This window comes from Lissotriton vulgaris, chromosome 8 (assembly GCF_964263255.1).
Source record: "Lissotriton vulgaris chromosome 8, aLisVul1.2, whole genome shotgun sequence".
Taxonomy (NCBI): domain Eukaryota; kingdom Metazoa; phylum Chordata; class Amphibia; order Caudata; family Salamandridae; genus Lissotriton; species Lissotriton vulgaris.
In genome coordinates, this window is record NC_141696.1 from 1,576,997,066 (window position 1) to 1,577,285,423 (window position 288,358).

Here is a 288,358-nt window from a genome sequence, read left to right on the forward strand (position 1 = left end):
GCCCTCCTCAGCCCTGTTTGCTGTCTCTCGCCTCCCTCCATGGCTGCTTCCTTTCTATAACCCTGGTCCAGGCTCCTCTCCTCTGTTAGTTTACCTGCCCTCCTCAGCCCTGTTTGCTGTCTCTCACCCTCCTCCATGGCTGCTTCCTTTCTATAACCCTGGTCCAGGCTCCTCTCCTCTGTTAGTTTACCTGCCCTCCTCAGCCCTGTTTGCTGTCCCTCACCTCCCTCCATGGCTGCTTCATTTCTATACCCCTGGTCCAGGCTCCTCTCCTCTGTTAGTTTTCCTGCCCTCCTCAGCCCTGTTTGCTGTCTCTCACCTTCCTCCATGGCTGCTTCCTTTCTATACCCCTGGTCCAGGCTCCTCTCCTCTGTTAGTTTACCTGCCCTCCTCAGCCCTGTTTGCCCTCTCTCACCTCCATCTGGGGCTGCTTCCTTTCTATACCCCTGGTCCAGGCTCCTCTCCTCTGTTAGTTTACTTGCCCTCCTCAGCCCTGTTGGCTGTCTCTCACCTTCCTCCATGGCTGCTTCCTTTCTATACCCCTGGTCCAGGCTCCTCTCCTCTGTTAGTATACCTGCCCTCCTCAGCCCTGTTTGCTGTCTCTCCCCTTCCTCCATGGCTGCTTCCTTTCTACAACCCTGGTCCAGGCTCCTCTCCTCTGTTAGTTTACCTGCCCTCCTCAGCCCTGTTTGCTGTCTCTCACCTTCCTCCATGGCTGCTTCCTGTCTATATCCCTGGTCCAGGCTCCTCTCCTCTGTTAGTTTACCTGCCCTCCTCAGCCCTGTTTGCTGTCTCTCACCTCCCTCCATGGCTGCTTCCTTTCTATACCCCTGGTCCAGGCTCCTCTCCTCTGTTAGTTTACCTGCCCTCCTCAGCCCTGTTTGCTGCCTCTCGCCTTCCTCCATAGCTGCTTCCTTTCTATAACCCTGGTCCAGGCTCCTCTCCTCTGTTAGTTTACCTGCCCTCCTCAGCCCTGTTTGCTGTCTCTCACCTTCCTCCATGGCTGCTTCCTTTCTATAACCCTGGTCCAGGCTCCTCTCCTCTGTTAGTTTACCTGCCCTCCTCAGCCCTGTTTGCTGTCTCTCACCTCCCTCCATGTCTGCTTCCTTTCTATAACCCTGGTCCAGGCTCCTCTCCTCTGTTAGTTTACCTGCCCTCCTCAGCCCTGTTTGCTGTCTCTCACCTCCCTCCATGTCTGCTTCCTTTCTATAACCCTGGTCCAGGCTCCTCTCCTCTGTTAGTTTACCTGCCCTCCTCAGCCCTGTTTGCTGCCTCTCACCTCCCTCCATGGCTGCTTCCTTTCTATAACCCTGGTCCAGGCTCCTCTCCTCTGTTAGTTTACCTGCCCTCCTCAGCCCTGTTTGCTGTCTCTCCCCTTCCTCCATGGCTGCTTCCTTTCTATAACCCTGGTCCAGGCTCCTCTCCTCTGTTAGTTTACCTGCCCTCCTCAGCCCTGTTTGCTGTCTCTCACCTTCCTCCATGGCTGCTTCCTTTCTATAACCCTGGTCCAGGCTCCTCTCCTCTGTTAGTTTACCTGCCCTCCTCAGCCCTGTTTGCTGTCTCTCACCTCCCTCCATGGCTGCTTCCTTTCTATAACCCTGGTCCAGGCTCCTCTCCTCTGTTAGTTTACCTGCCCTCCTCAGCCCTGTTTGCTGTCTCTCACCCTCCTCCCTGGCTGCTTCCTTTCTATAACCCTGGTCCACGCTCCTCTCCTCTGTTAGTTTACCTGCCCTCCTCAGCCCTGTTTGCTGTCTCTCGCCTCCCTCCATGGCTGCTTCCTTTCTATAACCCTGGTCCAGGCTCCTCTCCTCTGTTAGTTTACCTGCCCTCCTCAGCCCTGTTTGCTGTCTCTCACCCTCCTCCATGGCTGCTTCCTTTCTATAACCCTGGTCCAGGCTCCTCTCCTCTGTTAGTTTACCTGCCCTCCTCAGCCCTGTTTGCTGTCCCTCACCTCCCTCCATGGCTGCTTCATTTCTATACCCCTGGTCCAGGCTCCTCTCCTCTGTTAGTTTTCCTGCCCTCCTCAGCCCTGTTTGCTGTCTCTCACCTTCCTCCATGGCTGCTTCCTTTCTATACCCCTGGTCCAGGCTCCTCTCCTCTGTTAGTTTACCTGCCCTCCTCAGCCCTGTTTGCCCTCTCTCACCTCCATCTGGGGCTGCTTCCTTTCTATACCCCTGGTCCAGGCTCCTCTCCTCTGTTAGTTTACTTGCCCTCCTCAGCCCTGTTGGCTGTCTCTCACCTTCCTCCATGGCTGCTTCCTTTCTATACCCCTGGTCCAGGCTCCTCTCCTCTGTTAGTTTACCTGCCCTCCTCAGCCCTGTTTGCTGTCTCTCACCCTCCTCCATGGCTGCTTCCTTTCTATAACCCTGGTCCAGGCTCCTCTCCTCTGTTAGTTTACATGCCCTCCTCAGCCCTGTTTGCTGTCTCTCACCTTCCTCCATGGCTGCTTCCTTTCTATAACCCTGGTCCAGGCTCCTCTCCTCTGTTAGTTTACCTGCCCTCCTCAGCCCTGTTTGCTGTCTCTCACCTTCCTCCATAGCTGCTTCCTTTCTATACCCCTGGTCCAGGCTCCTCTCCTCTGTTAGTATACCTGCCCTCCTCAGCCCTGTTTGCTGTCTCTCACCTCCCTCCATGGCTGCTTCCTTTCTATAACCCTGGTCCAGGCTCCTCTCCTCTGTTAGTTTACATGCCCTCCTCAGCCCTGTTTGCTGTCTCTCACCTTCCTCCATGGCTGCTTCCTTTCTATAACCCTGGTCCAGGCTCCTCTCCTCTGTTAGTATACCTGCCCTCCTCAGCCCTGTTTGCTGTCTCTCACCTTCCTCTGCGGCTGTTTCCTTTCTATAACCCTGGTCCAGGCTCCTCTCCTCTGTTAGTTTACCTGCCCTCCTCAGCCCTGTTTGCTGTCTCTCACCTTCCTCCATAGCTGCTTCCTTTCTATACCCCTGGTCCAGGCTCCTCTCCTCTGTTAGTATACCTGCCCTCCTCAGCCCTGTTTGCTGTCTCTCACCTCCCTCCATGGCTGCTTCCTTTCTATAACCCTGGTCCAGGCTCCTCTCCTCTGTTAGTTTACATGCCCTCCTCAGCCCTGTTTGCTGTCTCTCACCTTCCTCCATGGCTGCTTCCTTTCTATAACCCTGGTCCAGGCTCCTCTCCTCTGTTAGTATACCTGCCCTCCTCAGCCCTGTTTGCTGTCTCTCACCTTCCTCTGCGGCTGTTTCCTTTCTATAACCCTGGTCCAGGCTCCTCTCCTCTGTTAGTTTACCTGCCCTCCTCAGCCCTGTTTGCTGTCTCTCACCTTCCTCCATAGCTGCTTCCTTTCTATACCCCTGGTCCAGGCTCCTCTCCTCTGTTAGTATACCTGCCCTCCTCAGCCCTGTTTGCTGTCTCTCACCTCCCTCCATGGCTGCTTCCTTTCTATAACCCTGGTCCAGGCTCCTCTCCTCTGTTAGTTTACATGCCCTCCTCAGCCCTGTTTGCTGTCTCTCACCTTCCTCCATGGCTGCTTCCTTTCTATAACCCTGGTCCAGGCTCCTCTCCTCTGTTAGTATACCTGCCCTCCTCAGCCCTGTTTGCTGTCTCTCACCTTCCTCTGCGGCTGTTTCCTTTCTATAACCCTGGTCCAGGCTCCTCTCCTCTGTTAGTTTACCTGCCCTCCTCAGCCCTGTTTGCTGTCTCTCACCCTCCTCCATGGCTGCTTCCTTTCTATAACCCTGGTCCAGGCTCCTCTCCTCTGTTAGTTTACCTGCCCTCCTCAGCCCTGTTTGCTGTCTCTCACCCTCCTCTATGACTGCTTCCTTTCTATACCCCTGGTCCAGGCTCCTCTCCTCTGTTATCTTACCTGCCCTCCTCAGCCCTGTTTGCTGTCTCTCACCCTCCTCCATGGCTGCTTCCTTTCTATACCCCTGATCCAGGCCCCTCTCCTCTGTTATCTTACCTGCCCTCCTCAGCCCTGTTTGCTGCCTCTCGCCTCCCTCCATGGCTGCTTCCTTTCTATAACCCTGGTCCAGGCTCCTCTCCTCTGTCAGTATTCCTGCCCTCCTCAGCCCTGTTTGCTGTCTCTCACCTTCCTCTGCGGCTGCTTCCTTTTTATAACCCTGGTCCAGGCTCCTCTCCTCTGTTAGTTTACCTGCCCTCCTCAGCCCTGTTTGCTGTCTCTCACCTTCCTCCATGGCTGCTTCCTTTCTATACCCCTGGTCCAGGCTCCTCTCCTCTGTTAGTTTACCTGCCCTCCTCAGCCCTGTTTGCTGTCTCTCGCCTCCCTCCATGGCTGCTTCCTTTCTATACCCTGGTCCAGGCTCCTCTCCTCTGCTAGTTTACCTGCCCTCCTCAGCCCTGTTTGCTGTCTCTCCCCTTCCTCCATGGCTGCTTCCTTTCTATAACCCAGGTCCAGGATCCTCTCCTCTGTTAGTTTACCTGCCCTCCTCAGCCCTGTTTGCTGTCTCTCCCCTTCCTCCATGGCTGCTTCCTTTCTATACCCCTGGTCCAGGCTCCTCTCCTCTGTTAGTTTACCTGCCCTCCTCAGCCCTGTTTGCTGTCTCTCACCTTCCTCCATGGCTGCTTCCTTTCTATACCCCTAGTCCAGGCTCCTCTCCTCTGTTAGTTTACCTGCCCTCCTCAGCCCTGTTTGCTGCCTCTCACCTCCCTCCATGGCTGCTTCCTTTCTATACCCCTGGTCCAGGCTCCTCTCCTCTGTTAGTTTATTTGCCCTCCTCAGCCCTGTTTGCTGCCTCTCGCCTTCCTCCATGGCTGCTTCCTTTCTATAACCCTGGTCCAGGCTCCTCTCCCCTGTTAGTTTACCTGCCCTCCTCAGCCCTGTTTGCTGTCTCTCACCTTCCTCCATGGCTGCTTCCTTTCTATACCCCTGGTCCAGGCTCCTCTCCTCTGTTAGTTTACCTGCCCTCCTCAGCCCTGTTTGCTGTCTCTCACCTCCCTCTGCGGCTGCTTCCTTTCTATACCCCTGGTCCTGGCTCCTCTCCTCTGTTAGTTTACTTGCCCTCCTCAGCCCTGTTTGCTGTCTCTCACCTTCCTCCATGGCTCCTTCCTTTCTATACCCCTGGTCCAGGCTCCTCTCCTCTGTTAGTTTACCTGCCCTCCTCAGCCCTGTTTGCTGTCTCTCGCCTTCCTCCATGGCTGCTTCCTTTCTATAACCCTGGTCCAGGCTCCTCTCCTCTGTTAGTTTACCTGCCCTCCTCAGCCCTGTTTGCTGTCTCTCGCCTCCCTCCATGGCTGCTTCCTTTCTATAACCCTGGTCCAGGCTCCTCTCCTCTGTTAGTTTACCTGCCCTCCTCAGCCCTGTTTGCTGTCTCTCACCTCCCTCCATGTCTGCTTCCTTTCTATAACCCTGGTCCAGGCTCCTCTCCTCTGTTAGTTTACCTGCCCTCCTCAGCCCTGTTTGCTGTCTCTCTCCTCCCTCCATGGCTGCTTCCTTTCTATAACCCTGGTCCAGGCTCCTCCACTCTGTTAGTTTACCTGCCCTCCTCAGCCCTGTTTGCTGTCTCTCACCCTCCTCCATGGCTGCTTCCTTTCTATAACCCTGGTCCAGGCTCCTCTCCTCTGTTAGTTTACCTGCCCTCCTCAGCCCTGTTTGCTGTCTCTCGCCCCCCTCCATGGCTGCTTCCTTTATATACCCTGGTCCAGGCTCCTCTCCTCTGTTAGTTTACCTGCCCTCCTCAGCCCTGTTTGCTGTCTCTCACCTTCCTCCATGGCCGCTTCCTTTCTATAACCCTGGTCCAGGCTCCTCTCCTCTGTTAGTTTACCTGCCCTCCTCAGCCCTGTTTGCTGTCTCTCACCTTCCTCCATGGCTGCTTCCTTTCTATAACCCTGGTCCAGGCTCCTCTCCTCTGTTAGTGTACCTGCCCTCCTCAGCCCTGTTTGCTGTCTCTCACCTTTTTTGCGGCTGCTTCCTTTCTATAACGCTGGTCCAGGCTCCTCTCCTCTGTTAGTTTACCTGCCCTCCTCAGCCCTGTTTGCTGTCTCTCACCTTTTTTGCGGCTGCTTCCTTTCTATAACCCTGGTCCAGGCTTCTGTGCTCTGTTAGTTTACCTGCCCTCCTCAGCCCTGTTTGCTGTCTCTCACCTTCCTCCATGGCTGCTTCCTTTCTATAACCCTGGTCCAGGCTCCTGTGCTCTGTTAGTTTACCTGCCCTCCTCAGCCCTGTTTGCTGTCTCTCACCTTCCTCCATGGCTGCTTCCTTTCTATAACCCTGGTCCACGCTCCTCTCCTCTGTTGGTTTACCTGCCCTCCTCAGCCCTGTTTGCTGTCTCTCACCTTCCTCCCTGGCTGCTTCCTTTCTATAACCCTGGTCCAGGCTCCTCTCCTCTGTTAGTTTACCTGCCCTCCTCAGCCCTGTTTGCTGTCTCTCACCTTCCTCTGCGGCTGTTTCCTTTCTATACCCCTGGTCCAGGCTCCTCTCCTCTGTTCGTTTACCTGCCCTCCTCAGCCCTGTTTGCTGTCTCTCACCTCCCTCCATGGCTGCTTCCTTTCTATAACCCTGGTCCAGGCTCCTCTCCTCTGTTAGTTTACCTGCCCTCCTCAGCCCTGTCTGCTGTCTCTCACCCTCCTCCATGGCTGCTTCCTTTCTATAATCCTGGTCCAGGCTCCTCTCCTCTGTTAGTTTACCTGCCCTCCTCAGCCCTGTTTGCTGTCTCTCGCCTTCCTCCGTGGCTGCTTCCTTTCTATAATCCTGGTCCAGGCTCCTCTCCTCTGTTAGTTTACCTGCCCTCCTCAGCCCTGTTTGCTGTCTCTCGCCTTCCTCCGTGGCTGCTTCCTTTCTATAACCCTGGTTTAGGCTCCTCTCCTCTGTTAGTTTACCTGCCCTCCTCAGCCCTGTTTGCTGTCTCTCACCTTCCTCCATGGCTGCTTCCTTTCTATAACCCTGGTCCAGGCTCCTCTCCTCTGTTCATTTACCTGCCCTCCTCAGCCCTGTTTGCTGCCTCTCCCCTTCCTCCCTGGCTGCTTCCTTTCTATAACCCTGGTCCAGGCTCCTCTCCTCTGTTAGTTTACCTGCCCCCCTCAGCCCTGTTTGCTGTCTCTCACCTTCCTCTGCGGCTGTTTCCTTTCTATAACCCTGGTCCAGTCTCCTCTCCTCTGTTAGTTTACCTGCCCTCCTCAGCCCTGTTTGCTGTCTCTCACCTTCCTCCATGGCTGCTTCCTTTCTATAACCCTGGCCCACGCTCCTCTCCTCTGTTAGTTTACCTGCCCTCCCCAGCCCTGTTTGCTGTCTCTCACCTTCCTCCATGGCTGCTTCCTTTCTATAACCCTGGTCCACGCTCCTCTCCTCTGTTAGTTTACCTGCCCTCCTCAGCCCTGTTTGCTGTCTCTCACCTTCCTCCCTGGCTGCTTCCTTTCTATAACCCTGGTCCAGGCTACTCTCCTCTTTTCGTTTACCTGCCCTCCTCAGCCCTGTTTTATTTCAGTCTTGCTGCGTGCATGTCCCTGCTTGATATCTTCCCTCCTTGTCTTCACTTTATAACACACCCGCTCACCTCACAGCGCAGTATCATTGCTGGCAGCGGCTGTTGTCATCTTGGTACCTGCATAGCTCATATTGAATACAACTTTTACACAATGAACACTTACGGTTACAGCTGGGATATGACAAAGACTAGAACCGCGTCACAGTCCCAGTGCCACCCACCCTCGCATATGGTCAGAACCTATTTTCCAGATCTTCAGCCTCATAACACAACTCTGAGTTCAGATCCCGTAGCTCCTGGCGGTGGCACGCCAAATTTCTCCTCCTGGGTGTCCTGGTTTTGCTCAAATGATATGATTATCAATAAGGACTAGCTATGTTTGTGGTTAGAGACTCAAGAATAGGTAAGTGTGCAAGCAAACCATTAGGTTTGATCATGAAGCCCTCACCCACCAACCTAGTTGGTGGCATGCTTCATCATCGGGTCCACCACAGTGACACCGAGTGTGTCCCGGGTGTGCTTCGATGCCAGATTACTGCGGAGCTGGTATTGTTGCTGAGTGTGCAGTGTAGTGAGTGAGTTAGTTATAATTAAAAGCTATACAGTGGTGCCCAGTACCCGAGGGTAAATGGATAAACTTTAATCACCGGGCCCCTGTTAGCAGCTAAAAGGCAGACGGACGCTCTGGAGTGCGGATTATGACCTCCTGCGTCCTGTGTGGTCTACATGTTTCAGCCAGGCCTTTTTATTTTTAAAACTGGCTTTCCTCAGGACCAATGAGTATGTGAAAAGTGCAAATAAATACTTGATTTTAAGAGATTGTGTTTGTTTAATTAACGTATTGCACTCGCTAAGGTGCGTTATATGTCAGAGGTGGAATCCCTCTTGCTTTAACTGGCGACTTGCTGTTAAAGCCTCCTTGGGTCACTTGGCAGAGAAAAAGACCGAAATTGCCGGTCTGGATCCTCCATGGACCTGTCGTCCTTCTGCGGTGCCCCGAATGCCCAATTGATGCCAGTCTTTGGTCGATGGCAAAGACATCCTGTCTGATCCCCTTGACGTCCGCCGTAATGTCTCACTTTAGCTCTGCGAAGTCGTCAGGAAGGGAGCTAAAGAGCTGCTCCATGAGTGCTTTAGTGATTGGGGACTCCTCCCTACAGCCATCCTCGCTTCTAGTCTTATCCGCAATCCAGGGCCCTCGCCTCTGAGTCTCGCCTTGATCCAGGAGCGGAGCGGTGCAGACCCCCAGGTCCGAGTATGGGGAGGGTGTGATACACCCCCACGACCCACGGTCACCCAGCCCAGGAGGGGTACAATTACTTGCCAAGGTAGGACAGGCGGACCCCTGGACGAAGGCCGCAGACGCCAACCCTCGTCTAGGTCGCCCCAGGAGAGCAGCCTGCAAGTTACGATGGACCCTCCCTGCCTAGTCCGCATTGTACTTTATGGCCTGGGCTGCCAGGATACAACCGCTGCCAGTAGAGAAACGTGGGAGGGGGGCAGGGCCACCACACATGGCCATGACAGCCCGGTCCATACACCCTCGTCTACCTGATAAGCCAAATTGCACCAAGGCCCTAGCTAATCGGTGCTTACCAATTTTGGGGGAGGAGTTAACCCCTCCCACCGGTGGACCACCAGTCCACCCCTCTACTCACACCCCCGGAGGGGATGGAGCATTCCAGTCAACCACCGGTTGCTCAGGTTTACAATGGCCCGTAGTACAAGCGGGGCGCTGTCACTCCTCCAGGGTCCCCCGCGAGGACTTCCTGGGGATATTTGGCATTTGCACCCTTGTGCTCCTGAAGAGGGTACCCCTGTGTACCTTTCAGCCTCTGGATCGCCATGTAACTCCACCAAAGCTCTAGGTGTGGCCACCGTCACAACCAGGGCCCCCACTAAGGCCGGCATTCTTACCTCCATCCTGCTGATTCCAGGGCCTCCCCCAGATCCAGCAAGAACAAGTCCATGTCCACTCTAGACTGGTGAACCCCATCTTCTTCAAAACACCCTGTGGAATTGGCATGCAGCAAACCCTGCCTGATAAAGCCAAACCCCCTCTGTTCAGTGAATTTACGCATAGCAATGTTACTCTCCAGCATGAGGTTCCCACGGCATCCCCTGACCGTGCTCCTGGCCACACTAAACGAGGGGTTATCTCTGACCACCATACTCACATGCCCCCAACTGGTTGCTTAACTTACACATGGAGGACTTCATTTCTTACAGCAGTTCCCTCCTCAACCAAGAGAGTCAGGTCATTCCCTCCCAGGTGTATGACCAGGATGTTGGGAGGAGAGACACCCCCCCTAGTCTGTGCTGCAGCTTCTTTAGCAAGCAGTTCCAGCGCATGCCTGGGTATCCCAACCAAATTATCTCTGTGGCGGAAAAGCCATGCCTCCATTTCCTGCTTTCCGCCCACCGTGCCAATCACCCAGACTTTTGATCCTGGCAAAGAAAGAAATGTAACGTTGCTAAACACATTTATTGATTCACTGCAAACCAACAAATACAAAACTCCAAATTGCACATTATTATACAATAACACTACACACCACCAGGCAACTGGTGCATCACCGGGTTGCCCCAGGTACATTACAACATTCGCCTGTAAAATCAAAACTTAAAATGTCCTCAGGCCATTCCCTTGGGTAGCTCACGGACAGATGTACCTTTTAAAACATTGGGATTCCCTTCGTCCCACCTGCATAATGCGCTCTGCTGACATGCCCGCTCTAAAGGCTGTTGCTGTCCCTATCCTGAATGAATGGATGCAGAAGTGCTTGCCAGGAACCTTGTTGCCTGACAAGCTTAAGCATGCCTGCATTATTTGCTCATCCTGAAACTTCGTAAGGGGCGTGCCGTCTGCATGCTCCAGTAGATAACCCTCTAAAGCAGGGCGCAGGGCCAGGTAGGTGGCGACCAGGCCCACTTGACAATACCGAGCGTCGCCTAGTTGGTGCAACCAGATCACCCTCCCCTCCCCGGCCTGGTCCATTTTAGATCTTCTTACTACAATTTTGCAGGAGGCCCCAGAGAGTACTGCATCCTGTCCCTTTAATGCCGCCCCAGACGTGTCTTATTTAGACCTTGCCACTAACTCACTGATTATAAGTGCCCCAAAGAAAGCCAGGCTGAAGGTAGCTGAAAGGAGGGCCGCTTCAAAAGCTGAATGGGTTGCCTTGTGCACACAGTCAAGCATGCCCGGCAGTGTCTTGAATTCAATTGGGGACTGTAGGAGAGTAGGGTCTGCAATCCTATGATCACCCAGATTTTTTGCTTTTGTTTCACTGGTTTACGACTTTCTCTGGCTGTGGGCCTGCCAATCAGACCCACAGCCTGGCTGTTCTCTTTCTAAATTACCTCATGTACCCTAGGTGCATCTACCAATTGGTACTGGGCCACCTTATCAGACTCTGTAACTCAGGGCATAGGTGTACCCAGGGCTGCCAGGGGCTGCAGCATGTATTATGCCACCCCTGGCTGGCCTCCTAAATTTGACACAACTGGCTGCATGACAGCTGGGGCAAAGTCGTGTAATCACCCTTTGCTGTAGGTGTAGTATACCTATACCTAACCCTAAAATGGACACACAGATTCCTATCAGTCACTCCTATGGCAGGCCTTGACAATCCTGAAGGCAGAGTGCTTGGAATCGTGTGAGATGGTGCTCTGGCATGAGCTGAGCCTGTCTGCAGCTTGCGGAATCAAGTCCTAATAGCTGTTCCATGATATCGCATACCATATACTCTTAAGTGCATTATAATCCTCGCGGTTAAATGCTATCTTTGGTATTGCTTTATCAAAACATGTCGAGTAAGGTGTCATACGAATTGGAATACTAACCCCTCGCCAATTCTGGCGACGGGGTTAGCATTCCACCCTTCTAGAGGGACACGACATGTATGTAACTGTGAACCCCGGTTAAAGTTAACTGAAGCCTCAGCTCCACAAAATGGATGCTGCCACCACAGACACGAGTCTGACCTCCTGCTGCTGGGAGTCCTTCCAGCGAGGGAGGCCTGGACAAAGGGTTTCCTGTCCGGGGCGGTGCTAGCACCGTCCCAGACATGGTTTTGTGTATCCTGGGTAGGCAGGGCTTTTCAGGAAGGTGACTGCTGAGTGGCACCCCGGTGCTCACTACGCATAGGCCAGTCAGAACCAGTTCCAGGGGCACACCAGCCCCTGGCCTGGGGAAGTCCGGCAGGGGAGAGGGGTGTAACCACCCCCCTCCTGGTCCCACCCATAGGCAGGACCTAGTCACCGGGTCAGCCCCCTTTTTTAGTATAAAGATAGGAGCGGGCCCCCTGTTCAAATTAGATCATCTTTGGAATCAAGATACCACTTTCTTCGAAAGGACTTCACGATTTCTTCTTCAAGATTCTCCCTTGTGGCTAAGGAGTAGTCACCCTGCATCAAGCGGGCACCATCCTAAAGAACACTGCGGTCTGCTGCAAGTCCTTCATCACGAATCCGACGACCCAGCTCGACGAGACCCGGCTTCCCTGGCACCTCTGACCTCTACTCACCTCTACAGCCAAGCTGAGAACCGTGAGTGCGACGAGACCTCGAGGGACCGACGATCGCCAAGACTGCACGACATCTTTACTGCAAGCCCACCGTGTCCTCCACTGGTGAGTGCTTTGGGGTCCGAGAAGCCCGACCCTGCGCAGCTCCAGCACCCAAGGTCAGCCTCCCTGCATCTCCACGATCTGCGTGGGGCCCTTCTGCTGTTTGCTGTGCACCGCGTTGTTTGGCTACTAGCCGGCTGGCTTGTGGCCTTCTGAACGACGCCCGACGACTTCACGACTGCTGGTCTGGTTGCTCCAGACTGGCCCTTGCTTCCTTCTTGAAGAGAGGCACCCCGGACCCTCCTGGTCCACTCCAGACGCCATTTTAGGTCCACCGCGTGGGCTTGAATTTGCCAAGGCTTTGTTGCCCAATCCTGGGTCCAGCGACGCCGACAGCTTCTATCTTCGTGGGACAGCTCGATCCGCCATCCTGGTCGTCGACAACGCCTCCTGGTCCGTGAGATCTTCGAGCTCAAGCGTCACCCACTCACCTAGTCGAGGTGGCTACCATCCGGTGCCCTCCTGGTGCCCACTGACTACTGGCTAGTAGTCTCGAACTTGGTCCCCTCTGCTTTCAGGTGTCATCTATCTTCGAGATCCAGGCTTGGATCCAACTGAACTTTCTTCACTGGTCACCGGCCAGCATCTTTTCTTCCGGCTCCTGGTCCGTCTACGAGGATTCCCGACGTCTTTTCAGACCTATGCAGCTGCAGCCCCTGGGCTAGGTAACTTCGGCATTTCGGTGCCCCAGCATAGCCTCACTATCCAAGGGTCAGAATCTACTTTCGTTTTCTCCCTACCAGGTCGGGTTCGCCCGAGAACACTAACTTTCTAATTCCTAGCTACCATAGACTTTTGTCCGCATCTCGCGTGAGAGTGCACACACTGCACCCGAGTCCCCTAGGCCTCCTAGAAGTAATCTAACGATTCCCTAGTCAAGTCCTAGCGATTCCAAAAGCTATTAGTACTGTACTTACCTGCTAGGAATTTCACATTCCACTTTCAGAGTATATGGTTTTCCGTGCCCCTCGGGCATTTGTATATACTGTGCTAACTTAAGTATTTTTGTAAGAGTTTTGGTTTGTGCTTAGTACCCTGTCCTCATAAAGAGTACAGGGCTGTTGTGATCTTTAATAAATAACTGTTTATTTTCATAACACTTGTGTGGTGTCCTTTCACTTGGTGTTCAAGGGGTATATGTGTGGTAAACAGCTGGCTTAACACGCCCTCTCGAGTCTTTAGCCTTAGACTGCTCGTATCCATGCTACTAGGATAGCTGGTCTATAAGGTTGACTTACAACCAATCATCAATAAGGGTTGCTGGACTGATACAAGGTGATCACTAGAATAGTGAGCACTGCATATCAGGCCACCTTCTCACAGGGACCTATTGTCAGGTGCCTGCGGCTCGCTCCTCGCCCAGCCCTTTAGCGCCGCCCTGATCAGGAAAGATCGTCCTGGCCCCTTAATTTATCATAAAGACTAATTGCCGACGGGTGGCCAGAGATCCAGGAGTGGCTATTCCCTTTATCCTTGGCCCATACTATGAAGGTTTGCACCTTGTGCTCCACGGATGTCCTCCCTTTCTCCCAAGCTCCCACCACTGAGCAAAACATGGCTTCGCAAGCCTTAAAGCGCTTACTGGTCCTGGGTGCTAAAGACAGCTCGCCTAGTCCCCTCAAACGCTGTTCCACTTGAGAAGGAACCAGAGGTACGGTGGAAAAGGGGTCATCTCCTCTCTTGCTCTCGGCCACACCTCCCGGAACCGGCGCCACTGAAAACGGGAGAGAGCATCAGCTGCTGTATTTTGCACCCCTTGAATGTGTCGGGCCCCACATTCTACATTGTTATACAGACAGGCCCGCACCAATTCCCTCAATAGGCACAAGACCAGGGGACAGCTAGCTGACTTTGGAGTTGATAGCCTGCACCACTGCCGTGTTGTCCGACCAGAAAATGACCCTTTTTGCTGCCAGCGCCGTAGGCCACAGATGAAAGGCTACCACGATTGGAAACAACTCCAGCACAGTTACATTATTATTATTATTATTATTATTTATTATGGGAGCTTATAAAGCGCTTGGTGACGCCTCTCGGCGTGTCCCCGTGCTAACATTGGCCGTGGTCTTCCTTTTGTGCCAAGAATTGTACCACCTTTCAGCGCACCAATCGCTGTCCAATATCGCACCAAAGCCCGCTCTGCCGACCGCATCTGTGAAGAGTGATAGCTCAGGACTGCCCGCCCAGGGGGCCTTCCAGATGACAGAGCTGTTGAAGTTGGCCAAGAATTCAGCCCACATGGCCAGGTCTTTCCTCATCTCCTTGCTCAACTTTACCCTGTGGTGCTTATTCTTTACCTTGGCAGTGGCCCTTGCAAACACCCTTCCAGCTGGTATTACTCTGGCCTCAAAATTCGGCTTCCCCAGCAAGCTCTGAATGAAGCCCGGTGAGGCCTTGTCCTGTCTCATGGCTAATTGAATGCGCTGTGCTAAATCCTGCGCCTGTCTGATGGCAGCCTGGACTTGCCGGCAATGGTGTCCAGTTCTATTCCCAGGAATGTTAGGACCTGCTCCGGGCCCTCTGTCTTCCCTGGAGCGAGTCGGACACCCTGGTGACTGGCCAGTTTCTCAAAAGTCTGTGAGGGCGTTTTTGCAATCCTGCGTGCCCTCACCCCCAATGAAAAGAAAGTCACCCTTCCACCTTGTAGGTCTACTGGAGAGCCCACTGCAGGAAGCAACCACGCATCCCATGGCCATGCATCTATTGTACTAGTACCTGCCCTCCAGCTTAAAACCTAGCAGGTGCTGGCTTCTCGTGCGGACTGGGAGCAAGCGGAAAGCAGATTCGATGTCTGCTTTGGCTAGCCAGGCCCGCTTGCCGGCCCTCCTGACCAAATTTAATGCCAAGTCCAGGGTACAATACGTCACAGAGCAGGTGCCCTCCTCCAGCACATGGTTAACAGATTCCCCCTCTGGGTAACACAGATGGTGAATTAACCTGAATGCACCTGGTTCCTTCTTGGACACCACCCCCAGGGGAGAGGTCATAAAGTTGTCTAGCGGGGGCTGATGATAGGGGCTCCCACCCTACCTCGGGCCCGCTCCTTCTCTACCTTGGCCTGCCCCACTGCTGGTTGTTCCCTAGCATATTTCAGGTTGTTGGCCTCCCTACATAGCCAACATAGGGTATCTTGAATCCTTCAGTAAAACCAGCCAGTAGCATCAGACTATCCTGTTTGTTGGGATACTGCCTGGGAAGGAGTGTGAGGTTGGCCAGGGCTACCGGAGATGGGCCCTTTACTGCGTGCATGGATACTGGGGCACTGTCCATTGAGTGGGGAAGCCTAACCCTATCTAATGTGGCAGAGAGAACAAGGGAAGCGCTGTGCAACGTCACCGGGGGGATGGGTGTGTGTTTTTGATATGCCCCTGAGACCCTCAGCTGTCTTGCCTGCCTTTGCTGGTGGTCTGCTGCTCCTGTTTCGAATAACAGGATGTCACGGGAGTGCAAGAACATGCATGTTTTGCCCCAGGAGCATGCTCCAGCGTTAAACAACCTACAGGTCCCCGGGGGAGACCTTCTGAAGCCCCCTCTCTGGCTACCTCCCCTGTGCGCTCCCCGAAAGGGCTGTTTAAAGCCGCGTTTGCCCGCCTGAAAGGAACCTCTGCCGTCTGACTGCGCATTCTGGATTTTGGTCTGGGAACCTTTGCTCTGCTGGGTGCGGGAGCCCATGTGGTCCGTCCATAATTGAACTGCCTTCTGGCCCCACCCCATTTCCGGGCACATAGACATCTTTTTGCAGCACTCCCAGTCATAGTTCAACCAGCCCACTCCCCCACTTGATTGCCTGATTGTGAATCATCCTGGGGTATTGCACCAGCCCCGGGCCAACTCCGGGTATCTCTCTTTTGTAACTGCTGACAGGATAGAAAAAGCCTCGAGCCAGTTTTCAATGGTCTTGTCAGGTCACGCCTGATATTTGACCTTCTTGTCACCCTCCTTCCCTATTTTTCTAGCGTCAAGTTCCTCCTGGCCTAGCATTAGCAGGGTGAAAATGTCTACAAAGTTGCGCCACCAAATCCCTTCCTTGGCCGCCTGATGAACCTGCCACGCTAAGGAGCAGCGACACGACAGCAAGGGAGCGGCGGGGCCGGGCCGGGGGCGGGGGGGCGCTGGAGGCATGCTCAGCTGCAGGGGGATGCACTTATAGGCTGAGGGGTGACTGGAGGCAGAGGCAGACATACGGGAGGTCCCCGGGGACGACTCGGGGAACAAGGCCCTGGGCATTGGTGGTGAGAGGTGTCACTACAAGGGCAGCCGGCATGCCCTCAGTACTCGCTGCTGGCAATGGACTGTTGGTTGGTACTCACCCTCCTATAGGTACGTCCTGAGTCAGAGTCCCACCCCTCCTTTCACTAATGAGGGAAGCATGTGTTCCTGATTAACACTGCATGACGTAGTGTGTAGTAATTGTATAGCTCTTAAATCCCTGGTGGCACAGCACCCATGATAATGTGCTGTATGGGTAAACACTTATAAGGTCCCAAAGGTGAGACCTATTGGCTATGCCAATGATTGTTCCAAGTGCTTGCTCCTGCTTTTGCCTCATTTTTCACTGCTTTCTCCACAAAGCAGCTAGCAACTCTAGTACCTTGACACCCTCATGGGTGATTTGCCCGCTTTATAAATCCTGATTTATTGATTGATTGAGGCCTGAGTGAGGCAGATCACAAGTCCTAAAGAAGGCCATTGACCAATCCAGGCTTCAGTGTTGGCTGAAACATGTCGACTTGAGCATGTAGAAATAACTGACATTGTGAAACATCCTCTTGCACTTTTTATAGGTCTTTTAATCTTATCAGAGGCACTCCTAATAAAGTTTCTTCGATGAACCACGAGGAAATTTCAAATGTACTTTCTTAATCCATTGTCTAATGCCGAATGTACATGGCATTCCACATGGTGTTGAGCCCATTGCGGCACAAATAACCCTTGTATGTGCACGTGGCCTGGTGACGAAGCATGCCACTAACTCTGGGTGAGGGGTCCTTGTCCTCATCAAAGAAGATATCGTTGTAATGCTTGTCACACTTGTAATCTTCTTTCGCTTCCTTTGGTGATTGCCCCAAAGGGCTTTAGGTAAGAATTGTTAGTCTCTGAAACCCTCTCAGAGTGTTGCTGGGGACCATTGACTGCTGATGTGTTTGACACCTATGGGAATGTTTACTCTTCCCTGCTGCTGTTAATTAAAGGATGCCTCCTTCGTGTCTTTCCCACACTGGTGACTTGTTTCTGCTTAATCAGATCAGCTCCTGTGCCTGTTTGCTCTCCCCAGCGTTTGTTTGCTTTTGGTAATAAGACCAGATTAATGTGTATTTTTGTGAAATAACTATCAATAATTTGAGTTATGTAAATTTATATACCAGGTGACAAAGTTAAGATTCAAAAGCAGGATTATATATTGGAATAAGCAGATTTTATCAAAAAGAACCTGTATTCATTTCTACATGAGTCAGTCTCCCATCATTATAAACCCTGAGCCATCGACCTTACAAATGAGACCCTTGACATTGGTGATTCAGTGGCCAGGGTGATTTCCGAAAGGTTGACCCCCCTTCTGGCAATAGCCGGTCCTCAGCTACTTAAAGCGCCACCAATAGTGCCTTGAAGAGTGTCGCTTTCAACGGGGATCTTGCATCAAAAATCGAATGCGATTCCCTCTCAGTCTCACTCCAGTCAGTATTGTGATTGGTGGATCTCAGCCACCCCAAGGCGCAAAGGTTCCTGTTATCCATAGGGGTCGAAACGTCGACAGTGTTTTACTTTATTGTCAGACATGGATGACAGAGAGTATATATCTGCATCTACGTAATCATGTTATTATGATTCATCATTTCTGTGTATGCCCGTCATCTGGCCGGTTAGGTTGTAAATATGGATTGCTGATGTATATATGCGCACTACCTTCCCTTTTCACATCACTTTCACAAATCCCTCCCGTGCATTTGTCACTCCCCTTTTTGTGCACCTGTTTTCCAAGAAATGTCTAAATGTGAAATACATTGGGCCTCGTGACTTGATCTACTCTACTCTTGCGAGGAAATAAAATCACAACCGTTGCTGGAATGATTTATTGGTGGTGTCCAACTTGGATGAGATCATTTCGTGTATTTGTCTATGTGATGTGACTGTTTTCCACTGTGACATTTATTTTTGTACCACAATTTACCCGGGTCCAGTGGCCTGTCGGGTTACCCCATTGCCACATAACTCTCACAAGCGTCGCCCGGCATCCCATCCCTCTGGCCTTCAGGTAGAGTCCAAGGCAAAGAGAATATACTCATTGGCTTCCGAGAGGCCACATTCAGATATTGACACTTTTGATGACAATGATGAAGACTGTGCTGATCGCAGTCAGAACGATGATGACAATATTTAATGTAATAACGCATCAAATTCCGAAGGTGATGTAACCTATAACAATGAATAAATGAAAAGATATTCATAGCATGCGCCAATACCCAATGGACTGTTGCAAGGTACTAAAGCAAGCTTCCAAACATTGCCATCACTGGTACGTACTGCGTTTGGCAAACAACATTCAATGTGTACGGGGTTTGTAAACCTCTACAACCCTTTTGCTGCTATTCCAAGATTTGTAATCCTCACTAAACATCCAACAACAGATCTTGAACATTTCTCTTTACATGCAAGTTAGTATATGTACCATAGACTCTTCTCACTTCTACACCATTTGACAACCTAGATGCGTTAACTACATTTCGGTCCATCCATTCCCTATTCAACTTGGAACCAGGAATCTGCCCTCTGGCGAATGGTGATACTTAACTGGAAGCATTAAGTGTTTTCCCGTAAATCCACAACATGCATTCCACACCCGATTTCAAAACAAGTTTGTTAACAAATGCCATCTGTAATTGATCTTTCAAGGTTCAGTTGAACCTCTCAACCAAACCATTGCTCCTGGGATGGTATAATGAAGTCTTAGTGCGTACAATGCCATTGATGTTTAAGAATGTTTTCATTTTGGAGGAAAGTAATTGGGTACTACTGTCTGTATATACTTCACTGGGAACCCCTCTTTTCTGAAAACATTCTGCATAAAATGAATCACAGATTTGGTATTGATGTTTTCACAAAACCAACTCCCGGCTATTTTGACATACAGTTTGTTAGCACAAAGGCATATTTGGACTGATCACCCAAAATATTATTAGGATTGGTGGGATCCATACACACCTTCGACCAATGAAAGATGGGAGCATCTATGGGAACAACTGGTGATGAACTAGTAATTTGAGTTTTATCTCTAACAATACAGGAACCACAATCTCTAACAAATTCTTCAAAAGGCCACCAAAACTCCTCACATACTCTTCGCTTCATAATGCAGATTCCGAAGTGACCCTCATGGGCTAATTCTAAGACCTTTCTCCTCAAAGAGGAAGGCAAAACAAGCTGACCCAGCATCCAAAGGAAACCAGCTTCACACGTCAACTCAGACACATTTTGTTCACATGGTCTGGCATTGTGAGATAAACTCTTCATATTTGGGCAACTTAATGCTACCCAAGACATAACTCTTTTGCAAAATTCATCAACATCTAAGCCATTTCTCCATTCATTCTCAGTCAAAGCACCACGAAAAATGTCTACCCACTGGTTAGTAAAACAATCTCTTTAATTATCTTCACACTCTATCTAATGATTGCATTCCAGGGACAATCACAAAAGTAAATCTGTGACTGTGTTAATTTTTATGTAGAAAGAGTAGTGGCAGTGGTATACACATCTATTTGCGCATCCAAAATATCGGGTAAGTCGATGCTAAATACAATCACATAATAGCTAAAAAACTTTTTACACTCTTTGCTTAGCACTGTGAGACATAGGGGCATATGTACAAGTCCCTATCGTCACAGGAACGTCACTTTTTGTGATGTTTCCTTGAGAATAGGGGCTTTGCCTTATTTACCAGGAAGAGTTAAGCCACTTAACGTGGCTTAATGCTGCCTTCTAAATAAGGCCCTCGTTTGGGCTAGGCTTAGTGTGAAAGGGGCGTGCAGTGGGTGTTGCGGTGGGCGTTCCACGGCAGCACCCATTGATTTTGACACTGCCCCCTATTTACAAGGGCAGCGTAAATAGGAAGCAGCGCCAAAATTAAGATCAGGGGAAAGCTGGTCTTAAGTTGGCAAAACGAGGAGAAATGCTATATTTCTCCTCGTTTTTGCTTTTTCCTGTGTGCTGCCTGGTGCGGCACACATGGAAAAAGCAAAATGCCTTTTATTGTATATCTACAGGAAGTGTGCCTGCATTGGCGCAACACTGCTAGGTCTAGCACCAGTGCAGGGGATAGGCAGGGCTGCACCATATCCTCAAACATATGGTGCAACCTTGCGTTACTGACACGGAGTGAGGCGTTCAGCCATGACGGTTAATGCCTCACTCCGCCACTTATGTTGTACATATCCCCATAGACCCCTGGACTTTTGAGCATATCACGTGCCAATTGCACAGCTATCCTTGAGGCTGTAACGATTGAACAATTTATCTGTGCCACCTGCCTTGATCTGGGTCGCTCTGGCCACTATCCAGCCTGGAGAAGGATGTCTGGGACAAAACACGTGTCGGCTGTTTGTTTTTTGTAAGAACATTACTGTTACTGCTGCACCTTGAACTTTTCAACAGTAAAGAGTGGACCTGCTACATTGGCAGATCCCCAAGGATGGACTTTGTTGTGCTCTAGGCTCATTAATGTATGTTCATTTTTACAAGGCACATATTCCATATTATAGCTGTGTTCCTGCAAGCAGTGTTGCCATCTGGCAATTCTGGAAGTTGCCTTCCTACCACTCTTGATACTATCAAGATCAACAAAGGGTTTGTGATCAGTACGAAGGATGAACGGTATCCCCCACACATAGCTTTGTTTATTCCAGGTACCCCTATACAATGCTAAAGCGTCCCCTTCAAGAGCAGAATATGGGTATTCTGCTCGATCAAGGACTCGGGAGGCCAATGAAATTACCTCTTCACAGTCATTCTTTCTTCTTTGCATTAACACCGCACCTAAACCAAAATGGCTTGCGTCATTAAAGATTACACATGTTTGAGAGGTTTCAATGATTTGGCATCAACAATATCCTTTTTTATTTTTCTGAAAGCACTTTGACATTGTTCATCCCATTGATAGGAAACCCCTATTTTAACAGATTACTCATTGGGTGAGCAATGCCCAAAAAACTGGGGAACAAATTTAGAATAAGTAGTGTATGCAGCGAACTGCGGATACATCCCCTGTATAGGCACTCCGTTGGTGATCAATGAATATGATTCAACACATGTGTCAGGATTAGATATTTTATATTTTTAATCCACGTTGGGTTTAAAGTATTTCGTTAAGTTCATTTGTGATATTCAAAGCATATCATCAAACAGCGTAAATCCAAGAGTACAACTCGATGAACATGATCCCCAATGCATTTCGGGCTGGGGTGCCCTTGATCACGAGGCGCTGCGGAAGAAGACAGAAAGGGACGGTGAGCGCTAATGTGTGGGTCTGCGTGAATTAGGCTTACCAGTGCTATATGTGTAGGAGTATGGTCAAAAGAGTCGATAAGTGCACGAATTTAGAAAGTGAGGGTGGGGGAGGTGCGGGATGAATTACCGCGTGTGGGCTACCAAGGTTCAAAGAATATATGGCTCCATGTAATGGTAGAAGACTTACTTCAGAGTAACGGATGGCGTGAGACGCCGTCCATGCTCGGATGCGAAAAACGCTGTGGGGCTTGTGTGGAGTGGAGCGATAATGAAGCGCGGCTAAACAGTGAAAAGGGACTACAATTCGAAGGCAACTGGGGCGGCCATCTTAGAGGGGAGTGTGAATACGCGCTTGTAGGTTAAAGATAAGGATAAGTAAAGTGAAGTAAAAGGTGCGAGGTGGTATGGAGCATATGAAATGAACAGTTACAATATAATCATCAATTACAGTTAGCTCATCATCATGGTGTTATAGATAACAGCTGTATTCGAGGCGATCATTAAGCCCATATGGCTTCAGGGTCTGTAGTCTGTAAATCCACTCAAGTTCTCTTTTGAGTAAAAGTTTATGATTGTCGGTGCCTTCGTGTTTGGTCAACACTTCCAGAACAATGTACTTCAATTGGGCAATTGAGTGGCGTGCTTCAGCAAAATGTGTAGCGACATTGGATTTTTCCACTTTTAGTCTGATGTTGGACTTATGTTCGTTAAGGCGGGTCTTAATCTTTCGTTCCGTTTTGCCAACATATAACTTCCCGCAGGGACATTTTAGTGCGTAAATCAAGTTCATAGAATCGCAGGTTGCATCCACTTGCAGTTGAATGTTGTGGCCTTTCATAGGATGTTGGATGTTATTCCCTTTAATGATGCAATTGCAATGGTTGCAGTTATTAAACCCAACGTGGATTAAAAATATAAAATATCTAATCCTGACACATGTGTTGAATCATATTCATTGATCACCAACGGAGTGCCTATACAGGGGATGTATCCGCAGTTCGCTGCATACACTACTTATTCCACAATTCTCTGGTGCTTTGACGGATAGCACCACCCTGCAGTGCACCCAAAACTTTGTTTCACCTGTTGTACCTCAACAACCTAACTACAGTTGTGCACCACCTACCATAATTCGTATTGCCTATTCTCTTTCCGCCCTTGGTGGTTTGCACGCTTTTGAAACATGCAATTCGACGATATCAGTAAAAGTACGGAAGCTAGAGCTCATATTTTAGCTTATGATGAATCAGAAACACAACGCATCTACTCGCTGATTGAGGAGGACATCAATACTACCCCCACCAGCCGCAACAAGGAGCAATGCATTAAACAGTTACTATATCTATCCAAACGCCATATAAATCAAAAACTCCATGCGAGTACTTTACTCAGATACCACCGGGCACTCAGAATCCCACGTGGATTACGTATAGCTCTCAAGCCGTCTCTCTGCAAAAATTCCAAATCGTTTTTAGACAAATGGAATGGAATATTGAACAAATGCAGCCTTGACCTTATTCTATTAATAGTGGAAGAATTGGCTGGTATACTAAAAGACCTTGAAACTGAAATTAAAGAAATTGACAACGAATTGAAAAAGCTCCTTACACCTGAGGAACTCACGTCTAGTTTAGATGACATTAAAAACATCCTAGATAAATACCAAAAGGAAATCAATGAAAGGAAAATAAGGAAGTTCCGTCGGGACACGCTTGATTATAAGCTCGATGAGGTTTACTCTTGGGCCGAAGTCTACGCCCAAAGGCGACGCAACCGTCCTTTCAAATCTCAAACTGATACTTCATCCTCAGATTCAGACACCACCAACCGCCCACCAAGAAACCCCACCGCTCAAGCTAGACGCACCTCAAATGCTGAACAAGCCAGCACTTCAACCACGAACCAAGACCAAACCTCAACGGGTCATTTTTTAGAATTAGGCCCGGAAGAACTCGACGAATCAGGCGGAGCAAGACGAAAAGACAGAGAAAAGAGCCCATCCAACACCCGGAGCACAACGGCCAAATTGAAAAAGACTGTCTCGTAATCAATATCTCTGATACCAATATTTCTACCCATCAGATGAACTTACTAGAACGAGGTACATCTTTTATTCCCACCACCACTACTAACTTGCTTGAACTCGAAGTAAGCACCTTCAAGTTCATGAGAAAGCTGAGACTTCGTCATTTCTTTGACAACGTATTACCGACCAAGACAACCACTAAAGAAGACGAACTAAAAGGTCTACGACCACCGAGTACCTATCAAGCACCCTGTAGTCATAAGTGCATTGACCTTTTTGAAACTCTAGTACGCAACGACCTACAGAAAATGAATTTGAAAACATCGAAAAAAACTTCTAACTTAACTACCAAGGACCGAGACACACTAAAATCTTTGGCCAACAATCCACATATAAAATGTGTTAAAGCTGACAAAGGAGGCGCTTTGGTGATTTTGAATACGAGCATGTATATGGCAAAATTACAAGAGCACATACAGGATGCCATGACCTATATGGCATTGGATAGAAATCCTACCTCAGAGTTCCAGAACATCCTTAAAGACATTGTCAACAAAGCTCACCAAGCAGGTACAATTGAAGACCGTACCAAGAATTACTTACTAATCGAGCATCCCAGAAGCCCTTCTATTCGCATGAGCCCAAAGATACACAAGAATCTGATGGACCCTCCTTGTAGACCAATCGTTTCAACTAGAGGTTCAATTCATGAGACCACAGGCAAATTTCTTGACAGATATCTTCAACCTCTCATTGTCAAATCAGCAAGTTATATAAAAGACACCACTCAATTCTTAGTGAAACTCTCTGAACTTACAACCCGCAACATACAACCATTGATATTCTGCACCGCAGATGTCAGCTCGCTCTATACCTCAATACCTCACCAAGGAGGAATTGAAGCCATCGAACAGGTTCTCCTTAACAGTGACATCAACACATCCATGCAGGCCTTTTTGATGGAACTTATGATTTTTATCCTGTATCACAGTTATTTTGAACTTGACAGCCAATGGTTCTTACAGCTATCCGGAATGGCGATGGGAAACTGCGCTGCCCCAACGTATGCGAATGCGTACATGGAAAACTTCGAAAGACAACATGTATACTCTAACCCCATCTTCAAGAAACATGCCAAAATGTATGTCAGATACATCGATGATCTGTTCATCATGTGGTCTGACACCAAAGACTCGCTAAATCAACTACTGACAGAAGTCAGCACTAAAGACCCACGCATAAATCTATCATGGCAAATCAGTGACATGGAGATTTCTTTCCTGGATGTACTCATTAAAAATACCCCTGAAGGATTGACCACTGATCTTCATAGAAAAAGTACAGATCACAACAATACCTTGCACTTTTTGAGCTTCCACCAAGGGTCCCTAAAAAAACACCTGCCATTTTCGCAAATGCTGCGTGTCAAACGCATAGTCTCAGATGAACTGACATACGCCACACGCATTAAAGAAATGCATGAACGGTTTCGCAAAAGAGGATACCCAGAATCAACCCTCATAGAAGCAGAAACTCAAGTCAACAGAATTTCTAGAACAGACAGTTTACAACAATCCAAGAAAGACACAGAACAACGCATGGTTCTAGTTTCCAAATTCTCAACTGCCAGCCCAGCATACAAGAAAATCATATGGAAGCACTGGCCCATTTTACAAATTGAACCTGACTTTCAGGGCATCTTTGAAAAACCTCCTTTATTTGCACACACAAGAAGCAAGAACATTGAAGAGATCCTATCTAGACCAACTGAAACCATTTCTAAACGTCGTGGCACCCAACCTTGTCATAACTGCAACCATTGCAATTGCATCATTAAAGGGAATAACATCCAACATCCTATGAAAGGCCACAACATTCAACTGCAAGTGGATGCAACCTGCGATTCTATGAACTTGATTTACGCACTAAAATGTCCCTGCGGGAAGTTATATGTTGGCAAAACGGAACGAAAGATTAAGACCCGCCTTAACGAACATAAGTCCAACATCAGACTAAAAGTGGAAAAATCCAATGTCGCTACACATTTTGCTGAAGCACGCCACTCAATTGCCCAATTGAAGTACATTGTTCTGGAAGTGTTGACCAAACGCGAAGGCACCGACAATCATAAACTTTTACTCAAAAGAGAACTTGAGTGGATTTACAGACTACAGACCCTGAAGCCATATGGGCTTAATGATCGCCTCGAATACAGCTGTTATCTATAACACCATGATGATGAGCTAACTGTAATTGATGATTATATTGTAACTGTTCATTTCATATGCTCCATACCACCTCGCACCTTTTACTTCACTTTACTTATCCTTATCTTTAACCTACAAGCGCGTATTCACACTCCCCTCTAAGATGGCCGCCCCAGTTGCCTTCGAATTGTAGTCCCTTTTCACTGTTTAGCCGCGCTTCATTATCGCTCCACTCCACACAAGCCCCACAGCGTTTTTCGCATCCGAGCATGGACGGCGTCTCACGCCACCCGTTACTCTGAAGTAAGTCTTCTACCATTACATGGAGCCATATATTTTTTGAACCTTGGTAGCCCACACGCAGTAATTCATCCCGCACCTCCCCCACCCTCACTTTCTAAATTCGTGCACTTATCGACTCTTTTGACCATACTCCTACACATATAGCACTGGTAAGCCTAATTCACGCAGACCCACACATTAGCTCTCACCGTCCCTTTCTGTCTTCTTCCGCAGCGCCTCGTGATCAAGGGCACCCCCGCCCGAAATGCATTGGGGATCATGTTCATCGAGTTGTACTCTTGGATTTACGCTGTTTGATGATATGCTTTGAATATCACAAATGAACTTAACGAAATACTTTAAACCCAACGTGGATTAAAAATATAAAATATCTAATCCTGACACATGTGTTGAATTATATTCATTGATCACCAACGGAGTGCCTATACAGGGGATGTATCCGCAGTTCGCTGCATACACTACTTATTCCACAATTCTCTGGTGCTTTGACGGATAGCACCACCCTGCAGTGCACCCAAAACTTTGTTTCACCTGTTGTAACTCAACAACCTAACTACAGTTGTGCACCACCTACCATAATTCGTAGAACAAATTTAGAATAAAATTGAGCTAGCCCTAAGAAAGAGCTCAATTAATCTTTATTTAGGGGGAGGTGCACCATTTGTAGATGTTATGAGCATCATTTTGGGTTCAAACCCTCTCCTGGAGATATAATGACCTAATCCTCTTATTTGCAATATCTGTAATACTTTCAGAAGTACAGAACTGGGTTGTTCACTGTCATGGCCACAAATAAGTATATCGTCTTGGAAATATAAGAACCCTCACAGATTTTGAGCATTTATTTCATTGGCCTTTGAAACACCAATGATGCAAATGCTAAACTAAACGGCACACATTTAAAATGACCCGCACCCTCCGGTGTAACAAATGAGCTAAAATCCCTGGATTCCTCACACAGTACCACTTGATGATATGCAGCTGATATATCTAAAGTAATGAAAACAGTGCGCTTTAAAGAGTAGATAACATCTCTAAGATGTTAGGTGGAGCTCCCTATTTACCCAAATGTTGTGATTAAGGTCACCTAAATAAACACAAAGACGTATTAAATTATCTCAATTACATGCAAATACAATTGGAGCCAACCATTCAGAAGCTGCAGTGGGTTCAATTACATCCAACTTGAGAACTTTATCTAATTATTTGCATAAAGGAGCTCTAAAGATCAAAGGTACTCTACATACTCTATGTACTTTATGCACCACAGGAGTGACCCTTTCTTTTAAAACTCTTTTATGCTGGAAACCTTTTAGTATACCAGGACCATCTGAAAAACAACCAGAAACTTTTCTACTCATCGATTGAATACTACCTTCATGCACATTATTTTGGATTTCGATATGACACGATAAGGTGGTTGTGGTCGAAAATCATATCGAATTCCCTTTGATCATTTCAGCCTAGCAAATTAGAATCCTATTATGCCACACAAATTATACATTTAGCTTTCTTGAAATCAAAGCCCAGTGCTCCTTCAAATTCCCCTTGAACCTCAATTCTTCAGATGCGAGAATCTTGATGTTTGAAGGTGTCAAAATAATGACTGAATGGATTTACACCAAACCACAAAAAGCACAATTTCTTGACCAAGATCAAACTTTATTCCAAATTTGGTGTAATTCTGTTTTTTCTCAGCCGTCATTTGAAGGATCACCCCGAAACTTTTCAGGAAAGAGTTCAGGTGGATGAGACCGTTTTATGGAAATTTTTTGTGAAGTTTTGTTAAACTGCGTCATAGTTATAAGAAGAAGAACACATGCTTTTTCCATGGAAACAAGATCCTAATTATTACTGCCCAGTGGCAACTGCACTAGATAATTTTTTAGGAGCTGGATGAAAGGGATCTTAAAGTTGTAGGTGGGAAAGTGTTTTAATACTCTGATATGTTTATGCCTGGTGTTAAAGGCCCTCGCCCTTATTATAGGTTCAGGATCTTTAACAACTGGTAGAGCCCTCATCAGCAGGCTATAAGGCAATAATAGAAAAGGTTCATGGTTACAGTATTCTGTTAGGAGGAGTGTTAATTTGGAATAGTTTTGAGGTGGTCTTAGTTGTAGATTAATCTCCTGTTTTTGTCGATGAACCATTCTCCTCAAATTTGGAGTAGTGGGCATACGTCTTGCAACATACATGTGGATCTTCTGGGCTATTCCCATTATTAATGAGGCTTCATTAGAAGCAGCACCAGTGACTTTATGTGTTGGACGTTTACTATGACTTCTTATTTTCAGAAGAGTAGTTATGCTTAATAGTCCTTTCAACAATAACACCAAAAGAAACAACTCTGCCTTTCCAACTAGTTGAGAAACAATTGTTGCTTGAACATGAAATGCCTTTGAGAAACAAGAAACAAGGAATTTGGCAAAACAGGAACAGTTTGTTTAATTAAACATTGTGGCTGAAAGATCAGTTACAGGCACAGGGTACGAGGACTGTCTCAATTTACAATTGATCTGAGACCTTCTTATGTACAGTTCATTGTAGGCCATAAATGGTTCCGGTGATCATTGTATGGTGAGGAATGCAATTTGCTGCCTTTGGAGTCATAAATTAATTGTTCGATGGATAATCCGGGTGGTCCTTGACCTTGCGTGAACACAATGTGGCCAGTTGGTAACATGTTGAGATGTCCGACATGGAGAGCGTGATCACTGCGTGTACTGTGTCCGGAATAGCTACATGTTCCTTACCTATGTGGCATCTGCCTTTATGGTGTTTTAGGAGCAGGTGTTCTCCTTCCTGCCATGTGTGCTTTATTGGGGCCAATTTCCCTTGACAATTGTAGTGTTGCAGCGCCTGTCTGTGGAATTGATCTAAGGTTTCCAGGGTTGGGCCTAGGTCTCAGTGCTTGCCTGACTACGTATTTGTGAGTATGGGCTAATGTGGCGTTCACAACAGGTAAATTTGTTAATAGGACGCAATTTTGTTCACATAAATGAATGTATCGTTTCTCATATCAGCATTGACTTTTTCCATATTAACATTCCCCCTTTAAATGATTTGTCAGCTACACTATCCATCCCAAACTTCTTGACGGTTACTTTATTGGGGGCCTGTTGTTCTTTATGCTTGCTTTCGACAACCACTACTTTCCTAGTAATTTGCATTTTTCCCTGTTTGAGGACTACTTTTTCACAGAAGGAAATCCCCAATTGTATGGATCCACACAAAAACAAAATGCAAACTGGCAACAATGACATGCACCGATCGTAGATCCACAGGAGAAGCCAGGAGAACTAATTTAAAAACCACTCCTCTTCAGGGGCACCTCCCCCTTCACATATGTCTGTTTGTAAATGGTGCAATGCTTGGATGGCAAGTGTCAATGTTCTGTTTTCCATATCATTCCCTGGGATTCACATGCAGCAGGATAGCAGGATGCACCAATCCTGGCACACACCCCTCCTCCATCGCAATCATTAAGTCTAACACAGATCATTGCTATGTCAGGATGAGGCGGATTGCTCTCAGTTCTTCCTTGGTTGAGTTAAGGCCAAGCTAGTGCTTTTCATCTGCTTAAGAATCTCCCGCCTAGTTATCTGTAACCAGTGGGCATTCGCTTTTGTCTGTACTGCAAAAAAGGGTATAGCTCCTCCTGCCGATACTTGTGTGTCTGTGAACAGTCTGAATTCTTCTGGAATGCCCGTGTCCTGAGCCCGGCCAAAATATTCTGCAGTTCTCTTCTCACAAGCTTGATGCAGCAAAGACGTCTTCTTACTTAACAGGTGCTGGTACGACATTTCTTCTACAGGAATGGCCAGGGTCGGGGTCTGTATGGTTACCGGGGAACAGAGTCTGCACCATCCAGGGACGAGCTTAGCATAGGCAAGCTCGCTGCATTGTCAGTAGAAATCCATGAGGTTAGTTGTGACCCTTGCATATACGGAATGTGCATAATGGTGCCGCAGTTCTTATTCGTGTTCATTGGAAGCGTTCCTTTACCACTGAAACACAGGGCCTGCAGTGTTACTTTTCACACAATTAGGGGTTTCCCCTTCCCTTCGAGCCAAGTGTATCCACTCACCTCAGTATCCCAGATTTGCTGACATGGGCTGGTCATGCTCTCATTCAACCCTCTCCCATGTGACTCTTTTCTGTTTTTTATCCATGTGCTGGACAGCCCAACACAGGAATTCCATGTCGGGGTCCACTTGTTATTATCAAAGAATGTCCTATATATACTAAGGGCCACCCTTGTTCCACAAATGGATAAAGTAGCAAACATGTTTGTGCACTGAGATGGGGGTTTCGCTTCTTTCAAGAATCTCTTCCGTGGGAAGTCTTGGGGCCAAACAGTATCCTGACCTAGGGTGTCCTTTCTACGCATCCTGTCCAGCTCAGTTTGGATATCACTCGGCTCAGTGAAGAGGTATAAAGCTATTGCTTTGGTTTTGTACCGGGTCACATTTACTAATACCCTGAGGGGTTCTACCCTGTTGGGTTGGGTTTTGGCCCTAATTCTGCGTAGATATAAGTAAAAAAAGGCATTTTGCCTTTTTGGGGGCTACCTCTTGGGATAATTAAAGTCTGTTTGCACCTTCTGGATGCAGAATCAATGAACAGATGTAACATGACCTGCCTGATGTTTGGGGGCCAACTGCGGTCACGTACTGATACTATGTATTGTGCAAAAGCTGTGTGCAGTGCATGTGGGATGCTCGTGTTTGGCTTGGTGCAATTGTAGGTGACATGGGAGAGATCCCTATGCAAGTGCGGTGATCATCTTTAAACAGACTCCATTTGGGAGGCAGTTCCTTAGCAGTGAGTAGGTGCGGTAGCACCCATGGTAGAAAGAGGGCACATAGAAGTGCAATAATTTATAACTTGTTATTGGATATTGCAGGTCTTGGTATGGGTCGACAAAAAAACATCTGTGGTCCTCTGGTGATGGTGGTTTCCCCTAACAGTTCAAAGAAAAAGTCTGCAGTATCCGTTCAAAGTCTTGGCTTATACACTTCTTGTCCGTGCTGGGGTGTTTGATATCTATCTGAGGGGTGGTGCACTTGGAGACTCAGTGGTTGGCCTGTTTTGGATAGGAACTTGGTTCATTTGTTCATTCAGAAACATTACATGTGCACCGTAATCAATGTTTTTTCGGGATTCTGTATTTTTCTTAGGGGTGTGTTTTCCACACTCCACTGGTCGCAATGTTTAGTGAGGCACCCAAAGGTGGTCCCTGTCGGGTTGTCTATTGGTAGTTTTGGGGAAACTTAAGGGTGGTGATTGTTCATCAGACAGGTTAATCTCTTTTTAGAGCCGCTGAGTCCCCCCCTCCTCCATATCTAACTGGATGCTTGGAGTGGAGCAACATATTTATGGGGTGGTTTCAAGAGCATAGGGTTGGATTGCCTTGTGTTTTAGCTGGGACACGCTCCTTAGCCACCGCTATCTACCTAAGAGCATGTCTCGTCCGGTGTGCACATGGAGGCGTCATCTGTGCGAGGTGCATCTCTCAGCCTACATGTGCGTGGGACTGTGCGATGAGGGGGGGGTGTTGAAAATTGAGTGTTGTTGGTGGTTGCTACGTGCCCTGAGATCACATATGTGTGTATCTCTCAGTTCCCGGCATGTGGCCTGCCACGTGGTCCTCCCTTGTGGTGGCAGATATCTCGACCATGCCCTTTCTCTAGATACTTTTTTTGGGCTAATTGTGTGGTACTTTTGTTCATTTTTGGGTGCTTCCCTAGGTCTTGGGTGATCTACTACCTCATTTGTCATGTGGCAGAGGGGGTCGCTGTTTACCCCGTGGCCCGCACATACCCCTGCTTATGCCATCTTGTGGTGTCTGAGGCCTACTGTTTTTTCTGGGTGGTCCATACAAGGCTTGAAGCACCTGGCCTGATTTGGGGTGAACGCATTCTGTGTCCTACTCTTGTCTGGAGCTGCAGTGGACATTGGATATCCCTCTTCTCCCAGGCGCCCCCTCTCTCTCAGACCACATCTTGCTTCCTTTCAGTGCATTTGGGCCTTCTGTCCCTGGCTTGTGGCTAGGATCTTCTAATGAACTGGTATGTTATTGCAGCTATTTTGGAGGGGTATGGCATGGTGGTCAGACAACAGAAATCGAAAATTGGATGAACAAAGCTGGGAACACAAAAACATGAAAAACCTGGAGCTTTGACCACAAAACAACTCCTGGCGAAATCCACCGGGCGATGATGATGAGTTGGGGCTACCTCATCAATTCTGGGGTGCCAGGTTACCCTGGTGAACCCTTCAACTGATTCAAAGCCATGTAGATGCTTTGATGATTATCGGTTCTTCGTGCGTGCGCTGTGGAGCTTGTAGTGTTTCCTCCATCCCAGGTGCACCAGGATCCTGGTTCCAATTACTGAGTGCAGCTTCCTTTTAGAAAGGAGTCCTCCGTTAGGCGGAGGCTTCTGGCTTTTTGGAGTCGTGGTTGGAACTCTAAACCATGAAGGAAACATGGGCTCCCAGACCAGATGCCCCAGAATGGGGACTTTTCAACTTGGTAATTGGATCCCGTCTCCATTGACTTTTTTCTTGGGAATCTGGGTACCTGAGGCCTCATTTGTGACGCCGCTTGCGCCATCAGAACTTCACTTTTTGTGAAGTTCTGTGGCGCAGAAGCCTGCGTGATATTTATCAGGCAGCATTAAGCCACTTTTTTTGGCCTACTGCATAAATATCAGTCCCTTTAACTCAGTCTTCTGCATAAAAGTGGGCGTGCAATGGGTGTTGCCGGGGGCGTTCCCAGCAACATCCATGGCCTTTTGACACTGCCCCAGATTTATAAGAAATCATATATCTAAGGCAGTGCCAAAAGCTTACACCTCCCCAGGGGAGGCGTAAGGGAGACGCTACAGGGAGAAATATCTTTATTTCTCCTTGTTTTTCCTTTTTCTATGTGTGCTGCATTCTGACGCTCACATAGAAAGAGGAAAAGCCTCTTGTGGTTATTTTTGTACAGAGGGGTTTCCCTTCCTGTACAAAAATATTCATCCCATCAAGACAGGCACCCTTGCACCATGGTGCAAAGGTGCCTGCGCTGGTGCAGGCAGCCCATTGTGCGCCGGCGCAGGGGAACAGGGCAGGAATGCGTCGTGTCTTATAGATATGGCGCATTTCTGCCCTTTTCTTTTGCCATAGGGAAGCGCAGCAGGAAGGCCTCCTGCGCTTCTCTACGGCAAAACCTCATAAATGAGGCCCCTGTTTTTTAAGTACTTTATCTGAGATCTGCCCCACCCCCTCATCAGACTGCCCTCCCCCAGGGTGTGGCCAGCCAACCCCACACTGGAGACTCAGCACCAGAGTGGGGCATAGCTCCTTGAGGCGCTCCTGATGGCGCCAGAATGCATACAGCAGACCTCAGTAGCTCCGAATCCCTGGACACAAGTGAAAGTTGAATTCCCAATGTTGTCTCATTGATCCTTCTTTGGTTTGGTACAGTCTTTTGGGGAAGAGGGTGAATGGGTGCAAATGATTCTTTACTTGTGCGGGGGTTTATCTTATCGTGCATTTTGGCTCTGTGATTGCATGGAGGCATTACCTCCCCAGACAGTTGCCCCTCCCTGTGGTGGACTTGTGGCCCCGGTCCCTATTGTGCTGGCTTCCCTGTCTGCAGTTGCTGCTGCCATGTGATTCTCCAACTCCTGATCCCTGCCGTGGGGTTGCGGCAGCTGGAGGACCTCCCTGCGGCTGAGTGTTGGGTGCATTGAGATTCTTCTGTGCTTGGTTTTGGAGGTGAACCATTAAGGGTTTGTGGTGGCTGGCCCTGGCCCATCGATTTCTGCTCATGGTATGCCTATAGCCGGCACCTGTTTACCAGGTGGCCCATATTGTGGCAATAGTCGCACTCCCTAGGGTCTGGTTGCTGCCGGCCTCCGTGGCCTCTACCGCCAAAGCTGGGTTGGAACCCTCTGGGGTGGAGCTCCCTTTAAGACTGGTGCCATTCGCACACTCGCGGCCAACTCGGCTCCCTCGAGGGTGGTTGTTTTCAGTTTGTTCTGGACCAATTTAGCAGTGTCTCTGGACTTGCTATTGATTTATCTTTTTCTTGTCTCTTTTTATGTTCATATAGGGGCTTGTATCTCCTGCCAGGGTTTGGTATCAAACCAAACTACGTTGTCCAGTCATCTCTGTATCTCGGTGGGTAACCCCTTTTTGAGAATATTATAAAAGAATGCAACTTGTGTATCATCTACAGACGCAAGATCTGACCCAGCATCCCAGCTGAGTCCATACCTTCAGAAACACTGAACAGGCTACCAGGTTTGACCGGTGGAAGGAGACTTAGAGCACACCTCCATAGAGCACTACAAGAAGACCTGCAGGTGATCTACCCTTCACGATCAGACAAATGTCTGCGATGTGGAGCATCGGAGATCGACTTTTTGAATATGGTATGGAGCTGTACAGGTGTAGCACACTTCTGGAGAGACGTGCTGCAGAATCTAAAAGTGGCCACTGTATGGGGGATTGAAGGCACCGCCTGCAAGATAATATTGGGTATCCTCCACACCCCTGCAAAAGAGAAACTTGGCCACAAATTCCTGACAGTAGGGTTGGTGTTGGCCAGGAGGCGGACAGTCATTAAATGGATGAGTGCCCAACCATTTGGATATAAGGAATGGCTGTGAGATATGTCTGAATGGCAGTGGCAGAAGAGGTCAGAATAAACATGTAAGATGGGACAAACAATTAGAGGATGATCTGATAGCATGGCGACAGATGCTTACAGACCCGCGTGGGGAGGGGTCTGTATCGGATGGTCGCAGAGGGTATGCGGGAAGAGAAGTAGATCTATTTGACACATTTTGAGCCCATTGATCGCTAATGTGAATGCAAATGTCCAGTATTTGTAAAGCGCGAACAATTACCCGAAGGTGTCAAGGCGCACGGGGCCCTCGGAAGGATTAAGCGAGCTATTGCCCAGGGCCACATGGGGCTGGGCTGATCTGTCACCATCCCCGGGGATCGAACCGTAAGCCCCGGGTTCACGAGTCAGTTGCCCTGGCCGTTGCACCACACCTCTTCCACACAGGGATATTGCAACTCAAAATAAAAGTTACATTGTTTTGTTGAGAGGAATATCAAATGTAAAAGTAGACGGGGTACACCGATAATGTGGCTTGACAAAATACCGAAAATAAATTTCTTTGTAGATCATTGTCACGCGCCTGCAGTACTCCTTCGGCAATAGCACATATGGAAGTAGGTTTGCAGTACGTTGGGGGCATTATCAAAATTGCACCTCTCTTACTCTGGCTTTCAATTTGGTCCAGACCTGAGGCAGTTCTAACACAGCCTATAATTAATGACTGTTTAAAACTCTCAAAGGGACATTAGATGAGGTGGTTGGCCTATGTAAAGAATGAACTTCATGCAATCAGTCGGACAGAGCTGTTTAGCAATCCAATGTCTATTGATGGTCAGACCAGGTTACTGGCAAAAAATTAATTATTGGATGGTAAAGTGGAGCAGAGATGGGACGGTGAGCGGAAGAAGGGTACGCTGACGATGTATCTCCCACTGTGTAGGACGCCTAGCATTGAGCCATATCTGTTGAGGGTGCCTCGTCAGCAGAGATTTCTTTTGTTGAGGTTCAGATTGAGTTTGGCCCATTTCTTGGTGTCCTTCCATTCTAAGGGTTTCCATGAGAAGGATTTGAATTGATGTCCATGTAAGAGAGTTACCTCCAATCCAAACTGCATATGTTCTTTCTCTGTGAGCTCTACAAAGAACAGAGAAAATGGATCTAAAGACACATTTGAGAACTTTGAATATTAGAAAATGAAAAGAGGCTTAAGACTAGCATCTGCAACTCCTTCAGACTGGTCGAGTGTGCATCATAGTATAGATTCCTTGACCATTTGATCAAATATAGGAAACTAGTGGGGAAATAATGATAAGTTTTATCAGAATTTTGATTTATATTTTATTTTATAAGATGTTTTACTAATAGGATTATTGTCTTAAATTTGCATTGAAGCATTTTACGTGGATATGTATTTTAGAATGACTATTTTTTTTACATATTCTAGCATAATTATCAGATTTTTTAAATGCTCTTACTGTATGCGTTTATGGTTGTTTTAAACTAAATAAAGTATTAATGAATTAATGTATCTTTTGGCTTTGTGCTTTGGTGTTTCTTGTGACTTCTGTTGTTCTCAGTTGGTCCGAATTCCGTTTGGCTTTCTTGATTTCGAAATTATTTCCTAAAAGATTAGAAAATCAATTGAAACATGTTTCATAATTTTGATGGTTGACCTGTATTTCTTCATAGAGAAAATCCATTGTTCTTTGTTTAGTCTTTTATTGTATTTCTTTTTTAATAAAAAATGAAATTGCCTCTAAATCAGTCTCAACAAGGGACTCAGAATAATTGTCTGGACAACTATTTCTCTACCTAATGATAGTTGCAAAGAAATATTGATCTTAATTTACCTTTATGTCTGTCCATTGCTATTTAGTATCGCTGATTCTAGACTGTTGCACTAGTTTATCACTATCTAATAGTTGTAGGAAATTATACCAGTCTGGTGAAAAAATGGGAAAAAAAACATTTAAAAGGTTTGTCTAATTAAGATTATTATACCAGTTGAGGTATACAATGTGGTTATATGTGGGATGAAGAAAAAACAAATCTAGACCGTCACAAATTCTTTAAGGTATTGATTTTTTATAGATTTATGGCTTAGAATGGAGAGGCAGGAGTAAATATCACCCTTTACTGTTCAACACCAACCCCGACATGGCTCAAATTGGAGTGGGAAAAGTATATTTTACCCCTTCAGTGTCCAACACCTTCCCCAATCTGGTTTAGATTGTAGTGGGAATAGTAAAATCACCCCTTCAGTGCCCTACTATACCAAACTTATCTGTTGCATTTTAAGTTAAAAAAAACAAAGAAATCGATAATCTTTTTTTAAAGAAAAAAATAATCATCATATAAACTTACATGTACTCTTAATGTTATCAACTTCTTGGGGCGAATCTCCCCAGACAGGAGTATCACCTACTTTTTAAATTTTTTGTGACAGCGAAAAAATACATATATAGTTTTAGAAATAATATTGCATAATTAATATGTATTCATTTGACCTTGGTTTTATTTCTGAAATACTTACTAGTTTGGCTAGACAACACTGTTTTCTGCACTCGCTGTTGCAGAAAATACTTTGTGTCTTTTATTCTAACTAAACGCTGCTTTGATAATAGTTTATTTGAATCAGAGCAGCCAACATATCACCACTTTAGCAAGGCAAGAAACACTTAGGGCCTATTACGAGTCTGGCGGCTGAGGACCTCCAGGCTCATGAAGGTACGGCGGTGGTGGGTCCAGCCATCGATGCACCGGCTATTTGACCGCCTGATTACGACTCGGGCAGTCGGACAGCCCTGGGACTGCCGGCTCCACCTGGGAACTGCCGTTCCCTGGCATAGGAGTGGTGGTCAGAGGTCGCAATGTGCTTGGTGGGACTGCTACAGTCCCGCCAAGCATATTACGAGTTTCTCTCAGACAGGCTTTTCATGGCGTTCCACTGCCATGAAAACCCTGGTTGAGAAGAAACAAAGGGGGCTCTAAAGGGCTCCCCTGTTCCACAAACATATGTGGATGCACACAGGGGAGCATAACATGTGCCCCTCTGTGTGCATGCACATCGATTACTGCACAGCATGGACTTACAAGTCCATTCCGCGCAGGAACCTTGTAGTGCGGTCCCATTTTTTAATGGCACCGATGCCTTCAAAAGAGGAACCGCCATGGGACCGCCACTCCGCCCACCTGCCAGACTATGAAAAAGTTGTAATCTGGCAGGAGGGCGGGCAGTGCGAGCTTTGACGGAGAGGTGGTGCAGAGGTTTGCACTGCTGTGCCACCCCTCTGCCAAAAACTGATAATCAGGGATTTAGTGATATGTATGGAATATGAGTAAACAACTCGTCCAGTATCTATCCTCCCTACTTGTTTACTATCATTCTGGCAATAATAACAAGAGGGAATGGAGGAAGCAAACTCATCTTGGTTGACACCACCCTTGGTTGACACCACCCTTGGTTGACACCGCCCTTGGCTGACACCGCCCTTGGCTGACACCGCCTTTGGTTGACACCACCCTTGGTTGACACCACCCTTGGTTGATACCACCCTTGGTTGACATCACCCTTGGCTTACACCGCCCTTGGTTGACACCGCCCTTGGTTGACACCACCCTTGGTTGACACCGCCCTTGGTTGACACCACCCTTGGTTGATACCACCCTTGGTTGACATCACCCTTGGCTGAAATCACCCTTGGCTGACACCGCCCTTGGTTGACATCACCCTTGATTGACACCACCCTTGGTTGACACCACCTTTGGCTTACACCGCCCTTGGTTGACATCACCCTTGGTTGATACCACCCTTGGTTGACACCGCCCTTGGCTGACACCGCCCTTGGCTGACACCGCCTTTGGTTGACACCACCCTTGGTTGACACCACCCTTGGTTGATACCACCCTTGGTTGACATCACCCTTGGCTTACACCGCCCTTAGTTGACACCGCCCTTGGTTGACACCACCCTTGGTTGATACCACCCTTGGTTGACATCACCCTTGGCTGACATCACCCTTGGCTGACACCGCCCTTGGTTGACATCACCCTTGGTTGACACCACCCTTGGTTGACATCGCCATTGGCTGACACCGCCCTTGGCTGACACCGCCTTTGGTTTACACCACCCTTGGTTGACACCACCCTTGGTTGACACCACCCTTGGTTGACATCACCCTTGGCTTACACCGCCCTTGGTTGACACCACCCTTGGTTGACACCACCCTTGGTTGACACCGCCCTTGGCTGACACCGCCTTTGGTTGACACCACCTTTGGCTTACACCGCCCTTGGTTGACATCACCCTTGGTTGACACCACCCTTGGTTGACACCGCCCTTGGCTGACACTGCCCTTGGCTGACACCGCCTTTGGTTGACACCACCCTTGGTTGACACCACCCTTGGTTGATACCACCCTTGGTTGACATCACCCTTGGCTTACACCGCCCTTGGTTGACACTTCCCTTGGTTGACACCACCCTTGGTTGATACCACCCTTGGTTGACATCACCCTTGGCTGACATCACCCATGGCTGACACCGCCCTTGGTTGACATCACCCTTGGTTGACACCACCCTTGGTTGACATGGCCCTTGGCTGACACCGCCCTTGGCTGACACCGCCTTTGGTTTACACCACCCTTGGTTGACACCACCCTTGGTTGACACCACCCTTGGTTGACACCACCCTTGGTTGACATCACCCTTGGCTTACACCGCCCTTGGTTGACACCACCCTTGGTTGACACCACCCTTGGTTGACACCGCCCTTGGCTGACACCGCCTTTGGTTGACACCGCCCTTGGTTGACATCCTCTCTTCATTGCCCTCAGTTAGGGGGAAATCTGCATGAATTTTTCCTTTGTGGGAAGGAAGTTAGTGAATGGTATTGTGAGAGTTGGTTACTCCAACGGAATTTAAAGTCAAAGTTATACAAGCCGGCAGATTGGCCTGGGTATCTACCGGTGCTGGTAGAAACATGTCTCACCTGCGGTGTGACCGAATTGGCATTGCCCAAAATCAGAATAATATCTGAGCTCAATTTGAGAGAATGTCAGGGTGTATTTGTTCCTTAGATTGATTGGCCTTTTTCTGTCATATACAAGATCCTAGTAAGGGGCCCAACCACGTCCAAAGCTTTACCTTGGCAGGACATAGAGGCCCTATCAATACCTCTCCTTGGTTGTTTCTCATTCTAATGTGGTTTGCTGAGTCTGGGGCACTGTGCCCCATATTTTGATCAAGTAAGCTTTTCCAAAGCCATTCGGGTGTAATAGTCTTAAGGATGGGTCAAACAGGGCTTGCCCCTTAGTGCCTAGAACCATAATCAGAACCGATGTCAATGTCTTTTGGAAGACGTACAAGTGGCAGCTTTCACTTCTTAGAATACTATGCCAATCGCAAAAATTAAGCATTAAGACCTGGCTTTTCCAGTCACATTTGTGAAAAGGGCTCCCTCCACTTTCCTGGTTCAGGCCTCAGCACCAGGAAGCCTTTGGGCATTGGCACACTTGATTAATATATTTTTATTCATTCATTCATCGTCGGTTACATCACAATCAGAATCACAAGTTATTACATAAAATGTTATCATTATCGTTCTGACTGCCATCATCTCAGTTTTCATCATTGCCATCAAAAGTGTCAACATCTGAAAGTGGCCTCTCGAAAGCCAATGGGGATTTTCTCTTTTCCTTGAACTCTACCTGAAGGCCAGGGGAATGCGAAGCCGGCCTACGGTCCTGCGACGGAGATCCACCAATCTCGATACTGACAGGGTGAGATTGAGAAGGAATCACATTGAGAGGGAATAACATTTTCATATATTTTTTTTTTTTGTAAGACTTTATTTGCAGTTGACAATTACACATTACATCATTTGCGTGTATAGAAGACATTGTCACGACCTATTCATTCCGATGCTCGTGATACACAGCTATTCAGCCGACAACCTTCCGGTCCGGCAGCAATTAAGAACATGGTGCGTCAAACTTTCCATCAGTGTATACAGATTAATAGTCTTACTTTTTAATTATTTTTTTGATTGAACCAGAACTATAGACTCATTAGGAACATAACACAATTTAGTAGAGCTTCAATACACAGACAATCATCTATATCGGTGGGGCTTTACTGATGTACTACGCTGTATTCTTACCCATGAGTCCCCCATGGTCTCTTACCATCACACCCATATCCCTCCCAGCGTCCCTTCCATGGGTATGTGTTCGTTTCAAAGTTCATCCTCCTCATCAGAGCTATCCTCTCCTTCTTCCGGCAAAGGGTCACACAGGTCACATCTATACTTGTTCCATGGTAACCAGATCCTGTTCCATTTGCGAGGGTTGGCTCTTATTTTATAGACCGCTCGCTCTGTAATCATCAATTTGTCCATGTGTGTGCACCACTGTGCCAATGTCGGTGTGTCTGCCGCCCCCCATTTTTGTGCTATGTGGCGCTTGGCCACCATCCCTCCTATCACCACCCACTGTTGACCCTGTCTAGATAGATCCGTCCTCCCCCACACATTCAATAAGCAAACCCTCGGGTCTGGTGTGAGTGAGACTTCCAGTGTTTGTGAAACGGTCCTCATAATTCGCCTCCAGTATTCGCTAATGATCGGACATCCCCAAAGTGTGTGTAGGACTGTTCCTTCCTCTCCACAACCTCTCAGACAATTCGGATGCTGTGCCCTGTGTATTCTATACAAAGCAGTTCTGGTGTAGTAGACCCTATGTAGTATTTTGAATTGTACTAGACGGAATCGGGCCGATACTCCTGCCTCTCTCGGGGATGCCAGTGCGGCATTCCAGTCTGTTTCATCCATTTCTCCCAACTCCGTCTCCCATTTATCCCGTAATTTAGTTAGTGGGTCCGGTAGATTATTTAACAGTTTTCGATAAGTGAGTGATGTAGCTCCTGTTTGCATATAATCAGTGAGCAGGCGGTATTCTAATGGAGATGATTCAGGGACTTTGGTCCCCGGCTCTATAGCCGTCATCAATGCGTGTCTGATCTGTATATACCTATATGTCTCAGTGGATCCTAGGTCATATTGTTGTTGTAGGAGTGAGAATGGGATCACACCAGTACTCGTCCATAGGTCTCCCACTGTGGAGATTCCTATATTGTCCCATAGGGTAAATCCTTTGCTATGTCTCAGACATCCCAATGCTTTAGCATCCTACAGGGGTGTGAGTTTGGTTATAACGTCCCCCCATTTTAATCTAGCCTGCGCCTTATACCATAATGTTACCGTGTGCTTTGTCGGGCCTACCAGTTTTGTCAATAGACGTTTGTTATATAGCGGTGCCAATAGGCTGTGTGTTCCTAATTGGGTTCTGTCAGCCATATATGCCGGGTCGTCTTGTGGTGCGTGGATCCACTGGTTTATCACCTTAAGTTCGGACGCCCAGTAATATAACTGTTATTTAAACGAGGAGTGTGCAACGGTCAATTGGCATTCGCTGGGTATATGAGGCAGAGGACCCTTCAGTTCATATATAATCGATTTTGACCAATTGATGGTGTAGCCGGAGTAAACACCATGTGCATTACACAGGTCAAGTAATATAGGAATACCTACAGCCGGATCTGACAAGTATATCAACATATCATCAGCATAAAGGGAGACCCTGTCCTCCCAATGCTCCCCCCAACTTACCCCCTTTAGCAAAGGAGTATCTCTAATGATAGTCGCTAGTGGTTCCAGAACTAACGCAAACAGCAGAGGGGAGAGCGGGCAGCCCTGCCTCGTTCCTCTAGCCAATGGCATGTCACGTGAGACGTGGCCATTGGCCGTCACATGTGCTACAGGTTCTGTATATAAGAGTTTTATCCACGCTATAAATTTGGGGCCGAAGCCCATGTGCGCTAGAACCGCGAAAAGGTACGGCCACTCCACTAAATCGAACGCCATCTTGGCGTCCAGCGATAGAATGACCGCTGGTTCTGTCAATAGGGGGGCCCGCGCCAGTGCACCATGGACTCTTCGGAGGTTAAGTGCCGTGCTCCTATGCGGCATAAAGCCGGATTGGTCTGGATGGATCAGGAGGGAAAGGTGGGGCATCAATCTGGTAGGCAGCATCTTTGCCAGTATCTTAGCTTCCGCATTGAGTAGCGAGATTGGTCGGTATGAGGTACAGTCTGCTGGAGGCTTACCCGGTTTCGGGATGGCAACTATAGTGGCTAGTCATTGATCCCGGGGCAGTACCCCCTGCTCCAAGCTATCCTTGAACATCGCCAATAATGGCTCGCTCAGTGTGTCAGACATCGTTTGATACCATTCAATCGGGATCCCGTTGGGGCCCACTGCTTTTCCTGTGTGAAGTGTGTTAATTGCTGCCTGAACCTCTTGTACTGTCAGGTCTGCCTCCAGTTCAACCACTGCATCTTCGGGCAGGGTTCGGGTGCGAACCGGCTGGAGGGCCAGCGTCGCGGCAGCCTCCGTAACTTCCCTTTCAGGAGTGTATACCTCTTGAAAGTGATCTGCGAGGAGATTAATTATTTCTGACGGGTTCGAGTGTAGTGTCCCACTTTGGTCTGCCAATTGCAATATGGTCCTGCTATCTTCTTTTCTCTTATCTAACCAGGCCAGTAGTTTACTGGCCTTGTCACCTATATCATATATTCTATTCGCCGTTGCTGTTATATTTTCCATAGTTTGTAGGCGGATATGGTCAGTGTGGGCTTGTTGGCTTAGTGTAAGTGTGTGTAGTGTTTCCTCCGTCGGGTGTTCCATGTGGGCTATGTTTGCTACCTCTAGGTCCAATTCTAGGTCCCGCAACTCCTGCTGCTGCATGCTTTTGTGTCCCGTTATTGTTGTAATGGCATGACCTCTCAAGACCGTTTTGTATGCTTCCCATAAAGTAGTGGGGGAGGATACCGAACCGGTATTCTCGGCAAAGTAGTGTCGGTCGCCTTTTTTAATTCTTTCCATACATGTGGTACCTTGATATACCCCGGATAAATTGGATATAGTCTTCTGCGTACCCTCCCCGAGCATGAGATGTTCAGTGTTAGGGGGGAATGATCTGAAACACCCCTGGGCCTAATCTGCACATCACTAATTGTAAGTTGATCGTCCCCCAATGTAAGAAAATAGTCTATGCGAGACAGACTATTATGAGTTGCCGAGTAATAGGTGTATTTCCGGTCCTCAGGGTAAAGGTGCCGCCAAACGTCCACCAACCCTTGTGCATCGATGAATTCTTGAAAGCGGGACGGACCAGACGCGTGCGTTCTGGCCGGGTACCTATCCTGCGTGTTATGTGCCACTAGGTCACCTTCCGGGAGATCTAACAGTAATTTCCCTAACTCGGGTAGAGTGGTCGCGTGCAGCGCCGTTGGAATGTATACCGAGACCACGTTAAGTGGCTTCCCCTCCCATTGTCCAATCGCCACAGCGAAGCGGCCATACTCATCGGTTCTCATGGAATGCAGTATGAAGCGAGATGCCTTTTTCATTAGTATACCCATTCCACGAGACCCGGAGGTAAAGTCCGAGTGTACCACCATACTGTATCCCCTTCTGTCCATTGCTTTGCTCGCCGTTTCCACTAGGTGTGTCTCCCGAAGAAGGATCAGATCTGGATTCAGTCTCTTAATACCCTGTAGGACCAACCCTCTCTTTATCTTATCCCCAAGACCTCTTACATTCCAGGACATCACCTGCAGTGGAGGTATCGGACCTGTGCTTATGGTCTCATGTGGAGGAGTAGATTGGAAGTCGCGTGCCATGCACACTTATCAAGTTTAGTCTGTACATTGCAACATCTGCGTGCCATAGTACTCGGTACATACCCCTATAGTCTTTCAGTTCGCCGTGTTGCCTATTAATTCCTTGAGTCAAACAAAACGAAAAACTAACAACCCCCCCCACACCCTGAACAACCCCCCTCCCTGCCCCCCTGCTATACGGACTCAGAACCGCCCGCCCCCCAACTTAGCAGAGTGCCTGTCCCATTCCCCACACCAAATACTTGCTCGCGGGGGTGAAGAGTCTCCGGAGCCGGCGGCCCCACATACACTCCTTGGAAGTCCTCAGCCCAGTGTCCTGTAGCCGGCCCCCAGGCAGAATGCAAACATAAAAGCAAGATTAGTATGTCCTTTATGAAGATTAGCGTCCCTTGCTGGCGCCTTCCTCCACCGCATCTTCGTCTTGGGAGTTGTCTTCTTCCGTCCTGTGAGACGTCTGTGAGCCCTCCGGGAGTACCACGTTTTTGTCCTTTTTTGATCTGTTGGCTCTACGAGGTTGTGTCGACGGTCTCCATCCATCGAGCCAGTCTCTTGCAAGTTCAGGAGTGTCAAAGAACCACGTTTTATTGTCTGATACCACTCTCAGCCGTGCCGGAAAAAGCATGGAGTAGGGGATCTCTCTCACCCTCAGTTCCTTCTTGACCTCCAGGAATGTCCTTCTACGGCACGCAACTTCGGCCGTATAGTCCGGGAAAAAGGCCAGAGTGGAGTTGAGGATCTTCACCGGAGGGGACACTCTAGCCGCCTGCAAAATGGCGTCCCTGTCCCGGAAGTTGAAAAGATGAGCCAAGATGGGTCTCGGCGTTGCTCCCTGCTTAGGTTTACCCCCCGGCACTCGATGTGCTCTTTCCACAGAGAAAAAGTAAGACAGTCCCTTGGGTTGGAGCTCTTTTTTAATTAGGTCCTCCACGTAGAGATCAGTTGCTCCAACACCTTCGGATTCCGGTACGCCAAGAATTCGTATGTTGTTCTGGCTTGAGCGACCCTCCTGATCGTCCAGCTTTTCACGCAATGTTCTATTCTCTATCGCCAGTTTTTGCATCTCCGTTTGGAGCTCAGAGACGTCCTCCACTAGGGATTTCGTGACCACCTCCATCCATTTCACTTTCTCAGACATTTTCTGGAAGTCGGCACGGATCAAAGTGATCTCAGTAGAGATTGAGCCCACTGTGGCCTGCACTTGAGTCAGTGTCTTCATGACATCGTCCAATGTCGTTTTTTGCGTATTCGCCCCTTCCGCCATCTTGCCGGCTGGGGCCGACGGGGAGGATGATGCCCCACCACTGGCAAATCGGTCAATTCGGGTTTGTGTGGCGCCCCCTCTCGCGTTCTTTCCAGCCATTCTTACCCCTTCGTACCCTAGAAGCCTCACAGGGTACTCCGCCCAGTCGTTCGGGGTTTCGCGGAGGTCTGGTGCATAAGTGGTTAACACCTGACTCCTTATGTATATTGTGGGCCACCTCCTCCCCGCACGCTCAGTCCTCGATTTATGATTCCTTCAACGGGTCAGGTGCCGGTGCTATTAGGCCAGAGGTCCCACTCTCCAAAGTTGATCTCAATGGCGAGGCGACGGTGTTCAAAGACAGTCGACTCGTTGGGTGGTATGCACAAAGATGGCGGATCAGCCCTTTGTTCTCCTTAAGTTTCGGTTTCACCTGTCTGCCGTCCGGTGGACCTCTCTCCTGATCGCTTGGAGATCGGTTTCTTAAATGTAGTCGAGGCTAACAAAGACAGTATGAAGAAGTCTTGCTGCTTCTGAGCTCATGAGCCACTCTTCGGATTGCGGGTCGTGCGTTTCCGGTGGGAATGAACCGAGCCTCCCACGTCTCTTGTCGGCCGATAGTTCAGGACATGTCCCGGCCTCTTATGGTCGACCAGGCCTCAGGGTCGTCTCGACGTATGTTCCGTTTCCAATGTCGGACAAACTTCTAAGTCGCTGCCCTGGTTCCCGCCCGGTCCTAGGCTTCAGAACCCTCCGTTGGAGCTTCTTATCTGCACGGATAAGTGGTCAGATTGTGGTAAATATTTGATTTACCGTCTTAATTTCTATGCAGGTAAGTACTTAAACAAAAATAACTCAATCGGAAAGAAAGAGGCAGAGTCCGTGGTGTTAGAGTTCTTAGGGGTTTTATTCCTTAAAAAGGAATGGTCATGGTACCAGATCGGATATCGGGTTCCTGCCACCACTGGGGTGCAGGAAGGGATAGAGCAATATTTTATTGACAATACATAGCTTATATACTTAAATCATATAATAGAAACCAATACAGTAGGCGTAACAGCTGAGAGAAACAAGATAAGAGCACACACGTGGTAGTGATACGTAATTAGAAGGCGTGAACTAGGCGTGAACTAGGCGTGAATATAGAAAACATCACATGTAAGTGTCACAAGTAGGTGGGTACAAAGCAGAATATTGCAATGTCAGCAGAAATCTGAAGTCTGGATGCGCGCGCAGCTGCATGACGTGTGCATGACGTGTGATTGGCGGGTGCAGGGGACTTGACATTTACACTAGCGGAAAGAGACAGAAGTCTGGCATGTCAGATCAACTCGTACCACTATCATATCTGATATCTGATGTTTAGGAACCATATTATCGAAAGGAAAAGGTCTCTGGGGCAGAAGCTATTCTATACTGACTGTGAGTGCGTGTATAAGCGTCTAAGTGTCTGCATGAGATGTGAGGGGGCATGGGCCTACCATGGTAACAGAGACTATGAATTACTTGCACGGAGACAGTGAGGCCGGGCCCTTTGCTCTGCAGCTGGGGGGATGTTTACTTAAACTAGTAGGTAGGAATGTATTTTCGAGGAGCGGAACAGATAATGCGAAGGTTGAATTTGGTCTTGGCAGGCAGCAGGCTGAGCTAAGCGTCGTGAGCCGCGCAGGGAGTAAGGCAGAGGTCACGGGCACAGAGGCAGCCCAGGCTGAGGCGTTCAGAGTCAGAAGGCGGAAAAAAGCTCGATGGCAGAATTCAGGGCCTACTTCGCCAGAGCTGAAAAACGTGTAAAGTATACCACAAAAAGACGTTGGCATAGCATATTTAGGAACTGAATATTCAACCCGTTCATGGCGGGTCTGAAAGAGGACATGTTAACGTTGGACGCAAATGTATTTGCGTCTTCATAGCTGGCACAGGAGGGAAGTTACATGCACTTTAAGCTGGTACATGGAGACGGTGGGGTACAGGCTAGGGAACATTTCTTGACCATAAAATTTATATTTCCTCATTCCCTCCTTGTTCCCTACGGACCCTTCATGATATATCGATCCTCATGAATCGATCAGTCTGTTCTTGTAACATCATTTGCTCTTCTTTCTTCTTTTTGCGTTTTGAGTGAAAACTGGAATGTGCAATGCACGATGTGGCGCACAGACCGCAAATCGCTGGCCCACATTGTAGACATAAGCAACAACTGAATACTATGACAAGGGCAATGCCTAGGAAGGATAGGATCTTCCATCCCCAAGCAGTCAATGTTGTCCAGAACCAACCGGACCAAGTCCAGGTGCCTGGATTCTGATGTATCAAACTTGCAATTTTATGAAGACGTGTAATAGCTTGGTATACCGTTGGTGCGTTTTCTGGAATGAAAACACAGCAACTTGACCCGATGACCTTACAAGCTCCGCCTCTATCTGCCAAGATGACGTCAATAACGAGACGGTTTTGAAGAACAACAACCCGCATGGCGGACTGCTCCTCTGTTAAGTTGCCTAGAGCGGAAGTAGTTTCATTCACTACTGCTTCGAGTGTTCTAGTTAATCTTCGTATTAGTTTACTGTTTTGGACGGGGCCTGTGAAGAAAAAGAATCCTTTATTGAAATCTGTGTATTGCTCCCATGCCGTTTCAGTATAGTCGACAATCGGGAGATCTCTTCTGAGTCTACTCTTTACTAGATTTGTATTTCTGTGATAATCAGGAGGGGCTAGGAAAACAGGTGGCAGAAGGAAGGCAATGTAACAGGTACCATCCCAATCTGGAGGTAAGCGCATGTATGCGGTATGGCCACAAACAAAATAGGAATGACGAGTAGCTCTAAAGGAAGACTTGCCATGATCACTGAATTCGACCACGGTAGTACATTTACTATGACCTAAGTGTACTGAACCCTTCTTTCTGACACATAAGTCACCTGTGACTGGTAATACTGACATAGCAGGGAGAACTGGTGCAGCTTCGGATTCAACAGTAAGAATCATGAGGTTAATTGTATAATTACCTAATCCATATACTTCATTTTCTAGATCAGTTCCTGTCCTAATGGGGAGTCCCTTCTTGTCAGGGTAGCAGACGTTGAGCAGAACTAGGTTCAGGTTTCCCCAAATCCAATTCCCCTCGAAAACAGCAATATCAGAATCTAAAGAATTAATTAATCTAAACCATGCACCACAGGAGCCATTGTGAGTGAACGGGTACGGAAAGAGAGGCAGAACTCCCTTATATTTCTGATAGGGAGGGAGTCGGCCACATATCCAACAGTTTGTAGCATTGTTAGTCTGATGGGAGTGATGTAACATACTAATGAATGTGTTGTTGCGCAGCGCAAGTCTGTAAGATAGTTCATGAGGCGGTAATTCGCTAAAAGAATGTTCAGCAGTTACATTGTAAGCAGAGTGTTCACGCTTGAAGATAGGGTAGTATATTGGAAGTAGTATACTAGCAACAATAATCAAAAGACTTAGAAAAAACATAACCAATAAGGTCACTATACAGTGACTGCGGAGTGATTTACAGTATGTACGTTTCTTGAGTTGTCTCTCTCTCTCTCTATCTCGATCTAGGGGATACATGTCAGAAACTATTTAACCGATTCACCTAGGGGAGGACTTAAACAATTAAACTGTCTGACTTGCTAGATCGAAGTTTTGTTCGATACTCCTCTTGGGGAGTTTTCTCTCGCTTGGTAACTTTAGAGTCACTAGATTCGAGGCAGTCCTTTGAGGGGGTGGACGAGTCAGTTTCTGGCAGCAGTTCGTTGCATTTTTTAATATGACTCGTGTGGATCCACCCCTTTCGGCCTTCCACTTTAATCGCGGTCCTCGTGGTCAGAAGGACGATCTTCGGCTCTTTCCAGCGGGGCTCCAGCGGGCTTTTCCTGTCGAAATTGCGAATCAACACAGTATCGCCGGGACGGACATCGTGTGGCTTTACATCAGTGTTGTCGGGAAAGGCTGCGGCAACCTGTGAACGACATGATTGGAGTGCAGACATCAAGGAGGCAAGGTAATCTGTCAGCATATTACAATCAACATCGGTTATTTTCTTAGGCATGGGCGTCCCCCACATATTCGGTGGTCTGCCAAACACCACTTCATACGGGGATAGCCCTGATCTCGAATGGGGGACCATTCTCATGTAGAACAGTGCAACTGGCAGGGCGACTATCCAGTCGACCCCTTTCTCTTTACAGATTTTGGCAAGGCGTGTTTTTAATGTCTGGTTATGCCTTTCTACAAGGCCAGCGGCCTCGGGATGTCGGACACAATGGAATCTCCACTGATATCCCAGCAGAAGGGAAACCTGTTTCATGAGCTCGGATGAGAATGGCTGTCCGTTATCTGAGTACACGATACGAGGCAAGCCGTACCGTGGGAAGAATTCTCGGACCAGCTGTCTGGCAGTGGTCGGGGCAGTATAATCTGGGACTGGATATGCTTCGGTCCAACGGGAAAGTGCACAAACAACTACGAGGACATACTTAAATCCTCGACATCGGTCCATCTGGATATAATCCATCTGGAGGACTTCAAAAGGGTGATCGGGAGGATGAAATCCACCTTGCTCTACAGGGACGCTTTTACCTGGATTGAACTGACAACAGATCATGCAAGTACGCACTTTCTGTTTTGCTGCTGCTCGTAAGTGTTTGTTGTACCAGAGATTCTGTAAACTGTCTAACATTGCTTTTTCTCCTAGGTGTGCTGGACTATGTGCTGTATTTATTATGACTTGAACCATAGAGTCAGGGAGAAACCATGTAGATTTTCCCTTCGTCATCCATCCTTGATCTGTCTGAATCCCTCCTAGTTCAGTCCATTTCTTGATTTCATCTGGAGTGGCATGTGTCTGAATATCGATTACATCTAGTGTGGGATCCCTAACTGTCATACAATGTGTCGGTACTATGGTCTTTGTCACATCAGTTGTCTGGGTGTGAGTCAATGCTGTATGTTTTGCTGTTTGGTCTGCCAGGTCATTACCCTGAGAAACAGAATCTGTAACTTTAGTATGTGCTTTACACTTCATGATGGATATGCCTGAAGGCAGATGTATTGCTTCTAACAGGGCTTGAATGAGGGGACCGTGTTGGATCTTGGCACCGTGAGAGGTCAAAAAACCTTGTTCTTGCCATAACACTCCGAAGTCGTGTACGACTCCGAAAGCATAACGGGAATCTGTGTATATGTTAACATTTCTGTTCTTGGCTAATATGCAGGCTCGGGTCAGAGCAATGAGCTCCGCCGCTTGAGCAGACAGTGTGTCAATACGATGTGTTTCTTTGACTTCAGTTTCAGTGGTCACTGCATATGCGGCCACTAATTCTCCTGTACTTGTTCTCATACATGAACCGTCCACATAAAGTGTCAGGTCTGGATTTGTCAATGGAACATCTGTTAAGTCTCGTCGGGGCTTTGTTAGTGCATTAATGATCTCTATACAATCATGCGGGGCTGGATCTGTCATAATCGAAGGTAACAATGTTGCGGGGTTTAGAATGCTACAGCGTCTGATTTCTATGTGGGGCTGGAATAGCGTCAATTCATAACCTGTCAGTCGTGCTATAGTCAAGTGTTGAGTCTGGGTTCGGTTTAGAAGGACCTCTACAGAATGTGGAACTTGTACTGTTAATGGATGTCCTAATACAATTGAATCGCTCTGTCTGATTGCTAGGGCTGTCGCTGCAACTGACTTTAAGCACGCAGGGAGTGCCTGGGCTACTGAATCCAATGTACTTGAAAAATAAGCGCAAGGCTTATGTGAACCTGCTTGATCTTGAGTGAGGACAGACAACGCTGTACCATCACGTTCTGTAACAAAAAGTGTAAAAGGTTTGCTGTAACATGGTGTTGCTAGAACTGGTGCTTGACATAAAGCTTTCTTTAATTCCTCAAAAGCCTGTGTATGTTCCTGAGTCCAAGGGAGGGCAGTCGAAGTCGCTGCCTCCTGTGTTGTCAACTGAATGAGTGGTTTAGCTAGAAATGCATACTGAGGAATCCATTGTCTGCAGTACGAGGTGAGGCCTATAAAGGCCCGCACTTCCTTTTGTGTCTGGGGTTGTGGCATATTTACAATTAGCTGGATGCGATCAGGAGTGAGCTGTCTCCCCACTTTGGACAGCAAGTGACCCAAGTACACAACTTGCTGAACACAGAATTGTAGCTTCGAAGGAGACACCTTGTGTCCCTTGTCGGCCAAAAAATGTAAAACTGTCAGTGATGCTTGCTCACATTCGGGCTCACTTCGTGCGGTGATCAGCAGATCATCGACGTATTGCAGTAAGGCAGTGTTAACTGGCATTTGGATACAATCAAGCTGTCTTTTCAGTGCTTGGCTATAGATGCTGGGGCTTTCTGTGAATCCTTGAGGTGCGCGTGAAAATTTGAAACTTCGTCCATTTAAACTGAATCCGAAGAGATATTGGCTCTCTGGATCAATGGGCACACTGAAGAAGGCGTTCTTGAGGTCAATTACAGTAAAGAACGCTGCTTCTGAATCAATAGCAGTCAATAAGGATGAGATGTCGGGAACCACAGGGTACTGTGGAACAATGCATTTATTCAGTTCTCGTAAATCAATCACCAGCCGATATACTGGCGGTGCATTGGGATCAGTACGTTTAAGAATCGGAATGATAGGGGAATTACAGATATTGGAGTCGGTTTCTACGGCCACTCCTTGGGCAATGAGCTCTTCAATGATTTCCAGTAAAGCCACTACAGCATCGGGTGGTAACTTGTATTGTCTGATTCGGGGTAAAACAACACCTGGCTTGAGTGTAACACGGTATGGTGTAATGTGCATGTAGCCTACATCGGTTGGGCCTTGTGCCCACAGGTGTTTCGGTACATTTTTCAATCTGACATCAAACTCTCGTAATACATAGTGACCCTTGAAGTCTCGCAAGAAAAGTCTAACTCCTTCCGGAGAACAACATATCACAGCTCCTAGAGCCTTCAGCGTCTTTATTCCTAACAAGTTTTCTGGACATGATTTCGTTAGTAACAGGTCTGTAACACGTGATAATGGACCTACTGCTAGGGGGACAGGTTTTGATACTTCATTTACAATAGGCTGTCCTGAAAAACCAAGGGAAACATTCATTGAGCCTGAGAGGGGTGCCCCTGGGACTTCATCATGGCTGATTGTTGTGCGGCTTGCCCCTGTATCAATTAAAAACTTTCTGTCTTTTCCCAATACTTGACTGTGTACATAAGGACCCTCTTGATCTACAGGAATCTCAATAAGAGGCAAGCCAACCTCCCTCTCTAGGCTGTTTCATGTGTATCGCTGATAATCGGGATAATCTGATTGGGCATACTGGCACATCTGCCGTGAAACTTGCTGTGTCGCGGCAATGGGCTGTGGCTGTGATGCCGCTGCGGCCTGTCCTGTATGTGATGAAGCATGCATAGGTTGTGAATTCTGCGAAGTCTGTTGTTGGCCCTGGTCTTGTCTAGGCGGATGCGGTCTTTCTTTAGTTTTACCTGTTGCTATATTGTGTTTCAGGACTGGACATTCATGTACGTAGTGACCTGGCTGCTTGCAATAGTTGCATGTCCCTTTAACGGGAGCTGCTGAATTATTTGTCTGTGTCCCACCCTTTTTCTGACCGTCAGCCGGGGCTGTCTGGGCAACTAGTATTTTCATTTTCGTGTCTTTCATACGTCTTTGTTCATGTTCTTGTTCTTCTCTAATTCTGTTCTGATGATATTGTAACATTTGTAACATCTGGGATGGCGTATTTGCTTGCCATGTGCTTTCGACTTTATATACTCGATTCTTAACTTGCGTCAGGGAATTCTCTACTAATTTACTTACAAAAAGGTGTGGGTATGACTCGCTACTTGGTTTCAGGCCACTATTAATAATAAAACATTTCTCGAATCTTGAATAGAAGTCACTAGTATCTTCATCGTGTTTCTGTTTACAGGCTGAGATTGCGTCCCAGTCTTCCTTTTTAGTTGTCAATAATCTTGGCAAGACCTGTACTATCAAACCTGGCAACGCTTTAGCTTTTTCCCCAAGGCCTAGCCCTGGAGTACGAATCTTTTCCTCGTCTTCTATTTCAGTACATATAATCTTTTTCTCTCCCACCTCCCATTCTCTTTCCTTGAGCTTCTCGTAGATGCCGGTAGGCAACAGAACCTTTAACAATTTCATAATATCAGTATAGGTGTAATCTCCCATGAGTAACATATCCTTAAGTTCTCTGTGAAAACCTGCGGGGTCTTTATCATGACAGGGTACTAGTTTCTTCATCTCCAATAATTCTAACTTGGTCAGAGGTGTGTATACATACACACGTTTCAGGGTATTATCGGTGCCCATAACTGGATGTACTTCTCGTAATGGGTTCTGCCTTTCAAAATGCTCCATATGAAACATTTTCCTTTCTGGGGGCGGAGCGGAAACATATTGTGGGCCTAAGAAAGTGTTATATCTGTGCCGTTGTTCTAGAATTATTTGAATTAACTTGGTACTTAGGCCTCTCCATCTATTCATAAGTAGTGCTTCTAATGTATCAGGTAAGGGACCTGGATCAGAATGTTGATTTCTGTATAGCGTGAGGAGGTGCTGAATCATGTATATACCTGCTAATTTCTGCTCGTCTGGGGAAAGGTTCAGAAATGTCTGTGCTACTGTGTCATCATTATATATATTAGGATTGTCAGCCCATAGTACTGCTGATCGGGCTAGTTCTTGTTCATCCATAGAATTGAGTACATGGTACCCCATTCGTTCTCGAAGCATTTTATCAGTGTCTTGAAACAGATATTCAGGAGAATTCGGTTTTGATATGCCAGAGAGAAAAACTCTCTTGCTTTCTGGGCGAATGCCTTTCCTAAGGTAAGTTCCCTTACCTACATACGCTATCGTATCTGTAGTCGTTTCTGGTTCTTCAGGTCCTTCCTCCTCCTCGGAGGAGCCATTTTCTTTTTCTTTTTCGTGTATTTCTATTACTGCTTTTCTTATTTTCTTGTACATGCTAGATATGCAATTCTGTCTATCATGCTTTCCTTCGGCTATATTTTGACCCCACCTGTTTAGTGCTTCCATTTCTTCCTGGTCTACCCCAGGCCTGTCTCGGTCTCTTATTAAGCAATTTATGAAAAAACGTAATACATATGCTTGAGTGTCAACTTTCTGGTGTGCCAGGGCCTCCTTAATACTTTCAGGATTTTCCCCAGTCTGGACAAAATGATATATTCTATCTAGATGATCAGTCATCCCCGGGAATAACACTAGGTAATCTGTGGCTTGTCGCAAACGTAGTGATGCTATCAACATTCTATCGTCTTTACCGGGTACTGGATCATATCTGCAAACTGGAAGGGGTTCTTTGAGTATGTCGAGACGGGGTGATTGGGGTGTATATGGCTTCAGCATGTCCCTAACGTGTAATCTGTGTGTTGCTGGCGGGGTCTGAAGACCCCCTGTTGCACCTCCTGGGGCAGAGGCTTGGGCATTATCTCTCTGTGGAGTCTGTATGTGTACCTGAACTTGTCTCTTAATAGGATCAGGCAAAAGCGGATTTGGTATTTTAACCTTAGGTGTGGGAAGTGGTGGGGGTGGAGGGACAGGCTGTCGAACGGGGGAACTCTGTTGCGGTAATGGCGGGATATGGTCTTGAGCCGGGTTGCCACCTCCGTCACCGTCAGTAGGCGGTACACGGGCAGGTGGGTTGGTGTAAACGGGTGCTACATCATCTAGATAGGAAGCCAGGAATATGTCTTTAGTGGTCCTGTGGTTTACTTTAGTTGGAACCAATGGTGGCGGCAGATTTTTCGGTATTTCTGAATTGGCTTCAGGCGAACCCTCGGCCACTAAGTACATGCCATTTACAAGATTGTTTCGTGCGCGGTCTACTTGTTCGGCTTTTACTCGGATCCCTTCTTTGACTAATTCGTTTTCTCGGACTCTATCCGGCGCTTCTCTAAGTCTATCTTCTTTTCGGAGTTCTTTTTCGGCTCGTTTATGTGATTCTTTACGCCATAATTCTATGGCATCTTTCTGTGATTGTCTGGCTTTCTTTCTCCATAGTGCTTCTTCTACTTTCAGGATGCACTCGGCATCCCATGTTCCTGTAGCGGGCCATCTGTGTCTTTCTTCTAGGTGCTTAGTATAATCGGCCCATAAATCTAGATACAGTATGGCGTCTATGCCATGCTTATGGTACATGTAATTTCCAGGCGTGTCCCTAGGGGGGATAGGAATTTCTTCCTCTAGCATCCCTTTCCTAGTTCCTATCTGCTTTAACTTATTGAAAAACGGCATCTTGTCTATTTAGTACTGGATACTCAATCCTTGCTACTTAACTCTGAACACAACTAGTTACACAAAAACACAATAATGCACATTAAACAATCACTCATACCACGACATTAATCACATGAGAGAACATTTTGAACATATATGTCTACCCTCGGAACTAGATGTACTGCTAAACAGCACAGATACACTGTCGAAGACAGTGCAAGAACTTGAATAACGGATATACTGCTAAACAGTACAGATACACTGTCTAAAACAGTGCAGACCGCGTTTGTGTACCTAAACCCGTCTTTACCGGATACATAATAATGCACCCGTCTAGATACGTCCCAGCAATGGTACTCACCGGGAAGCATGGAAACAGAAGGCCTCGGAAAACTCGACTGGACTGGACCGGACTCAACTCGACTCGACACGTGGATACTTCGGAAACTGGTGGGCCTCTTGACACCTCGGACCTTGCTTCTTTCGGCTAGGCTCTGGTCGGGATCCTCCGCACTCCTCACCGCCTCGTCTGGGTGCTGATCGCAGTCTCCGTCACCTCCGTGGGCCAGAGGGAGATACAGGAAATCCTGCGGGTACGCGTAGTTCCATCTTGACTGATGGCAGGGGGCAAAGCTTGCAACGCACCAACCGGCGCGTGGGGTGGGGGAGGGGTCCCTGTTCGGGCGCCAAAATAATGTGGTAAATATTTGATTTACCGTCTTAATTTCTATGCAGGTAAGTACTTAAACAAAAATAACTCAATCGGAAAGAAAGAGGCAGAGTCCGTGGTGTTAGAGTTCTTAGGGGTTTTATTCCTTAAAAAGGAATGGTCATGGTACCAGATCGGATATCGGGTTCCTGCCACCACTGGGGTGCAGGAAGGGATAGAGCAATATTTTATTGACAATACATAGCTTATATACTTAAATCATATAATAGAAACCAATACAGTAGGCGTAACAGCTGAGAGAAACAAGATAGAGCACACACGTGGTAGTGATACGTAATTAGAAGGCGTGAACTAGGCGTGAACTAGGCGTGAATATAGAAAACGTCACATGTAAGTGTCACAAGTAGGTGGGTACAAAGCAGAATATTGCAATGTCAGCAGAAATCTGAAGTCTGGATGCGCGCGCAGCTGCATGACGTGTGCATGACGTGTGATTGGCGGGTGCAGGGGACTTGACATTTACACTAGCGGAAAGAGACAGAAGTCTGGCATGTCAGATCAACTCGTACCACTATCATATCTGATATCTGATGTTTAGGAACCATATTATCGAAAGGAAAAGGTCTCTGGGGCAGAAGCTATTCTATACTGACTGTGAGTGCGTGTATAAGCGTCTAAGTGTCTGCATGAGATGTGAGGGGGCATGGGCCTACCATGGTAACAGAGACTATGAATTACTTGCACGGAGACAGTGAGGCCGGGCCCTTTGCTCTGCAGCTGGGGGGATGTTTACTTAAACTAGTAGGTAGGAATGTATTTTCGAGGAGCGGAACAGATAATGCGAAGGTTGAATTTGGTCTTGGCAGGCAGCAGGCTGAGCTAAGCGTCGTGAGCCGCGCAGGAAGTAAGGCAGAGGTCACGGGCACAGAGGCAGCCCAGGCTGAGGCGTTCAGAGTCAGAAGGCGGAAAAAAGCTCGATGGCAGAATTCAGGGCCTACTTCGCCAGAGCTGAAAAACGTGTAAAGTATACCACAAAAAGACGTTGGCATAGCATATTTAGGAACTGAATATTCAACCCGTTCATGGCGGGTCTGAAAGAGGACATGTTAACGTTGGACGCAAATGTATTTGCGTCTTCATAGCTGGCACAGGAGGGAAGTTACATGCACTTTAAGCTGGTACATGGAGACGGTGGGGTACACGCTAGGGAACATTTCTTGACCATAAAATTTATATTTCCTCAGGATATTAGGAGAGGCTGTCCGGTCTACGGAGCTCCTCTTTTAGGCTGCCGCCATGCTCGGCTGCTAGCCACGCCCCCCCCATTTTCATATTTTTGATGCTGTGATTCCCTGTTGAAAGAAACACTCTCCACAGTACTATTGGTAATGTTTTGACTTGCTAAAGACTGGCTACTACCAGAAGGAGAGGTCAACACTCAGGAAATCACCTTTGCCACTGATTTACCAATGTCAAAGGCAGGGCTGGACTGGCCGTAGTGGGCACCGGACGTTTTCCCGGTGGGTAGGAAGGGTGGGGGCCGTTTTTAGGTCTCACGCCTAGTGTTGCAGTGCGCAGCATTGCTCGTGCAGCACAAGACCTCTTAAAGGGGCTTCAGAAAGCTAACCACACGCTTGTGGTTGTGGTTTTGCTTTCTCCGTCTGTTATTGGCTTGCGCATGCTTTTTTTTTTTTTTTAAACAGCATGCGATTGGGCAAAGGTGGAACAATGTCCTGCCTTTGAAACGCCCATTCACGATGGTGGCTAGCATGCGCAGCAGCGCGCTCTCGCTGCGGTGCTCCCTCCCTCCGCTCCTCTGTGGTGCGCGTGTACCACTACTTTTTTCCTGCGCCTATCTGGGAATGGAACTGAAGCCGAAGGTGGCAATCTGAGCTGTGCAGTCATGGGCAGTGATTTATCTCTGTGTAAAGAAACGAGGGCAGAAGCGAAACAGAACGAAAGAGTTACCTTTCCCTGCCAGTCCCCGATTCCCATTTTGCGATATTTTGGTTCACTTTGGCGGAATTGTGATCCAAGTGAGAGAGCCTTCCTCGCTGGCGGTGGCCAGGTGCCAAGGTGCACGCCCGCCCAAGGGGATGTGCAGAGCAGTGGGGGGCTTTTGTCTGGGGTTGGGGTCTCCCGTCCTCACCAAGGCCGCGGAGGAAGGTGACGGCCCCTCTTTGATGTGCACACTTTATATTCATGCTCGTACCATAAATCTGTCGGGCTGCTCTTTCCCTGACAATGGAACTCATTCTGATGGAAATCTCCTCAGGAGGACTGCAGCTTAATTACCTCCTCATTTGCATTTTTGCATATTAATGACTGCAGAGCAGCTAATTTTGCTGCACTATTTTAAAGGCGAAGCCTGCGTGTGTTTGTCTTTGCTTCCCTGTAGTCGGCCGACATCTTGCGTGTTGTTAAAGCACCCCTGCGACAAAGCACGGAGCTCAAGCTCACGCGTGTTCACACTCACGCTCGGATGTCACTTTATGTCTGATGCACCACTGCCCCCTAGACCTCAGTGAAGTAATACGCACAAAATGCGTGCTTTCATCTAACTGGTGGGTGGTTTCAAACATGCACTGCACCGGCACATCTGGCAACACTTGCACCACTGCCCTTGCACAATACTCTCACACGCATGTGCGAATGATACATCTGTGTCACCCAAGATGACATCACATCCTGTCCAGCTGCTTTGCCCAAATACAGCTCTCCCACAATCATCTCCAAACACAGTTTTCATGGCTGCCAGAGTCACAGCTCACAACTAGGACCCAAGACAACCACGCCGCTCACACCCGATGGCGCCCAAACACTACTCGGGCACACCAGTGCCCACAAACAGAGTCCCACACCAGCCACAATCACAAGCAGGCAGTGCAACACGCAGAAAATACCCTCGTAGCCACACAACCATGGTGAACACACAATACTACTGTGATCCACCCAGACCTGGAAGGCAAGTGCTATAAAAATTACCGTTTTGACATTGTCACATAGTTGTGCGACTTCTTCACTCTCAGACGTGGCAGTAACACCTTGACTTATATCTCTGGCACCCAGCTGCTGTTCTCACACTTACCTGTGACTTCCTTCTCAGGCTCCCGGGAAGACTGTTAGAAGTTGGCCTGGTATATGATGTTCACTATTCTAGTGAATACCTTGCACCAGTCCAAACAACGCTTATGGTGATGGTTGTAAAGTCAACCTTATAGACCAGCTATCCTAGAGGTAGCGTGGACAGAACAGTCTTAGGCTAAAAGACTCTTGAGGGCGTGTAAAGCCAGCTGTTTTACCATATGTAACCCCTTGAATATCAAATGAAAGGACACCACACAGGATATAGATAAAATATATATGTATTTATTTACTAACACAACCCCTCTGAACTCTTTATGAGGTCAGAGGCAAAAGCACATAACAAGTTACACTTAGAAATACTTTAAATAGCACAATTTACAGTTAGGCCCTAGGGGCGCTAAAAACCATATACCAAGTAAGTGGTATAAGAACCACGACTTGGGAAAGGAAGAGGCCTAGGGCCTAGAGAATCGCTGGGGCTACACTATCTGACCCTTAGGTTAGATAGTCACGCGAAAGTCAAGAGAAAGTCAATAGGAACTTAGAAGGTAAGTAAAGAAGGATTTAGGACACTTCCGGTCTAGCTAGGAGGAAACAACTAAAGACCTAGACACTTGGATAGTCAATACCCTTGGGAGCACCGAAGTACTCGCGTTACCTCACCCACAGGAAGCGGGTGCATAGGTGTGAAGATGTGTCGGGTTTCGCCGTTGAAGCCTATGGAGCCTTGGAGAAAATATGCTGCAGGCGACCAGGAGGAAGATGTCCGGGTGGATCCAAGGGTGGATCAGAGTTGAAGAAGACCTGAAAGCAGAGGGGACAGAGTCTAGGTCACTAGCCAGTGAACGGGTGGAACCAGGAAGGAACCAGACGTTGTCAAGGAGCAATCAGGTGCTGTCGTGAAGCTTGTTGTTGCAGCCACGCGGACCAGGAGGTGTCGTGGACGATCAGGTGCTGGAGAGGAGCTGTCCCATGAAGGTTCTCGCAGATGGAGGGGTCGGTTTGAAGATCGGAGCCAACAAGCCTAAACAAAGGGAACCCACGCAGGATGCACAAAAAGACCAGGAGGGTCTGAGGTACTTCACCTTTTCAGGGAAGCGAGGGCCAGTCTGGAGCAACCAGACCAGCGATGGATTTTCAAAAGAATCGTCGCCACAGGGCTTCGAGGATGCCTTAGGAGCTGCGCTGTTAGCAAGTTGAAGACTTTCCAAGTTCCCTGGTTCCACGGGTTCCGACGCCTTCCACGGGGCTCAGCTGTGCTGGAGTCGTGCAGTGGGGTCAGAGAGGTCCGAGAGTCGAGGTCTTGTCAGGCTCTGTGCTCGGGTTCCTGCAGGAACGGGTACAAAGCAAGCCGTCGAGTTGCTGGATGGTGCCTGGTTGCCCAGGGTGGTCACTCCTTGGCCACAAGGGAGATTCTTCAGTCTTCAGCTCAGGTGAATGTCAAAGGGTCCAGAGTTTCGTTTCAAGTCGATATCAGGATTAATCTAAAGTCTCCTGGGTCAGCTCCTACCTTTATACAACTAAAGGGGGCTGGTGCGGTCACTAGGTCCCTCCTATGGGTGGGACCAGGAAGGGGGGTGGTTACACCCTCTTTCCTTTGTGCAGTTTTGCGCCAGAGCTGGGGCTGGAGTGCCCCAGCAACCGGTTTGAACTGGGGTATGCATGAAGCACCTAGAGTGCTCCAGGCAGTGTCTGATTCTATTCAGCCCTCCCTGTCCCAATACACATCCTCCTGTCTGGGGTGGTGCTCGCACCTCCCCAAGCAGGAAACCTATTGTCCAAACCTCTGTGACTGGAAGGACTCCCAGCAGCAGGAGGTCAGACTTGTGTCTGTGGCAGCAGCATCCATTTTGTGATGCTGGGGTTCTGGTTAACTTTAACCGGAATAGTCATAACTAACATGTCTTCTCCCTCTAGAAGGGTGGAATGCTACCCCCGTCGCCAGAACTGGCGAGGGGGTAGTATTCCAAAGCGTAAGACACCTTACACGACATGTTTGGATAAAGCCAAACCAAAGTTAGCATTTAACCGCGAGGTTCATAATGCACTTAAGAGTATATGGTATGGCAATATCATAGAACAGCTATAAGGACATGGTTCCGAAAGCTGCAGACAGTCTCAGCTCATGCTAGAGCACCATCTCACATAAAACCAAGCACTCTGCCTCCAGGATTGTTAAGACCTGCCATAGGAGTGACTTATAGGTTACTATGTGTCTATATGTAAGTAGGTATAGGAATACTACACCTAAGCAAGGGGTGATTACTCGACCTTGCCCCAGCTGAGTGATCAGCCAGTTGTGTCAATGTGAGTGGCCAGCCAGGGGTGGTAAAAGATATGCTGCAGCCCCTGGTAGGCCTTGGGTGCACCTATGCCCTGGGTACCTATGGTACACTGTACAGGGACTCACAAGGGTGACCCAATATCCAATTTGGTATGTACCTACAGTACATGGAGTCCATTTTACAGAGAGAGCAGATAGCCAAATAAGTTGAAAACCATCTAAACACTAGGTAAAAAGTTGGGGGCAACCATAGTCAGGTATCCACCTTCCTACAAAGACCCCTCAAGGCCCTACGTCGTATCTCTCACAGTCAAACCCTTTGTAGAGGCCGGCTCCGTTTCTCTGAGCCATTTTGTCTTCAAAGGACCCCTATTTTTAACCTCACCCAGTGTGAAGCGACTGCTGCCCACCAGGGCATATCCCCCTGAGACCGCAGTTCCCTCATCAGAGCCGACCGCTCAAGTTTACCAGTTTAATGTGTGTGCAGGTCATTCAGTACAGGTGCATTCTGGTACTTGTAGTCATGCATTTATAACAGAATAATAATAAAAAGGACTGCAAGAACAAGAATCCAAAACAAAGCCCATATTTTGAGGAATTCTCAGACAGTAACCAGGGAAGAAGTGAACCTGCAGGTACAGAGACTAACGGCAGAGTCACTTGCATTATTTCATTTCTGCCTAAATGTGGGTTTACCGCACTTGCCACATAATCCACCACCGGGTGCTTATTTTGTAGATTGCAACAAAAGATGTGCTTCTAGTTCACATGGATCAGACGTCACTACAGGAGAGCAGCACACATGCTGATGCACAGTGGGGGTCTGTGTACAAAGGCGCACTGGTCTCCTTTTAGATTCAAATTGTTCTGTTCATGTGCTAAACTGATCATTTTGAGGTGAGACGCCTACGTGGCCGCACAGTATGTGTCTCTCTAGGCCACTATCAGGCCAAATTTCCATGGCTGGGGCAGCGCCAGCCATGTCAGGCGTGACATGCGACCTCTTCTGATCCGTCTGGGAAGCCACCCCGTTCCCCTGGGGTCGCCAGGTCAGCCCCTGGTTCCAACTTTCCAAGGCCCTGGCGCGTGTCTGAGGGGTTGTGTTAGAAGGGGTCGCCTGGTCGCCACAGGGACCTTCGACGGGCCCACGGAGCCCCTCTCGCGCCCACTCGCAGGGCTCTCTGCCTAAGCTCTAGCGCCAAGCGCTCTTCCCTTTCTCTCCCTTCTCTTTCATTCATTACCAATTGCTTCCCTCTACTCTCCTTCTTTCTACTCCACTAAATCTTTCTCCCTTCGCTCTCCCTACTTCTCCATTTCATTTCTTTTGCCTTTTTACTCTACGTCTCTTGTATTACTTGCTTTGCCATCTACCCTCTCCTATTTTCAGTTTAGTTCCTTTCGAACTCTTCTCTTTCGGTCTTCCTCGTTGCCTTACCTTTTCCTTCCCCCTTACCCCTTTCCTTTCCTGCACTCCCTCATATTCTACTCTTCCCCTCACCTCTATAGACTACTGTTGGCACCAACTCATTTAAAACAAGCATTTGCAATGCAAATGGTCTCGCATTATTTAAAGTTTGCGCTATTGGTATTGCTAATAATAATGCAACTCAATGGTTGAAACTTTAATGATGCGAGACCTTTTGCATTGCAAATGCTTGTTGTTACTAAGGTCCGATTTTGCAGCAGTGCTGCAATATAGGCTCCCTGTAACAAAAGCAGCGGCAAAGCTTCCCACCTGCAACTCCCCCACCACCCCCACCACCCTTCCAGCCCTCAGCGGGTCTGACTTAATTGCCAGGGCTGCTGTGGGCTCTCGGTCCGGCCTGGGTCAGGTAAGGTCGATGGCACAGCACTTCATATTGATTTAGAGACTGAATAATGTAGTTATGAATTCAGGTTCTTGTGAATAAATGATTCTTATTCCAATCCAGTTTGTAAACCTGCTCTTGACTCCTATTTGTCACCTTGATTCTAACTCAAATTATTGATAGCTGTGTCACAAAATGTACACACTAATCTCCTTGTCGTATTACTTAAAGCAAACAAACTCTGGTAACAACAAACAGGCACACAGTCACACACTGATCTAATTAAAGAAACAACAACTCACCAGTGTGGGAAAGACGCAAAGAACACGCCCTCTGATGAACTGCATGGAAGCCGCCTGCAGCAACTAGGAGTAAATATTCACATTGTTGTTAAACATATTACAGGACCTGTGGCCCACCCCCCAAAGGCAGACAACCGCATGCTGCACAGGACCTGTGGCCAACCCCCCAAAGGCAGCCAACCCCATGCTGCGCAGGACCTGTGGCCAACCCCCCAAAGGCAGCCAACCCCATGCTGCGCAGGGCCTGTGGCCAACCCCCCAAAGGCAGCCAACCCCATGCTGCGCAGGGCCTGTGGCCAACCCCCCAAAGGCAGCCAACCCCATGCTGCGCAGGGCCTAAGGCCAACCCCCCAAAGGCAGCCAACCCCATGCTGTGCAGGACCTGTGGCCAACCCCCCAAAGGCAGCCAACCCCATGCTGCACAGGACCTGTGGCCAACCCCCCAAAGGCAGCCAACCCCATGCTGCGCAGGGCCTAAGGCCAACCCCCCAAAGGCAGCCAACCCCATGCTGTGCAGGACCTGTGGCCAACCCCCCCAAAGGCAGCCAACCCCATGCTGTGCAGGACCTGTGGCCAACCCCCCAAAGGCAGCCAACCCCATGCTGCGCAGGACCTGCGGCCAACCCCCCAATGGCAGCCAACCCCATGCTGCGCAGGACCTGTGGCCAACCCCCCAAAGGCAGACAACCCCATGCTGCGCAGGACCTGTGGCCAACTCCCCAAAGGCAGACAACCCCATGCTGCGCAGGACCTGTGGCCAACCCCCCAAAGGCAGACAACCCCATGCTACGCAGGACCTGTGGCCAACCCCCCAAAGGCAGACAACCCCATGCTGCGCAGGACCTGTGGCCAACCCCCCAAAGGCAGACAACCCCATGCTACGCAGGACCTGTGGCCAACCCCCCAAAGGCAGACAACCCCATGCTGCGCAGGACCTGTGGCCAACCCCCCAAAGGCAGACAACTCCATGCTGCGCAGGGCCTGCGGCCATCCGGGATGGGGGTGAAGCCTTTGCCACGCGGCATAGGATTGACCCTTGGGCCCCGGGGGCACCATTCCTAGGGGCCAAATGTAATTAAACAAGGGATGGGCAAGCAGCCCCCCTCCTGAGATTTCTGGAGCCCCAGGGACCCCATTCCCCAGAGTCAAATATACCAAAAAGGGGAGGTGGGCCACAAGGGCACCCTCCTAGACCCTTATTAGGCCCCGGGATCCCATGCCACTGGGCCCCTGTGCTTAAAAGACAAGGGTGACCATGTGGCCCTGCTCCCCGAGCCTCATCAGACCCCGGGACCCCACCCCCCTGGGCCCTATGTACTTTAAAGTGGTTAAAGTGGAGTGGGACCAGCTGCTCCCCCTCCCCGAGCCTTAAGATGCCCTGAGGACCCCATCCCTCAGGGCTGTTTATTTTTAAAGGGAGGGGGCTTGTGGCCCTCCTCGCTGAGCCTTATTATGGCCCAGGGCAGTGCATCCCCAGAGCTGCATCTTTTTTGAAGGGGAGGGAGGTCACGTGCCCCCTGAACTTTATTAGTCCCTTTGGGACTCCATTCCCCAGGGCCGCTTTTCTTTCTAAAGGGGAGGCCGGCCATGTAATCCCCCCCTCCCGGAGCCTTATTGGGCCCTGGGGACCTCATAACCCAGGGCCTTTTTTTTGCTAGGTGGAATGGGGCCACATGGCCCACCTCCTGAGGCTCTTTTGGCCCTGGGTCCCCATCCCCAGGGCCAATTTTTATTTTAAAGGGGAGAGGGGCCCCGTGGCTCCCCTCCTCAAGTCTATTATGGCCCTGGGGACCCTGTACCTGAGGGCTGTATATATTTATTTAAAAGGTAAGGGGGCTGTGCGGCCATTCCTAAGCGTATTTTTCCCCTGGGACCCACATCCCGCAGGGACCCCATTATTTTAAGGTGGGTGCCCCAGTGCCCAGCCAGGGCACTCACCAAACACACGTTGGGAGTCGGGAGAGCCACAGGCCCCAGTCAGCTCCCGGCAACCTTTTGTTTTTTCATGAATTACTAAGTTTTTTTAATTCTATTTCCTAACTATAATAACCCTGTAACCATTGGTTTTTTTAAGTGAATTTCTAATGTTTTTCAAAAACTATTTCCTAACTGTAATGTACCTGTAACCTTTGTTTTTTTAGGTGAATTTCTATATTTTTTTTAACTAGCAGTCGCATTAGCAGAGTGGTGGAGAAAGACCAGCTCACAGCAATCCCGCTGCATCAGACTTACTGGAGGTAACAGGAGGAGGTTTTGTCCCCAAGGACCCTCAGGAGGCAAAGGAACTTCATCCCCCAACAAGTAGTGCTCCAGGAGGCTCATTTGCAGAGTGGGGGAGAAAGAGGACATGGCCTCCAAAGACCTCTCAGCAATCCCACTGTGCGGGGCTTACTGGAGGTAACCGAGGGTCTTTTGGGCACCCAAGGACCCTCAGCAGCCAAGGGGACTTCATTCCCCAACCGACAGTGCACCAGGAGGCACGTTTTGCAGGGTGGTGAAGAAAGGGGGCTGGGCCTCCGACAACTTGTCGGTCCTTTTTTTCATTTTTTATTTATTCAGTGAAGGGGATGTGTGGCCCCCTCTTAGGCCAATTTCAGCCCCATAAACCCCATTCCCCAAGGACAGGCCTGTAGTGTGCATGCCCTGGTCACACCCTGGCCACCCGCTTTGTTCAGTTGAGGACCCGAGGTGGCCTCAAGTCCTCCATGGTGCCTGCGGGCACCTCGCGTCCTGCAGGCATTGCTTTCATCAAGCAAGAACATTTTCTATGCTTTCGCTTTCTGAAAACAGAGCAGCATTTGCTATGGCTTGAGGGCACAGGTGAAGCTCCCGCCAAGCTATAGCAAACAGCTATGTCCCTGGGGTAGGCACCCTGGGACATAGCAGGATCTGGCCCTGGGTGTGGCAGGCCCCAGGGCCATCTTTGGCTCCAGGAGGGGGGCTGTGTTGCCCCACTCCATTCCATTGCTGGACACAGCCCTGAGGTGGTGGTGGTCCCAGGGGCTCCGGAGGGGCCCCACGGCACCCCACTTTAATTATTTACATTTGTCCCGGAGAGGTGGTGGTCCTGGGGCTGCGGCGGAGCCCCTTTTACTGCCACATTTTTTTTCACTATAGCCCTGAGGAACTGGTGGTCCCCAGGGCTGCGGGTGGTGTGTGTGCATCCATGCATTAATTTACTAATTATCACCAGGGAGGTAGCGGTCCCTGAGGCTGCAGGGTGGTCAAAGCCCCTCATATTAAAATTACATTTTTCCCTGGGGAGGTGGGAGTCCCCGGGGCAACAGAGGGCCTATGGCCCCTGCGCATTAATACATTTGCCCTGGGGAGGTGGCAGTCCCGAGGGCAAAGTGGTTGCCTAGGGCAACCCCCCATAATTTGAAAAGAATGCCCCAGGGAAGGGGCTGTCCCCGGGGTGCAGTAGTGCCATGCGCACCCACAGCGTAAATAATAAACACTGCCCCCGGTATTTGGGCCACCCGGAGGCTTCATAGAAAAGATGCACTGGAGTCCCCGCATCTTTTTTAAAACAGTCCTGCCAAAGATATGTGGGTCCACACACAAATTCACAGCAATATTACATTTTAAAAAAAACCCTTGATTGGGTTCCTGTGACATCCCCCACAGTATCTGGGGGGTCAGGATATTCCTACCATGCCCCCTTTTTCTTTATTTTTTTGTGGGACTATGCTTCAAGCCGAGTCCCAAGATGGCTTCTAACACTTCCTGGTTGAAGTGCTGGCAGCCAATCAAACTTTAGTAGGATCTTCTAGTCCACTGCAATGACTCATGTCCCCAGATATCTATATTTTTTTAACTCGAACATGTCTGAAGTGTGGCTCAATGGTTAGAGTGGCAGACCCTGATGCAGAAGTCTAGCCTGGGACCAGGGTTCAATTCCCCGCCTCGGCGGGTCTTGGGCTCAAAATTCCACGGACCTGATAATTCTCGCCACTGTGCCTATTCCAATCATGGAGTCCCACTCTGCAACTCTGGGCAAAAGCTTGCTTAATCTCCACAACGGCCCCCACAACGCTAAGGATGCCTGGCATCCACCTTGGGGGTGCCCAGGAGTGGACGCCTCACAGGGAGAGCCAGGATGGGTTCCACAGCGGTATTCGTACAAGCGCCTTAAGACCCTTGCGGGTGAGTAGTGCACTATACAAGTATCAATTTACATTTTACTACTGAAAACGTCTTGTAGCCAAGTCCCACAAAAAAATTTAAAAACTGTTAGACGGGAAACCTGAGGGTCGGCCGAGCAAGGGGGAAGAGGCCTCCTGACGAGGGTCCTCTCCTCAGATCGTACGGACGAGCGACCACCCCCACCACAGATGGACACCACACAAAGGTAGGTTCGTAACACTTTTATCGGTATTCTCAGGCAGGTTATCGTCACAATATAGAAGGAACAGGATACTGGGATCCTTTCAATTCTAGTCTCTGGGGGAAGGGGGTAGCGGGACAGTCTCAGTACCAGTCGGGTACAAGGATATCTGGCGCACAGCTCTCAATCCTCGAGCTGGTGGTCTCTCTGGTAGGGGCTGCGGCAGCGCCAGCAGGCCTTCGAAGATGGATCACGAAGATGAGCCGCGGCAGCGCCAGCAGGACTCCAAGGATGGTTCACGAAGATGGGCCGTGGCAGCGCCAGCAGGACCCCAAGGATGGTTCATGAAGATGAGCCGCGGCAGCGCCAGCAGGACCCCAAGGATGGTTCACGAAGATGAGCCGCGGCAGCGCCAGCAGGACTCCAAGGATGGTTCACGAAGATGGGCCGCGGCAGCGCCAGCAGGACCCCAATGAGGGTTCACGAAGATGAGCTGCGGCAGCGCCAGCAGGACTCCAAGGATGGTTCACGAAGATGAGCCGCGGCAGCGCCAGCAGGACTCCAAGGTGGTTGCAAGAAGATGAGTTTGTCTCAGTGTCTCTCGACTCCAGGATACAACTGGCTTCCTGCTCTGGAGCTGCCCCAGTTATAGGTCTGGTGCCCTTTGATGTCCGGACCCTCGCACTTGGAGGTCGGGGGGTCCGGGATGAGTGAGTCCAGACACCCAGCAGGGGGGTGGAGCCAGCACCCAGGGAGGCCGGGGGCGATCGAAACCAGGCGGATGGGGGCCATCGAAACTCCTTCTCCCATTGACTCGTCAAGTGGTCTCTTTATCCCCTGGTTGGATGGTGGTGCCTCGATGTCGGGGCTTGGCTGGGCCTGGGGCTGAGGTCGGCCCGAGGCCACAAGGTCTGGTCGTGGAGTGTCCAAGATGGCGGCCGGGCCGGAGACGGGCGTTCGGGAAAGGCCCGGGCCTGGCGAGAAGGTGGTGGCTCTGAGGTTGAGTTTCGTCGGGGAAGAGCTGGGGGCGGCCCGGAGAGGCGGAAGGTGCGGCTCTTGGTCGGGGAACAGAGGTAGCGGTAGTCCGGGACCCGCCATGCGGGAGGGGTCGGACCACGCCACGAGGCCGGTTCCAACATGTGTCCCCCCCAGCTGAAGGCAGGGAGAGTCACCCATCCTCTTGGGTAGTCTCCTCGCCGAGGCGGAAGAAGCGGGACAGGCCGTCTGCGTTGGCGTGGTCGTTGCCTGGGCGATGCTCCACAGTGAAGTCCATCCCTTGCAGGGAGATGGACCAACGCAACAGCTTCGGATTCTCCCCTCGCATCTGCATCAGCCATTGCAGAGGTCGGTGGTCCGTTTGCACCCGGAAGTGGGTACCGAAGAGATAGGGTCGGAGCTTCTTGAGGGCCCACACCACTGCGAAGGCCTCTCGCTCAATGGTGCTCCCGCGCTGTTCTCGGGCCAGCAGACGTCGGCTGATGAAGGCTACAGGCTGGTCAACTCCCTCTGCATTGATTTGGGAGAGAACGGCTCCGATGCCGTGATCGGAGGCATCGGTCTGTACTACGAATTCCCGGCTGTAGTCGGGGGCTTGGAGCACTGGTGCGGTGCACATCGCTGTCTTGAGGGTCTCAAAGGCGGCCTGACACTCAGGGGTCCAGTGTACCTTCGGGGGGTGCTTCTTTGACGTTAGTTCTGTGAGGGGGCCCACAATGCTGCCATAGTCCTTCACGAAGCGCCAGTACTATCCGGTGAGCCCCAGGAAGGCTTGGACTTCTGTCTGGGTGACCGGAGGTTCCCAGGCCCAGATGGCGGCGATCTTGGGTTGAAGGGGGGCCACCTGGCCACTTCCCACCTGGTGCCCTAGGTAGGTCACGGACCCTTGGCCGATTTGGCACTTGCTGGCCTTGATTGTTAGTCCTGCCGGCCGGAGGGCGGCCAAGACATCCCGGAGGTGTTGGAGGTGTTCGGCCCAGTGGAGGCTGTACACGGCAATATCGTCCAGATAGGCGGCGCTGAACTCCTCGAGCCCCGCCAGCACCTTGTTCACGAGTCTCTGGAACGTGGCGGGGGCGTTTTTCATCCCGAAGGGCATCACCTTGAAGTGATAGTGGCAATCCGGAGTGGAGAAGGCGGATCGCTCCTGGGCGCCCGGGGTGAGGCCGATCTGCCAGTAGCCCCAGTTAGGCCAATGGTGTTCAGGTAGCGGGCGGCCCCCAGGCGGTCGATCAGCTCATCAGCCCGGGGGATGGGGTGAGCGTCTGTTCGGGTGACGGCGTTCAAGCCCCGGTAGTCCACACAAAATCTGAGTTCGGTGGCGACGCCAGGGGCGGCGGCCTTGGGGACCAGCACGACCGGGCTGGCCCAGGGGCTGTTGGAGGGCTCGATCACTCCCAGAGCCAGCATCTTGGACACTTCCGACTGGATGCAGGCGCGTATTCGATCGGGCACTCGGTAGGCCCTGTGCCGGATAGGGGGGCTATCCGCGGTGTCGACATCGTGGAGGCACCAGGGAGTGACCCCAGGGATGAGGGAGAACAGATCGGCAAATTGCTGTAGCAAGTCTTGGCAGCTTTGGTGTTGTGCTGGGGTCAGGGCGGAAGAGAGGTTGACTCCTTCCACGGAGCCGTCCTTTTCGAGGGTCTTCAGGAGGTCGGGGAGGGGCTCGGAGTCCTCTTCAGCCCCACTGTTGGTAGCCATCATGAGGCTAAGTTCTGAGCGCACAAAGTGAGGCTTAAGTCTGTTGGCATGGAGGACCCGGAGGGGGTTCCTGGGGGACTCCAGGTCCACCAGGTAGGTGACGGGGCCCTTGCGCTCCACCACCTTGAAGGGTCCGGTCCATTTGTCCTGGAGGGCGCAAGGTTCGACCGGGGACATGACCCAGACCTGTTGTCCCGGCTCGAACTCGATGGACGAGGCGTTTTGATCGTACCAACGTTTCATGTCTTCTTGGCTGGCTTCGAGGTTGGCCATGGCAAGTTGCCTGAATCGCCTAGTTTGGTTCCGGAGGGTCAAGAGGTACTTGTACACATCAGGAGGAGCATTCTGGGGGGTCACCTCCCATCCCTCTTTGACCAGACTTAGGGGACCCCGGACGGGGTGCCCATACAATAGTTCAAAGGGGCTGAATCCCAGGGACTTCTGTGGGACCTCCCGGTAGGCAAATAGGAGGCAGGGCAGCAACACGTCCCATTGGCGTCGTAGGGGCTCCTCCAGGCCCATGATCATACCCTTGAGGGTGCGATTGAAGCGTTCCACTAGTCCGTTCCCTTGCGGGTGGTAGGGGGTCGTAAATTTGTAGGTGACCCCGCACTGTTGCCATAGGGACTTCATGTATCGGGAGATGAAGTTCGTGCCCCGATCACTGACGACTTCTCGGGGGAAGCCCACCCGCGAGAAGATCCCCATAAGGGCTCGGCCCACCACGGGCGCTGTCACGGTCCGGAGAGGTATGGCTTCGGGATAGCGGGTGGCATGGTCCACCAGGACGAGTATGAACCGGTGACCTTGCGATGTCGAAAAGGGGGTGGTGATGAACAGAGTGGGAACAGGGCAGACTAAACTACCAAGCCAATTCTTCACCAGAAAGGAGACAAGCTACCGGGGACCGGTTTCTGGCATTTCAGCCGTCTTCGGCCCGGCTTGCTTGAATCCTGATGGAGCAGTGAGAAAGGGACTCATGTCTGAGTATACCCTGCCACACCTATAGTGGCCAAAAACGATTTAGAAAGGGGGGTGGTGATGAACAGAGTGTCTGAATTAAGCAGACCACTCTTACCCAGTCCAAAGATCAGGGCTTGATCCATCACCGTTATTTATCTCACTGCCCCATCCCAGCTCAGAACCTGGCTATATCCAAATCAGTCTGTCCCTGGCCCAGTGCATCATGGGAACAGGGCAGACTAAACTACCAAGCCAATTCTTCACCAGAAAGGAGACAAGCTACCGGGGACCGGTTTCTGGCATTTCAGCCGTCTTCGGCCCGGCTTGCTTGAATCCTGATCGAGCAGTGAGAAAGGGTCTCATGTCTGAGTATACCCTGCCACACCTATAGTGGCCAAAAACGATTTAGAAAAGGGGGTGGTGATGAACAGAGTGTCTGAATTAAGCAGACCACTCTTACCCAGTCCAAAGATCAGGGCTTGATCCATCACCGTTATTTATCTCACTGCCCCATCCCAGCTCAGAACCTGGCTATATGCAAATCAGTCTGTCCCTGGCCCAGTGCATCATGGGAACAGGGCAGACTAAACTACCAAGCCAATTCTTCACCAGAAAGGAGACAAGCTACCGGGGACCGGTTTCTGGCATTTCAGCCGTCTTCGGCCCGGCTTGCTTGAATCCTGATGGAGCAGTGAGAAAGGGACTCATGTCTGAGAATACCCTGCCACACCTATAGTGGCCAAAAACGATTTAGAAAAGGGGGTGGTGATGAACAGAGTGTCTGAATTAAGCAGACCACTCTTACCCAGTCCAAAGATCAGGGCTTGATCCATCACCGTTATTTATCTCACTGCCCCATCCCAGCTCAGAACCTGGCTATATGCAAATCAGTCTGTCCCTGGCCCAGTGCATCATGGGAACAGGGCAGACTAAACTACCAAGCCAATTCTTCACCAGAAAGGAGACAAGCTACCGGGGACCGGTTTCTGGCATTTCAGCCGTCTTCGGCCCGGCTTGCTTGAATCCTGATGGAGCAGTGAGAAAGGGACTCATGTCTGAGTATACCCTGCCACACCTATAGTGGCCAAAAACGATTTAGAAAGGGGGGTGGTGATGAACAGAGTGTCTGAATTAAGCAGACCACTCTTACCCAGTCCAAAGATCAGGGCTTGATCCATCACCGTTATTTATCTCACTGCCCCATCCCAGCTCAGAACCTGGCTATATCCAAATCAGTCTGTCCCTGGCCCAGTGCATCATGGGAACAGGGCAGACTAAACTACCAAGCCAATTCTTCACCAGAAAGGAGACAAGCTACCGGGGACCGGTTTCTGGCATTTCAGCCGTCTTCGGCCCGGCTTGCTTGAATCCTGATGGAGCAGTGAGAAAGGGTCTCATGTCTGAGTATACCCTGCCACACCTATAGTGGCCAAAAACGATTTAGAAAAGGGGGTGGTGATGAACAGAGTGTCTGAATTAAGCAGACCACTCTTACCCAGTCCAAAGATCAGGGCTTGATCCATCACCGTTATTTATCTCACTGCCCCATCCCAGCTCAGAACCTGGCTATATGCAAATCAGTCTGTCCCTGGCCCAGTGCATCATGGGAACAGGGCAGACTAAACTACCAAGCCAATTCTTCACCAGAAAGGAGACAAGCTACAGGGGACCGGTTTCTGGCATTTCAGCCGTCTTCGGCCCGGCTTGCTTGAATCCTGATGGACCATTGAGAAAGGGACTCATGTCTGAGAATACCCTGCCACACCTATAGTGGCCAAAAACGATTTAGAAAAGGGGGTGGTGATGAACAGAGTGTCTGAATTAAGCAGACCACTCTTACCCAGTCCAAAGATCAGGGCTTGATGCACTGGGCCAGGGTCAGACTAATTTGCATATAGCCAAGTTCTGAGCTGGGATGGTGCAGTGAGCTAAAAAACGGTGATGGATCAAGCCCTGGTCTTTGGACTGGGTAAGAGTTGTCTGCTTAATTCAGACACTCAGTTCATCACCACCCCCTTTTCTGAATCATTTTTGTCCACCATTAGCGTGGAAGGGTATACTCAGATGTGAGTCCCTTGCTCATTGCACCATCAGGATTCAAGCAAGCCGGGCCGAAGACGGCTGAAATGCCAGAAACCGGTCCCCGGTAGCTTGTTTCCTTCCCAGTATAAGAATTGGCTTGGTAGTTTGGTCTGCCCTGTTCCCATGATGCACTGGGCCAGGGTCAGACTAATTTGCATATAGCCAAGTTCTGAGCTGGGATGGTGCAGTGAGCTAAAAAACGGTGATGGATCAAGCCCTGATCTTTGGACTGGGTAAGAGTGGTCTGCTTAATTCAGACACTCTGTTCATCACCACCCCCTTTTCTGAATCATTTTTGTCCACCATAAGCGTGGAAGGGTATACTCAGATGTGAGTCCCTTGCTCATTGCACCATCAGGATTCAAGCAAGCCGGGCCGAAGACGGCTGAAATGCCAGAAACCGGTCCCCGGTAGCTTGTTTCCTTCCCAGTATAAGAATTGGCTTGGTAGTTTGGTCTGCCCTGTTCCCATGATGCACTGGGCCAGGGTCAGACTAATTTGCATATAGCCAAGTTCTGAGCTGGGATGGTGCAGTGAGCTAAAAAACGGGGATGGATCAAGCCCTGATCTTTGGACTGGGTAAGAGTGGTCTGCTTAATTCAGACACTCTGTTCATCACCACCCCCTTTTCTGAATCACTTACGATGTCCGGGGCTCCAGGGGCCCCACAATGTCAATCCCCACCCGTTCGAAGGGAGTGTTGACGATTGGAAAGGGTTGCAGTGGGACCTTCAGTTTTCGGCCGCTCTTCCCGCTGGCCTGGCAGGTGGGGCAGGCTCGGCAGTGGTTGATCACATCGTTCCTCATCTTGGGCCAGTAGAAATGGGTCACCAGGCGGCTGTAAGTCTTGTCCTGTCCCAGGTGCCCAGCGAGAGGGACATCATGAGCCAGGTTCAGGAGGAAGTCTCTGAATCGTAGGGGGACCACCAGCACCCGGCTGGCCCCTAGCTCGGCAATCTTCTGCTCGCTGTAGAGAAGCTCATTGTCCCAATAGACCCAGTGAGCCCCCGAGGCATCCCCTGCGCTTTGGGCTGCGGCTTGCTGTCGGATCCCCTCGAGGGAGGGACAGGTTTTTTGTTCTTGGCGGAACTGTCCTTGAGTGGGGCCACCTTCCTGGCGCCACTGGGCCAGCTCCGGGAGGTCGCGGAGTGGTTCCGATACTTCGTCGTTGGGCCCTTGTGGGCCGGCCTCAGGGGTGGTGTCCTCAGAGGTGACGGGCGGTGGAGGTTCGGGCCACTCGGGTTCTTCAGTGGAGGGGATGGCGCGGGCGGCCATGGATCGGGTCGTCGCACAGACCCATTCAGGAAGGCCAAGCATCCCCAGGTGCTCCCTTCGTTCAACGGCCGCCCAGGGTGAGCTTTCAGGGTCGTTCCCCAGGAGGCAGTCCACGGGGGCATCGTCTCGGACGGTCACTTTCAGCATGCCCGACACTCCCCCCCATTCGAAGGGGATGCGGGCCATCTGGCACAGGCTTTCAGAGTTGTCGGCAGACCGTACTGGGCATAGTGCGTTGGGCAAGATTTGATCTGGGGTCACCAGATGGCAACGGACGGCTGTCACGCTGGCTCCCGTGTCGCGGAGGGCTTCGGCCCGGTGTCCATTGATGGTGACCCACTGGCTGTACTTCTGCGTGTTGGCCGGGATGGGGGCCCGTGGGACCATGTCTCTCTCCCCTAGACACACCAGGGACATGGCTGCGGATTCCCACTCTGCCGGGTATTGTTCACAATCCTCGGTTTCTTCTTCGCCTTGTTCTTCTCCGAGGGCGACGGCGGTGATCTGGCGGTTCAGCAGACCCGTGGCATGGCCTGGCTGGTTTCTGGGACAGTTTGGGTCATTGGCGTAATGACCGGGTCTGCTGGCATTTGTGGCAGACAACGTTGGAGCGGAATCCCGGCCGTGTCGGAGGGCTTCCTCTTCTGGCCGGGGACGGTGGAGTGCTGGTGGGGGGCACCGTGGCGGTGTCCCTGCCCCGACCCTGGCCTCCTCCTCCTCCTCGCGGGCGGTGGGACCCCTGGGAGGCTCGGCCTTGGTCACCCGCCCAATTCCTGGGGACCCGGGTGCTTTCCCATCGATCCGCTTCTATGGCGAGTTTCCTGGGCTAGGTCAGCTTGCTGTCGAGGAGATGCTGCCTTAGTTCAACGAAACAGTTATTGGAGAGGTGCTCCCACACAATGAGATCGACCAATTGTTCGTAGGTGGTGACCTGGCTTCCTTTGATCCACCCCTCTAAGGCTCTGCTAAAAAAGTTCACATATTCCACCCAGGTGGTACCGGGGATCCTTTTACAGTCTCGGAATCGCTGCCGGTACATCTCGGTGGTGAGCCCATAGCGAGTGAGAAGGGCGGCCTTCATATCCTCGTAAGAGGTCATCTCAGCGTCGGGGAGCTGTAGCAGGGCATCTCTTCCTTCGTTAACGAATCTCCCCCACAACCCGGCCCCCCAGTCTTTTCGCGGGACACGGTAGGAGGTCATGGCTACTTCGTAGGCCTTAAACCATTGCTGGATGTCGTCGTTCCGGTAGTACTCTCGGACGACATCTTTGGGAATGTGGACCTTGGTGTCCGTAGAGGGAGTGGAGCTCTGGTTCTCGGAGATGCCGATGTCCCTGTTTTGTTTCCTAATTTCTAGTTCTTTTAAACCGCGCTCGTGTTCGTACGCGAGCTTCTTCTCCTCCAGCTCCCTCTGGCTTTTTTTTTCCTCCCGTTCTCCCTGTAATCGTAAGTGTTCAAGGGCTATCTTTTTTTCCGCTAGTTTCAGTTCCCCATCTAAGCGGAGTCTAGCCAGTTCCAACTCGTGGAGCCGGCACCTTTCTCGTTCTCGGGCCTCCTCGGGAGAGAGGCCCGCGCTTCTCTCCTCCTCAGGGGTTGCAATGGTTTCCGTGGTCGCGGTGTTTTCATTTTGGGGTGGTGACGCTCCCGTCTCCATCCAAGTCTGCAAAGCGTGCTTGAGATCGTCTTTGGTGCTTAGTCCCGTGGTAGTGATACCCAAGTCTATGCAGAATTGCTTCAATTCCTTGTGACTGTATTCCTCCAGCCGTTCCATCTGGAATTTTGCGGTTGTTCCGGTTTCTTTTGTCGACATGGTCGCTGTGTGTTTTTTTTCGTTTGTAGTGGGGCGAGTTACTCTCCGTACGATTTGCGTCGGCTCGAATCGCGCCGCTGGCCACCAATGTTAGACGGGAAACCTGAGGGTTGGCCGAGCAAGGGGGAGAGGCCTCCTGACGAGAGTCCTCTCCTCAGATCGTACGGACGAGCGACCACCCCCACCACAGATGGACACCACACAAAGATAGGTTCGTAACACTTTTATCGGTATTCTTAGGCAGGTTATCGTCACAATATAGAAGGAACAGGATACTGGGATCCTTTTAATTCTAGTCTCTGGGGGAAGGGGGTAGCGGGACAGTCTCAGTACCAGTCGAGTACAAGGATATCTGGCGCACAGCTCTCAATCCTCAAGCTGGTGGTCTCTCTGGTAGGGGCCGCGGCAGCGCCAGCAGGCCTTCGAAGATGGTTCACGAAGATGAGCCGCGGCAGCGCCAGCAGGACTCCTAGGATGGTTCACGAAGATGGGCCGCGGCAGCGCCAGCAGGACCCCAAGGATGGTTCACAAAGATGAGCCGCGGCAGCGCCAGCAGGACCCCAAGGATGGTTCACGAAGATGAGCCGCGGCAGCGCCAGCAGGACTCCAAGGATGGTTCACGAAGATGGGCCGCAGCAGCGCCAGCAGGACCCCAAGGAGGGTTCACGAAGATGAGCCGCGGCAGCGCCAGCAGGACTCCAAGGATGGTTCACGAAGATGAGCCGCGGCAGCGCCAGCAGGACTCCAAGGTGGTTGCAAGAAGATGAGTTTGTCTCTGTGTCTCTCGACTCCAGGATACAACTGGCTTCCTGCTCTGGAGCTGCCCCAGTTATAGGTCTGGTGCCCTTTGATGTCCGGACCCTCGCACTTGGAGGTCGGGGGGTCCGGGATGAGTGAGTCCAGACACCCAGCAGGGGGGTGGAGCCAGCGCCCAGGGAGGCCGGGGGCGATCGAAACCAGGCGGATGGGGGCCATCGAAACTCCTTCTCCCATTGACTCGCCAAGTGGTCTCTTTATCCCCTGGGTGGATGGTGGTGCCTCGATGTCGGGGCTTGGCTGGGCCTGGGGCTGAGGTCGGCCCGAGGCCACGAGGTCTGGTCGTGGAGTGTCCAAGATGGCGGCCGGGCCGGAGACGGGGGTTCGGGAAAGGCCCCGGGCCTGCCGAGAAGGTGGTGGCTCTGAGGTTGAGTTTCGTCGGGGAAGAGCTGGGGGCGGCCCGGAGGGGCGGAAGGTGCGGCTCTTGGTCGGGGAACAGAGGTAGCGGTAGTCCGGGACCCGCCATGCGGGAGGGGTCGGACCACGCCACGAGGCCGGTTCCAACAAAAACAAAGAAAATGGAGCAGGGTAGGAATACGCTGACCCCTCAAATATGGTGGAGGAATGTCACAGGGAACCCGCCAGGGGTAAAAAAACATTTTTCTTAATTCGATTTTGCTGCAAGTCCACGAGTGGATCTGCGGATCCGCTGCCAATTTGAAAAAAAGAACCAAACCGTTGGCTCGCGCACATCGTTACTAATCACTCCCCAAGTCTCCAGGGGCATTTTTATAAGGGAGAGGGGGGCGCATGGGCCCCCCATCCTGGAGCCTATTGATGCCCTGGGGACCACACTCTCCCCGTAGCTTAACAACAAATGCGGGGGAGGTCTGCATTATTTATAAATGGGGGTTTTCTTGGTCCCCTCCCAGCCCCAGGGATTGCCACCTCTCCAGGGCTTTATTTTAAAAGAATGCGGGAGGTATGCAGAACCCCCCGCAGCCAGGCTGAGGGAGCCCGAGGGCAGCGCATCTCTCCTCATAGAGCCATAGATAGTCCACCCCCTAAATATGGCTCCTGCTATGTCCCGTGGTGCCCACCCCGGGACATAGCTGTTTACTAAGGGATAGCGGGAGCTTTACTGCTCCTGCCAAACCCTAGCAATCTGTGCTCCGCTTCTAGCAAGTGAGAGCATAAAAACGCTTGCCTCCAGTCCTAACATAGAATGAAACATTTCCTAGCTATTGTAACAGAAAGTTTCAATTCTATTAAGGACATGAAGGCGAAGATTATCCCACCCTAGATTCTAATCCTGAGCCTTCCCCGTGGCTAGTAAGTAATCTTGTTTCAATTTCAAAGATTAGTGTTGTATGCCGAAATGACATGTAACTGTGCATCGTTTCCACTGTTTTCACTTCGCATATAATGGCTATTTTCTTGTTGCTTGAGATTTGTTCATAGTTTGGGAATTTGGAGATGATTGTTCCTTTTTCGTTTCAGGGACAGAGGGCTCTAAACAGGACACTTGATTCTGGAACGTTGGCTTTGCTCATGAGACAAAAGAGGAAGCATGATCAGAAGTAAAGGACTATACTGCGGCATTCGTGGGCCCTCATTGGCTATTACTTGGACTGCTTGTTCAGTGGTTAATGATTTTTTTTACTTTGATGCTGTTCCCAAGGTCTCATGGGAATAGTAGTTTTTTGTCTTATCTTGGTAAATTGCTGTTATTTGAATAAAGCGAAGAGAGTATGCATAATCCTCGCCTCCGCGTCCTTAATAGAATTGAAAATTTCTGTTACGATAGCTAGGAAATATTTCACTCCTAAGAGCTGGTCGGAGGCCCGCCCATTTTCCTCACCCCGTGCAAACACAACTACTAGTTAAAAAAACATTGAAATTCCCTTACCAAAGGTTGCAGAAAAGTTATAGATAGGAAATAGAATTTTAAAAGCTTTGAAATTCACTAGATAAAACAAAGGTTATAGGAAGAACGTTATAGTTATGCTTAGATTTCTCTCTTACAAAACCTGAGAAATTCAGCAGTTATAGTTACCTGTGCTAACTATAACGTAAGCCCCGCAATGCACTGCTTATGACCTCACATATTACATCTCTCATGACATGGTCAGTGACATCACTGATGACATCATCCACAGAACCACTGAGACACCCACTCACATCCCTATACATCCTCTTGTATGCCTACTCACAAACCCAGAGAACCACTCGCATACCCATTCATATACTGATACCAGTACTCATATACACACTCACTCTTCCATAGAGCCACTCACACACCCATTGATTCACTCATACAGGCACTCACAGAACCATTCACTCACCCATACAGCTGCTCATATAAATAGTCACTCACCTATACATCCACTCACACAGCCACACACTCAGCCATTCAGCTACTCAAACACCTTCTTACTTACCTACAGTCACTCACACACACACTCACTCACCCATACAGCCTCTTAACACAGCCACTCACTCACCCATACAAGCACTCACACACTCACTCACACATCCGCACAATCACTTACATACCTATTCACACATCCATACAAGCCTTTACACATCTGCTCACTCACCTAATCAGCCATACACACACCACTCTCCAATACAGCCACTCACACACCAACTCACTTAACCAAACACCCATTCAAAGAGCCACTCACTCACCCATACAACTACTCATACACCCAAACACTTACCTATACAGCCATTCAGATGCCCACTAAGCTACCCATAGTCACACCCAGTTACCCACCCTTATAGCCACTCACACCACCACTCAGTCACACATACTGCCACTGACACACCCACTCACTCACAATACAGCCACTCACACAGCATCTCACTCACCTACACAGCTACTCACACAACCATGTATACAGCCATACAGCCACTCACAAACCCATATTCACAGGATATATACAGTCACACAGCCTCTCACTTAATATGTATTAGAAGTAGTATCACTCAGTAGTAGTGCACCTAGTATACTAATTAAATGTTTGTATTAGTTTAGCATATATATTGAACACCCATAACCTTTTTTTAAAATACTTACACTCACTGGATGATGTTCTTAGTGATCTAATTTGAGATGTCAATTACCATGTCTTGAGTGATGTCATATGTGAAGTCATAAGCATTGCATGGCAAGAGCGTAAGTTAGACTTAGCTCAGGTAATTATAACTGCTAAATTTCACTGGTTTTCCCTGAGTGAAATCTGACACTAACTATAACGTCCCTGTCACCTTTGTTTCTTCAGAGAATTTCAACAGATTTTTCAATTTTATTTCCAAACTGTAACCTGTAACCTTTGAGAGTTTGAGGTGGGTGTGTGGCTGTATAGGTAGGTGAGTGTGTATGTGTGAGTGGCCTTATGGTCTCTGAGTTGGTGTGTGAGTGGGTTAGTGGGTCTGTGAGTTGCTGTATGGGTCTGTAAGTGGGTGTGTGAGTGACTATATGGGTATGTACATGGCTGTGTAAATAGGTGTAGGAGTGTCTGTGTGGGTTGGTGAGTGGGTGCCTGAGTGTCTGAGTGGGTGGTCTGTAAGTGGGTGCATGAGCATTTGAGTGGCTCTGTGACTGGGTGCATATGTGTTTGAGTGGGGTCTGTGAGTGTGTGCATGAGTATCTGACTGGGTCTGTGAGTGGGTGCATGAATCTATGATTGGGTGCATAAGTGTTTGAGTGGGTCTGGGAGTGTGTGTGTGAGTGTCTGACTGGGTCTGGGAGTAAGTGCATGAGTCTTTAAATGGGTCTGTGAGTGTGAACATGAGTGACTGAGTGGATCTGTGAGAGGGTGCATGAGTGTCTGAGTGGGACTGTGACTGGGTGCATGAGTGTCTGAGTAGGTCTGTAAATGGGTGTGTGAGTCTCTGAGTGGATCTGTGGGTAGGTGAATGAGTGTCTGCACGGGCTTTTGAGTAAGTGCATGAGTCGTTGAGTGGTTTCATGAGTGTCTGAGTGGGTATATGAGTGGCTGCGTGTGCCTATGCCTATTGGGTGAGTGAGTGAGTGCATGAGTGTTTGAGTGGGTCTGTGAATGTGTGAGTGTCTGAATGGGTCTGTGAGTGGGTGCGTTAACCTCTGAGTGGGTGAGTGAGTGATCTGCGAATGTTTATTTTGGTGATATAAGTTCACTGCGACATTACAGAGGGGGCCACGCTTGTGGTCACAACAAATTTGCGAATATTACGAGTGAATAAAAAAAACTGTTTAGCGACATATTGTATAGTAGGTAAACTGACAAACACACACCGCAGGTAAGCATGTAACTGGAACAGAATTCCCTTGTGGAATGGTTAGGTGGGTACACCAGTGTTTCGCCTTCTGATCATGGGCGGCAAAACCGACAAGTTTCAATGCATTCCCCTGGATGGGAGTAACGTCTCCTCAATGCACTCTCAAAAGAAGTACACCTCTTTACATCTTGGTAACTTGGTTATCCAAAGAAGTATATGCATTGTAAAGTAAACGATCCTTCACATTTTCAATTTCATGATCTTTATTCAACGAATGAGAGATATTTTGCTTTAAATTCATATTGTGTGGAATCTTCACATAATTTCATGCAAATAACTTGGGTATCTTATGATCCCGATGCATTTTGTAACAAGTATCAATGGTTCTTGCGGACTGTGTATTTGGGTACATGATAGGTCGGATGCACAATGGCAACTATTTGTCTGGGTGGTGAATGTCAGAAGGAAAGTCAGAGTCATAAACTTGATGAGGTTATCAGACCAAAGACTTTTACTAAGTGATTATATTTTTCACAAAAGAACAATAGGTGTCCCAGGTGAAATAGAACCTTACAAGGGGGAGAGAGTGTGGGTAATGGGTAAGAAGGTTTCTATGTACAACAAGCATTTGCAATGCAATTGGTCTTGCATTAGGAAAATTTGAGCTATTGGTCTTGTAAATGACACATTTTTTATTTATGTGTTGGTTTTGAAAATAGGGAAATGAATAGCTTTGTCATTTACAATGCCAATACGTTTCATTTTTGCAAATGTGACACTTATAGTATTTGTAATGCAACATGTTTTGTATTTCCGTGACTTAGATGTATTGATATTACAAATAACAATGGTTTTTAATTTTTTTAAATAATTAATACTTCAATAAAAGTTCTTGTAATTTATAATGGCAATAGCTTAAACTTTTGGAAATAACTTGTGAAGATTATGTTCAGTGTATTTTATTGTGACGAAAATCCAGGAACAGAAGTGAAATATTAACATCTTTTTGTGACATTTGTAATAAAGTTTGAAACATTAAGAGAACATATTTAAACCAGTTGTTGTTGAATGGTTGCACAGATTGATGGTGTGGTGGTGCTGAGTGATGTGGTGGCGACGAGTGATGCTGTGGCGTTCAGTGATGCTGTAGTAGCGCATAGTGATGCTGTAGTGCCCCTGAGTGATGCTGTGGTGCCCCTGAGGGATACTGTGGTTGTGCGATAGATAGAGTGAAGGCGATAGATAGTGAGAGTGATAGATAGATAGATAGATAGATAGATAGATAGATAGATAGATAGATAGATAGATAGATAGATAGATAGATAGATAGAGTGAAGGCGATAGAGTGAGGTCAATAGCTAGATAGAGTGTGGGCGATAGATAGATAGAGTGAGGGCAATAGATAGATAGAGTGTGGGCGATAGATAGAGTGTTGGCGATAGATGGAGTGGGCGATAGATAGATAGAGTGAGGGCGATAGATAGATAGAGTGTGGGCGATAGATAGATAGAGTGTGGGCGATAGATAGATAGAGTGTGGGCGACAGATAGATAGAGTGTGGGCGATAGATAGATAGAGTGTGGGCGATAGATAGATAGAGTGTGGGCGATAGATAGATAGAGTGTGGGCGATAGAGTGTTGGCTGGATTTGGAGGGTGTATTTGGTGTTGGAGGGTGGAGTTGGAGGGTGGAGTTTGAGTTGGAGGGTGGAGTTTGAGTTGGAGGGTGGAGTTTGAGTTGGAGGGTGGAGTTGGAGGGTGGAGTTGGAGGGTGGGGTTGGAGGGTGGGGTTGGAGGGTGGATTTGGAGGGTGGAGTTGGAGGGTGGAGTTGGAGGGTGGAGTTGGAGGGTGGGGTTGGAGGGGTGAGTTGGAGGGTGGATTTGGGGGGTGGAGTTGGAGGGTGGAATTGGAGGGTGGAATTGGAGGGTGGAGTTGGAGGGTGGAGTTGGAGGGTGGAGTTTGAGTTGGAGGGTGGAATTGGAGGGTGGAATTGGAGGGTGGATTTGGAGGGTGGAGTTGGAGGGTGGAGTTTGAGGGTGGAGTTGGAGGGTGGAGTTGGCGGGTGAAGTTGGCGGGTGGAGTTTGCGGGTGGAGTTGGTGGGTAGAGTTGGCGGGTAGAGTTGGAGGGTGGAGTTGGAGGGTGGAGTTTGAGTTGGAGGGTAGAGTATGAGTTGGAGGCTTGAGTTGGAGGTTGGAGTTGGAGGGCAGAGTTTGAGTTGGAGGGTGGAGTTAGAGTTGGAGGGTGGAGTTTGAGTTGGAGGGTGGAGTTTGAGTTGGAGGGTGGAGTTGGAGTTGGAGGGTGGAGTTGGAGGGTGGAGTTGGAGGCTGGAGTTGGGGGGTGGAGTTGGAGGGTGGAGTTTGAGTTGGAGGGTGGAGTTGGAGGGTGGATTTGGAGGGTGGAGTTGGAGGGTGGAGTTGGAGGGTGGAGTTTGAGTTGGAGGGTGGAGTTTGAGTTGGAGGGTGGAGTTGGAGTTGGAGGGTGGAGTTGGAGGGTGGAGTTGGAGGGTGGAGTTGGGGGGTGGAGTTTGAGGGTGGAGTTGGAGTTGGAGGGTGGAGTTGGAGGGTGGATTTGGAGGGTGGAGTTGGAGGGTGGAGTTGGAGGGTGGAGTTTGAGTTGGAGGGTGGAGTTTGAGTTGGAGGGTGGAGTTGGAGTTGGAGGGTGGAGTTGGAGGGTGGAGTTGGAGGATGGAGTTGGAGGGTGGAGTTGGAGGGTGGAGTTGGAGGGTGGAGTTGGAGGGTGGGGTTGGAGGATGGAGTTGGAGGGTGGAGTTGGAGGGTGGAGTTGGAGGGTGGAGTTTGGAGTTGGAGGTTGGAGTTGGAGTTGGAGGGTGTAGTTGGAGGGTGTAGTTGGAGGGTGGAGTTGGAGGTTGGAGGTTGGAGTTGGAGGTTGGAGTTGGAGAGTGGAGTTGAAGAGTGGAGTTGGAGTTGGAGGGTGGATTTGGAGGTTGGAGTTGGAGGGTGGGTGAGGGTGAGGGGGTGTGAGGAGGTGAGGGGGGGTGAGGGTGAGGGGGTTTGAGGGGGAGGGGGTTTGAGGGTGAGGGGTGTGAGGGGATGAGAGGGTGTGTGAGGGTGAGAGGGTGTGCGGTTGAGGGTGTGAGAGTGAGGGTGTGTGTGATGGTGTGTTTGAGGTTGAGGTTGTTTGGGGGTGCGGGTGTTTGAGTGAGGGTGTGTAACGGTGAGGGGGTGTGAGTGGGTGAGGGTGAGGGAATGTGAGGGAGAGGGAGTGTGAGGGTGAGTGGGTGTGAGGGTGAGAGGGAGTGTGAGGGTGTGGGAGGGTGAGAGGCTGTGTGATGGTGAGAGAGTGTGTGAGGGTGAGAGGGTAAGTGAGGGTGAGAGGGTGGGCGAGGGTGTGTGAGGGTGAGAGTGTGTGAGGGTGAGAGTGTGTGAGGGTGAGAGTGTGTGAGGTTGAGGGTGTGTTTGGGGTTGTGAGGGTGAGGGGGTATGAGGATGAGGGGGTGTGGTGGTGAGGGGCTGTGGGGGTCTGAGGTTGAGATGGTGTGTTTGAGGGTGAGAGGGTGAGAGGGTGAAAGGGTGTGTGAGGGTGTGAGGGTGAGGGGTGTGAGGGTGAGTGAGGGTGAGGGTGAGAGGGAGGGTGAGGGGATGTGAGTGTGAGAGGGTGTGTGAGGGTGAAGGCAAGCTCTGGCATTGGAAAGACCATGCGCACACCTGCACCGCGGCCTGATGGACAGTGTTTATGCACCAGCGCCAGTGTGTCATACTAGCACCCCCTGCCCCCCATCCAAACCAAAAAGGGAAAAATGTATAGCCCACAATTCTTAGCATATTTATTAATATTTGTTAACGATGAGAAAAGCCATGGTTGGAGAACGAGGCTTTATCCATCACAATACCCGCAAGGTAACTCAAACAAAATGTGACATTTCTTTAATGTCTGCAGCCTGACAAGAACCAAAATTATGCGGACATTACACCCAACACCGTGAAAAACAGTACCTAGCTTGAAATCCTTTGCAGTAGCACTACATACCGAATGAGAGCACAGATGATGCAAAAATGGGAAAGAGTAAGGCATCTATACTAACAGTCTGCACGCACGCACGCCAAAGAACACTACCTAAAGTTGTCCCTACAACACTTTCATTGAGAATGATTAATGCCTCTTTTCTTGATCACTGTGATACCTTTACTGAGGTGAAAGCAAAGGGCAACATGAATATATGAGGAAACAGCGAAAGATAATCAGTTTAACCAATAGAGTAACAAATGCACCTATGTAAGATAGATAAATATCCTATTAACTTCCCAGAAAAATGAACACCTTTGTACATGGATATTTCTCACGTAAAGAAAGGAGGGTGCAACAATTTGACGTAAATCATTGTAGAATGTGGTTGAGTGGCGAAGCCTGAATCAGAACATCCACTTATTTACCAACAGAGTACACATCTCAAGTGAATCGCTGTGGGGAGGGGGGAATAGAAATGCGGGGGGAGGAGAAATGCGAGTCACGTTGGAGGGAGCAGAGGGGGAGGGGGTGGGGAGCAGAGCCTTTGAAGAGCGGAGAAGCAGATTGCCTTCAAGGCAAGTGTGAAGTAGTGGGCGGGGAAGCACAGGAGCAAATGGTAAGGTCGGGTCTGATGCAATTATGGCAAGCGCGCTGGGGAAGCCTGTGGGAGGGAGGCTGAGGCTTTGATGTGGGGAAATGCGCGTGCTTGTGGTCACGTGACTTCACGTGAACTGTTGGAAATCCGCACTCGCAATCCGCCTGGTTTAACTTTCTGGTTTCACCCCAATAGGTCTCTCTGCGAGACCTACAAAACGATCACAATACAATATATTCAAATAGACAGGCAGTCCTATTCGTACAATGCTAAAAACCTGCAACTGTGGTTCATTTGTAGAGTGTGTCAACGACGTTTTGACCCCATGGGCAATAAGGGGGTCTCATCAGGACCTTATAGTATGGAAAACCTGGAGAAAAATAATAAAGAAAAATATCTTGAATGGCAAAAACAGAAAAAGAGGAGGCATTGTAGATGGCTCAATTGACGCCTATTAGAAAACTACCTGATTGTCTCATTAGACTGCCAATGTGATCAGTGGAAGACACCAGGGGACTGAGTGGCTCAAAACTGGGGTTGGAAAGAAAAGGGAACAAGCATTGGCATAGCCAATAAGTCTTGCCTTTGGGACATTATAAGTGTTTAGCCATGCAACAGTTGATGTTGCACCAAGGATATTGTGCTGCATGATTAAATACTTATAAGGTCCCAAAGGTGAGACCTATTGGCTATGCCAGTGCTTGTTCCTTACTGTTCCTGCTGAAATTATAGAAGTACCTCATCCGGTTCACATGCAACCCCACAGTGCCTATCTCCTGCCCATGGGCGTAGTAAGCGTGGGGGACGCGGGGGACAAGGGTGGGGGGGACGAGGGGACAAAAGACTTCCCCCTCTGCCTTCTGTTATTGACAGGGCCATTAGCACGCGAAAGCGCTACCTAATGGCCCTGCACTTGACCTGCCTGGAGTCAAAGAGGCCACTCGCCCTCTGCCCTTTGTTATGCTGCAGGAAGGCTCGGAGGCCTGGGAAGGGCAGAGAAGGAAAAAAAACAGTCTCTTTTCCGGCATGCCCAGAGAAGGCAAGGACAGTGTCCACTTCTCCTGATCTGCCTCTGGCAGCTTACCTCCACCCCCTCCCTCTCTTTATTCCTCCATCTCTTTCTGTCTCTGTCTCACTCCTCCTTCAGTTCTGATTTCTAGAGACAGCTCTTAAGTACCCTCTCTTGTTTCTTTATGTGTTTCCCTGTGAAATGGATCCAAAAACGAGCAGAACACTTTGGCTGGAAATGCCCTCATTTACTGACTGTTGTATAATTCCAAAGAAAAACCTCGAAAGAGAGAAAAAAATTAGTAAATACCTAAAGAAAGCGTCACAGAGTGGTCAGCAGACAGGCCAGATTGTTATTTACACCCACACATATTAGCGCCACTTTACAGAGTTTGCCAGTGAAAGCGCTACTTTCTTTTTATCTTCTTTCTTTGAACAACATTGTTTTTCCAGGGTGGGGAAGTGCAGCATTCCTAAAGGGACTGCAGTACCTGGTTGATGAGTGGAGTGGAAATGTTTAATATGATTGTTTTCAACTGTTTTAATTATTTTAGCTTATAAAATGTGTACTGCGGCTCTGTGTCCGGGGATGTGGTCTTTTTTAAACCAAACTGCTTACATTTTGAAATGATTTAAGCAATGGACATTGAAACGGGTCCCTTCCTAATCCTGCAGTCATGTCCTGAATTTTTCAGTCAAAATCTCTTACTGATTTCTGAATAATGAGTTTAAAACTGTTACGGTAACCATGTTGTTCCTGAATACATTTCACATGCTTTGCTTATTCTTGCATTCCTTATGAGTGTTTGCTTTTTCCAGAGTGTGATTCATTTTTTTCAGGCAGCATTTTACTGTTGTCTAGTGCATAGTTTGGATTTAGTCGCAGCACAATTGAGTTGTAGCTGAAGGCAGTACAAATTTCTCTCAGTGGGGCAATATGGTGTTCAGTGTGGGAGAGGATGTGGCACTCTGGCCAGAGCTGCTGAATTTGGAACTGGCGCACCATGTTCAACCTTCAGGACCAGTCCACCAGACCGCACTCCTGACAGAGCTAATTCTGATGCTACACCTTAGAAGGACCGATAGACCTTAGAAGCCCTGGTGTCTTAGCACCCACAGGTGGACCCTAACGGTGGCAAGTGGGAGTTAACCTTGAAGGCCTGTCCACCACAATCCATACTGCAGTTCACCTCCAGACTTGCGAGCAAGCATACGAAGAAGCACACCCTAGATCAACAGTGACTCTGTCACTGAGGTCACAAGATCCTTGAGGCCAGTCCATCGCGCCCATTGGTACCTCCATTGGCCTTTTTCAGCAGTAGTGGTGCAACTCACCAGGAAACGGCAATGAAGGATTCGCATACACACCAAACTTAGGGGGTGATTATAATGGAGGTGGGACCGCCATGTCACCCCGTCAGTGGTGGCCCCACCGCCATCGGTGGCTGCATCACCACCAGCCATATTACAATGGTGGGTGGTTCCCTGTCGGAAAGACCAACCGCCACGCACCCGACTGGCTCCATGGGCCCTCCAGTGCGGTAGGGGGGCTTGTGGTTCCTTCAATGCTGGTGGTGCCAACCAGGCACCGCACTAGGGATTACGATACCCCTTACCCGCCAGCCTATCCATGGCAGTTCACCCGCCATGGAAAAGTTGGCGGAAAGGGATGTTGGGGGCTCGTAGCAGGCCTCTTTTCCCCCAGCCCCCAGGCATGGGACCCAGGGGGCATCTAAGATGTCCCCCTACATATCACTGAACCATGTGGCAGGCACCGCATTGTGCCTGCCACGTAGTGCAGTGATATATGTAACGTCAGTTTTTAAATTGATGCAGCCAGCGGCACCTGCTGCAATGTAAAAGATAGGCACTGCAAACGCCATGATGGCGGTCGCATTTTAATTACTATCGTGGGGCCGCCACCTTGAAGGCCAGTGGTTCCATTCCCCGATTTGATGGCGGACAGAATGAAGTCCGCCTGCCATCGTAATCAGCCCCTAATTTTGCAAACTTCATGGCCTCTGCTTCATTCACAAACACTTTTAACATGTGCAGCCTGCTTTCGGGCCACTGGAGTTATGCAGTAATGGAGGCCAAAATGATGTCGCAGTGTTGACTAAATTATGCAACAATTAAAAGGCTGCAGCGTAATGTGGTGCATTTTATGATACTTTATTATTTTGATATATTTATACATACTAACAGCCTCTGCAAAGCTTTTGCATCATTAGTACCTGTGTAACATACAAATGCAGTAGAGGGAAAGGTGACCAGTCAACCTTTGCAAAGGGCCCTGCACTTCACAGAACATAAGTCACATTTTGTTTAGTAGTTTTTGATCCGTTTGAGCTACAAAATTGTTTTGGGTAAAATCGTTAGATTATGCAGCAGATGATGTATTATGTGGCAAATATGATACAGTCATAGTTAAGTGGAAAACCTTTTTCCACTTAACTTAATTTTGTTCCAGCATTGTTGTGCTATGTACCTTATCCTTCCTTCCCTACTGAGTATCCGAGGTCCCATGTATGTTGATCCTGGTCAGAGTGAGTTCTACTGCTAGTTCCATGAGGCTCCTGGTTGTTATGTGTTCTAGTACTAGTTCTAGGAAGCTCCCAGTTGATATGTGTTCTAATGCCAGTTCCATCATGTGCATATCCCTGGCAGTGGCCCCTTGGCCCTGCCCTGTGCCTAGTCCCTTGAAACCCCTGCCCGTGCCTCTGTCACCTTGTAAAGTGTGTGTTCATATGTGTCCTTCTTAATACAGAGACTATTTCCATATATACTTATGTGGAGTTCCTTTTGTGGGAGGCCCGGGATGCTGTTGTTGGTGGGTACGTGCGCAAATGCTTTACACATGACCTCCGAGATAGGCCTGACTGCTCGCGCCGCATACCTAGAGGGTGAGCAGGGGTTGTTTTTACATAGGGGTGGCGGTCTCTGACTGGCTGTGGCGCAAGCCCTGGCCGGCCGGGGGTCCCATTTCCTACACCGTCCATCCACAAAGCTGACTTTTACGATCCGGATTTGGCTTCAGGCATTCACCCCAGCAGCATTTCTCCTCCCGTTACCATTTGCTCCTGCCTCCGAGAGCTTCAAAGGGATCTGCTTCACACTTCACGGCCGCTGTGACTCACATTTCTCCTTCCTTCGTGCCCAGCCCCCCTCCCAGCGCTGCCTTGTTTTCTTGTTCCGATTCTGTGGTGAATTTGCTTGATGCCGGGCAAATGCCAGCTCTGTTCCGCACAGATTAACGTGAATAATATTGTTTATTCAAAGTAACTAAGTAGTGTTTCTGGGCAAACGACTTTCTCACCAAAAGTGCTCTTTCTTTAGCTACTTTGGGAAAGCACTTAAGGGTAGTATTGGGTAAAACTTGAATGTGCACTCATTTTGCTTTACGTTTCCATAATTTCAGCCTGCTGCTGTTATTTTCATCACCAGCTAAATGTTGGTGGTAAATGCGAATGCAAAACGTGAGCGCAGCTATTTTGAGCTTTTGTGCTCAGTAGTGCAGCGCCGGTGTATGAATGTTGTTTATTCTCGTGTTTGCATTAATACCAGGATATAAATTACACTGTGTTCTCAGGGAGTAGACAAAAGTCTGTGGGAGGGAACGTCGTGATGTGTGGCCTCTCCCACACAACAGCAAACACAATATAGACATTGCTTAGAAAAGAAAAGTGAAACTTGGATATTTTGCTTCCCTGACACAGCACAATCTGCGTCAGCGCAAAGGACCTGAAGTCACCTGAATAAAGGTTTGCTGACCCATTGTAGGTGGCCTTGACAGCAGCATTAAAAGGCAAATTAATTCTTCATTGGCGAAACGTTGGCGCTTCACACAAGTGTGTACAAGAATGCCTCAGTGAAACTTTGTACACCCACATCCTGCGCAACCCAACACATTATTTACACCATGCACTCCAGCGTATTTATGCACAAATTAAATGTACTCCCCAGCAACTCAACGTTGTGGGAACTGGGAGACAAGCTGTTGCAAAAGCAGAGGACCACAGTCTGTAACCGTGTAATAAATATCCCCTCAGTGCCGGCAACAGTTCCAACACACCATGCTACTGTGCCAATAAGAAGGCCTATTGGCTTTAATGAAAACTACCGCACTACTGGATACAGTGTCGGCTTGACAGGATAGGCAGGGTCAATCGAAAAGCACTCTTATGTGGCTGCTGCTTTTTCAATATGAAATTTCCAGTGAATTTGCTGCACTTTCCACATAATCCACAACTTGATGAATGATTTAAAAAAATATGTTTCATAGTCAGTCACATTCTGGAATAGGTCACTATTTTATACACCTAATGTAAATACTCTCAGCGTATGCCCTGTGGTCAGGGCTTTTGTCTGCAGCAAAAAGCACACGCATAACATTCTTCGATAGAATCCATACTGAGTGGAAACACTGTTTCCTACTACTGTTTTGTTTCACGATTTAAGCAAATTCATACTATTCTCAAAACCGCAGTTATTTCACGGGGGATACTCAAAGTTAAAAAAAAAACACACACACAAGTTGCACCTCTTTACACTGCCCAGTTTTTTTTAACCCTAGTTAGAGGTACAAATAAATACGAAATGTTTATTATGCACATATATTATTTTGCAAGATCTGTTTCTTAATTAAAGGAGGCATCAGGCACCATCTATGGCGTGGACACAAGTTAACCTGAAACTGAATACAATATTTAGAACATAAGTTGAATAAATAAGGCACAGTTTTCAGTCCAACAATCAACATATCTTATTACTCATCTATTTCCCACCAAGATTACTCTTTCATATTGTGAAAAGATTTTACATACTCAACTGAGGGATTACTCTACTACAGAGATCTTGGATTATCAGTGACTTTTCATCGCCATCTTATCTGGGTGCTCGCATGCTACACTCTCTAGCACCCTCTCCTTGCAGACCGATCTGACACTCTTCGCCTTCATGTACATATCCCATCTGTTCCCTTCACATATTCTGTGCTGTTAGTCCATCTATGTAAAATAAGTATCCACTCATTATTCCACATGTTTGTATATTTTCCTGGTATACCCTACACTTTTTATTTATTTATTTATTTTTATTGACAATACACGAATAACAAAGAAACAGAAACAACGCCACAGCCACTTGACAATACTTAGAAATCACATCTGCAAGAAAACTCCACAGGCAATATAATGAAATTGAACAAATACAGGGGAAAATTAAACAAGGAAACAGAAAAAAAATAGGACCAAGAACAGAAAGCGGCATTTACATATCCATATCCAAGTAAGACCTAGCTGCACCCCACATTTTCAAACCCAATTTCCGTTTACGCCTACCTTTGAGAGCGTATAAACTATACTCAATGTTGAACATGGCCAGAAACCTAGCCCTCCAAGCATCGAAAGATGGGGCCTCCTTTTGTAGCCAACATGAAGCTATACACAACCTTAACACCGCTGAGGCTACGAAAATCAAATATATAGCCTTACTGGGTACTGTATCTGCATCTACACCTATCGCTACACCCAACAAAATCTGCATAGGTGATAGATGGAGACGGAGATCCCAGAATTTCAGTTAGGAATTTGTCTACCTGCTCCAGTAATCTATTTAATTGTGGGCATGCATAAAAAATATGTACCACATCCGCATCTGGGTTGCCACAACGAAAGCATTTTCCCTCCTGGTCTCCACCCCATTTAGCAATTTTATTGGGTGTAAGATACAAATAAACATAGTCTTATAATGTTGAGCAGATAAGTTGGCAGACATAAATAGTCGTCTAGCTAGTTCGATGGAAGTCTCCAAATGTATACACTGAGTGCCTAGCCTATTCTCCCATTTGTGACTGTGCTCTTCCAAATCATTCGGTTTTGTCCCTAACATAAGAGTATACAATGTCCCAATTCTTGATGCCTTTCTATTTGCTTCTATACGGGGGTTCGGCTGGATGTTCCACCGGGCTTTGAGCAGATAATCTCTAATTTGTAGATATTTTAAAAAATCCGCCCGGGGCAGATGATATTGCTCCCTAATCTGGTCAAACAATTTCAGTCCACCATCCATATAAAGATCCCCAACCATTATTATACCTTTACTGCGCCAATTATGTAAAATCCTATCCCAAAATACACTCACTCACTCATCCACCCTCACCCACTCACCCACCCTCACCCACCCACCCTCACTCACCCTCACCAGCATAGCATAACAAAACATAGCATAGCATAACAAAACAAAGCATAGGATAGGAAAACATAGCATAGCATAACAAAGCATAGCATAACAAAACACAACAAAACATACCATAGCATAACAAAACATAGCATAACAAAACAAAGCATAGCATAACAAAACATAGAATAGTATAACAAGGCATAGCATTGCAAAACAAAACATAGCAAAACACAACAAAGCATAGCATAACAAAGCATAGCATAACAAAGCATAGCATAACAAAACATAGCAAAACAAAACATAGCAAAACACAACAAACCACAGCATACATAACAAAACATAGCATAGCATAACAAAACACAACAAAGCATAGCATAGCATAACAAAACACAACATAGCATAGCATAACAAAACAAAGCTTAGCATAGCATAACAAAACATAGCATAGCAAAACAAAGCATAGCATAACAAAGCATAGTATAACAAAACATCTCATAACAAAGCATAGCCTAGCAAAACACAACAAAACATAGCATGGCTTAACAAAACATAACAAGACATGTAATATCATAGCAAAACACAGCATAGCATACCAAACACAGCAAAACATAGCATAGCATAACAAATCATAGCATAGCAAAACAAAGCATAGCATAATAAAACACAACAAAACATAGCATAGCATACCAAAGCATAGCAGAACAAAACATAGCATAGCATAACAAAGCATAGCATAACAAAACATAGCATAGCATAACATAGCATAGCATAGCAAAACATAGCATAGCATAGCATAACAAAACATAGCATAGCATAACAAAACAGCATAGCATAGCATAACAAAACAAAACATAGGATAGCAAAACAAAACATAGCATAGCATACAGCATCACTCCACACCACCACAGCATCACTCAGGGGCACTACAACATCACTGAGCTCCACCACAGCATCAATCTGTGCAACCATTCAAAACAAGCATTAGAAATGCAATAGGTCTCGCAGCATTAGAGTTAGTGCTTTTAGAATTGTTAATGGTTTTTTTTGTAAATCTTTAGCATGAGGTTGAGGGTGAGTGAGGGTGAGTGAGGGTGAGGGGTTGAGGGTGAGTGAGGGTGAGGGTGAGGCTGAGGGGTTGAGGGTGAGTGAGGGGTTGAGGGTGAGGGGTTGAGGGTGAGTGAGGGTGAGGGGTTGAGGGTGAGTGAGGGGTTGAGGGTGAGTGAGGGGTTGAGGGTGAGTCAGGGTGAGTGAGGGTGAGGGTGAGTGAGGGTGAGTGAGGGTGAGTGAGGGTGAGTGAGGGTGAGTGAGGGTGAGTGAGGGTGAGTGAGGGTGAGTGAGGGTGAGTGTGGGTGAGGGGTTGAGGGTGAGTGAGGGTGAGGGGTTGAGGGTGAGTGAGGGTGAGGGATTGAGGGTGAGTGAGGGTGAGGGATTGAGGGTGAGTGAGGGTGAGGGATTGAGGGTGAGTGAGGGTGAGGGGTTGAGGGTGAGTGAGGGTGAGGGGTTGAGGGTGAGTGAGGGTGAGTGAGGGTGAGTGAGGGTGAGTGAGGGTGAGGTGTTGAGGGTGAGTGAGTGAGGGTGAGTGAGGGTGAGGGGTTGAGGGTGAGTGAGTGAGGGTGAGTGAGTGAGGGGTTGAGGGTGAGGGGTTGAGGGTGAGGGGTTGAGGGTGAGGGGTTGAGGGTGAGGGGTTGAGGGTGAGGGGTTGAGGGTGAGTGAGGGTGAGTGAGGGTGAGTGAGGGTGAGGGTGAGTGAGGGTGAGTGAGGGTGAGTGAGGGTGAGGGTGGGTGAGGGTGAGTGAGGGTGAGTGAGGGTGAGTGAGGGTGAGGGAGGTTGAGGGTGGTTGAGTGAGGGTGAGTGAGGGGTTGAGGGTGAGGGGTTGAGGGTGAGTGAGTGAGGGTGAGGGGTTGAGGGTGTTTTTCCAATTGTTTTTATTTTGTATATTAACTTACAATGCCGGTTGCGTATTTTGGTTGCACTCCTTGAAGTTTGTTATAAAGTATTTAAGTGGCATAGTAACATTACAGCTGCCGTGATTTGAGTGCTTAAGTTCAGTGGTGGTTTATATTTGTCTCCTTAACAAATAACAAGAACATACATGGCGTAACCGAAAGGCTTGTGGTTTAAAACAAGCAATGTGCTGTCCTTGGCACAGGCGCAAACGTTCACCACTTGCATGCATGCTGGGCATGCATTAGTGAGGTTAACCAATTGATATGTCCATTCCCCGTCACAGGGTTGTAGGAGGCAGAGGCACATGGGCGGGCGGCGGGAGAGGGACGGAAAGAAATTACAGGAAGGGGCAAAAAGGGAGAGGCAGGCAGAGACCGCGCGGGAGGCGAGGGCCTGCCGGCGGGGAGACAGGCGTGCACTCCCTGAGAGACCGAAACAGCTCTCAGAGAGAGACAAAACTACAACCGCTTCCCTGCGGGTGAGACTGGTGTAGGTTGATGAGGGAGGGACCGAGACTCCCGGGGGAGAACGAGAGCGTCCGCCATGGGCCGATGGAGAGTGGACCCTGAAAGAGTGCGAGAGACACAACTGACTCCCTGTGGGCTAAGGGAGAGACAGAAAAGAGACGACTCTCGAGGAAGCGTCGGAGCAAACCCCACTCCTGATAGGAATTCAGTTTGTTAAGATTAAAACCAAACTGACCTCTGCCGATAGAGAGGACTTAATGTGAGGGTTTAAGCGAGAATGGCCTCTGTCAAGAGATAGGACTTCCGTCTGTGAGGGTTAAAGAGAAACTGGCCTCTGTCAAGAGATAGGACTTCAGTCTGTGAGGGTTAAAGAGAGACTGGCCTCTGTCAAGAGATAGGACTTAAGTCTGTGAGGGTTGAAACCAGACTGGCCACTGTCAAGAGATAGACAGGCCTTCAGTTATCCCACATTACTGGCTTTGAACCCTCATTTCATCTTGTCTGACCGTTCTCACACAACCACACTGCACGTTGTGCAAGACATCAACATTGCATTTAGGACGTGGCTTCTTGGGCAGCTGCCGACTTTACAATACGTTTCACTTCCTGACAGAACAAGAAAGGGTGGAGGGGGCAGGGGAGGAGGGGTCCGGGGAGGAGGGAAGGGCCAGAGGGACTTGATGGGAGTGGTGGGGAGGAGGGGGAGGGTATAGAGAGAGAGAGGAGGAGAGACAGGACAGGGGGAAGCAGCAGAGACACGGCGGGTAAAATAAACAAATAACACGGCGGGCAGGGGAGGGGGCGGAGAGGGGAGAGGAGAAATGCGACACGGAGGGAAGGGGCGGAGCGGGGAGGGGGCGGAGAGGGGAGAGGTGCGACACGGCATTAGACGGAAGGAAGAGAGGGGAGGGGGAGGAGAAAGAGAAATGCGACACGGCGGGAGGGGGCGGAGCGGGGGAGAGGGTGTGTGTGTGTTGTTAGGAGACGGACGTGCACGCGCACGCGCTTTTAAGGTCAATGCGCATGCGCATAAGCTTAATGCGCATGCGCATTGACCTTAAAAGTCACGGGCACTGCAAGGAATCGCCACGATTCCTTGCAAGTTAGATAAAGAGTCGATGAGCCCCTATAGTCTCGCTTGCTCGATGCGCATGCGCATCGACAGGCGAGACCTAAACAACTGGTTCAAATATGTTATCTCAATGTTTCAAGCTTTATTACAAATGTAAGAAAAAGATGTTAATATTTGACATATGTTCTTGGATTTTCGTCACAATAAAATACACTGAACATAATCTTCACAAATGTTATTTACAAAAGTTTAAGCTATTACAATAACAATAACTTTTATTTAAGTATTAATTATTTTTAAAAAATTATAAACCATTGTTATTTGTAATATCAATACATGTAAGTCACGTAAATACAACACATATTGCATTACAAATGCTATAGGTGTCACATTTGCGAAAGTTATAACTATTGGCATGGTAAATGACAAAGCTATTAATTTCGCTATTTTCAAAAACAAAACCTAAATAAAAAAAATGTCATTTACAATACCAATAGCTCTAACTTTCCTAATACGAGACCTATTGCATTGCAAATGCTTGTTAACATTTGGCCTGATTACTATATGACTGTAAATAACAATAAAGCATACATGCAAACTGTGACATGCCGGCTTTTCTCAATATTTCACTTTGAAAGTATGCAATTGTATTTGTTTAATGGGCGGTGATTTGTATAGGGTCACTGGGAAGTCCACAAGGTTGTCCCTGTGCCCCCCAGAATTTTAGTGTCTCCTACACCCCTGCTCCTGCCCCAATACTGCAGCAGCCTGCCCCCCTCTCCCAGCTGCCAAATGGCTTGGGAAGCAAGCAACATTTTACCTGCCCTCCTGCCATGTGTGTTGGGGGTTATAGGTGCACAGATGTGTAGGTGGGCACTGCGTCACTGTCTTTAAAGGTTCGGACCTGCTTGCGACTGTCCTTGATAGGCGGCTGCGGCGGCGACACTCATTTCAGACTACAGACTGCATTGAGCCCCCTGCATCTGTAAACAAGCATTTGCAATGCAATAGGTCTCGCATTAGGAAAGTTTGAGCTATTGGTCTTGTAAATGACAAATTTTGTATTTATGTGTTGGTTTTGAAAATAGCAAAATGAATAGGTTTGTCATTTACAATGCCAATACTTTTATCTTTTGCAAATGTGACACCTATAGCATTTGTAATGCAACATGTTTTGTATTTACGTGACTTAGATGTATTGATATTACAAATAACAATGGTTTTTAATTTTTTTACATACATAATACTTAAATACAAGTTATTGTAATTTATAATGGCAATAGCTTAAACTTTTGTAAATACCTTTTGTGAAGATTATGTTCAGTGTATTTTATTGTGACGAAAATCCAAGAACAGAAGTGAAATATTAACATCTTTGTGATATTTGTAAAAAAGCTTGAAACATTGAGAGAACATATTTGAACCAGTTGATGTTGAATGGTTGCACTGATTGATACTGTGGTGGCGACGAGTGATGCTGTGGCGTTCAGTGATGCTGTAGTAGCGCATATTGACGTTGTGGTGCCCCTGAGTGATGCTGTGGTGGTGCTGAGTGATGCTGTGGTACCCCTGAATGATGCTGTGGTGGTGCGATAGATTCAGGGAGTGAGGGCGATAGATAGAGGGAGTGAGGGCGATAGATAGAGGGAGTGAGGGCGATAGATAGAGGGAGTGAGGTCGATAGATAGAGGGAGTGAGGGTGATAGATAGAGGGAGTGAGGGCGATAGATAGAGGGAGTGAGGGCGATAGAGGGAGTGAGGGCGATAGAGGGAGTGAGGGCGATAGAGGGAGGGAGGGTGATAGAGGGAGGGAGGGCGATAGAGGGAGGGAGGGCGATAGAAAGAGGGAGTGAGGGCGATAGAAAGAGGGATTGAGGGCGATAGAAAGAGGGAGTGAGGGCGATAGAAAGAGGGAGTGAGGGCGATTGAAAGAGGGAGTGAGGGCGATAGATTGAGGGAGTGAGGGCGATAGATTGAGGGAGTGAGGGCGATAGATTGAGGGAGTGAGGGCGATAGATTGAGGGAGTGAGAGTGGTAGATTGAGGGCGGTAGAGTGAGGGCGGTAGAGTGGTAGAGTGAGGGCGGTAGAGTGGTAGAGTGAGGGCGGTAGAGTGGTAAAGGTGTGTGAGAGGGTGAGGGTGTGTGAGAGGGAGAGGGTGTGTGAGAGGGTGAGGGTGTGTGAGAGGGTGAGGGTGTGTGAGAGGGTGATGGTGGGGGAGGGTGTGTGGGTGGGGGAGGGTGTGTGTGAGGGTGAAGGGGTGGGTGAGGGTGTGTGTGAGGGTGAGTGAGTGAGGGTGAGTGATGGTGAGGGTGAAAGGGTGGGTGAGCATGGGTGAGAGTGAAAGGGTGGGTGAGCATGGGTGAGAGGGTGAGGGTGAAAGGGTGGGTGAGATGGGTGAGAGGGTGAGTGAGTGAGGGTGAGTGAGTGAGGGTGAGTGAGGTGTGTGTGTGTGAGGGTGAGTGAGGTGTGTGTGTGTGGGTGAGGGTGAGGTGTGTGTGAGGGTGAGGGTGAGGTGTGTGTGTGAGGGTGAGGTGTGTGTGTGTGTGGGTGAGGTGTGTGTGTGTGTGTGAGGGTGAGAGGGAGGGTGAGGTGTGTGTGTGTGAGGGTGAGGGTGAGAGGGGGTGAGGTGTGTGTGTGTGAGGGTGAGGGTGAGAGGGAGGGTGAGGTGTGTGTGAGGGTGATAGGGAGGGTGGGGTGTGTGTGTGTGTGTGAGGGTGAGGGTGAGAGGGAGGGTGAGGGGGTGTGAGAGTAAGAGGGTGTGTGAGGGTGAGGTGGTGTGAGGATGTGAGAGTAAGAGGGTGTGTGAGGGTGAGGGGGTGTGTGAGGGTGAGGGGGTGTGTGAGTAAGAGGGTGTGTGAGGGGGTGTGTGAGGGTTAGGGGGGTGTGAGGGTGAAAGTGTGTGTGAGGGTGAGGTGTGTGTGTGTGAGGGTGAGGGTGAGGGGTGTGAGGGTGTGTGTGTGGGGGTGTGAGGGGGTTTGAGGGTGAGGGGGTGTGAGGTTGAGGGGGTGTGAGGTTGAGGGGGTGTGAGGGGGTGTGGGGATGAGGGGATGTGAGGGCGAGGGTGTGTGAGGGTGAGGATGAGGGGGAGGGTGAGAGGGTGTGAGAGTAAAAGGGTGTGTGAGGGTGAGGTGGTGTGAGGATGTGAGAGTAAGAGGGTGTGTGAGGGTGAGGGGGTGTTTGAGGGTGAGGGGGTGTGTGAGGGTGAGGGGGTGTGTGAGTAAGAGGGTGTGTGAGGGGGTGTGTGAGGGTTAGGGGGGTGTGAAGGTGAAAGTGTGTGTGAGGGTGAGGGGTGTGAGGGTGTGTGTGTGGGGGTGTGAGGGGGTTTGAGGGTGAGGGGGTGTGAGGTTGAGGGGGTGTGAGGTTGAGGGGGTGTGAGGGGGTGTGGGGATGAGGGGATGTGAGGGTGAGGGTGTGTGAGGGTGACCCAGATTGAAGAGTCAAAGATGAAGTTGTGGGTGCTTAAATTTGGCAATAAAGCAAAATCCGTGTTCATATGTGGTAATCTGCATACTAACACTGTATGCGTCACCTTGATTCTGAGGTCAACACAGCTACAATGTTGCCTAATATCACATATGAGGTCTCAGCCAGGTCTAGCTTTACTGCCAAAAGCACACTGCATGCTGCGACTTGTAGTTTCACTGTTAACAGCGTAAGTATAGGTTAATAAATTGCAGCATGCAAAGAGCTGTTGTATAAACAAAGGGCTGAACTGGCTGAACTTATCACACTTCACGTGGTCCTTCTTGGCAGCAGTAATATGAATAATTGGCAAGTGCAATAGGTTTCGCCAAAGGCACAACCCGATCTCTAGCTATGTCAATCGTTTCGCCTATGTTGTTGTGAATGAGCAAAAATAAAAAAAGTGCTTGTTTTCCAATGACGAGAGGAATGTCCAAAAAACGCCCCAAAAAGCAAAGAAAATAAGCACATGCCCATTTCGCATGTGCATGTATCTGGCGTTAACATCTCACATGTGCATGTATCTGTCAAGACGCCCCAGTGACACCAAAAAATAGTAACAACATTGTTATTTAATCCCAATGTGTAGGCACATAATACCACAGATTAATGCAAGCGAAATTGAATGCAAAAAAGTGCTCCAGAATGAGATCAGATGGGAGGGGGAGTGGTATTGGGAAAGGTGTAGGGTATTTAGGGTAGTGACAAAGCATGGTCAAAAGACCTTAGTTAGCAATAAAGTACATCTGATTCATAGAAAACAAAAACTGAGTTCAAAGACAAATCATATACATCATGCTTCCAATATAAGTACATTAAATGATATTTGTGGAAGGAAGCTGATCTATGGACTGTGAGAGGTCTGTCGACGTTTCGACCCACGGAAAACGCAGGCGAAAGTAAGTGCCTTGCTGGGGGTCTTTATTAGCACGGGGTGGGGCGGGTTACCTACAAAATAAGTTCAGAACGGACACAATTTAAAAAGGGGGGGGGTCATGGAAGATCAATTACTGACTGGCCACGAAATTACTACAACAATGGTTGAAAACAGGGAACAGTGTGTGGAGGATATTTACCATGAAGCGGATTATCCTGGTATCATGGTAAGTATTGAATCATTCGAGGAAGAACCATCGCAATAGGTGCGTGCTGGAATGAGAATAATAATAATAGTGAGGCACTGGGTAAAAGTTCAGAGGGCACGTGAATGCAGTTACAACATAACAGAGCCTGACTTACAAATTGTTGGCTGAATGAACTTCCAATTACACACTTAGGTGCCGCCGCGATGCGGTCGGATAAAATGAAAACTGCATAAATCGAGAGGAAACAACAAGGAAGGGGGACAAGGACAAATTAGAATTAAGCCCCACGAAATAAAATAGCAGCTGAAAGCTCCGGTAAATGCCGGGAGGTACAACAACTCACTGTTCGTAATGGTATCGTAAATGAAGAAAAATCCCGCCGGGCAACCGATCGGGTGATCTATAATGACAAAACAAGGGGGAGGAGGAAGGGGAAGAGCATGAGTGAGCGCTCAATCTATGCGAAGTAATAGAGTCAAGGGGACGGAAACGCACACATGGTGTGTCCGTTTACCTGCTGGTTGGAGTCAATCCACAGCGCGATCGAGAATGCTGGTCGGCTGTTCTCGGAGCCGAAGCAGTGTATACCGGCTCAACGAACCACGTGACGCGGAAGCGGGCCCGCTCCGTGTGTGGTAATAGAAAACAGACTAGGGAGTGGAGAATAACTCATCCAGGGTGGGGGGCTGAAGGAATACATTAAAAGGTGCGTGTTTATACAGCAGCTATAAATCCATCAGTTGGAGTGCAAAAGAATATACATTGGGACATGGAACACAGGATGGTAAAGGCCCATCCAAATCGTTCATGGTTATTGAGACATATGGAAGATTATATTTACAGAAATAAGACCTGACTGGTGACTCGAGAAAACACAGCATCTTGTATGGAAATAGCAAACGAGCCAGAATCAGCCGAGCGGCACCCTGCAGCCGATGATGAGTGGGAGGGCGGGGGCTGCCTGCGCATGCGCGCCACTCTGCCGTTTCGTTTTGCCGAGCGCGAGCCTGGAGAAGAGAAGTGCCGCATGAAGTCCCGGGTCCCAGGAAGGGGCCCGGGTGAAGACCAGCGGGGAGACTGCGGGCCCCCATGCCTATGGAGAGAGCTCCGCTTCTTGGTAGAGGAGCTTGAGTGTTCTGCGGGGCTCCCTTGGCAGATGGTGCGAGCCCAAGTCCGACTCCGGTGAGGTGAGGGGGGGGGGGCTGTGTGCCGTGTGCCTGTATGTGTGTGTGCATGCGCGCGCCTGTATGTGTGTGCATGCGCGCGCCTGTGTGTGTGTGCGTGCATGCAGAGGGGTGGGGGCTGGCTGTGTGTGTGAGCAGGGGCTGTGAGTTACTCTGCGCAAGCGCGTCTGAGAGGCGCGCTCCCGCGGTGAAATCTGGAAGGGAAAAGCCCGTGGCACATTGCTGTCCACATTCCCAGATACGGGCAACATAAGGTCTCGAACAAACTACGCTGCTCGACCTAAAAAAGAGGCTCCGGGCCTGCCTATCAGCGTGGCACCAATTTCAGTGCATGAGCACTTAACAAGCAATGTAACAAGGCACTTAGAGACCATCACACCGGACCTGCAGCGTTTCACTGGCGGTAAGTGAGGATATATCCTATCGGTCAGAGCTACGAACTTCAGAACTAGTGAACCAGATCAAATCTCGGCCTCGACGCTCAACATCCTGTGACTCTGGGCACTTAATCTCCCCCTGCCTAAAATGTAAAAAAAGAATGCATACTTGTGCAGTATAACTGGTGCTTATATCAAGAAATCCAATACCTTTATGTGAGCTTCATGCTGTATAAAAGTGCAAAAAAAGTGCCCAGTCAAGAAGGGGCAAACACTGTAGGGAGTGAAGCCTGTTTGGGGCGGTTTAATGTGGTCTGCGCAAGAAGGGTTTCGCTAGGGTTTAAATTTAATGATAAGGCTAGTTCTGGTGAGGTGCCTGTAGCCAAACATGGTCTGGAAACGTTACACCCGAGACAGCAGTGTGGCCTGTCTGCGGCACCGGAAGTAGGTGCACTGGAGAGCACGTGAAACTATAGGATGTGACAGACCCGCTGTTAGACGGACCGGGAGGGTCGGCCGAGGTACGGGGAGAGGTCTCCAGGGAGAGCCGCCTCCAACGACTGTACAGATGAATAACTTCCCCCCCACAGACGGACACCACACAAGACTGAAGGTTAACGAGGCTTTATATGCAATTCTTAGGTTACGATGATATGGTACAAGGAGGTCTGGACTCAGGGGTCCCCTCTAGCTTAGTCTTTGGTTGAGGAAAGGGTAGCGGGACAGTCTTTAGTTACCAGTGAGTCCAAAAATAGCTCTCAATCCTTGAGCTCGGCGTTCTTGATGATCGGGCCGTGGAGGAGCCAAGCAGGTCCCGAGATGGTCGGATGAAAGATGACGGTCCGCGGCGGAGCCTGCAGGTCCCGATGAAGATGACGGTTACAACGGTCCGCGGCCACGCCAGCAGGTCCGGACGACGATGAAGGATGAAGGTTACGACGGCTGTGGCAGCGCCAGTAGTCCGTTCAGGATGAGTTCCTCTTTACGTCTCTCGACTCCAAGATACAACTGCCTTCCTGCTCTGGAGCTGCCCCAGTTATAGGGCTGGCGTGCTTTGATGTCCGGACCCTCGCACTTGGAGGTCGGGGGTCCGGGATGCGGGGTTCCAGACACCCAGCAGGGGGGTGGAGCCAGCGCCCGGGGAGGCGATGGGCGAGCGGCACTTGGCGGGGGGAGCCATCGACACCTCTTTCTCCCATTGACTTGCCAAGTAGCCCGCTCACCTCCTGGGTGGATGGTGGTGCCGAGATGTCTGAGGCCGGGCCAGGCCCAGGGTCGGGGTCGATCGGGGGCCAGGCGACCTCGTGGTGAAGTGTCCAAGATGGCGGGTCAGGTTGGCCGCGTGGGCCGGCAGGGGATCGGGCCCACGAGGTTAGCTTGCCTCGCAGGCAGGGGCCCTGAGAGGGCAGCAGATGTACAATGATGATGTGTGGTACTGTCGTGGCGGCTCTCGGGCCTGGTTGGGCTGGGGGAGAGTGGCCCTTCATGTGGCCTGTCCAACATGCGTCCCCCCCAGCTGAAGGCGGGGAGAGTTACCCATCTTCTTGGGGACTCTCGTCGTCGAGGCGGAAAAACCGGGACAGGCCGTCTGCGTTGGCGTGGTCTGGTCCTGGCCGGTGTTCGACTGTGAAGTCCATACCTTGCAAGGAGATGGACCAGCGCAGCAATTTTGGGTTTTCCCCCCGCATATGCATCAGCCACTGCAGGGGTCGGTGGTCGGTCTGCACCCGGAAGTGGGTGCCAAACAGGTAGGGCCGGAGCTTTTTGAGGGCCCATACCACTGCGAATGCTTCTCTCTCTATGGTGCTCCAGCGTTGCTCCCGTGGTAGGAGCCTCCGGCTGATGAAGGCCACGGGTTGATCAAGGCCTTCGGTGTTCACTTGGGACAGGACCGCCCCAATGCCCTGGTCGGAGGCGTCCGTCTGGACGAGGAACTCCCGGCTGTAGTCGGGGGCCTGGAGCACCGGAGCGGAACACATGGCGGCCTTCAATTGTTCGAATGCCGTTTGACACTCTGGGGTCCAGTTCACTTTCTTTGGTTGATTCTTTGACGTGAGTTCCGTGAGAGGCCCCACTATGGTTCCATAGTCTTTTACAAACCTTCGGTAATAGCCTGTGAGGCCCAGGAATGCTCGTACCTCGGTTTGGGTGATAGGGGGCTGCCAGTCCTGGATGGCAGCAATTTTTAGCTGTAGAGGGGCCACCAGGCCGCTTCCCACCTGGTGCCCGAGGTAGGTCACAGACCCTTGTCCAATTTGACATTTGCTGGCCTTGATCGTGAGGCCAGCTCGTTGAAGGGCTTGCCGCACTGCTCGGAGGTGGTGGAGGTGTTCGGTCCAGTGGTGGCTGTACACAGCGATGTCGTCTAGGTAGGCGGCGCTGAATCCTTCGAGCCCCGCCAGGACCTTATTGACGAGCCGTTGGAAAGTCGCTGGTGCATTTTTCATGCCGAAAGGCATGACCGTAAAATGATAGTGGCCATCGGGGGTGGAGAAGGCAGAACGTTCCTGTGCTCGGGGTGTGAGGCCGATCTGCCAATAACCTGCTGTCAGGTCGAAGATGCTGAGGTAGCGGGCAGCTCCCATTCGGTCGACCAGTTCATCTGCCCGGGGGATGGGATGTGCGTCCGTCCGGGTGACTTCATTCAGGCCCCGGTAGTCGACACAGAACCGGAGTTCTGGGGTGGTTCCGGGGGCGGCTGCTTTGGGGACCAGCACGACCGGGCTGGCCCATGGACTGTCTGAGGGCTCGATGACCCCGAGCGTGAGCATCTTGGCTACTTCCGCCTGGATGCAGGCCCGTACCCGATCAGGTACGCGGTAGGCCCGGTGGCGGATAGGAGGGCTATCTCCGGTGTCCACATCGTGCACACACCAGGACGTGACACCTGGGGTGAGGGAGAACAGGCTGGCGAACTGTGACAGGAGGGCTTGGCACGTGGGGCAAGATCGGCAATGCTGGTGCACATCGTTTCTCATTTTGGGCCAGAAGAAGTGGGTCACTAGGCGGCTGTAAGTTTTATCTTGTCCGAGGTGCCCTGCCAGGGGGACATCGTGGGCCAAGTTTAACAGGAAGTCTCTGAAACGGAGGGGTACCGCTAGTACTCTGTTGGCCCCCAGCTCGGCGATTCTTTGCTCGCTGTACAGTAGATCATTGTCCCAGTAGACCCAATGAGTTCCGGAAGTATCCCCTGCGCCTTGGGCGAGCGCTTGTTGACGGAGTCCCTCTAGGGAGGGACAGGTCTTCTGCTCCCGGCGAAATTGTTCTTGCGTGGGTCCCCCCTCTTGGGCCCACTGGTCAAGGTTAGCGATGTCGGAAGGTTGAGCAGGTTCGAGGGGGGTGTCATGGTCGGTGGTCTCGGCTGGGGCGACCGGAGGCGGCGGCGCCGGCCATTCTGGTTCTTCTGGGTGAGGGTTGGCCCGGGCGGCCATGGACCGGGTGGTGACGCACGCCCAGTCCGGGACGCCTAACATCCCCAAGTGTTCTTTTCGCTCCACGGCTGCCCACGGGGAGCTCTCCAGGTCATTTCCGAGTAGGCAGTCCACGGGGGAGTCGTCTCGGACCGTCACCTTCAGCATGCCGGAGACCCCTCCCCACTCAAAGGGGACGCAGGCCATCCGACACAGACTTTCCGAGTTGTCGGCTGATCGCACAGGGCAGAGGATGTTCGGTAGATATTGTTCTGGGGTCACCAGGTGACAGCGGACGGCTGTCACACTGGCCCCGGTGTCCCGAAGGGCTTCGGCCCGTCGTCCATTGATGCTTACCCATTGGCTGTACTTCTGGGTGTTAGCGGGTAGGGGGACCCGCGGGACCATGTCTCTTCCCCCTAAGCACGCGAGAGTCATGGCGGCTGGCTCCCACTCTTGATACTCTTGCTGGTCTGTTTCTTGTTCCTCGGGGATCTGTTCTTCTCCTAGTGCCGCGGCGGCCATTTGGCGGGGTTTTGGACTCTGATACTGCGGGCAGCTTGGGTCATTTGCATAGTGGCCGACTCGCTGGCATCGGTGGCATGTGACATTGGCTCTGTACCCCGGTCGCGCCGGGGTGCTGCCCCGGTTGGCCGGGGGGGTGGTGCTGGCGGCGGGGGCGGCCGGAGTGTTGTCTCTTCCTCGTCCTTGGCCCCCTCCCCCTCCTCTCGGTCGGTGGTGTCCATTGTTGTTCCTGTTTTGCTCGTAGGACCCATTCCGGCCCACTCTGGTTATCTCCCACCGGTCAGCTTCGGCTGCGAGCTGCCGGGGATCGGTTAACTTGCTGTCGAGGAGGTGTTGGCGTAGTTCGATGAAGCAATTGTTGGACAGATGCTCCCATACCATCAGATTGAACAGCTGCTCGTATGTCGTGACGTTGTTTCCTTTGATCCAGCCTTCGAAAGCTCTGCTAAAGTACGTTACATAGTCCACCCAAGTTGTACCCGGGATGCGTGTGCAGTCTCGGAACCTCTGGCGGTACATCTCGGGCGTGAGACCATAGCGGGTGAGGAGGGCCGCTTTCATATGGTCGTAGGAGGTCATCTGGTGGTCTGGGAGCTGTAACAGGGTATCGCGGCCTTCATTGAGGAATCTGCCCCATAGGCCGGCACCCCAGTCGGTTCTATCGATCCGGTGCGCAGACATAGCGATTTCATAGGCCTTAAACCATTGTTGGATGTCGTCCTCTCGGAAATATTCTCGGACCACATCCTTGGGGATGTGTACTTTTTTCTCCGCGGTCCCCGGGGTGTGTGGTCTCTCGGGCACCCCTAACTCTTTATTCTGTTTGCGCAGGTTGATCTCGGCTATGTTCCGTTCGTGCTCGTACGCCAGTTTCTTTTCCTCGAGCTCCCTTTGTCTCTGTTTCTCTTCTCTTTCTTCTCGGAGACGTAGGTGCTCTAAGTTGATTTTTTGTTCGGCCAACTTGAGTTCTATTTCCATCTTGAGTCGGGCCATTTCTAGCTCGTGTAGTCGGATTTTTTCTCTTTCTTGGATCTCGTCTTGCGGGAGACCGGTTCTTTGCCCTTCAGGGGCTGTGGTGGTTTTTTCTGCGGTGCTTTGCTCAGGGGCTTCGGTATCCCCGGTCTCTGCCCAAGATTGTAGGGCATGTTTAAAATCGTCCTTGGTGCTTAGTCCGGTGGTAGCGATACCTAGTTCGATGCAGAACTGCTTTAGTTCACGGTGGCTGTACTCCTCTAGTTTTTCCATTTGGAACTTCTCGGTTGATCCGCTTTCTTTAGTTGTCATTATGGTTCGTTGTGGGGTGAGCTATTATCTGTACGTTATGCGGTGATTCGAATCGCGCCGCTGGCCACCAATGTTAGACGGACCGGGAGGGTCGGCCGAGGTACGGGGAGAGGTCTCCAGGGAGAGCCGCCTCCAACGACTGTACAGATGAATAACTTCCCCCCCACAGACGGACACCACACAAGACTGAAGGTTAACGAGGCTTTATATGCAATTCTTAGGTTACGATGATATGGTACAAGGAGGTCTGGACTCAGGGGTCCCCTCTAGCTTAGTCTTTGGTTGAGGAAAGGGTAGCGGGACAGTCTTTAGTTACCAGTGAGTCCAAAAATAGCTCTCAATCCTTGAGCTCGGCGTTCTTGATGATCGGGCCGTGGAGGAGCCAAGCAGGTCCCGAGATGGTCGGATGAAAGATGACGGTCCGCGGCGGAGCCTGCAGGTCCCGATGAAGATGACGGTTACAACGGTCCGCGGCCACGCCAGCAGGTCCGGACGACGATGAAGGATGAAGGTTACGACGGCTGTGGCAGCGCCAGTAGTCCGTTCAGGATGAGTTCCTCTTTACGTCTCTCGACTCCAAGATACAACTGCCTTCCTGCTCTGGAGCTGCCCCAGTTATAGGGCTGGCGTGCTTTGATGTCCGGACCCTCGCACTTGGAGGTCGGGGGTCCGGGATGCGGGGTTCCAGACACCCAGCAGGGGGGTGGAGCCAGCGCCCGGGGAGGCGATGGGCGAGCGGCACTTGGCGGGGGGAGCCATCGACACCTCTTTCTCCCATTGACTTGCCAAGTAGCCCGCTCACCTCCTGGGTGGATGGTGGTGCCGAGATGTCTGAGGCCGGGCCAGGCCCAGGGTCGGGGTCGATCGGGGGCCAGGCGACCTCGTGGTGAAGTGTCCAAGATGGCGGGTCAGGTTGGCCGCGTGGGCCGGCAGGGGATCGGGCCCACGAGGTTAGCTTGCCTCGCAGGCAGGGGCCCTGAGAGGGCAGCAGATGTACAATGATGATGTGTGGTACTGTCGTGGCGGCTCTCGGGCCTGGTTGGGCTGGGGGAGAGTGGCCCTTCATGTGGCCTGTCCAACACCCGCAGGTTATTGTCCTAGATTTAAGATGTTTTGCGTAGTTGCATCTTTTTAAAGGTGCTCATTGCTCAAGGGGGGGAGAAAGCAAATGCAAACTAAGGTGGGAGGGGGCAGGAAGAAAGAAACACACACTGCGGTGGAACGGGGGCAGTAATCCAAGAGCTTGTTGAAGAAAAACTCAGGATTGACTATACTAACAGGAATGTATCACTACCCAACGGAACCCTTTTTAATTATTTTTTATCGATCTCAGAATAAGGTTGAGCAAAATAACCGGGGTTTCCTAAACCTATGCCTTGGTTTCCCTGCAGCTCTTGATGTTATCACCCCTGACAGCGAGGCGCTGTGCACCCCGTGATTCCATAAATATTTGAATGTGGCCGTAGTCTCACTTCAGGGTTATTTTACACTTCAACAGGGGACGGAGGGGGGTCATTTCCCTGAGTGTCATTTCACGGAGTGTCGTGCCGATAAGATGCGCGAAGCACCTCTTTGTCCCTTTACAATCTCCGGAGTCGAAGCATCGGAGGTGTCCGTGTTTCCTGGTGTCGGTGGTGCCGACGTCGCAGGGCCTCTGGGGTGGTCAAGTGCCCTCGAACGGCCTGCCGAGGTCCAGTGCGTCACGGCGTGAAGACGGGGTGTTAATGTCCCAGCGATGGCGGTGCTGCTACACAGGAGGATGACCCCGAGGAGCAAGCAATTAAACAGGCCTTCCCATGTGCCTCTGTTTCATGGCTACCACGGTTTCAGATTGACATTTTCATAATTCCAGTGTAATTATGAGTGACATTTCAACGCATATGAGTGACACTATCTTGAAGGGCAAAAGTGAAGCAATGAATGAGAGGCGCAGATAAATATCGGAGATTCCACCCATGAACGCTCTGCTGACTTTGCTGCAGAGGAGACTGGCCTCGGAGCACCGCGATCTGCTCTCCGAGCCAATCAATCAATCAATCAATAACACTTTATTTCGGTTTTGTTCTGTAAACCATAAAAGTAGATACAAATACAACAGAATAAATCTCATTATTAAGAAAGCCATCATCAAGATGCAAAAGTACAGAGTTAGCAGCAATTTATAGCAATACGATCTTTGCTAAAGTGTATTAAATACAAATGCAAGAAAGTTTATGCAAAGATCATTATAAGTCCAAACATTTTCTGTATTTTACAGCTGATTTTAAAAAATTTAATACAACAAGCATTTACAATGCAATGGTTTTGCCTTTGTTAAAGTTAGAGCTATTGGCATTATTTTTATTTATGTTTTTTTAACATAAATAAATGGCATTGTCATTTACAATGCCACTAGCTTTATCTCTCACAAATGACACACACAAACACACACAGAGCCCCCACACACACAGCCACACAGAGCCCCCCCCCACACACAGCCACACAAAGCCCCCCACACACACAGCCACACAAAGCCCCCCACACACCCACACAGAGCCTTCCACACACACCCACACAGCACAAGCAGGCAACAGGGGCACACGGAGGCACAAGAAGGCAACAGGGGCACACGGAGGCACAAGCAGGCAACAGGGGCACACGGAGGCAAAAGCAGGCAACAGGGGCACGAAAACGGATGCACAAGCAGGCAACAGGGGCACGAAAACTGAGGCACAAGCAGGCGACAGGGGCACGAAAATGGAGGCACAAGCAGGCAACAGGGGCACACAGAGGCACAAGCAGGCAACAGGGGCACACGGAGGCACAAGCAGGCAACAAGGGCACACGGAGGCAAAAGCAGGCAACAGGGGCACGCGGAGGCACAAGCAGGCAACAGGGTCACGAAAACAAGCACAAGCAGGCAAAGGGTCACAAGCAGGAATTGTAATTTAGACGGGGCTGAAGTGGAGAACGGTCAGTAGGGAAGTAGTGCGGCTGTTGCAGTGGTACCAGGCCGAAAGGTGAGAGGGGCTGTCTGCACCCCAGTTTGGACAGTTTCCACTACCTAACCGGGATTGGTGGGAGGGGGGCGTACTTCTTGCTTGCTTTAGGGCTGTTACTTCGGGGACACAGTGCACGCTCTTGCCTGCTGCCTGCTGCCACCGGGACACGACAACAGGCAGGGAGAGGACAGGCTGGCAGAGGGCAGGGAGGGGACAGGCTGGGAGAGGGCAGGTTGGGAGAGGGCAGGCTGGAAGTGGACAAGCTGGGAGAGGACAGGCTGGGAAAGGTCATGGAGGGGACATGCTGGGAGAGGGCAGGCTGGAAGAAGACAGGCTGGAAAAGGACAGGCTGGAAGAGGACAGGCTGGGAAAGGGCAGGGAGGGGACAGGCTGGGAGTGGGCAGGCTGGGAGTGGGCAGGCTGGGAGATGACAGGCTGGGAGATGACAGGATGCGAGAGGACAGGCTGCGAGAGGACAGGCTGCGAGAGGACAGGCTGGGAGTGTGCAGGCTGCGAGAGGACAGGCTGCGAGAGGACAGGCTGGGAGAGGGCAGGCTGGGAGACGACAGGCTGGGAAGCAGAGAGGGTCTTACCTGAGAAGTCTACCAGCGCGGAGCTCTCCGGGGCGCAGAGCAGCAGCAGGGCCCAGCAGAGCAGGGCGCGGGGGCGGGAAATAATGGTGTGGAACCTTTGTTTCCAGCAGGCATCCTGCACAGAAAGTGGATTGTCCTCTAGGTGCTTCTCAGTCGTGTCTTTGTTATAACTAAGGCCTCATTTAGGCTCCAAATGGTGAAGCCTCTCCTCTTCCATAATGAGATGTGGGGGGGAGAAGAATGCGAGAAATGACGCTCAAGTCTGAAGCACCAATTTGTCATGGATAACAGTGGTATATGCCGCTGAGCAGCCACAAAACACAGTCTCAGAGCCTTTACATACAGGCAGGGTGTTGTATGTTGATGGTGCTACATAAGAAATCTCTGTTCTCCACGCCATCCAGGTTACTTCACCGGCCCTCAGAAGATGTGTTCATTAATACGGTGAGCTCTGGATAGGACAGGAAGAATGGTATGCCGCAGGTCAGGCTAGCATCTGTCACCCACAATAGAAGGGCTGCAACGTCTGATATGTGGTTGTTGTTTAGATCATTAAGAGGCATGCATGGAAAAAGGTCTGGTTAAGTGTAATATAAACAGTAGATTAACACAAGTAAAATGTAACTACAAAAATATTCGCTTGTCGGGAATCCTGTTTCACCAATGTGATAAAATAAATTGTACGGACCTCTTTACAGCATTCCCAAAATACCAGCAAATTCATATAATCTCAATAATACAGATAGCCCCTCCTATTCTGACCAAAGTTACCATGGGCTGGTTCCAATAAACTCCACGAGTCGAGGAACACTCAACAACATTGCCCTGAAACTGGGGAAATATATTCTGTAGATGCAAAACGTCAACTACAAACGCGCATTTATTAGTGGTGCGAAGCTCAAGTTCTCTAACAAATGCCAACAATCTACAGACGTCAACACGCTGGTGCTCTTTTAAGATTTTTAACTATCACGAGCTCTGACCAACCACCAATACTTTGATAGAGATTGCTACATTTTGAGGATAACATTTTGACAGAATATAATTATAGAATCGAGGGAAAATCGGGAATCCTGGCTACGGCAGACTGCCCTCCCGAATGAATTCTGCGGTATACAAATACACATGTCACTAAACTATATGAGTCTTGGGTGTTGCAAAAGGCCCTTACCGTGATAGCAAAAAGATTACACATTTTAAAATCTGTGTTTAAGAGTCTAACTTCATTTTAAAATAAAGTAGCAACATACCTAGAGTAGCCAGTTTCTCTTTGTTTTCAGCAGAGGTTTCTGGGAACCAGAGCGGTTACTTAAAGCGTGGGCTGCGGGGGGGCGGGCACTTCCGGCCTGCCGCGCTAGGATTGGCCGGCCGGCTAGTCACTTCCGGGTCGCCGCGGGCAGCGCGGCGGCCCGTCAAACATTTTGACAGAATATAATTATAGAATCGAGGGAAATCGGGAGTCCTGGCTACGGCAGACTACCCTCCCGAATGAATTCTGCGGTATACAAATACACATGTCACTAAACTATATGAGTCTTGGGTGTTGCAAAAGGCCCTTACTGTGACAGCAAAAAGATTACACATTTTAAAATCTGTGTTTAAGAGTCTTACTTCATTTTAAAATAAAGTAGCGACATACCTAGAGTAGCCAGTTTCTCTTTGTTTTCAGCAGAGGTTTCCGGGAACCAGAGCGGTTACTTGAAGCGTGGGCTGCGGGGGGGGCGGGCACTTCCGGCCGGCCGCGCTAGGATTGGCCGGCCGGCTAGTCACTTCCGGGTCGCCGCGGGCAGCGCGGCGGCCCGTCAAACATTTTGACAGAATATAATTATAGAATCGAGGGAAATCGGGAATCCTGGCTACGGCAGACTACCCTCCCAAATGAATTCTGCGGTATACAAATACACATGTCACTAAACTATATGAGTCTTGGGTGTTGCAAAAGGCCCTTACCATGACAGCAAAAAGATTACACATTTTAAAATCTGTGTTTAAGAGTCTAACTTCATTTTAAAATAAAGTAGCGACATACCTAGAGTAGCCAGTTTCTCTTTGTTTTCAGCAGAGGTTTCCGGGAACCAGAGCGGTTACTTGAAGCATGGGCTGCGGGGGGCGGGCACTTCCGGCCGGCCGTGCTAGGATTGGCCGGCCGGCTAGTCACTTCCGGGTCGCCGCGGGCAGCGCGGCGGCCCGTCTCTAGCTCAGGCAGGCGGGCGGCGAAGTTTCCCGAGGAGTGGGCTCCCTCGCGGATCGCTCTGAGCGGAGATGGGCGGGGGCTCTCGACCAGCAGTGACGTCCACGCAGCTCAACCAATCAACGCTAACAGGAGCAGGAAGGCAGGTGCCGGCAATGCCAAAAATTCTCGGGAACGCCCCCGAATCTGGTCCTGCATTGACGGACAAACGTGACTTCCAATGGCTAGCCTCCATTTATGGAGCTAGCCAATGAAAGACGGGGGCGGATTCCCAGCCCCCATACTATACTCATTAGGATTTTTCCTAGCACTTGCGTACTTCGTACGCATTGGCTAGGCAAAACCTAAAAAGGATACTGTCACTATGTAATAGTTGTAAATACACCGTGGCTGGTCTGATCTGACAAAAATTAAGTTTCTTTAAAAGCAGCACCAGATAGCGTTTACGGGGAAATTCATATCATTTACATAAAAAGATAAAATGCAGCATGTCGTGCGGAGACTTTCCGTCGCAGCCGCAGGCGGCTGCTTCTTCACTAAAAACAGAGTTTTGTGGCCTAACAAGCAAATGATAAAATTGATTCAACCGGAATCTGGTTAGTAAAAATGTCTCGTATGAGGACAGAGAACCCATTAAAGAAGGCTCAGCGTATGGAGTTGTTTTTAACATGACATATGTCCGGACACTCGGTTTGTGAACCTCTTTAGCTTCCCTCATCAATTTCCTTTCCATGAGGAAGGCCGTTTTTATTTCCCTCAGATCCCTCTTAATAATACATTCAGGGGTTTCGAATAACTCACCCCGCCCTGGGGTACAGCAGATGAGTTATCCATAGACAGACAGTCTTTTAAAATCATATGCATACCCCCAAATTTTGCTACCAAATGTTGCAGTAGCCACTGATTTGGCATTGTATAATTGCAACATAGCGCCAGTAGGCTTTTTTCCCCAATTTAGTTGCAAAATTAAATATCGACGCATTCACCCTAACAACGTCCCCTTTCTTTTTCAAAACATGCGAGCCCCAATTTAACTTGTTATCAAAAAGGACTCCAAGATATGAGAACGTGCTAGATATGGGAATTTTTGCATCTTCCACATTAAATTGCAAATTCCTTCTTGGTGGCTGGCCTACCTGCATAATAAATGATTTAGAATTATTTACTGTTAAGTCCCTGTCTGTCATGAAGGACTTGATAGCAGTTAAAAGAGCTTGGAGGCCTCTTTCAGTCCTGGATATGAGGACCGCATCGTCCGCATGTCGTAGGACCGGGATACCCCGACATCCCACTCTGGGGCAATCGGCCCCCACCTCCTGTAATTCGCTATCTAGGTCAATAATAGAAACATTAAACAAAAAGGGAGCCAGAATACATCCTTGTCGGACTCCCCTTTTAATGTTAAAATCCTTCGTCATGCTCAGATCTTGAGAAAATCTAACATTTGCTCTGGTGCGTCTGTGTAGATCTTCTAAAATATCTATGATACCAACGTCAACCCCCTTCGCCCTCATGAACTTCCACAGCTTCTTCCTGTTCATAGTCAAAAGCTGAGGCCAAGTCCATGAAGGCGAGGTGGATGGTCCCCTTGTAAGCCACTGTATATTTACTTAATATCAAGAAGAGATTAAGACATTGGGTGATCGTAGATCGTCCCCTACATAACCCATTCTGTGCGTCAGACATGCAGTTATTGTCATCGACCCATAGAGTGAGCCTTTGCAGGAGAACCTTTCCCATTACTTTCACCATGGAGTCTATGAGTGAAAGGGGTCTACAGCAGTGCGGGCTGCTTTTATCCCCTTTTTTAATAACAAGTACAATAGTGGCGATCCCCCAAGACTGTGGGCAACCGCATTGAACTGCGGCATTAAAAACAGATTCCAAAACTGGAGCCCAATAAGAAGGATCAGACGTGAATAATTCTGGGGGAATCCCATCGGGGCCAGGAGCTTTACCGCTGTTAAGCCTAGAATTCCTTCCAATATTTCACCCCTTCCAAGTATCATTTTATTAACACTGGAATCAAGTACCAGACTGTCATTCTCTTCATAGGGGCAAGCAAACATCTGCTCTAAATGAGCCTCCCAATCCTCTTTTGATATATGACATTCAAGGCCGTCTCCGGTCTCCTGGACAAGGAATGGTTTCTTTAATGTGCGCCAAAACTTTGAGCTGTTCTTAAGAGTTTCAGGATCCAATAGCTCATTCCATGCCTCATCCCTTAAGGCCTCGTTACGTTTGGCTAGCGCTATTTTATAGTCCCTGCGACATGCTATTACGACAGCTTGCACTCTGGGGCAGGAGGCTAAAGCTGCCCTCAGACTTCTTGCTGTTTTTGAACATTGCTGATCAAACCATTTAGGGCCCACATGTATCTGTTTCTTAACTGGTACAGACAACAGCTCCGTAACCCTATCGGAGATAGTCTGGAAAGCCACTAACACCTTCGTGTGTTGTTGTCCCCCTCAGTGTACAGGTGACAATTTCATCTACACATACGGCTTTGATATTGTTATAAAACAGCTCAGGGGTTACTTGGGTCCATCTAAGTCCACGCTTTCCATCAGTCGTGCTCAGTTCTCCCTGTTTAGGGTTTGATCCTGTTTTTGCAACCCAAGGGCCTGTTAAGTATAATGATAAAGGGTTATGATCACCAAATTCACTCTCATCAATTAGGAAGGAGATTACAAATGATTGCATAAGGGATGAAATCAGCACAAAATCAATGAATGTCTTCTTCCCATGGCCCTTCAAAGTGGGCACCCCAAATCTAGTCTAAGGGTCCATCAGAACCATGGTAGGGGTCATATCGAAATCATTAATCATGTCATTAAGCAACTCCCCTTCAGTCGAGTGCTCAAAGTGAAATCAGTGAATTCGAGGACAACTCAACTCAGAAATACATTAAAGTAGGGGGTTACCACAAGGATGTATATTAAAAAAAAACATGATCATGAGATTATGTAAACTATGACTCATAGACTTGTTGATAAAAGCATTCAGAGCAAGTATATCGCTGCGGTCCGAACATGAAGAAAGTGAGTTATAGATATTTACCAGACCTACCATACAATTCCCTCCGTGTAGTATTATAGCAAGAATACCCGGGTCGGAGGTAGGAATTACACGTACTTTGCATGCCAAAGCTACAGAAACATAAATAACCAGTCTCCCCTTAGATCTCCCCCTGTTAGAGACAACTGCTGGGACAAAATATGCCTTGTATCCTTCCAGAAGAAGATCACATTCAGCCGACCAGGTTTCTTTCAGGCAAACTATCAAAAATTGCTTAATTATTGATATGAGCTTGCACAACCGGACTCTCAGCTATCCTCTATCTACAATGCAAGCCGGATAGTGTCTCTCATGCTTGCCGGGACGGCACCTCCTAGAGAACCACTCTGTATGCTAGAGGTTTGAACACAAGGACCTTTCTCCAGCTTTTCATGCTATCCTCTGGCTGCTGCTCATGCTACCCCCCGCGTGGGATGATGTGCGGGATTGTTGCATGTTTCTTTTTTCTTGTTCAACACCAAATGTTAATAAAAATACCTATGACAAAAAAAATTGCTTAATGTAAGTGATCCAGCTAGGGTTCTCTATCTTGGGAGCTAACCCTGCAATGTTCCAGGAGATGAAATTATTTGAACTCCCCCTATGTAATCTGTCCTCTGCAGCTCCTGTGTCAATCTCCCTCCCTCCTCCCGAATCACCAATTTCTTCGAGTCAATCGCAGGCTTCCAAGCCAGACAGGATTTCATACCTGTTATGAACTGGAAGTCTGCGCCCGGTATTATTTGAACTGCTGGGTGTTATCTGAGGTAACGGAGGGGGAGCATAATGAGAGAGGGATCTCGCCCTGGACCAATCTCCCTCCCCCAATTTTCCTCCCGGGTAGATCTTACTGGGTCCCTCCACGGTGATGGCCTGTAGAAAAACCCCAAGGGTAATAATTTGATTGCAGTGCCCTTCGATGACTGTGGGCATAGGCCCCTTAATTATAAGCGGCCCGCAATATGAGGGTTATCAAAATTGATAATAATACAGTCCCCGCTCCCTGTTTTATTAGATCTGCCACTCCAATTAACCCTGCGTACCTTTATTAAATTATTGACAATGTTCGCTCCATCAGGTATATTCTGGCTAAGCCAGTACACTGTTTTATTCAACAGTTGTTCATAGCTTTCGTTCTCTCCTGGTAGGAGGGCAGGGGCATGACCCAAAATAACTACATAGGGGGTGGCTTCTGGCGGGAGGTCAATAACCACAGATCTTCGAGCCACACTAGGCCCCTCCTCTGACCTCTGAATTGATTGGGGAGTAGGAGATTTCCTTCTGGTGCATAAGGGTTGTATTAGGGGTGTCTTTTCTCTCGAATCTCTACTGGGATTACCAACACCACCTGTAACAATAGACCTTGTACTAATCGGCACTAGTTCAACCACCTTATCATTGCTACCACCTGTTATATCCGTCGTACTTGGGGTAAGCATGGGCGAATTTTGTGAATCTCGCGTTCGCGAATTTTGCGGATTTGCGAACTCGCAATCCGCAAAATCCGCGAATTCTCGCGAATTTGCGTATTTTTTTTTGTGTTCGCGCGGGTTTCTGCCAGTTCGCGAGGGTTTTGTACAATTTCGCAAACGCGAACTTACCTGTCGGGTCGCAAGTTTTGCGAACTTGTTGTTTCTACGTGTCCAGCCTGTTTGGGACACTCTTCTTCATCACTGCGACTCTCTGTCACCACTGCCACTCTCTGACTACTCATGCCACCCTCTGGCCCACCCATGCCACCCTCTGTTTCATCACAGCACCCTCTGGTTGTCCAGTGTACATTATTCAAGTCAAGTCAAGTCAGAGAATTTATATAGCGCACTACATACCCAGAGGGTCTCAAGGCGCTTAGAAAGGGGAGGAGGATTACTTGTCAAATATCCACGTTTTAAGTTGCTTTCTGAATGCTAGGTGGTTCTGGGTAAGGCGAAGGTAAGCGGGGAGTGAGTTCCATGTTTTAGCAGCCAGGTATGAGAAGGATCTGCCTCCCATGGTGGTCTTGTTGATGCGAGGTACAGTGGCGAGGGCTTGGCTGGAAGAACGTAGTTGGCGGGGGGGTGTAGAAGGACAGTCGTGAGTTGAGGCATTCTGGTCCGATGTCGTAGAGTGATTTGTGTGCGTGGGTTAGCAGTCGGAAAGTGATCCTCTTATTGACGGGTAGCCAGTGGAGGTCTTTAAGGTGACCAGAGATGTGTTCGTAGCGTGGGATGTCTAATATGATCCTGGCTGAGGCGTTTTGGATTCGTTGGAGTTTCTTCTGGAGTTTAGCGGTAGTGCCTGCGTAGAGGGTGTTTCCGTAGTCCAGTCGGCTCGTGACCAGAGCATGGGTGACTGTTTTCCTTGTTTCGGTGGGGATCCAGCGAAATGTTTTTCTGAGCATGCGAAGAATGTTGAAGCAGGAAGAGGATACGGCGCTGACTTGTCTGTTCATTGAGAGTGAAGAATCCAGGATGATGCCTAGGTTCCGTGCGTGGTCTGTCAGGATGGGTGCTTTTCCGAGGGCTTCCGGCCACCAGGAGTCGTCCCATGCAGAGGGGGATGTACCTAAGATGAGGACTTCTGTGTTGTCTGAGTTCAGTTTCAGACGGCTTTGTTTCATCCAATCGGCAACTTCTTTCATTCCTTCGTATAGGTTAGTTTTGGCGGTGCTGGGGTCATTGGTGAGAGAAAGGATTAGTTGAGTGTCATCCGCGTAAGAGATGATGTTGAGGTTGTGTTGGCGGGCGATGGCCGCGAGGGGGCTCATGTATACGTTGAAGAGGGTGGGGCTGAGTGAGGATCCTTGTGGCACGCCACAGATGACTTCAGTGGCCTCGGACTTGAATGGTGGGAGGCGGACTCTCTGGGTTCTTCTGGTGAGGAACGAGGTGATCCATTCAAGTGCTTTTCCTTGGATTCCGATGTTATTGAGGCGTTGTAAAAGGGTGCTGTGGCAGACAGTGTCGAATGCTGCAGAGAGGTCGAGGAGGATGAGGGCGACTGTGTCTCCATTGTCCAGTAGAGTTCGAATGTCGTCTGTTGCTGCGATGAGGGCGGTCTCAGTGCTGTGTTTTGCTCGGAAGCCAGATTGTGAGGAGTCGAGGGATTTGTTGGCTTCGAGGAAGGCGGCGAGCTGGTTGTTGACGGCTTTCTCGATGACTTTGGCCGGGAATGGAAGAAGCGAGATGGGGCGGTAATTTTTGAGTTCGGTGGGGTCCGCTGTGGGTTTTTTCAGAAGGGCGGTGAGTTCAGCGTGTTTCCAGCTTTCCGGGAAGGTGGCGGAGTTGAAGGAGCAGTTGATGACGTCTCGGAGGTGCGGTGCTATGACGGAGTCTGCTTTGTTGAAGATGTGGTGAGGACATGGGTCTGTGGGGGATCCAGAGTGGATGGAATTCATCAGGCGGATTGTGTCCTCAGTGGAGATTGGGTTCCAGTCGATAAGGGTGTTCACGGGGGGAGAATGTTCAGCAAATGGTAGGGTGGGTTGGTTTCCGGGTTCGTTGTCGAAGCTGTTGTGGATGTCCGCAATTTTGTTGTGGAAGAATGAGGCTAGGGAGTCGCAGAGGGCTTGAGAGGGGGTGATGTCGTTGGAGTTGGCCGAGGGGTTGGAAAATTCCTTGACGATGTTGAAAAGTTCCTTGCTGTTGTGGGCGTTGTTGTCAAGTCGATCCTTGAATGCTGTTTTCTTGGCCTTTCGGATTAGTTGGTGGTGAGTGCGGGTGGCGTTTTTGAAGGCGTCCTTGGTGCTAGTGGTTGGGTCTTTTTTCCAGGCCTTTTCAAGGGAGCGGCAGAGTTTCTTGGACTTCTTAAGATCATCGTTGAACCATGAGGCCTTTTTGCTGCCAGGTTTGCTTTGACGTTTCTTCAGTGGTGCTAAGGTGTCGGCGGTGTTGGATAACCATAGGGTGAGGTTGGCGGCGGCTTCGTTTGCGTTAGAAGAGTGGGCTGGGGTGTTTAGAAGGAGCGATGCGGAGATCTGGTCCGTGGTGATTTTGTTCCAGTTTCTTTGCAGAGTTGGTTGGAGGTGGTTGGTGGGTTTTGGTTTGTTGTAGGTGAAGTGAACGCAGCTGTGGTCAGTCCAGAGGAGATCCGTAGTGTGGCTGAAGGAGACATGATTGCTGGAGGTGAAGATGTGGTCAAGTGTGTGACCTGCGATGTGGGTGGGGGAAGTGACCAGTTGTTTAAGTCCGAGGTTGGTGAGATTGTCCAAGAGGGTGGTGGTATTGCGGTCGTTGATCTTTTCAAGGTGAAAGTTGAGGTCTCCCAGAAGGATGTAGTCTTTGGAGGGGAGCGCGTGAGGAGTGATGAAGTCCGTGATGTCTTCACTGAATTTTGCGCAGGGTCCTGGTGGTCTGTAGAGGAGGGTGCCTCTGAGTGTGGTCTTGGGGTCGATGTGGATCTGGAAGTGAAGGTGTTCGGAGTTAATGAGGTTGGCGTCAGAGCTGGTTGAGATGCGGATAGATTTCTTATGGACGATAGCGATTCCACCTCCTGTGTGGTCGGTGCGGTCCTTGCGGATGATCTTATAGTCTTCAGGGATGGCAATGGTGATGTCTGGGGCGGAGGAAGCGTTCATCCATGTTTCTGTCAGGAAGGCGACGTCCGGAGAGGTGGTGTCTAGTAGGTTCCAGAGGTCAATGGCGTGCCTGTGGACCGAGCGGGTGTTAAGAAGGATGCACTGTAGGTGGTTGGGGTCTGGAATCTGTGGTGTGGTCGTAGCGGAGATGTTGTCGGTGCCGATGAATTTGCAGGAGTAGCAGGAGAAAGGTCCATGGGTGTGTCCAGGAGCAGCTTGGACGCAGTTGGGGGCGCGACCGGGGTTGAGGGCTAGGAGGGTGGCGGCATCGTAGGTGATGCGGGAGGGCTGGGCAGCGCGAGGGGCATGGGGTCTGGCGCTGGGCGCGGTCCAGGCGCGGACGGGCGTAGACGGGCTTACCTTTGGCGCACCTTCGGCGTGTACGTAGCGCGTGGACGCTGCGCGTGGGTGCATCTGTCCATAAATGGGTAGTGGAGGGGGCGGAGCGTGGGAGGGTGAGCTGGGAGGCGTTAGCGAAGGGGGAGGGACGGGCTGCAGGAACAACAAAATGGAGGGCTTCCAGACAAACAACACGACGCAATGCGAGGCCAAAGTGAATGCAAAATAGCAGATGCGATCTGTGAAAACGGCGGCGCTCTGCACACAGGTAATAAACAGTACAATAAATCCTGACATTAATAATTGCAGTAACAGCACAATGCGCTTAAAACAAACACTGTAGAACTGCTAAGAACTACGCATATGCGGAGCGCTACGCTGGGGACTGGGCGCTTAAGCACGAGTGGGAAATGCCGATGAGGAAGATATTGCCAGTGTCACAAAGTCAGCGCTACGATACCCCAATGGCGCTTGTAGGTCGGGAGGTGATCAAGGAGAAACCGCTTCACTGGGAGTTCAGCTGGTCACAGGGGCGCCTCAGCCGAGTGCTTCGGAGTGCTTCGTGGGTGGGAGGGTGAGCTGGGAGGCGTTAGCGAAGGGGGAGGGACGGGCTGCAGGAACAACAAAATGGAGGGCTTCCAGACAAACAACACGACGCAATGCGAGGCCAAAGTGAATGCAAAATAGCAGATGCGATCTGTGAAAACGGCGGCGCTCTGCACACAGGTAATAAACAGTACAATAAATCCTGAGATTAATAATTGCAGTGACAGCACAATGCGCTTAAAACAAACACTGTAGAACTGCTAAGAACTACGCATATGCGGAGCGCTACGCTGGGGACTGGGCGCTTAAGCACGAGTGGGAAATGCCGATGAGGAAGATATTGCCAGTGTCACAAAGTCAGCGCTACGATACCCCAATGGCGCTTGTAGGTCGGGAGGTGATCAAGGAGCAACCGCTTCACTGGGAGTTCAGCTGTGGCAAAGCAAAGCACACCTTCCCTGCCTCAAGTGACCTGAATTAATTTGGGGCTGATTAATGTGTCACAGAATATTTTTTTAGCTGGCACCTGCTTCCTTAGTGCTTCCTGATTAGTGATCTTTTGCACTTGCTAAGTGCTTTCATTGTTGCAAAATTAGTTACAACACCTGCCCTGCCCCAACTGACAATAATGAATTAGGGGCTGATTAATGTGTCACTGAATGATTTGAACTTCCAGCCTGGCTCCTGCTTGTCTCCCTTAGCTGTAATTCAGGACCTTTGTGGCATATGTGTAACTATTCTGAGGTTCAGAGCAGGGTCACATAATAGTTGCAAGTAGGCAACTGAACTCTGGAGGGGCCCCTCAGGAAGCACTACAGGAAATGGCTACTAATGATGAGCTTGAACTTTTGAACCTGGTAAGTAGTTTCAGTTTTGCTAAGATCGTATTTCTGCAATTTAGCGCTTATTCGCGGCGCGCGAAGTTGAACTGGGAAGCCGCGAACTCACGCGAACAGTGCGAGCAAGCCATAAAATCCGCTGCTCGCGGATTTGCGGATTTTGCGGGAAATTCGCGAATCTCGCGGATTGCGAATTTACCGAAAATCCGCAAAATCCGCGAGCGTAACAGATTTTCCGCCCATGCTTAACTTGGGGGTTGAATATTAAGGTTCTGTGGCTCTACTGTACCTGTGACATTCAGAAAATTAGCCAGCGAAGACTCCAGAAGCAGTAGCCTGGATTCTACCCTGCACAATTTTGATACAATAGGTTCCAACAGGGTTTTTACCATAACCTCTAGCCTCCCCAGAAGTCTCCCTCAGCATGCACAGTGTTCAATATTCATCCATCACTCTGGCGTTATTGATTACATTTCTCTGGGGCTCCTTTCCCATGTCATGTATTTCTGTAGTTGTCACCCCCTTATTTCCTGTAGATATATATCCTTGTTGTTTGGTTGCACGTTTGTTTTGTTGGAATGGTACTGTTTCTTTTGGACGGGTATATATTAACTTTTGTTTCTGTACACTTCCCCGTAATTTATACTTGACCGGGCTAGGTATCAGTTCCGGGGTCCCAGGGAGCATGCTACCGTTTGATATGGATATGTCATCCTCTATCTGAGGAACCCTTTCTTGGCCTGGTGCAGGGGTAATTTGGTTCCGAGTATCTGTGAGGGCTGGAGTAGCAGATAACCTGCCGAAGGAGGGGTCCAGGGATAACCTGCGCTCCGTCATTATAATTTCCTTGTTAATAACTGACTCTGCCCTGGTCAGGTAAGCATCCAGAGTCCCAGCTATCCCCGGGCCACCTCCAACTTTCCGCCTTGCCATTGTAAGATACTGTCAGTTCAAGAAGACACAGTACAAATTAATTATAACACTAGTTCAAAGATGAGCGAGACCTGGTGCTTGTTATCAACTGCAACAGAACCAGCTAGTCAGTACACCACCTCGATCCTGATAGAGGTTGTAAAAACACAAAATTATACCTTGATGATGAATGAATACTGATGCACTGTTAGTAATAGACTAAATATCAATATTAATATCAATACTACAATAAAGTCCTTACGAATAAAATATAAACTTAGTTCATGCAATAGGCCATCAGTCGATTATTCCAATGTTATCCTGAATAACAGTGAGTATCAAGTTCCGTAAGTGTCTATGGGGTAGACCTTTCTGAAGTTTACAAAGTTCAGGGTTCCTTGAAATTACAAACGGAAGAATGAAAACTTATCCGATGTAGGGGTCTTTAGAGGGGTGGCCCGGCCCGGCCCGGTCTCCTCTGGCCTCTGACGGCCTAAGACAGTCCCGCTCTTGTCCCGGGCTTAGCCCGGCGCCCGCCCATGCACGTCCCGCATCACGGGTGGCCGGATGTGGCTAAAAATCCCAGGTGAGGAGGGGAAGGGGCTGCGGCTCTTCCTCGCAGGTCCGCTACCTTCTGGGACGCCGAGCCCGATGCCTGCCCCCGCTGCTGGTGGTGTTGATAGAGCGCGCAGGTCACCCGGCTCAGAGTTTACCAGATTTTCACGCACTCGGGCCCATGACGTGATTGCAAATACAATTTTGTGAGTCGAGTGAGTTTGCACGCCACTATCAGTATTTTATATGTGTTTTACTACCACTATTACCATGGCACCTGACTTACCACAGGCACTTACTCTTCCTGATGAATCAGGAGCTATTAGAGGGTGGGTGACAAGATAATTATAAACATTTACTTTATTCCTTTATTAACATTTAAAGTCTTCAATAACCACAGACACCACCACGCAACCGCCGCCTCCAGGGTCGGAGCGGACGACGAGGAAAGGACCCTGCCGCCACAGAACACCGCTGCCCCGGATGACCCGTGAACTGCTCGGCTGAGAGCCGCAACGAACAGCGACCCCGGGAAGGCAACGCGACGTGGAACAGATCCCCTGGGAGCCGCCTGCTCCACAAGAACTTTGTTGAACTGGGCAGAAGGCCCTAAAGAACTCTTATTGCTAGAACGATCTGTGGCAACTTGAACTAAGTAACTTGGAACCGCTATTTGAAAGTCTGAACTGTATTCATAAGCCTGCTTGAAGTCTATATAAAGATATATATTTTTACAAAATACAGTCTGGTCTCATTGTGTGGTGGGTTGGTTGTGACGGTATACTATTGCAAGTGTTTAACCCTATGTGCCCCAAAGATTAGCCTACGACTGCTTAAGCCACACTACCTAGAGGGTAAGCAGAGGTTGTCTGGAAGGTAACCCTCAGCCCTGACGAGGAAGAGAGAGTCCCTGCTTGTCGCTAGTGTTGCACCGCGCCAACTAGAGCCTCCCCCTTTCTACATTGGTGGCAGCGGTGGGATCTTTCGAATTTACACTTGCGGTATCTATACCTTAGCTTCCGACCATTGCACAGTGATTTCAGTCCAGTTACTTAGCCACAGACTTTGCTTTTCGCTGAAAGAAGATTCCGAGTGTGAGAACCATGCCGGGCACGAAGAGCCTGGATGGAGCCGAGTCCACGACCTCTGAGGTGTTGGAGGTGGAGTGGGACGCCGCAAAGCTGGACAAATAATCAAAGACGGAGCTGAAGTTTTTCTGTAAGAAACTCAAAGTTCCGCACGCTGGTTGCAAAAATAAGCCAGAATTCTACAAGGCCCTGAAAGCCTGGATAGAGTCCAGAAAGGCCCCGGAGGATCAAGATGCCCTCGCGGATCAAGATGCGACTGAAGAGCAGAATGCACCTATGGATCTGGTGGATCTCGAAAGGCAAGACAGCGTGCACAGCTTTCTGCTTAATTCAGAGACTCTGTCCCTCACCACCCCTTGTTGTAAATATTTTTGTCCACCCTAAGCGTGGAAGGGTATTCTCAGATGTGAGACCCTTGCTCATTGCACCATCAGGATTCAAGCAAACCGGGCCGAAGACGGCTGTAATGCCAGAAACCGGTCCCCGGGAGCTTGTTTCCTTCCCAGTGTAAGAATTGGCTTTGGTAGTTTGGTTTGCCCTGTTCCCATCATGCACTGGGACAGGAACAGACTAATTTGCATACAGCCAGGTTCTGAAACTGGGATGGTGCAGTGAGCTAAAAAACGGTGTTGGATCTAGCCCTGATCTCTTGACTGGGTGAGAGCTTTCTGCTTAATTCAGAGACTCTGTCCCTCACCACCCCTTGTTGTAAATATTTTTGTCCACCCTAAGCGTGGAAGGGTATTCTCAGATGTGAGACCCTTGCTCATTGCACCATCAGGATTCAAGCAAACCGGGCCGAAGACGGCTGTAATGCCAGAAACCGGTCCCCGGGAGCTTGTTTCCTTCCCAGTGTAAGAATTGGCTTTGGTAGTTTGGTTTGCCCTGTTCCCATCATGCACTGGGACAGGAACAGACTAATTTGCATACAGCCAGGTTCTGAAACTGGGATGGTGCAGTGAGCTAAAAAAACGGTGTTGGATCTAGCCCTGATCTCTTGACTGGGTGAGAGCTTTCTGCTTAATTCAGAGACTCTGTCCCTCACCACCCCTTGTTGTAAATATTTTTGTCCACCCTAAGCGTGGAAGGGTATTCTCAGATGTGAGACCCTTGCTCATTGCACCATCAGGATTCAAGCAAACCGGGCCGAAGACGGCTGTAATGCCAGAAACCGGTCCCCGGGAGCTTGTTTCCTTCCCAGTGTAAGAATTGGCTTTGGTAGTTTGGTTTGCCCTGTTCCCATCATGCACTGGGACAGGAACAGACTAATTTGCATACAGCCAGGTTCTGAAACTGGGATGGTGCAGTGAGCTAAAAAACGGTGTTGGATCTAGCCCTGATCTCTTGACTGGGTGAGAGCTTTCTGCTTAATTCAGAGACTCTGTCCCTCACCACCCCTTGTTGTAAATATTTTTGTCCACCCTAAGCGTGGAAGGGTATTCTCAGATGTGAGACCCTTGCTCATTGCACCATCAGGATTCAAGCAAACCGGGCCGAAGACGGCTGTAATGCCAGAAACCGGTCCCCGGGAGCTTGTTTCCTTCCCAGTGTAAGAATTGGCTTTGGTAGTTTGGTTTGCCCTGTTCCCATCATGCACTGGGACAGGAACAGACTAATTTGCATACAGCCAGGTTCTGAAACTGGGATGGTGCAGTGAGCTAAAAAACGGTGTTGGATCTAGCCCTGATCTCTTGACTGGGTGAGAGCTTTCTGCTTAATTCAGAGACTCTGTCCCTCACCACCCCTTGTTGTAAATATTTTTGTCCACCCTAAGCGTGGAAGGGTATTCTCAGATGTGAGACCCTTGCTCATTGCACCATCAGGATTCAAGCAAACCGGGCCGAAGACGGCTGTAATGCCAGAAACCGGTCCCCGGGAGCTTGTTTCCTTCCCAGTGTAAGAATTGGCTTTGGTAGTTTGGTTTGCCCTGTTCCCATCATGCACTGGGACAGGAACAGACTAATTTGCATACAGCCAGGTTCTGAAACTGGGATGGTGCAGTGAGCTAAAAAACGGTGTTGGATCTAGCCCTGATCTCTTGACTGGGTGAGAGCTTTCTGCTTAATTCAGAGACTCTGTCCCTCACCACCCCTTGTTGTAAATATTTTTGTCCACCCTAAGCGTGGAAGGGTATTCTCAGATGTGAGACCCTTGCTCATTGCACCATCAGGATTCAAGCAAACCGGGCCGAAGACGGCTGTAATGCCAGAAACCGGTCCCCGGGAGCTTGTTTCCTTCCCAGTGTAAGAATTGGCTTTGGTAGTTTGGTTTGCCCTGTTCCCATCATGCACTGGGACAGGAACAGACTAATTTGCATACAGCCAGGTTCTGAAACTGGGATGGTGCAGTGAGCTAAAAAACGGTGTTGGATCTAGCCCTGATCTCTTGACTGGGTGAGAGCTTTCTGCTTAATTCAGAGACTCTGTCCCTCACCACCCCTTGTTGTAAATACAGCTTTGGTAAAGGCCTGTCGCCAGAGGAGCTGGCAGACAGGAAGGAAACAAGGAATCACGAAAGAAAGCTGGCAGAATTGAAAATCCAACTGGTGTTGGAAACAAAAAGAATGGCGCTGGAAGAACGAAAGCACCAAATGGATTATGAAGTGAAAATGAGGGAGATAAGTCTCAAGGAGAGAGACTTGGATCGTCCTCCCTCTGGTGGCAGCACATCGCCAGTGCAGGTAGAGTCAAGAGTGCACATCCCGAAGGACGTAGTTAAGGAGTTCTTTAAGGGGGATGACATAGGACAGTGGTTTAGGGCATACGAGGTAGCCATGTCCTCCCACCGGGTCCCTGACAAGGATTGGGGAGCGGGGTTGTGGGGAAGGTTCCTTAGCGAACGGCGAGATACCTTGCTAGATTTGCCCGTTGAGAAACAGAGGTCCTATTCCCACATGAAAGAAGCTTTAATGCGCAGGTACGGGCTTACCCCTGAAATGTATAGACAGAAGTTTAGGGGATGTACTAAGCGGCCTGGGAATACGTATGTGGAGTATGTGACTTATTTTTGCAGAGCACTGGATGGTTGGGTGAAGGGTAGCAAAGTGAATGATTTTCAAGGTCTCTTTGATTTAATTGCATGGGAGCACTTGTCTGATCACTGTTTTCCTGAGTTACGCCAACACCTGATCGATAGCAAGCTGTCCAACCCGAGGAAGCTTGCTGAAGAGGCGGACCGCTGGCTCAGCACCAGGGTCCACAAGGGTCCCGTGGGAGACTCTGCCAAGAGTGGGCAGGGTCCCCAGCAGAAGAGTGGGGGGGACAAGGGGGGAAAACAGAAAGGGTTCCAAAAAGGCCCCCAAAGTAGTTCCCAGGGGAACCAGCCGCAAGGTTCTCAGCCTCCCCCACCCCCAAAGCAGAATGGGGCCCGACAGGTAAGCCTGTTCCAAAGGGGCCCTTCAATTGTTACAAATGTGGCGAGCCTGGGCACATATCCAGTGACCCCAAGTGTCGCCTGTTTGGAAAACCCGCACCCACTGGTGCTCCGCCCCGTCAAGTGACTAGTGTTCACTTAGAAGAAGAAGTGATGGTCCCGGGGGCTGGAGATCCCGTTCAGATGACCCTAGTCTCGCTAGGAGACAGTGAGATGATCCCTACGAACTACCTGCCCTCTAACACTAAGAAATATGGGCAGATGGTGATCATCAATGGCAAGGAAGCTGAGGCTCTTCGAGACACAGGAGCCAGTGTGACTGCAGTGAGGCAGCACCTGGTGTCTCAAGAGCAGATTGTACCCCATGCCTACTGTAGGGTTATCAACGCTGATAATTCTGAGAGTCAGTGTCCGATGGCTCAAGTTCCCTTCGAGTGGGGGGGGGGGGTCTCTGGTACTCTGCAGGTCTGTGTAAGAAAAACCATGCCTGTTGACTGTTTGCTAGGGAATGACTTGGAGCACTCCCCTTGGGAAAAGGTGGAGAAAACGACTCACCTGCGGATGGTGGGTCTGCCTGACTGGGCGTGCGTGACCACCCGGTCAATGGCAGCCAGTAGGGGTGATCAAGAGGTCCTGGGGCCTGAAGGAGAGGCCCAGGAACCGGCCTTAGGGAGAGGGCGCAGGGGGCGCGGGAAACCGGCCCCTGAGGTTCCCACAGTCCAGGAGGAAGCAGACCTTGAGGGGGATGCCCTGGAGCCTACAGGGGAACAGATCGCCGAACTGGGGGACCTGCCTGAGCTGACCCATTGGCAGCAAGAAGGAGGACCCTCCAGGGAGGAATTCTGCAAGGAGCAGAAAGAATGCCCCTCTCTCGTGGGTATGCGGCAGCAGGCTGCAGACCAGGACAACGGTGTTCAGGCCAAAACACATTACGTGTACTGGGAGAACGACCTCCTGTATTCAGAGCCTAAGGCTGCTGAACCTGGGTCAGCCCGTGTGCTGGTGGTACCCCAGAAGTTCAGAGCCTTCCTACTGGGTCTGGCTCATGATGTGCCTTTAGCAGGACATTTGGGGATGGACAAGACCTATGACAGGCTTGTCACCCACTTTTACTGGCCCCAAATGCATAAGAGTTCAGACGCTCATTGCAGAACCTGTCCGACTTGCCAGGCAAGTGGGAAGACCGGAGGGAAGAAGAAGGCTCCCCTCCAACCCTTCCCTGTGGTCGGTACGCCATTCCAGCGAGTGGGTATTGACATTGTTGGGCCTCTGGACCCCAAGGCAGCCATGGGCAACAGGTTCATCCTGGTCTTGGTGGACCATGCCACCCGGTACCCTGAAGCCATCCCTCTGAGGACAGTGACGGCCCCCGTGGTGGGACGTGCACTGATGGGAATTTTCTCACGAGTAGGATTCCCTCTAGAGGTGGTGAGCGACAGGGGGACCAACTTCATATCCAAGTATATGAAGTCCCTTTGGCAAGAGTGTGGCGTAACGTATAAGTTCACCACGCCTTACCATCCCCAAGGTAACGGGTTGGTTGAGAGATTCAACCGAACCCTGAAGGGCATGATCATGGGCCTAGAAGGTCCGATGAGGCGTAAGTGGGACGTCCTCTTACCATGCCTACTCTTTGCATATCGCGAGGTACCCCAGAAGTCCCTAGGGTTCAGCCCCTTTGAGCTACTGTACGGTCACCCCGTGAGAGGACCACTGAGTTTGGTAAAGGAAGGCTGGGAGCAATCTCCCAGGAAACCTCCCCAGAATGTATATAGCTACATGCTGGCCTTCAGAAACCAGACCAGGCGCTTCAGACAACTTGCCGAGGCAAATCTGGAAGCCAGCCAGGAAGAGATGAAGCGGTGGTACGACCAGAATGCCACTCTGGTCGAGCTTCAGCCTGGACAAGAGGTGTATGTCCTGGCCCCAGTGGAGCCCTGTGCCCTTCAGGATAAGTGGACAGGCCCATTCGAGGTTGTGGAGCGCAAGAGCCCCGTGACATACTTGGTGGACATGAAGACGCCCAGGAACCCTTTGCGGGTCCTACATGTCAACCGCCTCAAGCCCCACTTGCGAAGGTCCGAAGTGGGCATGTTGTTGGCAACTGATGACGGAATGGAGGAGGAGTCGGAGCCTCTCCCTGACCTCTTAGTGGCCTGTGAGAAAGACGGGTCAGTGGATGGAGTTAACCTCTCACCCACCCTGACCCCCGAACAACAGGAAGACTGCCGCCAGTTGCTGGGGCAGTTTCCAGATCTGTTCTCCCTGGTTCCGAGTGTCACAGATTGGTGCGTCCATGATGTGGACACTGGAGACAGCTTACCTGTGAAGCATAAGGCTTACAGGGTGACTGACAGGGTCCGGGCCTGCATCAAGGAGGAGGTCTCCAAGATGCTTGCCCTGGGGGTGATTGAGTCTTCCAGCAGTCCTTGGTCCAGCCCCGTGGTTTTGGTACCGAAGGCTGCTGCGCCGGGAGCCACACCCGAGCTCCGGTTCTGTGTGGACTACAGAGGACTCAATTCAGTCACGAAGACGGACGCGCACCCCATCCCCAGAGCTGATGAGCTCATTGATCGGCTAGGGGCTGCCCGGTTCCTCAGCAAGTTTGATTTAACGTCTGGGTACTGGCAGATCGCCTTGACCGATGGGGCAAAGGAGAGGTCGGCATTCTCTACACCAGATGGGCATTTCCAGTTCCGGGTTATGCCATTTGGAATGAAGAATGCCCCTGCCACCTTTCAGAGATTGGTCAACCAGGTGTTGGCTGGGCTGGACGAGTTCAGTGCCGCCTACCTGGATGACATCGCGGTGTTCAGTGGCACCTGGCCAGAACACCTGCGACACCTCTGGGAAGTGTTGATGGCTCTGCGCAGAGCAGGCCTCACAATCAAGGCAAGAAAGTGCCAGATTGGGCAGGGTTTGGTGGTGTACTTGGGACACCAAGTTGGGAGTGGCAAGGTAGCACCCTTGCAACCCAAAATTGAGACCATCCTGGCTTGGGAACCCCCCAAGACCCAGACTGCAGTGAGAGCCTTCCTGGGGCTCACTGGGTATTACAGGAGGTTTGTCAAGGGCTATGGCACGATCGTGACCCCCTTGACATAGCTGACTTCGAAGAAGCAGCCCAGGAATGTGATTTGGACTGACACCTGTCAGAAGGCTTTTGACACCCTGAAGACTGCCATGTGCACGGCGCCCGTGCTCCTGGCCCCTGATTTCATAGTGCAAACAGACGCTTCAGAGCATGGTGTAGGGGCCGTTCTTTCACAGATGACTGAGGAGGGCTTTGACCAACCCGTAGCCTTCATAAGTAGGAGGTTACTTCCACAGGAAAGTAGGTGGAGTGCAATAGAGCGTGAAGCATTTGCTGTGGTCTGGGCGCTGAAGAAGCTAAGACCCTACTTGTTTGGGTCTCACTTCCGAGTTCAGACGGACCACAGGCCCCTCAGATGGTTGATGCAAATGAGGGGTGAGAACCCGAAACTGTTGAGGTGGTCCATTTCTCTACAGAGTATGGACTTTACGGTGGAACACCGCCCTGGCACCGATCACGCCAACGCTGACGGTCTGTCCAGATTTTTCCGCCTTAGTGATGTGGAACTCCCTGGGGGAGGGTAGTTCCCCCCACATTTCAGCTGGAGGGGACACATGTTAGACCTGGCACCTTGGCGTGAGTCTCCCTTCCACTTTTTTTGCTGATGTGCCTCCGATGTTTTGCTGGTTTTCCGATACTCAGGGCACTGCGCCACGGCTGACCCGTGCCGCAGTGCAAGTGCTCCCTACTGTAAATTGTACATGCGATTGGTATCCATGATTGGTTCTTGGATCTACTGTTAGTCCCTAGTAACGCGCACTAGAGAGTGCCGGGGCTTGTAGATGCCAATACTGCTGGTGGGCCTGCAGCGCTGGTTGCGCCACCCACCGAAGCAGCCGTAAAGATGTGTCTGGGAACTGCGACCGCAGAACCCGCGTGCAGTCTCGTACTGTCACGCTAGCTGGGCAAGTGCACCCACTTGCCGGCCCGAACCTTCCCTTGACTACATATTAGTCACCCCTATGGTAGGCCTGCGGGCAGGGTGCGTTGTAGGTGTAAGGTAGGACAAGCCCTGATGTGTGTGGCATGTCCTAGTAGTGACTTACAACCAAAACCGTATTTCACTATTGAAGGCTACCTGCTCCATTAGGCCAGACTGAGCTGCTGGAGTTATTACACCCTATAATCCCAGCAGGCTCAAGGAGCATGGTAGCGAGTCATGTTTAGTATGCCTGAACTCAGGATGATAAAATATTTCTTTTAGTAAAGTTTATTTTAGTATCCTGGGTTTGCAAATGCTACTTTTAGAAAGTTAGCCTTTGCTTGCCTAACCATTTCAGCCCGCCTCTGCTGGTATGTGTATCTGACTGTCTGGGACGTGTGAGTGACAGGGCTGGGAGGATGACAGGTGGTGAATGCGCAGATTACACCTTAGTGGGAGGTAGGAGTGGCTCTTGACTCTGGATCTTGCTGTGCTCTGCCACCACAATGCTGGCTCCACCCTCCTGGGGAGCGTCGGATGACTCAGCCGACACCTGGCCCAGGAAGGGCGAAGCCCCATCAACAAGGTACTCTGGCTGCCCCTGTCCGCACAATGCTGGCTCCACCTCCTGTGGGGCGTCTGATGCGCCTGCCCCTCACACAGAAAGCAGAAGCCGGAGTACACCCGCCAGGGTACTCAAGGACTGAGAGTGGCTATGCAAAGGCCCCCCTGGCCTGCGAGAACAAAAGAAATGCCATATAAAAGAAGGAGCCCTGCTCCTTGAAAATTAGATCCTGTTTGGGCTACAGAAGGAACTCTGCCCGACGAGAAGGACCGGGAAGGACAAGGAAGAGTGCTGTCTCTTGCCTGTGTCTAGGTGCCTTGCTGCCGAAGGAGAGGAAAAAGGAAAGACTACGAAAAGACTTTTGCTTTACAAGACTTTGTGCCGAACTCTGCTAAAAGATCTCCAAGGGCTTGAAACTGAACTTGCCCCCTGACCAGCGCCCCAGGACCAGTGGGCGCTACACCCTGAAGAAAGCAACTGCGTGTGCTGCTCCTCGTGGCAGTACCTACGGAGGAATCTCCTCCAAGGCAACGACATCCACCTGACCACCGTGACCGGGGCCCAGAGCAACAGCGAAAGCAAAGTGAGGACCAGCCGCCGCTGGCCCGAACACCGTGACCGCAACTGCACCGGGAGCCCGAGAGCAAAGCGAAGGAGGACCCGTCCGGTCCGAGCTCTCGAGTTGACTGCGCAACGAGCAGCCAATCCACTTGCAAAGACGGACAGTCGCCCTGTGGGAGTCCCGTAGGTCGGTACCTTGCCCGACAGCCAGCTGTGAGCGCACAGCTGCACCGGCCCTTGGCTGGGTACGTCCTGCACTTGAGGACCGTACTGCCACTTGCCGCCACCACGCAACCGCCGCCTCCAGGGTCGGAGCGGACGACGAGGAAAGGACCCTGCCGCCACAGAACACTGCTGCCCCGGATGACCCGTGAACTGCTCGGCTGAGAGCCGCAACGAACAGCGACCCCGGGAAGGCAACGCGACGTGGGACAGATCCCCTGGGAGCCGCCTGCTCCACAAGAACTTTGTTGAACTGGGCAGAAGGCCCTAAAGAACTCTTATTGCTAGAACGATCTGTGGCAACTTGAACTAAGTAATTTGGAACTGCTATTTGAAAGTCTGAACTGTATTCATAAGCCTGCTTGAAGTCTATATAAAGATATATATTTTTACAAAATACAGTCTGGTCTCATTGTGTGGTGGGTTGGTTGTGACGGTATACTATTGCAAGTGTTTAACCCTATGTGCCCCAAAGATTAGCCTACGACTGCTTAAGCCACACTACCTAGAGGGTAAGCAGAGGTTGTCTGGAAGGTAACCCTCAGCCCTGACGAGGAAGAGAGAGTCCCTGCTTGTCGCTAGTGTTGCACTGCGCCAACTAGAGCCTCCCCCTTCCTACAGTGAGCCTGCGAGTGGTGTGCTTGCGCGCGCTTGGGAGAGCAGTCTTCACTTTTCAAGCACTGCACTTGTGCTTATTGCGCTCCGCTTCTCGCTCCCGCAAGGTGGATGCCGCCACAAGCACAAGTGTAGTGCTTGAAAAGTGAAGACTGATGGCTAAAGGTCTTCCTAGAGCAACGCATGCATGCTGCCTAGGCGAGACCTAACAATGGGAAAGTAAACACAAGTATTTAGCTGCATCACAACAGGCAAACAAACAGAAGGAGGCAGGTGGAGAAGTTAACGTATTTAAAGAAAGAGAGAAATAAAAAATAATACGTGCTAAGCCTGTGGTGATAGGGACACACCCTCATATGTTAGGACTGGGACGAGGAAGACCCCTTGAGGGGGTAGCGTTGGAACGGAAGAGGGAGATGATTGACACCAGGGGAGAGTAAAGGAGAGAGCAGAGTATCACTGTCTTTTAGTGCAGGTTCCACTGGAGAGGAAGTTTCATTACTGGGTGATTGTAGATGTAGTGAAAGCAGGCCAAGTTCCTTATGAAATCAAAAGCTTAGTAAAGACCAACAAGAATAGGGAGCCAATCCAAGAGCAGCTGCTGGGCAAATGTTCTCTTTTATTACTTTCAGCCACTGGCTGCCCTCGCCAAATAATGTCTTTTAATCACAAATTGATTGTTTTCTTCGCGAATCAATTAGTTTGTTTCAATAATTGACTTCAGTTCGAAAACCTTTATTTCGGTCACTGGGACCATAAAAGTATACAAAAATAAGAGAACTAGCATTGTAAATTTAAAACATGCCAAACAGTACGAAAACATCTATTCCAAAGGAGATGATTTGCCGGGACATGAAAACATAGCAATTCCATCGAGAAAGTACAGTACTGTCATAGCCACAAGGAAGGACAAGTGCACAGTGCACGGGCAAGGATACCCGGAAGCAGAGCCGTTCCTTAGAAACGAGTGAACTCAATGCGCACGAGATAACAGCGATCTTACAATAAATAATAAAAACTACAAAATTCAGTTAAAAAGCTACATTCAGTATAAAAGTATTAAAAAAGCCGTACCCCGTTAGCAAGCAATACAATAATCTATATATAATTGACTTGCTTTTGTAACACATGGATTTTTTAAGAACCAGCTCATTTTTTTTAATATAAAGAGTTATGCTTGACATTTTTAAGGGTTTTTTTGGAACAAAATGAGGCTGTGGATAGAATTGTTTGCACAAATTGTACCCGATTTGCTTTTGGCCAGTTTAATTCGTTGAGCCTTGCCGCATTATTCGGTGTCATTTTGCTAAAAAAAGCAATTCCCCCTTCCAATCCAGGACTTTTGTTGACATGAGTTTTATTTTAACCAAAATCTACACCATTGCCAATAGGATTGTTTCCCTGATTCCCGGGGTCCGCAGGGCAATGCCAAGGCGGAGGGGGGTGGCATCACTTGTGCCTTAATTTGTTCTATGTCTAGCGCCTTGAGTCGCACAGTTATACTGAGAGGCGCAAAACCACAAGTACCGAACTGCTAGGAAAATACTAGAACCTCGATGAGCTGCAGACCTTGACACTATCACCGCACGCCAGGCCCCCACGCCTGCCCCACCCGCCCCCTCGCCTGCCCCACTTGCCCCCACGCCTGCCCCACCCGCCCCCTCGCCTGCCCGTGTTGGGGGGCATTTGCCACCCACGGGAGCTATTGTTATTCCATTGATTTAAACGGGCCGCATAACAAGTTGCTTCCGGGGCAGCCTTGAATGGCGGCTGTGGGGACTTCCACATTCAGCCAGATGTGCTACAAGGGGAACGAAGCCCCCCTGGAGCACCCCGGGCGCTCCTTATGTGCCCAGGGCGCCGCGTGCACAGCGCGCACCCGTAGAAAGGAGCCCTCCTTTGAATGGTCACCCAGGAGGGAAGGATCCCGTTCCAAAGCATCGTCCAGCCTTCTTGTTTTGAATGTTTGCAGCCGTGGGGGCTTCTCTCTGCCCGCCCGGGCACACCTGCTCTGAGCTGTCTCAGCTCTTCGGCCTGTGTGAGGGTCCCCTCGGGCTTTAATGGCCTTGAAATTACAATAACACCAAAGAAATACCCCCGATCCTGGATCGATTCAAGATCCGATTAGGGACTAATGAAGGTAAACATCCTCACCTTTGACCCGTCCCAGCGTGACCTCTGACTCCCTCCGGTAGGAACCCTGCCCTCGAGTGAAAGGGGCAATCATAGCAATGTGGTTAAATTATGAGGTTAATGAGGCGTCGAGGGGAGGAGGCAGGGCGTCAATTTGTAATGAGAGTTTATCCGTTTGTATCTCTCCCTTCAGTGACTTTACAACTTGTACATTTGCATTTTTTCTGTTTTTATCTCTCCCTTCAGTGACTTTACAACGAGTACATTTGCAATTTTTTCTGTTTGTATCTATCATGTAACTCATGTAATCCTAAATCCTTATGTATCGCAACTGGCTCTTTTGTAAAGCGCTCTGACACCTTCTGGTAATGTTCGCGCTATATAAAATCACATTAAATAAATAAATAGATGATCAGCGCGAGAAAGGGACAACTGATACGGCTGTATTTTGGGGTGCGTGCACACTCCCTGGCGGGCGGCTTTCACCATTTTCACGGTAACTGTGAGTGGTCGCTGGGAGGGAGGGGCAGCACCCTCTCCCTGTCCCCGTCTCGCCAGTGGAAGATGGTGGATGCGTGCTGTGTTCTTATTGGTATCCATAGTAGAGACAGGATACACGTGCCCATTTATGACTCAATGTTAAAAAAAATTACTGTTTTAATTGTCTCTGCCACAGGATGTGGCCTAGCGGCCAGAGCCACAGACTTTAGAGCTGCCGAACCAGGGGGCATATTACCAACAAAGTGGTGAAGAGAGGTGTTAGCCGCCTTGGCGTAACGCCTCTCTCCGCCACTTCGGAAATGCTAGGCTGTACCATATTACCAAGGATATGGGGCAGCCTAGCGTTTCCCCCTGCGATGGCGATAAGTTTTACAACTTAACGGCAGCGCAGGCAGGGATGGTTTGTTTATGTACAGGAAGGAGTTCCTTCCTGCACATAAACTAAGCTTAAATGCCATTTTGTAACTTACATGTATGCTGCATCATGCATCCAGAACGCCTCCGCACGACTCATCCTAGACATCCCCCGACACAGCCACATCTCCGGACACCTGAGAGACCTGCACTGGCTCCCCGTCAGCAAGAGAATCACGTTCCGACTCCTCACCCATGCACACAAGGCCCTCCACGACCTGGGCCCCAGGTACCTCAACAACCGCCTGACCTTCTACACTCCCACCCGACAGCTGCGATCGACCAGCCACGCCCTCGCCGCCGTTCCACGCATTCGAAGAGCCACCGCCGGAGGAAGATCCTTCTCCTACCTGGCAGCCAAAACTTGGAACTCCCTCCCCATCCACCTCCGGCTGACCCGGGACCACCTCTCCTTCAGGAAGAAACTCAAGACCTGGCTGTTCGAGCAGTAGCGGACCCCTCTCCCCCAAGAGCCTTGAGACCCTCTGGGTGAGTAGCGCGCTATACAAATTTCTTGATTGATTGATTGATTGATTGAGCACACATGTAAGTTACAAATTGGCATTTTTAAAAAGAGGTTTGTATATGTACAGGAAGGGACACCTTCCTGTACATAAACAAACCTTGGCATTTTACTTTTTCCATGTGTACTGCACAAGGCAGCACATATTGAAAAAGCAAAAACAAGGAGAAATGAAGTATTTCTCCTCGTTTCGCCACCTTAAGAACAGGTCTATCCTGTTCTTAAATATGGCGCTGCCACCTATTATCGCCTCTCTTGATAATAGGTGGCAGCGTCGAAGTGAATGGGTGTTGCGGTGGAACGCCCACCGGAACACCCACTGCATGCCCCCTTTCACGATGAGTTTATCATGAAAGGGGCCCTATTACCAAGGCAGCGTTAAGTCAATTAACGTGGCTGCCTTGATAATAGGGCGATGCAAATATCGCCGCGTTATCGGCAGAAAAGTGCTGATAACGCGGCGATAAGGGGCTTGAAAATATGCCCCCAGGTTCGAGTCTCTGATTGTGGGCAAATCAATTAGGGTTAGATGTAGGTAATCTTGATTTATTGATTCTAAAATACCAAATTTTACCGATTCGGTATTTTAGAATCGGTAAATGCTATGTGGGTAAAAAATCGGTAAAAAATACTGAATCATTAAGATTCGGTATTTACCGAATCGGTATTTACAGATTCGGTAGTTGCCCTTCACTCCTATGGGCCTGGAGCCCCATAGGAATGAATGTCAATTACCGAATCGGTAAATACCTATTCGGTAAAATAGGGAGAGAGTCAAGGGTGGCAGGGTGTCACTTTGACACCCTGTTGCACCCCTGAATAGTGCTGGTGTGCACATGTGGCATACATACATGCCCTAAGGGTATGTGTGTCTGCCACATGGCACTGGTGTAAATACACACATTTGCATTTACAGAGGTATTCCTTATTTACCACCAACTAATAGTTGGTGGTAAATAATGAATCCTTAAGGCACAGAAGCACTGTTCAAAGTGCTTCCTACATGTCATTTACCGATTCGGTAAATACCGAATCGGTAAATGATGATTCGGTAAATACCGAATCGGTAAATACCGATTCGGTATTTACCGAATCTGTAAATTTGCCACCTACATAAGAAAAGCCTATTACCGGTCGGTAACGGCCGATTTCGGCTGTTACCGACCGGTAATAGCCTTCCTACATCTGGCCCTTAATCTCCTTGTGCCTACCAAAACCGGAGTACTGAACACACCCCTGGTCGAACACTTTCAAACATTGGGTCACACCCCCGACGAGATCAAGTGGCAGGTGATTGGTGCGGCCACCATACCAGAACGTGGTGGTAACATCGCACAGATTCCACAAAGACTGGAATGCCGCATATCGAAAGGATGGATTCCATGACCCGTGGACTCAGTACTCTTGAAGAATGGCGTGGTTTTGTGACAAATCTGACTAATTAGGTACGCTTACCGGGCGGACAATTCCTAGGCATCCTGTACCTCCTCGTCTCTTCCCCCTTTGTCCCTAATATGGTCCCAACATTGGGGCAGACGAACTGCCGTCTGACAAATATGGCGCATAATGAGTGTTCACTGCCTGCAAAAAAATAGCTGCACTCAATTACATGGAATATGGAAACTGTGACAATAGCAACATGAAAAGCCTTCTCTGGTCACCGGCTTTGAACACAATACTATAGCAGAAGATTCACCGTCTGATAAACATGGCAAATATGACGTGAATGCACCCTGACAAAAAATAAGCGTACTCAAACATGTGAAACGTAAATTGGGAATTTTTGGGTCTGGAGAGGCCATTGAAATATCTCGCAGGAGGGTAAACAGCGCCATGTGCAAATTTCACAGAACAGAGGGGTTTCTGGATTTATCAGACTCAGCGTGCCGCGACTACAGGATGTTTTGATATGGAGGGGTCTCCATTTGTCTATAATGGGCATGGACCTGTTTCTGTTGGACCTGGGTGAAGCCCTAGAAGCAGTAGGGTGCAAGTAAGAATGCCAGCCTTGGTGGGGGGCTCTGGGTATGACGGGTGCCACAACCAGAGCTGTGGCGGAGTTACAGGGCGATCCAGAGGCTGAATGGTACATAGGGGTACCCTCTTCAGGACCAGAAGAAGGGAGCAAATGCCACATAGCCCCAGGAAGTCCTTACGACAGGACCCTGGAGGAACGACGGCGCCCCGTTAGTCTTTCGGGCGGTTGTAAACCTAAGCAAACGGGGGCTTGCCTGGATATGCTCCGGCCCCTCAAGGGGCGTGAATAAATGGGTTGACTGGTGGGTCACAGGATGTTAGGGGTAATCCCTCAAAATGGGTAGCACCGATTGGTTATGCCACGGTGCAATTTGGCTCGTCAGGTGGGCAGGTGGCGAGGGGCTGCCTGCCCTTGGATCGCCCGTAAGTTGACCCACCATGTTGGCATATTTCTTATTCAAAATAAACCTGCAGCAATGCTTTATCCAACAACCAATGTGTCTTGTGTGTTCTTCATTATGGTGTTGCTGTGTTTGAAGGTTGTGTGTGTTTCCGATATTGGCACTATGAGGCTGCTCGCGGCCCACACAGGGGGCGGCCACTTTAGTTGTTTAGGAAAAAGAGGGGCCCCTTTACACCCAAAAGGAATAGGGCACTTACTCAGTGAGAAAGGAGGGATCCTTTGGGTAAATTGTATTATGGAGTAGAATCTATTTCGTATATCACACATACCTATACATTCTTTTTCATTATCCACATATACCAAGATTGAACCATACGTAATAGGGAAAATAACTTCAACACTGTGTATTATGTATTAAAAAAATATATCACATATATTTTATTGTTTGTTTACATACAAAATTTCACATTAAAAAGCCCATAAATCCATACATTTAAATTCATTAAAAAAAATGCATTAAAAAGATTAGTCACAGTAAGCATGAAAACATGTGCAGAGTAAAACAACCAAAAGCTAGACCTAACAAATTTGGTCTTAACAATTTACACCTCCGTCATAACCTCATATCGTAGGCATGGAAATATGCAATTTATATGTAGCTTTCTTTAGCCAATGCCCAATGAACGGATCGTGTATCAAGATGTAGCGTCGACGCGTTTCGATGGGAATTTGCCTTATAAATCCATCTTCATCAAGACCCGTATTTTATGCACTCTGTCTTATATTAAGTGTTTTCATGCAATCCCCTGCTTCAATCAGCGAGGCTTCCCTGCTTGCACCCTTTTATCATCTATGCATAGAGGCGATCAATACATTTCCACGACTTGATGGACGCACCCCTGCATTAAAACTTGCACCTTAATGCGGCGGGGATCACGGTTAGAATAGTCCAATCTTATTTTAGAGATGATTTTATCTTGTTCAGAGAGTCTATCTTAAGCCAGAAAGATGCTTGTAAGAGGCTGGCAGCCTTATTTCTTAGTTGATGACTCTCAAGCACTGAGTGGTTTCTTGGACTGGAGGGCTGGCTATCAGGCCCTTTTATAAGTAGGGTTAGATGTCCGCGGTCGCGGGCTGCTTGAACGGATGACCTTCACCCTCGGCTCGTATCTTGTGTGCTCTTTATTATGGTATTGCTGTGTTTGCGGGTTGGGTGTGTTGGGTGTGTTGCTGATGTTGGCACTATGTATCCTGCATTAGTGCGTGCCAGGGTGGCTCATCGGTTGTTAGATGCCAGCAGTGTTGCAATGCGTAGATGAGTGCATTGTAGGTCAGAGCATGGCCTGTGCCACGCTGGTCACTGAGCTCTTCAGAGTTAGTAGACGCCCTCCTAGGGCTTCCTGCCCAAGGGCCCCCATCGCCTGAAGCTAGCTGAGGAGGCTGTGCTCCCTGTGTGAAGTAGACACAAGAGCGGCTGGTGCTTTTGGCAATGTCTAATCTGTGAGGTGCAGATAACAGGCAGACCACCCCTAATAGGTGGGGAGTGTGGCCCACCAGGCACAAATGCTGGGGCACCATGGCTGTCAACCTGCTTTAACATCACCACTTAATAAGAAATGGCTTGCGTACACCCAAGATCACACGGTGAGTGTGCTCTGTAGTATTTCTGTAACCAGTTTCAGTGCTGCGGATGGAGGGGAAAGAGCAGGTACTCGGAAGAAGCCAAGGTCTTTGCATTGGTGAGTCTAGAAGAGAGGGACTTGCGTTCAGAGAGAATAGGGGTTCACGTTTTGGGGGCCAGAGCCGCATGTATGAGTTGTGGTCATTTGCCTCTGATGTCCCCGGGTCTGTCCTACTGTGGCTCTGCAAACTGGGCCAAGTACAAGCCATTCCCCCTTGACTCTCAGTGGCAACGATAGCGAGCAGTCACAGGCTTCTCAGCAGGGGCAGCCTTAGGCATGTGCAAGCTGTGCAGCTAAACAGGGCCGCCAAACCCCATGGGGCCACCACGCCAATATATATCCTTAATATAATAATCCTCTGAGAATGGATACATATTTGCGTGGCGGCCCCTGGCAGAGATTTGGTGGCCTCTGGCTCTGTTCCACTTCCAAACAAAAAAAACACCCTGATCCTCCCTCTTAACTCCACCCCGCCCGGACCCTCTCTTCTGGGGCCTCCCACCTACGCTCCCTGCCCAGGGCCACCATGAGCCTCGAGCCGCCCCTGTCCTCAGGGAGGTAGCAAGGGCGAGCATTCCGGCTTCTCAGGGAGGAGGTGAGGGGTACGGAAGATCAGAACTCAACAACCACCCAGCAGTTCAATAACTGATTGATCATCCCAGCGCTTTACTTAGAAAAGAATCCCTGCGACCTGCGACACAGGTAGTATTAGACGGTGTAATCAAATGCTCAGGTTCTTGGGTTGCTACGCCTTGGGACACCGTCCACCTCTTCCCTTTACCATGTGTCCTCCTCTTGTGAGTCTATGCAGGCGTCCCCATGGCTAGAGCACCTGTACCGAACGATTCAAGGCTCGGGTGCAGGTTACACCGGTTCCGTAATGCCAGCGCCTAGGTCAGTACACTCCCCTTGATCCAGTCTCACCACAACAGAGACTTGTGCTCTCTCTGGAACCGGAAACACGTGTCTCCCCTCACTCCCGTGTCTGGTAGAAGACACCCATGGCAGCTGCAGGGCTCAGTCCTGGTAGGTGGCCTTAGAGTTGGACAGCAGGAGCTGCCCGCTGAAGTCGTTCGGTGAACACTGGCATTGGGCATCGGGGGTGATGGACCCTGTTGGACAGGCCACGTGAAGGGCCGCTCCCCCTCTGCCCGACCAGGCCCGAGCCCGGTCCCTCAAGTGTCACACACCACCACTTCACGCTTTCCGTCCCCTCCGGGACCCTTGCCTCTGAACATATCGACCTCGTGGGCCCGATCCCTCACTGGCCCACGCGCCCAGCCTGGGCGCCATCTTGGACACTCCGCCCCGAGGCCGCGTGGCCCCCGATCGACCCCAACCCTGGGCCTGGCCAGGCCTCAGACATCCCGGCACCATCATCCACCCAGGAGGTGAGCGGACTACTTGGCGGGTCAATGGGAGAAAGAGGTGTCGATGGCTCTCCCTCGCCAGGTGCCGCTCACCCACCATCTCCCCGGGCGCTGGCTCCACCCCCCTGCTGGGTGTCTGGACCCCTTCATCCCGGACCCCCCAACCTCCAAGGGCGAGGGTCCGGACATCAAAGAGGATCAGCCCTATAACTGGGGCAGCTCCAGAGCAGGAAGGCAGTTGTATCCTGGAGTCGAGAGACGCAGTGAAGAACTCATCCCTGACGGACTACTGGCGCTGCCGTAGCCCTGCCTTGCGAACCATCGTCCTGCCTGTTGGCACTGCCAAGACCTTCGTAATCATCATCGTCGTCGGGACCTGCTGGCGTGGCCGCGGACCGTTTGTAACCACCATCTTCATCGGGACCTGCTGGCTCCGCCGCGGACCGTCGCTTCCTTCATCCATCTCGGGACCTGCTGGCTCCGCCGCGGCCCGATCATATAGAACGCCGAGCTCGAGGATTGAGAGCTATTTTCATCTATTGGTAACAAGACTGTCCCGCTACCCTTTTCCCAATCCAGAGACCAGAATCGAGGGGACCCCTGAGTCCAGACCTCCTTGTATAATTTTACCGTAACTAAAGAATTGCTGATAAAGTATCGTTGAACCTTATCCTGGTGTGGTGTCCGTCTGTGGGGGGGGGGAAGTTACTTGTCTGTACGATCGCTGGAGACGGCTCTCCCCGGAGACCTCTCCCCTTGTCCTCGGCCGACCCTCCCGGTCCGTCTAACATTGGTGGCCAGCGGCGCGATCCGAATCACCGCATAATCGTACAGAGAGTAGCTCACCCCACGACGAAATCACGATGACAACTAAAGAAAGCGGATCCACCGAGAAATTTCAAATGGAGAAATTGAACGAGTACAGCCATCGTGAACTAAAACAATTCTGCATCGAACTAGGTATCGCTACCACCGGTCTAAGTACCAAAGACGATTTTAAGCAGGCCTTAGAGTCCTGGGCAGAAACCGGGGCCGTGGAAACCACCGACCAAAATATCGCAGCAGTAGAAAAAAACACCACGGCACCCGAGGAGCAAAGAACGGGTCTCTCACAAGACGAGATCCAGGAACGAGAGAAAACACGACTACACGAACTAGAAATGGCCCGGCTCAAAATGGAGGTTGAACTTAAACTGGCCGAACAAAAAATAAGCTTAGAGCACCTGCGTCTCCGAGAAGAAAGAGAGGAAAAACAGAGACAAAGGGAGCTCGAGGAAAAGAGGCTGGCGTATGAACATGAGTGCAAACTAGCGGAGATAGACTTACGCAAGCAGAACAGAGAATTAGGGGTGCCCGAGCAACCCCGCGACCCAGGGGCAACAGAGAAAATGGTACACATCCCCAAGGGTGTCGTCCGAGAATACTTCCGAGAGGACGACATCCAGCAATGGTTCAAGGCCTACGAAATCGCTATGACCGCCCACCGGATCGATCGGAACGATTGGGGAGCCGGTCTCTGGGGGAGATTCCTCAATGAGGGCCGCGATGCCCTGCTACAGCTCCCGGACCATCAGATGACCTCCTATGACCACATGAAAGCTGCCCTCCTCACCCGCTATGGGCTCACACCCGAGATGTACCGTCAGAGGTTCCGAGACTGCACCCGCATCCCGGGTACAACTTGGGTGGACTACGTGAACTATTTTAGCCGAGCCTTCGAGGGCTGGATCAAAGGAAGTAATGTCACAACGTACGAACAACTCTTCAACCTCATGGTGTGGGAGCATCTATCAAACAATTGCTTCATTGAGCTCCGGCAGCACCTCCTCGACAGCAAATTGACTGATCCACGGCAGCTCGCAGCCGAGGCTGACCGGTGGGAAATCACCAGAGTGGGCCGGAATGGATCCTATGAACAGAACCGGAACAACAACGGTCAGCACCGTCCCCGAGGAGGAGGAGGGGGCCAAGGGCGAGGAAGAGACAACGCTCCGGTCGCCCCCGCTACCAGCTCCACCCCCCCGGCCAACCGGGGCAGCACCCCGGCGCGACCGGGATACAGAGCCAATGTCACATGTCACCGATGCCAACGAGTCGGCCACTATGCAAACGACCCAAATTGCCCGCAGTACCAGAGCCCAAGACCCCGCCAAGTGGCTGCTGCTGCCCTAGGGGAAGAACAGATCTCCGAGGAGCAGGAAGAATACGAACAAGAGCATCAAGAATGGGAGCCAGCCGCTATGACTTTGGCATGCTTAGGGGGGAAAGACATGGTCCCGCGGGTCCCCCTACCCGCTAACACCCGGAAGTACAGCCAATGGGTGAGCATCAACGGACGCCGGGCCGAAGCCCTCCGTGACACCGGGGCCAGTGTAACAGCCGTCCGCTGTCACCTGGTGACCCCAGAACAGTTCATACCAAACATTCTCTGCCCTGTCCGTTCAGCCGATAACTCAGAAAGTCTGTGTCGGATGGCCTGCGTCCCTTTCGAATGGGGAGGGGTCTCCGGCATGTTGAAAGTAACGGTCCGAGATGATGCTCCCGTAGACTGTCTCCTGGGAAATGACCTTGAAAGCTCGCCCTGGGCAGCCGTAGAACGAAGAGAACACCTGGGGATGTTGGGCGTCCCGGACTGGGCGTGCGTCACCACCCGGTCCATGGCCGCCCGTGCCAATCCCCGACAAGAGGAACCCGAATGGCCGGCACCTCCTCCCCCGGTCGCCCCAGTCGAAGACACCGACCGTGCCGTCCCCCCAGAACCAGCTCAACCTCCGGACCTCGCTGGCCTCGACCAGTGGCATCAAGAGGGGGGACCCACACAGGAACAGTTTCGCCAAGAGCAAAAGACCTGTCCCTCCCTCGAGGGACTCCGCCAACAAGCCCTCGCCCAGAGCGCAGGGGATACCTCCGGAACACATTGGGTCTACTGGGACAATGATCTGCTATACAGTGAACAAAGGATCGCGGAGTTGGGGGCCAGCCGAGTGCTAGTGGTGCCCCTCCGTTTTAGAGACTTCTTGCTAAACCTAGCCCACGATGTCCCCCTGGCAGGACACCTGGGTCAGGATAAAACCTACAGCCGCCTAGTAACCCACTTCTTCTGGCCCAAAATGAGGAATGATGTTCTCCAGCATTGCCGATCTTGCCCCACGTGCCAAGCCAGTGGAAAGAGCGGCCGCAAACTAAAAGCCCCCCTGCAACCATTTCCCGTGGTCACCACCCCGTTCGAGAGGGTCGGGATAGACATTGTGGGGCCCCTGGACCCCCGTACAAAACAAGGACATCGGTTCATCCTGGTATTAGTGGACCACGCCACCCGCTACCCCGAGGCTATTCCCCTGCGAACTGTGACAGCCCCGGTGGTCGGTCGGGCCCTGATGGGGATCTTCTCCCATGTGGGCTTCCCCAGAGAAGTCGTCAGCGACAGGGGCACAAACTTTATCTCCAAATATATGAAGTCCCTCTGGCAACAGTGTGGGGTCACCTACCGATTCACGACCCCCTATCACCCTCAAGGAAACGGACTCGTTGAGCGGTTCAACCGCACGCTCAAAGGGATGATTGGGGGGTTGGAAGAGCCCCTCCGTCGCCAGTGGGATGTGCTGCTGCCGTGCCTCCTCTTCGCATATCGAGAGGTCCCCCAGAAGTCCCTCGGCTTCAGCCCGTTTGAGTTGTTGTATGGACACCCCGTACGGGGGCCTCTCAGTCTAGTCAAGGAAGGCTGGGAAATGCCCCCTCTAAAGAACCCCCCGGATGTCTTCAAATACCTCCTGACCCTCCGCAACCAAACCCGACGGTTCAGAGAACTGGCAAAAGCAAACCTGGAGGCCAGTCAAGAGGACATGAAAAAGTGGTATGACCAAAATGCCTCCTCCATCGAATTTGAACCCGGACAACAGGTATGGGTCATGTCCCCCACCGAGCCCTGCGCCCTGCAAGACAAGTGGACGGGGCCCTTCAAAGTAGTCGAACGAAAGGGTCCTGTCACCTATCTCATCGACATGGAATCTTCACGGAACCCCCTCCGAGTCCTCCACGCTAATAGGCTGAAACCCCACTTTGTGCGTTCAGAACTCAGCCTCCTGATGGCCACAGACAATGGAGCCGAAGAAGACTCCGAACCCCTTCCTGACCTCCTACGGACTGGGGAGAAAGATGGCTCCGTGGATGGGGTCCGACTCTCGGGAGCCCTCACCCTGGACCAACGCCAGGAATGTCGGGACCTCCTGTTGCAGTTCGCCGACCTGTTTTCCCTCACCCCAGGTGTCACTTCCTGGTGTGTGCACGACGTGGACACGGGGGACAGCCCCCCTATCCGCCACCGGGCCTACCGCGTACCAGATCGGGTACGGGCTTGCATCCAGGGAGAAGTAACCAAAATGCTCACCCTCGGGGTCATTGAGCCCTCAGACAGCCCCTGGGCCAGCCCAGTAGTACTGGTCCCTAAAGCAGCCGCCCCCGGCACCACACCGGAACTCCGGTTCTGCGTCGACTACCGGGGCTTGAATGCGGTCACCAGGACGGACGCACACCCCATCCCCCGGGCAGATGAACTAATCGACCGCATGGGAGCTGCCCGCTACCTCAGCATTTTCGACCTGACGGCGGGCTACTGGCAGATCGGCCTCACACCCCGGGCCCAAGAACGATCTGCATTTTCCACTCCTGATGGCCATTATCATTTCAAGGTCATGCCCTTCGGCATGAAGAATGCCCCCGCAACATTTCAGCGGCTAGTCAACCAGGTCTTGGCCGGGCTCGAAGGATTCAGCGCCGCCTACCTAGACGACATCGCTGTGTACAGCCACCACTGGTCCGACCACCTCCACCACCTCCGAGCGGTGCTACGGGCCCTTCAGCAAGCTGGCCTCACGATCAAGGCCAGCAAATGCCAAATTGGTCAGGGGTCCGTAACCTACCTCGGACACCAGGTGGGAAGCGGCCTGGTGGCCCCCCTGCAGCTTAAGATTGCCGCCATCCAGTCCTGGCAGCCCCCCATCACCCAGACCGAGGTCCGCGCCTTTTTGGGACTCACGGGCTATTACAGACGGTTTGTGAAAGACTATGGTACCATAGTGGGGCCCCTCACGGAACTCACGTCCAAAAATCAACCCAAGAAGGTCAACTGGACCCCAGATTGTCAAACAGCCTTCGAACAACTGAAGGCCGCCATGTGCTCCGCCCCTGTGCTCCAGGCCCCCGACTACAGCCGGGAATTCGTCGTACAGACGGACGCCTCCGACCACGGCATTGGGGCGGTCCTGTCTCAATTAAACACCGAAGGCCTTGATCAGCCAGTGGCCTTCATCAGCAGGCGACTCCTACCTCGAGAACAACGCTGGAGCACCATCGAGAGAGAGGCCTTCGCCGTGGTATGGGCCCTCAAAAAGCTCCGGCCCTACCTCTTTGGCACACACTTCCGGGTGCAGACCGACCATCGACCCCTGCAGTGGCTGATGCAGATGCGGGGGGAAAACCCAAAGCTACTACGTTGGTCCATCTCCCTACAAGGGATGGACTTCACTGTTGAACACCGGCCTGGGCCAGACCACGCCAACGCAGATGGCCTGTCCCGGTTTTTCCGCCTCGACGAGGAGAGTCCCCAAGAGGATGGGTGACTCTCCCCGCCTTCAGCTGGGGGGGACGCATGTTGGACAGGCCACGTGAAGGGCCGCTCCCCCTCTGCCCGACCAGGCCCGAGCCCGGTCCCTCAAGTGTCACACACCACCACTTCACGCTTTCCGTCCCCTCCGGGACCCTTGCCTCTGAACATATCGACCTCGTGGGCCCGATCCCTCACTGGCCCACGCGCCCAGCCTGGGCGCCATCTTGGACACTCCGCCCCGAGGCCGCGTGGCCCCCGATCGACCCCAACCCTGGGCCTGGCCAGGCCTCAGACATCCCGGCACCATCATCCACCCAGGAGGTGAGCGGACTACTTGGCGGGTCAATGGGAGAAAGAGGTGTCGATGGCTCTCCCTCGCCAGGTGCCGCTCACCCACCATCTCCCCGGGCGCTGGCTCCACCCCCCTGCTGGGTGTCTGGACCCCTTCATCCCGGACCCCCCAACCTCCAAGGGCGAGGGTCCGGACATCAAAGAGGATCAGCCCTATAACTGGGGCAGCTCCAGAGCAGGAAGGCAGTTGTATCCTGGAGTCGAGAGACGCAGTGAAGAACTCATCCCTGACGGACTACTGGCGCTGCCGTAGCCCTGCCTTGCGAACCATCGTCCTGCCTGTTGGCACTGCCAAGACCTTCGTAATCATCATCGTCGTCGGGACCTGCTGGCGTGGCCGCGGACCGTTTGTAACCACCATCTTCATCGGGACCTGCTCGCTCCGCCGCGGACCGTCGCTTCCTTCATCCATCTCGGGACCTGCTGGCTCCGCCGCGGCCCGATCATCTAGAACGCCGAGCTCGAGGATTGAGAGCTATTTTCATCTATTGGTAACAAGACTGTCCCGCTACCCTTTTCCCAATCCAGAGACCAGAATCGAGGGGACCCCTGAGTCCAGACCTCCTTGTATAATTTTACCGTAACTAAAGAATTGCTGATAAAGTATCGTTGAACCTTATCCTGGTGTGGTGTCCGTCTGTGGGGGGGGAAGTTACTTGTCTGTACGATCGCTGGAGACGGCTCTCCCCGGAGACCTCTCCCCTTGTCCTCGGCCGACCCTCCCGGTCCGTCTAACAGACCCGCTTCGTAGCAGGTAGGCTTCAAGGCGGATGGGGGGTCACTATAGTATGATGGCAGCCACCGGTCAAACTTTGCAGCGACTGCCCCATTGTGTCACCAAAGATCTCTGAGGGCAGTGGCTCATGTTCTACGGTGTTCTCTTTAGAACAAGAAACAGAATAAAACCAAGAGTACTGCGAGCGCGCAGAGAAGCAACGGCCATCTCTCATCCCATGAATCTTTTCAATTGACTTAGAGGCCAGAGGAGTCAGCAAAGATGAACAACTCAACTTTTGTGTAGATCCTTCAGCCACACAATGAGGACCAAGAATCAGTAGATGAAATTAAGGGGGATTATTACAAATTAATAATGAATCCAATATATTTGCAGATCAAAACCATATTATGAAGATACAGAATCACGACTGGCAAGCTCAAACGTCAAAACAGATTCAGGCTTGATAAGCAATGAACGAAGTCACAGCAACACAGATACTGAGAAATAGAAACTGATGCTCCTCACAGAAGCTCTGGCCCTCCTTCCTAAACATGAATAGATTCTAAAGTCATCTCACCGGAGTTCTGAATCTAAACTACGAATGGTCATAAAAAAGAAGGTCACCAGGAAGTTCAGAAGCGCAGGAAGGTGTCAGCAGAGTGACACCGCCAGTAGAAGGCTTCTAAATTGGGAGTAGGTGTTCAGCATACCGCTGCATGCGTGCAAGCATTTGAGGAAGCAGAGAGTGGAACGGGGGAGGAAACACTTGGTCACTTCTTGTTTTCCTGTAAAGTCTATTGTGCTCCAAGGCGTGTCTGGTTAGCACCTATGTGCAGGAACCTTGGGACCACTTGCAGTTCTGTAGCCATGCGCATCATATGTACGAGCTCCCTCACTTGGATTTTGATAGCCACAGCAAAATATGTTGGTTGGGCGTGGGCGATCAGACAGAGACTGCTAGTTAACTAACTATTCTCTGTCTGAAAAATCTGTCCCCATGAATTTGATATTACCGCTTTTTTAACCTTTAAAGAGAATGATTTTGTATTCTGTCAGAGACTGCTAGTTAGATAACTATTCTCTGTCTGTAATAACTGATTCATCGATTTTTTTTACTATTGTTTTTTAGATCACCAACGTTCTATATCTTGAAATTTTTTTTAACAAATGTATTAATCTTTTTTAACTTGTGTCATTGTGATTGACTGTAAATTTAATTCAATTTTAATATTTTGTGTGTATCTCTGCTTTTATGAGTAATTACTCGAATAAAGCACTATTTGACTTGACTTGGAAGCAGAGAGGGCTGAGCCTCTCAAAGTCCAAAGGGACCTGCTCTAACTTCTAGCAGTGTGAACACTAATTAAAACAAACAGAAACTTCAGCAACAGTGACGTCTCTTCCCCACGTCACCAGAAACCAATTATTTCTCCTCCCCACGGTATGTGTCTTGCAACATGCTCAGACTTTCCCATCCCACAAAACTTGGACACATGCTGTAACCTTAAACATTCCTTCGTTCCTGATACGCGATGATTAGGAGGCCTCTTCTGCTCATTAGATCTTCATGTTCTAGCCAAGGTTTCTCTTCTAAGGCCTCTCTATCAGTAATACAACAATACTCCTTCCTCTAGCTATGAACACTGAGAACGCACCTGCAAAACAAAGAACACACAAGGCCTTTAGTCAGGTTAACTTCAGTTAAGTGTTTCAATGTGCACTTAACGTTTGTGATTGTATGTGCATGTATAAATTCAAAATAAATACAAAACGTGAATAAATGAATTCATCGTTACATGTGCAACGTACTTTCAATAAACGCAGTATAACTTGAAACAAAGGTAAATGTGAACGAGATTACAAGTTTCCATGTGAAGCGGAGCTTTACTGTACACACATATATGAATCTCTAGTTTCTACAGTGAATACACGTTTATGATGTGATTAAGCGCTTCACTTCACATTAATAAGGTTAAGACACACAAAGTATACGGTGTCAAGTGCAGGTTAATATTGCACCATTGTGACGAGCAAGGGTGGAGTCTAAATTGTGCTGCTCCAGTACTTTCTACACCCGGATGTGTCATGACTCATGATTAAGAAGACATCTGCTTCCTTGTTACACAACATTCACCTTAAGTTTCACTCACAGATAAACTTGTAAACTGGTGATTCTGCCAAAGTAGTTTCCACGCTTCTCTTCCTGCAGATCTGGTGTTGACTGACAGCCGTGCGGGAGGTGGTTGTGCAGTACAGGGAGGTGGATGAAAGATGTCCGCCCACGGAATGCACTTCTGTGGAAGTCCAGATCTCACAGTCACAAGAAGTCTCAGGAAGGTGTCTTTGGTCTTTAGAATTCCTTATAAACCCGCAAAGACCAGATTAATTATGAATAGTTATCTTTATGGAGAACAGCGGGAGTTTTTAGAACATTAAACTTCACTCAAGGGATTGACTCAATGCCATCCACCTCCCAGTCCAATTGTTCAATTCTAAAGGTTCGTCAATACACACATGACATTTCACCTTGTAAGAGTCAAAAGAATAAATAAAAAAAGGTGTGAGAGGTCAGAAAGTACCTCACATAAGCATCACCAATGGAGCTGCTGGTTGGTACTCACCAGTCTGCCCACGTCATCATCATCGGTGACTTTATGACCATAAAGAAAGAAAAACGTGTCCAAATTTCACAAAGGTGAATAAAAGCAAAGAAAGAAAGACAGTAATATGTGTACAAATGCACTGTAGGTGCTCGTGTCATTCAGTAACCACTGCCCCCATTGTGAAAAAAGAAAAATTCAGTTCTCTAAATTAAAATGAGGTATAACTCACTTGGAAACACATAAACTTTATTTGATGCAGTGAGTATCCTCAGGTTAAAAGAATGGCATGTATTTGGCCATTTTTAGAAGCGAAAGGCCAACATGTTTCGTTACAGCAACTTCCTCAGGGCTGGGGGGAGCAGCCTTCACCTCACTGGTACATCACACCGGACCTGTGGCTATTGATGAAACTAAAAGAGAAGAACGTGCCAGCTATAAATAGAAGAAGCAATAGCTTCAAAATGTACCCAAAGATCATCCACTTTGGATTGTATATTTACCAAGTGGTTGCTGTCATCTCTTGTACCTGCAACCCACTATTATAAGGATTAAGCATGGGCGAATTTTGCGAATCTGGCGTTCGCGAATTTGCGTATTTGCAAACTCGCAATCCGCAAAATCCACGAATTTGCAGATTTTTTTGTTTGTTTTGTGTTCGCAAGGGTTTCTGCCAGTTCGCGAGGGTTTTGTTCCAGTTCGCAATTGCGAACTTACTTGTCGGCTCGCAACGGTCGCGACTATGTTGTTTCTACGCCTGGTTCATCATCACAGGTTCACAGCACCCTCTGTTTCAACACTGCCACCTTGTTTCACCCATGTCACCCTCTGGTACATCAATCCCACCCTCTGGTTCATCACTGTAGATTATGGGGGGGAAAAGCAAGCACACCTGCCCTGCTTCAACTGACTGAGGTAATATAAATTTTATGGTCAAGTTGTGTTCCCTAGCGAGTACCCCACCGACTCCATGTACGAGTTAAAGTGCATGTAACTTCCCTCCTGTGTCAGCTATGAAGACGCAAATACATTTGCGTCCAACGTTAACATGTCCTCTTTCAGACCCACCATGAATGGGTTGAATGGTCCGTTCCTAAGTATGCTATGCCAACGTCTTTTTGTAGTGTACTCCTATGTTTTTCAGCCCTGGCTGAAATAGGCCCTGAATCTCTGCCACCGAGCCTCTTTTCTGGCTTCTGACTCCGAGAAATCTCTGCCCAGGCAGCCCCCGTACCCGTGAACTCTGACTTACTTCTAGCGCGGCCCTCCGTGCTCGGCTCAGCCTGCTGCCTGCCAAGATTGACTATAACCTTCGAGTTATCTGTTTCCCTCCCCGAAAATACATTCCTTCCTGCTAGCTTCAGTAAACATCCTTCCTCAGCTGCAGGGCTAAAGGGCCGACCTGTCTCTGTGCAAGTAATTCATAGCTTCGTTGCCATGCTTCCATGGAAGGCCCCATGCCCCCACGCCTCTCATACAGACACTCAGGCGCTTATACACGCACTCACAGCAAGTATAGAATAGCTTCTGCTCTAGAGACCTTTCTGCCCAGATAGCTTAGTTCCTAAACATCAGATATCAGATATGATAGAAGCACAAGTTGATCTGACATGCCAGACTTCTGTCTCTTTCCGTCAGTGTAAATGTCAAGTCCCCTGCACCCCTCCAATTACACGTCATGCAGCTGCGCGCGCATCCAAGCTTCCGATTTCTGCTGACATTGCCACATTTTCTGTTAGTGCCACCCCTTTGTGACACCTATCAGTGACGTTTCCAGAACACACCTCTAGTTCACGCCTCTTGATTACGCACATGTACCACGTGTATACTGTTATCTTGTCTTCTCTCAGCTGTTACGCCTTCTATACTGTTTCCAATGATGCAAAATAAGTATATAAGCTATGTACTGTTAATAAAATGTAGCGCTCTATCCCTTCTGACACCCTGTGTGGTGGTCAGAACATGATATCTTGGCCATGACCATTCCTTTTTAAGGAATAAAACCCCTTAGAACTCTCACACCACGGACTCTGTCTTTTTTCATCCGATCTGAGTTATTATTGATTAAGTACTTACCTGCATAGAAATTAAGAGAGTAAATTAATTATTTACGTCATTTTGGCGCCCGAATAGGGACCCCTCCCCCACCTCACGCGCCGGTTGGCGCATTGCAAGCTCTGTCCCCTGCCATCAGTTAGAAGGAACATACGCGTACCGGCAGGATTTCCTGCATCTCCCTCTGACCCACGGAGGTGACGAAGACTGCGATCAGTGCCCAGACGAGGCGGTGAGGAGTGCGGAGGATCCCGACCAGAGCCTAGCCGAAAGAAGCAAGGTCCGAGGTGTCAAGAGGCCCACCAGGTTTCCGAAGTTTTCCGAAAATTCCCGAAGTTTTCCGAAGTTTTCCGAAGTATCGAGTCGAGTCCAGTCGAGTTTTCCGAGGCCTTCTGTTTCCGTGCTTCCCGGTGAGTACCATTGCTGGGTCGTATCTAGACGGGTTTGGGTACGCAAGTCCGGTCTGCACTGTTTTTAGGCAGTGTATCTGTACTGTTTAGCAGTATATCTAGTATTCCGAATTTCTGAATTTTTGCACTGTTACAACAGTGTATCTGTACTGTTTAGCAGTACATCTAGTATAGTGGGGTAGTCATCTATGTTTTAAATGTTTTTGTGATTAATGTCGTGGTATGAATGTGATTGTTTTCCTTGTGCATTATTGTGTTTTCTTGCATAAATAGTTACATTCAGAATTAAGTATCAAGGATCGAGCATTTCAGTATCAAGTAGGCACAATGCCGTTTTTCAACAAGTTAAAGCAGATAGGAACTAGGAAAGGGATGTTAGAGGAAGAAATTCCAATTCCCCCTAGGGACACTCCAGGTAATTTCATGTATAACAAACATGGCATAGACGCCATATTGTATCTAGAGTTATGGACCGATTATACCAAGCACCTAGAGGAAAGATACCGATGGCCAGTTAACGGAACATGGGATGCCGAGTGCATCATAAAGGTAGAAGAAGCATTACGGAAAAAGAAAGCCAGACAATCGCAGAAAGACGCCATAGAATTTTGGCGTAAGGAATCACATAAACGTGCTGAAAGGGCACTCCGTAGAGAAGACAGACTTAAAGAATCAGAAAAGGCCCAAGAAAACGAATTAGTTATTGAAGGAATTCGGGTAAAATCAGAACAAATAGATCGCATCCGAAATAGCCAAGTGAACAACATGTACCTTTTGGCCGAAGGTACACCTGACGCCATTTCAGAAATACCGAAAAATTTGCCGTCACCATTAGTTCCAACTAAAGTAATGCACAAAACTACTAAAGACATATTCCTAAATTCATACTTAGACGATGTAGCACCAGCTTACACCAATCTGCCAGTTCGTGCCCTGCCTATTGACAGGGACGGGGGTGGCACTCCACCCCCAGGTCACGTTCCGCCGGTACCGCAACAGACCTCCCCCGTTCCGCCAGCCCCGCCACTTCCCGTACTCAAAACTGACCTACCGAAGCCACGTTTGCCTGATCCACCTAAACGACAAGTTCAAGTTCAGATACAGACTCCACAGGGAGGTAATGTACAAGCGTCCGCTTCAGGAGGTGCGACCGCGGGTCCTCAGACCCTGCCACCAACTCACAGATTCAATCTCAGAGATATGCAGAGTCCTCTCACGTACAGGTCTCCCCACTCCTCTAATTCATCCCGCCTTGACGCATTAAAAGAAAACATGTCAGTTTGCAGATATGATCCAGTACCCGGAAAAGACGATTTAATGATATTGGCATCATTACGGTTAAGATCCGCTACTGATAGCTTGTTATGCTATGCAGGAATGAAGGATCGTCTAGACAGAATATATGAGTTCGTTCAGACAGGAAAGGACTCTGACAGTATTAAGGATGCCATGGAGAAACAGAAAGTTGGCATGCAAGCACTGATACTACGATTTTTCATAAATTGTCTAATAAGAGAACGAGACAGGCCCGGAACAGATCAGAGTGAATTAGACGCATTGAACAAGTGGGGTCAAAATATAGCTGATGGAAGACATGACAGACAGAATTGCATAGACTCTATGTACAAGAAAATTAGGAAAGCAGTGATAGCAGTACACCAGAAAGAGAAAGAAAAGGCTTCCTCCGAGGAGGAAGAAGAACAGGAAGAATCCGAAAGAAATGTAGGAACAATAGCATATGTAGGTAAGGGAACTTACCTTAGGAAGGGTATCCGTCCAGAGAGCAAGAGAGTTTTCTTCTCTGCCTTAACAAATCCGAATTCTGCTGAGCATCAGTTCCAGGAAACTGATAAAAGGCTTCGAGATCGAGTTGGGTACCATGTACTCAATTCTATGGATGAACAAGAACTAGCCCGATCAGCTGTATCATGGGCCGAAAATGCAGACATATATAATGATGACACAGTAGCGCAGACATTTCTGAACCTCTCCCCCGACGAACAGAAATTAGCAGGTGTATACATGATTCAGCACCTTCTCATTAAATACAGAAAACATTATTCCGATCCAGGTCCCTTACACGAGACACTAGAAGCACTACTGATGGATAGATGGAGAGGTCTAAGCACTAAATTAATTCAAATAATTCTAGAACAACGACACAGATATGATACCTTTGTAAGCTCTGAATATGTTCCCGCCCCACCTCCAGAAAGGAAAATGTACCATATGCAATGCGGGGGTGGTATTGAAAGTCAGAACCCCTTACGAGAAGTGCACCCTGTTATGGGTGAGGATAAAACTTTGAAACGCGTGTATGTACACACGCCTCTGACTAAATTAGAACTGTTAGAAATGAAGAAACTAGTACCATGCCATGATAAAGACCCTGCAGGTTTCCATAGAGAGCTTAAAGACATGTTATTAATGGGGGACTACACATATGATGATATCATGAAAATGTTGAAAGTATTATTGCCTACGGGTATATTCGAGAAATTAAAGGAAAAGGAATGGGAGGTGGGAGACACAAAAATTGCCTGGGCAGAAATAGAGGAAGAAGAAAAGAAACGGGTCCCAGGGTTAGGCCTTGGGGACAAAACTAAAGCATTACCAGGTTTGATAGTACAGGTCCTGCCCAGATTATTGACAACTAGAAAGGAGGATTGGGATGCAATCTCATCCTGTAAACAGAAACATGATGAAGATACTAGTGACTTCTATTCAAGATTCGAGAAATGTTTTATTATTAATAGTGGCCTCCAGCCAAGTAGCGAGTCGTACCCACATCTTTTTGTATCAAAGTTAGTCGAGAATTCCCTACCGTTAGTTAAAAATAGAGTGTACAAGGTCGAGAGTACATGGCAAGCAAATACGCCATCCCAGATGTTACAAATGTTACAATATCATCAGAACAGAATTAGAGAAGAACAAGATCAGGAACAAAAACGCATGAAAGACACAAAGATGAAAATGTTAGTAGCTCAGACAGTCCCATCCGACGGACACAGAAAGGGTACGACCCAGACAAGTCACACTGCAGCTCCCGTTAAAGGGACATGCAATTATTGCAAGCAGCCAGGTCACTACGTACATGAATGCCCAGTTCTGAAACATAACATAGCGACAGGTAAAACTAAAGAAAGACCGCATCCGCCTAGACAAGACCATAACCAGTCTTCACAGAATACACAGGGTACACAGCCTATGCATGCTTCCGCGACTCCAGCACAGACCGTAGCAGTACCACAGCCACAGCCCATTGCCGCAACTCAGCAAGTTTCACAGCAGATGTACCAGTATGCCCAGTCCGCTTACCCCAAATATTCCCGATATACATGAAACAGCCTAGAGAGGGAAGGTGGCTTGCCTCTTATTGAGATTCCTGTAGATCAAGATGGTCCTTATGTACACAGTCAAGTATTGGGAAAAGACAGAAAGTTTTTAATTGACACAGGGGCAAGTCGCACTACAATAAGTCATGATGAAGTTCCAGGGGCACCCCTCTCAGGCTCACAGAATGTTTCCCTGGGTTTTTCAGGACAGCCTATTGTAAATGAAGTATCCGAACCAGTCCCCCTGGCTGTGGGTCCATTATCACGCATTACAGACCTGTTACTCACGAAATCATGTCCAGAAAATCTGTTAGGAATTAAAACATTGAAGGCTCTAGGAGCTATAATATGCTGTTCCCCGGAGGGAGTTAGACTCTTTCTGCGGGATTTCAAGGGTCATTATGTTTTGCGTGAATTTGATGTCAGATTGAAAAATGTACCAGATTACTTGTGGGCAAAAGGCCCAACTGATGTAGGCTGTATGCACATTACACCATACCGCGTTACACTCAAGGCAGGTGTTGTATTACCCAGAATCAGACAATACAAGTTACCACCCGATGCTGTAGTGGCTTTACTGAAAATCATTGAAGAGCTCATTGCCCAAGGAGTGGTCGTCGAGACCGACTCCAATATCTGTAATTCACCCATCATTCCGATTCTTAAACGTACTGATCCCAATGCACCGCCAGTATATCGGCTGGTGATTGATCTTCGAGAATTGAATAAATGCATTATTCCACAGTATCCTGTGGTCCCCGATATCTCCTCTCTATTGACTGCTATTGATTCAGAAGCAACGTTCTTTACTGTAATTGATCTCAAGAACGCCTTCTTCAGCGTGCCTATTGATCCAGAGAGCCAATATCTCTTCGGATTCAGTTTAAATGGACGCAGTTTCAAATTTTCGCGCGCACCTCAAGGATTCACAGAAAGCCCCAGCATCTATAGTCAAGCACTGAAAAGACAACTAGATTGTATTCAAATGCCAGTTAACACCGCTTTACTGCAATACGTCGATGATCTGCTGATCACCGCACGAAGTGAGCCCGAATGTGAAAAAGCATCACTGACAGTTCTACACTTTCTGGCCGACAAGGGACACAAGGTGTCTCCTTCGAAGCTACAATTCTGTGTTCAGCAAGTTGTGTACTTGGGTCACTTGCTGTCCAAAGTGGGGAGACAGCTCACTCCCGATCGCATTCAGTTAATTGCAAATATGCCACAACCCCAGACACAAAAGGAAGTGCGGGCCTTCATAGGCCTCACCTCGTACTGCAGACAATGGATTCCCCAGTATGCATTTCTAGCAAAGCCACTCATCCAGTTAACGACACAGGAGGCAGCGACTTCGACTGCCCTCCCTTGGACTCAAGAACACACACAAGCTTTTGAAGACTTAAAGAAAGCCTTATGTCAAGCACCAGTTTTAGCAACACCATGTTACAGCAAACCGTTTACACTTTTTGTTACAGAACGTGACGGTACAGCGTTGTCTGTCCTCACTCAAGATCAAGCAGGTTCACATAAGCCTTGTGCTTATTTTTCTAGTACATTGGATTCAGTAGCCCAAGCACTCCCTGCGTGCTTAAAGTCAGTAGCAGCAACAGCGTTAGCAATAAGACAAAGTGATTCAATTGTTTTAGGTCATCAGTTAACAGTTCAAGTACCACATTCTGTAGAGGTTTTGTTAAACAGAACCCAGACTCAACACTTGACTATAGCGCGACTGACAGGTTATGAATTAACACTATTCCAGCCACACATAGAAATCAGACGCTGCAGTATCCTGAACCCCGCAACACTATTACCAACAGTTATGACAGATCCAGCCCCACATGATTGTATAGAAATCATTAATGCAGTAACAAAGCCTAGACGAGATTTAACAGATGTTCCATTGACAAATCCAGACCTGACACTTTATGTGGACGGTTCATGCATGAGAACAAGTACAGGAGAATTAGTGGCCGCGTATGCCGTGACCACTGAAACTGAAGTTAAAGAAACACATCGTATTGATACACTGTCTGCTCAAGCAGCAGAGCTCATCGCTCTGACCCGAGCCTGTATACTAGCCAAGAACAGAAATGTTAACATATACACTGATTCCCGTTATGCCTTCGGAGTTGTACACGACTTCGGAGTCCTCTGGCAAGAACGAGGTTTCCTGACCTCTCATGGGGCCAAGATCCAACACGGTCCCCTCATTCAAGCACTGTTAGAAGCAATACATTTGCCCTCGGGCATATCAGTCATGAAGTGTAAAGCACATACTAAAGTTACAGATTCTGTTTCCCAGGGTAACGACCTGGCAGACCAGACAGCAAGACATACAGCACTGACGCACACTCAGACAACTGACATGACAAATTTATATTACCTATTTATATTATTTTGGCGCCCGAATAGGGACCCCTACCCCACCTCATGCGCCGGTTGGCGCATTGCAAGCTCTGTCCCCTGCCATCAGTTAGAAGGAACATACGCGTACCGGCAGGATTTCCTGCATCTCCCTCTGACCCACGGAGGTGACGAAGACTGCGATCAGTGCCCAGACGAGGCGGTGAGGAGTGCGGAGGATCCCGACCAGAGCCTAGCCGAAAGAAGCAAGGTCCGAGGTGTCAAGAGGCCCACCAGGTTTCCGAAGTTTTCCGAAAATTCCCGAAGTTTTCCGAAGTTTTCCGAAGTATCGAGTCGAGTCCAGTCGAGTTTTCCGAGGCCTTCTGTTTCCGTGCTTCCCGGTGAGTACCATTGCTGGGTCGGATCTAGACGGGTTTGGGTACGCAAGTCCGGTCTGCACTGTTTTTAGGCAGTGTATCTGTACTGTTTAGCAGTATATCTAGTATTCCGAATTTCTGAATTTTTGCACTGTTACAACAGTGTATCTGTACTGTTTAGCAGTACATCTAGTATAGTGGGGTAGTCATCTATGTTTTAAATGTTTTTGTGATTAATGTCGTGGTATGAATGTGATTGTTTTCCTTGTGCATTATTGTGTTTTCTTGCATAAATAGTTACATTCAGAATTAAGTATCAAGGATCGAGCATTTCAGTATCAAGTAGGCACAATGCCGTTTTTCAACAAGTTAAAGCAGATAGGAACTAGGAAAGGGATGTTAGAGGAAGAAATTCCGATCCCCCCTAGGGACACTCCAGGTAATTTCATGTATAACAAACATGGCATAGACGCCATATTGTATCTAGAGTTATGGACCGATTATACCAAGCACCTAGAGGAAAGATACCGATGGCCAGTTAACGGAACATGGGATGCCGAGTGCATCATAAAGGTAGAAGAAGCATTGCGGAAAAAGAAAGCCAGACAATCTCAGAAAGACGCCATAGAATTTTGGCGTAAGGAATCACATAAACGTGCTGAAAGAGCACTCCGTAGAGAAGACAGACTTAAAGAATCAGAAAAGGCCCAAGAAAACGAATTAGTTATTGAAGGAATTCGGGTAAAATCAGAACAAATAGATCGCATCCGAAATAGCCAAGTGAACAACATGTATCTTTTGGCCGAAGGTACACCTGACGCCATTTCAGAAATACCGAAAAATTTGCCGTCACCATTAGTTCCAACTAAAGTAATGCACAAAACTACTAAAGACATATTCCTAAATTCATACTTAGACGATGTAGCACCAGCTTACACCAATCTGCCAGTTCGTGCCCTGCCTATTGACAGGGACGGGGGTGGCACTCCACCCCCAGGTCACGTTCCGCCGGTACCGCAACAGACCTCCCCCGTTCCGCCAGCCCCGCCACTTCCCGTACTCAAAACTGACCTACCGAAGCCACGTTTGCCTGATCCACCTAAACGACAAGTTCAAGTTCAGATACAGACTCCACAGGGAGGTAATGTACAAGCGTCCGCTTCAGGAGGTGCGACCGCGGGTCCTCAGACCCCGCCACCAACTCACAGATTCAATCTCAGAGATATGCAGAGTCCTCTCACGTACAGGTCTCCCCACTCCTCTAATTCATCCCGCCTTGACGCATTAAAAGAAAACATGTCAGTTTGCAGATATGATCCAGTACCCGGAAAAGACGATTTAATGATATTGGCATCATTACGGTTAAGATCCGCTACTGATAGCTTGTTATGCTATGCAGGAATGAAGGATCGTCTAGACAGAATATATGAGTTCGTTCAGACAGGAAAGGACTCTGACAGTATTAAGGATGCCATGGAGAAACAGAAAGTTGGCATGCAAGCACTGATACTACGATTTTTCATAAATTGTCTAATAAGAGAACGAGACAGGCCCGGAACAGATCAGAGTGAATTAGACGCATTGAACAAGTGGGGTCAAAATATAGCTGATGGAAGACATGACAGACAGAATTGCATAGACTCTATGTACAAGAAAATTAGGAAAGCAGTGATAGCAGTACACCAGAAAGAGAAAGAAAAGGCTTCCTCCGAGGAGGAAGAAGAACAGGAAGAATCCGAAAGAAATGTAGGAACAATAGCATATGTAGGTAAGGGAACTTACCTTAGGAAGGGTATCCGTCCAGAGAGCAAGAGAGTTTTCTTCTCTGCCTTAACAAATCCGAATTCTGCTGAGCATCAGTTCCAGGAAACTGATAAAAGGCTTCGAGATCGAGTTGGGTACCATGTACTCAATTCTATGGATGAACAAGAACTAGCCCGATCAGCTGTATCATGGGCCGAAAATGCAGACATATATAATGATGACACAGTAGCGCAGACATTTCTGAACCTCTCCCCCGACGAACAGAAATTAGCAGGTGTATACATGATTCAGCACCTTCTCATTAAATACAGAAAACATTATTCCGATCCAGGTCCCTTACACGAGACACTAGAAGCACTACTGATGGATAGATGGAGAGGTCTAAGCACTAAATTAATTCAAATAATTCTAGAACAACGACACAGATATGATACCTTTGTAAGCTCTGAATATGTTCCCGCCCCACCTCCAGAAAGGAAAATGTACCATATGCAATGCGGGGGTGGTATTGAAAGTCAGAACCCCTTACGAGAAGTGCACCCTGTTATGGGTGAGGATAAAACTTTGAAACGCGTGTGTTAGACGGACCGGGAGGGTCGGCCGAGATTACGGGGAGAGGTCTCCGGGGAGAGCCGCCTCCAACGACTGTACAGACAAGTAACTTCCCCCCCCACAGACGGACACCACACAAGACTGAAGGTTAACGAGACTTTATATGCAATTCTTAGGTTACGATGGTATGATACAAGGAGGTCTGGACTCAGGGGTCCCCTCGATTCAAGTCTTTGGCTGAGGAAAGGGGTAGCGGGACAGTCTTAGTTACCAATGAGTACAAAGTAGCTCTCAATCCTCGAGCTCGGCGTTCGAGATGATCGGGCCGTGGAGGAGCCAAGCAGGTCCCGAGATGGATGGAGGAAAGATGACGGTCCGCGGCGGAGCCTGCAGGTCCCGGTGAAAGGTGACGGTTACAACGGTCCGCGGCCACGCCAGCAGGTCCCGACGACGATGAAGACTGTAGGTTACGACGGCTGTGGCAGCGCCAACAGGCAGGATGATGGTGCACAGGACAGAGCTACGGCAGCGCCAGTAGTCCGTCCAGGATGAGTTCCTCTTTACGTCTCTCGACTCCAAGATACAACTGCCTTCCTGCTCTGGAGCTGCCCCAGTTATAGGGCTGGTGTGCTTTGATGTCCGGACCCTCGCACTTGGAGGTCGGGAGGTCCGGGATGAGGGAGTCCAGACACCCAGCAGGGGGGTGGAGCCAGCGCCCGGGGAGGTGATGGGCGAGCGGCACTTGGCGGGGGAGAGCCATCGGCACCTCTTTCTCCCATTGACTTGCCAAGTAGCCCGCTCACCTCCTGGGTGGAGGGTGGTGCCGGAATGTCTGAGGCCGGGCTAGGCCCAGGGTTGAGGTCGATCGGGGGCCAGGCGGCCTCGTGATGAAGTGTCCAAGATGGCGGCCCAGGCTGGGCGCGTGGGCCGGCAGTGGATCGGACCCACGAGGTTAACATGCTCGAGGCAGGGGTCCCTGAGGGGATGGAGGACGTGCAATGGTGGTGTGTGGTACTTGTGTGACCGGGCTCGGGCCTGGTCGGGCCGGGGGAGAGCGGCCCTTCACGTGGCCTGTCCAACATGCGTCCCCCCCAGCTGAAGGCGGGGAGAGCTACCCATCTTCTTGGGGACTCTCCTCGTCGAGGCGGAAAAACCGGGACAGGCCATCCGCGTTGGCGTGATCTGGCCCGGGCCGGTGTTCGACTGTGAAGTCCATACCTTGCAAGGAGATGGACCAGCGTAGCAACTTTGGGTTTTCCCCCCGCATATGCATCAGCCACTGCAGGGGTCGGTGGTCGGTCTGCACCCGAAAGTGGGTGCCAAAAAGGTAGGGCCGGAGCTTCTTGAGGGCCCATACCACCGCGAAGGCTTCCCTCTCTATGGTGCTCCAGCGTTGCTCCCGTGGTAGGAGTCTCCGGCTGATGAAGGCCACCGGTCGATCAAGGCCTTCGGTGTTCACTTGAGACAGGACCGCCCCAATGCCCTGGTCGGAGGCGTCCGTCTGGACGATGAACTCCCGGCTGTAGTCGGGGGCCTGAAGCACAGGGGCAGAACACATGGCAGCCTTCAACTGCTCGAATGCTGTTTGACACTCTGGGGTCCAGTTCACTTTCTTGGGCTGATTCTTTGACGTGAGTTCTGTGAGAGGCCCCACTATGGTACCATAGTCTTTCACGAACCTTCGGTAATAGCCCGTGAGGCCCAGGAAGGCTCGTACCTCGGTTTGGGTGATAGGGGGCTGCCAGTTCTGGATGGCGGCAATTTTCAGCTGTAGGGGGGCCACTAGGCCGCTTCCCACCTGGTGTCCGAGGTAGGTCACAGACCCTTGTCCAATTTGACACTTGCTGGCCTTGATCGTGAGGCCAGCTCGCTGAAGGGCTTGCAGCACTGCTCGGAGGTGGTGAAGGTGCTCGGTCCAATGGTGGCTGTACACAGCGATGTCGTCGAGGTAGGCGGCGCTGAACCCTTCGAGCCCCGCCAGGACCTGATTGACGAGCCGTTGGAAAGTCGCTGGGGCATTCTTCATGCCGAAGGGCATGACCGTAAAATGGTAGTGGCCATCGGGGGTGGAGAAGGCAGAACGTTCTTGTGCTCGGGGTGTGAGGCCGATCTGCCAATAACCTGCTGTCAGGTCGAAGATGCTGAGGAAGCGGGCAGCTCCCATTCGGTCGACCAGTTCATCTGCCCGGGGGATGGGATGTGCGTCTGTTTTGGTGACTTCATTCAGGCCCCGGTAGTCGACGCAGAACCGGAGTTCTGGTGTGGCTCCGGGGGCGGCTGCTTTGGGGACCAGTACGACCGGGCTGGCCCATGGACTGTCTGAGGGCTCGATGACCCCGAGCGTGAGCATCTTGGTCACTTCCGCCTGGATGCAGGCCCGTACCCGATCAGGTACGCGGTAGGCCCGGTGGCGGACAGGAGGGCTGTCGCCGGTGTCCACATCGTGCACACACCAGGAAGTGACACCTGGGGTGAGGGAGAACAGACTGGCGAACTGTGACAGGAGGGCTTGGCACTCTTGGCGTTGTTCTCTGGTGAGGGTCTCCGAGAGTCGGACCCCATCCACGGAGCCGTCCTGCTCCTGGGTCCGCAGGAGGTCAGGGAGAGGCTCGGAGTCGTCTTCAACCCCATTGTCTGTGGCCATCAGTAGGCTGAGTTCTGTTCGTGCAAAGTGGGGTTTCAGTCTGTTGGTGTGGAGAACTCGGAGTGGGTTCCGGGAGGACTCCATATCGATCAGATAGGTGGCAGGACCCTTGCGCTCGATTACCTTGAAGGGCCCCGTCCATTTGTCTTGGAGAGCGCATGGCTCCGTGGGGGACATTACCCATACCTGTTGTCCCGGTTCGAATTCAATGGATGAGGCGTTCTGGTCATACCATTTTTTCATGTCCTCTTGACTGGCCTCTAGGTTGGCTTTTGCTAGGTCTCTGAACCGCCGGGACTGGTTGCGGAGGGTGAGGAGGTACCGGAAGACATCTGGAGGGTTTTTGGCCGGAGGCATCTCCCAACCTTCCTTGATCAGGCTGAGCGGCCCCCGCACTGGGTGCCCGTATAGCAGTTCAAATGGGCTGAAGCCTAGGGATTTCTGTGGGACCTCTCGGTAGGCGAAGAGGAGGCACGGTAGCAGCACATCCCACTGGCGACGGAGGGGCTCTTCCAATCCCCCGATCATCCCTTTTAGCGTGCGGTTGAACCGCTCAACAAGTCCGTTCCCTTGGGGGTGATAGGGGGTCGTGAATCGGTAGGTGACCCCACACTGTTGCCAGAGGGATTTCATGTATTTAGAGATAAAGTTCGTGCCTCTGTCGCTGACGACTTCTCCGGGGAACCCTACACGGGAGAAGATCCCCATCAGGGCCCGGCCGACCACTGGGGCTGTCACGGTTCGGAGAGGAACAGCCTCAGGGTAGCGGGTGGCGTGGTCCACTAGCACCAGGATGAAGCGATGGCCTTGTTTTGTACGCGGGTCCAGGGGTCCCACAATGTCTATTCCGACCCTCTCAAATGGGGTCGTGACTACTGGAAAAGGTTGCAAGGGGGCCTTTAGTTTGCGGCCGCTCTTCCCACTGGCTTGGCATGTGGGGCAAGATCGGCAATGCTGGTGCACATCGTTTCTCATTTTGGGCCAGAAGAAGTGGGTTACTAGGCGACTGTAGGTCTTATCTTGTCCCAGGTGCCCTGCCAGGGGGACATCGTGGGCCAGGTTTAGCAGAAAGTCTCTAAAGCGGAGGGGCACTACTAGTACTCGGTTGGCCCCCAGCTCGGCGATTCTTTGCTCGCTGTACAACAGATCACTGTCCCAGTAGACCCAATGAGTTCCGGAGGTATCCCCTGCGCTTTGGGCGAGCGCTTGTTGGCGAAGTCCCTCTAGGGAGGGACAGGTCTTCTGTTCCTGGCGAAATTGTTCTTGGGTGGGCCCCCCCTCTTGGGCCCACTGGTCAAGGTTAGCGAGGTCGGAAGGTTGAGCAGGTTCGAGGGGGGTGTCATGGTCGGAGGTCTCGGCTGGGGCGACCGGAGGCGGTGGCGCCGGCCATTCTGGTTCTTCCGGGTGATGGTTGGCACGGGCGGCCATGGACCGGGTGGTGACGCACGCCCAGTCCGGGACGCCTAACATCCCCAAGTGTTCTTTTCGCTCCACGGCTGCCCACGGGGAGCTCTCCAGGTCATTTCCGAGGAGGCAGTCCACGGGGGCGTCGTCTCGGACCGTCACCTTCAACATGCCGGAGACCCCTCCCCACTCAAAGGGGACGCAGGCCATCCGACACAGACTTTCCGAGTTGTCGGCTGATCGCACAGGGCAGAGAATGTTCGGTAGATATTGTTCTGGGGTCACCAGGTGACAGCGGACGGCTGTCACACTGGCCCCGGTGTCTCGAAGGGCTTCGGCCCGTTGTCCATTGATGCTCACCCATTGGCTGTACTTCTGGGTGTTAGCGGGTAGGGGGACCCGCGGGACCATGTCTCTTCCCCCTAAGCACGCGAGAGTCATGGCGGCTGGCTCCCACTCCTGATACTCTTGCTCGCCTGTTTCTTGTTCCTCGGAGATCGGTTCTTCCCCTAGTGCCGCGGCGGCCACTTGGCGGGGTTTTGGACTCTGATACTGCGGGCAGCTTGGGTCGTTTGCATAGTGGCCGACTCGTTGGCATCGGTGGCACGTGACATTGGCTCTGTACCCCGGTCGCGCCGGGGTGCTGCCCCGGTTGGCCGGGGGGGTGGTGCTGGTAGCGGGGGCGGCCGGAGTGTTGTCTCTTCCTCGTCCTTGGCCCCCTCCTCCTCCTCTGGGTCGGTGGTGACCATTGTTGTTCCTGCTCTGCTCGTAGGACCCATTCCGGCCCACTCTGGTGATCTCCCACCGGTCAGCTTCGGCTGCGAGCTGCCGGGGATCGGTTAACTTGCTGTCGAGGAGGTGTTGGCGTAGTTCAATGAAGCAATTGTTGGACAGATGCTCCCATACCATCAGATTGAACAGCTGCTCGTAGGTCGTGACGTTGTTTCCTTTGATCCAGCCTTCGAAAGCTCGGCTAAAGTACGTGACATAGTCCACCCAAGTTGTACCCGGGATGCGTGTGCAGTCTCGGAACCTCTGACGGTACATCTCGGGCGTGAGGCCATAGCGGGTGAGGAGGGCCGCTTTCATATGGTCGTAGGAGGTCATCTGGTGGTCTGGGAGCTGTAACAGGGTATCGCGGCCCTCATTGAGGAATCTGCCCCATAGGCCGGCTCCCCAATCGTTTCTATCGATCCGGTGCGCAGTCATAGCGATTTCATAGGCCTTAAACCATTGCTGGATGTCGTCTTCTCGGAAATATTCTCGGACCACATCCTTGGGGATGTGTACCTTTTTCTCCGTGGTCCCTGGGGTGTGTGGTCTCTCGGGCACCCCTAACTCTTTATTCTGTTTGCGCAGGTTGATCTCGGCTAGGTTCCGTTCGTGCTCGTACGCCAGTTTCTTTTCCTCGAGCTCCCTTTGTCTCTGTTTCTCCTCTCTTTCTTCTCGGAGACGTAGGTGCTCTAAGTTGATTTTTTGTTCGGCCAACTTGAGTTCTACGTCCATCTTGAGTCGGGCCATTTCTAGCTCGTGTAGTCGGGTTTTTTCTCTTTCTTGGATTTCGTCTTGCGAGAGACCGGTTCTTTACCCTTCCGGGGCCGTGTTGGTTTTTTTCGCGGTGCTTTGCTCAGGGGCTTCGGCATCCCCGGTCTCTGCCCAAGATTCTAGGGCCTGCTTAAAATCGTCCTTGGTGCTTAGTCCGGTGGTAGCGATACCTAGTTCGATGCAGAACTGCTTTAGTTCACGATGACTGTACTCCTCTAGTTTTTCCCTTTGGAACTTCTCAGTTGATCCGCTTTCTTTAGTTGTCATTGTGGTTCGTTGTGGGGTGAGCTACTCTCTGTACGTTATGCGGTGATTCGGATCCCGTCGCTGGCCACCAATGTTAGACGGACCGGGAGGGTCGGCCGAGATTACGGGGAGAGGTCTCCGGGGAGAGCCGCCTCCAACGACTGTACAGACAAGTAACTTCCCCCCCCACAGACGGACACCACACAAGACTGAAGGTTAACGAGACTTTATATGCAATTCTTAGGTTACGATGGTATGATACAAGGAGGTCTGGACTCAGGGGTCCCCTCGATTCAAGTCTTTGGCTGAGGAAAGGGGTAGCGGGACAGTCTTAGTTACCAATGAGTACAAAGTAGCTCTCAATCCTCGAGCTCGGCGTTCGAGATGATCGGGCCGTGGAGGAGCCAAGCAGGTCCCGAGATGGATGGAGGAAAGATGACGGTCCGCGGCGGAGCCTGCAGGTCCCGGTGAAAGGTGACGGTTACAACGGTCCGCGGCCACGCCAGCAGGTCCCGACGACGATGAAGACTGTAGGTTACGACGGCTGTGGCAGCGCCAACAGGCAGGATGATGGTGCACAGGACAGAGCTACGGCAGCGCCAGTAGTCCGTCCAGGATGAGTTCCTCTTTACGTCTCTCGACTCCAAGATACAACTGCCTTCCTGCTCTGGAGCTGCCCCAGTTATAGGGCTGGTGTGCTTTGATGTCCGGACCCTCGCACTTGGAGGTCGGGAGGTCCGGGATGAGGGAGTCCAGACACCCAGCAGGGGGGTGGAGCCAGCGCCCGGGGAGGTGATGGGCGAGCGGCACTTGGCGGGGGAGAGCCATCGGCACCTCTTTCTCCCATTGACTTGCCAAGTAGCCCGCTCACCTCCTGGGTGGAGGGTGGTGCCGGAATGTCTGAGGCCGGGCTAGGCCCAGGGTTGAGGTCGATCGGGGGCCAGGCGGCCTCGTGATGAAGTGTCCAAGATGGCGGCCCAGGCTGGGCGCGTGGGCCGGCAGTGGATCGGACCCACGAGGTTAACATGCTCGAGGCAGGGGTCCCTGAGGGGATGGAGGACGTGCAATGGTGGTGTGTGGTACTTGTGTGACCGGGCTCGGGCCTGGTCGGGCCGGGGGAGAGCGGCCCTTCACGTGGCCTGTCCAACAGCGTGTATGTACACACGCCTCTGACTAAATTAGAACTGTTAGAAATGAAGAAACTAGTACCATGCCATGATAAAGACCCTGCAGGTTTCCATAGAGAGCTTAAAGACATGTTATTAATGGGGGACTACACATATGATGATATCATGAAAATGTTGAAAGTATTATTGCCTACGGGTATATTCGAGAAATTAAAGGAAAAGGAATGGGAGGTGGGAGACACAAAAATTGCCTGGGCAGAAATAGAGGAAGAAGAAAAGAAACGGGTCCCAGGGTTAGGCCTTGGGGACAAAACTAAAGCATTACCAGGTTTGATAGTACAGGTCCTGCCCAGATTATTGACAACTAGAAAGGAGGATTGGGATGCAATCTCGTCCTGTAAACAGAAACATGATGAAGATACTAGTGACTTCTATTCAAGATTCGAGAAATGTTTTATTATTAATAGTGGCCTCCAGCCAAGTAGCGAGTCGTACCCACATCTTTTTGTATCAAAGTTAGTCGAGAATTCCCTACCGTTAGTTAAAAATAGAGTGTACAAGGTCGAGAGTACATGGCAAGCAAATACGCCATCCCAGATGTTACAAATGTTACAATATCATCAGAACAGAATTAGAGAAGAACAAGATCAGGAACAAAAACGCATGAAAGACACAAAGATGAAAATGTTAGTAGCTCAGACAGTCCCATCCGACGGACACAGAAAGGGTACGACCCAGACAAGTCACACTGCAGCTCCCGTTAAAGGGACATGCAATTATTGCAAGCAGCCAGGTCACTACGTACATGAATGCCCAGTTCTGAAACATAACATAGCGACAGGTAAAACTAAAGAAAGACCGCATCCGCCTAGACAAGACCATAACCAGCATCAGTCTACACAGAATACACAGCCTATGCATGCTTCCGCGACTCCAGCACAGACCGTAGCAGTACCACAGCCACAGCCCATTGCCGCAACTCAGCAAGTTTCACAGCAGATGTACCAGTATGCCCAGTCTGCTTACCCCGAATATTCCCGATATACATGAAACAGCCTAGAGAGGGAAGGTGGCTTGCCTCTTATTGAGATTCCTGTAGATCAAGAAGGTCCTTATGTACACAGTCAAGTATTGGGAAAAGACAGAAAGTTTTTAATTGACACAGGGGCAAGTCGCACTACAATAAGTCATGATGAAGTTCCAGGGGCACCCCTCTCAGGCTCACAGAATGTTTCCCTGGGTTTTTCAGGACAGCCTATTGTAAATGAAGTATCCAAACCAGTTCCCCTGGCTGTGGGTCCATTATCACGTGTTACAGACCTGTTACTCACGAAATCATGTCCAGAAAATCTGTTAGGAATTAAAACATTGAAGGCTCTAGGAGCTATAATATGCTGTTCCCCGGAGGGAGTTAGACTCTTTCTGCGGGATTTCAAGGGTCATTATGTTTTGCGTGAATTTGATGTCAGATTGAAAAATGTACCAGATTACTTGTGGGCAAAAGGCCCAACTGATGTAGGCTGTATGCACATTACACCATACCGCGTTACACTCAAGGCAGGTGTTGTATTACCCAGAATCAGACAATACAAGTTACCACCCGATGCTGTAGTGGCTTTACTGAAAATCATTGAAGAGCTCATTGCCCAAGGAGTGGTCGCCGAGACCGACTCCAATATCTGTAATTCACCCATCATTCCGATTCTTAAACGTACTGATCCCAATGCACCGCCAGTATATCGGCTGGTGATTGATCTTCGAGAATTGAATAAATGCATTATTCCACAGTATCCTGTGGTCCCCGATATCTCCTCTCTATTGACTGCTATTGATTCAGAAGCAACGTTCTTTACTGTAATTGATCTCAAGAACGCCTTCTTCAGCGTGCCTATTGATCCAGAGAGCCAATATCTCTTCGGATTCAGTTTAAATGGACGCAGTTTCAAATTTTCGCGCGCACCTCAAGGATTCACAGAAAGCCCCAGCATCTATAGTCAAGCACTGAAAAGACAACTAGATTGTATTCAAATGCCAGTTAACACCGCTTTACTGCAATACGTCGATGATCTGCTGATCACCGCACGAAGTGAGCCCGAATGTGAAAAAGCATCACTGACAGTTCTACACTTTCTGGCCGACAAGGGACACAAGGTGTCTCCTTCGAAGCTACAATTCTGTGTTCAGCAAGTTGTGTACTTGGGTCACTTGCTGTCCAAAGTGGGGAGACAGCTCACTCCCGATCGCATTCAGTTAATTGCAAATATGCCACAACCCCAGACACAAAAGGAAGTGCGGGCCTTCATAGGCCTCACCTCGTACTGCAGACAATGGATTCCCCAGTATGCATTTCTAGCAAAGCCACTCATCCAGTTAACGACACAGGAGGCAGCGACTTCGACTGCCCTCCCTTGGACTCAAGAACACACACAAGCTTTTGAAGACTTAAAGAAAGCCTTATGTCAAGCACCAGTTTTAGCAACACCATGTTACAGCAAACCGTTTACACTTTTTGTTACAGAACGTGACGGTACAGCGTTGTCTGTCCTCACTCAAGATCAAGCAGGTTCACATAAGCCTTGTGCTTATTTTTCTAGTACATTGGATTCAGTAGCCCAAGCACTCCCTGCGTGCTTAAAGTCAGTAGCAGCAACAGCGTTAGCAATAAGACAAAGTGATTCAATTGTTTTAGGTCATCAGTTAACAGTTCAAGTACCACATTCTGTAGAGGTTTTGTTAAACAGAACCCAGACTAAACACTTGACTATAGCACGACTGACAGGTTATGAATTAACACTATTCCAGCCACACATAGAAATCAGACGCTGCAGTATCCTGAACCCCGCAACACTATTACCAACAGTTATGACAGATCCAGCCCCACATGATTGTATAGAAATCATTAATGCAGTAACAAAGCCTAGACGAGATTTAACAGATGTTCCATTGACAAATCCAGACCTGACACTTTATGTGGACGGTTCATGCATGAGAACAAGTACAGGAGAATTAGTGGCCGCGTATGCCGTGACCACTGAAACTGAAGTTAAAGAAACACATCGTATTGACACACTGTCTGCTCAAGCAGCAGAACTTATCGCTCTGACCCGAGCTTGTATACTAGCCAAGAACAGAAATGTTAACATATACACTGATTCCCGTTATGCCTTCGGAGTTGTACACGACTTCGGAGTCCTCTGGCAAGAACGAGGTTTCCTGACCTCTCACGGGGCCAAGATTCAACACGGTCCCCTCATTCAAGCACTGTTAGAAGCAATACATTTGCCCTCGGGCATATCAGTCATGAAGTGTAAAGCACATACTAAAGTTACAGATTCTGTTTCCCAGGGTAACGACCTGGCAGACCAGACAGCAAAACATACAGCACTGACTCACATCCAGATTACTGATGTGACAAAGACAATAGTACCGACAAAGTGTATGACAGTTAGAGATCCCGCCCTAGACGTAATTGACATTCAGACACATGCTACTCCAGATGAAATAAAGAAATGGACTGAACTAGGAGGGATTCAGACAGATCAAGGTTGGGTGACGAAGGGAAAATCTATATGGTTTCTCCCTGACTCAATGGTTCAAGTCATGATAAATACAGCACATAGCCCGGCACATCTAGGAGAGAAGGCGATGTTAGACAGTTTACAGAATCTCTGGTACAACAAACACTTACGAGCAGCAGCAAAACAGAAAGTGCGTACTTGCATGATCTGTTGCCAGTTCAATCCAGGTAAAAGCGTCCCTGTAGAGCAAGGAGGATTTCATCCTCCCGATCACCCTTTTGAAGTCCTCCAGATGGATTATATCCAGATGAACAGTTGTCGAGGTTTTAAATATGTCCTTGTAATTGTTTGTGCCCTGTCCCGCTGGACCGAAGCATACCCAGTCCCAGACTACACTGCTCCGACCACTGCCAGACAGTTGGTTCGTGAATTCTTCCCACGGTACGGTTTGCCCCGTGTCGTGTATTCAGATAACGGACAGCCGTTCTCGTCCGAGTTGATGAAACAGGTTTCCCTTTTGCTAGGATATCAGTGGAGGTTCCACTGTGTCCGACATCCCGAAGCAGCAGGCCTTGTAGAAAGGCATAATCAGACACTAAAAATCCGCCTTGCCAAGATCTGTCAGGAAAAAGGGGTCGACTGGATAGTCGCCCTGCCCGTGGCACTATTCTACATGAGAATGGTCGCCCATTCAAGATCAGGGCTATCCCCGTACGAAGTGGTCTTTGGCAGACCACCGAATATGTGGGGGACGCCCATTCCGAAAAAAATAACTGATGTTGATTGCAATATGTTGACCGATTACCTTGCCTCCTTGATGTCTGCACTCCAATCATGTCGTTCACAGGTTGCCGCAGCCTTCCCTGACAACACCGATGTAAAGGCGCATGAGGTCCGTCCTGGGGACCTGGTACTCGTCCGGAATTTCGACCGGAAAAGTCCGCTGGAACCCCGTTGGAAGTCTCCGAAGACCGTCCTCCTTACAACCAGGACCGCCGTGAAGATAGAGGGGAGAAAGGGGTGGGTCCATACGAGTCACATCAAACTTTGCAATGAACTAAAAAACGGACTAAAACAGGACTCTGACTCGTCCACCCCGACCAAAGACTGTGTTGAGGAAAAAGACTTTACCGTTACCGAACGAGAAAAGACTCCCCAAGAACTATATCGTATGAAGCTCCGATCTAGCAAGTCAGACAGTTTAATTGTTTAAGTCCTCCCCTAGGTGAATCGGTTAAATAGTTTCTGACATGTATCCCCTAGATCGAGATAGAGAGAGAGAGAGAGAAGCAAAGAAACGTACATACTGCAAATCACTGCGTAGTCACTGTATAGTGACGTTGTTAATAATGTTTTTTCTAAGTATTCTAATTATTATTGCCAGCATTCTGCTACCTATATATTGGCCTATTTTCAGGCGTGAACAATCTGCTTACAATGTCTCTGCTGAACACACTTTTAGTGAACTTCCTGCACATGAACTCTCTTACAGACTTGCGCTGCGCAACAATACATTCATTAGTATGTTACACCACTCCCATCAGACAAATAATGCTACCGACTGCTGGATATGTGGCCGACTCCCTCCCTACCAGAATTACAAGGGAGCTCTGCCCCTCTTTCCATACCCGTTCACTCACAATGGCTCCTGTGGGGCATGGTTTAAAATAATTAATTCCTTAGATCCTGATATTGCTGTTTTCGATGGGGGCTGGGTTTGGGGAAACTTGAACTTAGTCCTGCTCAACGTCTGTTATCCTGATAAAGAGGGACTTCCCACTCGAATAGGAACTGATCTAGAAAACGAAGTATATGGATTAGGTAATTACACAATTAGCCTTATGATCCTTACTGTTGAATCCGAGACTGCTCCAGTTCTGCCCCATATGTTAGTATTACCAGTCACAGGTGAACTATGTGTTAGCAAGAAAGGTTCAGTACACGTAGGTCATAGTAAATGCACTACTGTGGTCGAATTCAGTGATCATGGTAAATCGTCCTTTAAAGCTACCAGTCACTCCTATTTTGTTTGTGGTCATACCGCATACATACGTTTGCCTCCAGATTGGGATGGTACCTGTTATATTGCATTCCTTCTGCCACCTGTTTTTCTAGCTCCCCCAGATTACCATAGAAATACGAATCTAGTACAGAATAGACCCAAAAGAGATATTCCACTTGTCGACTATACAGAAACGGCATGGGAACAGTACACTGATTTCAATAAAGGATTCTTTTTCTTTCTAGGACCTGTCCAAAACAGTAAATTAATACGCAGATTAACCAGAACACTCGAAGCAGTAGTACATGAAACTGCCTCCGCCTTAGGTAACTTAACAGAGGAGCAATCTGCTATACGGGTTGTTGTCCTTCAAAATCGTCTTGTAATTGACGTCATCTTGGCAGATAGAGGTGGAGCCTGTAAGGTCATCGGGTCAAGTTGCTGCGTTTTCATCCCACAAAACGCACCATCTGTCTATCAAGCTATTACCCGTCTGCATAAAATTGCAAATCAGATACATCAGAATCCAGGCACCTGGACTTGGTCCGGTTGGTTCTGGACTACGTTAACAGCTTGGGGATGGAAGATCTTATCATTCCTAGGCATTGGCCTTGTTATAGTATTCAGCTGCTGCCTGTGCCTACAGTGTGGGCCAGCGATATGTGGACTGTGTGCCACATCGTGCATTGAACATTCCAGTTGTCTCTCGAACAGTCAAAGAAAGAAAGATGAACATATAATGTTACAAGAACAAACCGATCGATTTATGAGGATCGATATATCATGAAGGGTCCGTAGGGAACAAGGAGGGAATGAGGTAATATAAATTTTATGGTCAAGTTGTGTTCCCTAGCGAGTACCCCACCGACTCCATGTACGAGTTAAAGTGCATGTAACTTCCCTCCTGTGTCAGCTATGAAGACGCAAATACATTTGCGTCCAACGTTAACATGTCCTCTTTCAGACCCACCATGAATGGGTTGAATGGTCCGTTCCTAAGTATGCTATGCCAACGTCTTTTTGTAGTGTACTCCTATGTTTTTCAGCCCTGGCTGAAATAGGCCCTGAATCTCTGCCACCGAGCCTCTTTTCTGGCTTCTGACTCCGAGAAATCTCTGCCCAGGCAGCCCCCGTACCCGTGAACTCTGACTTACTTCTAGCGCGGCCCTCCGTGCTCGGCTCAGCCTGCTGCCTGCCAAGATTGACTATAACCTTCGAGTTATCTGTTTCCCTCCCCGAAAATACATTCCTTCCTGCTAGCTTCAGTAAACATCCTTCCTCAGCTGCAGGGCTAAAGGGCCGACCTGTCTCTGTGCAAGTAATTCATAGCTTCGAATTAATTTGGGGTTGGTTTATTAATGTGTCACTGTTTTAAAATTCCAGTCTGGCACCTGCTTCCTTATCTGTAATTTGCTTTCTGTTGCAGTGCAATTTTTTTTTCCAGGACCTTTGTGGCCTACTTGTAGCTGATTCCATGAGCCTGCTGTGAGGGTCAGAGCATGGTCATACAACTGTTGCAACTAGCAACTGAACTCTGGAGGGGCCCCAGCCAGGAAGCACTACAGGGAATGGTTACTAATGATGAGTTTGAACTTTTGCACCTGCTGAGTGCTTTCAGTTTTGCAAAACTCGTTTTTGTGCAATTTCGCGGGATTCGCGGGGCGCGAACTTGCGCGAGATCGAATTCGGAAGCCGCAAATTCGTGCGAATATGCGATTTGTTTTTTTGCGGCATGTTAGTTCGCAAGGTTTTGTGCGTTTTAGCGAGCCGCTTGTAGCGCAACGGCGCAAAGTTACCCTCACGGTCTTTCACGGGCGAGGCCATCTTGTTTGCATGACGTATTTCTGTTTCCGGGCGCGATGTGTAATCTCGCAAAGTGTGCGGCTCGCTAGTACAATTTCGCGTGTGATCACGAGGAAAATCTCGCGTGAACTTACCCACGCGGTCGTGAACGGGCGCGGCCATCTTGTTTCTCATTCATTGCTATGGTTCTGGGCATGCTTTTTGTATCCTCTCTGAATCTCTGACATCCTTTGCTTGTTTGAAGTTTTTTTTGATCTATTTTACTTATTATCTATCCCTCTATTTTTCTAGCTCTATATTTTTGTGTTTTCTGCTACTTTTGGTTAATTTGAATCTACTTTTTTAAACTCTTTTCTTTTCTTCTTCCCTATTCTATTTCTTCTTTATTATTTAGCTTCCTTTCTGCCCAGACCATGGTAAAGGGAGCCGGGAAGCATCCCGAGAAGGGGAAGGGTCCCGCACCCCGTGCCCGGCTCCCGTGCGGGCGTTTGAGGGGGGAGCAGGTCGCACCCCGGGAGATCTTCAGCCCTGGGGAGGTGGCCGCACTAATTTTTTATGTTCAGCGCCGTCTCCCCAGGGCCATCATGGCAGGTGGCAAGATCGCTAGCGGGTACGGGATCCAGGAGCGCCGGAAGCGGTGGGAGAAGGTGTGCTTGGCCATGTACCAACACTCTCGGGTCCGGCGCACCTACAACCAGGCCACCCACCGTTGGACGGATGTCCTGGACTGGGAACACGATCTGCTCGACCTGCTCGGCCTTGAGATCCCCGGGCTTGGTGAGTAGTAGTAGCTATTTCTTTACTACTCTGTTTTCTCCTGCTCTGTGTGTTATTATATTGCAAATTTTTGTTTTTTACCAAGAGCATTAATGCTGCTGATTACATTGTAGGTAAATTATATTTCAAAATTTTCTGTGTATTTCAGGTGAACTGCTCTCCTTCTCAGTGGCGTTGCTACTATGCTTATTTGTTTTCGATTTTGTGTTCATTTCATTGGCCTGTGAAATTATGTATGAGTGTAGTTTAAAGAACTGCGTAATGCTAGACACTAAGGATCAGATTTTTAATTACCGGCGCATCCCTGCAAAGTAGCAGGGATGCGCCAGTAATTGTGCGCCACGCCACCACCACCCATGGTGCGCCGTATTTACAATGCGGCGCACCATGGGCCCAAAACGTCACCAAAGCTTTACGCATCTGTGCTGTAAAGGCGGCGCATTGCTGGAGTTGCGTCGCAATGATGGCGCAGCTCCAGCAATTCTCTGGGGTGCCCTATCTCCCCAATGCTGCGTCAAGCCGTACGTCTGCTTCAAGCAGGCGCAGGGTTTGAGTCATGCATCATTGTCCTCAAAGTGACTGATTGAAATCTTGTAGATTTCCCTCAGCCACTTTTAGGATGCGTTCCTGCGCAGGAACGCCCTCCCTTGCGCCGGAACGCCCTCTGATGGCGCAGGGCTTTACAACGTGATGCATCTCCCATATGCGTCACGTTGTTAATATACGCCGCACCATGGCACCTCTTTTGTTCTGCCGCTGCGTCACAAAAGTCACGCAACAATGGAGCAAAAGAGCCGCAAGGGGCTTCTAAATCAGCCCCTACAGACTCAAGTCCAGTCCTTCCTTTGTACACATGGGGATAAGAAGAAATAGTGGTTGTGGATTGATAGTTTGAGTATTTTAATGACTGGTTAATGTAGTAGGAAACTTTTTAGTGTTGTCGCTGATCTGCAATCACGATGGACTTTGTCTGTCACTTCGCGTGCTGCGTACTGCTGCCTGCCAGTCCTAGTAGTAGACCACATGAGATCAGTCGATATGTGGAATAGTTGTCTATTTGCTATTTCGCCAAAAATATTTTGTTATTGTTATTGTTCTTTTGAAATGTTTCATTTGGTTGACAACAATCATCCATGTTTTCGGGTCTTTCTTTCTTTCATGTTGTACATCAGCTCCCCCCAGGGGCAAGAGGACAGAGGAGGAGGCTGCTGCTGCTGTGCAAGGCCAGGATCGGGCAGACGAGGGCTCCTTTGTTGGCCCCGGTAAGTTTTAATTTTAATATAGAGTACCTATTTTTTCCTAGCGTTCCTCATTCGATTTTTTCTAAATCATCTTTGATCTTCTTGTAGACTGTATCTAAATTCTTATCCTGCCTCGACTATGACTCCCTGTGGTATTACTAGATTATTCATATTAGTCTGTCTGTGTAGCTAACTAAAATTGCACTTTTGGCAATTCCATTGGACTCCCATTCTAGTCAGCAATAGCTCTATGCACTAAGTGCAGTCCTCTGGGTTTGTCCATAATGTCTTTTCAAGTCTTCTAAATGTTTATGCTTTGACAATTGCCAACAATAAAAAGGTGAATGACCACCAAGAAAGAATAAGATACTACTTTACTTTTGGTTTGGATAGGAGGACAATCCATTCTACTACTGTTGCGGGGACAAATCTGCACTAACAGAACTATGGACACTAAATAATGCATTGCTTAGCTTATCAATTATAATAGGCGCTGTTAGACTTTCCACATACCTCAGTGATAACAGACTTTGTAGTTGAACCCCCAATCTCCTTACTGACTAGATAGTGTGGCAGAGTCATTTAGCTCCCAAAGTCACCGATGATTGATCCCCAATGATGATTATCCAACGCAGGACAAGAGTACGGAGTCAGACTCAAGAAGTGTCAGAGGCACGGACTCATGCTTGCAAAAATTGCAAAACCTTTAGCACAGCCACTCTAGTCTGGAGGACCAAAAACCACAGAGTCTATTTAAGTTTAGAAGCTTTATTAAAAGTAAACACATTTATTAAAATCAAGTTTGTCATAAAACTAAACGTTTAACTGAAAATGGAAAAGTGCTTAGTGCTGACGATTAATTGAACACATTTCTTGTGGTCGAGCCGAGCTCTCACCTGGTTTGAACTTGATCTTGCTCATGTTCTTAGAAATCAAGCTTCTGTCTGTTAGGAGAAAAAGTGGTGCGTGTTAAAAATAAAAAGCAAGCATTCATCAGTTGTGCCAAAAAGTGCAGCAAGACAACAGCCTTCCCTTGAAAAAGGGACATTTTTACTTTAGAGTAGACATTCACAAATTATTACATTGTTTTCTGATTTTTTTCACATTTCTTTATTCCTATACCAAATATATAGTAGTGAGTGGTGTATTCTAACATTCTTAAATGTACTTTGTAGGTGGAACATCTGGTGCTGGGCCCAGCGCGGAGGTGGAGGAGGAAAGTTCTAGGGAGGAGGCGGTGCAAGTGCCGGACGACACCAATGTGCCTGTGAGGGTTCACACGGTGGTGGCGGGCAGAGGTAAGCTATATATTCCTTACTTATTGAGATTGAAGACTGCAGAGTGTGCTTTCTGCACGGGTGTATTATAAATCAACCAGGTAGTAGCCTCCTCTAAATGTACTTCGACTTAGCTGTGAAGTTTTTGGCGAGAAGAATCCCAATCAGATCTAAGATGAACTTGATGGAAGGGATGAACGAAAAGCGAAAGAAGGGTTTAAGTAAGTGTGGAAGGACGAGAAATTTAATGATGACTGGCAAAGAAGAATGATATGTGTTTGCTTGGTCCCCGAGGTGGCTGTGAAGGAAAGAATATGGTATGGTGCATGGCTGGGTGAATGATGAAGCAAGGATGGGTGGAAGGAGAACAGCCTGGGTGGGTGAAACAGAAACTGTATGTGTGCATATACTTTGAATGGATGGATGCCTGGATCATGGTACTATCTGACTCTTAGATAGCATATGTGTATCTAGCGAGAGTAGACGGTCACTGGATGAACTAAGTGTTACTTTGAAGAGCATGTAACACCGCACCCGCACGTCCGTTCCAGTGTAGGAAAGGCAAGGAAAAGAAGTTGTAATTTTGTCCAAATACTACCATGAATAGTAGCAGTAGTTTGTATTGCAACTGCAAGCACAGCATATATACGGCTATTACGGTGGACACTCCCTACCTCTCTTAATAAGTTTAGTTTAGTAGTAGTACGTCATTCATGTGTGGGTGTATCACTGTTCACTCAATAAAAAGCAAAGCACCTAAAGTCATCCCATATGTAATCAAATACATCCCATGTGAAGTGATAGATAATCAGATTATTTAGCTTGTTCATTTTCCTTTTCTAGTACTCATTTGCACTGTAGGGTGAAAGTTAAATTAATTAAGCAGTAGCCCTTTTAACAGAGTATTCTCAGTGCCACCCGTAATAGAAAAGTAAGAGCTTCACCGCCTGCATGTACTGGACCGGTACAGTAACGCAAGTCTGTCTCACTCATCATGGTGTGCGTCTGTTTTTCTCGGGTGCAAGTTCACTGCGCTGGCATTATGCCGGCTTGCATAAGATAACGTACCAATTTTACAAAACAAGAGAGAAGAAGAAGAATAAGACTGGTGTACTGCCATAGTCGACTGTAATGGAAGTCCATAGTGCTTGTAGAATTTGTTCCTTAAACTCCCACTAATGTTAGAGCAAGGATGAAGAAGTGGGAGGTTAGATAGATACTGGCCTCAATAGTTATGTACTGTGCTTTCAAGTTGCTAGTTGTACTGTGACACAACTTTCTGATCAATCATTTTGTGTTAATCTTAAGGAGCATTGGTTACAGACTATGTCTTTCTTTCTTCATATAGTTGCTCCTTCCAAATCAAACAAACCAACAAGGAAGGAGCTGGCTCGAATGGCCCGGCAACGGAGGCTGGATGCCACTGTCGCCGAATATTGGCGGCTGGTGGCCATGGAGGAGGAGGACACACAGTCTACTGGTACATCCACTGGGACAGATGCATCCTCCTCCGTGCCCCCACGGGCTGCCAGCCAGCGCAGTGCTCCAGCGGTACGGAGCCAGGCTACCAAAGCCAACCGCCACCGCCGAGCAGCAAAGACAGCAGCTGCCCCCCACAGGAGTTGCAAGGCACGCCAGCACCGCTTATGCCTCAGAGTGTCCTACCTGGAGCAGGAGGTCCTAACATATAAGACCTTGGTGGAGGGCCTCCGCTCCGACCATGCCACCCTCCACAAGGAGTATGATGCCCTGGCCGCTAAAGTCAACAGCATCCTGCCGTAGTGGCCTTGCCCCTTTTTTAGAGACTTTTGGGGGGTGGGAATTGGGAGTTGGGTTGTTTTTGGGACTTTTGAAGGACAATCGTTGGGGTTAGGGAGGGTATTGCGGGAGATTATTTTGTTAGGGCTACACAAATATACTTTTTGAAACTTTATCTGAGCATACCTGTTTTTTCCTGCTTTTGAGTCTGGTGGGTGGGGGTTTAACAGTAAGTTTGTTTTCCTGAAACTTAAGTCTGTGTCATTTTCTTCCTTTAAGTGTAAATGGCTAAATGTTTTCAACACTACGTGCCTCTCACAGAGTAAGTGAATTCAAGAGTCCTAGGACTTTAGTAGGACTACCGTCAATCTCTCGTCTCTCCTAATACTCCATTATACTACCTCCCACCAAACGCTTATCTTACCTGTAATTTGTGTTTGAAAGTAGGGCTAGGCCCAGTGCTGGCTCCACGGGAAATGGCGATTAAGGTTGGCAATCCTGGGCGGATGAAATGTCCTCATTGCGGTGGTACTAGTGGTGTGACACAGTGGCAGTTGCATGCCTATGGAAAAAAAGAAAATGAAACCTGCTTTGTCCTTACTGGAGCATTACAACGGTACGATAGAGAATATAGCAGGTGACAGTACACTAGAACAGTGCCACAATGTAGCCTAACAAATGGTAAAGTATTGAAAGTATAACTAGTACTTGCGTTGAATTTCTTTGACATTGGCTACTACTACAAGAAATAGTACTGAAGCTGAGTAAGTCTAGAATATATCCTCGGATTCCTTCACCAGCCTGTTGCTATGACCTTATCCTCCACAGCAAGTGTGTGGAATTATTGATGTCATTTAGTCACACATCAATCAAAACCACACAGCCCGGGGAAAGAGGGTTAGGGTTTGGAAAATGGATGGCAATGGGGGTTTCTTTTTGGGTAGGTTTTGTTGAGAGAAGAAAAAAAAAGCACAGCATGGACAAACAATAATTGAAGATAAAGAAATCTTTGGGTACAAAGCTAACCATAAATCTTTGAAGTGACATAAAGGAAGTGCATGCACTACTGCATGCATTGTTACTGAAAAGTAAGTAGTACTTTCGACAACTGTGAATGACAGAATGCGACAGTACAGGGCTGCAGCGTTTTCACTTGCCTATCTCTGCACTCAGAGAAACACTTCTTACATTAAATTAGGTTTAAAAAATAGCCGAAGTAAAACCTATAGAATGGCTGTAGGGATCAATTTAGAAGCAGAGAGAGATCCAAGAAATGCAGAGTCACACTCATAGAAGTTCACAGGAATAACATTACTTAAAAAATAATTTGAAAACAATGGATACTGTATCTGTATGTTGTTGTAGTCGACCTGTTGAATTTGGTAAGTAAGTTGCACGTATCAAACCATTCCTCTTATTAGCGGCACTCCTCCATTCCAGCTGACGATTCGTCCATCAATGTTGGTGACCAGAAGACACCCTGTCCACTGCCTGCCTGGCGGATGCTGAATTGCGGCTCGCTAATGTGAAGCCTGACTTCATCCTTTTTTTCCCATTGCACAGACTGAAACCCGGCCTGTAATTATTGATGGAAAAACAGGAAGTGATATTAGAACACCAATGATAGATAAATATAAGGTATGTGTTGGACAGGCCACGTGAGGGGCTTGCCTCCTCCCCACATGACAGGACCCGGGCCCCGGTCCTCCAGATGTTACCCACAAAGGCAACCCGCACCCCGTCCCATGCGGGACTCCTGCCGCGGACATCTCTGTATCATGGGGCCGAATTCCTTCCCGCTCCCTCGGCCGGCCCGGCCGCCATCTTGGACACTGCACCACGAGGCCGCGTGGCCTCAGATCGACCCTAACCCTGGGCCTGGCCAGGCCCCGACATCCCGGCACCACCATCCACCCAGGAGGTGAACGGCTCACTTGGCAGGTTGATGGGAGAAAGAAGTATCGATGGCTCTCCCCCGCCAGGTGCCGATCGCACCCAGCTCCCCCGGGCGCTGGCTCCACCCCCCTGCTGGGTGTCTGGACTCCCTCATCCCGGACCTCTCGACCTCCAAGTGCGAGGGTCCGGACATCAAAGGGCACCAGACCTATAACTGGGGCAGCTCCAGAGCAGGAAGGCAGTTGTATCCTGGAGTCGAGAGACGCAGTGAAGAACTCATCCTTGACGGACTACTGGCGCTGCCGTAGTCCTACCTTGCGAACTATTGTCCTACCTGCTGGCGCTGCCGCAACCTTCTGAAACCTTCATCGTCGTCGGGACCTGCTGGCGTGGCCGCGGACCGTTTGTAACCACCACCTTCATCGGGACCTGCTGGCTCCGCCGCGGACCGTCGCTACCTTCAACCATCCCGGGACCTGCTGGCTCCGCCACGGCCCGATCATCTAGAACGCCGAGCTCGAGGATTGTGAGCTATTTCATCTACCAGATTGGTAACAAGACTGTCCCACTACCCTTTTCCCAATCGAGAGACTAGAACCGAGGGGACCCCGGAGTCCAGACCTCCTTGTACCATTTCACCGTACTTAAAGAATTGCTTATAAAGAACGTTAAACCTTATCCTTGTGTGGTGTACATCTGTGGGGGGGAAGTTACTCGTCTGTACGATCGCTGGAGACGGCTCTCCCCGGAGACCTCTCCCCTTATTCTCGGCCGACCCTCCCGGTCCGTCTAACATTGGTGGCCAGCGGCGCGATCCGAATCAACGTGTAATCGTACAGAGAGTAGCTCACCCCACGACAAAACCACGATGACAACCAAAGAGAGCAGATCCACCGAGAAATTCCAGATGGAGAAATTGGAATAGTACAGCCATCGTGAGTTGAAGCAATTCTGCATTGAACTAGGTATCGCTACCACCGGTCTGAGTACTAAGGACAATTTCAAGCACGCCATTGAGTCATGGGCAGAAACCGGGGCCGACAGAACCCCGGACCAAAATATCACAGCAGCCGAGAAAAACGCCACGGCTCCCGAGGAGCGAAGAACGGGTCTTTCGCAAAACGAAATCCAAGAGCGAGAGAAAAGCAGACTACATGAACTAGAAATGGCCCGGCTCAAAATGGAGGGCGAACTCAAATTAGCCGAACAAAAACTGAACCTAGAACATCTACGGCTCCGAGAAGAAAGGGAAGAAAAACAGAGACAAAGAGAGCTCGAAGAGAAGAGACTGGCGTATGAACACGAACGCAACCTAGCAGAGATCGAATTACGTAAGCAGAACAAAGAATTAGGAGTGCCCGAGCAACCGCGCACCCCGGGAGCAACAGAAAAGAAAGTACACATCCCCAAGGATGTCGTACGAGAATATTTCCGAGATGACGACATACAGCAGTGGTTCAAGGCCTACGAGATCGCTATGACCTCCCACCGGATCGACCGAAGCGACTGGGGAGCCGGCCTATGGGGGAGGTTCGTCAATGAGGGCCGCGATGCCCTGTTACAGCTCCCCGACCATCTAATGACCTCCTATGACCACATGAAAGCTACCCTCCTCACCCGCTATGGGCTCACACCCGAAATGTACCGCCAGAGGTTCCGAGACTGCACCCGGATCCCGGGTACAACTTGGGTGGAGTACGTGAACTATTTCAGCCGAGCCTTCGAGGGTTGGATCAAGGGGAGCAATGTAACGACCTATGAGCAACTCTTCAATCTCATGGTATGGGAGCATCTATCTAACAACTGCTTCGTCGAGCTCAGGCAGCACCTCCTCGACAGTAAATTGACCGATCCACGACAGCTCGCCGCCGAGGCTGACCGGTGGGAAATCACCCGAGTGGGCCGAAATGGGTCACAGGAACAGCACCGGAACCACCCAGGTCAGCACCGTCCCCGAGGGGGAGGAGGAGGCCAGGGACGAGGAAGAGACAACGCCCCGGCCGCTCCCGCTGCCAACACTCCACCCCCGGCCAACCGGGGCAACACCCTGGCGCGCCCGGGGTACAGAGCCAATGTCACGTGTCACCGATGCCAGCGAGTCGGCCACTACGCCAATGACCCGAACTGTCCACAGAACCAGAGCCCCAGACCCCGCCAGATGGCTGCTGCCGCCCTGGGGGAAGAACAAATCTCCGAAGAACACGAGGAACATGAGCAAGAACACCCAGAATGGGAACCGGCCGCCATGGTTCTAGCATGCCTAGGGGGAAAAGACATGGTCCCGCGGGCCCCCCTACCCGCCAACACCCGGAAGTACAGTCAGTGGGTGAGCATTAATGGGCGCCGGGCCGAAGCCCTACGTGACACCGGGGCCAGTGTGACAGCCGTCCGCTGACACCTGGTGACCCCAGAACAGATCCTGCTGAACGTTCTCTGCCCTGTCCGCTCAGCCGACAACTCGGAGAGTCTCTGTCGGATGGCCTGCGTCCCCTTCGAGTGGGGAGGAGTCTCCGGCATGTTGAAGGTGACGGTCCGAGATGATGCCCCCGTAGACTGCCTCCTGGGAAATGATCTGGAGAGTTCCCCATGGGCCGCCGTAGAGAGAAGAGAGCACCTGGGGATGTTGGGTCTCCTGGACTGGGCGTGCGTAACCACCCGGTCCATGGCCGCCCGTGCCATCCCCAGACCCGAAGAACCCGAATGGCCGGCACCTCCTCCCCCGGTCGCTCCAGTCGAAGACACCGTCCGTGCCGACCTTCCAGAGCAAACCCCCGAAGGGCTCGCCCAGCTCCAGAACCTTCCCGACCTGGCTCAGTGGCGTCAGGAAGGGGGGCCCACCCAAGAACAGTTTCGTCAAGAGCAGAAGACCTGTCCCTCCCTCAAGGGACTCCGCCAACAAGCCCTCGCCCAAAGCGCCGGGGATACCGCCGGAACCCATTGGGTCTATTGGGACAATGACCTGCTGTACAGTGAACAGAGAATCGCGGAGTTAGGGGCCAGTCGAGTGCTAGTGGTGCCCCTCCGCTTTAGAGACTTTTTGCTAAACCTGGCCCACGATGTCCCCCTGGCTGGTCACCTGGGTCAGGACAAAACCTATAGTCGCCTGGTGACCCACTTTTTTTGGCCAAAGATGAGGAACGACGTACTCCAGCACTGCCGGTCTTGCCCCACGTGCCAGGCCAGCGGGAAGAGCGGCCGCAAGCTGAAAGCCCCTCTGCAACCTTTTCCAGTGGTCACCACCCCGTTCGAGAGGGTGGGAATAGACATTGTGGGGCCCCTGGACCCCCGTACAGCACAAGGACATCGGTTCATCCTGGTACTGGTGGACCACGCCACCCGCTACCCCGAGGCTGTTCCCCTGCGAACTGTGACAGCCCCGGTGGTTGGCCGGGCCTTGATGGGAATCTTCTCCCGGGTGGGCTTCCCCCGAGAAGTTGTCAGCGACAGAGGCACGAACGTTATCTCAAAATACATGAAATCCCTCTGGCAACAGTGTGGGGTCACCTACCGATTCACGACCCCCTATCACCCTCAAGGAAACGGCCTAGTTGAGCGGTTCAACCGCATGCTCAAAGGGATGATTGGGGGGTTGGAAGAGCCCCTCCGTCGCCAGTGGTATGTGCTACTGCCGTGCCTCCTCTTTGCCTATCGAGAAGTTCCCCAGAAGTCCCTCGGCTTCAGCCCGTTCGAACTCTTATATGGACACCCGGTGCGAGGGCCGCTCAGCCTAGTCAAAGAAGGTTGGGAAATGCCCCCTCTGAAGAACCCTCCAGATGTTTTCAAGTACCTCCTGACCCTACGCAACCAGACCAGAAGGTTCAGAGAAATGGCTAAAGCGAACTTGGAGGCCAGCCAGGAAGACATGAAAAGGTGGTACGATCAAAATGCCTCCTCCATCGAATTTGAACCCGGCCAACAGGTATGGGTGATGTCTCCCACCGAACCATGCGCCCTGCAAGACAAATGGACAGGGCCCTTCAAAGTGGTCGAGCGCAAGAGCCCTGTCACCTATCTCATCGATATGGAATCTTCACGGAACCCCCTCCGGGTCCTCCACGCCAATAGACTAAAACCCCACTTTGTGCGCTCGGAGCTCAGCCTCCTGATGGCAACAGACAGCGGAACCGAAGAGGATTCCGAGCCACTCCCTGATCTCCTACGGACTCGAGAGAAGGACGGCTCCGTGGATGGGGTCCGACTCTCGGAGGCCCTCACCCAGGAGCAACGTCAAGGCTGCCGAGACCTCCTACTGCAGTTTGCCGCTCTGTTCTCCCTCACCCCAGGGGTCACCCCCTGGTGCTCCCACGATGTAGACACGGGAGACAGTCCCCCTGTCTGACATCGGGCCTACCGCGTACCAGATCGGGTACGGGCCTGCATCCAAGAGGAGGTGTCCAAGATGCTCACGCTCGGGGTCATCGAGCCCTCAGACAGCCCTTGGGCCAGCCCAGTGGTACTGGTCCCCAAAGCCGCCGCCCCCGGCACCACTCCGGAGCTCCGGTTCTGCTTTGACTACCGGGGCCTCCATGCGGTCACCAGAACCGACGCACATCCCATTCCCCGAGCCGATGAACTCATCGACCGTATGGGAGCTGCCCGCTACCTCAGCATCTTCGACCTGACAGCGGGCTACTGGCAGATCGGTCTCACACCCCGAGCCCAAGAACGATCTGCCTTCTCCACCCCTGATGGCCACTACCACTTCAAGGTCATGCCATTCGGCATGAAGAATGCTCCAGCAACATTCCAGCGGCTAGTAAATCAGGTCCTGGCGGGACTCGAAGAATTCAGCGCCGCCTATCTGGACGATATCGCTGTGTACAGCCGCCACTGGTCCGACCACCTCAACCACCTCCGAGAGGTCCTGCAGGCCCTCCAACGCGCCGGCCTCACGATCAAGGCCAGCAAGTGTCAGATTGGCCAAGGGTCCGTGACCTACCTCGGGCACCAGGTGGGAAGCCGTCTGGTGGCCCCGCTGCAACTCAAAATCGCTGCCATCCAGTCTTGGCAGCCCCCCATCACCCAGACCGAGGTCCGCGCCTTCTTGGGGCTCACAGGCTACTACAGGCGGTTCGTGAGGGACTATGGCAGCATTGTGGGGCCCCTCACGGAGCTCACCTCCAAAAACCACCCAAAGAAGGTCAACTGGACCCCAGACTGTCAAGCGGCCTTCGAGAAACTGAAGGCCGCCATGTGCACTGCCCCTGTGCTCCAGGCCCCCGACTACAGTCGGGAATTCATCGTCCAAACGGATGCCTCCGACCATGGCATTGGGGCAGTCCTCTCCCAGTTGAACCCCGAAGGACTTGACCAACCAGTGGCCTTCATCAGCAGACGTCTCCTGGCCCGAGAACAACGCTGGAGCACCATCGAGAGGGAGGCCTTCGCAGTGGTGTGGGCTCTCAAAAAGCTCCGACCCTATCTCTTCGGCACCCACTTCCGGGTGCAAACAGATCATCGGCCCCTGCAGTGGCTAATGCAGATGCGGGGGGAAAACCCAAAACTGTTGCGTTGGTCCATCTCCCTGCAGGGGATGGACTTCACCGTGGAACATCGACCCGGCCAAGACCACGCCAACGCAGATGGCCTGTCAAGGTTTTTCTGCCTCGACGAGGAGAGTCCCCAAGAGGATGGGTGACTCTCCCCGCCTTCAGCTGGGGGGACGCATGTTGGACAGGCCACGTGAGGGGCTTGCCTCCTCCCCACATGACAGGACCCGGGCCCCGGTCCTCCAGATGTTACCCACAAAGGCAACCTGCACCCCGTCCCATGCGGGACTCCTGCCGCGGACATCTCTGTATCATGGGGCCGAATTCCTTCCCGCTCCCTCGGCCGGCCCGGCCGCCATCTTGGACACTGCACCACGAGGCCGTGTGGCCTCAGATCGACCCTAACCCTGGGCCTGGCCAGGCCCCGACATCCCGGCACCACCATCCACCCAGGAGGTGAACGGCCCACTTGGCAGGTTGATGGGAGAAAGAAGTATCGATGGCTCTCCCCCGCCAGGTGCCGATCGCACCCAGCTCCCCCGGGCGCTGGCTCCACCCCCCTGCTGGGTGTCTGGACTCCCTCATCCCGGACCTCCCGACCTCCAAGTGCGAGGGTCTGGACATCAAAGGGCACCAGACCTATAACTGGGGCAGCTCCAGAGCAGGAAGGCAGTTGTATCCTGGAGTCGAGAGACGCAGTGAAGAACTCATCCTTGACGGACTACTGGCGCTGCCGTAGTCCTACCTTGCGAACTATTGTCCTACCTGCTGGCGCTGCCGCAACCTTCTGAAACCTTCATCGTCGTCGGGACCTGCTGGCGTGGCCGCGGACCGTTTGTAACCACCACCTTCATCGGGACCTGCTGGCTCCGCCGCGGACCGTCGCTACCTTCAACCATCCCGGGACCTGCTGGCTCCGCCGCGGCCCGATCATCTAGAACGCCGAGCTCGAGGATTGTGAGCTATTTCATCTACCAGATTGGTAACAAGACTGTCCCGCTACCCTTTTCCCAATCGAGAGACTAGAACCGAGGGGACCCCGGAGTCCAGACCTCCTTGTACCATTTCACCGTACTTAAAGAATTGCTTATAAAGAACGTTAAACCTTATCCTTGTGTGGTGTACATCTGTGGGGGGGAAGTTACTCGTCTGTACGATCGCTGGAGACGGCTCTCCCCGGAGACCTCTCCCCTTATTCTCGGCCGACCCTCCTGGTCCGTCTAACAGTATGTACGCTGTGTAGTGCAAAAAGTCACACTTTGAGTTTCATAATAGACAGTACAATATTTTTGAAAGTGCGTACTCTGTCTGAGTCTCCTTTTGAATGATCAATAAGTATGGGCAAATTAATTTAGCGGATCTTTCCCCTCAAGCTAGGTGTACTGTAAACTGTGTTTTAGAACAAAATTAGACCTTCCCAGCAGTGCTCCCACCCAGACCCTTACTAAAGCCAGTCGCAAAAATGTAGAAGACCCCCAATCAGATCTCAAAAAACGAGGCCTAGTAGAAAACTGGTGACAAAACGTACTTTGAAAGTAAAAGTAGGCCCAAATACCCCCTTACCCACTGTGGATTGTATTAAAACCACTTGCAAGCAAGCAAAAGTATCCATACCCAGCATCGCTCCAAGACTCGCAAACCCCCCCACAAACAGCCCCCCACCCAAACACATGCAATACAAATACTGCTAACCCTAACAAGCCCTAAGTTAAGAATAGTGGCAAACGCTTTCTTTAACTATGCCAAATCCCCCCTTTCCCACCATGGATTTTCTTCAAATCACTTGCAACCAAAATTACACATTTCCACGAGTGCTCTAAGACCCCAGAACTCAGTTGCAAAAATCTAGAACACCCCGAAACACATGCAATCCTGCTGCTAGTGCTAACCCTAACAAATTCTAAATTACAAAAAGTGCCAAAAGGCTTTTGCTCATGGATTTTGTCCAAACCACTTCTATCCGGTATTAGACCTTCCCAGCAATGCCCCAAGACCCGCCAACCCACCCGCAAAAAAGCAAAACACCCCCAAACAGCCAAAAAGGAAAATCTCATACTTACAATATTTATCGGCCTTCGGTCCAAACGCGCTGTGCAGCTAGGTCATAACTCCCGTTTTCCACCACGGATTTCCTGAAAAGCAAATGTAATCAAAATTAGACTGTCCCAGCAGTGCTCCCAGACCCCAAAACCCACCCACAAACACCCGGAACCCCCCCAAAGAGCACCTCAAAGGCAAGCAAGTCAGCAAAAACGCAAAAATAATTTCGCCTCCGATTTGGTCCAAACCACTTTTATCCGGTATTAGAGCTTCCCAGCAATGGCCCCAGAGCCGTCAACCCAGGCGAAAACTAGTAGAAGACCCCCAAACAGCCAAAAAGCATAAGTACAAAAATGGGGACAGTCATTTTCATGGCAATTTCCAAAATCACTCCGCGCGCGCTCTGCAGCTAGGCCCTAACTCCCCTCTGCCACCATGGATTTGCTTCAAATCTCTTGCAATCAAAAGTATCAATAGCCAGCAGTGTTCCCAGACCCCGAAACCCACCCACAAACACCAGGAAGACCCCCAAACAGGCCCCCGAAAATGCTACATTGAACGAAATGTCAGAAACAGCAAAAACTTTTCCCTCATCGATTTTGTCCAAACCACTTCTATTCGGTATTAGACCTTCCCAGCAATGCCCCAAGACCCACCAACCCACCCGCAAAAAAGCACAACACCCCCAAACAGCCAAAAAGGAAAATATCATGCTTACAATATTTATCGGCTTTCGTCCAAACGCGCTGTGAAGCTAGAGCATAACTCCCGTTTTCCACCACGGATTTCCTGAAAGGCAAATGCAATCAAAATTAGACTGTCCCAGCAGTGCTCCCAGACCCCAAAACTCACCCACAAACACCCGGATCCCCCCCAAAGAGCACCTCAAAGGCAAGCAAGTCAGCAAAAACGCAAAACAATTTTCGCCTCCGATTTGGTCCAAGCCACTTTTATCCGGTATTAGAGCTTCCCAGCAATGGCCCCAGAGCCGTCAACCCAGGTGAAAACTAGTATAAGACCCCCAAACAGCCAAAAAGCAAAAGTACAAAAATGGGGACTTAGTCATTTTCATGGCAATTTCAGAAATCACTCCGCGCACACTCTGCAGCTTGGCCCTAACTCCCCTCTGCCACCATGGATTTGCTTCAAACCTCTTGCAATCAAAAGTATCAATCGCCAGCAGTGCTCCCAGACCCCAAAACCTACCCACAAACACCAGGAAGCCCCCCAAACAGGCCCCCAAAAACGCTACATTGAGCGAAATGTCAGAAATAGCAAAAACTTTTCCCTCATTGATTTTGTCCAAACCACTTCTATCCGGTATTAGACCTTCCCAGCAATGCCCCAAGACCCGCCAACCCACTCGCAAAAAAGCACAACACCCCCAAACAGCCAAAAAGGAAAATATCATACTTACAGTATTTATCGGCCTTCGGTCCAAACGCGCTGTGCAGCTAGGTCATAACTCCCGTTTTCCACCACAGATTTCCTGAAAAGCAAATGCAATCAAAATTAAACTGTCCCAGCAGTGCTCCCAGACCCCAAAACCCACCCACAAACACCAGGAACCCCCCCAAAGAGCACCTCAAAGGCAAGCAAGTCAGCAAAAACGCAAAAAAAATTTGCCTCCGATTTGGTCCAAACCACTTTTATCCGGTATTAGAGCTTCCCAGCAATGGCCCCAAGACCCGCCAACTCACCCTGCAAAGAAGTAGAACACCCCCACAAGTGCAGAGTTTTTCTTCATTGGGCGTAATCCAGCCCTCTGCTTTGAGGGAAATAGGAGTCTGGAGGAGGAGGATAGAGGAGCATGTTCTTGTGAACTTGGAAACCTGAGGAATGCAGACTGCGGCACCTTCAAATCAATAAGCAAACAAGTGAAGACAGTTCTGCTGATGGGCTTGTTTTTGTGATTAGGTGATTAAAGTTTTAATTATATTAACTGTGCAAAACAAAGAAAGACAGACACACAGGAATAAAAGGGAACAAGCATTTACAATGCAATGGTCTCGGCATCATTAAAAGTAGAGCTATTGGCATTGCTCACGACATATCTTTTTTCCCTTAAATCATAAATAACAGCACTCTGCACTCAACAGCACACACCACTCTGCACCTGCACTCACTGCTCTGCACACTCACTCTGCACTCACTACTCTGCATTCTGCACTCACTACTCTGGACTCACTACTCTGCATTCTGCACTCACTACTCTGCACTCACTACTCTGCACTCACTACTCTGCACTCACTACTCTGCACTCACTACTTTGCATTCTGCACCCACTACTCTGCACTATGCACTCACTACTCTGCACTCTGCACTCACTACTTTGCACTCTGCACTCACTACTCTGCACTCACTACTCTGCACTCACTACTCTGCACTCTGCACTCACTACTCTGCACTCTGCACTCAATACTCTGCACTCTGTACTCACTACTCTGCACTCTGTACTCACTACTCTGCACTCTGTACTCACTATTCTGCACTCACTACTCTGCACTCACTACTTTGCACTCTGCACTCACTACTCTGCACTCACTACTCTGCGCTCACTACTCTGCGCTCACTACTCTGATTTCACTACTCTGCACTCACTAGTCTGCACTCACTACTCTGCACTCACTACTCTGCACTCACTACTCTGCACTCACTACTTTGCACTCACTACTTTGCACTCTGCACTCACTACTTTGCACACTCACTACTTTGCACACTCACTACTCTGCACACTCACTACTTTGCACACTCACTACTCTGCACTCACTACTCTGCACTCACTACTCTGCACTCACTATTCTGCACTCACTACTCTGCACTCACTACTTTGCACTCTGCACTCACTACTCTGCACTCACTACTCTGCACTCTGCACTCACTACTCTGCACTCTGCACTCACTACTCTGCACTCTGCACTCACTACTCTGCACTCTGCACTCACTACTTTGCACTCTGCACTCACTACTTTGCACTCACTACTCTGCACTCACTACTCTGCACTTACTACTCTGCACTCACTACTCTGCACTCACTACTTTGCACTCTGCACTCACTACTCTGCACTCACTACTTTGCACTCTGACCTCACTACTTTGCACTCTGCACTCACTACTTTGCACTCTGCACTCACTACTTTGCACTCTGCACTCACTACTCTGCACTCTGCACTCACTACTTTGCACTCTGCACTCACTACTTTGCACTCTGCACTCACTACTTTGCACTCTGCACTCACTACTCTGCACTCACTACTTTGCACTCACTACTCTGCACTCACTACTTTGCACTCACTACTCTGCACTCACTACTCTGCACTCACTACTCTGCACTCACTACTCTATGCACTCACTACTCTGCACTCACTACTCTGCACTCTGCACTCATTACTTTGCACTCTGCACTCATTACTTTGCACTCTGCACTCACTACTCTGCACTCACTACTCTGCACTCACTACTCTGCACTCACTACTCTGCACTCACTACTTTGCACTCTGCACTCTGTACTCACTACTCTGCACTCTGTACTCACTACTCTGTACTCTGCACTCACTACTCTGCACTCACTACTTTGCACTCTGCACCCACTACTCTGCACTCACTACTCTGCACTCACTACTCTGCACTCACTACTCTGCACTCACTACTTTGCACTCTGCACTCACTACTTTGCACTCTGCACTCACTACTCTGCACTCACTACTCTGCACTCAATAGTCTGCACACTCACTACTCTGCACTCACTACTCTGCACTCACTACTCTGCACTCACTACTCTGCACTCACTACTCTGCCCTCTGCACTCACTACTCTGCCCTCTGCACTCACTACTTTGCACTCTGCACTCTGCACTCATTACTCTGCACTCACTACTTTGCACTCTGCACTCACTACTCTGCACTCACTACTCTGCACTCTGCACTCACTACTCTGCACTCTGCACTCACTACTCTGCACTCTGCACTCACTACTCTGCACTCTGCACTCACTACTTTGCACTCACTACTCTGCACTCACTACTCTGCACTCACTACTCTGCACTCACTACTGTGCACTCACTACTCTGCACTCACTACTCTGCACTCACTACTTTGCACTCACTACTTTGCACTCTGCACTCACTACTCTGCACTCTGCACTCACTACTCGGCACTCACTACTCTGCACTTACTAGTCTGCACGCTCACTACTCTGCACTCACTACTCTGCACTCAATAGTCTGCACACTCTCTACTCTGCACTCACTACTCTGCACTCACTACTCTGCACTCACTACTCTGCACTCACTACTCTGCACTCAATAGTCTGCACTCACTACTCTGCACTCACTACTCTGCATTCACCTCTCTGCACTCACTACTTTGCACTCACTACTTTGCACTCTGCACTCACTACTTTGCACTCTGCACTCACTACTTTGCACACTCACTAGTCTGCACACTCACTACTCTGCACACTCACTACTCTGCACACTCACTACTCTGCACACTCACTACTCTGCACACTCACTACTTTGCACACTCACTACTCTGCACTCACTACTCTGCACTCACTACTCTGCACTCACTACTCTGCACTCTGCACTCACTACTTTGCACTCTGCATTCACTACTCTGCACTCACTACTCTGCACTCACTACTCCGCACTCACTACTCTGCACTCTGCACTCACTACTCTGCACTCACTACTCTGCACTCTGCACTCACTACTCAGCACTCTGCACTCACTACTTTGCACTCTGCACTCATTACTTTGCACTCTGCACTCACTACTCTGCACTCACTACTCTGCACTCACTACTCTGCACTCACTACTTTGCACTCTGCACTCACTACTCTGCACTCACTACTTTGCACTCTGCACTCACTACTTTGCACTCTGCACTCACTAATTTGCACTCTGCACTCACTACTTTCCACTCTGCACTCACTACTCTGCACTCTGCACTCACTACTCTGCACTCACTACTTTGCACTCACTACTCTGCACTCACTACTTTGCACTCACTACTCTGCACTCACTACTCTGCACTCACTACTCTGCACTCACTACTCTGCACTCACTACTCTATGCACTCACTACTCTGCACTCGCTACTCTGCACTCACTACTCTGCACTCACTACTTTGCACTCTGCACTCTGTACTCACTACTCTGCACTCTGTACTCACTACTCTGTACTCTGCACTCACTACTCTGCACTCACTACTCTGCACTCACTACTCTGCACTCACTACTCTGCACTCACTACTCTGCACTCACTACTCTGCACTCACTACTTTGCACTCTGCACTCACTACTTTGCACTCTGCACTCACTACTCTGCACTCACTACTCTGCACTCAATAGTCTGCACACTCACTACTCTGCACTCACTACTCTGCACTCACTACTCTGCACTCACTACTCTGCACTCACTACTCTGCCCTCTGCACTCACTACTCTGCCCTCTGCACTCACTACTTTGCACTCTGCACTCACTACTCTGCACTCATTACTCTGCACTCACTACTTTGCACTCTGCACTCACTACTCTGCACTCACTACTCTGCACTCTGCACTCACTACTTTGCACTCTGCACTCACTACTCTGCACTCTGCACTCACTACTCTGCACTTTGCACTCACTACTCTGCACTCTGCACTCACTACTTTGCACTCACTACTCTGCACTCACTACTCTGCACTCACTACTGTGCACTCACTACTCTGCACTCACTACTCTGCACTCACTACTTTGCACTCACTACTTTGCACTCACTACTTTGCACTCTGCACTCACTACTCTGCACTCACTACTCTGCACTCACTACTCTGCACTCAATAGTCTGCACGCTCACTACTCTGCACTCACTACTCTGCACTCAATAGTCTGCACACTCTCTACTCTGCACTCACTACTCTGCACTCACTACTCTGCACTCACTACTCTGCACTCAATAGTCTGCACTCACTACTCTGCACTCACTACTCTGCACTCACTACTCTGCACTCACCTCTCTGCACTCACTACTCTGCACTCACTACTTTGCACTCACTACTTTGCACTCCGCACTCACTACTTTGCACTCTGCACTCACTACTTTGCACACTCACTAGTCTGCACACTCACTACTCTGCACACTCACTACTCTGCACACTCACTACTCTGCACACTCACTACTCTGCACACTCACTACTTTGCACACTCACTACTCTGCACTCACTACTCTGCACTCACTACTCTGCACTCACTACTCTGCACTCTGCACTCACTACTTTGCACTCTGCATTCACTACTCTGCACTCACTACTCTGCACTCACTACTCCGCACTCACTACTCTGCACTCTGCACTCACTACTCTGCACTCACTACTCTGCACTCTGCACTCACTACTCAGCACTCTGCACTCACTACTTTGCACTCTGCACTCATTACTTTGCACTCTGCACTCACTACTCTGCACTCACTACTCTGCACTCACTACTCTGCACTCACTACTTTGCACTCTGCACTCACTACTCTGCACTCACTACTTTGCACTCTGCACTCACTACTTTGCACTCTGCACTCACTACTTTGCACTCTGCACTCACTACTTTCCACTCTGCACTCACTACTCTGCACTCTGCACTCACTACTCTGCACTCACTACTTTGCACTCACTACTCTGCACTCACTACTTTGCGCTCACTACTCTGCACTCACTACTCTGCACTCACTACTCTGCACTCACTACTCTATGCACTCACTACTCTGCACTCACTACTCTGCACTCTGCACTCATTACTTTGCACTCTGCACTCATTACTTTGCACTCTGCACTCACTACTCTGCACTCAATAGTCTGCACACTCACTACTCTGCACTCACTACTCTGCACACTCTCTACACTGCACTCACTACTCGGCACTCACTACTCTGCACTCACTACTCTGCACTCACTACTCTGCCCTCTGCACTCACTACTCTGCCCTCTGCACTCACTACTCGGCCCTCTGCACTCACTATTTTGCACTCTGCACTCACTACTCTGCACTCATTACTCTGCAGTCACTACTTTGCACTCTGTACTCACTATTCTGCACTCACTACTCTGCACTCACTACTTTGCACTCTGCACTCACTACTCTGCACTCACTACTCTGCGCTCACTACTCTGCGCTCACTACTCTGATTTCACTACTCTGCACTCACTAGTCTGCACTCACTACTCTGCACTCACTACTCTGCACTCACTACTCTGCACTCACTACTCTGCACTCACTACTCTGCACTCTGCACTCACTACTTTGCACTCTGCACTCACTACTCTGCACTCACTACTCTGCACTCACTACTCTGCACTCTGCACTCACTACTCTGCACTCTGCACTCACTACTCTGCACTCTGCACTCACTACTTTGCACTCACTACTCTGCACTCACGTCTCTGCACTCACTACTCTGCACTCACTACTCTGCACTCACTACTTTGCACTCTGCACTCACTACTCTGCACTCACTACTTTGCACTCTGCACTCACTACTTTGCACTCTGCACTCACTACTTTGCACTCTGCACTCACTACTTTGCACTCTGCACTCACTACTCTGCACTCACTACTTTGCACTCACTACTCTGCACTCACTACTTTGCACTCACTACTCTGCACTCACTACTCTGCACTCACTACTCTGCACTCACTACTCTATGCACTCACTACTCTGCACTCACTACTCTGCACTCTGCACTCATTACTTTGCACTCTGCACTCATTACTTTGCACTCTGCACTCACTACTCTGCACTCACTACTCTGCACTCACTACTCTGCACTCACTACTCTGCACTCACTACTTTGCACTCTGCACTCTGTACTCACTACTCTGCACTCTGTACTCACTACTCTGTACTCTGCACTCACTACTCTGCACTCACTACTCTGCACTCTGCACTCACTACTCTGCACTCACTACTCTGCACTCACTACTCTGCACTCACTACTCTGCACTCACTACTTTGCACTCTGCACTCACTACTTTGCACTCTGCACTCACTACTCTGCACTCACTACTCTGCACTCACTACTCTGCACTCAATAGTCTGCACACTCACTACTCTGCACTCACTACTCTGCACTCACTACTCTGCACTCACTACTCTGCCCTCTGCACTCACTACTCTGCCCTCTGCACTCACTACTTTGCACTCTGCACTCACTACTCTGCACTCATTACTCTGCACTCACTACTTTGCACTCTGCACTCACTACTCTGCACTCACTACTCTGCACTCTGCACTCACTACTTTGCACTCTGCACTCACTACTCTGCACTCTGCACTCACTACTCTGCACTCTGCACTCACTACTCTGCACTCTGCACTCACTACTTTGCACTCACTACTCTGCACTCACTACTCTGCACTCACTACTGTGCACTCACTACTCTGCACTCACTACTCTGCACTCACTACTTTGCACTCACTACTTTGCACTCACTACTTTGCACTCTGCACTCACTACTCTGCACTCACTACTCTGCACTCACTACTCTGCACTCAATAGTCTGCACGCTCACTACTCTGCACTCACTACTCTGCACTCAATAGTCTGCACACTCTCTACTCTGCACTCAGTACTCTGCACTCACTACTCTGCACTCACTACTCTGCACTCAATAGTCTGCACTCACTACTCTGCACTCACTACTCTGCACTCACTACTCTGCACTCACCTCTCTGCACTCACTACTCTGCACTCACTACTTTGCACTCACTACTTTGCACTCCGCACTCACTACTTTGCACTCTGCACTCACTACTTTGCACACTCACTAGTCTGCACACTCACTAGTCTGCACACTCACTACTCTGCACACTCACTACTCTGCACACTCACTACTCTGCACACTCACTACTTTGCACACTCACTACTCTGCACTCACTACTCTGCACTCACTACTCTGCACTCACTACTTTGCACTCTGCATTCACTACTCTGCACTCACTACTCTGCACTCACTACTCCGCACTCACTACTCTGCACTCTGCACTCACTACTCTGCACTCACTACTCTGCACTCTGCACTCACTACTCAGCACTCTGCACTCACTACTTTGCACTCTGCACTCATTACTTTGCACTCTGCACTCACTACTCTGCACTCACTACTCTGCACTCACTATTCTGCACTCACTACTTTGCACTCTGCACTCACTACTCTGCACTCACTACTTTGCACTCTGCACTCACTACTTTGCACTCTGCACTCACTACTTTGCACTCTGCACTCACTACTTTTCACTCTGCACTCACTACTCTGCACTCTGCACTCACTACTCTGCACTCACTACTTTGCACTCACTACTCTGCACTCACTACTCTGCACTCACTACTCTATGCACTCACTACTCTGCACTCACTACTCTGCACTCTGCACTCATTACTTTGCACTCTGCACTCATTACTTTGCACTCTGCACTCACTACTCTGCACTCACTACTCTGCACTCACTACTCTGCACTCAATAGTCTGCACACTCACTACTCTGCACTCACTACTCTGCACACTCTCTACACTGCACTCACTACTCGGCACTCACTACTCTGCACTCACTACTCTGCACTCACTACTCTGCCCTCTGCACTCACTACTTTGCCCTCTGCACTCACTACTCGGCCCTCTGCACTCACTATTTTGCACTCTGCACTCACTACTCTGCACTCATTAGTCTGCACTCACTACTTTGCACTCTGTACTCACTATTCTGCACTCACTACTCTGCACTCACTACTTTGCACTCTGCACTCACTACTCTGCACTCACTACTCTGATTTCACTACTCTGCACTCACTAGTCTGCACTCACTACTCTGCACTCACTACTCTGCACTCACTACTCTGCACTCACTACTCGGCACTCACTACTTTGCACTCACTACTTTGCACTCTGCACTCACTACTTTGCACTCTGCACTCACTACTTTGCACACTCACTACTTTGCACACTCACTACTCTGCACACTCACTACTTTGCACACTCACTACTCTGCACTCACTACTCTGCACTCACTACTCTGCACTCACTACTCTGCACTCTGCACTCACTACTTTGCACTCTGCACTCACTACTCTGCACTCACTACTCTGCACTCACTACTCTGCACTCTGCACTCACTACTCTGCACTCTGCACTCACTACTCTGCACTCTGCACTCACTACTTTGCACTCTGCACTCACTACTTTGCACTCACTACTCTGCACTCACGTCTCTGCACTCACTACTCTGCACTCACTACTCTGCACTCACTACTTTGCACTCTGCACTCACTACTCTGCACTCACTACTTTGCACTCTGCACTCACTACTTTGCACTCTGCACTCACTACTCTGCACTCACTACTTTGCACTCACTACTCTGCACTCACTACTTTGCACTCACTACTCTGCACTCACTACTCTGCACTCACTACTCTGCACTCACTACTCTATGCACTCACTACTCTGCACTCACTACTCTGCACTCATTACTTTGCACTCTGCACTCATTACTTTGCACTCTGCACTCGCTACTCTGCACTCACTACTCTGCACTCACTACTCTGCACTCACTACTCTGCACTCACTACTTTGCACTCTGCACTCTGTACTCACTACTCTGCACTCTGTACTCACTACTCTGTACTCTGCACTCACTACTCTGCACTCACTACTCTGCACTCTGCACTCACTACTCTGCACTCACTACTCTGCACTCACTACTCTGCACTCACTACTCTGCACTCACTACTTTGCACTCTGCACTCACTACTTTGCACTCTGCACTCACTACTCTGCACTCACTACTCTGCACTCACTACTCTGCACTCAATAGTCTGCACACTCACTACTCTGCACTCACTACTCTGCACTCACTACTCTGCACTCACTACTCTGCCCTCTGCACTCACTACTCTGCCCTCTGCACTCACTACTTTGCACTCTGCACTCACTACTCTGCACTCATTACTCTGCACTCACTACTTTGCACTCTGCACTCACTACTCTGCACTCACTACTCTGCACTCTGCACTCACTACTTTGCACTCTGCACTCACTACTCTGCACTCTGCACTCACTACTCTGCACTCTGCACTCACTACTCTGCACTCTGCACTCACTACTTTGCACTCACTACTCTGCACTCACTACTCTGCACTCACTACTCTGCACTCACTACTCTGCACTCACTACTTTGCACTCACTACTTTGCACTCACTACTTTGCACTCTGCACTCACTACTCTGCACTCTGCACTCACTACTCTGCACTCACTACTCTGCACTTAATAGTCTGCACGCTCACTACTCTGCACTCACTACTCTGCACTCAATAGTCTGCACACTCTCTACTCTGCACTCACTACTCTGCACTCACTACTCTGCACTCACTACTCTGCACTCAATAGTCTGCACTCACTACTCTGCACTCACTACTCTGCACTCACTACTCTGCACTCACCTCTCTGCACTCACTACTCTGCACTCACTACTTTGCACTCACTACTTTGCACTCCGCACTCACTACTTTGCACTCTGCACTCACTACTTTGCACACTCACTAGTCTGCACACTCACTACTCTGCACACTCACTACTCTGCACACTCACTACTCTGCACACTCACTACTTTGCACACTCACTACTCTGCACTCACTACTCTGCACTCACTACTCTGCACTCTGCACTCACTACTTTGCACTCTGCATTCACTACTCTGCACTCACTACTCTGCACTCACTACTCCGCACTCACTACTCTGCACTCTGCACTCACTACTCTGCACTCTGCACTCACTACTCAGCACTCTGCACTCACTACTTTGCACTCTGCACTCATTACTTTGCACTCTGCACTCACTACTCTGCACTCACTACTCTGCACTCACTACTTTGCACTCTGCACTCACTACTCTGCACTCACTACTTTGCACTCTGCACTCACTACTTTGCACTCTGCACTCACTACTTTCCACTCTGCACTCACTACTCTGCACTCTGCACTCACTACTCTGCACTCACTACTTTGCACTCACTACTCTGCACTCACTACTTTGCACTCACTACTCTGCACTCACTACTCTGCACTCACTACTCTGCACTCACTACTCTATGCACTCACTACTCTGCACTCACTACTCTGCACTCACTACTCTGCACTCACTACTTTGCACTCTGCACTCTGTACTCACTACTCTGCACTCTGTACTCACTACTCTGTACTCTGCACTCACTACTCTGCACTCACTACTCTGCACTCTGCACTCACTACTCTGCACTCACTACTCTGCACTCACTACTCTGCACTCACTACTCTGCACTCACTACTTTGCACTCTGCACTCACTACTTTGCACTCTGCACTCACTACTCTGCACTCACTACTCTGCACTCACTACTCTGCACTCACTACTCTGCACTCAATAGTCTGCAGACTCACTACTCTGCACTCACTACTCTGCACTCACTACTCTGCACTCACTACTCTGCACTCACTACTCTGCCCTCTGCACTCACTACTCTGCCCTCTGCACTCACTACTTTGCACTCTGCACTCACTACTCTGCACTCACTACTCTGCACTCTGCACTCACTACTTTGCACTCTGCACTCACTACTCTGCACTCAGTACTCTGCACTCTGCACTCACTACTCTGCATCTGCACTCACTACTTTGCACTCACTACTCTGCACTCACTACTCTGCACTCACTACTGTGCACTCACTACTCTGCACTCACTACTCTGCACTCACTACTTTGCACTCACTACTTTGCACTCACTACTTTGCACTCTGCACTCACTACTCTGCACTCACTACTCTGCACTCACTACTCTGCACTCAATAGTCTGCACGCTCACTACTCTGCACTCACTACTCTGCACTCAATAGTCTGCACACTCTCTACTCTGCACTCACTACTCTGCACTCACTACTCTGCACTCACTACTCTGCACTCAATAGTCTGCACTCACTACTCTGCACTCACTACTCTGCACTCACCTCTCTGCACTCACTACTCTGCACTCACTACTTTGCACTCACTACTTTGCACTCCGCACTCACTACTTTGCACTCTGCACTCACTACTTTGCACACTCACTAGTCTGCACACTCACTACTCTGCACACTCACTACTCTGCACACTCACTACTCTGCACACTCACTACTCTGCACACTCACTACTTTGCACACTCACTACTCTGCACTCACTACTCTGCACTCACTACTCTGCACTCACTACTCTGCACTCACTACTCTGCACTCTGCACTCACTACTTTGCACTCTGCATTCACTACTCTGCACTCACTACTCTGCACTCACTACTCCGAACTCACTACTCTGCACTCTGCACTCACTACTCTGCACTCACTACTCTGCACTCTGGACTCACTACTCAGCACTCTGCACTCACTACTTTGCACTCTGCACTCATTACTTTGCACTCTGCACTCACTACTCTGCACTCACTACTCTGCACTCACTACTTTGCACTCTGCACTCACTACTCTGCACTCACTACTTTGCACTCTGCACTCACTACTTTGCACTCTGCACTCACTACTTTGCACTCTGCACTCACTACTTTCTACTCTGCACTCACTACTCTGCACTCTGCACTCACTACTCTGCACTCACTACTTTGCACTCACTACTCTGCACTCACTACTTTGCACTCACTACTCTGCACTCACTACTCTGCACTCACTACTCTGCACTCACTACTCTATGCACTCACTACTCTGCACTCACTACTCTGCACTCTGCACTCATTACTTTGCACTCTGCACTCATTACTTTGCACTCTGCACTCACTGCTCTGCACTCACTACTCTGCACTCACTACTCTGCACTCACTACTCTGCACTCAATAGTCTGCACACTCACTACTCTGCACTCACTACTCTGCACACTCTCTACACTGCACTCACTACTCGGCACTCACTACTCTGCACTCACTACTCTGCACTCACTACTCTGCACTCACTACTCTGCACTCACTACTCTGCCCTCTGCACTCACTACTCTGCCCTCTGCACTCACTACTCGGCCCTCTGCACTCACTATTTTGCACTCTGCACTCACTACTCTGCACTCATTACTCTGCACTCACTACTTTGCACTCTGCACTCACTACTCTGCACTCACTACTCTGCACTCTGCACACACTACTTTGCACTCTGCACTCACTACTCTGCACTCTGCACTCACTACTCTGCACTCTGCACTCACTACTCTGCACTCTGCACTCACTACTTTGCACTCACTACTCTGCACTCACTACTCTGCACTCACTACTGTGCACGGACTACTCTGCACTCACTACTTTGCACTCACTACTTTGCACTCACTACTTTGCACTCTGCACTCACTACTCTGCACTCTGCACTCACTACTCTGCACTCACTACTCTGCACTCAATAGTCTGCACGCTCACTACTCTGCACGCACTACTCTGCACAAAATAGTCTGCACACTCTCTACTCTGCACTCACTACTCTGCACTCACTACTCTGCACTCACTACTCTGCACTCAATGGTCTGCACTCAATAGTCTGCACACTCACTACTCTGCACTCACTACTCTGCACTCACTCTGCACTCACTACTCTGCACTCACTACTTTGCACTCACTACTTTGCACTCTGCACTCACTACTCTGCACTCACTCTGCACTCACTCTGCACTCACTGCTCTGCACTCACTACTCTGTACTCACTACTCTATGCACTCACTACTCTGCACTCACTACTCTGCACTCACTACTCTGCACTCACTACTCTGCACTCACTACTTTGCACTCTGCACTCACTACTCTACACTCACTACTCTGCACTCACTAGTCTGCACACTCACTAGTCTGCACTCACTAGTCTGCACACTCACTAGTCTGCACACTCACTAGTCTGCACACTCACTACTCTGCACTCACTACTCTGCACTCACTACTCTGCACTCACTACTCTGCACTCACTACTTTGCACTTACTACTTTGCACTCTGCACTCACTACTCTGCACTCACTACTCTGCACTTACTACTCTGCACTCACTACTCTGCACTCACTACTTTGCACTCTGCACTCACTACTTTGCACTCTGCACTCACTACTCTGCACTCACTACTCGGTACTCACTACTCTGCACTCACTACTCTGCACTCACTATTCTGCACTCACTACTCTGCACTCACTACTTTGCACTCTGCACTCACTACTCTGCACTCTGCACTCACTACTCTGCACTCTGCACTCACTACTCTGCACTCTGCACGCACTACTCTGCACTCACTACTTTGCACTCTGCACTCACTACTCAGCACTCACTACTCTGCACTCACTACTCTGCACTCACTACTCTGTACTCACTACTTTGCACTCTGCACTCACTACTTTGCACTCTGCACTCACTACTCTGCACTCACTACTCTGCACTCAATAGTCTGCACACTCACTACTCTGCACTCACTACTCTGCACTCACTACTCTGCACACTCTCTACTCTGCACTCACTACTCTGCACTCTGCACTCACTACTCTGCACTCACTACTCTGCACTCACTACTCTGCACTCACTACTCTGCACTCAATAGTCTGCACACTCACTACTCTGCACTCACTACTCTGCACACTCTCTACTCTGCACTCACTACTCTGCACTCTGTACTCACTACTCTGTACTCACTACTCTGCACTCACTACTCTGCACTCACTACTTTGCACTCACTACTCTGCACTCTGCACTCACTACTCTGCCCTCTGCACTCACTACTCTGCCCTCTGCACTCACTACTCTGCCCTCTGCACTCACTACTCTGCCCTCTGCACTCACTACTTTGCACTCTGCACTCACTACTCTGCACTCACTACTTTGCACTCTGCACTCACTACTCTGCACTCACTACTCTGCAATCTGAACTCACTACTCTGCACTCTGCACTCACTACTTTGCACTCTGCACTCACTACTCTGCACTCACTACTCTGCACTCACTACTTTGCACTCAATAGTCTGCACACTGACTACTCTGCACTCACTACTCTGCACTCACTACTCTGCACTCACTACTCTGCACTCACTACTCTGCCCTCTGCACTCACTACTCTGCCCTCTGCACTCACTACTTTGCACTCTGCACTCACTACTCTGCACTCATTACTCTGCACTCACTACTTTGCACTCTGCACTCACTACTCTGCACTCACTACTCTGCACTCTGCACTCACTACTTTGCACTCTGCACTCACTACTCTGCACTCTGCACTCACTACTCTGCACTCTGCACTCACTACTCTGCACTCTGCACTCACTACTTTGCACTCACTACTCTGCACTCACTACTCTGCACTCACTACTGTGCACTCACTACTCTGCACTCACTACTCTGCACTCACTACTTTGCACTCACTACTTTGCACTCACTACTTTGCACTCTGCACTCACTACTCTGCACTCACTACTCTGCACTCACTACTCTGCACTCAATAGTCTGCACGCTCACTACTCTGCACTCACTACTCTGCACTCAATAGTCTGCACACTCTCTACTCTGCACTCACTACTCTGCACTCACTACTCTGCACTCACTACTCTGCACTCAATAGTCTGCACTCACTACTCTGCAATCTGAACTCACTACTCTGCACTCTGCACTCACTACTTTGCACTCTGCACTCACTACTCTGCACTCACTACTCTGCACTCACTACTTTGCACTCAATAGTCTGCACACTCACTACTCTGCACTCACTACTCTGCACTCACTACTCTGCACTCACTACTCTGCACTCACTACTCTGCCCTCTGCACTCACTACTCTGCCCTCTGCACTCACTACTTTGCACTCTGCACTCACTACTCTGCACTCATTACTCTGCACTCACTACTTTGCACTCTGCACTCACTACTCTGCACTCACTACTCTGCACTCTGCACTCACTACTTTGCACTCTGCACTCACTACTCTGCACTCTGCACTCACTACTCTGCACTCTGCACTCACTACTCTGCACTCTGCACTCACTACTTTGCACTCACTACTCTGCACTCACTACTCTGCACTCACTACTGTGCACTCACTACTCTGCACTCACTACTCTGCACTCACTACTTTGCACTCACTACTTTGCACTCACTACTTTGCACTCTGCACTCACTACTCTGCACTCACTACTCTGCACTCACTACTCTGCACTCAATAGTCTGCACGCTCACTACTCTGCACTCACTACTCTGCACTCAATAGTCTGCACACTCTCTACTCTGCACTCACTACTCTGCACTCACTACTCTGCACTCACTACTCTGCACTCAATAGTCTGCACTCACTACTCTGCACTCACTACTCTGCACTCACTACTCTGCACTCACCTCTCTGAACTCACTACTCTGCACTCACTACTTTGCACTCACTACTTTGCACTCCGCACTCACTACTTTGCACTCTGCACTCACTACTTTGCACACTCACTAGTCTGCACACTCACTACTCTGCACACTCACTACTCTGCACACTCACTACTCTGCACACTCACTACTTTGCACTCACTACTCTGCACTCACTACTCTGCACTCACTACTCTGCACTCTGCACTAACTACTTTGCACTCTGCATTCACTACTCTGCACTCACTACTCTGCACTCACTACTCCGCACTCACTACTCTGCACTCTGCACTCACTACTCTGCACTCACTACTCTGCACTCTGCACTCACTACTCAGCACTCTGCACTCACTACTTTGCACTCTGCACTCATTACTTTGCACTCTGCACTCACTACTCTGCACTCACTACTCTGCACTCACTACTCTGCACTCACTACTTTGCACTCTGCACTCACTACTTTGCACTCTGCACTCACTACTTTGCACTCTGCACTCACTACTTTCCACTCTGCACTCACTACTCTGCACTCTGCACTCACTACTCTGCACTCACTACTTTGCACTCACTACTCTGCACTCACTACTTTGCACTCACTACTCTGCACTCACTACTCTGCACTCACTACTCTGCACTCACTACTCTATGCACTCACTACTCTGCACTCACTACTCTGCACTCTGCACTCATTACTTTGCACTCTGCACTCATTACTTTGCACTCTGCACTCACTACTCTGCACTCACTACTCTGCACTCACTACTCTGCACTCAATAGTCTGCACACTCACTACTCTGCACTCACTACTCTGCACACTCTCTACACTGCACTCACTACTCGGCACTCACTACTCTGCACTCACTACTCTGCACTCACTACTCTGCCCTCTGCACTCACTACTCTGCCCTCTGCACTCACTACTCGGCCCTCTGCACTCACTATTTTGCACTCTGCACTCACTACTCTGCACTCATTACTCTGCACTCACTACTTTGCACTCTGTACTCACTATTCTGCACTCACTACTCTGCACTCACTACTTTGCACTCTGCACTCACTACTCTGCACTCACTACTCTGCGCTCACTACTCTGCGCTCACTACTCTGATTTCACTACTCTGCACTCACTAGTCTGCACTCACTACTCTGCACTCACTACTCTGCACTCACTACTCTGCACTCACTACTCTGCACTCACTACTTTGCACTCACTACTTTGCACTCTGCACTCACTACTTTGCACTCTGCACTCACTACTTTGCACACTCACTACTTTGCACACTCACTACTCTGCACACTCACTACTTTGCACACTCACTACTCTGCACTCACTACTCTGCACTCACTACTCTGCACTCACTACTCTGCACTCACTACTCTGCACTCTGCACTCACTACTTTGCACTCTGCACTCACTACTCTGCACTCACTACTCTGCACTCACTACTCTGCACTCTGCACTCACTACTCTGCACTCTGCACTCACTACTCTGCACTCTGCACTCACTACTTTGCACTCTGCACTCACTACTTTGCATTCACTACTCTGCACTCACGTCTCTGCACTCACTACTCTGCACTCACTACTCTGCACTCACTACTTTGCACTCTGCACTCACTACTCTGCACTCACTACTTTGCACTCTGCACTCACTACTTTGCACTCTGCACTCACTACTTTGCACTCTGCACTCACTACTTTGCACTCTGCACTCACTACTCTGCACTCACTACTTTGCACTCACTACTCTGCACTCACTACTTTGCACTCACTACTCTGCACTCACTACTCTGCACTCACTACTCTGCACTCACTACTCTATGCACTCACTACTCTGCACTCACTACTCTGCACTCTGCACTCATTACTTTGCACTCTGCACTCATTACTTTGCACTCTGCACTCACTACACTGCACTCACTACTCTGCACTCACTACTCTGCACTCACTACTCTGCACTCACTACTTTGCACTCTGCACTCTGTACTCACTACTCTGCACTCTGTACTCACTACTCTGTACTCTGCACTCACTACTCTGCACTCACTACTCTGCACTCTGCACTCACTACTCTGCACTCACTACTCTGCACTCACTACTCTGCACTCACTACTCTGCACTCACTACTTTGCACTCTGCACTCACTACTTTGCACTCTGCACTCACTACTCTGCACTCACTACTCTGCACTCACTACTCTGCACTCAATAGTCTGCACACTCACTACTCTGCACTCACTACTCTGCACTCACTACTCTGCCCTCTGCACTCACTACTCTGCCCTCTGCACTCACTACTTTGCACTCTGCACTCACTACTCTGCACTCATTACTCTGCACTCACTACTTTGCACTCTGCACTCACTACTCTGCACTCACTACTCTGCACTCTGCACTCACTACTTTGCACTCTGCACTCACTACTCTGCACTCTGCACTCACTACTCTGCACTCTGCACTCACTACTCTGCACTCTGCACTCACTACTTTGCACTCACTACTCTGCACTCACTACTCTGCACTCACTACTCTGCACTCACTACTCTGCACTCACTACTTTGCACTCACTACTTTGCACTCACTACTTTGCACTCTGCACTCACTACTCTGCACTCTGCACTCACTACTCTGCACTCACTACTCTGCACTTAATAGTCTGCACGCTCACTACTCTGCACTCACTACTCTGCACTCAATAGTCTGCACACTCTCTACTCTGCACTCACTACTCTGCACTCACTACTCTGCACTCACTACTCTGCACTCAATAGTCTGCACTCACTACTCTGCACTCACTACTCTGCACTCACTACTCTGCACTCACCTCTCTGCACTCACTACTCTGCACTCACTACTTTGCACTCACTACTTTGCACTCCGCACTCACTACTTTGCACTCTGCACTCACTACTTTGCACACTCACTAGTCTGCACACTCACTACTCTGCACACTCACTACTCTGCACACTCACTACTCTGCACACTCACTACTCTGCACACTCACTACTTTGCACAGTCACTACTCTGCACTCACTACTCTGCACTCACTACTCTGCACTCACTACTCCGCACTCACTACTCTGCACTCTGCACTCACTACTCTGCACTCATTACTCTGCACTCTGCACTCACTACTCAGCACTCTGCACTCACTACTTTGCACTCTGCACTCATTACTTTGCACTCTGCACTCACTACTCTGCACTCACTACTCTGCACTCACTACTCTGCACTCACTACTTTGCACTCTGCACTCACTACTCTGCACTCACTACTTTGCACTCTGCACTCACTACTTTGCACTCTGCACTCACTACTTTCCACTCTGCACTCACTACTCTGCACTCTGCACTCACTACCCTGCACTCACTACTTTGCACTCACTACTCTGCACTCACTACTTTGCACTCACTACTCTGCACTCACTACTCTGCACTCACTACTCTGCACTCACTACTCTATGCACTCACTACTCTGCACTCACTACTCTGCACTCACTACTCTGCACTCACTACTTTGCACTCTGCACTCTGTACTCACTACTCTGCACTCTGTACTCACTACTCTGTACTCTGCACTCACTACTCTGCACTCACTACTCTCCACTCTGCACTCACTACTCTGCACTCACTACTCTGCACTCACTACTCTGCACTCACTACTCTGCACTCACTACTTTGCACTCTGCACTCACTACTTTGCACTCTGCACTCACTACTCTGCACTCACTACTCTGCACTCACTACTCTGCACTCACTACTCTGCACTCACTACTCTGCACTCAATAGTCTGCACACTCACTACTCTGCACTCACTACTCTGCACTCACTACTCTGCACTCACTACTCTGCCCTCTGCACTCACTACTCTGCCCTCTGCACTCACTACTTTGCACTCTGCACTCACTACACTGCACTCATTACACTGCACTCACTACTTTGCACTCTGCTCTCACTACTCTGCACTCACTACTCTGCACTCTGCACTCACTACTTTGCACTCTGCACTCACTACTCTGCACTCTGCACTCACTACTCTGCACTCTGCACTCACTACTCTGCACTCTGCACTCACTACTTTGCACTCACTACTCTGCACTCACTACTCTGCACTCACTACTGTGCACTCACTACTCTGCACTCACTACTCTGCACTCACTACTTTGCACTCACTACTTTGCACTCACTACTTTGCACTCTGCACTCACTACTCTGCACTCACTACTCTGCACTCACTACTCTGCACTCAATAGTCTGCACGCTCACTACTCTGCACTCACTACTCTGCACTCAATAGTCTGCACACTCTCTACTCTGCACTCACTACTCTGCACTCACTACTCTGCACTCACTACTCTGCACTCAATAGTCTGCACTCACTACTCTGCACTCACTACTCTGCACTCACCTCTCTGCACTCACTACTCTGCACTCACTACTTTGCACTCACTACTTTGCACTCCGCACTCACTACTTTGCACTCTGCACTCACTACTTTGCACACTCACTAGTCTGCACACTCACTACTCTGCACACTCACTACTCTGCACACTCACTACTCTGCACACGCACTACTCTGCACACTCACTACTTTGCACACTCACTACTCTGCACTCACTACTCTGCACTCACTACTCTGCACTCACTACTCTGCACTCACTACTCTGCACTCACTACTTTGCACTCTGCATTCACTACTCTGCACTCACTACTCTGCACTCACTACTCCGCACTCACTACTCTGCACTCTGCACTCACTACTCTGCACTCACTACTCTGCACTCTGGACTCACTACTCAGCACTCTGCACTCACTACTTTGCACTCTGCACTCATTACTTTGCACTCTGCACTCACTACTCTGCACTCACTACTCTGCACTCACTACTTTGCACTCTGCACTCACTACTCTGCACTCACTACTTTGCACTCTGCACTCACTACTTTGCACTCTGCACTCACTACTTTGCACTCTGCACTCACTACTTTCCACTCTGCACTCACTACTCTGCACTCTGCACTCACTACTCTGCACTCACTACTTTGCACTCACTACGCTGCACTCACTACTTTGCACTCACTACTCTGCACTCACTACTCTGCACTCACTACTCTGCACTCACTACTCTATGCACTCACTACTCTGCACTCACTACTCTGCACTCTGCACTCATTACTTTGCACTCTGCACTCATTACTTTGCACTCTGCACTCACTACTCTGCACTCACTACTCTGCACTCACTACTCTGCACTCACTACTCTGCACTCAATAGTCTGCACACTCACTACTCTGCACTCACTACTCTGCACACTCTCTACACTGCACTCACTACTCGGCACTCACTACTCTGCACTCACTACTCTGCACTCACTACTCTGCACTCACTACTCTGCACTCACTACTCTGCCCTCTGCACTCACTACTCTGCCCTCTGCACTCACTACTCGGCCCTCTGCACTCACTATTTTGCACTCTGCACTCACTACTCTGCACTCATTACTCTGCACTCACTCCTTTGCACTCTGCACTCACTACTCTGCACTCACTACTCTGCCCTCTGCACACACTACTTTGCACTCTGCACTCACTACTCTGCACTCACTACTCTGCACTCTGCACTCACTACTCTGCACTCTGCACTCACTACTTTGCACTCACTACTCTGCACTCACTACTCTGCACTCACTACTGTGCACTGACTACTCTGCACTCACTACTTTGCACTCACTACTTTGCACTCACTACTTTGCACTCTGCACTCACTACTCTGCACTCTGCACTCACTACTCTGCACTCACTACTCTGCACTCAATAGTCTGCACGCTCACTACTCTGCACGCACTACTCTGCACAAAATAGTCTGCACACTCTCTACTCTGCACTCACTACTCTGCACTCACTACTCTGCACTCACTACTCTGCACTCAATGGTCTGCACTCAATAGTCTGCACACTCACTACTCTGCACTCACTACTCTGCACTCACTCTGCACTCACTACTCTGCACTCACTACTTTGCACTCACTACTTTGCACTCTGCACTCACTACTCTGCACTCACTCTGCACTCACTACTCTGCACTCACTCTGCACTCACTGCTCTGCACTCACTACTCTGTACTCACTACTCTATGCACTCACTACTCTGCACTCACTACTCTGCACTCACTACTCTGCACTCACTACTCTGCACTCACTACTTTGCACTCTGCACTCACTACTCTACACTCACTACTCTGCACTCACTAGTCTGCACACTCACTAGTCTGCACTCACTAGTCTGCACACTCACTAGTCTGCACACTCACTAGTCTGCACACTCACTACTCTGCACTCACTACTCTGCACTCACTACTCTGCACTCACTACTCTGCACTCACTACTCTGCACTCACTACTTTGCACTTACTACTTTGCACTCTGCACTCACTACTCTGCACTCACTACTCTGCACTTACTACTCTGCACTCACTACTCTGCACTCACTACTTTGCACTCTGCACTCACTACTTTGCACTCTGCACTCACTACTCTGCACTCACTACTCGGCACTCACTACTCTGCACTCACCACTCTGCACTCACTATTCTGCACTCACTACTCTGCACTCACTACTTTGCACTCTGCACTCACTACTCTGCACTCTGCACTCACTACTCTGCACTCTGCACTCACTACTCTGCACTCTGCACGCACTACTCTGCACTCACTACTTTGCACTCTGCACTCACTACTCAGCACTCACTACTCTGCACTCACTACTCTGCACTCACTACTCTGTACTCACTACTTTGCACTCTGCACTCACTACTTTGCACTCTGCACTCACTACTCTGCACTCACTACTCTGCACTCAATAGTCTGCACACTCACTACTCTGCACTCACTACTCTGCACTCACTACTCTGCACACTCTCTACTCTGCACTCACTACTCTGCACTCTGCACTCACTACTCTGCACTCACTACTCTGCACTCACTACTCTGCACTCAATAGTCTGCACACTCACTACTCTGCACTCACTACTCTGCACTCAATAGTCTGCACTCACTACTCTGCACTCACTACTCTGCACTCACTACTCTGCACTCACTACTCTGCACTCACCTCTCTGCACTCACTACTCTGCACTCACTACTTTGCACTCACTACTTTGCACTCCGCACTCACTACTTTGCACTCTGCACTCACTACTTTGCACACTCACTAGTCTGCACACTCACTACTCTGCACACTCACTACTCTGCACACTCACTACTCTGCACACTCACTACTTTGCACACTCACTACTCTGCACTCACTACTCTGCACTCACTACTCTGCACTCACTACTCTGCACTCTGCACTCACTACTTTGCACTCTGCATTCACTACTCTGCACTCACTACTCTGCACTCACTACTCCGCACTCACTACTCTGCACTCTGCACTCACTACTCTGCACTCACTACTCTGCACTCTGCACTCACTACTCAGCACTCTGCACTCACTACTTTGCACTCTGCACTCATTACTTTGCACTCTGCACTCACTACTCTGCACTCAGTACTCTGCACTCACTACTCTGCACTCACTACTTTGCACTCTGCACTCACTACTCTGCACTCACTACTTTGCACTCTGCACTCACTACTTTGCACTCTGCACTCACTACTTTGCACTCTGCACTCACTACTTTCCACTCTGCACTCACTACTCTGCACTCTGCACTCACTACTCTGCACTCACTACTTTGCACTCACTACTCTGCACTCACTACTTTGCACTCACTACTCTGCACTCACTACTCTGCACTCACTACTCTGCACTCACTACTCTATGCACTCACTACTCTGCACTCACTACTCTGCACTCTGCACTCATTACTTTGCACTCTGCACTCATTACTTTGCACTCTGCACTCACTACTCTGCACTCACTACTCTGCACTCACTACTCTGCACTCACTACTCTGCACTCAATAGTCTGCACACTCACTACTCTGCACTCACTACTCTGCACACTCTCTACACTGCACTCACTACTCGGCACTCACTACTCTGCACTCACTACTCTGCACTCACTACTCTGCCCTCTGCACTCACTACTCTGCCCTCTGCACTCACTACTCGGCCCTCTGCACTCACTATTTTGCACTCTGCACTCACTACTCTGCACTCATTACTCTGCACTCACTACTTTGCACTCTGTACTCACTATTCTGCACTCACTACTCTGCACTCACTACTTTGCACTCTGCACTCACTACTCTGCACTCACTACTCTGCGCTCACTACTCTGCGCTCACTACTCTGATTTCACTACTCTGCACTCACTAGTCTGCACTCACTACTCTGCACTCACTACTCTGCACTCACTACTCTGCACTCACTACTCTGCACTCACTACTTTGCACTCACTACTTTGCACTCTGCACTCACTACTTTGCACTCTGCACTCACTACTTTGCACACTCACTACTTTGCACACTCACTACTCTGCACACTCACTACTTTGCACACTCACTACTCTGCACTCACTACGCTGCACTCACTACTCTGCACTCACTACTCTGCACTCACTACTCTGCACTCTGCACTCACTACTTTGCACTCTGCACTCACTACTCTGCACTCACTACTCTGCACTCTGCACTCACTACTCTGCACTCTGCACTCACTACTCTGCACTCTGCACTCACTACTTTGCACTCTGCACTCACTACTTTGCACTCACTACTCTGCACTCACGTCTCTGCACTCACTACTCTGCACTCACTACTCTGCACTCACTACTTTGCACTCACTACTTTGCACTCTGCACTCACTACTCTACACTCACTACTTTGCACTCTGCACTCACTACTTTGCACTCTGCACTCACTACTTTGCACTCTGCACTCACTACTCTGCACTCACTACTTTGCACTCACTACTCTGCACTCACTACTTTGCACTCACTACTCTGCACTCACTACTCTGCACTCACTACTCTGCACTCACTACTCTATGCACTCACTACTCTGCACTCTGCACTCATTACTTTGCACTCTGCACTCATTACTTTGCACTCTGCACTCACTACTCTGCACTCACTACTCTGCACTCACTACTCTGCACTCACTACTCTGCACTCACTACTTTGCACTCTGCACTCTGTACTCACTACTCTGCACTCTGTACTCACTACTCTGTACTCTGCACTCACTACTCTGCACTCACTACTCTGCACTCACTACTCTGCACTCACTACTCTGCACTCACTACTCTGCACTCACTACTTTGCACTCTGCACTCACTACTTTGCACTCTGCACTCACTACTCTGCACTCACTACTCTGCACTCACTACTCTGCACTCAATAGTCTGCACACTCACTACTCTGCACTCACTACTCTGCACTCACTACTCTGCACTCACTACTCTGCCCTCTGCACTCACTACTCTGCCCTCTGCACTCACTACTTTGCACTCTGCACTCACTACTCTGCACTCATTACTCTGCACTCACTACTTTGCACTCTGCACTCACTACTCTGCACTCACTACTCTGCACTCTGCACTCACTACTTTGCACTCTGCACTCACTACTCTGCACTCTGCACTCACTACTCTGCACTCTGCACTCACTACTCTGCACTCTGCACTCACTACTTTGCACTCACTACTCTGCACTCACTACTCTGCACTCACTACTCTGCACTCACTACTCTGCACTCACTACTTTGCACTCACTACTTTGCACTCACTACTTTGCACTCTGCACTCACTACTTTGCACTCTGCACTCACTACTTTGCACACTCACTACTTTGCACACTCACTACTCTGCACACTCACTACTTTGCACACTCACTACTCTGCACTCACTACTCTGCACTCACTACTCTGCACTCACTACTCTGCACTCACTACTCTGCACTCTGCACTCACTACTTTGCACTCTGCACTCACTACTCTGCACTCACTACTCTGCACTCACTACTCTGCACTCTGCACTCACTACTCTGCACTCTGCACTCACTACTCTGCACTCTGCATTCACTACTTTGCACTCTGCACTCACTACTTTGCACTCACTACTCTGCACTCACGTCTCTGCACTCACTACTCTGCACTCACTACTCTGCACTCACTACTTTGCACTCTGCACTCACTACTCTGCACTCACTACTTTGCACTCTGCACTCACTACTTTGCACTCTGCACTCACTACTTTGCACTCTGCACTCACTACTTTGCACTCTGCACTCACTACTCTGCACTCACTACTTTGCACTCACTACTCTGCACTCACTACTTTGCACTCACTACTCTGCACTCACTACTCTGCACTCACTACTCTGCACTCACTACTCTATGCACTCACTACTCTGCACTCACTACTCTGCACTCTGCACTCATTACTTTGCACTCTGCACTCATTACTTTGCACTCTGCACTCACTACACTGCACTCACTACTCTGCACTCACTACTCTGCACTCACTACTCTGCACTCACTACTTTGCACTCTGCACTCTGTACTCACTACTCTGCACTCTGTACTCACTACTCTGTACTCTGCACTCACTACTCTGCACTCACTACTCTGCACTCTGCACTCACTACTCTGCACTCACTACTCTGCACTCACTACTCTGCACTCACTACTCTGCACTCACTACTTTGCACTCTGCACTCACTACTTTGCACTCTGCACTCACTACTCTGCACTCACTACTCTGCACTCACTACTCTGCACTCAATAGTCTGCACACTCACTACTCTGCACTCACTACTCTGCACTCACTACTCTGCCCTCTGCACTCACTACTCTGCCCTCTGCACTCACTACTCTGCACTCACTACTCTGCACTCATTACTCTGCACTCACTACTTTGCACTCTGCACTCACTACTCTGCACTCACTACTCTGCACTCTGCACTCACTACTTTGCACTCTGCACTCACTACTCTGCACTCTGCACTCACTACTCTGCACTCTGCACTCACTACTCTGCACTCTGCACTCACTACTTTGCACTCACTACTCTGCACTCACTACTCTGCACTCACTACTCTGCACTCACTACTCTGCACTCACTACTTTGCACTCACTACTTTGCACTCACTACTTTGCACTCTGCACTCACTACTCTGCACTCTGCACTCACTACTCTGCACTCACTACTCTGCACTTAATAGTCTGCACGCTCACTACTCTGCACTCACTACTCTGCACTCAATAGTCTGCACACTCTCTACTCTGCACTCACTACTCTGCACTCACTACTCTGCACTCACTACTCTGCACTCAATAGTCTGCACTCACTACTCTGCACTCACTACTCTGCACTCACTACTCTGCACTCACCTCTCTGCACTCACTACTCTGCACTCACTACTTTGCACTCACTACTTTGCACTCCGCACTCACTACTTTGCACTCTGCACTCACTACTTTGCACACTCACTAGTCTGCACACTCACTACTCTGCACACTCACTACTCTGCACACTCACTACTCTGCACACTCACTACTCTGCACACTCACTACTTTGCACAGTCACTACTCTGCACTCACTACTCTGCACTCACTACTCTGCACTCACTACTCCGCACTCACTACTCTGCACTCTGCACTCACTACTCTGCACTCATTACTCTGCACTCTGCACTCACTACTCAGCACTCTGCACTCACTACTTTGCACTCTGCACTCATTACTTTGCACTCTGCACTCACTACTCTGCACTCACTACTCTGCACTCACTACTCTGCACTCACTACTTTGCACTCTGCACTCACTACTCTGCACTCACTACTTTGCACTCTGCACTCACTACTTTGCACTCTGCACTCACTACTTTGCACTCTGCACTCACTACTTTCCACTCTGCACTCACTACTCTGCACTCTGCACTCACTACCCTGCACTCACTACTTTGCACTCACTACTCTGCACTCACTACTTTGCACTCACTACTCTGCACTCACTACTCTGCACTCACTACTCTGCACTCACTACTCTATGCACTCACTACTCTGCACTCACTACTCTGCACTCACTACTCTGCACTCACTACTTTGCACTCTGCACTCTGTACTCACTACTCTGCACTCTGTACTCACTACTCTGTACTCTGCACTCACTACTCTGCACTCACTACTCTCCACTCTGCACTCACTACTCTGCACTCACTACTCTGCACTCACTACTCTGCACTCACTACTCTGCACTCACTACTTTGCACTCTGCACTCACTACTTTGCACTCTGCACTCACTACTCTGCACTCACTACTCTGCACTCACTACTCTGCACTCACTACTCTGCACTCAATAGTCTGCACACTCACTACTCTGCACTCACTACTCTGCACTCACTACTCTGCACTCACTACTCTGCACTCACTACTCTGCACTCACTACTCTGCACTCTGCACTCACTACTTTGCACTCTGCACTCACTACTCTGCACTCACTACTCTGCACTCACTACTCTGCACTCTGCACTCACTACTCTGCACTCTGCACTCACTACTCTGCACTCTGCACTCACTACTTTGCACTCTGCACTCACTACTTTGCACTCACTACTCTGCACTCACGTCTCTGCACTCACTACTCTGCACTCACTACTCTGCACTCACTACTTTGCACTCTGCACTCACTACTCTGCACTCACTACTTTGCACTCTGCACTCACTACTTTGCACTCTGCACTCACTACTTTGCACTCTGCACTCACTACTTTGCACTCTGCACTCACTACTCTGCACTCACTACTTTGCACTCACTACTCTGCACTCACTACTTTGCACTCACTACTCTGCACTCACTACTCTGCACTCACTACTCTGCACTCACTACTCTATGCACTCACTACTCTGCACTCACTACTCTGCACTCTGCACTCATTACTTTGCACTCTGCACTCATTACTTTGCACTCTGCACTCACTACACTGCACTCACTACTCTGCACTCACTACTCTGCACTCACTACTCTGCACTCACTACTTTGCACTCTGCACTCTGTACTCACTACTCTGCACTCTGTACTCACTACTCTGTACTCTGCACTCACTACTCTGCACTCACTACTCTGCACTCTGCACTCACTACTCTGCACTCACTACTCTGCACTCACTACTCTGCACTCACTACTCTGCACTCACTACTCTGCACTCACTACTTTGCACTCTGCACTCACTACTTTGCACTCTGCACTCACTACTCTGCACTCACTACTCTGCACTCACTACTCTGCACTCAATAGTCTGCACACTCACTACTCTGCACTCACTACTCTGCACTCACTACTCTGCCCTCTGCACTCACTACTCTGCCCTCTGCACTCACTACTTTGCACTCTGCACTCACTACTCTGCACTCATTACTCTGCACTCACTACTTTGCACTCTGCACTCACTACTCTGCACTCACTACTCTGCACTCTGCACTCACTACTTTGCACTCTGCACTCACTACTCTGCACTCTGCACTCACTACTCTGCACTCTGCACTCACTACTCTGCACTCTGCACTCACTACTTTGCACTCACTACTCTGCACTCACTACTCTGCACTCACTACTCTGCACTCACTACTCTGCACTCACTACTTTGCACTCACTACTTTGCACTCACTACTTTGCACTCTGCACTCACTACTCTGCACTCTGCACTCACTACTCTGCACTCACTACTCTGCACTTAATAGTCTGCACGCTCACTACTCTGCACTCACTACTCTGCACTCAATAGTCTGCACACTCTCTACTCTGCACTCACTACTCTGCACTCACTACTCTGCACTCACTACTCTGCACTCAATAGTCTGCACTCACTACTCTGCACTCACTACTCTGCACTCACTACTCTGCACTCACCTCTCTGCACTCACTACTCTGCACTCACTACTTTGCACTCACTACTTTGCACTCCGCACTCACTACTTTGCACTCTGCACTCACTACTTTGCACACTCACTAGTCTGCACACTCACTACTCTGCACACTCACTACTCTGCACACTCACTACTCTGCACACTCACTACTCTGCACACTCACTACTTTGCACAGTCACTACTCTGCACTCACTACTCTGCACTCACTACTCTGCACTCACTACTCCGCACTCACTACTCTGCACTCTGCACTCACTACTCTGCACTCATTACTCTGCACTCTGCACTCACTACTCAGCACTCTGCACTCACTACTTTGCACTCTGCACTCATTACTTTGCACTCTGCACTCACTACTCTGCACTCACTACTCTGCACTCACTACTCTGCACTCACTACTTTGCACTCTGCACTCACTACTCTGCACTCACTACTTTGCACTCTGCACTCACTACTTTGCACTCTGCACTCACTACTTTGCACTCTGCACTCACTACTTTCCACTCTGCACTCACTACTCTGCACTCTGCACTCACTACCCTGCACTCACTACTTTGCACTCACTACTCTGCACTCACTACTTTGCACTCACTACTCTGCACTCACTACTCTGCACTCACTACTCTGCACTCACTACTCTATGCACTCACTACTCTGCACTCACTACTCTGCACTCACTACTCTGCACTCACTACTTTGCACTCTGCACTCTGTACTCACTACTCTGCACTCTGTACTCACTACTCTGTACTCTGCACTCACTACTCTGCACTCACTACTCTCCACTCTGCACTCACTACTCTGCACTCACTACTCTGCACTCACTACTCTGCACTCACTACTCTGCACTCACTACTTTGCACTCTGCACTCACTACTTTGCACTCTGCACTCACTACTCTGCACTCACTACTCTGCACTCACTACTCTGCACTCACTACTCTGCACTCAATAGTCTGCACACTCACTACTCTGCACTCACTACTCTGCACTCACTACTCTGCACTCACTACTCTGCACTCACTACTCTGCCCTCTGCACTCACTACTCTGCCCTCTGCACTCACTACTTTGCACTCTGCACTCACTACACTGCACTCATTACACTGCACTCACTACTTTGCACTCTGCTCTCACTACTCTGCACTCACTACTCTGCACTCTGCACTCACTACTTTGCACTCTGCACTCACTACTCTGCACTCTGCACTCACTACTCTGCACTCTGCACTCACTACTCTGCACTCTGCACTCACTACTTTGCACTCACTACTCTGCACTCACTACTCTGCACTCACTACTGTGCACTCACTACTCTGCACTCACTACTCTGCACTCACTACTTTGCACTCACTACTTTGCACTCACTACTTTGCACTCTGCACTCACTACTCTGCACTCACTACTCTGCACTCACTACTCTGCACTCAATAGTCTGCACGCTCACTACTCTGCACTCACTACTCTGCACTCAATAGTCTGCACACTCTCTACTCTGCACTCACTACTCTGCACTCACTACTCTGCACTCACTACTCTGCACTCAATAGTCTGCACTCACTACTCTGCACTCACTACTCTGCACTCACCTCTCTGCACTCACTACTCTGCACTCACTACTTTGCACTCACTACTTTGCACTCCGCACTCACTACTTTGCACTCTGCACTCACTACTTTGCACACTCACTAGTCTGCACACTCACTACTCTGCACACTCACTACTCTGCACACTCACTACTCTGCACACGCACTACTCTGCACACTCACTACTTTGCACACTCACTACTCTGCACTCACTACTCTGCACTCACTACTCTGCACTCACTACTCTGCACTCACTACTTTGCACTCTGCATTCACTACTCTGCACTCACTACTCTGCACTCACTACTCCGCACTCACTACTCTGCACTCTGCACTCACTACTCTGCACTCACTACTCTGCACTCTGGACTCACTACTCAGCACTCTGCACTCACTACTTTGCACTCTGCACTCATTACTTTGCACTCTGCACTCATTACTTTGCACTCTGCACTCACTACTCTGCACTCACTACTCTGCACTCACTACTTTGCACTCTGCACTCACTACTCTGCACTCACTACTTTGCACTCTGCACTCACTACTTTGCACTCTGCACTCACTACTTTGCACTCTGCACTCACTACTTTCCACTCTGCACTCACTACTCTGCACTCTGCACTCACTACTCTGCACTCACTACTTTGCACTCACTACTCTGCACTCACTACTTTGCACTCACTACTCTGCACTCACTACTCTGCACTCACTACTCTGCACTCACTACTCTATGCACTCACTACTCTGCACTCACTACTCTGCACTCTGCACTCATTACTTTGCACTCTGCACTCATTACTTTGCACTCTGCACTCACTACTCTGCACTCACTACTCTGCACTCACTACTCTGCACTCACTACTCTGCACTCAATAGTCTGCACACTCACTACTCTGCACTCACTACTCTGCACACTCTCTACACTGCACTCACTACTCGGCACTCACTACTCTGCACTCACTACTCTGCACTCACTACTCTGCACTCACTACTCTGCCCTCTGCACTCACTACTCTGCCCTCTGCACTCACTACTCGGCCCTCTGCACTCACTATTTTGCACTCTGCACTCACTACTCTGCACTCATTACTCTGCACTCACTCCTTTGCACTCTGCACTCACTACTCTGCACTCACTACTCTGCACTCTGCACACACTACTTTGCACTCTGCACTCACTACTCTGCACTCACTACTCTGCACTCTGCACTCACTACTCTGCACTCTGCACTCACTACTTTGCACTCACTACTCTGCACTCACTACTCTGCACTCACTACTGTGCACTGACTACTCTGCACTCACTACTTTGCACTCACTACTTTGCACTCACTACTTTGCACTCTGCACTCACTACTCTGCACTCTGCACTCACTACTCTGCACTCACTACTCTGCACTCAATAGTCTGCACGCTCACTACTCTGCACGCACTACTCTGCACAAAATAGTCTGCACACTCTCTACTCTGCACTCACTACTCTGCACTCACTACTCTGCACTCACTACTCTGCACTCAATGGTCTGCACTCAATAGTCTGCACACTCACTACTCTGCACTCACTACTCTGCACTCACTCTGCACTCACTACTCTGCACTCACTACTTTGCACTCTGCACTCACTACTCTGCACTCACTCTGCACTCACTACTCTGCACTCACTCTGCACTCACTGCTCTGCACTCACTACTCTGTACTCACTATTCTATGCACTCACTACTCTGCACTCACTACTCTGCACTCACTACTCTGCACTCACTACTCTGCACTCACTACTTTGCACTCTGCACTCACTACTCTACACTCACTACTCTACACTCACTAGTCTGCACACTCACTAGTCTGCACTCACTAGTCTGCACACTCACTAGTCTGCACACTCACTAGTCTGCACACTCACTACTCTGCACTCACTACTCTGCACTCACTACTCTGCACTCACTACTCTGCACTCACTACTCTGCACTCACTACTTTGCACTTACTACTTTGCACTCTGCACTCACTACTCTGCACTCACTACTCTGCACTTACTACTCTGCACTCACTACTCTGCACTCACTACTTTGCACTCTGCACTCACTACTCTGCACTCACTACTCGGCACTCACTACTCTGCACTCACCACTCTGCACTCACTATTCTGCACTCACTACTCTGCACTCACTACTTTGCACTCTGCACTCACTACTCTGCACTCTGCACTCACTACTCTGCACTCTGCACTCACTACTCTGCACTCTGCACGCACTACTCTGCACTCACTACTTTGCACTCTGTACTCACTACTCAGCACTCACTACTCTGCACTCACTACTCTGCACTCACTACTCTGTACTCACTACTTTGCACTCTGCACTCACTACTTTGCACTCTGCACTCACTACTCTGCACTCACTACTCTGCACTCAATAGTCTGCACACTCACTACTCTGCACTCACTACTCTGCACTCACTACTCTGCACACTCTCTACTCTGCACTCACTACTCTGCACTCTGCACTCACTACTCTGCACTCACTACTCTGCACTCACTACTCTGCACTCAATAGTCTGCACACTCACTACTCTGCACTCACTACTCTGCACTCAATAGTCTGCACTCACTACTCTGCACTCACTACTCTGCACTCACTACTCTGCACTCACCTCTCTGCACTCACTACTCTGCACTCACTACTTTGCACTCTGCACTCACTACTTTGCACTCTGCACTCACTACTTTGCACTCTGCACTCACTACTTTCCACTCTGCACTCACTACTCTGCACTCTGCACTCACTACCCTGCACTCACTACTTTGCACTCACTACTCTGCACTCACTACTTTGCACTCACTACTCTGCACTCACTACTCTGCACTCACTACTCTGCACTCACTACTCTATGCACTCACTACTCTGCACTCACTACTCTGCACTCACTACTTTGCACTCTGCACTCTGTACTCACTACTCTGCACTCTGTACTCACTACTCTGTACTCTGCACTCACTACTCTGCACTCACTACTCTCCACTCTGCACTCACTACTCTGCACTCACTACTCTGCACTCACTACTCTGCACTCACTACTCTGCACTCACTACTTTGCACTCTGCACTCACTACTTTGCACTCTGCACTCACTACTCTGCACTCACTACTCTGCACTCACTACTCTGCACTCACTACTCTGCACTCAATAGTCTGCACACTCACTACTCTGCACTCACTACTCTGCACTCACTACTCTGCACTCACTACTCTGCACTCACTACTCTGCCCTCTGCACTCACTACTCTGCCCTCTGCACTCACTACTTTGCACTCTGCACTCACTACACTGCACTCATTACACTGCACTCACTACTTTGCACTCTGCTCTCACTACTCTGCACTCACTACTCTGCACTCTGCACTCACTACTTTGCACTCTGCACTCACTACTCTGCACTCTGCACTCACTACTCTGCACTCTGCACTCACTACTTTGCACTCACTACTCTGCACTCACTACTCTGCACTCACTACTGTGCACTCACTACTCTGCACTCACTACTCTGCACTCACTACTTTGCACTCACTACTTTGCACTCACTACTTTGCACTCTGCACTCACTACTCTGCACTCACTACTCTGCACTCACTACTCTGCACTCAATAGTCTGCACGCTCACTACTCTGCACTCACTACTCTGCACTCAATAGTCTGCACACTCTCTACTCTGCACTCACTACTCTGCACTCACTACTCTGCACTCACTACTCTGCACTCAATAGTCTGCACTCACTACTCTGCACTCACTACTCTGCACTCACCTCTCTGCACTCACTACTCTGCACTCACTACTTTGCACTCACTACTTTGCACTCCGCACTCACTACTTTGCACTCTGCACTCACTACTTTGCACACTCACTAGTCTGCACACTCACTACTCTGCACACTCACTACTCTGCACACTCACTACTCTGCACACGCACTACTCTGCACACTCACTACTTTGCACACTCACTACTCTGCACTCACTACTCTGCACTCACTACTCTGCACTCACTACTCTGCACTCACTACTTTGCACTCTGCATTCACTACTCTGCACTCACTACTCTGCACTCACTACTCCGCACTCACTACTCTGCACTCTGCACTCACTACTCTGCACTCACTACTCTGCACTCTGGACTCACTACTCAGCACTCTGCACTCACTACTTTGCACTCTGCACTCATTACTTTGCACTCTGCACTCACTACTCTGCACTCACTACTCTGCACTCACTACTTTGCACTCTGCACTCACTACTCTGCACTCACTACTTTGCACTCTGCACTCACTACTTTGCACTCTGCACTCACTACTTTGCACTCTGCACTCACTACTTTCCACTCTGCACTCACTACTCTGCACTCTGCACTCACTACTCTGCACTCACTACTTTGCACTCACTACTCTGCACTCACTACTTTGCACTCACTACTCTGCACTCACTACTCTGCACTCACTACTCTGCACTCACTACTCTATGCACTCACTACTCTGCACTCACTACTCTGCACTCTGCACTCATTACTTTGCACTCTGCACTCATTACTTTGCACTCTGCACTCACTACTCTGCACTCACTACTCTGCACTCACTACTCTGCACTCACTACTCTGCACTCAATAGTCTGCACACTCACTACTCTGCACTCACTACTCTGCACACTCTCTACACTGCACTCACTACTCGGCACTCACTACTCTGCACTCACTACTCTGCACTCACTACTCTGCACTCACTACTCTGCACTCACTACTCTGCCCTCTGCACTCACTACTCTGCCCTCTGCACTCACTATTTTGCACTCTGCACTCACTACTCTGCACTCATTACTCTGCACTCACTCCTTTGCACTCTGCACTCACTACTCTGCACTCACTACTCTGCACTCTGCACACACTACTTTGCACTCTGCACTCACTACTCTGCACTCACTACTCTGCACTCTGCACTCACTACTCTGCACTCTGCACTCACTACTTTGCACTCACTACTCTGCACTCACTACTCTGCACTCACTACTGTGCACTGACTACTCTGCACTCACTACTTTGCACTCACTACTTTGCACTCACTACTTTGCACTCTGCACTCACTACTCTGCACTCTGCACTCACTACTCTGCACTCACTACTCTGCACTCAATAGTCTGCACGCTCACTACTCTGCACGCACTACTCTGCACAAAATAGTCTGCACACTCTCTACTCTGCACTCACTACTCTGCACTCACTACTCTGCACTCACTACTCTGCACTCAATGGTCTGCACTCAATAGTCTGCACACTCACTACTCTGCACTCACTACTCTGCACTCACTCTGCACTCACTACTCTGCACTCACTACTTTGCACTCACTACTTTGCACTCTGCACTCACTACTCTGCACTCACTCTGCACTCACTACTCTGCACTCACTCTGCACTCACTGCTCTGCACTCACTACTCTGTACTCACTACTCTATGCACTCACTACTCTGCACTCACTACTCTGCACTCACTACTCTGCACTCACTACTCTGCACTCACTACTTTGCACTCTGCACTCACTACTCTACACTCACTACTCTGCACTCACTAGTCTGCACACTCACTAGTCTGCACTCACTAGTCTGCACACTCACTAGTCTGCACACTCACTAGTCTGCACACTCACTACTCTGCACTCACTACTCTGCACTCACTACTCTGCACTCACTACTCTGCACTCACTACTCTGCACTCACTACTTTGCACTTACTACTTTGCACTCTGCACTCACTACTCTGCACTCACTACTCTGCACTTACTACTCTGCACTCACTACTCTGCACTCACTACTTTGCACTCTGCACTCACTACTTTGCACTCTGCACTCACTACTCTGCACTCACTACTCGGCACTCACTACTCTGCACTCACCACTCTGCACTCACTATTCTGCACTCACTACTCTGCACTCACTACTTTGCACTCTGCACTCACTACTCTGCACTCTGCACTCACTACTCTGCACTCTGCACTCACTACTCTGCACTCTGCACGCACTACTCTGCACTCACTACTTTGCACTCTGCACTCACTACTCAGCACTCACTACTCTGCACTCACTACTCTGCACTCACTACTCTGTACTCACTACTTTGCACTCTGCACTCACTACTTTGCACTCTGCACTCACTACTCTGCACTCACTACTCTGCACTCAATAGTCTGCACACTCACTACTCTGCACTCACTACTCTGCACTCACTACTCTGCACACTCTCTACTCTGCACTCACTACTCTGCACTCTGCACTCACTACTCTGCACTCACTACTCTGCACTCACTACTCTGCACTCAATAGTCTGCACACTCACTACTCTGCACTCACTACTCTGCACTCAATAGTCTGCACTCACTACTCTGCACTCACTACTCTGCACTCACTACTCTGCACTCACTACTCTGCACTCACCTCTCTGCACTCACTACTCTGCACTCACTACTTTGCACTCACTACTTTGCACTCCGCACTCACTACTTTGCACTCTGCACTCACTACTTTGCACACTCACTAGTCTGCACACTCACTACTCTGCACACTCACTACTCTGCACACTCACTACTCTGCACACTCACTACTTTGCACACTCACTACTCTGCACTCACTACTCTGCACTCACTACTCTGCACTCACTACTCTGCACTCTGCACTCACTACTTTGCACTCTGCACTCACTACTTTGCACTCTGCACTCACTACTCTGCACTCACTACTCTGCACTCACTACTCCGCACTCACTACTCTGCACTCTGCACTCACTACTCTGCACTCACTACTCTGCACTCTGCACTCACTACTCAGCACTCTGCACTCACTACTTTGCACTCTGCACTCATTACTTTGCACTCTGCACTCACTACTCTGCACTCACTACTCTGCACTCACTACTCTGCACTCACTACTTTGCACTCTGCACTCACTACTCTGCACTCACTACTTTGCACTCTGCACTCACTACTTTGCACTCTGCACTCACTACTTTGCACTCTGCACTCACTACTTTCCACTCTGCACTCACTACTCTGCACTCTGCACTCACTACTCTGCACTCACTACTTTGCACTCACTACTCTGCACTCACTACTTTGCACTCACTACTCTGCACTCACTACTCTGCACTCACTACTCTGCACTCACTACTCTATGCACTCACTACTCTGCACTCACTACTCTGCACTCTGCACTCATTACTTTGCACTCTGCACTCATTACTTTGCACTCTGCACTCACTACTCTGCACTCACTACTCTGCACTCACTACTCTGCACTCACTACTCTGCACTCAATAGTCTGCACACTCACTACTCTGCACTCACTACTCTGCACACTCTCTACACTGCACTCACTACTCGGCACTCACTACTCTGCACTCACTACTCTGCACTCACTACTCTGCCCTCTGCACTCACTACTCTGCCCTCTGCACTCACTACTCGGCCCTCTGCACTCACTATTTTGCACTCTGCACTCACTACTCTGCACTCATTACTCTGCACTCACTACTTTGCACTCTGTACTCACTATTCTGCACTCACTACTCTGCACTCACTACTTTGCACTCTGCACTCACTACTCTGCACTCACTACTCTGCGCTCACTACTCTGCGCTCACTACTCTGATTTCACTACTCTGCACTCACTAGTCTGCACTCACTACTCTGCACTCACTACTCTGCACTCACTACTCTGCACTCACTACTCTGCACTCACTACTTTGCACTCACTACTTTGCACTCTGCACTCACTACTTTGCACTCTGCACTCACTACTTTGCACACTCACTACTTTGCACACTCACTACTCTGCACACTCACTACTTTGCACACTCACTACTCTGCACTCACTACGCTGCACTCACTACTCTGCACTCACTACTCTGCACTCACTACTCTGCACTCTGCACTCACTACTTTGCACTCTGCACTCACTACTCTGCACTCACTACTCTGCACTCACTACTCTGCACTCTGCACTCACTACTCTGCACTCTGCACTCACTACTCTGCACTCTGCACTCACTACTTTGCACTCTGCACTCACTACTTTGCACTCACTACTCTGCACTCACGTCTCTGCACTCACTACTCTGCACTCACTACTCTGCACTCACTACTTTGCACTCACTACTTTGCACTCTGCACTCACTACTCTACACTCACTACTTTGCACTCTGCACTCACTACTTTGCACTCTGCACTCACTACTTTGCACTCTGCACTCACTACTCTGCACTCACTACTTTGCACTCACTACTCTGCACTCACTACTTTGCACTCACTACTCTGCACTCACTACTCTGCACTCACTACTCTGCACTCACTACTCTATGCACTCACTACTCTGCACTCTGCACTCATTACTTTGCACTCTGCACTCATTACTTTGCACTCTGCACTCACTACTCTGCACTCACTACTCTGCACTCACTACTCTGCACTCACTACTCTGCACTCACTACTTTGCACTCTGCACTCTGTACTCACTACTCTGCACTCTGTACTCACTACTCTGTACTCTGCACTCACTACTCTGCACTCACTACTCTGCACTCACTACTCTGCACTCACTACTCTGCACTCACTACTCTGCACTCACTACTTTGCACTCTGCACTCACTACTTTGCACTCTGCACTCACTACTCTGCACTCACTACTCTGCACTTGTTAGACGGACCGGGAGGGTCGGCCGAGATTACGGGGAGAGGTCTCCAGGGAGAGCCGTCTCCAACGACTGTACAGGTAAGTAACTTCCCCCCCACAGACGGACACCACACAAGATTGAAGGTTAACGAGACTTTATATGCAATTCTTAGGTTACGTCGCTATGATACAAGGAGGTCTGGACTCAGGGGTCCCCTCGGTTCTGATCTCTGGTTGAGGAGAAAGGGTAGCGGGACAGTCTTAGTTACCAATGAGTTAAATAGCTCTCAATCCTCGAGCTCGGCGTGGTTGCTGATCGGGCCGTGGAGGAGCCAAGCAGGTCCCGAGATGGATGAAGGATGGTCGACGGGCCGTGGAGAAGCCAAGCAGGTCCCGATGAAGATGATGGTTACAACGGTCCGCGGCCTCGCCAGCAGATCCGGACGACGGTGAAGAATGAAGGTTACGACGGCTGTGGCAGCGCCAACAGGCAGGACGATGGTGCACAGGACAGAGCTACGGCAGCGCCAGTAGTCCGTCCAGGATGAGTTCCTCTTACGTCTCTCGACTCCAAGATACAACTGACTTCCTGCTCTGGAGCTGTCCCAGTTATAGGGCTGGCGTGCTTTGATGTCCGGACCCTCGCACTTGGAGGTCGGGAGGTCCGGGATGAGGGAGTCCAGACGCCCAGCAGGGGGGTGGAGCCAGCGCCCGGGGAGGCGATGGGCGAGCGGCACTGGGCGGGGGGAGAGCCATCGGCACCTCTCTCTCCCATTGACTTGCCAAGTAGCCCGCTCACCTCCTGGGTGGAGGGTGGTGCCGGATTGTCTGAGGCTGGGCTAGGCCCAGGGTTGAGGTCGATCGGGGGCCAGGCGGCCTCGTGGCGAGGCGTCCAAGATGGCGGCCCGGGCTGGGTGCATGGGCCGGCAGTGGATCGGACCCACGAGGTTATCATGTTCGAGGGCAGGGGTCCCTGAGGGGACGTAGGGCGTGCAATGGTGGTGTGTGGTGCTTGCGTGACTGGGCTCGGGCCTGGTCGAGCCGGGGGAGAGCGGCCCGTCATGTGGCCTGTCCAACATGCGTCCCCCCCAGCTGAAGGCGGGGAGAGTTACCCATCCTCTTGGGGACTCTCTTCGTCGAGGCGGAAAAACCGGGACAGGCCATCGGCGTTGGCGTGGTCGGACCCAGGCCGGTGTTCGACTGTGAAGTCCATACCTTGTAAGGAGATGGACCAGCGTAGCAATTTTGGGTTTTCCCCCCGCATATGCATCAACCACTGCAGGGGTCGGTGGTCAGTCTGCACCCGAAAGTGGGTGCCAAAAAGGTAGGGCCGGAGCTTCTTGAGGGCCCATACCACAGCGAAGGCTTCCCTCTCTATGGTGCTCCAGCGTTGTTCCCGGGGTAGGAGTCTCCGGCTGATGAAGGCCACCGGTTGATCGAGGCCTTCGGTGTTCACTTGGGACAGGACCGCCCCAATGCCCTGGTCGGAGGCGTCCGTCTGGACGACGAACTCCCGGCTGTAGTCTGGGGCCTGGAGCACAGGAGCGGAACACATGGCGGCCTTTAACTGTTCGAATGCCGCTTGACACTCTGGGGTCCAGTTCACCTTCTTGGGCTGATTTTTTGACGTGAGTTCGGTGAGAGGCCCCACGATGGTACCATAATCTTTCACGAACCTTCGGTAGTAGCCCGTGAGGCCCAGGAAGGCTCGCACCTCAGTTTGAGTGATAGGGGGTTGCCAGTTCTGGATGGCGGCAATTTTCAGCTGTAGGGGGGCCACTAGGCCGCTTCCCACCTGGTGTCCGAGGTAGGTCACCGACCCTTGTCCAATTTGGCATTTGCTGGCCTTGATCGTGAGGCCAGCTCGCTGAAGGGCTTGCAGCACTGCTTGGAGGTGGTGGAGGTGCTCGGTCCAATGGTGGCTGTACACAGCGATGTCGTCCAGATAGGCGGCGCTGAACTCTTCGAGCCCCGCCAGGACCTGATTGACGAGCCGTTGGAACGTCGCTGGGGCGTTCTTCATGCCGAAGGGCATGACCGTAAAGTGATAGTGGCCATCGGGGGTGGAGAAGGCAGAGCGTTCTTGTGCTCGGGGTGTGAGGCCGATCTGCCAATAACCTGCCGTCAGGTCGAAGATGCTGAGGTAGCGGGCAGCGCCCATTCGGTCGACCAGTTCATCTGCCCGGGGGATGGGGTGTGCGTCCGTTCTGGTGACTTCATTCAGACCCCGGTAGTCGACACAGAACCGGAGTTCTGGTGTGGTCCCGGGGGCGGCTGCTTTGGGGACCAGTACGACCGGGCTGGCCCATGGACTGTCTGAGGGCTCGATGACCCCGAGCGTGAGCATCTTAGCTACTTCCGCCTGGATGCAGGCCCGTACCCGATCAGGTACGCGGTAGGCCCGGTGGCGGATAGGAGGGCTGTCTCCGGTGTCCACATCGTGCATACACCAGGAAGTGACACCCGGGGTGAGGGAGAACAGACTGGCGAACCGTGATAGGAGGGCTTGGCACTCTTGCCGTTGTTCTCTGGTGAGGGTCTCCGAGAGTCGGACCCCATCCACGGAGCCGTCTTGCTCCTGGGTCCGCAAGAGGTCAGGGAGAGGCTCGGAGTCGTCTTCAACCCCATTGTCTGTGGCCATCAAGAGGCTGAGTTCTGTTCGTGCAAAGTGGGGTTTCAGTCTGTTGGTGTGGAGGACTCGGAGCGGATTCCGGGCGGACTCCATATCGATCAGATAGGTGGCAGGACCCTTGCGCTCGATTACCTTGAAGGGTCCCGTCCATTTGTCTTGGAGAGCGCACGGTTCGGTGGGGGACATTACCCAGACCTGTTGCCCCGGCTCGAATTCAATGGATGAGGCGTTCTGGTCATACCATTTCTTCATGTCCTCTTGACTGGCCTCTAGGTTGGCTTTCGCTAGGTCTCTGAACCGCCGGGACTGGTTGCGGAGGGTGAGGAGGTACCGGAAGACATCTGGAGGACTCTTGGCCGGAGGCATCTCCCAGCCTTCTTTGATCAGGCTGAGTGGCCCCCGTACTGGGTGCCCATAGAGCAGCTCGAAGGGGCTGAAGCCTAGGGACTTCTGTGGGACCTCCCGGTAGGTGAAGAGGAGGCACGGCAGCAGCACGTCCCACTGGCGACGGAGGGGCTCTTCCAATCCCCCGATCATCCCTTTTAGCGTGCGATTGAACCGCTCAACAAGTCCGTTTCCTTGGGGGTGATAGGGGGTCGTGAAGCGGTAGGTGACCCCACACTGTTGCCAGAGGGACTTCATATATTTAGAAATGAAGTTCGTGCCTCTGTCACTGACGACTTCTCGGGGGAACCCCACACGGGAGAAGATCCCCATCAGGGCCCGGCCGACCACTGGGGCTGTCACGGTCCGGAGAGGAATAGCCTCAGGGTAGCGGGTGGCGTGGTCCACTAGTACCAGGATGAAGCGATGGCCTTGTCTTGTACGCGGGTCCAGGGGTCCCACAATGTCTATCCCGACCCTCTCAAATGGGGTCGTGACTACTGGAAAGGGTTGCAGGGGAGCCTTTAATTTGCGGCCGCTCTTCCCACTGGCTTGGCACGTGGGGCAAGATCGGCAATGCTGGTGCACATCGTTTCTCATTTTGGGCCAGAAGAAGTGGGTCACTAGGCGGCTGTAGGTTTTATCCTGTCCCAGGTGCCCTGCCAGGGGGGCATCGTGGGCCAGGTTTAGCAGGAAGTCTCTAAAGCGGAGGGGCACCACTAGTACTCGGTTGGCCCCCAGCTCGGCGATTCGTTGCTCGCTGTACAATAGATCATTGTCCCAGTAGACCCAATGAGTTCCGGAGGTATCCCCGGCGCTTTGGGCGAGCGCTTGTTGTCGGAGTCCCTCAAGGGAGGGACAGGTCTTCTGTTCCTGACGAAATTGTTCTTGTGTGGGTCCCCCTTCTTGAGCCCACTGATCAAGATTAGCGAGGTCGGAAGGTTGAGCAAGTTCGAGGGGGATGTCATGGTCGGGGGTCTCGGCGGGGGCGACCGGAGGCGGTGGCGCCGGCCATTCTGGTTCTTCCGGGTGATGGTTGGCACGGGCGGCCATGGACCGGGTGGTGACGCACGCCCAGTCTGGGACGCCCAACATCCCCAAGTGTTCTTTTCGCTCCACGGCTGCCCACGGGGAGCTTTCCAGGTCATTTCCGAGGAGGCAGTCCACGGGGGCGTCGTCTCGGACCGTTACCTTCAACATGCCGGAGACCCCTCCCCACTCAAAGGGGACGCAGGCCATCCGACACAGACTTTCCGAGTTGTCGGCTGATCGCACAGGGCAGAGAACGTTCGGTAGATATTGTTCTGGGGTCACCAGATGACAGCGGACGGCTGTCACACTGGCCCCGGTGTCTCGAAGGGCTTCGGCCCGTTGTCCATTGATGCTCACCCATTGGCTGTACTTCTGGGTGTTAGCGGGTAGGGGGACCCGCGGGACCATGTCTCTTCCCCCTAAGCACGCGAGAGTCATGGCGGCTGGCTCCCACTCTTGATACTCTTGCTCGCCTGTTTCTTGTTCCTCGGAGATCTGTTCTTCCCCTAGTGCCGCGGCGGCCACCTGGCGGGGTCTTGGACTCTGATACTGCGGGCAGCTTGGGTCGTTTGCATAGTGGCCGACTCGTTGGCATCGGTGACATGTAACATTGGCTCTGTATCCCGGTCGCGCCGGGGTGCTGCCCCGGTTGGCCGGGGGGGTGGTGCTGGTAGCGGGGGCGGCCGGAGTATTGTCTCTTCCTCGTCCTTGGCCCCCTCCTCCTCCTCTGGGTCGGTAGTGACCATTGTTGTTCCTGTTCTGCTCGTAGGACCCATTCCGGCCCACTCTGGTGATCTCCCACCGGTCAGCTTCGGCTGCGAGCTGCCGGGGATCGGTTAACTTGCTGTCGAGGAGGTGTTGGCGTAGTTCAATGAAGCAATTGTTGGACAGATGCTCCCATACCATCAGATTGAACAGCTGCTCGTAGGTCGTGACGTTGTTCCCTCTGATCCAGCCTTCGAAGGCTCGGCTAAAGTACGTTACATAGTCCACCCAAGTTGTACCTGGAATGCGTGTGCAGTCTCGGAACCTCTGACGGTACATCTCGGGCGTGAGGCCATAGCGGGTGAGGAGGGCCGCTTTCATATGGTCGTAGGAGGTCATCTGGTGGTCTGGGAGCTGTAACAGAGTATCGCGGCCCTCATTGAGGAATTTGCCCCATAGGCCGGCTCCCCAGTCGGTTCTATCGATCCGGTGCGCAGTCATCGCGATTTCATAGGCCTTAAACCATTGCTGGATGTCGTCTTCTCGAAAATATTCTCGGACTACATCCTTGGGGATGTGCACTTTTTTCTCCGCGGTCCCTGGGGTGGACGGTCTGTCGGGCACCCCTAACTCTTTATTTTGTTTGCGCAGGTTGATCTCGGCTAGGTTCCGTTCGTGCTCGTACGTTAGTCTTTTTTCCTCGAGCTCCCTTTGCCTCTGTTTCTCCTCTCTTTCTTCTCGGAGGCGAAGGTGCTCTAAGTTTATTTTTTGCTCGGCCAATTTGAGTTCTATGTCCATCTTGAGTCGGGCCATTTCGAGTTCGTGTAGTCGGGCTTTTTCTCTTTCTTGGATCTCGTCTTGCGAGAGACTGGTTCTTTGCCCCTCAGGGGCCGTGTTGGTATTTTTCGCGGTGCTTTGCTCAGGGGTTTCGACATCCCCGGTCTCTGCCCAAGATTCTAGGGCATGCTTAAAATCGTCCTTGGTACTTAGTCCGGTGGTAGCGATACCTAGTTCGATGCAGAACTGCTTTAGTTCACGATGGCTGTATTCCTCTAGTTTTTCCATTTGGAACTTCTCAGTTGATCCGCTCTCTTTAGTCGACATTGTTGTTCGTTGTGGGGTGAGCTACTCTCTGTACGTTATGCGGTGATTCGGATCGCGCCGCTGGCCACCAATGTTAGACGGACCGGGAGGGTCGGCCGAGATTACGGGGAGAGGTCTCCAGGGAGAGCCGTCTCCAACGACTGTACAGGTAAGTAACTTCCCCCCCACAGACGGACACCACACAAGATTGAAGGTTAACGAGACTTTATATGCAATTCTTAGGTTACGTCGCTATGATACAAGGAGGTCTGGACTCAGGGGTCCCCTCGGTTCTGATCTCTGGTTGAGGAGAAAGGGTAGCGGGACAGTCTTAGTTACCAATGAGTTAAATAGCTCTCAATCCTCGAGCTCGGCGTGGTTGCTGATCGGGCCGTGGAGGAGCCAAGCAGGTCCCGAGATGGATGAAGGATGGTCGACGGGCCGTGGAGAAGCCAAGCAGGTCCCGATGAAGATGATGGTTACAACGGTCCGCGGCCTCGCCAGCAGATCCGGACGACGGTGAAGAATGAAGGTTACGACGGCTGTGGCAGCGCCAACAGGCAGGACGATGGTGCACAGGACAGAGCTACGGCAGCGCCAGTAGTCCGTCCAGGATGAGTTCCTCTTACGTCTCTCGACTCCAAGATACAACTGACTTCCTGCTCTGGAGCTGTCCCAGTTATAGGGCTGGCGTGCTTTGATGTCCGGACCCTCGCACTTGGAGGTCGGGAGGTCCGGGATGAGGGAGTCCAGACGCCCAGCAGGGGGGTGGAGCCAGCGCCCGGGGAGGCGATGGGCGAGCGGCACTGGGCGGGGGGAGAGCCATCGGCACCTCTCTCTCCCATTGACTTGCCAAGTAGCCCGCTCACCTCCTGGGTGGAGGGTGGTGCCGGATTGTCTGAGGCTGGGCTAGGCCCAGGGTTGAGGTCGATCGGGGGCCAGGCGGCCTCGTGGCGAGGCGTCCAAGATGGCGGCCCGGGCTGGGTGCATGGGCCGGCAGTGGATCGGACCCACGAGGTTATCATGTTCGAGGGCAGGGGTCCCTGAGGGGACGTAGGGCGTGCAATGGTGGTGTGTGGTGCTTGCGTGACTGGGCTCGGGCCTGGTCGAGCCGGGGGAGAGCGGCCCGTCATGTGGCCTGTCCAACAGCACTCACTACTCTGCACTCAATAGTCTGCACACTCACTACTCTGCACTCACTACTCTGCACTCACTACTCTGCACTCACTACTCTGCCCTCTGCACTCACTACTCTGCCCTCTGCACTCACTACTTTGCACTCTGCACTCACTACTCTGCACTCATTACTCTGCACTCACTACTTTGCACTCTGCACTCACTACTCTGCACTCACTACTCTGCACTCTGCACTCACTACTTTGCACTCTGCACTCACTACTCTGCACTCTGCACTCACTACTCTGCACTCTGCACTCACTACTCTGCACTCTGCACTCACTACTTTGCACTCACTACTCAATACTCACTACTCTGCACTCAGTACTCTGCACTCACTACTCTGCACTCACTACTTTGCACTCACTACTTTGCACTCACTACTTTGCACTCTGCACTCACTACTCTGCACTCTGCACTCACTACTCTGCACTCACTACTCTGCACTTAATAGTCTGCACGCTCACTACTCTGCACTCACTACTCTGCACTCAATAGTCTGCACACTCTCTACTCTGCACTCACTACTCTGCACTCACTACTCTGCACTCAATAGTCTGCACTCACTACTCTGCACTCACTACTCTGCACTCACTACTCTGCACTCACCTCTCTGCACTCACTACTCTGCACTCACTACTTTGCACTCACTACTTTGCACTCCGCACTCACTACTTTGCACTCTGCACTCACTACTTTGCACACTCACTAGTCTGCACACTCACTACTCTTCACACTCACTACTCTGCACACTCACTACTCTGCACACTCACTACTCTGCACACTCACTACTTTGCACACTCACTACTCTGCACTCACTACTCTGCACTCACTACTCTGCACTCACTACTCTGCACTCTGCACTCACTACTTTGCACTCTGCATTCACTACTCTGCACTCACTACTCTGCACTCACTACTCCGCACTCACTACTCTGCACTCTGCACTCACTACTCTGCACTCATTACTCTGCACTCTGCACTCACTACTCAGCACTCTGCACTCACTACTTTGCACTCTGCACTCATTACTTTGCACTCTGCACTCACTACTCTGCACTCACTACTCTGCACTCACTACTTTGCACTCTGCACTCACTACTCTGCACTCACTACTTTGCACTCTGCACTCACTACTTTGCACTCTGCACTCACTACTTTGCACTCTGCACTCACTACTTTCCACTCTGCACTCACTACTCTGCACTCTGCACTCACTACTCTGCACTCACTACTTTGCACTCACTACTCTGCACTCACTACTTTGCACTCACTACTCTGCACTCACTACTCTGCACTCACTACTCTGCACTCACTACTCTATGCACTCACTACTCTGCACTCACTACTCTGCACTCACTACTCTGCACTCACTACTTTGCACTCTGCACTCTGTACTCACTACTCTGCACTCTGTACTCACTACTCTGTACTCTGCACTCACTACTCTGCACTCACTACTCTGCACTCTGCACTCACTACTCTGCACTCACTACTCTGCACTCACTACTCTGCACTCACTACTCTGCACTCACTACTTTGCACTCTGCACTCACTACTTTGCACTCTGCACTCACTACTCTGCACTCACTACTCTGCACTCACTACTCTGCACTCAATAGTCTGCACACGCACTACTCTGCACTCACTACTCTGCACTCACTACTCTGCACTCACTACTCTGCACTCACTACTCTGCCCTCTGCACTCACTACTCTGCCCTCTGCACTCACTACTTTGCACTCTGCACTCACTACTCTGCACTCATTACTCTGCACTCACTACTTTGCACTCTGCACTCACTACTCTGCACTCACTACTCTGCACTCTGCACTCACTACTTTGCACTCTGCACTCACTACTCTGCACTCTGCACTCACTACTCTGCACTCTGCACTCACTACTCTGCACTCTGCACTCACTACTTTGCACTCACTACTCTGCACTCACTACTCTGCACTCACTACTGTGCACTCACTACTCTGCACTCACTACTCTGCACTCACTACTTTGTACTCACTACTTTGCACTCACTACTTTGCACTCTGCACTCACTACTCTGCACTCACTACTCTGCACTCACTACTCTGCACTCAATAGTCTGCACGCTCACTACTCTGCACTCACTACTCTGCACTCAATAGTCTGCACACTCTCTACTCTGCACTCACTACTCTGCACTCACTACTCTGCACTCACTACTCTGCACTCACTACTCTGCACTCACTACTCTGCACTCACCTCTCTGCACTCACTACTCTGCACTCACTACTTTGCACTCACTACTTTGCACTCCGCACTCACTACTTTGCACTCTGCACTCACTACTTTGCACACTCACTAGTCTGCACACTCACTACTCTGCACACTCACTACTCTGCACACTCACTACTCTGCACACTCACTACTCTGCACACTCACTACTTTGCACACTCACTACTCTGCACTCACTACTCTGCACTCACTACTCTGCACTCACTACTCTGCACTCACTACTCTGCACTCTGCACTCACTACTCTGCACTCACTACTCTGCACTCTGCACACACTACTTTGCACTCTGCACTCACTACTCTGCACTCTGCACTCACTACTCTGCACTCTGCACTCACTACTCTGCACTCTGCACTCACTACTTTGCACTCACTACTCTGCACTCACTACTCTGCACTCACTACTGTGCACTGACTACTCTGTACTCACACAACAACAACAAGTGAGGAGGGTCTGAGGGCAAGTTTACCGACCAGCCAGATATACGCCCCTAGCACAATCTATCACAACAATTAATATCTGGGGGTCAAAAAAGAAGAAAAGAAAGTTTGACAGTAGGAACCACTATACCAGACAGTAACAGTGAGAGATAATAGTTGGAGAGTGGTCGAGTCGAGACTCAAGGGTACCAGGAGGGAGATATTGTTCCCATCAGAAGCCACACTGTACCGCCCTTATTATCATCATATGGGATCTCCTTACCCAGGAGGCAAGACGGCCGGTAAACATTACCGTGACCGAGATGTAATATGAGGTATGAGAGCAGAACAGAGAAGTGTGGTAGTGGCTAATGAAAAAAAGCAGCGTATAGTGATTTGGAGTGAAAAAGTGAAGGGTACTAAAATTAGGTGAATGGGTGGTAAAAAGAATTTTAATAATAACCCCCAAACCCTAAGGTTAAAAGGCAGGTGTGGGTGCAGGTTTTAAATAATAACCGCACTTGTTAGTGGTCGACATGTTTCAGCATATTGTAAGATGTTCTTAATGCATTCCTCAGGACCTATATATAGTACACTACTGCTTTCGAGAAAAAGAATTAAAAGGTGTCACCTGAAAATCCAGGCGTGCTCAACCGTATACTGTCAATGAGATGGTAAGGGATCCAACATGTAAAACAAAACAGCAAACAAACACACAAATAACACAAGGCACGTTATTATTTGTATTCATAGTGATATTGCAAAATGTACATTCATACCTGATCATTATTTCGGGTATGCACTCACCCTTACGTGTAGGCTGAGGAGCTTCACCCCACCTGGCTGCAGCGCAGGTAAAAGGAGCACCGCTCTGTGAGAAATCACATAACGTATAATCGAGCGGTTAGTGATGAGACACTAGCCCATTTGAGTAGCAAAATATACTTTGAGATGGCAGGTTATCTGAGCCGTTTATAACCAGGCTGGGCGTAGGCGCCGTATACTGTCATAACTCAGGAGCAATGACCACACAGAGGGGATATGCAGAGCAGAAGGGCCGTTCACCGTCAGTTAAATTCGGCAGACACTGACGGAAAGCGCTTCGTATTTAAGTTGCGGAATAGCATCTAGCAGCGTGTCAGTTACAGAAAACGTGTCATTTACAGACAACGCACACGGAAAAACCGCTACGTATTATGAAGCAGCGTACAGAGTGGAGAAAAGCGCTGCATATGCTCGATGTCAGGCTGGCCTCTAGCGGCAATAGGCGTGGGCGGAAAATCCGTTCCGCTCGCGGATTTTGCGGATTTTCGGGAAATCCGCAATCCGCGAGATTTGCGAATTTCCCGCAAAATCCGCAAATCCGCGAGCAGCGGATTTTGCTCGCACTGCTCGCACTGTTAGCGTGAGTTCGCGCCCCGCGAATAAGTGCGAAATTGCAGAAATACGATCTTGGCAAAACTGAAAGTAACTACTTACCAGGTTCAAAAGTTCAGGCACATCATTAGTAGCCATTTCCTGTAGGGCTTCCTGAGGGGCCCCTCCAGAGTTCAGTTGCCAGTTGAAACTATTATGTGACCCTGCTCTGAACCTCAGAATAGTTACACATATGCCACAAAGGTCCTGAATTACAGCTAAGGGAGACAAGCAGGAGCCAGGCTGGAAGTTAAAATCCATTAATCAGCCCCTAATTCATTATTGTCAGTTGGGGCAGGGTAGGTGTTGTAACTAATTTTGCAACAATGAAAGCACTTAGCAAGTGCAAAAGATCACTAATCAGGGCGCACTAAGGAAGCAGGTGCCAGCTAAAAAAATATTCTGTGACACATTAATCAGCCCCAAATTAATTCAGGTCACTTGAGGCAGGGAAGGTGTGCTTTGCTTTGCCGAAAATAATGTACACTGGACAACCAGAGGGTGTAGTGATGAAACAGAGGGTGGCATGGGTGGGCCAGAGGGTGGCATGAGTAGTCAGAGAGTGGCAGTGGTGACAGAGAGTGGCAGTGATGAAGAAGAGTGTCCCAAACAGGCTGGACACGTAGAAACAACAAGTTCGCAAAACTTGCGACCCGACAGGTAAGTTCGCAAATTGCGAAATTGTAAAAACCCTCGCGAACTGGCAGAAACACGGGCGAACACAAAAAAAAAAAAATCCGCAAATTCGCGGGAATTCGCGGATTTTGCGGATTGCGAATCCGCAAATCCGCAAAATTCGCGGATTGCCAATCCGCAAAATCCGCTCATGCTTAAGCGGCAAATGCGAGCAGGGCGAGGCAGCCGAATGTTACGCATAATGCGTTGTAGCATGCATTCACTCACCTAACCGTCGGCGTCTCCAGGCAGTCTTCAGTACTGCTCGGGGGGGCGCCGACCGCCGAGTGAGGTAGTGTTTTGTGTGTTTCTCAGACCCAGCGCGTTGACGCACAGTCACATGACAGTGAGACTGCTGGGAGATGTAGTCCACTCCAAAAAATGACATATAAAAGTTTTACCAAAGACTAATGTAGGTCCTATGTGATGTACCAGGATGCGCAGTGGTTTGTAAATAATTGTTGGTAGTACATTACGTCAACAAGGCCAGAATGACATAAATCTTGTGACAGATGCACATATGCGCAGTAAATGGATGTTAAATTACAGACGACTGTTAATGGATGGTAAATTACAGACGACTGTTAATACTGATGATAATATGAGTGCGCTCTGCAAGGGGATTATGATGCGCTATTAGTACAGGCATTCCTTGAAGGGAAACAACCTGGTAAGTGCCCTGGTATGCGATGAATTATCAGTAGCTATTGGTGAAGTATGCACATGTTCGCAGTGGATGTTAAATTACAGACGACTGTAAACACTGATGTAAATATTAATGCGCACTTCAAAGGGATAATAATGCGCTATTAATACTGGCGTATCTAGAAGGGAAGTAACCTGCTGTTAGTAGGCAGTGGAGACATATTTCCAATAGGTATTTATTATACAGTGCAAAGGTATCAATGGGAGGAACAAGATGATTACGACCAGTCAGAGGGACATCCAGGGTATGGGTTCGTTAAGGCCCTCCTTGTCACTGTTGATGCGGTATACCCATTTCTGTTCTATCTTGAACAAGAACCTGCTTATATCTGCGCATGAGTCTGGAATATGCGGTTGTTCAAGGACCGTCCAGTAAAAGTCTTCGGGACCATGGCCCTTCTCCAGGAAATGTGCGGTCAGTCTGGTTGCTTGCTTGCGGCAGCGCACAGTGCTTTTGTGTTCCTGGATACGTGTGCGTACCTTTCTAGTAGTCATACCGACATACCACAATTCACAAGGACATTTGATCAACCACAGCTGGTAAATCCCATGTTTGCATACAAAAGAGGACCCAATTTGAAGGATCAACTGGTTCACACACGTCCACGCAGTAAAGAAGAAAGACAAGTGGGCACCCTATGGGATTTACCAGCTGTGGTTGGTCACCACCCATGTGGCAATTGTTCTGTCTGCCCTCAGACTAATAAATCCACAGAAGTTGACATCGGCACTAATCGCCCATGGACACAGAAGAAGTTTACTAATTGCAACAGCAGTAACCTGATATACCTGATCAAATGTCCTTGTGAATTGCGGTATGTCGGTATGACTACTAGAAAGGTACGCACACGTATCCAGGAACACAAAAGCACTGTGCGCTGCCGCAAGCAAGCAACCAGACTGACCGCACATTTCCTGGAGAAGGGCCATGGTCCCGAAGACTTTTACTGGACGGTCCTTGAACAACCGCATATTCCAGACTCATGCGCAGATATAAGCAGGTTCTTGTTCAAGATAGAACAGAAATGGGTATACCGCATCAACAGTGACAAGGAGGGCCTTAACGAACCCATACCCTGGATGTCCCTCTGACTGGTCGTAATCATCTTGTTCCTCCCATTGATACCTTTGCACTGTATAATAAATACCTATTGGAAATATGTCTCCACTGCCTACTAACAGCAGGTTACTTCCCTTCTAGATACGCCAGTATTAATAGCGCATTATTATCCCTTTGAAGTGCGCATTAATATTTACATCAGTGTTTACAGTCGTCTGTAATTTAACATCCACTGCGAACATGTGCATACTTCACCAATAGCTACTGATAATTCATCGCATACCAGGGCACTTACCAGGTTGTTTCCCTTCAAGGAATGCCTGTACTAATAGCGCATCATAATCCCCTTGCAGAGCGCACTCATATTATCATCAGTATTAACAGTCGTCTGTAATTTACCATCCATTAACAGTCGTCTGTAATTTAACATCCATTTACTGCGCATATGTGCATCTGTCACAAGATTTATGTCATTCTGGCCTTGTTGACGTAATGTACTACCAACAATTATTTACAAACCACTGCGCATCCTGGTACATCACATAGGACCTACATTAGTCTTTGGTAAAACTTTTATATGTCATTTTTTGGAGTGGACTACATCTCCCAGCAGTCTCACTGTCATGTGACTGTGCGTCAACGCGCTGGGTCTGAGAAACACACAAAACACTACCTCACTCGGCGGTCGGCGCCCCCCCGAGCAGTACTGAAGACTGCCTGGAGACGCCGACGGTTAGGTGAGTGAATGCATGCTACAACGCATTATGCGTAACATTCGGCTGCCTCGCCCTGCTCGCATTTGCCGCTAGAGGCCAGCCTGACATCGAGCATATGCAGCGCTTTTCTCCACTCTGTACGCTGCTTCATAATACGTAGCGGTTTTTCCGTGTGCGTTGTCTGTAAATGACACGTTTTCTGTAACTGACACGCTGCTAGATGCTATTCCGCAACTTAAATACGAAGCGCTTTCCGTCAGTGTCTGCCGAATTTAACTGACGGTGAACGGCCCTTCTGCTCTGCATATCCCCTCTGTGTGGTCATTGCTCCTGAGTTATGACAGTATACGGCGCCTACGCCCAGCCTGGTTATAAACGGCTCAGATAACCTGCCATCTCAAAGTATATTTTGCTACTCAAATGGGCTAGTGTCTCATCACTAACCGCTCGATTATACGTTATGTGATTTCTCACAGAGCGGTGCTCCTTTTACCTGCGCTGCAGCCAGGTGGGGTGAAGCTCCTCAGCCTACACGTAAGGGTGAGTGCATACCCGAAATAATGATCAGGTATGAATGTACATTTTGCAATATCACTATGAATACAAATAATAACGTGCCTTGTGTTATTTGTGTGTTTGTTTGCTGTTTTGTTTTACATGTTGGATCCCTTACCATCTCATTGACAGTATACGGTTGAGCACGCCTGGATTTTCAGGTGACACCTTTTAATTCTTTTTCTCGAAAGCAGTAGTGTACTATATATAGGTCCTGAGGAATGCATTAAGAACATCTTACAATATGCTGAAACATGTCGACCACTAACAAGTGCGGTTATTATTTAAAACCTGCACCCACACCTGCCTTTTAACCTTAGGGTTTGGGGGTTATTATTAAAATTCTTTTTACCACCCATTCACCTAATTTTAGTACCCTTCACTTTTTCACTCCAAATCACTATACGCTGCTTTTTTTCATTAGCCACTACCACACTTCTCTGTTCTGCTCTCATACCTCATATTACATCTCGGTCACGGTAATGTTTACCGGCCGTCTTGCCTCCTGGGTAAGGAGATCCCATATGATGATAATAAGGGCGGTACAGTGTGGCTTCTGATGGGAACAATATCTCCCTCCTGGTACCCTTGAGTCTCGACTCGACCACTCTCCAACTATTATCTCTCACTGTTACTGTCTGGTATAGTGGTTCCTACTGTCAAACTTTCTTTTCTTCTTTTTTGACCCCCAGATATTAATTGTTGTGATATACTCTGTACTCACTACTTTGCACTCACTACTTTGCACTCACTACTTTGCACTCTGCACTCACTACTCTGCACTATGCACTCACTACTCTGCACTCACTACTCTGCACTCAATAGTCTGCACGCTCACTACTCTGCACGCACTACTCTGCACAAAATAGTCTGCACACTCTCTACTCTGCACTCACTACTCTGCACTCACTACTCTGCACTCACTACTCTGCACTCAATGGTCTGCACTCAATAGTCTGCACACTCACTACTCTGCACTCACTACTCTGCACTCACTCTGCACTCACTACTCTGCACTCACTACTTTGCACTCACTACTTTGCACTCTGCACTCACTACTCTGCACTCACTCTGCACTCACTACTCTGCACTCACTCTGCACTCACTGCTCTGCACTCACTACTCTGTACTCACTACTCTATGCACTCACTACTCTGCACTCACTACTCTGCACTCACTACTCTGCACTCACTACTCTGCACTCACTACTCTGCACTCACTACTTTGCACTCTGCACTCACTACTCTACACTCACTACTCTGCACTCACTAGTCTGCACACTCACTAGTCTGCACTCACTAGTCTGCACACTCACTAGTCTGCACACTCACTAGTCTGCACACTCACTACTCTGCACTCACTACTCTGCACTCACTACTCTGCACTCACTACTCTGCACTCACTACTCTGCACTCACTACTTTGCACTTACTACTTTGCACTCTGCACTCACTACTCTGCACTCACTACTCTGCACTTACTACTCTGCACTCACTACTCTGCACTCACTACTTTGCACTCTGCACTCACTACTTTGCACTCTGCACTCACTACTCTGCACTCACTACTCGGCACTCACTACTCTGCACTCACTACTCTGCACTCACTATTCTGCACTCACTACTCTGCACTCACTACTTTGCACTCTGCACTCACTACTCTGCACTCTGCACTCACTACTCTGCACTCTGCACTCACTACTCTGCACTCTGCACGCACTACTCTGCACTCACTACTTTGCACTCTGCACTCACTACTCAGCACTCACTACTCTGCACTCACTACTCTGCACTCACTACTCTGTACTCACTACTTTGCACTCTGCACTCACTACTTTGCACTCTGCACTCACTACTCTGCACTCACTACTCTGCACTCAATAGTCTGCACACTCACTACTCTGCACTCACTACTCTGCACTCACTACTCTGCACACTCTCTACTCTGCACTCACTACTCTGCACTCTGCACTCACTACTCTGCACTCACTACTCTGCACTCACTACTCTGCACTCACTACTCTGCACTCAATAGTCTGCACACTCACTACTCTGCACTCACTACTCTGCACACTCTCTATTCTGCACTCACTACTCTGCACTCTGTACTCACTACTCTGTACTCACTACTCTGCACTCACTACTCTGCACTCACTACTTTGCACTCACTACTCTGCACTCTGCACTCACTACTCTGCCCTCTGCACTCACTACTCTGCCCTCTGCACTCACTACTCTGCCCTCTGCATTCACTACTCTGCCCTCTGCACTCACTACTCTGCCCTCTGCACTCACTACTTTGCACTCTGCACTCACTACTCTGCACTCACTACTTTGCACTCTGCACTCACTACTCTGCACTCTGCACTCACTACTCTGCACTCTGAACTCACTACTCTGCACTCTGCACTCACTACTTTGCACTCTGCACTCACTACTCTGCACTCTGCACTCACTACTCTGCACTCTGCACTCACTACTTTGCACTCTGCACTCACTACTCTGCACTCACTACTCTGCACTCACTACTCTGCACTCACTACTCTGCACTCTGCACTCACTACTCTGCACTCACTCTGCACTCACTACTCTGCACTCACTCTGCACTCACTATTCTGCACTCACTACTCTGCACTCACTACTCTGCACTCACTACTCTGCACACTCTCTACTCTGCACTCACTACTCTGCACTCTGCACTCACTACTCTGCACTCACTACTCTGCACTCACTACTCTGCACTCACTACTCTGCACTCAATAGTCTGCACACTCACTACTCTGCACTCACTACTCTGCACACTCTCTACTCTGCACTCACTACTCTGCACTCTGTACTCACTACTCTGTACTCACTACTCTGCACTCACTACTCTGCACTCACTACTTTGCACTCACTACTCTGCACTCTGCACTCACTACTCTGCCCTCTGCACTCACTACTCTGCCCTCTGCACTCACTACTCTGCCCTCTGCACTCACTACTCTGCCCTCTGCACTCACTACTCTGCACTCTGCACTCACTACTCTGCACTCTGAACTCACTACTCTGCACTCTGCACTCACTACTTTGCACTCTGCACTCACTACTCTGCACTCTGCACTCACTACTCTGCACTCTGCACTCACTACTTTGCACTCTGCACTCACTACTCTGCACTCACTACTCTGCACTCACTACTCTGCACTCACTACTCTGCACTCTGCACTCACTACTCTGCACTCACTCTGCACTCACTACTCTGCACTCACTCTGCACTCACTACTCTCCACTCACTACTCTGTACTCACTACTCTATGCACTCACTACTCTGCACTCACTACTCTGCACTCACTACTCTGCACTCACTACTCTGCACTCACTACTTTGCACTCTGCACTCACTACTCTGCACTCACTAGTCTGCACACTCACTAGTCTGCACTCACTAGTCTGCGCACTCACTAGTCTGCACACTCACTAGTCTGCACACTCACTACTCTGCACTCACTACTCTGCACTCACTACTCTGCACTCACTACTCTGCACTCACTACTCTGCACTCACTACTCTGCACTCTGCACTCACTACTCTGCACACTCACTAGTCTGCACACTCACTACTCTGCACACTCACTACTCTGCACACTCACTACTCTGCACTCACTACTCTGCACTCACTACTCCGCACTCTGCACTCACTACTCTGCACTCAATACTTTGCACTCTGCACTCACTACTTTGCACTCTGCACTCACTACTCTGCACTCACTACTCTGCACTCACTACTCTGCACACTCACTAGTCTGCACACTCACTAGTCTGCACACTCACTAGTCTGCACACTCACTACTCTGCACTCACTACTCTGCACTCACTACTCTGCACTCACTACTTTGCACTCTGCACTCACACTCTGCACTCAATAGTCTGCAAACTCACTACTCTGTACTCACTACTCTGTACTCACTACTCTGTACTCACTACTCTGCACTCACTACTCTGCACTCACTATTCTGCACTCACTACTCTGCACTCACTACTCTGCACTCACTACTTTGCACTCTGCACTCACTACTCTGCCCTCTGCACTCACTACTCTGCCCTCTGCACTCACTACTCTGCCCTCTGCACTCACTACTTTGAGGTTCCGTGGCGATTTGAACCCGTGTTTTCAATATTGTCGTAAATACATAATTTTGGTATCAGTGAACCGCAAATGATCCATTTAGCATATCCTGGTGTTTTCGCTATGCTACGAGCAAGAGCACTCCTGTTATGAACACATTTCTGATCTACCCATGGCATCCATCTTAGATTACGGCAGCCATTTTGTATTTCTTGCCCTCACATAGTCAATGGACACACAGTGACCTCTTTCACTTAAGGACACGTAAGCTTTAGCCGGCGATTCACCTTGCTAGTGACACGTGTACCTTAGAACAGAACATGCCATGGCCGCATGACTCGACAGAAGCTGCCTCCTCTGTCTGAGGCCAGTCCTGCTATACTGGTTCTCGTGTTCGTTGGCCTGATCATGATTAGGCGGCCGAAGCTGGTAGCCTTGCCCATTTACGACCCACAAACATCTCTTATCCTGCTTTTCTATCTTCTGCACCTGGCTCTGTTCCTTTCCTTCTGGGCCTTTATTAGGGGGAGGTAACGAAATGTACGATGAGGCGGTCCGGCTCTTGAATGAAAAGTTGACATGGGATTATGATAGAATAGTGGGAACCCCTCGTTCGTAATGTTTTGACATCAGATATTGTTGACGATTCCTGTGCAACGCCAAATATTTATTGTTTAGGACACAAAGGTTTAGAAATGTACTAGCATGTAAAGAAATTGCCCCAAGCCTAAAATTTAGTATATAAGGAGCAACCCACTTTGTACAAATTGAACAGGCTCCTAGATACTGCCCGTGTGTAGTTTCTGTGACTTCTGTGTCCCTGCATTAATAAACCTTTGGTCTTTGACGCCACCATCGAGAAACCCGTGTTTCTGTTTATTTGTGCACCGAGACAGGTAGAACTCCGGGGTCTTCGGGTGTTATCCCTGACACCTCTGTACGGAACCAAAAAGTCCAGAACTCCAATTGGCGCCCACCGTGGGGCGACGTCATTCGGTACCGGTCCAAAAGCCTGAAGAGTTCGAGAAGCTTCGTGTGAAGATTCCTGAGGGAGGCGCCCCACTTCATCGATCCCGGCATATCGCAAAAGTAGCCCGACGTTCTCTTCCACGAGGGTTCCCGTTTGGACGGCTGCAGTGGTCCGTTGCCTTGACCGTCGCCCTGTCTTGGACCTGAGATGCAGACCTTAGTACGGCGAGACGTAGACGGGTTTCTCCTTGGTGACGTCTTCAGTGCCTCAGTTAAGTATTAAGTGGTTGCTAGTTGGTACTTCGTAAGGGTTGCTCCTGTTTGGATAATCCTTTTAGTTCTTGGTTTGGTTTGGTTTCGTAAGATTATCACTGGTTGTTCTAGTTACGATAATCTTTTTGGTTTAGTTTGGGTATCGATACATTTGTTCACTTTGGTAGGCCTAAGTTCTTGGTTTGAGTGCGCACCTTTTTGTTTGTGTTTTGTCTGTTCTGTGTTCCGGATTATAAAATGGTAAGTCGGAAAAATTGTATGTTGTCGTGTTTTGGTTGCAACAGTGATTCCCGGTTGGAGGACTCATGTCTGGTTCCTCCGATTGGAACTCCTCTTTATGATCTGTATTGCAAGTTTGGAGTGGGTCCTTGTTGGACAGGCCACATGAAGGGCCCGCTCCCCCTCTGCCCGACCAGGCCCGAGCCCGGTCCCTCAAGTGTTACACACCACCACTTCACGTTTTCCGTCCCCTCCGGGACCCCTGCCTCTGAACATCTCGACCTCTTGGGCCCGATCCACTACTGGCCCGCGCGGCCGACCTGGGCGCCATCTTGGACAATGCACCACGAGGCCGCGTGGCCTCCGATCGACCCTAACCCTGGGCCTGGCCAGGCCTCAGACATCCCGGCACCACCATCCACCCAGGAGGTGAGCGGACTACTTGGCAGGTCAATGGGAGAAAGAGGTGTCGATGGCTCTCCCCCGCCAGGTACCGCTCGCCCCCAGCCTCCCCGGGCGCCGGCTCCACCCCCCTGCTGGGTGTCTGAACTCCCTCATCCTGGACCCCCCGACCTCCGAGTGCGAGGGTCCGGACATCAAAGGGCGACGGCCCTATAACTGAGGCAGCTCCAGAGCAGGAAGGCAGTTGTATCCTGGAGTCGAGAGACGCAGAGAAGAACTCATCCTTGACGGACTACTGGCGCTGCCGTAGCCCTACTTTGTGAACTATCGTCCTACCTGCTGGCGCTGCCGCAACCTTCGTAAACCTTCATCGTCGTCGGGACCTGCTGGCGTGGCCGCGGACCGTTTGTACCTCCATCTCCATCGGGACCTGCTGGCTCCGCCGCGGACCGTCGCTACCTTCAACCATCTCGGGACCTGCTGGCTCCGCCGCGGCCCGACCATCTAGAACGCCGAGCTCGAGGATTGAGAGCTATCCATCCACCCATTTGGTAACAAGACTGTCCCGCTACCCCCTCCCCAAACCAGAGACTAGAACTGAGGGGACCCCTGAGTCCAGACCTCCTTGTATCATTTGGCCGTACTCAAAGAATTGCTGATAAAGTATCGTTTAACCTTATCCTTGTGTGGTGTCCGTCTGTGGGGGGGAAGTTACTTGTCTGTACGATCGCTGGAGACGGCTCTCCCTGGAGACCTCTCCCCTTATACTCGGCCGACCCTCCCGGTCCGTCTAACATTGGTGGCCAGCGGCGCGATCCGAATCACCGCATAATCGTACAGAGAGTAGCTCACCCCACGACGAAATCACGATGACAACCAAAGAAAGCGGATCCACCGAGAAATTTCAGATGGAGAAATTGGAAGAATACAGCCATCGTGAATTAAAACAATTCTGCATCGAACTAGGTATCGCTACCACCGGTCTAAGTACCAAAGATGATTTCAAACAGGCCCTGGAGTCCTGGGCAGAAACCGGGGCCATCAGACCCCCGGACGAAAATATCGCAGCAGTAGACACCGCGGCTCCCGAGGAGCGAAGAACGGGTCTCTCGCAAGACGAGATCCAGGAACGAGAAAAAACAAGACTACATGAACTAGAAATGACCCGGCTCAAAATGGATGGGGAACTCAAGTTGGCCGAACAGAAACTGAACTTAGAACATCTGAGGCTCAGAGAAGAAAGAGCGGAAAAACAGAGACAAAGCGAGCTCGAGGAAAAAAGACTGGCATATGAACATGAGCGCAAATTAGCTGAGATAGACTTACGCAAGCAGAACAAGGAATCCGGGGTGACCGAGCAACCCCGCACCCCAGGAGCAACAGATAAGAAGGTACACATCCCCAAGGATGTCGTTCGAGAATACTTCCGAGAGGACGACATCCAACAATGGTTCAAGGCCTACGAAATAGCTATGACCTCCCACCGGATCGATCGAAACGACTGGGGAGCCGGTCTATGGGGGAGATTCCTCAATGAGGGCCGCGATGCCCTGCTACAGCTCCCGGACCATCTGATGACCTCCTATGACCATATGAAAGCGGCCCTCCTCACCCGCTATGGGCTCACACCCGAGATGTACCGCCAGAGGTTCAGAGACTGCACCCGCATCCCGGGTACAACTTGGGTGGAGTACGTTAACTATTTCAGCAGAGCCTTCGAGGGTTGGATCAAAGGAAGCAATGTCACAACTTACGAACAGCTCTTCAATCTCATGGTGTGGGAGCATCTGTCAAACAATTGCTTCATCGAACTCCGGCAGCACCTCCTCGACAGCAAATTGTCTGATCCACGGCAGCTCGCAGCCGAAGCTGACCGGTGGGAAATCACCAGAGTGGGCCGAAATGGGTCCTGTTGGACAGGCCACCTGAAGGGCCGCTCTCCCCCCAGCCCAACCAGGCCCGAGGGCCACCACGACAGTACCACGCATCATCATTATACATCTGCTGCCCTCTCAGGGCCCCTGCCTGCGAGACAAGCTAACCTCGTGGGCCCGATCCCCTGCCGGCCCACGCGGCCCACCTGAACCGCCATCTTGGACACTTCACCACGAGGTCGCCTGGCCCCCGATCGACCCCGACCCTGGGCCTGGGCCGGCCTCAGACATCTCGGCACCATCATCCACCCAGGAGGTGAGCGGGCTACTTGGCAAGTCAATGGGAGAAAGAGGTGTCGATGGCTCCCCCCGCCAAGTGCCGCTCGCCCATCGCCTCCCCGGGCACTGGCTCCACCCCCCTGCTGGGTGTCTGGGACCCCGCATCCCGGACCCCCGACCTCCAAGTGCGAGGGTCCGGACATCAAAGCACGCCAGCCCTATAACTGGGGCAGCTCCAGAGCAGGAAGGCAGTTGTATCTTGGAGTCGAGAGACGTAAAGAGGAACTCATCCTGAACGGACTACTGGCGCTGCCGTAGCTCTGTCCTGTGCACCATCATCCTGCCTGTTGGCGCTGCCACAGCCGTCGTAACCTTCATCCTTCATCGTCGTCCGGATCTGCTGGCGTGGCCGCGGACCGTTGTAACCGTCATCTTCATCGGGACCTGCAGGCTCCGCCGCGGACCGTCATCTTTCATCCGACCATCTCGGGACCTGCTTGGCTCCTCCACGGCCCGATCATCAAGAACGCCGAGCTCAAGGATTGAGAGCTATTTTTGGACTCACCGGTAACTAAAAGACTGTCCCGCTACCCTTTTCCTCAACCAAAGACTAAGCTAGAGGGGACCCCTGAGTCCAGACCTCCTTGTACCATATCATCGTGACCTAAGAATTGCATATAAAGTCTCGTTAACCTTCAGTCTTGTGGGGTGTCCGTCTGTGGGGGGGAAGTTATTCATCTGTACAGTCGTTGGAGACGGCTCTCCCTGGAGACCTCTCCCCGTACCTCGGCCGACCCTCCCGGTCCGTCTAACATTGGTGGCCAGCGGCGCGATTCGAATCACCGCATAACGTACAGAAAATAGCTCACCCCACAACGAACCATAATGACAACTAAAGAAAGCGGATCAACCGAGAAGTTCCAAATGGAAAAACTAGAGGAGTACAGCCACCGTGAACTAAAGCAGTTCTGCATCGAACTAGGTATCGCTACCACCGGACTAAGCACCAAGGACGATTTTAAACATGCCCTACAATCTTGGGCAGAGACCGGGGATACCGAAGCCCCTGAGCAAAGCCCCGCAGAAAAAACCACCACAGCCCCTGAAGGGCAAAGAACCAGTCTTCCGCAAGACGAGATCCAAGAAAGAGAAAAAATCCGACTACACGAGCTAGAAATGGCCCGACTCAAGATGGAAATAGAACTCAAGTTGGCCGAACAAAAAATCAACTTAGAGCACCTACGTCTCCGAGAAGAAAGAGAAGAGAAACAGAGACAAAGGGAGCTCGAGGAAAAGAAACTGGCGTACGAGCACGAACGGAACATAGCCGAGATCAACCTGCGCAAACAGAATAAAGAGTTAGGGGTGCCCGAGAGACCACACACCCCGGGGACCGCGGAGAAAAAAGTACACATCCCCAAGGATGTGGTCCGAGAATATTTCCGGGAGGACGACATCCAACAATGGTTTAAGGCCTATGAAATCGCTATGACTGCGCACCGGATCGATAGAACCGACTGGGGTGCCGGCCTATGGGGCAGATTCCTCAATGAAGGCCGCGATACCCTGTTACAGCTCCCAGACCACCAGATGACCTCCTACGACCATATGAAAGCGGCCCTCCTCACCCGCTATGGTCTCACGCCCGAGATGTACCGCCAGAGGTTCCGAGACTGCACACGCATCCCGGGTACAACTTGGGTGGACTATGTAACGTACTTTAGCAGAGCTTTCGAAGGCTGGATCAAAGGAAACAACGTCACGACATACGAGCAGCTGTTCAATCTAATGGTATGGGAGCATCTGTCCAACAATTGCTTCATCGAACTACGCCAACACCTCCTCGACAGCAAGTTGACCGATCCCCGGCAGCTCGCAGCCGAAGCTGACCGGTGGGAGATAACCAGAGTGGGCCGGAATGGGTCCTACGAGCAAAACAGGAACAACAATGGACACCACCGACCGAGAGGAGGGGGAGGGGGCCAAGGACGAGGAAAAGACAACACTCCGGCCGCCCCCGCTGCCAGCACCACCCCCCCGGCCAACCGGGGCAGCACCCCGGCGCGACCGGGGTACAGAGCCAATGTCACCTGTCACCGATGCCAGCGAGTCGGCCACTATGCTAATGACCCCAGCTGCCCGCAGTATCAGAGTCCGAAACCCCGCCAAATGGCCGCCGCGGCACTAGGGGAAGAACAGATCCCCGAGGAACAAGAAACAGACCAGCAAGAGTATCAAGAGTGGGAGCCAGCCGCCATGACTCTCGCGTGCTTAGGGGGAAGAGACATGGTCCCGCGGGTCCCCCTACCCGCTAACACCCAGAAGTACAGCCAATGGGTCAGCATCAATGGACGACGGGCCGAAGCCCTTCGGGACACCGGGGCCAGCGTGACAGCCGTCCGCTGTCACCTGGTGACCCCAGAACAATATCTACCGAACATTCTCTGCCCTGTGCGATCAGCCGACAACTCGGAAAGTCTGTGTCGGATGGCCTGCGTCCCCTTTGAGTGGGGAGGGGTCTCCGGCATGCTGAAGGTGACGGTCCGAGACGACTCCCCCGTGGACTGCCTACTCGGAAATGACCTGGAGAGCTCCCCGTGGGCAGCCGTGGAGCGAAAAGAACACTTGGGGATGTTAGGCGTCCCGGACTGGGCGTGCGTCACCACCCGGTCCATGGCCGCCCGGGCCAACCCTCACCCAGAAGAACCAGAATGGCCGGCGCCGCCGCCTCCGGTCGCCCCAGCCGAGACCACCGACCATGACACCCCCCTCGAACCTGCTCAACCTTCCGACATCGCTAATCTTGACCAGTGGGCCCAAGAGGGGGGACCCACGCAAGAACAATTTCGCCGGGAGCAGAAGACCTGTCCCTCCCTAGAGGGACTCCGTCAACAAGCGCTCGCCCAAGGCGCAGGGGATACTTCCGGAACTCATTGGGTCTACTGGGACAATGATCTACTGTACAGCGAGCAAAGAATCGCCGAGCTGGGGGCCAACAGAGTACTAGCGGTACCCCTCCGCTTCAGAGACTTCCTGTTAAACTTGGCCCACGATGTCCCCCTGGCAGGGCACCTCGGACAAGATAAAACTTACAGCCGCCTAGTGACCCACTTCTTCTGGCCCAAAATGAGAAACGATGTGCACCAGCATTGCCGATCTTGCCCCACGTGCCAAGCCAGTGGGAAGGGCGGCCGCAAACTAAAGGCCCCCTTGCAACCCTTTCCAGTAGTCACGACCCCCTTTGAGAGGGTCGGAATAGACATTGTGGGACCCCTAGACCCACGTACAAAACAAGGCCATCGCTTTATTCTGGTGCTGGTGGACCACGCCACCCGCTACCCTGAGGCTATACCTCTCCGGACCGTGACAGCCCCAGTGGTCGGCCGGGCCCTGATGGGGATCTTCTCCCGCGTGGGGTTCCCCCGAGAAGTCGTCAGTGACAGAGGCACGAACTTTATTTCTAAATACATGAAATCACTCTGGCAACAGTGTGGGGTCACCTACCGATTCACGACCCCCTATCACCCCCAAGGGAACGGACTGGTTGAGCGGTTCAACCGCACACTAAAAGGGATGATCGGGGGACTGGAAGAGCCCCTTCGTCGCCAATGGGATGTACTGCTGCCGTGCCTCCTCTTCGCCTACCGGGAAGTCCCACAAAAATCACTAGGCTTCAGCCCATTTGAACTGCTATACGGGCACCCAGTGCGGGGGCCGCTCAGCCTGATCAAGGAAGGTTGGGAGATGCCTCCGGCCAAGAACCCTCCAGACGTCTTCCGGTACCTCCTCACCCTCCGCAACCAGTCCCAGCGGTTCAGGGACCTAGCAAAAGCCAACCTAGAGGCCAGTCAAGAGGATATGAAAAAATGGTATGACCAGAACGCCTCATCCATTGAATTCGAGCCGGGGCAACAAGTATGGGTAATGTCCCCCACAGAACCGTGCGCTCTCCAAGACAAATGGACGGGGCCCTTCAAGGTGATCGAGCGCAAGGGTCCTGCCACCTATCTGATCGATATGGGGTCCTCCCGGAACCCACTCCGGGTCCTCCACACCAACAGGCTGAAACCTCACTTTGCACGAACCGAACTCAGCCTACTGATGGCCACAGACAACGGGGCTGAAGACGACTCCGAGCCTCTCCCTGACCTCCTGCGGACCCAGGAGCAAGACGGCTCCGTAGATGGGGTCCGCCTCTCGGAGACCCTCACCAGAGAACAACGCCAAGAGTGCCAAGCCCTCCTGTCACAGTTCGCCAGCCTGTTCTCCCTCACCCCAGGTGTCACGTCCTGGTGTGTGCACGATGTGGACACCGGAGATAGCCCTCCTATCCGCCACCGGGCCTACCGCGTACCTGATCGGGTACGGGCCTGCATCCAGGCGGAAGTGGCTAAGATGCTCAAGCTCGGGGTCATCGAGCCCTCAGACAGTCCATGGGCCAGCCCGGTCGTGCTGGTCCCCAAAGCAGCCGCCCCCGGAACCACCCCAGAACTCCGGTTCTGTGTCGACTACCGGGGCCTGAATGAGGTCACCCGGACGGACGCACATCCCATCCCCCGGGCAGATGAACTGGTCGACCGAATGGGAGCTGCCCGCTACCTCAGCATCTTCGACCTGACAGCAGGTTATTGGCAGATCGGCCTCACACCCCGAGCACAGGAACGTTCTGCCTTCTCCACACCCGATGGCCACTATCATTTTACGGTCATGCCTTTCGGCATGAAAAATGCACCAGCGACTTTCCAACGGCTCGTCAATAAGGTCCTGGCGGGGCTCGAAGGGTTCAGCGCCGCCTACCTAGACGACATCGCTGTGTACAGCCACCACTGGACCGAACACCTCCACCACCTCCGAGCAGTGCTGCAAGCCCTTCAACGAGCTGGCCTCACGATCAAGGCCAGCAAATGTCAAATTGGACAAGGGTCTGTGACCTACCTCGGGCACCAGGTGGGAAGCGGCCTAGTGGCCCCTCTACAGCTAAAAATTGCTGCCATCCAGGACTGGCAGCCCCCTATCACCCAAACCGAAGTACGAGCATTCCTGGGCCTCACAGGCTATTACCGAAGGTTTGTAAAAGACTATGGAACCATAGTGGGGCCTCTCACGGAACTCACATCAAAGAATCAACCAAAGAAAGTGAACTGGACCCCAGAGTGTCAAACGGCATTTGAACAATTGAAGGCCGCCATGTGTTCCGCTCCTGTGCTCCAGGCCCCCGACTACAGCCGGGAGTTCCTCGTCCAGACGGACGCCTCCGACCAGGGCATTGGGGCGGTCCTGTCCCAAGTGAACACCGAAGGCCTTGATCAACCCGTGGCCTTCATCAGCCGGAGGCTCCTACCCCGGGAACAACGCTGGAGCACCATAGAGAGAGAAGCATTCGCAGTGGTATGGGCCCTCAAAAAGCTCCGGCCCTACCTTTTTGGCACCCACTTCCGGGTGCAGACCGACCACCGACCCCTGCAGTGGCTGATGCATATGCGGGGGGAAAACCCAAAATTGCTGCGCTGGTCCATCTCCTTGCAAGGTATGGACTTCACAGTCGAACACCGGCCAGGTCCAGACCACGCCAACGCAGACGGCCTGTCCCGGTTTTTCCGCCTCGACGACGAGAGTCCCCAAGAAGATGGGTAACTCTCCCCGCCTTCAGCTGGGGGGGACGCATGTTGGACAGGCCACCTGAAGGGCCGCTCTCCCCCCAGCCCAACCAGGCCCGAGGGCCACCACGACAGTACCACGCATCATCATTATACATCTGCTGCCCTCTCAGGGCCCCTGCCTGCGAGACAAGCTAACCTCGTGGGCCCGATCCCCTGCCGGCCCACGCGGCCCACCTGAACCGCCATCTTGGACACTTCACCACGAGGTCGCCTGGCCCCCGATCGACCCCGACCCTGGGCCTGGGCCGGCCTCAGACATCTCGGCACCATCATCCACCCAGGAGGTGAGCGGGCTACTTGGCAAGTCAATGGGAGAAAGAGGTGTCGATGGCTCCCCCCGCCAAGTGCCGCTCGCCCATCGCCTCCCCGGGCACTGGCTCCACCCCCCTGCTGGGTGTCTGGGACCCCGCATCCCGGACCCCCGACCTCCAAGTGCGAGGGTCCGGACATCAAAGCACGCCAGCCCTATAACTGGGGCAGCTCCAGAGCAGGAAGGCAGTTGTATCTTGGAGTCGAGAGACGTAAAGAGGAACTCATCCTGAACGGACTACTGGCGCTGCCGTAGCTCTGTCCTGTGCACCATCATCCTGCCTGTTGGCGCTGCCACAGCCGTCGTAACCTTCATCCTTCATCGTCGTCCGGATCTGCTGGCGTGGCCGCGGACCGTTGTAACCGTCATCTTCATCGGGACCTGCAGGCTCCGCCGCGGACCGTCATCTTTCATCCGACCATCTCGGGACCTGCTTGGCTCCTCCACGGCCCGATCATCAAGAACGCCGAGCTCAAGGATTGAGAGCTATTTTTGGACTCACCGGTAACTAAAAGACTGTCCCGCTACCCTTTTCCTCAACCAAAGACTAAGCTAGAGGGGACCCCTGAGTCCAGACCTCCTTGTACCATATCATCGTGACCTAAGAATTGCATATAAAGTCTCGTTAACCTTCAGTCTTGTGTGGTGTCCGTCTGTGGGGGGGAAGTTATTCATCTGTACAGTCGTTGGAGACGGCTCTCCCTGGAGACCTCTCCCCGTACCTCGGCCGACCCTCCCGGTCCGTCTAACAGGTCCTATGAACAGAACCGAAACCACCACGGTCAGCACCGTCCCCGAGGAGGAGGAGGGGGGGGCCAAGGAAGAGGAAAAGACAGCACTCCGGCCGCCCCCGCTGCCAGCACCCCTCCCCCGGCCAACCGGGGCAGCACCCCGGCACGACCAGGATATAGGGCCAATGTCACGTGTCACCGATGCCAGCGAGTCGGCCACTACGCAAACGACCCAAATTGCCCACAGAACCAGAGCCCGAGACCCCGCCAGGTGGCTGCCGCTGCCCTGGGGGAAGAACAGATCTCCGAGGAACAAGAAGAATATGAGCAAGAACATCAAGAATGGGAGCCAGCCGCCATGGCTCTAGCTTGCTTAGGGGGGAAAGACATGGTCCCGCGGGTCCCCCTACCCGCTAACACCCGGAAGTACAGCCAATGGGTGAGCATCAATGGACGACTCCGAACCCCTCCCTGACCTCCTACGGACTCGGGAGAAAGACGGCTCCGTGGACGGGGTCCGACTCTCGGAGGCCCTCACCCTGGGACAACGCCAAGAATGTCGAGACCTCCTGCTGCAGTTCGCCAGCCTGTTCTCCCTCACCCCAGGTGTCACCTCCTGGTGTGTGCACGACGTGGACACGGGGGACAGCCCCCCTATCCGCCACCGGGCCTACCGCGTACCAGATCGGGTATGGGCCTGCATTCAAGAAGAAGTAACCAAGATGCTCACGCTCGGGGTCATTGAGCCCTCAGACAGCCCCTGGGCCAGCCCAGTAGTACTGGTCCCCAAAGCAGCCACCCCCGGCACCACACCGGAACTCCGGTTCTGCGTCGACTACCGGGGCTTGAATGCGGTCACCAGAACAGACGCACATCCCATCCCCCGGGCAGATGAGCTAATCGACCGCATGGGAGCTGCCCGCTACCTCAGCATTTTCGACCTGACGGCGGGCTACTGGCAGATCGGCCTCACACCCCGGGCCCAAGAACGATCTGCGTTTTCCACTCCTGACGGCCATTATCATTTCAAAGTCATGCCCTTCGGCATGAAGAATGCCCCAGCAACGTTTCAGCGACTCGTTAATCAGGTCTTGGCCGGACTCGAAGGATTCAGTGCCCCCTACCTAGACGACATCGCTGTATACAGCCACCACTGGTCCGACCACCTCCACCACCTCCGAGAGGTGCTACAGGCCCTTCAGCGAGCTGGCCTCACGATCAAGGCCAGCAAATGCCAGATTGGTCAGGGGTCCGTGACCTACCTCGGACACCAGGTGGGAAGCGGCCTGGTGGCCCCTCTACAGCTCAAGATCGCCGCCATCCAGTCCTGGCAGCCCCCCATCACCCAGACCGAGGTACGCGCCTTTCTGGGACTCACGGGCTATTACCGACGGTTCGTGAAGGACTATGGTAGCATAGTGGGGCCCCTCACAGAACTCACGTCCAAAAATCAACCACAGAAGGTCAACTGGACCCCAGATTGTCAAACAGCCTTCGAACAACTGAAGGCCGCCATGTGCTCCGCCCCTGTGCTCCAGGCCCCCGACTACAGCCGGGAATTCGTCGTCCAAACGGATGCCTCCGACCACGGCATTGGGGCGGTCCTGTCTCAATTGAACCCCGAAGGCCTTGATCAGCCAGTGGCCTTCATCAGCCGGCGACTCCTGCCTCGAGAACAACGCTGGAGCACCATCGAGAGGGAGGCCTTCGCCGTGGTATGGGCCCTCAAAAAGCTCCGGCCCTATCTTTTTGGCACACACTTTCGGGTACAGACCGACCATCGACCCCTGCAGTGGCTGATGCAGATGCGGGGGGAGAACCCAAAACTACTACGTTGGTCCATCTCCCTACAGGGGATGGACTTCACTGTGGAACATCGACCTGGACAAGACCACGCCAACGCGGATGGCCTGTCACGCTTTTTCCGCCTCGACGAGGAGAGTCCCCAAGAGGATGGGTGACTCTCCCCGCCTTCAGCTGGGGGGGACGCATGTTGGACAGGCCACATGAAGGGCCCGCTCCCCCTCTGCCCGACCAGGCCCGAGCCCGGTCCCTCAAGTGTTACACACCACCACTTCACGTTTTCCGTCCCCTCCGGGACCCCTGCCTCTGAACATCTCGACCTCTTGGGCCCGATCCACTACTGGCCCGCGCGGCCGACCTGGGCGCCATCTTGGACAATGCACCACGAGGCCGCGTGGCCTCCGATCGACCCTAACCCTGGGCCTGGCCAGGCCTCAGACATCCCGGCACCACCATCCACCCAGGAGGTGAGCGGACTACTTGGCAGGTCAATGGGAGAAAGAGGTGTCGATGGCTCTCCCCCGCCAGGTACCGCTCGCCCCCAGCCTCCCCGGGCGCCGGCTCCACCCCCCTGCTGGGTGTCTGAACTCCCTCATCCTGGACCCCCCGACCTCCGAGTGCGAGGGTCCGGACATCAAAGGGCGACGGCCCTATAACTGAGGCAGCTCCAGAGCAGGAAGGCAGTTGTATCCTGGAGTCGAGAGACGCAGAGAAGAACTCATCCTTGACGGACTACTGGCGCTGCCGTAGCCCTACTTTGTGAACTATCGTCCTACCTGCTGGCGCTGCCGCAACCTTCGTAAACCTTCATCGTCGTCGGGACCTGCTGGCGTGGCCGCGGACCGTTTGTACCTCCATCTCCATCGGGACCTGCTGGCTCCGCCGCGGACCGTCGCTACCTTCAACCATCTCGGGACCTGCTGGCTCCGCCGTGGCCCGACCATCTAGAACGCCGAGCTCGAGGATTGAGAGCTATCCATCCACCCATTTGGTAACAAGACTGTCCCGCTACCCCCTCCCCAAACCAGAGACTAGAACCGAGGGGACCCCTGAGTCCAGACCTCCTTGTATCATTTGGCCGTACTCAAAGAATTGCTGATAAAGTATCGTTTAACCTTATCCTTGTGTGGTGTCCGTCTGTGGGGGGGAAGTTACTTGTCTGTACGATCGCTGGAGACGGCTCTCCCTGGAGACCTCTCCCCTTATACTCGGCCGACCCTCCCGGTCCGTCTAACAGTCCTATATCTTATAATGAGGTGTGGATCCGATATACAGAGAAAGACGGTGTCCTTAGTTGGCCACTGCATGGTAGTTTTGAACCCGAAGTTCTTGATAATTTGGAAATGAAATTGTTTAAGAAGAAAGCCCGGCCGGCAATGTTTGATTCTTTCCGTTATTGGCGAAAAGAATCTAAACAGAGAGAAATTAAGAAGTTAAAGAAAGAACAGAAAGAGCAAGAGTTGACTTTAGAACAGTCTGCTAAGCAGCTGCAACTCAACGAATCTGAGAAAGCAATGGAGGTGGCCAATAGAGAGCGTAATTTAGCGATAGACAAGTGCTATCCTGCCTTGCCATCGAGTACAGCTAAGATAATAGAGGACCCCGAAAAGGATCCCTTGTTGTCTTACTTGTTGAGGTCACCCCCACCGTATGCACAGGGTGCTACGGCTCCACCTTTACCGAATGTTCAATTACCGGTTGCTGGACAGCCTGGTATTCCTGCTCCTGCTCCCCTGAATCAAGCTCCTGAACCTCCTGTGGTCAATGTTAATGTTCCTCCGGCACCCCCTCTTCCAGGGTTGCCGGCTTCTTTGCCTGTGCCTGTACTGCTCACACCTGTTGTTTCACAAGCTACTTTGCCTGCTACTCCTACTGTTCCTGTTTTATCTGTTCCAACTGCTACTTTACTTACGGCTTCTGCTAGCATTATGACTCCGCTTTCTGTTCGACGGAGAATCACTGATTCTGTCTCTAATATTCTATCTCCCTTCTATAAAACTTTAATTAAGACTCCTGCCTCTGACTCTGTTCAGAGACGCAGTCAGCTTCCCAGTACTGAAGAACGGGGAATATTAGATTCCACAGCTCTTAGATGGATTTCGAAAAGTGGAAGATATAGTACTAGAGATGTATTAGATACATTTATGCAATGGAATGAACCGACACAGCGATATGTGTTCGATGAAATGTGCTCCCTTTTGCGTGAGGAATTGGAAGAGGATGACTCTGAATCAAATCTAGAAGAATTAATTCAAGTCCAGAAAGAATTTGCGGCAGGTATGATAGTTGGTCAAAATATAAAGGAAGCGATAGAACTGATTTTAAGTTATAGGAATGATCCATCCCTTCGTTCACCGAGGGAGTTAGAGAAATGTAGCACGAAGCAGAATCGCCAATATCCTATGAGGGAGGTTCCTCCAATTTGGCGCGAAGCTGTACAAGCTGATGCAGTACTTGGTATTGCTGCTGCTCCGGCCCCATTCCAGAGAGTGTGGATACACATTCCGTGGAAGCGAGCCGAAGTGTTAGCAGTGAAACAGGCCTTGCCTGATCCGCGTAAGAATCCCGCCGGATACTACAAAGAGTTAGCGCAGACAGTTGAAGCTTGTGTGATGAATTTAGCGGACATTGACATGTTATTTGGTAATGTAGTACCGCAGCCAATTTGGGCTAAAATTCGTAAAGAGAATCATCCAGTTGCCCTAGGTGGTGATTGGGCAGCTATAATAGCAGCGGATGGTCAGCAAGTAGGTGGTTCCAAACCCGAACCTCTAATTGCTGATTTGCCCGGCAGAATAATCGACTTAATGAAGACTCTGATGCCAGCATTGCGCGTTAACTGGGACAAGCTGTCCGCATGCAGGCGAAAGACGAAAGTGTCTCTGACTTTTTCACAAGATTTGAAGAGACTTTCGTAGATCACAGTGGTCAGGATATGAGCACGGAAGGAGGACAGAGATTATTTGTTGATAAATTTGTGCACAATCTGTTACCAGAACTCAGTAATAAATTGAAAGATTCTGAGAGTGCGTGGGCTGTCTCTACGACTGCGCAAATACTTGCAACTGCCCAGTATTATGAAAATAGGGATAAAGAAGAGAAGGAAAAGTCAGATAAGAAAACGAAAGATTTAAAAACTAAAGTTCTTTTGCAGCAAGCGTATCCGCCTCGCACAAATCAGACTAATACACAGCAAGGGTCATATCAGCGGACAGATTATGGTTCGCAGAGACCGCAATATCAATGGAATCAGTGTGCTTACTGCAAGAAAGAAGGTCATTATAAAAATGAGTGTCCAGTGTTAGCACAGAATAATGCTGCAGCAGCTCAGAGAGGTCGTGGTGGTTCCATGCAAAGTTCTAGAGGTCGAGGACGAGGCGCTATGCCTCCACAGACGAATGATCGCCCTTCTAATTATTTTGATCAGCTAAATGGACAGTCTGCCCAACAAAATAGATCTCAAAAGTATCACGTTGAAGACTACAGTGAAACAAATGAGGAATTTCAGCAAAGTGAGTACTAGGACAGCCATGGACAAAGAGAGGGAGTAGTATCAGTTCCAGTAGATCAGAGTGGGCCTTATGTCGCAGTAGCAACATCAGATGTAGTCAAACCGTTTCTGTTGGATACTGGTGCAGCAAAAAGTTCTATCATTCATGCGAAACTCCCTGGCGCACCTTTGTCTGGCTTAACAAATGTTTCTGTAGGTTTTTCAGGCGCCCCTGTTTACAACCCCGTATCTGGTCCTTTGTCTATTTCTGTTGGACCCCGTCAATTGAAAGCACCCTTGATTTTGACGACCGGTTGTAATGAAAATCTGCTTGGTTTAGACTTGTTAAAACGCCTGTATGCGACATTGTACTGTTCTCCGGCAGGAGTACAGCTTACATTGGGTAAAAGAATCATCTCTCCGATGTACTTGTCGATGGATGCGCTCCCACCAGAGCTGCGTTCTCTCCCTGATTCTCTTTAGGCGACTGGTCCTAACGATGTAGGTCTTTTAGAAATTCCACCATATGTAGTCACTTTGAAAGCGAATGTCAAATTTCCACGAATCCCACAATACAAGATCTCTAGTGAAGGTGAACGTGCGCTTTTATTGATTGTGCAAGATTTGATCAAGAAAGACGTAGTAGAAGAAACCAGAGGAAATGTCTGTAACAGTCCTGTATTGCCAATTCTGAAACGTACTGATCCTTCAAAGCCTCCAGTCTATAGGTTTGTAATCGATCTTAGAGAGGTTAACAAAATTGTGATTCCGCAGTTTCCTGTGGTTCCAGACATTACTGCATTGTTAACGTTGATTCCTGCTACAGCCACATGATTTTCAGTTATCGACTTGAAGAATGCCTTTTTCAGCATTCCGATAGCCGAGGAGAGCAGAGATATTTTCGGCTTCTCCCTAGGAGGTCGAAGCTTCAGGTTTAAACGTGCTCCACAAGGCTATTGTGAGAGCCCGTCCATTTACAGCCAGGCATTAAAAAGTCAGTTAGATTCCTTTGTACTTTCCCCTGGTTCTGCTTTAGTGCAATATGTCGATGATCTTCTAGTGGCTGCCGATGACAAGGAAACTTGCAAAGCAGCTACAATTTCCTTATTGCATCATTTATCTACTTTGAATCACAAGGTGTCACCTTCGAAAATGCAATACTGTTGCCAAGAAGTGACCTACCTAGGTCATCTCTTGTCAAAGGAGGGAAGAAAGTTGACCCCAGAGAGAATAAAAGCAATTACACAGATGAATGTTCCTAGCACACAGAGAGAAGTACGTGCCTTTTTAGGTATTACCTCATACTGTAGGCAATGGATCCCAAATTTTTCTCTTTTGGCAAAACCATTGGTAGCTTTGACAGGGAAAAATGTTCCGAGTCCGGTGCCATGGTCTGCCGAATGTCAGCAGAGTTTTTCTGAGTTACGAAATGCATTGTGTTCAGCTCCTGTATTGGGTACACCTGACTACAGCAAGCCATTCACGCTCTGTGTTCATGAGAGAGAAGGTTGCGCGTTGAGTGTTCTGACACAGAGATTTGGTGATAAACAACGCCCTTGTGCGTATTTTTCATCAACATTAGATCCGGTAGCTAGAGCGTTGCCTAGTTGCTTGAGAGCTACAGCAGCAGCTGCAGCGTCCATTCGACAATCTGCTGGTTTGGTTATGAACAACATGCTAGTGGTCATGGTTCCTCATGCCGTGGATACACTCATGAACCGAACCAAGACGCAACACCTTACCAGTGCTAGATCATCAGGCTACGAGCTGACACTGCTAGCGAGTCATATTCAGATCAAAAGATGCAATGTATTGAATCCAGCAACATTGTTGCCGACTAATCAGGAGTCGAGTGATTCGGAACCACATGACTGTTGTTTCAGAACCGAGGAAGAGACAAAAGGACAAATTGATCTTAAAGACACTCCGTTACCAGATCCAGATGGCACGTTGTATGTTGATGAGTCCTGCTTTAAATTGGAGAATGGTGATGTGACTGCTGCTTATGCAGTAACGACTTTGAGTACGATTGTGGAGACTGCAAGAGTGAGTCAGAATTCTGCCCAAGCTGCAGAATTGATCGCACTAACGAGAGCGTGTGTTTTAGCTAAGGGAAAGAGAGTGAATGTGTTCACAGATAGTCAGTACGCATTCGGCGTGGCCCATAGTTTTGGCCGTTTGTGGAAGGAGAGAGGTTTCATTACGTCCCATGGGACTAAGATTCAACATGGTCAGCTAGTTAATGACTTGTTGGAATCTCTAACCTTGCCGACTGAAGTTGCGATTGTGAAATGCAGTGCTCATAAAGCAATCACGGATGATGTTGGTCGTGGGAATGCTTTTGCTGACGAGACCGCTAAACAGACAGCTAGGAATATGATGAGTAGAATGTATGTTGCAACGTCTGCAAGATGGATTTCTGAGTCTGGAATGTGTGAGGACACAGTGGAAAGTGTGAAAGAAATTCAGAAAGAGGTGACTGAGGAGGAAAAGCTTGCATGGAAAGAGAATACGGGTAAATTGGACTCGAGTGGGTGTTGGATTGATTTGTCAGAACAACAGCGTTGGATGTTGCCTGATGCGTATGTGCTTGCAGTAGTAACGATGGCGCAAGGAGCAGCGCACATCAGTTCTAAAGGGATTTGTAAGATGTTGGCTCCAGTCTGGAAGAATGATGGGATTAGCAAGTGTGCAGAGAGAGTGGTGAGAAATTGCATGGTATGCCTGATGCATAATCCTGGCAAGGGAATCCCCACACCCGCTGGTCATTTTGCTCCTCCTTCTTGCCCCTTTGAAGTGATTCAGCTAGACTTCATTCACATGGATCGTTGCAATAATCTAAAGTACGTCCTAGTGGTAGTCTGTGCTTTTTCCAGATGGATCGAAGCATACCCACTGAAGGACAATACTGCCTTGTCCACTGCCAAAATCCTTCTCAAAGAATACTTCCCCAGATTTGGAATGCCACGGATTGTATGGTCAGATAATGGAAGTGAGTTCGTAGGGAAAGTTATGCAGAGTGTGTGTGTCGGCTTAGGGATAAAACAGAAGTTCCACAGTGCAAATCATCCCCAGTCTGCTGGTTTAGTTGAGGGTTACAATGGCACCCTCAAACTGAAACTTGCTAAGATACAAGCATCCACGGGTTTGTCCTGGCCAGATGCACTACCTTTGGCTCTGTTATCCACAAGAGCGACTGTGCATTCTAGAGTAGGGCTTAGTCCGTATGAAATTGTTTTTGGTCGGCCTGCAAATGTTTGGGGGGTACCTAGACCGAAGGAGTTTAAACAGCTGGAATACTGTAATGACCGGATTTTCCGCTTAGATGGAATCCGCCCCTAGGGGCCCCTCCAACCCAGTCAGAACGTAACCACCTCTCTCCTTAGAACGTATTTACAATGGATATAGATACATATATGTATATCTCACACCTAAGGATAGGGGAATAGCAATAAACATGCATAGGTTTTCTATCATATCTTATTCACATCAGCTAGTCTCGCGGCCACTCCGACCCAGACTAATCTACCCTAGGGCAGATATGGCACACAATCTGGCGTGCCTACACATGGGCCTGCAGTCCCAATGCTCTCACTTACACTCGGTTCACAATCCGGCGAACCTCCACGTTGGTCTCCCCCCCAACGCTCTCACTTACACTCGGTTCACAGTCCCGCGAACCTCCACGTTGGTCTCCCCCCCAACGCTCTCATTAACGCCGCATATCAACGACGACCACTTTCCTATGAACACCTATGGGAGAAACTTCTCATTTATCTACTTGGGATAAAACTAGGACAATGTGAATTTAGTACGTTTCTTCTAATTGAAATATGTACCTTCTGTTCCCGACATCAAAGGTCCCCTCGCTTCCCATTGGCTTGATCACTCCTTACCTGATCGGGATTTCACATCCGTTCATGCAAACAATGCCAGACAATAAAGATCAGTTACCGCGATTGAATAGGAACACCAGGCACATGTCGGTTCACGATAAACCAGGGTATTTATTGACAATAATTGTTAGACGGACCGGGAGGGTCGGCCGAGATTACGGGGAGAGGTCTCCAGGGAGAGCCGTCTCCAACGACTGTACAGATAAGTAACTTCCCCCCCACAGACGGACACCACACAAGATTGAAGGTTAACGAGACTTTATATGCACTTCTTAGGTTACGTTGATATAATACAAGGAGGTCTGGACTCAGGGGTCCCCTCGGTTCTGATCTCTGGTTGAGGAAAAGGGTAGCGGGACAGTCTTAGTTACCAATGAGTTCAATAGCTCTCAATCCTCGAGCTCGGCGTGGTTGCTGATCGGGCCGTGGAGGAGCCAAGCAGGTCCCGAGATGGATGAAGGGTGGTCGGCGGGCCGTGGAGAAGCCAAGCAGGTCCCGATATGGATGAAGGATGGTCGACGGGCCGTGGAGAAGCCAAGCAGGTCCCGATGCAGATGACAGTTACAACGGTCCGCGGCCTCGCCAGCAGATCCGGACGACGGTGAAGGATGAAGGTTACGACGGCTGTGGCAGCGCCAACAGGCAGGATGATGGTGCACAGGACAGAGCTACGGCAGCGCCAGTAGTCCGTCCAGGATGAGTTCTTCTTTCGTCTCTCGACTCCAAGATACAACTCCCTTCCTGTTCTGGAGCTGCCCCAGTTATAGGGCTGGCGTGCTTTGATGTCCGGACCCTCGCACTTGGAGGTCGGGAGGTCCGGGATGAGGGAGTCCAGACACCCAGCAGGGGGGTGGAGCCAGCGCCCGGGGAGGCGATGGGCGAGCGGCACTGGCCGGGGGAGAACCATCGACACCTCTTTCTCCCATTGACTGGCCAAGTAGCTCGCTCGCCTCCTGGGTGGAGGGTGGTGCCGGAATGTCTGAGGCCGGGCTAGGCCCAGGGTTGAGGTCGATCGGGGGCCAGGCGGCCTCGTGGCGAAGTGTCCAAGATGGCGGCCCGGGCTGGCGCGTGGGTCGGCCGTGGATCGGACCCACGAGGTTATCATGCTCGAGGGCAGGTGTCCCTGAGGGGACGTAGGACGTGCAATGGTGGTGTGTGGTGCTTGTATGACTGGCTCGGGCTTGGTCGAGCCGGGGGAGAGCGGCCCGTCATGTGGCCTGTCCAACATGCGTCCCCCCCAGCTGAAGGCGGGGAGAGTTACCCATCCTCTTGGGGACTCTCTTCGTCGAGGCGGAAAAACCGGGACAGGCCATCCGCGTTGGCGTGGTCAGACCCAGGCCGGTGTTCAACGGTAAAGTCCATACCTTGCAAGGAGATGGACCAGCGTAGCAGTTTTGGGTTTTCCCCCCGCATATGCATCAACCACTGCAGGGGTCGGTGGTCAGTCTGCACCCGGAAGTGGGTGCCAAAAAGGTAGGGTCGGAGCTTCTTGAGGGCCCATACCACAGCGAAGGCTTCCCTCTCTATGGTGCTCCAGCGTTGCTCCCGTGGTAGGAGTCTCCGGCTGATGAAGGCCACCGGTTGATCAAGGCCTTCGGTGTTCACCTGGGACAGGACCGCCCCAATGCCCTGGTCGGAGGCATCCGTCTGGACGACGAACTCCCGGCTGTAGTCTGGGGCCTGGAGTACAGGAGCGGAACACATGGCGGCCTTTAGCTGTTCGAAGGCCGCTTGACACTCTGGGGTCCAGTTCACCTTCTTGGGCTGATTTTTCGACGTGAGTTCGGTGAGAGGCCCCACGATGGTACCATAGTCTTTCACGAACCTTCGGTAGTAGCCCGTGAGGCCCAGGAAGGCTCGCACCTCAGTTTGAGTGTTAGGGGGTTGCCAGTTCTGGATGGCGGCAATTTTCAGTTGAAGAGGGGCCACTAGACCGCTTCCCACTTGGTGTCCGAGGTAGGTCACTGACCCTTGTCCAATTTGACATTTGCTGGCCTTGATCGTGAGGCCAGCTCGCTGAAGGGCTTGCAACACTGCTTGGAGGTGGTGGAGGTGCTCGGTCCAGTGGTGGCTGTACACAGCGATGTCGTCCAGGTAGGCGGCGCTGAACTCTTCGAGCCCCGCCAGGACCTGATTGACGAGCCGTTGGAACGTCGCTGGGGCATTTTTCATGCCGAAGGGCATGACCGTGAAGTGATAGTGGCCATCGGGGGTGGAGAAGGCAGAACGTTCTTGTGCTCGGGGTGTGAGGCCGATCTGCCAATATCCTGCCGTTAGATCGAAGATGCTGAGGTAGCGGGCAGCGCCCATTCGGTCGACCAGTTCATCTGCCCGGGGGATGGGGTGTGCGTCCGTTCTGGTGACTTCATTCAGGCCCCGGTAGTCGACACAGAACCGGAGTTCGGGTGTGGTTCCGGGGGCGGCTGCTTTGGGGACCAGTACGACCGGGCTGGCCCATGGACTGTCGGAGGGCTCGATGACCCCGAGCGTGAGCATCTTAGTTACTTCCGCCTGGATGCAGGCCCGTACCCGATCAGGTACGCGGTAGGCCCGGTGGCGGATAGGAGGGCTGTCTCCGGTGTCCACATCGTGCACACACCAGGAAGTGACACCTGGGGTGAGGGAGAACAGGCTGGCAAACCGTGATAGGAGGGCTTGGCACTCTTGGCGTTGTTCCTGGGAGAGGGTCTCCGAGAGTCGGACCCCATCCACGGAGCCGTCTTGCTCCTGGGTCCGCAAGAGGTCAGGGAGAGGCTCGGAGTCGTCCTCAACCCCGTTGTCTGTGGCCATCAAGAGGCTGAGTTCTGTTCGTGCAAAGTGGGGTTTCAGTCTGTTGGTGTGGAGGACTCGGAGCGGATTCCGGGCGGACTCCATATCGATCAGATAGGTGGCGGGTCCCTTGCGCTCGATTACTTTGAAGGGTCCCGTCCATTTGTCTTGGAGAGCGCACGGTTCTGTGGGGGACATTACCCAGACCTGTTGCCCCGGCTCGAATTCAATAGATGAGGCGTTCTGGTCATACCATCTCTTCATGTCCTCTTGACTGGCCTCTAGGTTGGCTTTCGCTAGGTCTCTGAACCGCTGGGACTGGTTGCGGAGGGTGAGGAGGTACCGGAAGACATCTGGAGGACTCTTGGCCGGAGGCAACTCCCAGCCTTCTTTGATCAGGCTGAGTGGCCCCCGTACTGGGTGCCCATAGAGCAGCTCGAATGGGCTGAAGCCTAGGGACTTCTGTGGGACCTCCCGGTAGGCGAAGAGGAGGCACGGCAGCAGCACGTCCCACTGGCGACGGAGGGGTTCTTCCAATCCCCCGATCATCCCTTTTAGAGTGCGATTGAACCGCTCAACAAGTCCGTTTCCTTGGGGGTGATAGGGGGTCGTGAAGCGGTAGGTGACCCCACACTGTTGCCAGAGGGACTTCATGTATTTGGAAATAAAGTTCGTGCCTCTGTCACTGACGACTTCTCGGGGGAACCCCACACGGGAGAAGATCCCCATCAGGGCCCTGCCGACCACTGGGGCTGTGACGGTCCGGAGAGGAATAGCCTCAGGGTAGCGGGTGGCGTGGTCCACTAGTACTAGGATGAAGCGATGGCCTTGTCTTGTACGTGGGTCTAGGGGTCCCACAATGTCTATTCCGACCCTCTCAAATGGGGTCGTGACTACGGGAAAGGGTTGCAGGGGGGCCTTTAATTTGCGGCCGCTCTTCCCACTGGCTTGGCACGTGGGGCAAGATCGGCAATGCTGGTGCACATCGTTTCTCATTTTTGGCCAGAAGAAGTGGGTCACTAGGCGGCTGTAGGTTTTATCTTGTCCCAGGTGCCCTGCCAGGGGGACATCGTGGGCCAGATTTAGCAGGAAGTCTCTAAAGCGGAGTGGTACCACTAGTACTCGGTTGGCCCCCAGCTCGGCGATTCGTTGCTCGCTGTACAGTAGGTCATTGTCCCAGTAGACCCAATGAGTTCCGGAGGTATCCCCTGCGCTTTGGGCGAGCGCTTGTTGTCGGAGTCCCTCAAGGGAGGGACAGGTCTTCTGCTCCTGACGAAATTGTTCTTGTGTGGGCCCCCCTTCTTGAGCCCACTGGTCGAGATTAGCAAGGTCGGAAGGTTGAGCAGGTTCGAGGGGGATGCCCTGGTCGGGGGTCTCGGCGGGGGCGACCGGAGGCGGAGGCGCCGGCCATTCTGGTTCTTCCGGGTGATGGTTGGCACGGGTGGCCATAGACCGGGTGGTGACGCACGCCCAGTCTGGGACGCCCAACATCCCCAAGTGTTCTTTTCGCTCCACGGCTGCCCACGGGGAGCTTTCCAGGTCATTTCCGAGGAGGCAGTCCACGGGGGCGTCGTCTCGGACCGTTACTTTCAACATGCCGGAGACCCCTCCCCACTCAAAGGGGACGCAGGCCATCCGACACAGACTCTCCGAGTTGTCGGCTGATCGTACAGGGCAGAGAATGTTCGGTAGATATTGTTCTGGGGTCACCAGATGACAGCGGACGGCTGTCACACTGGCCCCGGTGTCTCGAAGGGCTTCGGCCCGTTGTCCATTGATGCTCACCCATTGGCTGTACTTCTGGGTGTTAGCGGGTAGGGGGACCCGCGGGACCATGTCTCTTCCCCCTAAGCACGCGAGAGTCATGGCGGCTGGCTCCCACCCTTGATACTCTTGCTCGTCTGTTTCTGGTTCCTCGGAGATCTGTTCTTCCCCTAGTGCCGCGGCGGCCACCTGGCGGGGTCTTGGGCTCGGATACTGCGGGCAGCTTGGGTCATTTGCATAGTGGCCTACTCGTTGGCATCGGTGACATGTAACATTGGCTCTGTATCCCGGTCGCGCCGGGGTGCTGCCCCGGTTGGCCGGGGGGGTGGTGCTGGTAGTGGGGGCGGCCGGAGTGTTGTCTCTTCCTCGTCCTTGGCCCCCTCCTCCTCCTCTGGATCGGTGGTGACCATTGTTGTTCCTGTTCTGCTCGTAGGACCCATTCCGGCCCACTCGGGTGATCTCCCACCGGTCAGCTTCGGCTGCGAGCTGCCGGGGATCGGTTAACTTGCTGTCGAGGAGGTGTTGGCGTAGTTCAATGAAGCAGTTGTTGGACAGATGCTCCCATACCATCAGATTGAACAACTGCTCGTAGGTCGTGACGTTGTTCCCTCTGATCCAGCCTTCGAAGGCTCGGCTGAAGTACGTTACATAGTCCACCCAAGTTGTACCTGGAATGCGTGTGCAGTCTCGGAACCTCTGACGGTACATCTCGGGCGTGAGGCCATAGCGAGTGAGGAGGGCCGCTTTCATATGGTCGTAGGAGGTCATCTGGTGGTCTGGGAGCTGTAACAGAGTATCGCGGCCCTCATTGAGGAATTTGCCCCATAGGCCGGCTCCCCAGTCGGCTCTATCGATCCGGTGCGCAGTCATCGCGATTTCATATGCCTTAAACCATTGCTGGATGTCGTCTTCTCGAAAATATTCTCGGACCACATCCTTGGGGATGTGCACTTTTTTGTCCGTGGTCCCGGGGGTGGACGGTCTGTCGGGCACCCCTAATTCTTTATTCTGTTTGCGCAGGTTGATCTCGGCTAGGTTCCGCTCGTGCTCGTACGTTAGTCTTTTTTCCTCGAGCTCCCTTTGCCTCTGTTTCTCCTCTCTTTCTTCTCGGAGGCGAAGGTGCTCTAAGTTTATTTTTTGCTCGGCCAATTTGAGTTCTATGTCCATCTTGAGTCGGGCCATTTCAAGTTCGTGTAGTCGGGCTTTTTCTCTTTCTTGGATCTCGTCTTGCGAGAGACCCGTTCTTTGCTCTTCAGGGGCCGTGTTGGTCTTTTTCGCGGTGCTTTGCTCCGGGGCTTCGACATCCCCGGTCTCTGCCCAAGATTCTAGGGCATGCTTAAAATCGTCCTTGGTACTTAGTCCGGTGGTAGCGATACCTAGTTCGATGCAGAACTGCTTTAGTTCACGATGGCTGTATTCCTCTAGCTTTTCCATTTGGAACTTCTCAGTTGATCCGCTCTCTTTAGTCGACATTGTTGTTCGTTGTGGGGTGAGCTACTCTCTGTACGTTATGCGGTGATTCGGATCGCGCCGCTGGCCACCAATGTTAGACGGACCGGGAGGGTCGGCCGAGATTACGGGGAGAGGTCTCCAGGGAGAGCCGTCTCCAACGACTGTACAGATAAGTAACTTCCCCCCCACAGACGGACACCACACAAGATTGAAGGTTAACGAGACTTTATATGCACTTCTTAGGTTACGTTGATATAATACAAGGAGGTCTGGACTCAGGGGTCCCCTCGGTTCTGATCTCTGGTTGAGGAAAAGGGTAGCGGGACAGTCTTAGTTACCAATGAGTTCAATAGCTCTCAATCCTCGAGCTCGGCGTGGTTGCTGATCGGGCCGTGGAGGAGCCAAGCAGGTCCCGAGATGGATGAAGGGTGGTCGGCGGGCCGTGGAGAAGCCAAGCAGGTCCCGATATGGATGAAGGATGGTCGACGGGCCGTGGAGAAGCCAAGCAGGTCCCGATGCAGATGACAGTTACAACGGTCCGCGGCCTCGCCAGCAGATCCGGACGACGGTGAAGGATGAAGGTTACGACGGCTGTGGCAGCGCCAACAGGCAGGATGATGGTGCACAGGACAGAGCTACGGCAGCGCCAGTAGTCCGTCCAGGATGAGTTCTTCTTTCGTCTCTCGACTCCAAGATACAACTCCCTTCCTGTTCTGGAGCTGCCCCAGTTATAGGGCTGGCGTGCTTTGATGTCCGGACCCTCGCACTTGGAGGTCGGGAGGTCCGGGATGAGGGAGTCCAGACACCCAGCAGGGGGGTGGAGCCAGCGCCCGGGGAGGCGATGGGCGAGCGGCACTGGCCGGGGGAGAACCATCGACACCTCTTTCTCCCATTGACTGGCCAAGTAGCTCGCTCGCCTCCTGGGTGGAGGGTGGTGCCGGAATGTCTGAGGCCGGGCTAGGCCCAGGGTTGAGGTCGATCGGGGGCCAGGCGGCCTCGTGGCGAAGTGTCCAAGATGGCGGCCCGGGCTGGCGCGTGGGTCGGCCGTGGATCGGACCCACGAGGTTATCATGCTCGAGGGCAGGTGTCCCTGAGGGGACGTAGGACGTGCAATGGTGGTGTGTGGTGCTTGTATGACTGGCTCGGGCTTGGTCGAGCCGGGGGAGAGCGGCCCGTCATGTGGCCTGTCCAACAATAATCACAAACACAATACTATGCAATATATATTCTGCAAAGGAAAGGTAAAGGTTAGAATGAATTAAAGAAAGGGCGGAGATCACCTGGTTAATATGAAGTCGGGGCTCGGCAGTCATCTAGGTTCCCTTCTCGTCTCTGTGTCTTGGCTCGTCTCAGAGTCACACCCCAGCCGTCACAAGTACACGTCTGCACCGCTAGGCTCAAACTCGTCTGCTTCCCTCCAAGTCACTGGAACCTTGCTGGTTATTGGCTACCGTGTCTCTCTCTCTCTCTGTTTCTATGCGCTCCGCGCTATTTCTCCTTCAAACTTTCTCAGAGAGTCTCGGTGGTAAATCTTTCTCGGACTTCAAAGATGGCGACTGTCCGCCGAAGAAAATAATTAATGGCAGAGATGCTAACGGCTAGCTGCCGCCTATGAACTAACTCTCTCTCTCTCTAACACCTTCGCTAATATCAAAGCCTGTTCCTTCATGGAAAGTTACGGCCAGTAACCTGCCGCCCACCAAATTCTTGTACCTCCCCGTACCAAGGACACGTTCCCAGCCGGCCGGCCTGAAGTTGTGTCTTCGGAGTGGAGAAAAATACATTCCTTCGATAAGGGCCAGCCTGAGCCGGTTCTCTCCAAGCGAACAACACCTTGAAACTAAAATATTACACTTGACCTAGAAAGCCTCTCAAGCTACCAGGCAGAGAGCAAGATGGAGTCTGTCCCGTTTAAAGCCTACAGGGCCCAGAATACGTATAACTCCATGGAAAATATCCTAACACACTGGAAAAAGGGTGGATCATGACTAATACTTATATATCTACTCCCTAGCTTAAATTCGTAAGCCCTACTCTAAGGAAAGGGGTACGAATATACCCTACCATGTCTCCCAGAGAGGTCCTACTTATAGTCCTAATCCCTACACTATAAGACTGATAGACTGGAGTCATTCTCCATCATTCTCCCTCCAAAAAGGGCCGGAAAAAGTCCGTCATTACATTACACCCCTTGACTCCAGTCTATTAGTTATATTCTATATAGAGCTAACATCAGTGGAGGAATAATAAGAAACAAAATTAACAGATTTATATCTCTTGCCAATTCTACAAAATTGTAATAGGGAAGGAATACACTGAATAAAGCAGCAAATAGCTATTAAAATACAAATGGAAACAATAATCCCCCCTAAAATCTGTCGTAAAGAATGCAAGTCAGGTAACCAATTAAAGAGCCAGTCGAACCAGCCCTGATCAATATGCTGCCTAATTTCTGCAGTCAAGTCGTGGAGTCTGTCAATATGGGCTTGGATTGATTTAGAAAGGTCAGACAAATTAAAACAGCAGAGGCCTTCAAAATCAGAACAATCATGTCCATGTTTCAGCAACAAATAGTCAATCGCTGCGCGATTTTGTAAAATGGCTCGTCTTTCACCCTGGGCATCTAATAATAAATCAGTTAATACAGTCGAGGTGTGGTTAATTGATTTAACCATCCAGCAAGCCATCTTGCCAATGGTTTTAGCATTGTAAACAGCCAATGCCGGGACACCAATAATAGAGAATGCTAAACTAAGATACTCCGACTTAGAGTAAAGATGAACGGAGGAATCACAGTCTTCTTGTAATATCATAGAGTCTCGTACCGTACGGGAATGGGAACCAGGGTGTGAGGAAAACATTAGTAAGCTCAGTCTAGTGATAGCACACGGACCTCCTGTAACATTAGCAGGAATATAGGGCCAAGAAGTATTGCCACAGGAAAACAACCAGCCATTAGGCAACAACATAGGACGAAAATAGCTAGGAACAACTAATAGACGTTTACATGTCATATTATTTTTAACAGAAATACATGAACTCGGAAGTCTTCGTAAACAAAGCAATCGTTGGTGAGCAGAAAAAGTCGTGGCAGCCTGTAATTTTAAACGTAGGCATTCCGAAATCGCTTTAGGATCACAAGTAAAAATAAAACACAAGTCACCCTGTGTAATATTATAGGTGGTAATTTGGGAAGGAATCGGAAGGGCAGAATCAGAAAGGGTAGAACATAAAGGGCAAAATTCATGGGCGAGAAAATCGCCCAAAATAATATTAGGACGGGCACTCGACATATTGAAAATATGCTGTAGAGTCTCAGTGGAAGCAGGGACAGCAACCAGGCAGGTCGCTAAAATATCAGTCACAGATCTCATAGGGGTAAGACAGAAATGTGGAGAGTTCGTAACCCTTTTTGCAAGGGTGATCCAGAAATTCGCGGAGGCATCCCACGCAGCGAAGGAACGCGGGACTCGGGTTCTCCAATCAACCGAAGTCGGTGGGTCCTCTCCTCTCCCGGCGTAGCAGACCAAAAGGAGTCCAACGCCGGCACATCCTGCAGCAGCAGTCCAGAGAATGATCTGAAAGAATACAAACACAGGCCTTAATCATTCTCGTAAGTAACATTTGTCAGCTGGGACAGCTTCCCAGCTATCTTTCCCTGGCTTCATTACCAAAATGGTGTTGTCATGACCGGTCGCAATAACTTCAGCCTGCTCAGGGGGATGTTTCGGCGATTGCACCCATATCTTAGCTCCGGGGTTATCAGAGCATAAGGAAGCCCTTTTGGCCACGTGTCGTTAGCAACGTTGGGGCAGTGCCTTTCTTAATCTCACCACTGAAGACAGGCATAATCAACAATTGAGCAACGCGGTCAGACTTTTTGAATGATAACTCAACCTCACTGCTATTAAGCAGAAGGACCTTAATCTCTCCCTGATAATCGCTGTCAATCACTCCTCCAAGAACTTGGACACCTTTTAGGGCAAGGCCCGATCTAGGGGCAATCAATCCAAAACTACCGGCAGGTATACAAATACCAACGCCAGTCTCAACAATGACTCGGTCTCTGCCTTTCAGGACAATGTCATCCATAGCATGCAGGTCCAAGCCTGCAGAACCTGGGGTCGCTCTGCATGGAGCCAAAGCTCCGGGGGTAATTTCCCAATACATCACGGATTGAACAAGGGTATTCGGTTTTGCATCAACAGCTGGAGGAAACAAACGCATTAAAGGAGATTCAGCATGCAACAAAGGACGATTATTTAGAATCAACAATGCCTGCATTAAAATATCCCTCCATTGTTTGTAATGTTCGTCTGTTAACTTTCGCAACTGATCTTTTAGCAAACCATTCATTCTCTCAATCAATCCCGCAGCCTGTGGATAATATGGAATGTGAAATACCCATTCAATGTTATTTTCCACACAGAATTCCTGCACCAATCTTCCACGGAAATGGGATGCATTATCAGATTGAATTTGAAATGGAACACCATAATATAAAATGAGTAGTTCCAATGTTTTGATAGTATTAATTTGGGTAGCATGTTTACACGGGAAAGCGACCAAAAGGCCACTATAGGTATCAACAGCGGTACAAATGTATTGACAATTCCTGCTCATAGGGAGCGGGCCAATATAATCAATTTGCCAAATTTGAGCGGGCAACTTTCCTCGATGTAAATGGCCTTGAACAATGTGAGGCACTTCTTTCTTTCTAGAATGCTGGCAAGTGGGACAATGCAGAATGACATCCTTGATCAAATGTAAAGGAATATGAATTCCTCGATCAATAGCCCACCTGCTAGTGGCTCTCTCTCCAAAATGTCCCGCTTTCTGATGGGCCCATTTCGCCAATCCCGCCAAATCAGAATCTTGCATGTCCACCACTGCCTCAGAAATTTTAGACTTTTCATCTGCAATATTATGAAAAAATTTGTCAAGGGAGTCTATCGGGGTATGAGCATCTACGTGAAAGATTGTCACAGTACTCTGTGGGAGCAAATCCCAAATTTCTTGCCATAATTCTTTTCCCCACAGCTCCTTTGAATGCAATTCCCAATTATGAGAATGCCATGTTGGTAACCATACCGCCAGTCCATTAGCAGTGGACCAGGAATCAGTGAAAATATGACATGTGCCGGGTAATTCCTGTTTCAAAACTTGGTAAACTGCATACAATTCAGCATATTGGCTACTCTTTCCATCACCAGTGGTACTCAATAAATTCTTCGTAACCGGATTATACGACACTGCTTTCCAATGTCGTTTCTCACCAATGAACCTCGCTGAACCATCCGTAAACCACACATGTCTTCTATCCTCCACGGACAGATCATCAAATGATTTACCCCACTTGACAGGAGATTCCTGCACTACAGGTACAGAACAATCACTTTCAGTCTCGTTCGATGGCGCCTGCGCCACTCGCTCATGCAACACTGCCACGCCTTTCGGACCCACACGTACTCTGTCCTGAATGTACCATTTCCATTTAATCACACTCGCCTCTTGAGCATGTCCAATCCGATAGGATTTTGGCGAACTCAAAACCCACTGCATTATAGGAATTTCAGGTCTCAAAATCACAGCATGACCTAAAGTCAATTGCTCGGTATCCACCAGAGCCCAGTAACATGCAAGCAACTGTTTTTCAAAGGGTGTATAACGCTCACCAGCTTCAGGTAACTTTTTGGTCCAAAAACCTAATGGTTCTTTTTGTCTGCCCTGCTTTTGCCATAAGCTCCAATTGGCATACGGACCTTCCACGGACACATTCAAATCAACATCACCGTCGCTCACCGGCCACAGATCCAAGGCGTACTGAATCGCTTCTTTCGCCAAATCAAATGCACTCTGTTGTGGTTCTCCCCATTCAAATGCATTCTTTTTCCGAGTGACTCGATATAATGGAGCCAAAATCTGACCTAAATGAGGAATATGTTGACGCCAAAAGCCAAACAAGCCAATGAAACTCTGAGCCTCTTTTCTATTCCTTGGAACTGCAAAATCTAAAATCTTTCGCTTCACTTGTGGAATCACTTCTCTGTGACCTTCATGCCAATTAATACCTAAAAATTTTACATTTTGGGATGGACCTTGTAATTTATCAGGATTGATTTCCCAACCTTTTGTTCGTAAACAATCAAGGATCTGGTCTAAATGAGACTGTACCTGATCTTGCGTCTCACCTTGAATCAAAATGTCATCTATATAATGGCACACCTGTATTTGTGGATTCGCGGGCACCTCAGACAAATGCTCGGCCACCAGCCGGTGACAAATCGTAGGACTATGTACATAACCTTGAGGAAGACTCCGGAACGTCATTTGACGTCCATTCCAAGTAAAACTGAACTGTTCCTGACACTCGGGGGCAATGGGAATTGAAAAGAAAGCATTAGCAATATCAATGGACGCATACCATGTACCTGGATGCTTCTGAATTCTCTGGATCAAAGTGACAATGTCTGGTACTGCCACAGCTAAACGAGGTGTATGTTTGTTCAACTCTCGATAATCAACAGTCATGCGCCAAGAATGATCACTCTTGCGCACGGGCCAAACGGGATTATTCCAAGCAGAAGTAACCGGAGTTATAACTCCTGCATCAACCAAATCCTGAATTGTGGCACTGATCTCTTCATGACCACCTGGGATACGATATTGTTTCTGAGAAACCACTTTTGTAGCTTGGGGAATTTTAATGGGGGGCATCCGTAAACGACCAACCCGTACGGGTCTGGACGAAATGTAATGCTTAGTTCCAAATTGGTAACAGCCATCATCTAAATGCAAAGTCATTCCTTTCAAAATGTCAATTCCAATTATATACTCCAAAAGTGGTACAACTAACACAGAATATTCTCTACGGGGAATCCTACCAATTTTCATCTCAAGTGTAGTCTGCACTGCGGGGGTCTCTTTCCCACCTAAACCAGTAATTGTGAAGAATTGTCCTTTGAATTTCCTTGCTTTACCATGAATTAAAGTGGCCTCCGCTCCTGTATCTACCAATGCTCGGGCCCTTTGGATATTACGATGTTTCCAAAAAATCTCAATATCTACATAGGGTCTGTTGTCTCTGTGAGCCCACCTACGTACTGGAGCTTGACCTACTTCCTAGTCATTTTGACTGCGTTCCGCTAGCCAGGACAAATCAGGATAAATGCTCTCATGTTTCTTGGGTATCAGAATTTCCTGTTCATATCCATCTCCATTACGAAATGGATTTTTGTCATTCACATCGTACTGTGAATTACGATCAGCAAGCCTGTGACGATCCTCCCTTCTCCTCAGCTCAGGGGAATAATCTCTCTCATTTCTATATCGGGTGGAAACACGATCATCTCTCCCCCTTTCTTTTTCCCCCTCTCTCTCTCTCTCTCTCTCACGATGAGGGGACCCATCACGATCAAGACGCCGGTCACCACGGCGATCAGAATCCACACGACGCCTCTCATCACCACTGTCATCAGAACCACGACCACAATCATTCTTTCGAACACGACGGGCACCCTCCTTCCGATCCAAACCACGCTTACGGAAAATATCCCACAAGCGATTATTAGGCTCCCCATCGATATCTTCCCTCTTCACACCATCAGCCAAAAGAGCCAGAAACATATCACGTCTAGAGAACTTATAATCTCCAGCAGTACGACCTTCAGGACGAGATGGTCTCTCAGGTTTAAACCATTCACCCAACTCACCAAGCTGACGAACCGATTCAAGCACCGCAGACAAAGGATTGCCAGTCTGATTAATCAACAAAGTCATCATAACCTGCTTGTAAGCAACAGGGGACGAACGGATAATGCGATTGCGCACAGATGATGTCAAAAGACCGTCCAACAGTCTGTCAGAAGTACTGAGAAAAATAGCAGTTTTCATCACCTCCTCCTTCAAGCGTTGCGACGCATCACGCAAAGTGTACCACGGCTTGTCATTGACAGGCCAATCAGATTCAGTAGGATATTTATGGTTACAGCCATCAGACGCAAGCTGGAGCAAAGTAATCTGACCAGCACCATTATAGTTCCGAAAATGATCTTGAATGGTAGAGTCGGAACTCAAAGAGCAAAACCGTAAACAATCAACAGCATCGAGCATAATACCGGCAGCGCCCAGTTCATAAAGGCGCACCATCCACGTAAGCAAAGCCTCACCAGGCCGTTGACGAAATCGTTGTAAAATGTCACTCACCTCCTGTTGGGTAAAGTCTTCAATACTATCCAGGGCAACACCACCCGGATTACCAGGAGCTTGTTGT